The 288,358-nt window shown below is 44.9% G+C and overlaps 3 protein-coding genes across 3 annotated transcripts; all 3 read left to right on the forward strand.

Moving 5' to 3' along the window:
• Positions 1-11,651: 11,651 nt before the first annotated feature.
• LOC309400798 (uncharacterized protein) lies at positions 11,652-21,236 on the forward strand. The gene is made up of 3 exons (XM_081969485.1): positions 11,652-11,789; positions 12,835-12,991; positions 19,446-21,236. The coding sequence occupies exons 1-3, from the start codon at positions 11,664-11,666 to the stop codon at positions 20,648-20,650; spliced, it is 1,488 nt and encodes a 495-aa protein (XP_081825611.1). The 5' UTR covers positions 11,652-11,663; the 3' UTR covers positions 20,651-21,236.
• Positions 21,237-42,079: 20,843 nt separating this feature from the next.
• LOC309400791 (serine/threonine-protein kinase TAO2-like) lies at positions 42,080-182,832 on the forward strand. The gene is made up of 20 exons (XM_081969458.1): positions 42,080-43,002; positions 54,926-55,098; positions 55,590-55,661; positions 55,836-55,937; positions 56,421-56,466; positions 56,560-56,656; positions 59,407-59,520; positions 60,398-60,489; positions 60,607-60,700; positions 60,794-60,875; positions 61,324-61,491; positions 61,701-61,913; positions 63,630-63,758; positions 84,911-85,147; positions 93,068-93,196; positions 94,190-94,393; positions 95,338-95,577; positions 137,300-137,512; positions 138,456-138,638; positions 181,332-182,832. The coding sequence occupies exons 2-20, from the start codon at positions 54,967-54,969 to the stop codon at positions 181,836-181,838; spliced, it is 3,054 nt and encodes a 1,017-aa protein (XP_081825584.1). The 5' UTR covers positions 42,080-43,002; positions 54,926-54,966; the 3' UTR covers positions 181,839-182,832.
• On the forward strand, positions 95,942-109,133 carry LOC309400293 (uncharacterized protein; the record flags this gene model as incomplete). Its single annotated transcript, XM_081968701.1, is given in 4 exon segments — positions 95,942-96,859; positions 96,861-97,108; positions 97,110-97,260; positions 108,500-109,133. Coding segments are annotated over 4 exon segments (1,509 nt in total). The 3' UTR covers positions 108,692-109,133.
• Positions 182,833-288,358: the final 105,526 nt, after the last annotated feature.

Here is a 288,358-nt window from a genome sequence, read left to right on the forward strand (position 1 = left end):
TTATAGGTGGATGGGGAGGGCAAAAACAGTCTCCCCCACCCCCCACCCCCGGAAGCCCTCCGGAGGCTTCAGGGACCTTCAGGAGGCTTCCCTGAAGCCTCCGGAGCAGTCAAAATGACCCTCTGAGAAAACAGGAAGTCCATTCCCGAACTTCCGGTTTGCCTGTAGGGCCAGGTTTTTGCGCTCCAGAGGCTTCAGGGAAGCTCATGAAGCCTACGGAGGGCCTCCGGGGGGGTGGGGGAGGCTCTTTTCGCCCTCCTCAGGCTCCTATAAGCCTCTGGAGCCTGGGGAGGGTGAAAAATGGCTTTAAAAAAGGATGAACAAATGTGTGCCATAGGTTCGCCCTCATTGCCCTAGAATCAATGGGGTCTAGTAATAAAGGCACCAGGCTTGAAAGCAAGAGACACTGAGTTCAAATCCTGCCATAGGCATGAAAGCCAGCTGGGTGCCTTTTTTTAGGCCATTCACTCTTTCTCTCCCCAATCCACCTCGCAGGGTTGTTGTGGGGAAAATGGGAGGAGGAACTTTGTGTTGGATATATCTGCCACCTTGAGCTATTTGTAATAATGATAATAAGGAGATACAAATTAAATAATAAACCTTTTGGCAACTACCGTAGTGATGAGAATGAGTATCACCTTAGTGTAACAATTAAAAACTCAGCAGCGTGCCGGTAGAAAAAAAGACAAGTTGGAAGATGTTGACTGAGCATAGCCACCTGGGTGGAAATTGTGATCCCTGGATGACAACATTGGTTCCAGAATCGTATAGTCCTATCTGTCACTGTGTTAATTGGTTTGCTTAGTTGTGTTGAAATTTATTGCGCATGCTCCAGTTCTTATCTGACAAATGATTTAGTATGCATGCTCATTCACATTCCAACCTTACTTTTCTTTGCCTGCCAAGAGGGTGGGCAACATAACTCTGCAGAGATGTAGTTAATTGAGTTAGCAAAGTTTTGTATTTTTATTTTATTTTATATTAAAGTGATTTTATTAGAATATGCTTCGAGTTTTATTTTGCTTGTCTTCAGAAGTATGCTACTAGAAGAGCCAAGATCCAACACCTCATTAATTCAAGGGTGGAACTCCCCCCTTGACAAAATGGTAACAGAGCATGGTTGTATAATTTATGGCTTTTTCCTTGTTAGCTACTTCCAACAGATAAGCATAATAGGCTAATTAGAGAGGATGATTTATCTACTGAGGAACGATTAATTCACTCCTAACATGCCAAAGAAAAAGAAAAAGAAACAGGGAGATTTCTCTTTAAGACATTCCAAAGGCTTCCTCCCCTCTGATGGAGAAGCAAAAAGCTTTTTACGCTGGCTTCCAAGCTTTCAAATGCCGATAGCTTCAGCAACCAGGCTGGATGAAAAATCAGCTATGGGAAAAAGATCTCAACAAGATGGGACTACTCCAGGAGATGAAAATCTACAACTGAGGTTAGTAGAACATCTCCCTTCTAATTATGCATGTTCCCAAATATCTTCAAGAGATTTTGAAACCCTCGGCACCAGGCCAAAGCTCTCACGGCTGCAGGGATTTCACCCCCATGCACAAAGAGAAACTTATGAATCTCCCCAGACTTCTGAGCAAGATATGGAAAGCTATCATAATCACATAGAGTTGTTTGAACGCCAGCTTTTACAGGCCAAAATAGATTACGCAGCGTTACAGGCAAGTAAGAATGGTTTTCCTATCTTTCAAATTTCTGAAAACGCCATCTTGCCTTCTTCTCCAAAGCCTAAGACACACCCCCTGGAGGATACTGTGTCAGGCAAATCAGAACAGAGAGATGTGCACACGTCACAATAGCCATGTGATCTCGTTTGTTCTCCAATATATGCCACGCAGGCAGAAATATTGCAGCCAAGAAGTGAAGCTGCACCGCCATCTCCTGGCAGAAATAATTTACTAAAAGGAACTGACATGCATTTTAAAATTAACAAGCAATTTCAGGCAATGCAACAGACTCTTTCACAAATGTCTTTAGATTATTCAAGTATTCGGGCTGATAGGCCACAAATGCCTTCCCAGGCCCAATTTTCAGCACCTCCTGATGGTGCACGTGCCTTCCCAGAGGGAGCAAGGCAATACTTAATGCAGCAAAGGCAGATGTCTGCCCCCCCAAGCAAGCCAAGTTAATTTTGCTGCTCAAGCATCAACTGCACCTGTAATACAGAGACCATAGGTCCGATTACAGCGCCCCCTGGTTCAACAACCAGCATTTTTACCTACACAGCAAGTTGTTCAAATGCATATTCCTCAACAGGCATTTGCTGTCACTCCTTTGACTGGTGAGTCCAAATTAAAAATGTTGGGACAGAATTATAAAGCCTGGGTCTGTGAGGTTGCACTCTTGCTTCGCAGAGAAGGTACCCGTTGTATGGTGTTTAATCCTCCTGCCCAACCATGGACTCCTGCAATAAGAGACCTAGAGACTCAGGCTTACACAACATTATTGATGTCCATGGATACTGAACTGCAGGTTACTTTTCCACCTGATGCAACAGCCCAACAAATTTGGGCTACTTTGGAAGATTGCTACAGGCCCATTTCAATTGAATCTTCATGTTTGCTCATGTCTGAGTTCCACGGTTCAAAGTTGAAACCTGGTGAACAAATTGGTGGACATTTGACCAAACTGAAAGGAATGAGAAGTGAATTGAGAGAAAGAGGCCATGTTATTGATGATATCCAAATACAATAATACAATAATACAATAGTACAATAGTAGAGTTGGAAGGGACCTTGGAGGTCTTCTAGTCCAACCCCCTGCCTAGGCAGGAAACCCTATACCGTTCCAGACAAATGGCTATCCAACATCTTCTTAAAGACTTCCAGTGTTGGGGCATTCACAACTTCTGGAGGCAAGCTGTTCCACTGATTAATTGTTCTAACTGTCAGGAAGTTTCTCCTCAGTTCTAAGTTGCTTCTCTCCTTGATTAGTTTCCACCCATTGCTTCTTGTTCTGTCCACAGGTGCCTTGGAGAATAGCTTGACTCCCTCTTCTTTGTGGCAACCCCTGAGATATTGGAACACTGCTATCATGTCTCCCCTAGTCCTTCTTTCTCTTAAGCTAGACATACCTAGTTCCTGCAACCGTTCTTCATATGTTTTAGTCTCCAGTCCCCTAATCATCTTTGTTGCTCTTCTCTGCACTCTTTCTAGAGTCTCCACATCTTTTTTACATCGTGGCGACCAGAACTGAATGCAGTATTCCAAGTGTGGCCTTACCAAGGCATTATAAAGTGGTATTAACACTTCACGTGATCTTGATTCTATCCCTCTGTTGATCAGCATTATCATTACCTCATTGAATTATGAATGGAAAAATGCCATTGCAAAGATTAACCACGTGCCTATTGCTCAACGCACTGTTAATAATGTATGCAGACTTTTAATTGAGGAGGAAGCTATCAAATTAGCCACACCACATTTACAACGGCCGCCAGCATCAAGAGCTCCAGCTAGACGTCCCTACCGAGGAAGAGTCTACGCTCCAAGGATGCCAAGATGCTACATCTGTAACCGTATGGGACATGATACCCGGGATTGTCCCCAACGAGTTCCAGCTCCCGTCACATACCAGCCCAGAGGAACAGACTCCAGAGGCAGAGGTAGAGGCGGAAGACAAGTTCGTCGTGGTCTAAGGCGTGATCCACAAGCTCCACTCGCCACATTGGCCTTAACCAACGATCCACAACCTGATCCCGAGTACGACAGACGTCTTTTGTGGACTTTGGACAGTGGCGCAGCTCTACACGTTACTTACAGAAAGGAACTTTTCACAGAGATGCACGAGCCAGAATCTGAATTCCGAGAATTGTACTCCTTCTCTAACCACCCTTGTAAGGTCATGGGAAAAGGAACTGTTTACGTTGAAGAGCTCGATACACTCATCCCTGATGTTTATTACATACCTTCAACAACTAGTAATTTGCTTAGTCAAAGTCACTTGTCTAGAGAGTTAAAGTTCCAGGTTCACCACCTCGAGAAAGCAAGTTACATAGTTAAAAATGGAGATATTGTTGCTGAAACCATGCTGATTGGTGGTGTTTATTACTTAAAGCCAAGAGCAAAGGCAAGTATGCAAACTCCAAAAAGGGACAGCACGGGCCCAGAGAGAGTTGCTTCAGAGAGAGAACCCGTTGCTACTCCAAAGGCTCCTAAAGCCAACAAACAGAGAAAAAAGAAGCAGGTTGCTCAGAGCAAGCCTGAGGTTCCTCATGAAACTGTTAATGTTGAAAATTCACTAACTGGTAAACCTTTGCATTCCAGGTGTATCCACAAGTGGCATAGAAGATTGGAGCATGCCAGTTTCCGTGTTCTTAGAAAAATGCCGGAGTTCGCAAAACACAAATATAAAAAGGCAACATTAAAAATTAAAATGTGGTTTTCACAATCTGCTAATTTTGAGGAAGATATTGACTGGTCCAGGATTCATTCCAATGATCCTAGAGTTTATTTTCCTAGAGATGATGTTGTAGATGCTACGCAGACTGATGACCAAGATTCACAGGCAGATATTCCTTCTACCAGTTCTTCACAACCTGATGTTCCATCTTCGCGAGCCGCAGATGCTGATGCTAGCAACGAATGTGAGGACGAGGACGAAGAAGAAGAAGAAGAATGGACTGTTGTTCCGAGACGTTCCAAGAGGGTCACAAAAGGAATCCCTCCACAGTGATATTCGTGGCAACTGACAAAAACACCCTTGCCTTTGATTTGCAATGTTATACTTCCTCCTGATACATTTACACAAATCAAGCAGCTTCCTGATTCGGAGCAAGACAAATGGTATGGTGCAATGCAGGATGAAATGGACAGTTTAATGTATTTACACCTGCAAAACCTCCAGCAAACAAAAAAGTCATTGGCACTCGATGGGTCTACAGAATCAAGAACAAACCGAATGGTGAGTCATTGTACAAAGCCAGACTTGTAGCCCAGGGTTTCACTCAACGTTATCCTGAGGACTAGACAAACACTTACTCACCAACAGTCAGAACTGAGAGTGTAAAAATTGCTTTAACCACTGCAACTATTCTTAGTTTAGAAGTTTTCCAGTTTGATGTGGACACGGCTTATCTACATGCTGGCCTAGAAGAAGAGATCTACGTGAGAGGCCCTCCAGGATTCCGACAGCAAGAAGGGGATACCTGGTTCCTGAACAAAAGTCTTTATGGTCTGAAACAGTCAGGTTTAATGTGGTACTTATGCCTTACTGACAAACTAAATTCAATGGGTTTTATTAAGTCCGAAACTGATGAATGCGTGTTCACAAAAAGACCTAACAATGCATATGAGATAATTCTTGTTTATGTTGATGATATTGTTTATATTGGTCCAAATAAGAAAATGAGTGAGATTTTTGCTAAAAGTTTGCAGAGATACTTCACATTGAAATCTTTAGGTCACATTAGCACTTACTTAGGTGTTCAGATTGAGAAAACACAGAAGGGGTTTAGTCTTTCACAAGAGGAGAAAATTGACCACATTTTGCATCATTGCAACATGAAAGATGCTAACACAACAAAGACACCCATGCAAACAGATTTTCACAACTTAACACATGGACCAAGTCCTGAGTTCGAAGATCAAACACTATATCGTTCAGTCATTGGGTCACTGTTATACATTAGTAGTTGGACCAGACCCGACATTGCACTTAGTGTTAATCTCTTATCACGACACATAGGTAAGGCAACACAATTTCATTGGACATGCGTTAAGAAGTTATTGAAATACCTGAAACACACTAAACACATGAAGTTATTGCTAGAACCAACACATATTGATTATGCAGAATTATGTTGTTATACCTTAATTTGATCATATCGCTCCTGACGGGTTTTTAATTTTGTAATTTTATTTAGGGGATTTTAAATTGCGATTTTAATTGTTTCCATTCATCTGTCTACCTCCTCCACGTACACGTATATGTCTATATTCTTGTGTATGGATTGTCCATATTTGTATTTTATGTGTTTTTTATTGTACGCCGCCCCGAGTCCTTCGGGAGAGGGTGCGGCTAACAAATAAAATTTTATTATTATTATTATTTTATGCAGATTCTGATTGGGCAAGTGATAAGAAATCACGCAAAAGCACTTCTGGTTACATGATGTTCCTGAATGGATGTCCTGTTTACTGGCAAGTGAGAAAACAGAGTTTTGTTTCATGTTCATCTACTGAAGCTGAATATGCTTGTGTTTCCGATGCATGTAATTCTCTAACATGGTTTGATGCTTTGATCACAGATATCTGGACACGTCCGATTCGACCAATCACTGTGATGGAAGACAATGAATTGGTGGTTTATATTTCTGAGTCACATTTTACAGGTTCTAGGTCCAGACACATTGACATTCGTTATCAAAACACAAAGCAATTAGTTAAACAAGGTTTTGTTAAATTGCAATATGTATCTACACATGATCAAATTGCTGACATGCTCAACAAACCGCTTCCAGCAGCTCAACACGAGTATCTGGGAAAGAAGATGTGCCTTATTTGATGATTTGATGACATCAACCCAACTAGCAAAAGAAGGGCTGTCACTGCGTTAATTGGTTTGCTTAGTTGTGTTGAAATTTATTGCGCATGCTCCAGTTCTTATCTGACAAATGATTTAGTACGCATGCTCATTCACATTCCAACCTTACTTTTCTTTTCTGATCTTCCGTTCGCCTGCCAAGAGGGTGGGCAACATAACTCTGCAGAGATGTAGTTAATTTAGTTAGCAAAGTTTTGCATTTTTATTTTATTTTATTTTATATTAAAGTGTTTTTATTAGAATATGCTTCGAGTTTTATTTTGCTTGTCTTCAGAAGTATGCTACTAGGAGAGCCAAGATCCAACACCTCATTAATTCAAGGGTGGAACTCCCCCCTTGACACTATCAGCATGTGTTTCCTGGATAATTTACAAAGGGAGAATTGAAGAATTACATATCTGGAAAAGAATCTTGAATAGGAGAGCAGAATTAGGAGATTATGTTTTAAAAAATCCTGGACTTAGATGACAAATTTGGGTGTGGCCCATATTGTGGCCTATAGTATGTATTTGGATGGATATGCCTATAGATAGAAATTTGGGTGAGCCCCAGCTTGTGGCCTACAGATATTCTGAACTCCATCTCCCCCATCCAATATTATGGGCAGCTGGAAAAAGCAATTTCTGGAGGATCACAGATTCCCCATCCTTGCTCTTCTTAATACATACCATATAAAGGCATATTGTGTGGTTGCTTACCAGATGCTGTCTGACGTTATGGTCTGTTGCAGTATCCTCACTCATGACATCATTTGTCATGGACTTACGGACTTACCTTGTGTTAAGAGTGGCCAAGCGTCAGTATTGTACCACTCTTATTGCGTCCGCAGATAACCGCCCTGCCGCCCTGTTTGGGGTAACCCGCTCCCTCCTTCAACAGAGGCCACGGGAAGCCCCTTTGCAGGGTAGAGCAGAGGAATTTGGGGAGTATCTGCAGGACAAAATCGCTCAGATTCGAAGCGAGTTGGCCCCTACTAGTGATCTAGAGGGGACGTCGGAGGTGGGTCTTGAGGTTCCACTCTGGGAGGAGTTTGACTCTGTTACTTCCGACGATATGGACAGGTTGCGTAGGCGACTGCGAGCCACCACATGTTTACTGGACCCGTGTCCCTCCTGGCTTGTACTGGCATCCTGGGAGGTCACACGAGGCTGGCTCCAGGAGCTAGTCAACGCTTCTTTGAGCGAGGGGTTCTTGCTGGCCGTCCTGAAAGAGGCGGTGGTGAGGCCCCTCCTCAAGAAACCTTCCCTGGACCCAGCTTTGTTAGCCAACTACCGTCCCGTCTCCAACCTTTGCTTTCTGGCGAAGGTTGTAGAGAGTGTGGTGGCACAACAGTTTCCACGCCACTTGGAGGAAACTGATTATCTGGACCTGCGCCAGTCCGGTTTCCGGCCCGGCCACAGCACGGAGACGGCATTGGTCGCGTTGGTGGATGATCTCTGGAGGGCCAGAGATGGGGGTTGCTCCTCCATCCTGGTCCTATTAGACCTCTCGGCGGCTTTTGATACCATCGACCATGGTATCCTATTGCACCGACTGGAGGGGTTGGGGGTGAGGGGCACCGTTCTGCGGTGGTTCTCCTCCTACCTCTCCGGCCGAGTGCAATTTGTATTGGCAGGGGGGCAGAGGTCGACCTCGAAGCCGCTCACTTGTGGGGTGCCACAAGGGTCGGTCCTCTCGCCTCTCCTGTTCAATGCATATATGAAGCCGCTGGGCGAGATCATTCGTGGGTTCGGGGTAGATTACCATCTGTATGGGCTTCCTGTGCAGGGCTTTTTGATTCCAACAGTCGTAGGGAGGGGCAGATACGAGGACAGATTGAAAATTCGCAGTCGGTTGGGAGACCGTGGGTGCTGGTTACACCCGGTCGCTTGTACCAACCCCCGCATGCTAGGTGGTCAGGAGCTCCAGACCCAGGGCCTGAGGCTGGTGCTATGCAATGCGAGGTCCGTTGTTAGCAAGGCCCCCCTCATTCACGACCTAATCTCGGAGGGGGAGCCGGACCTCGTGGGAATAACGGAGACCTGGTTGGGCCACGAGGGAGGTTTACCCCTCGTGGAAATGTGCCCGCCAGGTTATCGAGCATTTCACCAGCCCCGGGCCCAGGGAAGGGGCGGTGGGGTAGCAGTGATTATCCGGGAGGACTTAGAGCCGAGGGAGTCCACTGTGCCACAGACAACCGGATGTGAATCCCTTGTTGTGAAATGGGGCCCTGGGAGACAGTTGGGCCTGCTGGTAGTATACCTGGCTCCTCGCTATACATCAGCAGCCCTGCCCGAACTCCTCGAGCTGATCGCATCGGTGGCGGTTGAGACCCCCAAACTTTTAGTGATGGGGGACTTTAACCTGCCATCGGTGGGAGAAGCATCCGAGGGGGTTCGGGAGTTCATGGCCTCCATGACAGCCATGGACCTGACTCAATTGATTCAGGGCCCGACACACGAGGGAGGTCACACCTTGGACCTTGTTTTTGTCTCTGGCCAGTGGTTGAGTGATCTGGGAGGAGGGGACTTAACCATCACTCCCCTGTCATGGTCAGACCACTCACTCCTCCGACTTGACTTCCCTGGTGCTACCCCCCGCTGCGGGGAGGCGGAACTGGAAAATACTAGATGGTTCCGCCCCAGGCGCCTGATGGAACCAGAGAGGTTCCAGATGGAGCTTGGGCCACCTTCTGCGGCCCTGACCCGCCCTCGGGTAGAGGACCTGGTGGTCGCGTGGAACAATGCGACTACCGGGGCCTTGAACCGGGTGGCGCCTTTGCGGCCTCTCCGGCGGCAACGCTCCACCCTGGCCCCTTGGTTTACCGAGGAGCTAAGGGTGATGAAGCGCCGCAAGAGATGCCTAGAGAGTCGTTGGAGATCCTCTCGTTCCGAATTTGACCAGACACAGGTACGAGCCCATTTAAGGACGTACCTTGTGGCATTGAGAGTGGCCAAACGTCAATATTGTGCCACTCTCATTGCATCCGCAGAGAACCGCCCTGCCGCCCTGTTTCGGGTGTCCCGCTCCCTCTTATTTCAGAGGCCGCGGGAGGCCCCTTTACAGGGTAGAGCAGAGGAATTTGGGAAATATCTGCAGGATAAAATCGCTCAAATCCGGAAGGATTGGGTCCCTTCCAGTGGTCCTGTAGAGGCGTCCGTGGCGAGTCTTGAGAGACCTATCTGGGAGGAGTTTGACTTGGTTGCCATCGAGGATTTGGACAGAGTGCGTGGACGACTGCGACCCACCACATGTTTACTGGACCCGTGTCCCTCCTGGCTTGTACTGGCATCCTGGGAGGTTACACGCGACTGGCTCCTGGGCCTAGTGAACGCTTCGTTGGGTGAGGGGTCCCTTCCAGCCGCCTTGAAAGAGGCGGTGGTGAGACCCTTGCTCAAGAAGCCTTCCCTGGACCCTACGGAGCTGGCCAATTATCGTCCTGTCTCCAACCTTCCCTTTCTGGCGAAGGTTGTAGAGAGTGTGGTGGCTTATCAGTTTCCACGACATCTGGAGGAAAATGATTATCTAGACCCGCGCCAGTCCGGCTTCCGCCCTGGGCACAGCACGGAGACGGCCTTGGTCGCGTTGGTGGATGATCTCTGGAGGGCCAGAGATAGGGGTTGTTCCTCTATCCTGGTCCTATTAGACCTCTCGGCGGCTTTTGATACCATCGACCATGGTATCTTGTTGCGCCGACTGGAGGGGTTGGGGGTCGGGGGCACCGTTTTACGGTGGTTCGGCTCCTACCTTTCCGGCCGGACGCAACGTGTGTTGACAGGGGAGCAGAGGTCGACTCTGTGCCCCCTTACCTGTGGGGTGCCACAGGGGTCGGTCCTCTCGCCGCTCCTGTTCAACACATATATGAAGCCGCTGGGTGAGATCATCCGTGGTTTCGGGGTGGGATACCATCTGTACGCTGATGATACTCCGCTGTACATTTCCACCCCGAACCACCCCGAACCACCCCAACGAGGCCGTCGAAATGATGTCCCGGTGTGTGGAAGCCGTACGGGTCTGGATGGATGACAACCGACTCAAGCTCAACCCCTCCAAGACGGAGTGGCTGTGGGTTCCGGCCCCCCGGTTCAACCAGTTAATTCCATCTCTGGCCATCGGGGGCGTTCAACTTGCCCCGGTGGAGCGGGCGCGCAATTTGGGCGTCCTCCTTGATGCTCGGCTGTCCATGGATGACCATGTGACAGCCGTGGCAAGGGGGGGCGTTCCACCAGGTTCGCCTGGTGCGCCAATTGCGCCCCCTATTGGACCGGGATGCCTTGCGCACAGTCACTCATGCGTTGGTGACGTCTCGCCTGGACTACTGTAACGCTCTCTACATGGGGCTTCCCTTGAAATGCACTCGTAGACTACAGTTGGTCCAGAACGCGGCCGCGCGGGTAATTATGGGGAGTACAAGGTACTCCCATGTGACACCTTTCCTGCGCGAGCTGCACTGGCTCCCTGTGGTCTACCGGGTGCGTTTTAAGGTCTTGATAACGATCTTTAAAGCGCTCCATGGCTCAGGACCTAGCTACTTGCGGGATCGTATCCTGCCCCATACATCCCTGCGACCAATTCGCTCGCACAGAGAGGGACTCCTCCAGGTGCCGTCCACCAGACAATGTCGGGGGGCGGCGTCTAGGAGTAGAGCCTTCTCTGTTGCGGGCCCAGCCCTGTGGAATGACCTTCCCCCGGATATTAGGACTACCTCTGACCTCCGCGCCTTCCGGATAAAGCTCAAGACGCACCTATTTCAAGTAGCTGGCCTGGCTCAACCATAGTTCGTTCACACTGCTCCTGACGGGTTTTTTAATTTTTGTGACTTTTAGACTTTTATTAGGGGATTTTAAACTATGTTTTAACTGTCTTTTCTTATCTTCATACCTCCTCCATGTACGCGTGTTCGTTTATTCTGTGTGTGTATTGTCCATATTGTTTTTTATGTGTTTTATTGTACGCCGCCCCGAGTCCTTCGGGAGAGGGTGCGGCTAAGAAATAAATTTATTATTATTTATTATTAGTAGTAGTAGTATGCGGATGATACCCAGCTGTACATCTCTACCCCAAACCACCCCAACGATGCCGTCAAAGTGATGTCCCGGTGTCTGGAAGCCGTACGGATCTGGATGGGAAGTAACAGACTCAGGCTCTACCCGTCCAAGACGGAGTGGCTGTGGCTACCGGCACCCCGGTTCAACCAGCTGATTCCATCACTGGCCATTGGGGGCGAACATTTGGCCCCCGTGGATCGGGTATGCAATTTGGGCGTCCTCCTAGATGCCCGGCTGTCAATGGATGACCATGTGACAGCCGTGGCAAGGGGGGCATTTCACCAGGTTCGCCTGGTGCGCCAACTGCGTCCCCTATTGGACCGGAACGCCCTTCGCACAGTCACCCATGCGCTTGTGACGTCCCGGCTAGACTACTGTAATGCTCTCTACATGGGGCTCCCCTTGAGATGCACCCGAAGACTGCAGTTGGTTCAGAATGCGGCCGCGCGGGCAGTTTCGGGAGTCGCTAGATACTCCCACGTAACACCTCTCCTGCGCGGGCTGCACTGGCTACCTGTAGCTTTTCGGGTGCGTTTCAAGGTGCTGGTTATCATCTTCAAAGCGCTCCATGGCACAGGACCTAGTTATTTGCGGGATCGTATCCTGCCCCACACATCCCTTCGGCCGATCCGCTCACACAGAGAGGGACTCCTCCGGGTGCCGTCCACTAGGCTGTGCCAGCGGGCGACGCCCAGGGGAAGGGCCTTCTCTGTGATGGGCCTGACCCTCTGGAATGACCTTCCCCCTGATATTAGAACAACTACGGACCTCCGCTCCTTCCACCAGAAGCTTAAAACCCACCTGTTTAATCTAGCCGGCCTGGCCTAATTCCAGCTGTCCCACCCCAGTCTGTATTTTTAAATTTCACGGGTTGGTCTTAAGGCTAAGTTTTTAATTTTTATAAATTTGTACAGGGGTCTAAAGTTTAATCCAATTTTAATTATATTTATTATTGTTTGTATGGTTTTTAATTTGATACCTGTACACCGCCCCGAGTCCCTCTGGGGAGAGGGGGCGGTCTAGAAATCAAATCAAATAAATAAATAAATAAATAAATAAATTTGGAAGAAGTATCTTGACCATGTTGGGCTGGAGAATCTATCCAAACAGGAGAAGGAGCAGCTCAAACAACTGGTCCAGATAAAGGTGCTGGCTTTAGGAGGGGAGAAAACATACATGTTATGTCTTGGTAAAGAATGAAATGGATCCATATGTTTATAACTTTTTTTAATGTTATGCATGACAGGTTGCTCAACCCCCAAGCAATGTAGAGTTAAGGACTGAAGCCCAGCATTCCTTCAAATCTGGAGACCGCAAGAGACCCCTTCATATCTCCCATAGTTCGGAGGATGAGATTAAAAATGAACAGGAGCAGAAAAGGCAAAAGATTGAAAAGAAGTTAGGTAATTGTATTTTTATGTGATTGTGCTTAGCACTTACTATCCAATATATCACTGTTTTTTTAACTTGTAGAAGTGAAATATAAACTGTTAAGGTAATGATTTAATAGTTCAACAGCTGCTATAAGGCTGTAATAATGAAATGATGATGCAATGAGAATGAGTCAGCAGGGTTACCGTATTTTTCAGAGTATAAGACGCACCTTTTTCTGTAGGTTTTCAGAAATCCGTAAAGCAGTGGTGTCAAAAATGTCTGTCTGCCTTCGCAGAGTTTATTTGGCTTTTATACAGTTTTAACAAGCAAAGCACAGAGCAACAATATATTGTTTTGGTTTACACCCCCATTTTTTCCCTAGTGAATCCAGAATGCTATTCAGGCCAGAATGCTATTCAGGAATCTCAAATAACTCCCTGATACGGCCCGTCTCTACTTGGTAAATAGGTTAATGCCAATTGCGCAACAAACGATTCACAATGATCAGTCTGGTTTTATACAGGGGAGACAAATGAAAAGTAATGTAAGACAAATCATTAATATAATGGAATATTTGGGAAAGTATAACCAAGTCCCGGCAGTGCTCTTATTCTTAGATGCGGAGAAAGCATTCGACCAAGTCAATTGGCAATTTTTAATAAAAATACTACAAAAGAAGCAGTTCGGAGAGCATTTCATGCAATCTATCAAAGCAATATACCAGAAACAGACAGCACAAATTAAAGTTAATGGAGGCTTAACAGAATCTTTTAAAATTGAAAAAGGAACAAGACAGGGGTGTCCCTTGTCTCCATTATTGTTTATTTTAACCCTGGAATTGTTATTGAACAAAATACGTGGGTCTGACAAACTACAAGGAATTAAGATTGGGCATTACGAATACAGAGTAAGAGCATTTGCGGATGACTTGGTTGTAACTTTAACCCAGCCGGGGGAATCAGTTATAGGTCTAATGAATATAATTAATCCATATGGTCAAGTATCTGGGTTCAAAGTAAATCTAGGGAAGACAAAGATGATAGCTAAAAATATGACTACGAACCCCCAAAAAAAAAAGAATTAGAAAGAGTAACAGGATGTGAGATAGTAAAAAAGGTTAAATATTTAGGAATTTCTATTACAACCTCAAATGGGAAATTATATAAGTACAATTATGAACCATTATAGCATAAAATACAGATAGAAATGAATAAATGGAAAAAATTACAATTGTCTTTGCTGGGAAGGATAGCAGCAGTTAAAATGAATGTTTTGCCCAAGTTTCTGTTCCTCTTTCAAATGATACCAATACTTTAAAAAGACGCAAATTTGGAAGAATGGCAGAAAGGTATTAACAACTTTGTTTGGGCAGGAAAGAAACCGAGAATAAAACTTAAAATAATGCAAGACATATGTGAAAGAGGAGGCTTAAAAATGCCCAACTTAAAATTATGCTATGATGCAGCAGTTTTAACAACAATTAGCGATTGGATTAACCTAACAGAGGATACAATATTGAATATTGAGGGTTATGATTTGGTATATGGCTGGCATGCTTATTTAATATATGACAAGAAGGCCGACAAGATCTTTAAAAGTCATATTTTAAGGAATGCCTTACTGCGTGTTTGGAAAAAATATCAATATAGGCTAAACGACAAGATACCTATGTGGGGGGTGCCCAGACACGCTATAGAGAACATAAGTATAGAACAAAAACAAGATGTAACTACATATGGGGAACTTCTTAGTATGGATAGAGGTGTACTACAGTTAAAATATTTGAATGCATTAAGAGATGAAAGGGTAATTCAAACCTGGTTTCAGTATGGTCAGTTACAGGCTAGATGGAAAAAAGACCAGAAAACTGGTATCATCCAAAATGAGGATAATTTGATAAAACAAATTAGGCACCAGGGTCAAATGCACATAAAAAGGTTGTATAATGTATTGATAGAAATAGACTCAGAAACAGAATTAGTTCAAGATTGTATGATAAAATGGGCACAAAATTTTGAAGAACCAATAGTGATGGAAACATGGGAAGAGATCTGGGTAAGAAATGTAAAATTTACACAAGCTCAGAACTTGAGAGAGAATTTTTACAAGATGTTGTATAGATGGCATTTAGATCCAAAAAGGCTAGCCTGTATGTATCCGAATGTACAATCTGAATGTTGGAGATGTGACTGTGTTGGTGCCACGTACTACCATATTTGGTGGACTTGTAAAAAAGTTAAAGCATTTTGGATAAAAATATGGTGGGTTATTCAAAATATTTTGAAAAAGAGGATAAAGTTCACACCCCAGTTGTTTTTGTTAGGCATAGTTTCAGATTGCACTGTTATAGAGACTAATTTGATTTTGAACCTAACAACGGCAGCAAGATTGTTGGTGGCGCAATATTGGAAGAAGGAAGAGTTGCCCACTATCTAAGAATGGACGTTAAAAGTAGTAAACTTAGCAGAGATGGCCAAAATTTCAGCGTATCTGAAGGACCACTCAGATGAGAAGTACAAGCTGGACTGGAGAAGATGGATTGACTATATTCAAAACAAATACCGGACTAAAAAATTTCAGTTAGCTTATGAATGAAGGCATAAAGAATGTTACAATTTATTCAAAGCTAGTTTAATAAAGGGGGAGTTAAAGCACAAGAATAGTAACATGTTAAAATTAGTTAGCTTATGTTAGCGTATGGTTGTTAAATGTTTATACCCTGTATTTTGCTTTGGGAGGTCGGGGGGAGGTCGGGTGGGAAGAGGGAAGGGTAAGGGGGGTGATAATTGTAAAACTTATTTTAAAAATTTAATTAAAAAAAAGGACTAAGTAAATGTATAAATCAACCAACGAAATAACTTTGGACATTTTGCTTTTAGCTTCGACCCTTGATGGAAAGGGCTGTGGGAGGTTGCAGACATAACCCTCCCTGGATTTTGAAATTCCAAATTAGTTCGACAAGATGTTCCTATATCTTGACACGCTTTAATCATATCTACCAAATCAGGATCGTTCCCAAGACCAATAATTGCCCTTTGGCATTTGGAAGTAGCATTCTCCTTTGCTAATTTCATCAACATCTTCATCTGAGCCTCAGAATTACCTATTTGTTGTTTTAAAGCATCCTGCAATCTGTTAACAAAACCAGGATACGGTTCAGTAGCCTTTTGCCTGATATTATAGAGGGGCTGCTGAGGCTTGCCATAAACCAGCACAGACTCTTCCTGAAGAGGGGAAGGTGGGGGGAGGGAAGCGGCAGGCACAGAGAAAACGGACTTTTCCTGACCAGCAGTACAGTCAAACTTTTCCTGCAAAGCGGGGCAAAGAAGGATAGAAGAAAAGCAATCCTTTAAGCCAATTACTTCATGATCTTGTGGAATCAATTTAGGTGGACAGACAGAAAACATATCTTCTTTCTTCCCGTCCTCTTTTTCTAATTGTTCCTCTGACTGTGGAGAAGCAGAAGAATTAACCTCTCCATGAGGAGCTGAAAGACCAATTGAAGATGATTTTGGGGGAAGAATTTTTACTTGCTCACAATCAGGTGGAGGCTCTGTGGTCAATTGTTGTTCTGCCAAAACTTTAGAGCCAAATTTTTCCACTCCATGACGGCACTGAAACCATAGTTGTAAGATCTCTACTGGGGCTCTGGGTTCAAGATGTAAAGTTCGCCCTATTTTTTCCCAGTCACATAAATTAAGTGTTCTGCATTCGGGATACCAAAAACAATGTTTCCCTATCTCACCAACTAGCTTCCTTATTTCTGCCTCAGGTGTGGTAACACCTGACTTCTGTAACAAGAATTTAAGTTCTTGAACATGTTTTTGCTGCTGGTGAGACAGATTGCAACCCATATTTACCTCTGAGAGATCTCGTAAGACGAAGCGTGCTTTGGGGTCTGTTCCAGACGGGAGGTAAGTATGTTGGCTGTTGCTCCCCCGAAGGGTGTCTTTGGTTCTGAAGGGTGTCTTTGTCCCGGGTTTCGGCACCAGATGTAGGTTTCAGAAATCCGTCAAGCTGTGGTGTCAAAAATGTCTGTCTGCCTTCTCAGAGTTTATTTTTTGCTCGTTTTTGGCCCCACCCCACCCCCCAGGAGCACTCTGCAAGCCACCCCAAGGCTATTCATGCCTTTTATTTGAAAAAAAATGGACCCGTTTTCGTGAAAAACGGGTCGTTTTGGGGAGGTTTGCAGAGTGCAAAAACTTTTTTTTTCCTTTCTGAAAGCTCTTTAGTTAGAGTGATTGATGAGAATTACATTGATCAAGTGCTCTGCCAGCAGAAACAAGTCTTAGGTGCTGCAGGTTGTCAGTGATTTCCTTCTCCAGCACATGGATAAATACACCTGGAAACATCCTTCCTACCTACCTACCTGTTCTGACCCCCCTTCCTCCTTCGCCCACACAGAACACGCTCCGGAACAATACAAATGAACAGGGTTTATTTTACAGACAGACAGAAAGTTCCGTGGCAGTAAACCACCAAGACAAAGCTCACAAATACAAGACACGAAAGCAGCTATCCAGCCTGCTACGTTTCAAGACCAAAACTTCTTGCAGGAGTTCTTTGTTGACTGCTGCAAAGGGCGTATGCACAGTCAACTGTTTTATAGCCTGAAGAGGAGTCTCCTGATCAGCAGCTGAGAGCCCTTACTGCCGGTAATTGCGCCCTCGCTCCTTGCGTCTATGGGCGCGGCGATAACGAGCGTCCAGGAACTCCCTGTTAATCTCTGACTCACTGTCTCGTGACTCCTCCCCACTGCTCCAAGGCATGGCATCAGGAGCCCCCCTCCTCTGGCTCTCACCGCTGCTCCATGCCTCAGGCGCCTCCTGGTGGCCGACCAGACTCTCCGATCCCTGCTCAGAGTCGGAACCCTGTCCAGGGTCCTCCACATCCTCCTGAGCTGACTCATAGGGACCCTCACTCTCGGAGTCTGGTGGCAGCTGCAACGGCTCCTGCTGGGCCACAACACCTACCTACCTACTCTCTCTCTCCCTACCTAACCTACTGTATTTCTCTCTCTCTTTCCCTCTATCTACCTACATACTCTCTCTCTCTCCTTACCTACCTACTGTATTTCTCTCTCTCTCTCTCTCTTATCCCTCTACCTACCTACCTACCTTCTCTCTCCCTACCTACCTACTGTATTTCTCTCTCTCTCTCCCTCTACCTACCTACCTACCTACCTGCCTACCTACGCTCTCTCTCGCTCCCTACCTACCTACTGTATTTATCTCTCTCTCTCTATCTCTCTATCTACCTACCTTCTCTCTCTCTCTCCCTATCTACCTACTGTATTTCTCTCTCTCTCTTATCCCTCTATCTACCTACCTACCTTCTCTCTCCCTCTCCCTACCTACCTACTGTATTTCTCTCTCTCTCTATCCCTCTACCTACCTACCTACCTACTCTCTCTTGCTCCCTACTTACCTACTGTATTTCTCTCTCTCTCTATCCCTCTACCTACCTACCTACCTACCTACTCTCTCCCTACCTACCTACCTACTGTATTTCTCTCTCTCTCTATCCCTCTACCTACCTACCTACCTACCTACCTACCTACTCTCTCTCGCTCCCTACCTACCTACTGTATTTATCTCTCTCTCTCTATCTCTCTATCTACCTACCTTCTCTCTCTCTCTCCCTATCTACCTACTGTATTTCTCTCTCTCTCTTATCCCTCTATCTACCTACCTACCTTCTCTCTCCCTCTCCCTACTTACCTACTGTATTTCTCTCTCTCTCTATCCCTCTACCTACCTACCTACCTACCTACCTACTCTCTCCCTACCTACCTACCTACTGTATTTCTCTCTCTCTCTATCCCTCTACCTACCTACCTACCTACCTACTCTCTCTCGCTCCCTACCTACCTACTGTATTTCTCTCTCTCTCTCTTATCCCTCTATCTGCCTACCTACCTTCTCTCTCTCTCTCCCTACCTACCTACTGTATTTCTCTCTCTCTCTCTCTATCCCTCTACCTACCTATCTACCTACTCTCTCTCGCTCCCTACCTACCTACTGCATTTCTCTATCTCCCCCTCTATCTACCTACCTACTTTTTTTTTAATTTGCCTCTTCAAAACCTTGGTGCGTCTTATACTCCAGTGCGTTTTATACTCTGAAAAATATGGTATTTAACTTAGCACTTTAAGAGGCTGTATACATATATACAGGCTCACCAGGCTCAAGGTTGACTCAGCCTTCCATCCTTCTGAGGTGGGTAAAATGAGGACCCAAATTGTTGGGGGCAATATGCTGACTCTGTAAACTGCTTAGACAGTAAGGAAAAAGGATTTCCCCCCATATTCTCAATATCCTTTTCTGTCACATTAAAATGGCAACTTTGGGGACTCTCCAAACGCTGCATCCAAGGCTTTAGGAGATTCAGGACCTCTGGTTGGGTTTTCCTACTTTAGAGTACTGTAACAGTTGTCCTTCCCCAATACGATTCTATTTGTCACTTTTTTGTTTTGTCTCTCAGAAGTCAGTTCTGATGAAAAGGATTCTGGGATTGATTCCAAGAAGAGGCCATGCTACGGGAGTCCAAAACTTCTCAGGATGTTCTTGGATTCCTCTGACCAAGGAGACTCCAGAGCTGGAATTCACAGTGCTGGGTCTGAAAGCAATGAGGAAACTAAAAAGATCAAAAGAAAACCATCCCTTCAGGAGGCAAGAAGGGAGAGAGGACAAGGCAGGAAATCACCCAAGAACCAAAGGATCAGGGGCTCACAGAAAAGGGGGGTGAGTGAATCTGAGGAGACCAACACGAGACAGAGTGACCTTGAAGAAGAGGTCAAAGAACACAGGAAGGTCACAAAAGGTAACAGCTTGAAGCAAAGAGACTTCAAGAAAAAGGTGGACAAAGAGTCTAAAGCTAATGATTCCAAAGGCAAAGCAAAAAACAGAACGATGAATAAGCAAAGAGAGGAAAGGAACCTATCAGAGATAGGAACTGATCTGTCCGAGGTAGAAGAAATCTCTGAAAAGAAAAGAGGATGGAGTGAAAGAGAGAGTGAAGAGAAGAAGTCATTCAGTACTAATAGATCACAGGAGAGGATGGAGCCAGGAACCCAGAAGGGTTCAAAGGGAAACGAAAGTGAGGATGCCTCAGGAAGTGGTCCTGATAAAAAAATGTATTTGCAGAAGAAGATGGCAGACAGCCAATGCAGAAGGAAGAGTAGAGTTATAGAGGATTCAGGGAGCATTTCTGAGGATTCTGCAGGTGAAAGTCCAATGAAGAAAGAGGGAGCAAAGAGGGCTAGGGGAGAAAGAGGGAGCCAGCAGACTGGAAGTCACTCCAAACCCAAGAGGCAACCTAAAGAGAGAGGGGGTAGGAAGAAGCTGCAGAGGGAAGACCTGCTCAGGAAGAAACCGGAGGAAGTGAAGATGACACAAAGGATTCAGGAGTCCACTAGTAAAGAAGCTGAAAGTGAGTCAGAGGAGCATAAGAGCTCAGAAGAGGAGAAGAAGTGGGTACAGGATCCCACTAGCAGTGAAGGGGAATCTCAAAGCGAGACAAATCAAGGCCAGCCGAGGAAGGCGGCTCTAATTAGTCACCCGTCAGAAAGTGAGTCAGATGAAAGCGAGGATGGAGATCCAAGGAGGACACTGAAAAAGGAGAGCAAGCATGTCTCTGGATGTGACTCAAGTCAAGGGGAGGACAAGTTGAAGAAGAGAGTATCTTAGAAGTCACAGAGAAAGAGCATCGGTAAAGAAACCTCCATGTTTGGTTCTGAGGATTTGCGAAGTGAGTTTTGGGGAAAGAAATAAATCCAAAGCCAGCAGCAGAGAATGAAAAAGCTCCAAAGGAGGAGTGCTACCAAGGAGAAACAGGGAAGAATCCAGCCAGGAAGAGGGCTCCAGTTCAGAAGAGGACGAGCCCACTACTTCTCAGCAGCACCATCTTGGAAAGGTAAGGGACATCCACATGGGGACTTCCAAAAAAATGATTTTTTTTTCAATTCAAAGTTTTTATTTTTTATTACACATATTTTATAAACAAAGTGTCCGGGTTTTTTTCCTTTTAACATCCTCTCATATATATAATCCATTTCTCATCATAGTTCTATTTCCAAATTCAGCTATATTCTCTTTCTATATTTTTTATCTTATTTTCTTCTTAGTACATAAACAATATCATTAATTGCCCCTTCAAAGTTAAACCAAATTATCATTTCATATTCCATCTATTGGTCTATTTTACTATAAGTACCATGTGTTAGGGATGTAACCCTAGTCTTGGCTTGGCAATGTATATAAGCCAGTTACGTGCGGTGAGGTTTATGGCTGGTGAGGCTGGTGACGTCATCAGGAAGGTGGGGAATGGGACCACGTGTGCTGGAGGCTGAGGCTGCCTCAGCCTCAAGCACACGTGTTCCCATTCCCCGCCTTCCTGAGCGCGCTCCGCGACTGCAATATACGTCCAGAAGCGGCTTTTGTGGCTAATGGGGTTTGGGCTTCCAGCCCAACAGCCCCTGCCACTTCTGGACGTCTATTGCAGTCGCGAGGAGCGCGCAAAGTACAGTGGAGGCAGGAAGGTTATTGGCGCTTCCGAGAACCCTCCTGCCTCCACTGGTTGCCCAGCTGGCACCGCCCCACGCGCGCACCTCCTCCTCCTCCTCCTCCCTCCTCTTCCTCTTCACTCCCCAAAGGCTCTTCTCCTTACCGGAGCTTAGCGGGAGCAGTGTAAAAGGGATGGGAGGAACTATATATTATTATTATATATTATTATTTCATGATGAGAGGTGAGGCTCTGCCTCCCCTGCCTGCACGTCCCTGATATAAGCTATGATTGTAACAAATGTATCTGTTACTTTAAATGCTAGAGAGATGTAATTGGTTTGTTACCTCAAGCAGCCATAAGATGGAGTCAGAATGACTGTTAGCTCTCTGTTTGTTAGACGCTGATCTGTGTATTGTGAGGTACTGTGGTTTGCTACTGTTAGCTGTTTTGTGTGCTAGACTGACTATTTGATAACTGAATGACTGAACCGTGTATGACTTGGACTGTTAACTGGACTCTGAATACCTCTATATTTCCACATAGTAAACTACTATATTTTATACTATTCAGTGTCCCTGTATGCTGGTTTGTGCGTGTTTGTCCATACCACTCTCATTACGCTTCTCTGCACACTCGCTCCCCTAACGGGGAGCTTACTTAACACCATGCATCCTCAAATTCAATATTACATAGAAAACATTTAATTTAATTAATTATCCCCAATTAATGTTATAATTCCCTTATATCTTAATACCATTAACAATATTAATACATTTCCCTTTAATCTACTAATATATCCCTTTTTTCCTTTCCTCCTTCTCTAACCATTTTCTCTTGGTCTCTCAAAAATTCCACTTCTTTTTATCCACAATTAATCATGTTATTATAATTCCCTTATATCTTAATTAACTACATACCATTAACAATATTAATGCATTTCCCTTTAATCTACTAATATATGCCTTTTTTCCCTTCCTTCTCTAACCATTTTCTCTTGGTCTCTCAAAAATTCCACTGCTTTTTATCCACAATTAATCATGTTATTATAATTCCCTTATATCTTAATTAACTACATACCATTAACAATATTAATGCATTTCCCTTTAATCTACTAATATATGCCTTTTTTCCCTTCCTTCTCTAACCATTTTCTCTTGGTCTCTCAAAAATTCCACTCCTTTTTAATTCTCTTCTTTCCTCCCATTCTCCTAGCTTTTTCTTTTTCTTATTTTTATAATTACTGTATCTTTTCTACAAAATCATTTCCCCCCCTTTTAGTTTCATTGTTCTAGTAGTTTTCCCCAGGTTTTTTTCCAGTCTTTTCCCACTATTCTCTTCCTTGCTATTTGATTGTTTCTTATTTGGGGGACATTCCCCCTGTCTGCAATTTTTGTTTTCTTATTTTTATAATTACTGTATTTTTCCTTCAAAATCCTTTTTCTCCCTTTTAGTACCATTGTTCTAGTAGTTTTCCCAGCCTTTTCCCACTATTCCCTTCCTTGCTATTTAATTGTTTCTTTTTGGGGGAACATCCCACCTCCCCCGGTCTACTTTTTTTTTGCCACTGTGAATCCCAGTGAAATCATCTGGGGTTTTTTTTTCAGTTTCTTCTTCCATATTATCTTCTTGTTCTTCATTTGAGGCCTCTTTTACCACCACCTCTCCTATTTCCTGATCTGCATGCTCCATCTGAATTTCTGGCTTTTTCTTACCATTTAAAGTTTCCCGTACATTTTTTAGCATCTCAAATAGTTCATCATACATCCAGAGTTCCATAATGTCAATTTAACTAATTTAACATTTTTAAAAAAAATTTATGCTATATCACATTTAATTAAAACTTAAAGTTCATGCAGTCCTTTTTTCCCTTTTATTTCCAAATTCTTGGGTCCAATTCTAGTTTTAGTCCAGTCCAATCCAAATTAAGAATTTATTTTCTTCCACAGCTATGGAAAGTCAAATCCAAGCAATGTTGCAAAAACAAACACTCCTTAAAAGTTCTCACAGTTTCAAAGTATCTTTTCCTGTAGCCAAGGTCAAATTCTGCAGCTGCACTTTCCGTTTCGTCTTCCTCTAGGTCTTGTAGTATTCTCTTCTCACCAGCAGATGGCTCTCTCTCTGTAATACACTCCGACCTGCTGTCAAAAACCACTTTTAATCCACAATAAAAAAAGAAAGAAAAAAGGAACTTTCCCCCCAGGTTCTTTCTTTTGTTGTTTTTGGTATCTTCAAATCCAATTTATAAATACAAGAATCTTCTTAGGCTTTAGTGATTAAACCTCCACTTTATCCTTCTTCCTCCATGGAATTTCCGAAGTGCCAATTAGCCGCTGATTCAGCTCCAAGACTCTTTTAAAATACAAATTCAAAGTTTCTTTTTACCTGTGAGTTGGCCAATCACTCACCCGGTACCAACACTCCGTTCCGACACCGCTCCTGCTCAAAAGGCTTAGTCTGGTTGCCCCAGCTTTAAAGCGGTCATCTGAATATGGCCGCCGCCCCTGCTGTCAGTTTGGAGAGCTTTTCTCCAACTTACTGAGGAACCTGCCGGTTCCTCTTGGTCGTCCGAGACGCCTCTCCTTCCCTTCAAGACGGTTATAGTAGCACTGAAAAAAGTGATATAACCGGTCCTCACTGTTACAACCATCACAGCATCCCCATAGTCCTGTGAACAAAATTGGGGCACTTGGTAACCAGCATGGTTACAATGGTTGCAGTTTCCTGGGGTCATCTGATTGTCGTTTGCAACTTTCCGAGGAGATTTTCAACAAGCAAGGTAAATGGGGGAAACCAGATTCACTTAAAAACAGTGTAATTCACATAACAACTGAAGTAATTCACATAACAGTGGCAGAAAAGGTAGTAAAATTGGGCACAATTCACTTAACAATTGCCGTACATAGCAATGGAAATTCTTGTCCCAGTTGTGGTTTTAAGTCAAGGATTATCTGTACAGATAGTCCTTGACTTACAACAGTTCATTTAATGACCGTTCAAAGATAATGACTTATAACCATTTTTCACACTTATGACCGTTGCAGCATTCCTGCGCTCACATGATAAAAATTCAGGAGTTTGGTAATTCTCATATTTATGACCGTTGCAGTGTCCCAGGGTCATGTGATCCCCTTTTGTAACCTTCTGAGAAAGTCAGTGGGGGAAGACAGATTCACTTAATAAGCGTGTTACTAACTTAACTGCAGCGATTCACTTAACTGTGGCAAGAAAGATTGTAAAATGGGACAAAACTCACTTAACAAATGTCTCACTTCGCAACAGAAGTTTTCAGCTCAGTTGTGTTCATAAGTGGAGGACTACCTTTACTGCAAGGTTTGTGGCAACATAACTTTGTATTGTGTAGCAATTCCACACATTTCAGACAATACAGTCCACACCGCTGAGTCAAATTGGCCTGGTTGCTGAGAACTTGAGGGCCTGTTGTTACTTGATGAGGTTTCTCATCAGTATGCCATTCTCTGCTCCAGTTTGCTTTGCAACACAACTCAGAGTACAAGAAGTCTGGGCAATCTGTTTGCATTAAAGGCCATGTTAGCCAGGCCATTTCTCTCCAAACTATTCACATGCATTCTGATATCCTCTTAAACTAATTATGCAAACTGATCCTTACTCCTGGGAGAAAAAAAAATTCCCATACCAAACTTGGCACAGCCCCCCTCAACCTGGACCCTGTCAGATGTATCAGATGTCCAGTTCCAGAATTCTAAGGAAGTTTCCTGAATAGCTGCTTTCTGGTAGGGAATTCTGGGAATTGCAGTCACAGCCCATCTACAGGCTTCCTCACTGACTTTGCTTGTCAGAAGATTGTAAAAGGTGATCACATGACCCCAGGACATTGTAACTGTTATAAATACATGCCAGTTGCCAAGCACCCGAATTTTGATCATGTGACCATGGGGATGTGCAATGGTCATAAGGGTGAAAAATGGTCATAAGTCACTTTTTTCAGTACCTCTACCTTCAGTCACAATATGAATTGTTGTAAATCAAAGACTTCCTGTACATCAGTGTTTTGCAACCTTGGCAATTTTAAGATGGGTGGACCTAGAATTCCCCAGCTAGCATGGCTAGCTGTGTAATTCTGGGAGCTGAAGTTCATCCATCTTAAAACTGCCAAGGTTGTGAAATACTGCAGAAATGTTTTAAAAAATAAAGGTTGCTTTTCTCTGATCTGTTCAAGTTTGTTCATGGAAAGCTTATTGTGAGCTAGATTGTTAGTAGAACAAAGTCAAGCTAGAGTCTTGGACTTTAAGAGAGCTAATTTCAATAAACATAGAGAGAGCTTGGGAAGGATTCCATTCTTGAGAATCCTCAAGGGGAAAACAACTCAAGAAGCTTGGGAAATTTTGAAAAGTGAGAGTATAAAGGCCCAGTCTCACACAATACCAATGAAGAAGAAAAATAACAGCTCCCAGAAGAAACCAGCATGGCTGCATAAAGAACTCTCTGACAAAATGAAAGACAAAAAGGATAAGTATAAAAAGTGGAAAGAGGGGGACATAACTAAGGCAGAATATCAGCAAATAGCCCAAGTCTGTAAAGATGAAGTGAGGAAAGCTGAGGCTCACAATGAAGAAAGGCTTGCGACAAAAGTAAAAAATAACAAAAAAGCTTCTTCCAACATGTTAAAAACAAGAAAAAAGTCAAGGAAACAATTGGTCCATTGCTGGGAGAAAGCGGCAAGAAGGTGACAAGCAACAGGGAGAAAGCAGAACTATTTAATTCATGTTTTGCATCTGTCTTTACACAAAGGGGAAAAAACAGTCCAACCTATCAAAAACAGCACCACAAAAATCAGATTAGGAACACAAGTTGAAATAGGGAAGAAAATGGTAAGTGAGCACCTGTCTAACCTAGACGAATTCAAATCACCAGGACCGGATGGATTACACCCCAGGGTTCTGAAGGAACTGGCAGACGAGATCTCAGAACCACTGAACTATATCTTTCAGAGATCCTGGAGCACCGGGGAACTACCAGAGTGTTAGGGTGTGAATTCCGCCCTGAATTAAGGAGGTGTGAATCTTGGCATCCCTTGTAGCATACTTTTGAAATAAGCAAAAATAAACCTGAAGCAAGATCTAATAAAAACATTTTTAATATAAAAGAAAATAAAAATACAAAACTTGCTAACTTAATTAATTTCATCTTGGCAAAGCTATGTGCCTGCCTCCTGGCAGGCAAACAGAAGATCAGAAGAGAAAGTTAAGAAGGAATGTGAAGGAGCAGGTGCACTAAATCACTTGCAGATAAGACCTGTGACATGCGCAGTAAATCTTCAGCGCAGCTAGCAAACCAATTAACGCAGTGACACCCCTTCTTTTGCTAGTTGAGCTGATGTCAGGTAAATCATCAAATAAGGGACATCTTCTTCCGCAGATACTCGTGTTGAGCTGCTGGAAGCGGTTTGTTGAGCATGTCAGCAATTTGATCATGTGTAGATACATATTGCAATTTAAATAAACCTTGTTTAACTAATTGCTTTGTGTTTTGATAACGAATGTCAATGTGTCTGGACCTAGAGCCTGTGAAATTTGACTTAGAAATATAAACCACCGATTCATTATCTTCCATCACGGTGATTGGTCGAATCGGACGTGTCCAGATATCTGCGATCAAAGCATCAAACCCTGTTAGAGAATTACATGCATCCGAAACACAAGCATATTCAGCCTCAGTAGATGAACACGAAACAAAACTCTGTTTTCTCACTTGCCAGTAAACAGGACATCCATTCAGGAACATCATGTAACCTGAAGTACTTTTGCGTGATTTCTTATCACTTGCCCAATCAGAATCTGCATAACAACATAATTCTGCATAATCAGTATGTGTTGGTTCTAGCAATAACTTCATGTGTTTAGTGTGTTTCAGGTATTTCAATAACTTCTTAACGCATGTCCAATGAAATTGTGTTGCCTTACCTACGTGTCGTGATAAGAGATTAACACTAAGTGCAATGTCGGGTCTGGTCCAACTACTAATGTATAACAGTGACCCAATGACTGAACGATATAGTGTTTGATCCTCAAACTCAGGACTTGGTTCATGTGTTAAGTTGTGAAAATCTGTTTGCATGGGTGTCTTTGTTGTGTTAGCATCTTTCATGTTGCAATGATGCAAAATGTGGTCAATTTTCTCCTCTTGTGAAAGACTAAACCCCTTCTGTGTTTTCTCAATCTGAACACCTAAGTAAGTGCTAATGTGACTTAAAGATTTCAATGTGAAGTATCTCTGCAAACTTTTAGCAAAAATCTCACTCATTTTCTTATTTGGACCAATATAAACATCATCATCAACATAAACAAGAATGATCTCATATGCATTGTTAGATCTTTTTGTGAACACGCATTCATCAGTTTCGGACTTAATGAAGCCTATTGAATTTAGTTTGTCAGTAAGACATAAGTACCACATTAAACCTGACTGTTTCAGACCATAAAGACTTTTGTTCAGGAACCAGGTATCCCCTTCTTGCTGTTGGAATCCTGGAGGGCCTCTCACCTAGATCTCTTCATCTAGGTCAGCATGTAGATAAGCCGTGTCTACATCAGACTGGAAAACTTCTAAACCAAGAATAGTTGCAGTGGTTAAAGCAATTTTTACACTCTCAGTTCTGACTGTTGGTGAGTAAGTGTTTGTCTAGTCCTCAGGATAACGTTGAGCGAAACCCTGGGCTACAAGTCTGGCTTTGTACAATGACTCACCATTCGATTTGTTCTTGATTCTGTAGACCCATCGAGTGCCAATGACTTTGTTGTTTGCTGGAGGTTTTGCAGGTGTAAATACATTAAACTGTCCATTTCATCCTGCATTGCACCATACCATTTGTCTTGCTCCGAATCAGGAAGCTGCTTGATTTGTGTAAATGTATCAGGAGGAAGTATAACATTGCAAATCAAAGGCAAGGGTGTTTTTGTCAGTTGCCACGAATATCGCTGTGGAGGGATTCCTTTTGTGACCCTCTTGGAACGTCTCGGAACAACAGTCCATTCTTCTTCTTCTTCTTCATCTTCGTCCTCACATTCATTGCTAGCATCAGCATCTGCGGCTCGCGAAGACGGAACATCAGGTTGTGAAGAACTGGTAGAAGGAATATCTGCCTGTGAATCTTGGTCATCAGGCTGCGTAGCATCTGCAACATCATCTCTAGGAAAATAAACTCTAGGATCATTGGAATGAATCCTCGACCAGTCAATATCTTCCTCAAAATTAGCAGATTGTGAAATGACAATTGCATGTTTAGGATCAATAAATTTGCTCCATTTTGAATTATCATCAATACCCATAAATCTCAGTCTCTTTGCTACTGGACCTCCTTTTCTTCTTTGAGCTAAGGGAATGTTCACCATAGCGTATGAACCAAAAATGTGGAGGTTCTTGAGATCAGGCTTGTAGCCATGCATCATGTAGAAAGGAGTTTGATTTATTACACTGCTCCAAGTACGGTTGACAATGTAATTTGCATATTTTTTGTTATTCAAATTTTTATTGGTTTTAAAAAAAAATTCAAGGAAAAAGGGTTATAGGGTTGTAAAACATTTTGACAGCTACATCGTGCGGGGGGGAGAAGCTCCCCCAGGTCTTGCAGCTTTTACAAACAATGATAGAAAAATATCAACATTTACCTAAGTATTAGCAGTTTTAAATTTAACACAAAATCGTCAGTGTGTTTCAATCATTTGTTTTGTATCACTTCCATGAAAGTACATTGTAGCAACAATTGCAATAGTGTTCCAAGTCACTTTTGTGATCTGAGTCTTCTAGCTGTTGCATCCTCTCTCCCATCCACCAGCTGAGCCCCAGCCCCTCCCTCCTTTGTTTTTTGTGTAACATCCCCCATTTCACCTAAAAGAGCACTGTGTTTTTTAACGAAAGCCTCTGCTTCCACTGGTGTGTGGATTCTAATTCTGCTGCCCTCCCCAAAAATCAGCATGCCTTCTGGAAATAGCCATCTAAACCAGACCCCATTATTATATAATTTTTTTGCTAAGAAGGAATATTTCCTTCTATTATCTCTTACTTTCTTTGGGATCTGTTTAAGAATGGTTATTTCTTTATCTTTATATTTTAGTGGTCCTCCCCTTTGAGCTCCTAGAACCTCATCTCTTGTAGTTTTTCTAAGAAATTTGATATGATCTTCCCTTGGAACGTTGTGTGTTCTTGCATAGGCTGAGTTAACCCTATAAATCAAATCAATGTCCCACCAGAGCTGTTGTTTATCTCTATTAATATATTCTGCTAGTATTGTGGTCATAGTCTCCTTGAGATCTTCATTCTCAACTTCTGGCAAATTTTGGAACCTAAGAAAAAAAGACATCCTTTCAAATTCCATTTTTAACATCTGATTCCCAAATTCTACATTCCCCCTCTGGATTGTCTTCATCTCGTCTCTAATCCCAACCGCCCCCTCCTCCAGCACACCAATCCTCTGTTCATTCTGTGTGGTTTGCTGGTTCGTCTCTCTGAGCTGTTCATTTAAGTCCTGCAATTGTTTTTTAATTTTGTCCTGTCCCTTTAAGATGTTTTGAAGCATCTGCTGAGTAGACAGGTCTTTTGCACTCTCTTCAGAGGCTTTAGGTTGTAGAAAAGATCCCATTTGTGACTGATGTGCAGGGCTGGATGTGGAAGATGTTGGGGCCGACGAGGCCTTACCAGGTGGCAATTTCTTTGGACCCATCATGAGGCTCAGAGATAGTTGTTATTCTGTACAAAGAGATGGTGTCTGTGGGAGAGCACAGCCAGCAGGGATCACCAAACAAGCAGGTCCAAAAGAGAAAATAGTCCTCTAGCAGAAAAGTTAAAGCAGATAGGTGGGTCAAAATATTCCAAATCCAGGGGAATAACGTGTTTGAAGAGGCTCCTGGAAGTCTCTGGGGTGGAAGTTAGTTGAAAGCCATAAAGTTTTCCAAGGGAGGAGTCTCATTTATAAAGACAAAGAAGAAAGAGGAAGTTGGCCATCTTGGCTCAGCCAGTATAGGTGATCAGGAAACAACAAAGTCTAAGTTTCCATAAGTAGTTTAAAAAAGTATCAGTTCAACCATCCTTTCTCTCGCAATTGTAGCCAAAAAAAAAGATTCCCCCCCCCCATTATTTGAGGGAAGTGAAAGTGGTTTTCAAACTTTCTCTCCCCCCCATGAAGGGGAGAGATTTTTCAAGCGCCGCTTTTCCGAGGGGGGTGGAATTTCCCCCCCCCTCCAATCTAAACTCCTCCAGAAGTTGAAACAAGCAAGGCAGGAAAACTGCAAAGCCGTCAGGAATATAAAAATAGTAAAAGACCTGGGGAGACCCCTCGGCTCACCGCTCTTCAGCTGCTTCGTTCCAATTGATTATTTCCTTCAGGCTGCGTCCGGAGAAGTGCGCGGTGGCATTCCGCGCGCTCCTTACGCTCCCCGGCTCCTGGGGCAAAGCTGGAGACCCCCCCGCGGCCGCCGCCATTCCAGGGGGTCCCAGCAAGCCGCCCCTATGGCAGGGCGCCCTTCCCAGGCACCCTGTGCTCCCCCTAGACTTCGGGGGAGCCCACCGGAGCAGCGAGAAGGCAGACGCGGACGTCCGTCTCCTTCGGCTGCCGGACGTCGTCTCCTCAATGTAATTTGCATATTTGATAGCTTCAGCCCAGTATATGTTACTGAGATTGGCATCTTCTAGGAGACAACGCATCATGGTTTGTTCTGCGACTCCGTTATGAGCGGGTGTGTATGGAGCAGATGTCTGATGAAGAATTCCATTCTTACGCATCCAGTCCTGGAAACGCTGAGAAATGAATTCTGCACCACGGTCACTCTGGATTCTGGCGATGCGGACTTGGTATTGGGTAGAAACAAATGCTGCAAAGTCTTTACAGATCTGAAAGGTCTCAGACTTCTCTTTCATAGGATATACAAATCCATATCTAGAATGATTATCAACAATTGTTAGAAAATACTTTCTACCACCAATTGTTGGTGGAAAAGGACCTACTATGTCAGTGTGTACCAAATCAAAAATGCATGTTGACAGGCGTGTAGCGTGTTTGGGAATGGCTGCTGCTTTGGATTTAGCTTTCCTGCAAACTGCACAATCCAAAAACACCTTACACCCCTTTAGATCCAAACCTTTTGCGAACTCCGGCATTTTCCTAAGAACACGGAAACTGGTGTGCCCCAATCTTCTATGCCACTTGTGGATACACCCGGAATACAAAGGTTTACCAGTTAGTGAATTTTCAACGTAAACAGTTCTTTTTCTCATGACCTTACAAGGATGATTGGAGAAGGAGTACAGTTCCTGAAGATCAGATTCAGGTTCGTGCATCTCTGTGAAAAGTTTCTGTAGGTAACGTGTAAAGCTGCGCCACTGTCCAAAGTCCACAAAAGCCGTCTGTCATACTCTGGATCAGGTTGTGGATCGTTGGTTAAGGCCAATGTGGTGAGTGGAGCTTGCGGATCACGCATTGGACCACGACGACCTTGTCTTCCGCCTCTACCTCTGCCTCTGGAGTCTGTTCTTCTGGGCTGGTATGTGACAGGAGCTGGAACTCGTTGGGGACAATCCCGGGTGTCATGTCCCATACGGTTACAGATGTAGCATCTTGGCATCCTTGGCGCGTAGGTTCTTCCTCGAAAGGGACATCTAGCTGAAGCCTTTGATGCTGGTGGCCCTTGTAAATGCGGTGTGGCTAACATAATACAATACAATAGTAGAGTTGGAAGGGACCTTGGAGGTCTTCTAGTCCAACCCCCTGCCTAGGCAGGAAACCCTATACCGTTTCAGACAGATGGCTATCCAACATCTTCTTAAAGACTTCCAGTGTTGGGGCATTCACAACTTGTGGAGGCAAGCTGTTCCACTGATTAATTGTTCTAACTGTCAGGAAGTTTCTCCTCAGTTCTAAGTTGTTTCTCTCCTTGATTAGTTTCCACCCATTGCTTCTTGTTCTACCCTCAGGTGCCTTGGAGAATAGTTTGACTCCCTTTTCTTTGTGGCAACCCCTGAGATATTGGAACACTGCTATCATGTCTCCCCTAGTCCTTCTTTCTCTTAAGCTAGACATACCCAGTTCCTGCACCCGTTCTTCATATGTTTTAGTCTCCAGTCCCCTAATCATCTTTGTTGCTCTTCTCTGCACTCTTTCTAGAGTCTCCACATCTTTTTTACATCGTGGCGACCAGAACTGAATGCAGTATTCCAAGTGTGGCCTTACCAAGGCATTATAAAGTGGTATTAACACTTCACGTGATCTTGATTCTATCCCTCTGTTGATGCAGCCTAGAACTGTGTTGGCTTTTTTGGCAGCTGCTGCACACTGCTGTCTCATATTTAAATGGTTGTCCACTAGAACTCCAAGATCCCTCTCACAGTTACTACTATTGAGCAGGGTACCACCTATACTGTACCTGTGCATTCCGTTTTTGTTGCCTCAATGTAGAACCTTACTCTTTTCACCATTGAATTTCATTTTATTAGATAGTGCCCAATGTTCAAGTTTGTCAAGATCCTTCTGTATCTTAAGCCTATCTTCTGGAGTGTTGGCTATTCCTGCCAACTTGGTGTCATCTGCAAATTTGATGAGTTCCCCATTTATTCCCTCATCCAAATCATTGATGAAGATGTTGAAGAGTACTGGGCCCAAAACAGAGCCTTGGGGTACTCCACTGCATATCTCCCTCCATGTAGATGCGGTTCCATTGAGGACTACACGTTGAGTGTGGTTGGTCAGCCAGTTACGAATCCATCTGGTGGTGATGGTGTCCAACCCACATTCTTCTACTTTATCTAGTAGTAGGCTATGGTCTACCTTATCAAATGCCTTACTGAAGTCTAAGTAAACTATATCAATAGCATTCCTCTGGTCCACTAATTTTGTCACTTTGTCAAAGAATGCAATAAGATTAGTCTGGCATGATCTGTTTTTGACAAACCCATGTTGGCTTTTGGCTATTACTTTGCTTGCTTCTAGGTGTTCGCTAATTCGTTGCTTCATTATCTTTTCCAGAATCTTTCCTGGTATTGAGGTCAGGCTGATAGGTTTATAGTTTCCTGGATCTGGTTTTTTTCCCCTTTTTTGAAGATGGGAACCACATCAGCTCTTTTCCAGTCCTCTGGCAGTTCCCTGGTGCTTCAGGATCTCTGGAATATATAGTTCAGTGGTTCTGAGATCTCGTCTGCTAGTTCCTTGAGAACCCTGGATGTAATCCATCCAGTCCTGGTGATTTGAACTCATCTAGGGTAGACAGGTGCTTGCTTACCATTTACTTCCCTATTTCAATTTGTGTTCCTAATCTCTTTTTTGTGGTGCTGTTTTTGATAGGTTGGACTGTTTTTTCCCCTTTGTGTAAAGACAGATGCAAAAAATGAGTTAAATAGTTCTGCTTGCTCCCTGTTGCTTGTCACCTTCTTGCCACTTTCTCCCAGCAATGGACCATTTGTTTCCTTAACTTTTTTCTTGTTTTTAACATGTTGGAAGAAGCTTTTTTTTGTTATTTTTTACTTTTGTGGCAAGCCTTTCTTCATGGTGAGCCTTAGCTTTCCTCACTTCATCTTTACATGCTCGGGCTATTTGCTATATTCTGCCTTAGTTATGTCCCCCCCTTTCCACTTTTTGTACTTATCTTTTTTGTCTTTCAATTTGTCAGAGAGTTCTTTATGCAGCCATGCTGGTTTCTTTTGGGAGCTGTTATTTTTCTTCTTCATTGGCATTGTGCTAGACAGGGCTTTTGTAATCTCATTTTTCAAAATTTCCCAAGCTTCTTGAGTTGTTTTCCCCTTGAGGATTCTCATCCATGGAATTCTTCCCAAGCTCTCTCTAAGTTTATTGAAATTAGCTCTCTTAAAGTCCAAGACTCTAGTTTCACTTTGTTCTACTACTTGTGTTTGCATAATGTTGAATTCCAATATTGCATGGTCACTTGCCCCCAGGGTTCCTGTGGCTTCAACACCTTCTATCATTTCCTCTCTGTTAGTGAGAATTAAGTCCAATATGGCTGATCCCCTTGTTCCCTTCTCTACTTTTTGGGAAACAAAGTTGTCTGCTAGGTTTGTTAGGAACCTGTTGGATCTTCCACTTGGTGCAGAGTTTGTTTCCCAGTTGCTGTCAGGGTAGTTAAAATCCCCCACTACTATTGTGGTGTGCTTCCTACATACCTTAGCTGACTAGCAAAAAGTTCATCTAATTCCTCTGCTTGGTTGGGTGGCCTGTAGTATAGACCTAGGGCAATGTCATTTCCCCACCAACCGTTAATATTGACCCAAATGCATTCAAGATACTTCTCATCATTGTTGTGCTCTATTTCTGTAGAGAGGTAATTATTTCTTATATATAGTGCAACTCCACCTCCTCTTTTATTTTGTCTATTTCTTTTAAATAATTTAAATTCTTCTAGCTGTATGTTCCATTTGTCGGTTTCATCCCATCAAGTTTCTGTAATGGCAACAATATCGTATCTGCCCACTTTCACTTGAATTTCTAATTCGCCCTGTTTATTCCTCATACTCTGTGCATTGGTGTATAGACATTTGAGTCCATTTTGATTGACCCTGTGTTTACTGACTACATAACCTGTGTTATGCCTGACTGCCCCTATTTTCTTGCCACTTGTATGATTCATGCACATGGTATGGCACTCACTATTAAATGCTTGGTTTTGCTTGACAGCAGGAGTGATAATCTTACCCATACAAACATCTATGTTACATGCACTGATAACCCTATGAATTTTAGATTGCTGGGGACAGAAATGTTCTGTATCAATTAATTCTCTGTCCCCACTGTTCATTTTAAATGTTTTGGGGACAGATCATTTGTGCCAAGATGTATAATAGCATCAACATCACAGTCCTTACTTGCATTCTTGACTATCTTATGAATACGCCTCTTGTCTCTGCTGGCAGTAGCACCTGGCAGACACCTGACCGCTTTTAAAACCTCCATATCCTTTCCCAAATTTACATCCCTTATGATTGAATCACCAACCAGGTGACTTCTCTTTTTGCATACCTTGCTCTTCTTGTGCGACTGATGTGTGATACCTGGTTCCCCATTTCGCCTTTCCGAAATAAGTTCTTTATTTTGGACCACGATCCCCTGCTCATTTGAGTCATCATTATCATAATTACCTTGACCTGTCTCTTTAGTGTCCCCATTAGGGTCAGCAAGGGCGCTATATCTGGTATGCTGGGTCACAGCAAAAGCTTCATGTTTATGGTTCACAGCTCTCACCCTGCCAGATCCCACGGCTGTCCAGACTGCTCTTCTCCTGCAGGAACTTTGCAGTAGGTGGGGCTGATAGCATGGCATCTCCGTAGAGTGGAATGGCCGAATTGGACACCTAATTTCTGCTTGGAGAGCACAGATTAGAGATTCTAGACAGGTAATCTGTCTATGTAGACTAGTAATTTGTTTACAAAGGGGACAATGTCCAAATTTGAAAAGAGTGAATCCCAACACTGGTACATCACAACACTGAAAAAGTGACTTATGACAAATTTCACACATTGGATCTCCAAGGTCATGTGATTTACATTTGGAAGCTTTGCAACTGGTTCATATTTATGACAGTTGCAGTGTCTAGGGTCATGTGATCCCCTTTTACAACCTTCTGACAAGCAAAGTCAATGGGGAAGCCAGATTTACTTAACAACCTGATTACTAACAACTGCAGTGATTCACTTAACAAATGTGCTGGTAAGAAAAATTGTAAAATGGGGCAAAATCTCGCTTAATAAATTTCTCAGCAACATAAATGTTGGGCTCAATTGTGGTTGTAAGTTGAAGTCTACCTGTACTCCTTTTAAATTAATATGCTAAATCTAGCTACAACTCCACATGCTTACTGCTACCCAATGAGCATTGCTGGAGTAACAGCAAAAATTGCAAAGGGTAAAAAATACACCTAACCTATCTAACCTACAGTATTAACATTGTACCTTAATTGTTCATGCTGCTCAGGGGTGGGTTCCTGCCGGTTCTAACCGGTTCGGTAGAAGAGGTTCCAGAAAACTACCATACCGGTTAGAACCGGTTCTTCACGGAGTGCCTGCCCCGCCCCCTCGCTCGCTTCCCTTGCCCATTCCGTCGCTGCTCGCGGGCGGTAGCATGTGCGGCGCGGCTGGCCTCCTAGGACCTCCCCGAACTTGCCTAGGAGGCGTGGCCGCCAGCAAAGCACAGGGCGGGGAACAGAGACCCAGGCGGTTTCCTTCGCTCTCCTTGCAAGGGAGTAGTAGGCGTCGCTTTTGCATTCCTGCCTCCGCTGGACTTCATGCTCTTCTCCGCGCAAGAGCGCGAAGTCCAGCGGAGGCAGGAAGGTTCTCAGTGCTCCGGGAAGCTGCGAGGCTTGGTTTCGAGCCACGTCCCTCTCCCAGGTGCCTTTGCAGCTTCCTGGAGCGCCAAGAACCTTCCTGCCTCCGCTGGACTTCGTGCTCTTCTCCACGCAAGAGCGCGAAGTCCAGCAGAGGCAGGAAGGTTCTCAGCGCTCCGGGAAACTGGGAGAGGTGCGTGACTTGGTTTGGAGCTCCGGGAAGGAGAAGAGTGTTTCCTTCGCTCCCCTTGCAAGGGAGTAGTAGGCATAGTTTTTGCATTCCTGCCTCCACCGGACTTCGACCAGCTGTCTTAAAGAGAAATGGACGCTCAGACCTGCGTGGCCCCAAGCGACATGGCTCTCTCCAGGTAAGCACCCGCTCTCCTTCCTGCTGTTTTTTTTTTGTCACCGAGGGGCAAAAGGCGAGTGGGGTGCCCCGTTTAGCAAAGTTCAACGGGGGGGAGGTAAGTGGCTCTCCTGTTCCTCTACCTTGTAGTGCCCCCTTCCTTTAAAAAAAAAACTTACCTGGCTAAGAGGTCAATGCTTCACTTAGGGGAGCTCTGGGGATGATGGGTCTTATGGAGGTGGTGACCAACTGCCCTCAGGAGGGCGAGAAGAACAGTCTGTCTGCCTTTGCGGTGGTTTGACTGGGAATGACAAGCCTGGCTGAACTTTTAGGGTAGAAGAGTCTCTGAATAGTTACGCTGGAAAAACATGCATAGAGTTGTGTGGTTGCACCTTACTTGAAAAGTACAAGATACAAAGACCCGAAACCAGCTGGGTTTATTCCTAAGTAAGGTTCGGTTTTCTGTGAGTTGTGGAAACTGGGAAGATTTATTCTGAATGCCCCCAAATCTTGAGGCTTGAGTGAGGAAGTAATTATTATTTCTTTAAAGGTTGGGGGAAGAGGAAAATGTTCACTTGATTGAAAGCAAAGATAAGTTAGCAACCCTTGGCGGAGAGGAATGTGAGTATGGTATGCTATGTTGGTGGAATAATAATTCACCTTACAAAGCATTCCTGTTTGCTTGGGTAAAACAATACACCTTAGCTCTGGAAAGGGCAAGTCAGCTCAACTTGATTTAAGAAAAAAAGCTTATTGTTGGACTTCTAAGTGTTGAAAGATAGTGCCTGCTCCTTCCTTGTGCATACTGAAAACAAACTTGAGTAGTTATGTGGATTTAATGTGATATTTTGCAAGGACTGGGAAATCTCTCATGCAGTCTCTGAACAAGAAAAATGTATTTGCATGTTAATGGAAACAGGTGGGCTAATTATAATCTTAAACTATTTTTGGCTTACTATACAGATAATTTAGTGCAAAGCCGTGCACTACAGTATTAGATTTCTGTGGTTTTACCTTCCTTGGTTGGTTTTAGGGAGAGCTATGGAAAGCTAAAACAAATGCTGTGTAACAAGGAAGTGTGAAACATTCCTTTTGATTTATTGGAGAATTAAAACCAAACATTATTTCAAAGGAGAGAAGTTTCATATCATGCAACTTTCATCAAAACTATTTCACATGCCCTTAAATCTTGGTGGGGTGGGGGAGACAATAGTGAACATCTAGGAAGTAGGATAGTAGTAGCAAATATCTTAGAATAATATTGTGATGCAACTATTATAAATTGTTCAGCAATAATTTAACTAAAAGAATTGTGCACCCTATATATAAATTGTTACTTCTTAGCAGGAAGTCCAATATTTTTTTCTTTGCATTTTCACATTTGGCTGAGTTTTTCAGTACTCCGACATACTATTCTTTTTTATTAGGGATATATTTATTGGGTTTCAGTCTCCCATCAGTTAAGAAGACAAGAACTGCAAAGCAGGTGGTTGTGCAAATATCATAAGTATTTTTGGAATGTATGTGCGATGTGAATTGTGAATTTCTTGTTAAGAACACTTATCAAGTTTTAATATTATGACTGTCTAACTTATTTAGAGGGCGAGTGCTTGCTTGTTGCAGTAAAGTACAAATGCCATAAGCAAAATACCTGTTTACTCACAGGTATATCCTGCTTAAATTGCTTGATAGCAGTGTGCAGAAACTTTAAATTGTATAGCTCACAGCAGTACAGAAACCTTATATAGCAGTGACTACTCTTGAGGGTCCACATTGGCTGTATCTGCTTCCAAGTGATGCTTTTGAAATCTACTGGAGCATATTAGGGATTTCTGCACTGAGAAGCAGAAGGATGGACTCTTGCCTTTATGATGGGCTTTTGAGACACTGGAAAGCAGTGGGAACTTTTGCTACTTCTAAGTACTTCCAAATCCAATAAGAAATTGATTATCTTTCCTTGAGCCTCTTTATGCAGGGACAGGTGCTGAAAAATCCTTCAAAGAAATGGAAACAGTGAGTGTGTGTGTGCGTGTGTGTGTGTTGGGGGGGTTGTTTCTGTTGTGTAGGATTGGAATATAACTTATTGGCCCTGGATTTTGAGGGTGGAGGGAAATTGCAGAAGCTGAAATGCGGTTGGGACAGACTGGGGAGTCCTATGTTTTATCTCTTTTACATTTTCAGAGATTATATACAGTATAAAGAGTTAACAGTTGCACCGATTGTACTTTATGTTTGTGTACACAAAACAAAGAACAGGTAGTTCAGCACATGACAGCCTGTCAATCTGAAAATACTCTGAAACAAATAGGTATTGTTTCTGGTGCACATAATTCCAAGCCCGAGATCTTAAAAGGGTGGCCAATCCAAGTAGTTTCCCCTCTACATACACAGTATATTGTATATTATACTCTACAAAGTGGTTTAAACAACAAAGGCTAGTGTGAGAGAGCACACTGTTCTGCAAATAATCTTACTAGCCTTTTGTATGGTGCTTATGTGTAGTGGTGTTAGTAGTAGCACAAAAGAAATTATACTTACAGACTGCATTTTCCTGTAGTTTGTGGTATGAATTTATTTTTTAAGCAACAGGCCAGAACCTGTTCATATTAGTAAGTAGGAGATCTGTTGGACATCAAACTTATTTTAAAAGTCTCATTATGTAGAACTCTTTTTAGTAGTCTGGATTATGGAAGAATTGCAGGAAAATATTAGTAATGCATATAAAACAGAAACAAGCTAAAATAGGGGTGGTGGTGGTGAATCAACTTGTTTATTGCCCATGTTTTGTTACAAACTACTCTAACTGCTGCCTGTTTTTTAGCAATAATGATTACATTGAATATGATATATAAAGCATGTGATATAGTTCCAGGATCAAAGCTAGTCTATATTTGAATGGCCTGAAGGTGCGTTAACATTCAAGGAAGCTAAAGCTGCAATCTAGGAAAGGCAGTTCTTGGCCCTCTAAGTACTTGGAAAATAGACCACCTGTGAACCCTATATAAAACCACCCTGATCACCATATAGAATAAAGTATGAAATAGGCCTGTATAAATCATTTGGTGGGATTTCAAAGCATTGGAAAGTTGTGGGAGTACTTTGGAACATCTGCTTCATTGACCAGATCTGGAGGAGTGCTCAGAGCCCTGTAAAATAATTTGCCAAGCCACTCCCACAAAGCAGGCCACACCTACAGAACAGGTTCTAAAAAATTTTGAAACCCACCACTGATGCTGCTGCAGTTTATTTCCCATCTATGGTGGTACCCAGCATTACCTTCCCCAGCTTTATGTTTCCCAGGCCCCGTTTTAACCAAATACAGAGTTGGAAGGGACCTTGTAGCTGTAGGTCATCTAGTCCAACCCCCCACACAAGCAGGAGACCCTACACCATTTCTGACAGATGGCAGTCCAGTCTCTTTTTGAAAGCTCATTTGTCTCTTGCTGCCTTTCTCAATTATTCTACCTACCTAGTACTTGAAGCTGTAGCAAGCATACTTCCCTAATCGTTTTAAGCAATCTGCTGTAATTATTTTAACTAAAGCTGTATAATTTGCTCTCCTCACTGCTTTTTTCACCCAGATCATGTCAGAAATTGCAGCCACTTTTGACCAACATTCTGGACTCCCTTGTTCCTTCACCTCTTTCCCTCCAAAGGCCACGTAGGTCTCAGGCACTCCTTCGACGTGCCCCAAGTTCAACCTAACCAAAGAACTCGCTTTTCCTCACGGAAGGCGGGCTGGACGCGAAACCCTCGCCGTAGCCCAGGCAATCCGGGTCAACGTCATCGGGACAAACAATCCCAAATCGGCCGTTGCAGTCCGGCCTCGGCGGAATTAGCTAGGCCAATACATGTGATTCGGCGAGGCGGGAGTGGGGGGAAAGGAAGGGTGACGCGCTTCTTTCAAAACTGGTGGCTTCCCGTCATCTAACCCAATGTGCGATTGTTAACGTTCTCTACCGCCTTTCCGCCAGCCGCTTGGAATTTGATATTTAAGCGTCAAGAAGAGCGAGTGGCCTAACTTCACCTCGTGTTGACAAGAAAGGAAGAGACCCGTCCAGGACAGGCCTGAATGACGCCGGCGTTAGAACTGCACATGAGGTGAGGGGAATAAGGGCGCTGAGAAGACTAGAAGAAATTGCGACTCCCATGACGGGGAGGCGCGAGCTCCAGGGCGCGCATACACCCAAGCCCCCTGCAGTAACGGTTTAACTGTCGCCCAGTGCGGCCTTTATTTCCCCTTTGAACAGCTGTCATTGCTCCACCCCCCCCCTCCCGTCGTTCGTCCCCGCCACTTTTCTGCCGGCGCGCGCCAACCAACGTCTTTCTAAATCTTGCCCTAGTAACAGTTGAGCGATGGAAGCTCCGCCCTTAACCTCGGCCTACCAATCAAATCCCACGCCCTCCCATATTGCCCCAATCAAAGCACACCTGAGGGCACGCGGGCGTCCCAATCTGACTTCTTTCATTGAAGGGCTGTTATCTCCCCCCCCCCCCAGCCAACCAAGATGTCGATCTTATTTGCACTTGCCCTTCCTGGTGTTCCTCGTCCAATTCCATTCTTAGGGCAAATTTCAAGATCCTTCCCCTCGCTTTACATATTGTCAGTGTAAACGTGTCCCCGCCCATTAACGCTAAAGAAAATCCAACGAAGTCCGGCCTTACGCCTTCCCTCTTTTACTGCGCGTACGTTGCGTTCTATTTAGTAGTGCCGTGCTTGCTCACGGCACGCTCCTCACCCCTCAGTTCGCGCTACTCACCTTTTTCTCAAGAATAACCCGAGCGGGACGCATGCGCACAGTGCCCCAACCAAACGTTTTACGCACCAGGCTGGTTTAAGTTCGGCACGATGTTCGTCGCTTATTCCCGACTGTGGCGCATGCGAGTTTTCATGGGCTCACGCCCCTGACGCATCGCGCATGTGTGCTCTTCCTCGGCGCCCCCTTCCCTGTACACATACGCCTGACGTTTTCTCTGCCTTGGTTCCGGTCTTGCTCCTGCCTTGGGCGCCATCTTAGATTTGGGGACAACTGGAGTGCGTGAGAGGGAGGGAGCAGACGGAGGAACCCGGAGAGGCAAGAGAGGGGAGGGGGGCCCGGATAGAGTCAGGCCCCCCACCCCCACAGCACCCTCCCCTGTAGAGACTCCCTCCCTTTTCCCATTCTTCCATCCCCGCCCTCCAATTCCCTGGATCTGAAAGGATCTCTTTGCCTTTTACAGGGACCATTCCATCCCCACCCACCTGACCTCTCATTCCTTTTTGTTCCCGCGCCCCGGCCTCCGGTTTCCCTTCAAGACCTCTGTCAATCTCCTTTGCAGGGTCTTGCAATTCTCCTCGCCAGTTATTTGTAGGTCCCTTATACCTCATCTGTAGGCAGCTGCCAACAGCTGGAAGGGACTGCAGCCTCCTATGAAGCCCATGCCGCCTTTCCCTCGCAGCCCATCCCTTGGTCTCTTGCAAACCGAGCTACTGGGCTGATAGCGATTGTATTCTCCCCCCCTCCGACCTCCCCCCCTTCTAATTTGGGATTTTTCTCTCCCTACCCCTGAATTACAGCCATTGCAGAAGGGCCCTAGACTCTTGTTGCATCCTTTTACAGGGCTGCCTCAATCGCGTTCCCGGTTACCCAGCCACTTGCATATCTTCACTTCTGCAGGACAATTTTTTCCTACCCATGCAAGAGGGAGGGAAGGAGAGGCTTGGAGGGGGGCTGTTGTAGATACCGTATGTTTCCCACCCAGAGGCCTTCCTTTTCCAGGGGAACCACTGACAGCTCCCTCTAAACCCTCTTTCTTGATTGGAGGGAGTAGGGAAAGAGGAGGTAGTTGGGGGTACTCTCCCCACCCCCAATATCTTGGAGCTGGAGCCGCAAGGGGAAGCTGCAGAGACTTACAGGTGAGACCCAAGCACGCAGATAAGGGGAGAGTGGGTGGGGGGAGAAGGGTATTTTTGTGGGATGAGAAGGCCGGGCAATGGGGAGAGAAGGAAATGTTTACAGAACAAAAGAGGTTGTATTGCACCAGTTAAGGCAAACGATCTCGTTTTTGTTTGACAAATTCTAATAAATAAATAAATATATAAAATCTGATTTTCTTTCTGCTCTTCTTTCTCCTATAATTGTCCTTCCAAATAAGTCAGAAATCGTATTGTCTCGGTTGGGAAACATATTCTGTTTCCTCTTTATGTTTTTTCCCCCTCTTTGAAGGTTTTGCTAGGCAACAGATGAAGAGTTCTGTTTTCCAGAGCTTGAGGTCTGGGCCTAACATCTTCCTGCAGGGGGGAAAAGGATGAGTTTTTCATCTCAGGTCCTCCATGTATAGTCAGCCCTCCCTTAAAATTCCACTAGGGTTCCTCACCCTCTCAGATTTTCTTTCCTTTGGAACCTCAGGATCAGGGAACCTAGGAAATCATCTGTCTAGTCTCTTAGACTTCTTTCCTCTTTGGATTAGTCAGAGGCCTTAACTCCTGTACTGTTTTTAATGTATCAGAGCTATTATATGCCCTTAGATATTCCTATAATGACAGATTTTGGGAAGTTAGCATCAGTGAGGTATGTAAGAATGGGGAGGACCCTCTTGGGTTCCTTAAAAACCATTAAATTTTGTTGTTTCAGAATGATGATGGTCATATTCATACTGCTATTTAAAGAAGCTAGCTTAATTATGAAGAAAAGTTGGGCTTAATGTGTAAATTTCCCAGTCCCAAATTATTTAGCAGATAACAGTATAATATTTATAAAAGAAAGCCAGGTCCATGGGCAAAGAAATCCAACTTTCATTCATTCATATAGTCATTATTTAGATACTTAGCTTTTGTTGGTTTCAATTTTAATGTTTAAAAACTGTTTAATATTTAATTCTCACTTCCATATATGAAGCATTAGAGCAATAAAATGCTGTTTAGAGATAGTATTTGTGTGTAACAGGATATGAAAAAGTGGTTACTTTTTCCAAAATAGAAATGGATGGTCTCTTCTCCACTGTCCTAGTAAGATGAGTGCTGGTATCTTATACTAACTGAAATAGGACTTCTTCAGTTATCTAGGCTTTGTATATAATTGTGCCCATATTCTAAGATGACTAGCCATTATTTTATCAAGAACCATTGTTGAAAAGCATTAGGTTTTAAGGCTTCTTTCTTTATGGATTATATTCCTTGACCTTGGAGAGATCTAGAGTTTTTTTTTTTACTCGAGAGAGTTGCATGGTGTTGAGACATGGTGCTCACATTAAAGATTGGAAAGAAAGCCGCGTATAACAGTTTTGTCTCCTGAGACAACAGGAGTTTACACCCAGTAAAAATTCATTTTAAATATCTTTATTTTAGGGATGATTATGTGTATCATGTTTTTGTCAAAATGAGTAACTTTTTGCAAGCTATGTAAGGCTTGTGCCAGTGTTGCTTACATCTATTTTAATGACAGCATTGTTTTATTGTCTAGAAAGAAACATACAATTTACAAGTCTGCTGGCTGCTGGAGTCTTTTCAGATTTCTTGTGCACTTGTGATGGCTAACCTTTGCCCCATCGTGTGCTAAAAGCGGGGGGAGTGCAGGGGGGTTGTGTGTGGGTGTGCCCACACCCATTCTATGTGTGACCCCCCACCCTCCCCCCGCTTTTGGTGCGTGATGGACCTGTTTTTCACCCTCCTCAGGCACCAGACGCTTTCTAGGAGCTTGGGGACGGTGAAAACGCCCCCCCCTCCCCAAGAGGCCTTCAGGAGGCTTCCCTGAAGCCTCCGGAGGGCGAAGAAAGAACCCAACGTGCAAACCGGAAGTTCGGGAACGGACTTCCGGTTTGTCCGTAGGGCCATTTTTCGCCCTCCAGAGCCTTCAGGACGCTTCCCTGAAGCCTCCGGAGGGTGAAAAACGGCTGAAAATGAAGGCGAATGTCAGTTGGCCAGCGCGCGTTTGCACGCTGGAGCTGACAGGGCAATGCCTCGCGTGCCCTAACAAATGGCTCTGTGTGCCACTTGTGGCACACGTGCCATAGGATCGCCATCATGGCTCTAACCTATGGTTAGCTATTTTGTTGTTATTGTGAGTTTTGTGCACCTTTGAAAATAAATTCCTCAAAGTTACTGATTTACCTTTGTTTTTTTAATGTACTAATTTTTGTTTTATCAGCAGCCCACAACCATTCTTTCCCTGGAGATATTTCTTATCACATATTCCCTTAGACAGAATTTTGGCATATTGGGATCAAAAACGCATGTTGGTACAATTATGCCCAAGTGCAAATGATTAGTTCACCATGCTAATATTGTTATGTCCACGCAGGCATGAGCAGAGGCTTTTCCTACTGTCGTGCAAGTGTGGGATATATTTTAAAATTATTGGTTAATGGCTGACAGCTTCCCTTAAAAGGAGCTGGAAGCTGGATGTTGGTTTATAGTCTGCTCTTATCTTGAATAAACAGTATTGCTGGAATCTGGCTCCTCATCTGTTCCCCATGCACAACATTGCATTAGCGACGAAGGTGGGATTCCTGGGCTCGGAGCCAATGCTGAAAACTGCTAATTAAGAGGTTGCAGAGATTAAGAGGCACGCGTGAGTGGCGACTGTGTTGTTTTGGAAAGATAATGGCTAACCCACCACAGTTTGCACCATTTGATTCTGAAACACAGACGTGGGATTTGTACTTAATCCTTTTTGACTGTATATTGGAAGCTAATGACTATACAAATATCACAGATAATCGCAAATGAGCGCTTTTCTTGAGCACTTGTGGAAAAGAAGTGTTTGAGACAGCAAGGGCCCTCATTGCGCCCCAACCCCTTCAGACAGTTCCTTGGGACATATTATTGGGTAAATTGCGGGAACATTACGCCCCCTGACCATCTTGCATTGCTAGAAGACAGGCTTTTTACCATAGGAACCAGGCAGAGGGTGAGTCTATCAGCTGTTATATGACGGCCCTCTGGAAGGCAGCTATGTACTGCAAATTTAGCAATGTAGACAAAGCCCTTTGAGACTGATTGGTCTGTGGAGTTTGGGATGTTCAGTTACAGAGACGATTACTGGCAAAACTGACAACGCTACACACAGCAGTAGATGACGCTCAAGCCGCTGAATCGTCAAATAGATCAAAGGAAGAGATACAGAAGTCAGGCAGCCCCCAGGCGGCTAGAAGGGGGGCAGCTGTCCGTCGGGGAGAGGCAGAATTGTGGGGGGACACTGAAGATGAGGATGATAATCACGATGATGTCCATTGGTTGAGGGCGACCAACAAGGATCGCAGATTGACCAAGGATTTTCCTCGTGCATAGGTTGCGGCGGAAACCACCTGAGAGCTACGTGTCACCATAAAAATACCATTTGCAGACGGTGTGGGAAGAAGGGTCATCTAGCAAGTTTGCCATGCCACGTTGCTTGCTACCTCAACAGGACAGACTCCAAGTCATAATGTTGGAGGGAAGCGGGGCCCACCGAGATTGAGAATCCCCAAGGATGAGTGTTTTACTATTAATATGGACACCTGTCATTTAGAGAGGTCAAACTGGGATTCCGGGAAGTAGTAAAATTTACATTACTGTCCATATTGTGGGATCGCCCTGACAGATGGAAGTGGATACGGGGTGGGCAACAACAATTGTATCCTGGCAGACCCTACAGAGATTGGTGCCACACACAGCCAAGTGGAAGCTTACGTGAAGCTGTATCTGTTTGAGAGATTATCAGGGAAATAACATCCCCATCAAAGGAAGTGGAATGTTCCACGTAGAATATAAAGATTTCTCCGGACCACTTAAATTGGTTGTCGTAGAAAGCTCACTGCCTAACCTCCTGGGACTGGATTGGTTTGCGGTCTTGGGGTTAGGCATTACTGGAGTTCACAAAATCCTGGGGGAGACTGTCAGAGAGTTGAGTAAAGAGTTTGCCTACATGTTCAACGGGAAGTTGGGAGAATATAGGGGTACCCTGATATCCTTCAGTTTGGACCCTAAAGTGGCACCAATAAGAATGAAACCAAGGAGGGTGCCATTTGCATTAAAGCCCAAGGTTGACGAACAACTGGATAAATTGATTAACAAGGCATACTGGAACCGGTGGACCACACCAAGTGGGAAACACGTATTGTGATGCCAGTGAAACCAGACAGGGCGGTCCGGATTGTGCGGATTATAAATGTACTCTGAATAGGGCTCTTCAACAGAATGCATATCTGTTACAGCACTTGTTACATTTGCTGGAGGAGGGTAAGATCTTCACAAAGTTAAATCTGGCCCAAGCTTACAAACAGCTCCCTGTGGACGATGCCACTGCTGAAGCCCAAACTATTATAACACATCGGGGGGCAGTCCATTGTTGTCGCCTACAGTTTGGGGTAAGCGTGGCCCCGGGTTTGTTCCAAAGCCTGATGGAATGGTTGTTACACGGCATCCCTGGGGTTGTCCCCTACTTTGATGATGTGCTCATATCTGCTGCTAGTAAACCTGAACTATTTGAACGACTGTGACTAGTGTTACAAAGATTCCAAGAGGCAGGGCTAAAGGTAAATGAAGAAAAGTGTAAAGTAGCAGTAAATCAAGTCGAGTTTCTGGGTTACTTAGTTGATGCGTCTGGATTGCACCCTACCAAAGAGAAAGTACAAACAATACATGCTGCACTAACACCAAAGAATAAGATGGAACTCCAGGCCTTCTTGGGACTCCTCAATTTCTATAGTGTGCTTTTGTGACAGAAGGCATCTGTAGCCAAACCACTACACCGGCTGTTAGGAAAAAAGGTGCCATGGGTTTGGGGGCGCAGAGAAGCAGCCGCATTTGTGGGGGTGAAGAAATTAATTTCCTCGGACAGTGTTCTAATCCAATATAGTGAACACCTGCCGTTAGTCCTGACGTGTGATGCATCCCCATTTGGAGTTGGGGGAGTTTTAAGTCATCACCTTCCAGACAATCACAAAGCTCCAATGGCGTTCTTTTCTAGGACGCTATCATCAGCTGAGAGGAACTACAGCCAACTTGATAAAGAGCCATTGGCTGCGGTTGCTGGTATTTAGAGATTCCACAAATGTTTATGGAAGGAAATTCGATTTAGTCACAGATCATGAGCCATTGCTGAGACTAATTGCGGGGGACCGGCAAACACCGTAGGTCCTGTCCCCAAGGATGACGCGCTGGATGGAGTTTTTAGCAGCATATAACTATCAACTTATACATCAACGGAGCTGGGCCATGCTGATGGCCTAAGCCGTTGTCCGCTACCAAATCTAGTGAAGGATCCAGCTCCAGCAGCATCGGTATTGCTGATAGAGACTATGCCGTCCAAACCTGTTATAGCTGCGAAAGTAGCAAACCAGTCGAGAAAAGATCAAAAGATCATGCAAGTATGAAACTGTGTGTGGAGGGGATGGCCTAAAGAGACAGGAAGTGTAGAGTTTAAGCCATTCCGTGCAAGGCAGTATGAACTTTCTGTGCAAGAGTTGCCTGTTGTGGGGGAACCACGTAATGATACCCTCAAGGCTAAGGAAATCACTGCTAGAGACTACATGAAGGCCACCCCGGGATCGTAAGGAAGAAGGCGTTGGCTCGTAGTTATGTGTGGTGGCCAAATCTAGATAGAGATATCGCGGAGTGGGTAGCATTGCGGCAAGCATGCCAGGAATTGAGACCAGCACCTCCTTCAGCGCCACCACGGGACTGGGTAACACCAAAAGGCCCCTGGTCTAGAATTCACATCGATTTTGCGGGGCCAATAAATGGAATGTCATTTCTAATTGTCATCGATGCGTATTCTAAATGACTGAAGGTGGCCATGATGAGGTCAACTACGACAGACGCCATTACCAGGGTTCCAAACAAAATGTTTGCAACACATGGGTTGGTGGACATGTTGGTATCGGACAATAGGCCTCAATTTACGGCAACTGCATTCAAGGTATTCCTAGCAAATCAAGGCCACTCCATTTCACCCTGTGAGTAATGGGCAGGCGGAACGAATGGTGCGAATGACAAAAGAGGTGTTGACTCGAATGGGCCCCAGGGACCATCAGGAGAATCTTAGTAAGTATTTGTTCAACCAACACGTCACTCATTTCGTAGCCACTGGTAGGAGCCCAGCCGAATTACTTATGGGCCGCCGCTTGAGAAAGAATTTAGACAGAATACATCCAGATTATTCGATAGAAACCCTTTCAGACTGGGAAAATACAGTGAGAACATTTGAGCAAGGTGACCGAGTGTATGCCCGAAATTATACTGGTCAACCTCTATGGGTGCCAGCACATATCACAGAAGTCACAGGTCCCCGTTCATATCGGGTGGAGCTCGAGGATGGACGACAGTGGCACCGACATATTGACCAGCTTCGGAGCCGTGCATTGGGGACAGCTGCTAGGGAGCTGGAAAAAGCGAACCGGGGTGGGAATCCAGAAGAGCGAGAGGGACGACAATTCAGTGAAATGGTATCGGAAGGGCTGAGTCCAGTGCAGAATGAAACGCCTATTATTGAGGGTTTACTGTCGTGTAGTCCGTCTCTCTCTTCTTCGTCTCCATCTGAGGAATATGCCCAGGTGGAGGCCCCAGAGAGCATTAGTATCCATCTGATGTAGTTGAAGAAGCATCGAGAATGCGGTCGACGGGTGGGGCCCCGATAGAAATGCAGGAGAGCCGCAAGTCGACATGAAGCTGCCAAAGACAAATGTATCTGGACGATTATGTTTGTGTAGTATGAAATTAAAGGAACATCCCGCGGGTGGGAATTGGTGTTATGTCCATGCGGGCACGAGCAGAGGCTTTTCCTACATGCCGTGCAAGTGTGAGACATATTTTAAAATTATTGGTTAATGGCTAACAGCTTCCCTTAAAAGGAGCTGTCAGCCAGAAGCTGGATGTTGGTTTATAGTCTGCTCTTATCTTGAATAAACAGCATTGCTGGAATCTGGCTCCTCGTCTGTTCCCTATGCAAATTATTGCAAATATGAATTGCTAAATAACAGGAAATGGCCGTTTTAATTAGTGTTTTGTCTCAATCAGAATTTCTAGATTATTGATCTCTTAACAAGCTAAAATTGTAAGTTAAGATTTATTGTTTTGTCTTAAGATTCTTGCTTTTTGAAAGAATTTCAAACCAGGGATTTTGGATCCAAGGAAAGAGTAGACTAACTACTAATACGGTTTCCTGGTTTGTTTATCTCCACCCTTGGTAGGCGGATCAAAATAAAGAGCTAGACAACTTATACTATCAGAGTTCTGGTAAAATAGCGCATAATTCTAATTTCTCTATGAATGGGATACTATTTTATAAAAATATTTAGGTTGTAAAGTCTTATATTTTTTTGTAAAGGTGATACTGTGTGGCAGAGAATTTCCTCTGGATTTTCACATTAAGAAAAACAAATGTAGAAAATTCTTATTTTTGAGCCAAATGATAGTCTTGTGCCTGAGCTCATGTACCCTTCTGGGTAGCAGAAGTTGAAATTGAAATTTCAAAGAGAAGAATTGTGAGTGGGTTCACCTCAGTTTTGCATAGTTTCCATAGTGCGCTGTAAGCTGACAAATACAAAACATATTTAATAAGCTGGATTTCTTTATTTAGACATTGCAAATTTTAGAATCATTTGACACCAGGATAAATAAATTGCATGCTTTGTAATGTCTGAAAAAAGAGTTATGGAAACTTCGCCCATTGACAGAACTTTTACATCTTTCCTCCTTTATTATAAGTTCCTTTTCAGATATAAGTGAAAAGTGGAAGTGCTTTCCAGAATATCCAATGCTTCTCTTTATTTTTTACACTTTAATTCCTGTTTTGGTGAGGTTATATATCTCTGATGGCGAACCTTTTTCTTATGGTGTGCCAAAATTGTGCACACGCGTGTGTGTGCCAACACCAATTAAATCCTCCCCACCCACCTGCGCATGTACGCATGACCCCTCCCCAGGCTCCGGAGACCTTTCTGAAGCCTGGGGAGGGTCAAAATGGCCTCACCCGCCCCCCCGGAAGCCGGAAATGGATTGTTTGGGAATGAACTTCTGGTTGGCCTGTTGGGCCGTTTTTCGCCCTCCCTAGCCTCCGGAGGCTTCCCTAAAGCCTGGGGAGGGTGAAAACAGCCTCCCCCGGCCCTCCGGAAGGGCGAAAAATCAGCTGGCCGGCACGCCGGAGCTGACAGCTGGGGTGCCAGCAAATATGCCATAGGTTCGATGAGTATTTTTTCTTCAGCGGACAAACTGTACACATAATTGCAACCCAATTTCGTTAGAATAAAATGAACCAAGTTGACAACAATTTTTCTCCAACAACGCATTTGGGCGAAGTAGGATTGCCAGTTGACTCGTCAACATCCATTTCACATATTATGGAAATTTGCAATAATATAAAGTGTATTACTGCAAAATCTGAAACACAGAAGTTATATAAGGTTCTAATGTTATGACAGAAATATGACAACTACATCTGTAAAGTTCAGAATCCTACAGCCGCAACATGTTAATGTGTGGCGTCACTAAAGTACTTACTGCACATTTAACCGCTGTCATTAGTCTAGAACGAGTCCCTTTTTGGGAGAGGGGCGGTCTAAAAATCTAAGAAATAAATAAATAAATAAATAAATAAATAGAAGCACCGCTAGAAGACTAACAGATTCATATAGCATGCAAGAAATGAATTACACACTTGAAACTGCAGCATAAATGAAATAACAACGGCACAATATAAAAGAATGCATGTTGAGGTACATGACGTTGCCATAGCAACATCCTCACCTATGTCCCTATTTTTAGGGCTTTATACATCAGCAATGAAACACCAACCCTACTTTTTTAGGGGGGTTGAAACATGCTCTTTCTAATGAGAATGATTTAACAGAGTTTCCGGAAGGTCTTTTTTGTAAAAGTGGGCTGAAAATACTCTGTTTTTGGTGTTTTTACAAAAACTGTCAGCTTTACACTCAATTTGTAAACTATTGGAAAGCAGTAGGAGAATGAAATTTTATATTCAAAAACTTTGTGTTGCTAAGTTATTGCGCACAAAGTTTCACGTTTCTCATACCTTTCCTTCCAGAGATGTAAAAAGCCAAACTTTAACCTTTTTTCAAGCCACAATATTTTCAGCCAACTTTGCTCCACATTATCTAGATGGAGATTGCTCATGAGAATGTTTTTATTATTTTGTTTAGTAGAGCACAACATGTTGTACAAGATGGCCAAGCTTTGTTTTTCTCAACAAAATATTGCCAGAGATACTATGTTTCAAAGTTGCTGAACCCTCAGAGTCATACTGTAGAAGGCTGCAGTATGGTGTCAAACAAATGACTATATCTCCACAAGTATTGCATCGGCAAATGTAACACTTTACCAATGTTCATTGGGGACGTGTGTGCATGTTCACACCAAATTTCATCGGAATCTGTGATGGTCGAGCAGGGACCCCCCCAGACCACTTGACATGGAATGACCCACTTTGTTACCTGTAAAGTTTATTGGGTATTCCTGTTCTGAAGCTGCACTGTACGATGAAGGGTGCAACAAGCTGGTTTCTCTAACTTGTGCTGCAGATTAACTTCTATGGATTTTTCTGAGGAGCAAATATGGAAAATGCTGGATTTCTGAAGTGTAATTAACTAGAGAGGAGCTGATATTTTCCAGAATGTATTCATGGATTAAGATATTGGATTCTGAATTGTGATTGGACCTTCCTTAATGGGGGGAAAATGCAGTCAAAGATACTCATGAAGATATTTTGAATGAGCCGGACATGAAAGATACCAATTCTGTGACATCTAAGGCTGTAACTGCAATCCTTGCTATTAATGTCAGCTGCTGGCAAGGAAGTTTTCTTGCTCAGGAATCTCTGCCAGGCTTCTTCTGTTGGACATTTTGGGAATCTTTAAGTTCTTCACCATTGGACAGAGAACAAAAGAATAGCCTGTTTGGTAGGACACACATTTTCCTCTTGGGTTTTGGAGTGAGGCTCATTTTCTACCCACATAGTTACTTTGTAATTGGACTGAATATTATTTTATATTTAACATTTATTTCATCTTGTTTCAGAGGCTTGAAGTGTCAGTTTTTAAATGTACAGTATATCTTTAACCTTTAAAGAGCTCACTTTAGAAATGTTGTGTAAATAGCTTTTAGCCAGAATGTGCCTACCAAAAGGATTAATCTATACATTTCTAGATTTCCCAAGTTATTGGCGATGTTGGATGGAAAATTTAGTCCAGTGCACCTGGAGGGAACCATGTTGGAGAAATTTGCTGTAGATATAGCAGGCTGAAAGATGGGGAAAGAGTACATAAAAATTACCCTTTTCAAAAGAACATTTACAGAGAATGAGCAATTATCTTTGTATGGGGGGATGTCATCTGATACAGCTGTTCCCACATGTTCCAGAAACAGTTACACACTTGCAGGATCCAGTCTGGGTCGGTCATCGGGACCAGAAGTTTAATCTTCTGAGCTTTCAGACTCGTGCTGGAGTCCATCCTCAGGGAACATTCTGTTGGAATGTTAGACATTCCATTAGAGAGAAGTTCCCTGCGGATGGTCTCCAGCATGAGTCCGAAAGTTCAGAAGACTAAACCTCTGGTCCCGGTGACCCACCCAGAATGGATCCTGCAACATTATCCTGGGACACGTATATTTACCTTCATTCATGATACACACTTTTTTCTCTGACTCATTACATTCTTGGTATCTGCTTAATAGTAAGTAATATTTCATGTGCATACATGTTATAGTCATAAAAGTTAAGACTTGGGTGACATTGTGCAATAATGAAGAGATTGATGTACCTGTATGAGGGTTATACATAAATAACCAACGTCCATACTCACTGCATTCTTTGTAAAGGACTAAATTGTCTGCTTCCCAGCTAACAAATACCAAGCCCAGTAAAATTTTGATCAGGGATCTAGAAATCCCTTGGTCTGTGTTCCTCTAATTTCTTTTAATCCCTTATAACCAACTTCATTTTACACAAGGAGGAGTTGCCTAAGAGCAACAGAGTAGTTATAGTGGACAAAAAGACATGGTAGTATTGAGCTGGACTCAGTTAACATTCAATTAAAAATAAAACTGAAAATATTTAGCAAGCCCTCCAAGGGCTTGTACTTTTTTAAAAATAGAGAATCATATCATTTCCATCTCTCCTTTCAATAAAAATAGTGCAGAAATTAATGCAAATAACAAATCAGGTAAACTGAGTAGGTGAGAATATTATTACTTGAATGGAAATCTGTATCCATTGCAATATGAAGGTGGGAATGAAGGCTGAAACATGCGACACTTTACAAGAGAGAGAAAATGTACTGCTGTCATTAAAGTAACAATCAATGGAGATTATTTTAGTGGTCAAAAATTAGGGGCAAATCTGATTTTTGCCTCTATGGAAAGTAGGTATAGCTTTATCAAAAACTCCTGGATTTTCATAGAAAGAATAAAGCACAAAATATTTTGAGCTAGAGCTAGAAAACTGGAGAATGTAGAGATGTAAAGCTGTTATTGGTACTTCAGTATCCTAACAATTACTAGTTGAATGCTGTCACATAAATAACAGAAGCCCAATTTGAACAAGAGAAGTCTATTCCACCTTCTGTATCATGGCAAGGTCCGTCTCCATTTTGCATTGATGGCCTTCCTGCTATAAACATTTCTCATTGATAATCTTGTTTCTGTGAATAGGAGTAGGTGCCTACAGATTCCTTTTGAAAAGGCTGAGCTTTTGTCAGGATTGCATGCGGCCTTGATCTCAGGATTTGCTTTGCTTCAGCAAGATGGCGGCATCAGATATCATTGAATTACATTCTTATAAATAAAAATAAATTACCTTATTGATACCCAGCTGGTTCAGTTTGCTAATATTTGTTTCCCACTTTAGGAGAAAGGCAACAGTGAAGTCCAGCCTCATCCACGGCCGCCATGCCGTCTAATGCCCGGGCTGGCAGTTTGAAGGACCCTGAAGTGGCTGAGCTGTTCTTCAAGGATGACCCTGAGAAGCTCTTTGTTGACCTGCGGGAGATTGGTCATGGCAGTTTTGGAGCTGTCTACTTTGTGAGTGCCAAAGGAGTGTTAATGCTCATGCTCAAGCCTTGCCAAGATCATTTAACACAATTCTTACCCATCGTCCTTACTTATAGTAGAATCAGTTTTGCTTCTGAGTCCCATCCCATCAGGAGGCCCCTGCTACTGAATATGAGATGTTGAAGAGAAATAGTGGGAGAAACTTTCTCCACATCTTGCTGATAGCTTTCTCAGGGAGAATCTGATTGGCCATGGTTAGAAATGGGAAGATGAACTGGTCTGATTTAGTAGAGATGTTGTAACTTTAAATGGATTATCGGGTACTCGCCAGTCCCACATATTCTGGCTTCATGGGCGTCTCTGCTCTAAGAATACGTGATTCACCATGCAATGTGAAATTTACTCCTTTTGAACTGTATTTTTACCAGGCATAGGAACCAAGTTCCTCTCTGAACTTGACTGTGGGTGCTGATAGTTATTTTCATCATCCTTCTTTGGTTTACTCTCGTTATCTTCCCCAGGCCCGAGACATACGCAACAATGAAGTGGTGGCTATTAAGAAGATGTCCTACAGTGGGAAGCAGTCTAATGAGGTTGGTCCTCTTTAAACTATTAACACAGTTGTGTTGACCATTAAGTTATAGCCTCTCCCTGGCCTAGGTAATCCAGTTCTGCTTTTCAAATTTTCTAGACGACTTGTAATATTCTCTCCTTTACTCAAAATGTAGAAGTATATTGGAGCTCAGGCTCTCTTTTGTATTTTCCAGAAATGGCAGGACATTATCAAGGAGGTAAAATTTTTGCAAAAGCTACGACACCCAAATACAATTGAATACAAGGGCTGCTACTTAAGGGAACATACAGCATGGGTAAGATGAGAGTGAAACAGATCATTCTTAAGCCATTGGGGTGATATATTACAGAAAGCCTTTTAAAAAATTTAAGATATGCAGTGAAAATGCAGATGAACTGGGCTTTGGATGAGGGGAAGTCTTGAAAAGTGCCTGAACGATGACTGGGTTTCTTGCTTCTCTGCCTGAAACCTTAATGTAATTTAAGGGAGGGAATTGCAATGCAATAGAGAGGTGGCTCCTTTCTTGAAAATTATGAAGAAAAAATTTTTTTGGTTGGTATTCTATCTATATTTAGGGTTTTTTGGAGGTGGATGGCATTGGTGCAAGAATGGTGGACTTTTGGTCTGATTTAGTGTTTTTATATATTTAAGTGAATTGGAAATGCCAAATACAAAATGGAATTGGCATACTGGGCTCCTGGAGCCCTGATTGGGACAGGATGTTTGAAGTTCAAAGGATTTATTTGCCCTACGCTAACATTTCATCTTAATTCACTAGCTGGTGATGGAATACTGCCTAGGCTCAGCCTCAGATTTGCTGGAAGGTGAGTCCAAGACCAATTGAAGAGACCAGTCTTCTCACAGACCTTTTCTCAGACCTTTAAATAATGTTCTTTCCTCCATCCCTTCTTTCCTAGTGCACAAGAAACCACTGCAGGAAGTAGAGATTGCAGCCATAACGCATGGTGCTCTGCAGGGACTTGCCTACCTGCATTCACACAATATGATCCACAGGTGAGCTCTATATTGTGTTACTGCACTCTCTTAGAGATGTTGCTGCTTATAACACCCATTTAGTGGAGAACAGTATGATTTGGTTGTTGCTGCATTGTGAAATGTGTACCAGAATCTGGTACTCTGTTTTTCAATCAGTTCCATGTGTCTCTCAGACACAACCCTGTTTCTACATTTTCCTTTTTCTTCTCTCTATATGATTTACAGGTAGAATGGCAAAATTACTTTAGTTAAATTCGTGCGCCAGTCAAATGTTGCACTTTATGCAGTCTAGCTCAATTATGAGAACTGCACAGTCTTCAAATTTCTTAAAGCTTCTTTGTATATAATAAATCCTTAATATCCCAAACAACTTAAGGAAAAGACATATAGTTAAAACATGTTGCTTTTTATCAGATTTTGCAGATAATATAGGTAGTCCACATTTAATGGCTGCCTGTTTTAGCAACTTTCTGAAGTTACAACAGGGTCATTCCATGTCAAGTGGTCTGATTTCAGAAAAGTGCCCTGCTCAACCATCACGGATTTCGATGAAATTTGGTGTGAACATGCACACACGTCCCCAATGAACATTGTTAAAGTGTTATGTTTGCCAATGCAATACTTGCAGAGATATAGTCCTTTCTTTGACCCCATACCGCAGCCTTCTACAGTATGACTCTGAGGGTTCAGCAACTTTGAAACATAGTATCTCTGGCAATATTTTGTTGAGAAAAACAAAGCTTGGCCATCTTGTACAACATGTTGTGCTCTACTAAACAAAATAATAAAAACATTCTCATGAGCGACCTCCATCTAGATAATTTGGAACAAAGTTGGTCGAAAATATTGCGGCTCGAAAAAAGGTTAAAGTTTGGCTTTTTATATCTCTGGAAGGAAAAGTATGAGAAACATGAAACTGTGTGTGTAATAACTTAGCAAAACAAGGTTTTCAAATATAAAATTTCATTCTCCTACTGCTTTCCAATAGTTCACAAATGAGTGTAAAGTTGATGGTTTTTGTAGAAACACCCAAAATAGGGTATTTTTAGCCCGCTTTTACAAAAAAAGACGACCTGGAAACTGTTAAATCATTCTCATTAGAAAGAGCATGTTTCAAACCCCCTAAAAAGTAGGGTTGGTGTTTCATCGCTGACATGTAAAGCCCTAAAAAAAAGGGACAAAGGTGAGGATGGTGCTATGGCAGCGTCACATGCATTCTATTATTTTTTTGTCTTGTTTGTTTTATATAGACATCATTAGTACTATTATATTGTGTAGGTCCATGGTGACATTGTCATTACCAGTTCAGACACTTGAACCAGCAACCCCATCGCCATAGGGGGCATGCCCGATAGTTGTGCAATACCAGCCACAGGTGGGTTTCTTGGTTCAGGATCCCAAGCCTGTAGTTTGGTTTCTTCCTCAAGGTTCCAAAGCCTTGTGTGGGTATCTGTCCGGTTCCCAAGCCGACAATTGGGCAGTTTATCCTAGGTTCCCAAGCCCAAAGTGGGTATCTTATATGGTTCCCAAGCCGAAGTCCGTACTGTTCGTATGAACTGCCAAATTCCAACGATCGCTGATTTATTATTGAATGTACGTGCCACGTTCTTTAGCATCACTTCTGGGAATTGATACTGTCGATCTGACAGTATAACTGAAGATGCTGGAAGCATGCAAATAAGATGTGGTTCTAGAAAGTTTCACGTTTCTCATACCTTTCCTTCCTTCCAGAGATATAAAAAGCCAAACTTTAACCTTTTTTCAAGTCACAATATTTTTGGCCAACTTTGCTCCAAATTATCTAGATGGAGATCGCTCATGAGAATGTTTTTATTATTTTGTTTAGTAGAGCACAACATGTTGTACAAGATGGCCAAGTTTTGTTTCTCTCAACAGAATATTGCCAGAGATATTATGTCTCAAATTTGCTGACACCTCAGAGTCATACTGCAGTATGGGGTCTGCGGTATGAAGGCTGCGGTATGGGGTCAAACAAATGACTATATCTCTGCAAGTATTGCATTGGCAAACATAACACTTTACCAATGTTCACTGGGGACGTGTGTGCATGTTCACACCAAATTTCATCGAAATCCGTGATGGTTGAGCAGGGCACTTTTCTGAAATCAGACCACTTGACATGGAATGACCCAACATTGATGAAAAAAGAACTTTACTACCAATCCTCACATTTACAACTTTCACAAGTTGGTAAAGCAAACAAAAGCTGAAGCCTGATATTAAGTCACAGTTTCACTTAGTAACCACTTTGCTTAATGACCGCTAAAAAAGGACCAGCTATATGTTTTCAACTCAAGAACTATGCTATACACCAGGGGTGTCAAACTCGCAGCCCGTGGGCCAGATGCGTCACATGCTGGCCACGCCCACCCCTGATTTAACAAAGTGGGGGGAAAGTTGCGATACATCACGTGATGAGGTGTTGTCGTGAGTTTGACACCCCTGATATAAGCACTCTTCTACTAAAAGAAAAATCCTCATTTTAGCAGCCTAATTTTAAGTAGCGTAGAAATCTTTCACTTGTTGCTATCGAACTATTGAAAGTCAGAGGCCATTACCATTTGTTAATGCAGCCCTCTCTCTTTCTCCTGGTCTACCTTCTCCTGGTCCATATAAATGTTGCTCTAATCTTTGTCTTCCTGTTTTCTCCTGCCATTCACATTCCTTTTCATCAGGGCTGTCCATATTCGTCCACTGTGTTCTCTGTTTCCCTGTTCAGTTTTTAATTACTGTTCCTGTCTTTTCAGGGATGTTAAAGCTGGGAATATCCTTCTGACTGAACCAGGACAAGTGAAGCTGGGGGACTTTGGCTCAGCTTCTATCATTGCTCCTGCTAACTCCTTTGTTGGCACCCCATATTGGTAAACTGGCAGAATGAGATTTTTGTGTAATCTGAAACAGAGCAGGAATGCCTTTATTGACCATATCCCCATACCCTAGCCACTTAGAAAGAGTGAAGGTGTGGCTGGAGAGACAGTGAGAGGGAGTAGATATGCATTTGAGTCTCCCTGGTTCTTTGAACAAGAAGAAATTTGATCATTAGAAATGTGGTTTCCCTGGGTTTTGCAAAGAGTCCCAGTGTAGTTTTAACAACAGTTGATTCTAAAATTTTTTTTGAAGTCTTCTTCTTTTATAGGTCAAAGATTGGAGGGTATAAGTCAGGAGTATTCCAGTTTGGGGTGATGGTGCACCATATGTGAACTTTGAGGGGCATGCTTTGGAGCGTCATTTCAAGAAGTAATGGGTCTAAGAAAATGAAATATATCAGGGGTGTCAAATCAAGGCCCGCAGGCCGGATTCAGCCCGTGGGGTGCTTAAATCTGGCCTGCGGAGCTGCCCTGGAAACAGTGGAGGGCCGCACACAGCTTCCCGGGTTCCGTTTTCACTGGCAGAGAGCTGCAGGAGGCTGTTGCTCCCAAAAATGGAGCCTCGAATGACATCGAGCTGGCCACGCCGCCACCACCCGCATCCCCCTGAGGTCAAACACAACCGTGAAGCGGCCCTCAATGAAATCGAGTTTGACAACCCTGAAATATATTAAATATAAATAATACACATTCGTGTGTTTAATAATTTTTCCCCTTCCATTAATAGCAACATTGACAATTTGGCAGTATTTTGTGGTCTATGTCCATGGTCAGGCATCTTTCATGCAACAATCTTCCAGGCTTTATGTAACAGTGTGAGCCATTGCTAAGTCACAATGCATGATTGCTTTATCTTGCGCTCTCTTTCTAGGATGGCTCCCGAGGTGATTCTAGCCATGGATGAGGGGCAGTATGATGGCAAGGTGGATGTCTGGTCACTTGGCATCACTTGCATTGAACTTGGTATGGAATGAGCTACTTGCCTTATAAGGTTGGAGTTAATTGGGGGAATGATGTGGAAGAAGGCTTTCTGCAAAACCACAAATACCACTGCTAACATTACTGTCCTTGTATCTTTAGCGGAGCGCAAACCACCCCTTTTTAATATGAATGCTATGAGTGCCTTATACCACATCGCCCAGAATGATTCACCACTGCTGCAATCTAGTCACTGGTAAGGAAAACTCCAGAAATGGCTTTAAGCTTGCAAAAAAGAGAGGTTTATAGATTCAAATGAATCCCTGACTTTCTTCCCTGCTTTCTTCAGGTCTGAATATTTCCGAAATTTTGTGGATTCATGCCTGCAGAAGATCCCCCAGGACCGTCCAACCTCTGATGTGCTGCTTAAGGTATGTCCTCTCCTACCCGTTCTCACTCCTGAAAGATTCCTTCCCCCCCCCTCCCATCCCCAGCGCACTATGCCTGTAGCTGTGGAAATTGTATTCAATTTATCCCATTTTTTTCCTTATTAAGCTGTTAATAAGCAATGAGTTATTCTGTCTTCCAAAGTATTTGGGTTTCTCTCACTTTCTGTTCCTAAATGGACTTGAGTAACCATTACATGTTACATCTAGGTTTACTCAAGTTAAATTGACAGTAATTATGCATTGCTGTTAAAGGAATATAGTCATTAGGTCCTACAAAATCTCAGTGGTTGTTATCCAACTCTGTGAGTGTACTTAATAGTGAAAAAGGATTGCTCAGATCACAAATGCTAAGAGATCGGTGGATAACTTTGGAGACCTTTTGCAGACTTACTTCCTTGGTTTCATGCTAGTTCTTCCTGTGACTCCACAGCATCACTTTCTCTTGAGGGAGCGACCCCAGACGGTTATCATGGACCTGATTCAGAGGACCAAGGATGCAGTGAGAGAGCTTGACAATCTGCAGTACCGCAAGATGAAGAAAATCCTCTTCCAGGAGGCTCAGAATGGTCCAAATGCAGAGGCACCAGAAGAGGAAGAGGTTTGTTGTTGTTTTCCTACTTTCTCTGATGCAGTTCTCCCTGGCTTTCTTGGACTTCAGCTCACATAATTCTCTCACCATTATGAGAGTAACAGTGCAGGAGGTTTCCTTACTCCAAGACCACTTCCTATACACACACACGTAGTCTCTCCCTCCCTCCCTCTCTCCCCCCCCCCCCTTTCTCATTTAATCCATCTTTGCTGTTTCAGGAAGTAGAGCAGTTTCTTCACCGGACAGGAACCATCAATAGCATGGAGAGCAGCCACTCAGTACCCAGTATGTCCATTAGTGCCAGCAGTCAGAGCAGCAGCGTGAACAGCCTGGCTGATGCTTCAGATGATGATGACGGGGCTGAGATTGCCATGATGCAGGAAGGCGAGCACACCGTCACCTCCAATAGCTCCGTCATCCACCGTCTGCCGGTATAGAACTCAGTGTGCTTCTGCAAGAGCAGTCAAATGTCAATTTCAGAATAAAGCGAAGGTTGGGAAACTTTGTGGAATATTTTCTAGCATGTGATGTAAGCCTTCCTGCAAATCAGCAATCAGGATATGGGAATCCATTTTCTTGGTAGGGAAGTCGGGGTGGGGGTGTAGGAAAGGAGAGAGAAGCATGCTGATGATCACAGAATTGGATTCCAGTGGATCAGTACATCCTACTTGCTTCCTTATGTTGTGTAACTTAGGTGTGGGTGGGTACATTCCAATCCCCCTTTGCTGTTGGGGAAAAAAACAGTTCTTTTCTAGACTAGTCTTCCCTAGCTGTCTACATTTCTTGGGATTGCAGCTAAGGTTCTACATCAGTGATGGCGAACCTATGGCACGCGTGCCACAGGTGGCACACGGAGCCATTTGTCAGGGCACGCGAGGCGCTTTTTCACCCTTTTTTAAACCCATTTTTCGCCCTCCAGAGGCTCCAGAGGCTTTATAGGAGCCTGGGGAGGGCGAAAAATGCCTCCCCCGCCCCCCGGAGGCCCCCTGGAGGCTTCATGAGCTTCCGTGAAGCCTCCAGAGCATAAAAAACCAGCCCTACGGGCAAACCGGAAGTTCGGGGACGGACTTCTGGTTTGCTCGAAGGGTCGTTTTGAGCGCTCCAAAGGCTTCAGGGACCGTCCGGAGGCTTCCCTGAAGCCTTCGGAACGCTTAAAACAACCCTCCGAGCAAACCGGAAGTGACTTCCGGTTTGCTCGGAGGCTCTTTTTGAGTGTTCCGAAGGCGTCTCGGAGGCCTCCGGACGGTCCCTGAAGCCTTTGGAGCGCTCAAAACGACCCTCCGAGCAAAGCGGAAGTGACTTCCGGTTTGCTCGGAGGGTCGTTTTGAGCGCTCCGAAGGTGTCTGGGAGGCCTCTGGACGGTCCCTGAAGCCTCCGGAGGGCGTCCGGGGGGGCAGGGGAGGCTGTTTTCATCCTCCCCAGGCTCCTATAAAGCCTCTGGAGCCTGGGGAGGGCGAGAAAAGTGTGTAAAAATGGGGGGGAGCACTTGTAGTGCTTATGGCACGCGAGCCAAAAAAGGTTCACTATCGCTGTTCTACATACTTTGGAAACAGCAGTTGGAGGAAACCCAACTAAATTACAAATGCCTAGTCTTGTCCCAAAGGTACTTTTTCAGGAGGCAACTGGACTTTCCTGAAAAAAACACCTTTGGGACAAACATGACCTGGATGACTGAGATGACTACAGACAAATGCCTAACGTGTTCATGTTTAATCTGGTCTGTCCATGTGATCTTGCTTTGTGCTTAAGACTGGAAACATGACTGAAGTTGAAGCCTCAACCTAGGTTTCCTCAACATGGCACAGATGTTCATCTGATACACCCTCCAGTTGCTTAGAATTCTAGGAATTTGTGCCACAACACATCTGGATGGCGTCAAGTTTGGAAGATTGCCTTAGGGACTATATTACTTTAAATTTCCAAAATCTTGGAACTCCTTCTATAGTACATTCTATAACAGCTTGTGGTCCTGCTCTACTGTATTTTCACAGTTCTTCTTCCTAAAACTGGCTAGTCCTAAATTACTCATAGAAGTGCTGTTTGATCTGCCAACTCTACATTCTGTTTGTGCCTTTTAAAGGAAAACTTGCAGAGGCAATGTTAGAAGCTAAGGCATAGCTTCTTATGTGCATTTTAATGCTTTTCAGGGCCATGACAATCTGTATGATGATCCCTACCAGCTGGAAATGGAGCCCCAGAGCTCATCGTCAGCTGCCCGACGTCGTGCCTACTGCCGTAACCGAGATCACTTTGCCACCATTCGTACGGCTTCTCTGGTGAGGGGAGAAACTTGCTTATATTTATTTTTTTATTTGACATTTTCCAAACATTAAAATCACAATTACACTTTTACATCTTTCTGTTATCAGTATTTCTTTTTTCTGATTTCGGGTTTTTTATTTTCCATTCTACTATTTTATACATATTCTTCTTTGTTTCATACTTTCTCATTTTTACAATATATACATCTATATGCAATATTTCCATCTCTATTGCTTTCTAAATATATGCCATCTCTTTTCATTGTGTTTGCTATGTGTTCTTTATGCATTGATTTTACATCTCTTTTCAAGCCAGTTATACCGCCTTTTCCATATCTTGTAGTTCTCTGTTTCCTCTCTATCTCTTAGTTCCATCGTCAGTTTGTCCATTTCTGAGCATTCTAACACCTTTTTTATGGTTTCTGCATTTGATGGAATGATTTTTAGTTTCCAACTTTGGGCATATGAAATTCTGGCAGCAGTGATTATATGATGCATTAAATGTTGGCTGTCCTTACTAATTTTTTTTTATTATTCTTAGAAAAAACAGCTCAGGGTTCATGTCAATTTTTTGTTCTATTATTTCTTCTAACCATTTTTGAATTTTGGTCCAGAATTCTTTGGCTTTCGGACACGTCCACCACATATGATAGAAGGTCCCCTGTTGGTGGTAACATTCCCAAAAGTTTGGAGATCTATTTGGGAACATTTTGGCCAATCTCGCTTGGGGGGGGGGGGGGGGGTTAATGCCACCTATAAAATATGTTGTAAATGTTTTCCTTATAGGATTCCGACATTGTCAATTTATAATTTTTTCCCCATACTTTTTCCCAATGCTCCAATTCAATATTATACCTGAAGTTCTTAGCCCAAATTATCATTGTTTCCTTCATGGTTTCCTCCTCCATTTTCAATTTTAAGAGACAAATGTTTGTTTTTGTAATCATTGTTTCTTCTGTTCCTGTTACTATTTTGTCCAATTCTTGTTGTTCGTTTTGAAATCCGTACTGTTTTAAGTCCTTTTTGTATCTTGTTTGAATTTGTAGGTATGGTCACCAGCCTAATTCAATTCCCTGTAATTTTATCTCCTGATTTGTTTTAAGTTTTCCTTGCCCATCCAATAACTCCTTATATGTCAATATCCTATTCAAATCTATTAGATTGGGATAGATAATTGCTTCCATTATTGATATCCATCTGGGAATTTTTGTGTAGAAGTTCTTTTGATTTTCATCCATATTTCTAGTAAGGCTCCTCTTACCTGATGTCTGTGGAAGTATTTATGGGCTCTTTCCCTCCCAGATAAAAGCATGCAAGCCCAGCTGTAAATCATGACCCTCTATTGTCAATATTCTTTTATTTGAAGTACTATCCATTCTTTGAGCCATGTTACTGCTGCTGCCTGATAGTAAAGCTCCCAATCTGGGAGGCCAAATCCTCCTTTGATTCTAGAGTCCTGTAGTAATTTTAATTTTACCCTAGCTTTTTTCCCCAGCCAAATAAAATTTAAAATTATTTTATTTAGTTCCACAAAAAACATTTTCCCTAATTTTACTGGTACAGTTTGGAATAGAAATAAAAATTTTGGTAGGATATTCATTTTTATGGTTGCGATTCTTCCAATCAGTGATAATTGTAATTTAGCATAATTTTCCAAGTCCTTTCCTATTTGTTGTAATAATTTTGAATAATTGTCTTCTTTTATGGTAGAACATTTAGCCGTTAGCCAGATTCCAAGATATTTTACCTTTTTAACTATTTGCATTTCCAATACTCTCTAATACCTCATTTTGCCTTTGTGCAAGATTTTTAGTAATTATCTTTGTTTTATTTTTATTTATTTTTAAGCCTGCAACTTTACCAAATTCCTCTACTTCTTGAATTAATACTTTCCCTGTTTCAAGGGGGTCTTCTATTATAAAAACCATATCGTCGGCGAATACCTGTGTTTTGTATTCTTTTTAAAATTTTAACCCTTTTATTTCCTCTTTTTCCCTAATCCGTGTTAGTAAAACCTCCAATGAGAGGATAAATAGAAGAGGCGATAGTGGGCATCCTTGTCTGACCCCTTTATTTATATTGACTTTGTCTGTTAGATCTCCATTTACCATTATTTTAGCTGTCTGGTCTGAATATATTGCCTTAAACATTCTAATAAATTTTTCTCCAAATTTCATAATAGCTAATTGTATAATAAGAAACTGCCAATTTAAATTATCAAAAGCTTTTTGCGAGTCTACCAATACTACTGCTAATTGTTTTTCTGGATGAGCTTCATAGTATTCTAATACATTCATTATAATTCTTGTATTATTTCTTAATTGTCTCTTAGGTAGGAATCCGTTTTGATTCAAATGAATAATTTTGTTTAATATTCTTTTTATTATTCAAATTTTTATTGGTTTTTAAAAAAAATTTCAAGGAAAAAGGGTTATAGGGTTATAAAACATTTTGACAGCTACATCGTGCGGGGGGGGGAAAGCCCCCCCAGGTCTTGCAACTTTTACAAACAATGTAAAGAAGAGCAAGGTATGTAAAAAGAGAAGTCACCTTCTGGTTGGTGATTCAATCGTAAGAGATGTTAATTTAGGAGAGGATAAGGAGGTTTTAAAAGAGGTCAGGTGTCTGCCAGGTGCTACTGCCAGCAGAGACAAGAGGCGTATTCTTAAGATAGTCAAGAATGCAAGTAAGGACTGTGACGTTGATGCTATTATACATCTTGGCACTAATGATCTATCCCAGAAAGATGTACTTTCTGTGCAGAATGATTTCCAGAACTTGGGGTATGAACTTAATAGTATAGGTTGTAGGCTTATCTTTTCAGAGGTTTTACCTGTATATAAGGAACAAAAAGGGAAGGGCCAGCGTGTAGCAGAGTTTAATGTTTGGCTAAAGGAGTGGTGTAAAAGGGAAGGCTTTGGTTTTATTAGTCATGAAGCCTGTAGCTGGTCCAATGAAAAACTGTACAAAAGAGATGGGTTGCACCCATCCAAGAAAGGAACTGAGTTACTTGGCATTAAATTCACAGATTTTCTTGATAAACATTTAAACTGAAGAGCGGGGACAGAGAATTAATAGATACAGAACATCTCTGTCCCCAGCAAACTAAAATTCATAGGGTTATAAATGCATGTAACATAGATGTGTGTGTGGGTAAGATTATCACTCCTGCTGTCAAGCAAAACCAAGCATGTAATAGTGATTGTCATACCATGTGCATGAATCACACAAGTGGCAAGAAAATAGGGGCAGTCAGGCATAATACAGGTTATGTAGACAGTAAACACAAGGTCAATCAAAATGGACTCAAATGTCTATATACCAATGCACAGAGTATGAGGAATAAACAGGGAGAATTAGAAATTCAAGTAAAAGAGGGCAGATATGATATTATTGCCATTACAGAAACTTGGTGGGATGAAACTGACAAATGGAACATACAGCTAGAAGGATTTAAATTATTTAAAAGAAATAGACCAAATAAAAGAGGAGGTGGAGTTGCACTATATATAAGAAATAACTACGTCTCTACAGAAATAGAGCACAACAATAATGAGAACTATCTTGAATGCATTTGGGTCAATATTAAAGGTTGTGGGGGAAATGACATTGCCATAGGTCTATACTACAGGCCACCCAACCAAGCAGAGGAAAAAGATGAACTTTTTGCTAGTCAGCTAACTAAGGTATGTAGGAAGCACACCACAATAGTAATGGGAGATTTTAACTACCCTGACATCAACTGGGAAACAAACTCTGCACCAAGTGGAAGATCCAACAGGTTCCTAACAAACCTAGCAGACAACTTTGTTTTCCAAAAAGTAGAGAAGGAAACAAGGGGATCAGCCATACTGGACTTAATTCTCACTAACAGAGAGGAAATGATAGAAGGTGTTGAAGCCATAGGAACCCTGGGGGCAAGTGACCATGCAATATTGGAATTCAACATTATCCAAACACAAGTAGTAGAACAAAGTAAAACTAGAGTCTTGGACTTTAAGAAAGCTAATTTCAATAAACTTAGAGAGAGCTTGGGAAAAATTCCATGGATGAGAATCCTCGAGGGGAAAACAACTCAAGAAGCTTGGGAAATTTTGAAAAATGAGATTAGAAAAGCCCAGTCTAACACAATACCAATGAAGAAGAAAAACAACAGCTCCCAAAAGAAACCAGCATGGCTGCATAAACAACTATCTGACAAACTGAAAGACAAAAAAGGTAAGTATAAAAAGTGGAAGGAGGGGGACATAACTAAGGCAGAATATCAGCAAATAGCCCGAGCCTGTAAAGATGAAGTGAGGAAAGCTAAGGCTCACAATGAAGAAAGGCTTGCCACAAAAGTAAAAATTAACAAAAAAAGCTTCTTCCAACATGTTAAAAACAAGAAAAAAGTTAAGGAAACAATTGGTCCATTGCTAGGAGAAAGTGGCAAGAAGGTGACAAGCAACAGGGAGAAAGCAGAACTATTTAACTCATGTTTTGCATCTGTCTTTACACAAAGGGATAAAACAGTCCAACCTATCAAAAGCAGCACCACAAAATTAGGAACACAAATTGAAATAGGGAAGAAAATGGTAAGTGAGCACCTGTCTACCCTAGATGAGTTCAAATCACCAGGACCGGATGGATTACACCCCAGAGTTCTGAAGGAACTAGCAGATGAGATCTCAGAACCACTGAATTATATCTTTCAGAGATCCTGGAACACCGGGGAACTACCAGAGGACTGGAAAAGAGCTGATGTGGTTCCCATCTTCAAAAAAGGGAAAAAATTAGATCCAGGAAACTACAGACCTATCAGCCTAACCTCAATACCAGGAAAGATTCTGGAAAAAATAATCAAGCAACGAATTTGCGAACACCTAGAAGCAAACAAAGTAATAGCCAAAAGCCAACATGGATTTGTCAAAAACAGATCATGCCAGACTAATCTTATTGCATTCTTTGATAATGTGACAAAATTAGTGGACCAGAGGAATGCCGTTGATATAGTTTACTTGGACTTCAGTAAGGCTTTTGATAAGGTAGACCATAACCTACTACTAGATAAAGTAGAAGAATGTGGGTTAGACAGCATCACCACCAGATGGATTGGTAACTGGCTGACCAACCGCACTCAACGTGTAGTTCTCAATGGAACTGCATCTACATGGAGGGAAGTATGCAGTGGAGTACCCCAAGGCTCTGTTTTAGGCCCAGTACTCTTCAACATCTTCATCAATGATTTGGATGAGGGAATAAATGGGGAACTCATCAAATTTGCAGATGATACCAAGCTGGCAGGAATAGCCAACACTCCAGAAGATAGGCTTAAGATACAGAAGGATCTTGACAAACTTGAACATTGGGCACTATCTAATAAAATGAAATTCAATGGTGAAAAGAGTAAGGTTCTACATTTAGGCAACAAAAACGGAATGCACAGGTACAATATAGGTGATACCTTACTCAGTAGTAGTAACTGTGAAAGGGATCTTGGAGTCCTAGTGGACAACCATTTAAATATGAGTCAGCAGTGTGCAGCAGCTGCCAAAAAAGCCAACACAGTTCTAGGCTGCATCAACAGAGGGATAGAATCAAGATCACGTGAAGTGTTAATACCACTTTATAATGCCTTGGTAAGGCCACACTTGGAATACTGCATTCAGTTCTGGTCGCCACGATGTAAAAAAGATGTGGAGACTCTAGAAAGAGTGCAGAGAAGAGCAACAAAGATGATTAGAGGACTGGAGACTAAAACATATGAAGAACGGTTGCAGGAACTGGGTATGTTTAGCTTAAGAGAAAGAAGGACTAGGGGAGACATGATAGCATTATTCCAATATCTCAGAGGTTGCCACAAAGAAGAGGGAGTCAAACTATTCTCCAAAGCACCTGAGGGTAGAACAAGAAGCAATGGGTGGAAACTAATCAAGGAGAGAAGCAACTTAGAACTGAGGAGAAATTTCCTGACAGTGAGAACAATTAATCAGTGGAACAGCTTGCCTCCAGAAGTTGTGAATGCCCCAACACTGGAAGTCTTTAAGAAGATGTTGGATAGCTATTTGTCTGAAACGGTATAGGGTTTCCTGCCTAGGCAGGGGGTTGGACTAGAAGACCTCCAAGGTCCCTTCCAACTCTACTATTGTATTGTATTAATGATAGAAAAATATCAGCATTTACTTAAGTATTAGCAGTTTTAAATTTGACACAAAATCATCGGTATGTTTCAATCATTTGTTTTGTATCATTTCCATAAAAATACATTGTAGCAACAATTGCAATAGTGTTCCAAGTCACTTTTGTGATCTGAGTCTTCTAGCTGTTGCGTCCTCTCTCCCATCCACCGGCTGAGCCTCAGCCCCTCCCCCCCTTGTTTCTTGTGTAACATCCCCCATTTCACCTAAAAGAGCACTGTGTTTTTTAGCGAAAGCCTCTGCTTCCATAGGTGTGTGGATTCTAATTCTGCTGCCCTCCCAAAAAATCAGCATGCCTTCTGGAAATAGCCATCTAAACCAGACCCCATTATTATATAATTTTTTTACTAAGAAGGAATATTTCCTTCTATTATCTCTTACTTTTTTGGGGATCTGTTTAAGAATGGTTATTTCTTTGTCTTTATATTTTAGTGGTCCTCCCCTTTGAGCTCCTAGAACCTCATCTCTTGTAGTTTTTCTAAGAAATTTAATATGAACTTCCCTTGGAACGTTGTGTGTTCTTGCATAGGCCGAATTAACCCTATAAATCAGGTCAATGTCCCACCAAAGCTGTTGTTTATCTCTATTGATATACTCTGCTAGTATTGTGGTCATAGTCTCCTTGAGATCTTCATTCTCAGCTTCTGGCAAATTTTGGAACCTAAGAAAGAAAGACATCCTTTCAAATTCCATTTTTAACATCTGATTCCCAAATTCTGTATTCCCCCTCTGGATTGTCTTCATCTCATCTCTAATCCCGACCGCCCCCTCCTCCAGCACACCAATCCTCTGTTCATTCCGTGTAGTTTGCTGGTTCGTCTCTCTGAGCTCTTCCTTTAAGTCCTGCAATTGTTTTTTAATTTCGTCCTGTCCCTTTAAGATGTTTTGAAGCATCTGCTGAGTAGACAGGTCTTTTGCACTCTCTTCAGAGGCTTTAGGTTGTAGGAAAGATCCCATTTGTGACTGGTGTGCAGGGCTGGACGTTGAAGATGTTGGGGCCGACGAGGCCTTACCAGGTGGCAATTTCTTAGGACCCATCATAAGGCTCAGAGTTAATTGTTATTCTGCACAAAGAAATGGCATCTGTGGGAGAGCACAGCCGGCAGGGATCACCAAACAAGCAGGTCCAAAGGGGAACAAGTCCTCTAGCAGAAAAGTTAAAGCAGATAGGTGGGTCAAAATATTCCAAGTCCAGGGCAATAACGTGTTTGGAGAGGCTCCTGGAGGTCTCTGGGGTGGAAGTTAGTTGAAAGCCATAAAGTTTTCCAAGGGAGGAGTCTCATTCATAAAGACAAAGAAGAAAGAGGAAGTTGGCCATCTTGGGTCAGCCAGTATAGGTGATCAGGAAAACAACAAAGTCAAAATTTCCATAAGTAGTTTAAAAAAGAGTCAGTTCAGCCATCCTTTCTCTCGCAATTGTAGCCAACGAAAAAGATTTTTCCCCATTATTTAAGGGAAGTGAAAGTGGTTTTCAAACTTTCTCTCTCCCCTATGAAGGGGAGGGATTTTTCAAACGCCGCTTTTCCGAGGGGGGTGGAATTTCCCCCCCCTCCAATCTAAACTCCTCCAGAAGTTGAAACAAGCAAGGCAGGAAAACTGCAAAGCCGTCAGGAATATAAAAATAGTAAAAGACCTGGGGAGACCCCTCGGCTCACCGCTCTTCAGCTGCTTCGTTCTAATTGATTGTTTCCTTCAGGCTGCGTTCGGAGAAGCGCGTGGTGGCATTCTGCACGCTCCCCACGCTCCCCGGCTCCTGGGGCAAAGCTGGAGACCCCCCCGCGGCCGCCGCCGTTCCAGGGGGCCCCAGCAAGCCGCCCCTTCGGCAGGGCGCCCCTCCAAGGCACCCTGTGCTCCCCCCAGATTCCAGGGGAGCCCACCGGAGCAGCGAGAAGGCAGACGCGGACGTCCGTCTCCTTTGGCTGCCGGAAGTCGTCTCCGTTTAATATTTTTTTAAGTCTTTCCGCAGTGATTGTCATAAATATTTTATAGTCAGCATTTAGCAGCGAGATTGGCCTATAGTTTTGGATCAATTGATTGTTTCTTCTTTTGGAATTAATGTTATAAATGCCTCAGTCCATGAACTTGGCATTTTTGCTTGTTCTAGTACTTCATTGTACAGTTCTAACATTATTTCCTCAAAAGTTTCTTGAAATTTTTTATATATCTCTGCGGGGATCCCATCTGGTCCTGGTGATTTGTTGTTGTTGTTTTTTTCTTTCTTAATTGCCTCCTTTATCTCTGTTAGAGTTATTTTCTCTTTTAGCATTTCTCTTGCTTCCTCTGAAATACTTGGTAGGTTTCTCTCTTGTAAATAATTTTGGATTTCTTTTTCTGAGACGTTTTCATGACTATAGAGTTTGAAAAAAGTTTTGGATTATACATTTTTTTTCTTCTGATTTATGGAACAAATTCCTGTGTTCATCCTGTAATTGCTGTATTTTTTCGTTTTTTGTTTCTTCAATTTGTGGTCCAGCCATCTACCTGGTTTATTTGCTGTTTCAAAATAGTTTTGTTTCGCCATTTTTATATTACGTATCATTTCTTCTTGAAGTGCTAGATTGATTTTGTGTTTCACCAAATCTCTCTTCTTTGATTTTAATATTTTTTAGTTCTTTCTACAACACCGTCTCCAACTCTTTAAGCTTCTCCTGTAATAATCTTTGCTTTTTCCTTATTTCTCCTTGCCGTATATGCTATTGTTATACCCCGCATGTAGGCTTTTGTGGTATCCCATAGGTTTTGTAGTGTTGTTTGATCTTTCTTGTTTTCCTTAAAGAAAATATCTAATTCCTTATCCATCATTTGTATATATGATTTTTCTTTTACAATTCGCTGATTTAGCGTCCATCTGAATATTTTCCTCTGACCTTTCTATTTTACCATTAGTGGATTATGGTCTGCCCATGTATTTGGTGAAATCTCCATATCTTCTATGTTATTGATCAATTCTGGGTTCATTCAAGCCGTTGGATGTTGGATAGCCATCTGTCTGAAACGGTATAGGGTTTCCTGCCTAGGCAGGGGGTTGGACTAGAAGACCTCCAAGGTGTTGCAACGAGATTTGCAACACACTCGAGTCCGGATTCGCCTGTCTGGGCCTTCAGGGTTCTCCCTTGGGTGGGAGAACGAGCCCCGGTCCTCACCGGGAATTTGGAGGGTCCACACGTGGACGAAGGCCGCAAATTAAGACACTACACAAAGAGTTAGTTTGAAATAGGCAGGCAAAGGATGCCTGGAGGGTGTAAGTTACAGACCTCCTGACATGCTTTGTACAACCCCTTTTATTGTATAGATTTTCAAGGGCGGGGGAGTGGACACATATATGAAAGTTTCAGTAATTTTCCACAAGAAGCAAATAACAACTGCGTCACAGCAAAAGGTGGGCTAACATCTACCATATAACAGTCAAATAGTCAAATATCTGCGGTTAACCAACATCCTATGCAAGCAATATTTTAAGCTATATGAACGGTTATTCAGATACTGTGGTCGGCCAATATCCTGTGCAAGCACTCTGTTAAAAGGTCACATTCCTATTCTATGCAAGCACTATATATGTTAAAGGTCACATTCTTAAGGCCTACTTGCATTACAGCCTCAGCAAAAGCCTGAACCAAACTACTGTCATGCATTCACATCTCCTCTGTTTTTATTATTAAAAGGAGGTCAATATCCCTCTAAGGCTATGCATTCCTCTAACGACCCACCCTCCGATAGGCAGCGAGAAGAACCATTCACCCTATCCGGGAATTGAATCTCACTTTCTGTGTCGGAATCGGAATCCGAAAATGTCAGCAATGGTTGTTTGCAAGAGTCATACGAGGAGGGCAATAAGTTTTGCAGTAGGTTTAGATCTTTTCTAGTTGCATTAACTTCTTTATCTATATCACCTAAACGGCTACGTAAAAATCGAAGCAATTTTCCCATAACACAAGGACCAATAATGCAAGCAAGCAAAACCAAAATCAAAGGGCCTATGAGTGCTGAAAGCAAGGTTGTTAGCCATGGTGATAAATTGAACATTCCTTAATACCATATGTGAGACTTGGAGCGTTCTGTCTCTCTGTCTTTTAATCGGGTGTTTAGTTCTGCCATGGAGTCAAGCACAATGCCTGAACTGTCTGTATAAAAACAGCATTCTTCTTTCAAAGCTACACACAACCCGCCCTGTTTTAAAAACAGCAAATCCAAACCCCTTCTATTCTGTAAAACAACCTCAAATAGTGAAGTGAGAGAATTCTGAAGAGCAACCATAAATTGTTCAATGCGTTTGAGATCGGCATCAATTTAAGACATTCGAGATTTAGGCAAGTAAAGGGTGCATTGATGATACAATTCTGTAGAGGCATTAATACAATATTGAGAGAAGTTATAGGGTACATATCCAATACAACAACCTTGACCTTCAATTGAAGTCACTGTTATAGAAGAATTAGACCACCGGCAGGTGGTATCTGAGGTACTATTGGTAAAAGGTAGGGCAGAACCTATGGCCTCATAAAATGGTGGTTGGAAAAAAAGACACATCCAACACTCCGGATCAGCATTAGGAAAGGCATGACTGTTATTAAGAGCAAAATAGGAGGAAGAAATAAGAGACAATAAGGCTTATTAAAATTATACAGTTAACTACTTTAACACATATTACATTTTTAGGAACTGCTACTATCAATATATACAAAGCAATTGCATCAGAGGGAGGATCATAAGCAATTAATCCTCAATGAAAGATAGTCTTATAATTCGAACCAATGAAGTGTTGAATTACTGCAGGCAAAATTCAAACAGGATCCAAGCATATAAAAAGCAAATGTTTCATGTACAGTTCAAGTCAGTGTGTGTAATGTTAGTTGCACCCATAGATTTTTATTGCAGTCACTGTTCAAATGAGTTTTTTGGTGAGATGACAAAACAAGTAAACATAAACAAATGATGACTAATGATAACTAAAAACTTGGCAAAAATGGCAGCACATAAGTTGTCGTGTCGTTGTTTCAGCACTGCTTTGGTAGTTTTTGGTTTTTCATATCACTAGACAGCTGTTTTGGCAAGATCGTATTGGCCACTGTGCTGTCTGTAAAGTCATCTTGGTCATCTCTGGAACTGGATTTGGGAACTGGTACGACAATATTCTTGTCTAGACAAACATCACGTACTAGAATCCATAAAAATCTGTAAAAACAAGCACAACATATCCTCGTCCCCCTTGCGGGGGAGGCAAACAAACTTTTTAAATCTATTGTGTTACCTATGCCAAATTAGCCAAATTGGGGTACACCAAATTACTAGGTACCCAAAATCCCTCCTTTTTTATATGTTTGAAAAAACAGTCCCTGAAGGACCAATTAACACGTTCCACAATGGCTTAACCTGTGGAATTATAAGGAAAAACCCAAAAAATTAAAACTGGTGCAATTAGTACAAAATTACAAAAAGGCCAATAAAAAATAGGCCAGGCCATTGTCAGTTTTTTTAAAAAAAAATTTGCCCAAGGCAATAAAGGCTGAAAAAGAAAATAAAAAAATGTGGCCAAAAATTAAAAATAGATAATACAATAATAATACAATAGTAGAGTTGGAAAAAACCTTGGAGGTCTTCTAGTCCAACCCCCTAACTAAATAAATGAATTTATTTCTAAGGAGCCAAAAAAAAGAAAACATAGGTGACATCCATTTGCCATAGTGATTAGAGGCCAAATCATAAAAATTAACTTCTTTGTCCCCAGAGGGGGATGCCCCAAAACACTAGGAACAAAATAAAACAATTTGCTTGGCCTGGTTGAGTGGCATATAGCAAAATTGTGCCAGTCCCCAGGCATTTTGATGAAAAAAAAATTATCAAAAATAAATCTAAAAAACAAAACAAAACATAGTTTCTAAAAAAATAAAAATAAATTGACACACATAATAAAAGTCAGAAATATAGTTAAAAAGCTTATTAAAAAAAGATGTGAAAAAATAAAATAACAAAAAACAATTTTTAGAGTTACAAAAACAACAATATTGCAAGGTAGGAAACTTTCATAAGAGTCCTTATAAACAATTTCATCTTCCATCCAAAAAAAAAAAAACAGTCTTATGAAAGCAAAGAATTGAAAACAATAGGCAAGCAGAAAAGTCATACAGACCACATAGTCAATTAAAAGACACTGAAAAAAAATTATTTTGAAAATAAAATAAAAAAATCAAATTTTGGAATAGAAAAATTAATGTTAATAAAATCAGTCCAATTTCTACAAAAAACCCAAGGTTATTAATTTTACTGCCTAAAAAAATGGCAAAACATTTTAAAACGGAGTCTGTTGTCTTTAAAAAAAACATCAAAAGAATTAGCTGACAAGTTACGCAAACCACAAATGGAATGCTCAAAATCTCATTAATCTTTTGAACTGTGACAAGGGCACAAAAAAAGGAAAAAATAAATCAAATAAAAAACTTTAAATAGCGGCAGACAAAAACGGACAAATCCAAACAAAAATTCCCCAATAGCTGCCATAAATTAATTAGCAAAATAACTCCTTTCAAACAAAAAAGGTTGGAACAAAAAAGACTATAACATTTTATGCAGTCATGCTTTATTAAAACAATCTACAATTCATACAATACAATACAATACAATACAATAACAGAGTTGGAAGGGACCCTAGAGGTCCTTCAATCCAACCCCCTGCCTAGGCAGGAAACCTATACCATCTCAAACAAATAACCATTCATGCCAACTTTTACCATCAACCTACTCACATTTGCACTACAATCATTAATTTTACATATAAAAATCCCATTTCATTCTTTCTTCATGCAAGGCAGTTATTACAATTACTTCAGGGAGCTGTACATAAGCCAATGAGCTCCATTTTCTATTATTAAAGGATCTCAACTTCCCTCCAGGTCTGGAGATAATCACACACACACACATACATGCACAAATACCATGGCTCGTTCTCCAAGCATGTAAAAACTCAGAGAGCAGTGTATAGATGCACACCTAAGAATTTCTTAACAGATATTACATCAAATTAATCAAGTCCAATTACCTAGGTCTTCCATTCAGACAGGCTTTACCTTTTTGTTACCTGCTAAATTTCTTACTTTTGCTTGAAGTGACCCGGCTGTTCTATCTCCTTAAGCACTAGATAGTTAATGCCTGTCTCTGCCCTGGGGTGTTCGTTTCTAATGTGGATCTGCCAACGGACGCTGGCTAATTTTTAAAGATCCAAATTCTATCTTGATATCCCAGCACGCGCTGGCATTTTTAAATATCAAGATGTATAAAAACAATGTACAGAGATGTTTGTCCACACATTGTTTGCATTCAGCCAGGGTTCTAGGTTGGCTCATGCTGGCATATTTTTAAAGATCCAAGATGTATGGAGACTTTCATGAACACATCATTTGCATCTGGGTGGGGCCCTTGATTCATCTGATGGTGGCCAAAAAATCAGCAAATTTGTTGACAAAATCTAAATCAAAACTGCCTTCTGGAGGCCAGGTTTTTACTTTAGGACTAATAGAGTAGGTTGGTCAGAAAAATGTGCAGAGGGTTTTTACTCAGGTTGAAGGCAAACCTTTAGTAGGAACTTCCTTCATTTCATACATACATACAAGACAACAAAGGCAGAAAAGGAGCCAGCCCGTGAATCTACGTCAGGAAAGTCAGTAGGAGTTTCAGTAGGAAAAGAAGCAGAAGTCTCCGCCGGGGGAGCGGAGGAAGCGACTGAGACTTTGGGGGCCTCATAAGGAGGTGGTGAAACCTTCGGGGTTTCGTCCTAAGGAGAAGGATTAGAAACAAAAGAAACGGAAGAATCGTCTGAAGGAGAATTAGGATAAAGAGTAAGCGATAGATTTTTTAGAAAGCGGGTAGACAGTAGTGCCATTAATCTTTTGGAGACAATTTGAACGCTTCACGAGAGCGAAAAGCTCCTCTCGGTGATGAGCAGAAGCTTTTGAGCCCGCGGAGCCCATGACTTACGTGTGCACAGTGGCGCTTCCGGCCGGGTAAGGTCACAGGAGTGAAGGAGAGCACACCGCTAGACAACGATCGTGCCCACGAAGACGCCAAGACAGGACAATCAGCCGGACGAGCCCCCAGATGTTGCAACGAGATCTGCAACACACTCGAGTCCGGATTCGCCTGTCTGGGCCTTCAGGGTTCTCCCTTGGGTGGGAGAACGAGCCCCGGTCCTCACCGGGAATTTGGAGGGTCCACACGTGGACGAAGGCCGCAAATTAAGACACTACACAAAGAGTTAGTTTGAAATAGGCAGGCAAAGGATGCCTGGAGGGTGTAAGTTACAGACCTCCTGACATGCTTTGTACAACCCCTTTTATTGTATAGATTTTCAAGGGCGGGGGAGTGGACACATATATGAAAGTTTCAGTAATTTTCCACAAGAAGCAAATAACAACTGCGTCACAGCAAAAGGTGGGCTAACATCTACCATATAACAGTCAAATAGTCAAATATCTGCGGTTAACCAACATCCTATGCAAGCAATATTTTAAGCTATATGAACGGTTATTCAGATACTGTGGTCGGCCAATATCCTGTGCAAGCACTCTGTTAAAAGGTCACATTCCTATTCTATGCAAGCACTATATATGTTAAAGGTCACATTCTTAAGGCCTACTTGCATTACAGCCTCAGCAAAAGCCTGAACCAAACTACTGTCATGCATTCACACCAAGGTCCCTTCCAACTCTACTATTGTATTGTATTGTAAGCCATATCAATTCGCGACCACGAATTGTGCGGATGGGGGAAAAAAGTGTACTGTCTTTTTTGGGGGATTTATCTGTCTCCATGCATCCTTTAAATTTAATTCTTGCACCACTTCGAAGAAGGTACTCGGTAGTTGTCGTCTTTTCTTTTTCTTCTTCTTTGTATTCCTATAATCTATTTTGTTGTCTGCCACTGCATTGAAATTGCCTATTATACAGACATCTTCCCAATCTGATTCAATTATTTTCTTGTGTAATTTATTATAGAATTCTTTTTGGTTTATATTTGGAGCATAAATTGTCACCAACAGAATTCTTTTTTGATTTGTTGTTATTTCTGTCATTAAAAATCTGCCTTCTCTATCACTAAATATTTTCCTCAAATTTAACCAATATTTTATGTATACCGCAATTCCTCTTTTCTTATTTTGTGCTAACGCCAGATGCAGCTTTCCTAATTTGGGGCATTCTAGAATATTACCATATTTTTCTTTGATATGGACCTCCTGTCTTTTGAGTCTTGTTAATGTTTCTTTTCGCTTGGCCGATGAATTGATACCATTGATGTTCAAGAATATCATCTTTATTTCATCTTCCATCTTATTTGTATGTTGGTTTAGGTCCTTTCCTTGTTCTTGTCTCGGTTTGTGTTCTTGTCCTGGCTCCTTCTCTCTCCTGTCATTCTGTTTCCCTTCGATCCCTTATATCCTGCTCCGTAAGTTTTTCCTCTGATGTCTGTTCTTCCTGACTCTTATTTTCTGCTTCCTCTCTACTATCTTGTTCGTCTTCTCCTATTATATAGTGATCATAAAATTCCTGTGCCTTTTCCAGCGAGTCAATACGGAATTTTTTTTCCTGCCAGGTTATTAGCATTCCCTCATGGATAAGCCTTCTAAACATCACTCTGTATTTGAGCAATTGGGTCGATAGGAAATGGTAGTTTCTTCTTCGTTCCCTTATCCGTTTTGGTATCGGTTTTAATGTTATGATTTCTTTTCCCTTATAAACCAAAGACTCTTCTCTTGTTTTGCTGTAGACTTCATCTCTTGTCTTTTTTCTTGTAAATTTTACATGTATCTCTCTTGGAAGTTTATGTCTGCGTGCATAGTTTGTGTGGACCCTCTACACTTCGTCCAAGTCATTTTCCACTTCCGGCTTGCTTTTTTGCAGAAGTTTGGCCATTAACTTTGAAAGATCTTCCTCCTTAGTTTCCACTATATTTTGGAATCTAAGATAAAACATTGATCTCTCCATCTCTAACTGGCCTCTTCCATTTCTTTGTTTACCGCCATCATTTTACTTTCTGTTTTATGTAGTTTTTTTTCTGTTTGTTCCATTCTAGTTTCCACTATTTTGATTTTTTGCTCATTTTATATTATCTTTTCCTGTATTGTACCAATTTTATCATCTAGTTTGCATAGCTCTCCTTTCACCTCCCCATATCACTGTTACATTCTTCAAGACTTTTTGTCATTACCTCCTGCATCTTCATCATTGTCTCCTGAATTGATGTTAGGGTTGATTGTGTGAAGGTTCCAAGAGTTGCCCTAATTAATTTACGAGTCCCGAGACGAAATTCAAAAAAAGCCCCCATTCATTTATTAGGACTAATGCGTTTCCAGATTGCACGTTTTGTAGATTTATAGCGGAGCCTGATTTCTCACCTCCTAGCATGCTTTTCACTGAACGTGGGCCTGATGGGGATGCTATCGTTGTGGTTGTGTCTGTGTCTCCCCCCCCCCCTTTTGGTTACTGGTGGTTTAACCCATTTTAATGTTTTTTAAAAAGTTCTTTCACAGTAACATATGTCCCCGTTGTTCCCTTTTATCTATCTATGTGGTTTTTTTGTCTCTACCTCACTTCCTCACAATTCTTCCACCTACTTCACTAACTATTATTGGTGACCACAATATTGAATACCCTATATTATACAATCAATACCCTATTTATACAATTGAGTGATATAATTAATGATCTAATAATAATCTAATGATGGTCTAACAGTTCTGACTACTAACATAAACAGTTATACTAATCTTAATCTATTTTTATTTAATTGTAAGAAATATAAAAATTATAGATATTGCATTTACTATGAGTAATACTTATAATACTTATATCACAGGTTTAATACCTTAAGTCTACTTATAAGAATATAAATATAAATAAATATATGTAATGTTTTTTTTACTTGATTATTAAATTGATTACGTTATAAAAATATCTAGGATATATAAATATACTATATAAGTTATGTAAGTTTGCTTTCACATACACATATGTCCACTGGGTATTATCTATAAGTATCTATGAGAATATATGAGAATATATATGTCAGAGAGTATAAAATATGAAGATCTTTAAGATATTCTTTGTAAAGTTCCAATTCTAGTTTTAAACGAACAGCTATGCAGTAAATAATATCTATACAGGATTTTATATACTTATATCAGGTTACTTAAATTGTACAGATTTCTGGAAACTTAGAAAGTTCTTTTTCTTTGTTCTTACAGTTGCATCAGCTTCTCCTCCCTTAAAGTCCAGGATGTTGCCTTCTATCTATTTAGCACTGTCACTATCACAGTTCTCTCGCTTCCCCTGCCAGATCAAATTTCCACTGTCTTCTTCCCAGGCAGAAGCTTCTTGTAGCTTGTTCTTTCCTTTTCTGCAATCCACAATGTTTAGTCCCAGTCTAATCACAATCTCAGCTCATGTTCCTTCTGCCTGTAGTAATTCTCCAGCAAGTTCAAGCCGTCAGTACATTTCCTTCATTCCTTCTCTGAATGTTAACTCCGTTTTCTCAAGGTTCCGCTCCCACTGCTAAAGTGCCGCTTTTTTTTCCCACCTTGGAGACTCACTCACCCACTAGGCTATAGGTTTACACTTCCTGAGAGTCACACCAGTACTTCATTCCAACGCCTCGAAATCCACCGATACTTTCAGCTGTTTCCCCTTCTCCATTTAAAGGGCTGTCACGCCTCCGGATCCGGCCATAAAGGCCAGTCTCTCCTGTGTCGGATTTGAGAGGTTTCTCCTACTATAACAGGGGATCGCACCTCTCCCTGTTATCCTCCAAGCTTCCCCTCTCTGTCGCTGGTCCCTCCGAGACCCAGCTCTGCCTTTGCAAGCCGCCTGGCATGGAAAATCGGGTAGAAAGAACAGAGCCCTGTTCTTCTGCTCAGCAGCAGCATGATTCCACCCCGGAAGTCCGAAACTTGCTTATATTTTATTGCATTGATAAACCTACCTTCATATTTTGTACAACTCAAAGCAGTGCATAGAATGGTCTTGCCTTCTATGGATTGACTGATTAAGAGTATGGCCAAAGTCACTAGCTACTTTTCATGCCTAAAGAAGGACTAAAACTCAACAGTTTCCTGGTTTCTGGTCCAGCACCTTCATCCCTACGCCAAACTTGATCTCAGTTGGTTTCGGTCCTTTTTGTTTTGCCAGCATCCTTTGCTGGTGGCTTCATAATTTGCCTACTAAACCTTCTTCTTCCTTTCTCTTAATGTATTAGTCAGTGAAGTTTCAATGTTTGTGGCATCTGGAGCTCTATAGGAATTTGCTGCAGTGCAGTTGTTAACCAAGAAGCAGAGAAAATTAGGACAGAAAGAAATCTGAACTACCTGAAATTCAGTTGTTCTGTCAGTTATTGCTGGGAGAAAGTTGCAGATTAGGAACACAAGTTGAAATAGGGAAGAAAATGGTAAGTGAGCACCTGTCTACCCTAGACGAGTTCAAATCACCAGGACCGGATGGATTACACCCCAGGGTTCTGAAGGAACTGGCAGACGAGATCTCAGAACCACTGAACCATATCTTTCAGAGATCCTGGAGCACCGGGGAAGTACCAGAGGACTGGAAAAGAGCTGATGTGGTTCCCATCTTCAAAAAAGGAAAAAAAATAGATCCAGGAAACTACAGACCTATCAGCCTGACCTCAATACCAGGAAAGATTCTGGAAAAGATAATCAAGCAACGAATTAGCGAACACCTAGAAGCAAACAAAGTAATAGCCAAAAGCCAACATGGGCTTGTCCAAAAGAGATCATGCCAGACTAATCTTATTGCTTTCTTTGACAAAGTGACAAAATTAGTGGACCAGAGGAATGCCGTCGATATAGTTTACTTGGACTTCAGTAAGGCATTTGATAAGGTAGACCATAACCTACTACTAGATAAAGTAGAAGAATGTGGGCTAGACAGCATCACCACCAGATGGATTCGTAACTGGCTGACCAACCGGACTCAACGTGTAGTCCTCAATGGAACTGCATCTACATGGAGGGATGTATGCAGTGGAGTACCCCAAGGCTCTGTTTTGGGCCCAGTACTCTGCAACATCTTCATCAATGATTTGGATTAGGGAATAAATGGGGAACTCATCAAATTTGCAGATGACACCAAGCTGGCAGGAATAGCCAACACTCCAGAAGACAGGCTAAAGATACAGAAGGATCTTGACAAACTTGAACATTGGGCATTATCTAATAAAATGAAATTCAATGGTGAAAAGAGTAAGGTTCTACATTTAGGCAACAAAAACGAAATGCAGTATACAGTATAGGTGGTACCTTGCTCAACAGTAGTAACTGTGAAAGGGATCTTTGAGTCCTAGTGGACAACCATTTAAATATGAGCCAGCAGTGTGCAGCAGCTGCCAAAAAAGCCAACACAGTTCTAGGCTGCATCAACAGAGGGATAGAATCAAGATCACGTGAAGTGTTAATACCACTTTATAATGCCTTGGTAAGGCCACACTTGGAATACTGTCAAACTATTTTCCAAGGCACCTGAGGGTAGAACAAGAAGCAATGGGTGGAAACTAATCAAGGAGAGAAGCAACTTAGAACTGAGGAGAAACTTCCTGACAGTTAGAGCAATTAATCAGTGGAACAGCTTGCCTCCAGAAGTTGTGAATGCCCCAACACTGGAAGTCTTTAAGAAGATGTTGGATAGCCATTTGTCTGAAATGGTGTAGGGTTTTCTGCCTAGGCGGGGTTGGACTAGAAGACCTCCAAGGTCCCTTCCAACTCTGCTATTCTATTATTGTATTGTCTGTTTTTTTAGAAAAAGGTATATTCATGGTGAACAAGATGGCTTTGGAAAGTGTTATTATTTTTAACATTATTTAGGAGCTGATCAAGCAAAATATTTTAAAGTTTCCTTTGGTAAGACCAGAATGGTGGGTAAGTGCCAGAAAGCTGCACCTTTTGTATTGAGAACATTTTTTCAACAATTTTCTAAGAGAGGTTAGCAATATTTATTTAAAATGTGAATGCTTCTGTTTCTTAAGACAGCTGCTTCATTAAATCCCATGCAATTAAAGAAATTCTGAATCATTAATAATTTGATTGTTTCAGTTATTTGCTTTAGAACACAACTGGAGTGGGGTGGCAAACTTTCAGAAGCTAAATATGCTATTTACAGTAATATTTGGATGATGATAGCGGTAAGGATTGCAGAGGGAAGGGCAAGGATGTAAAATGAGTAGAACCATACCAGGTGAACAAAGATGGGACTTAATGAGGGCACATTTGGGAGATTCAATGTTTTTCCTGTTTTTTATCTGTGTTGAATCATTTCAGATCTGAATTCAGTTTTCACATGGTTTCTATGTCAAAAGTGCAAAACCAGCATTCCCAATTTCAATCATCATGCCAAAATAAGAATCATGTTACACATGTTAGAAAAGTGTTAGTCTTCTGAATATATGTCATGTTTTACTCCTTCGTTTGTTGATCTAAGATGAGTCATCTTGAATGAAAACCTGTTAGATTTCTTTACTATCAAGGGAAGTTCTGTGCACTAAAGGCGTGCTATAGTTTGAATGGAAGTGCACAAGGGTACATACATAGAATGTAGTGTGAGCTCTCTTTTTCTACTTTTTGGAGGCTCCTTCAACAAGCTGTGCCTTTTCTTGGGCTGACACAATGCAAGTGGTAGTGGGAAACTGCCCACTGCTGCCCTGTCTCCCATCACCCTAACCTCTCCTTGACTGGAAGGTAATTTTTCCTGAGCCCCTTCAGGCACCATTCAAATCCAGGAAAAGGTAAGATTCTTGAAGGATCAGCCAAGAGGGAGTGAGAAGATGCTCATACCCAATCAGAAGATCCTTGCCTGCTTCAGATTTGAATGTGCACAACACTTCAGTTTACCCCACGGCAGGATTAGTTCCGTAATAAGCCCATGAATGGTGTTGTCTACATATCACAATTTTGGATTAAATTAGATTTTCCTGTTTTTCTCTTCCTGTCTTCCATTCTTTCAGGTGACTCGCCAAATCCAGGAACATGAGCAAGACTCAGCACTGCGGGATCAGATGAGCGGCTACAAACGGATGCGGCGTCAACATCAGAAACAGTTGCTGGCTTTGGAGAACAAACTGCGGGCTGAACTGGATGAGCACCAGCTGCGCCTCGATAAAGAGCTTGAGGCTCACCGCAACAACTTCTCGGCTGAGGCTGAAAAACTGGCCAAGAAGCATCAGGCTATTTTTGAGAAAGAGGTGAGGACAGGAGAGTTGGATAGGAAGATGGAAAATCACTTGGACAAAGGGATAGAAACTACAAATGAAACCATCTCCAAATTGAAGTAATTATTTCCCCTATTTCCTTTTGATTATTCCTTCTCATACACATTTATACAAAACTCTTGTGAGATTAAATAAAGCGTTACAGGGTTGCTTGGGAAGAGCCTCTCTGATTAACTCATACTGTTCTGATTGCTCCCATTCCTTCTGGCCACATCAGCAATGAACTGGTCACTTTGGTAGATCAGTATTAACTTGCCATTGAAAGCAAGGAGATCAATTATCCTAAACAGAAATAGGTGAGATCATAACAGGCCCGTATGTTCCTGGATCTGATCTATTCTTTAAAATTAAAACATCCTCCCCAAAGAATTGAATAATTCAGACAGGTGTTTACAACCAATTCTCCTGGTTGTCAAGAAATGTTATGCCTTGTATAAATTGTACAATTATTATATAATATTTTTATTAACTATTACAATTCCAGACATTAAAAACCAATACAACTAAAAAAAAAGAAAAAAAATAGAAAGTGCAGAAAATGGAAGAAAATAAAAATAGAAAAAATACAAAAATAAGAATATAATCAAGAAAAAAAGAACTATGCAAAGAATTGACTTCTGCTTCATCACAAGTATAAGCAATTTTAGTAACTCATTACTTTCTTTTAAAATACAGCACATGGTCTCTTCTTGCTTCCCATCTCTTGTGATCTCAGTCCTGGTCAGCAAAAGTTCACTATGAGGTTTCTGGAGATAACAGCATATCTATTTTAACCTTGAAAAAATCGACCAACTTGATATTCCTTCCCTTTGCTTTTAACAATCTTGGTCCCATTCAAATAATGTTCTAGAACTTTACTTCTTTTCATATTTTCTTTGTCCCCTCTACAAAATTCTTCAAAGCTTTCTTCTGTAAATTGAGTATAGGAAAATTACTCTTAGTATATTATCCTTTTTAATTATTAAGACATCAGCCAGTTTCTTTTGTATACCCAGAATATCTTTTTCCATATCATTCTTGTACCTGTCATTTTTAAATGAAACTCTCAATCTTGACAAGTAAAACCTGTTCCTCTTCCCTAACATCCTTGAAACAGTCTAATTAGAGGCAGACACTTGTAAAATTGACATTGTTCAAGGCAGTCTTTCAATGTATCCCATATTAAAATATTTTGCTTCATTCTATGTTAGTAACTCAAATTTAAGTGTTCCTGTTTAATTGTTATCTTTAGCTCCTTTTGGTTCCCTCTAATGTTGAACCTTCAAAGTCTTACCCTATCATGATTTTGTTTAGGAGAATTCAAAACAAAATAATTTTCCCATGGGAAGGATTCTTTCAGTTAATTCCCAAATTTTATTTTAAATCTATCTTGGCCCCTCATTGACTTGCAACTTTCCAAAATCAACGTTTTAATCACCTTTTGCTGTTTATTCTAAAATATTTTTTAACAACTTAACTTTGTTGTGAAGTTCCCAGAAGATGACCTAATTAATTTACAAGCCTCAAGACAAAGTTCAAAAGAAATCCATTCATTTATTAGGATCAACATTCTGGCATGTTCTTCTGTGGAGCCGAAACTAACTTCCGCTTAATTGCATTTGAACTTTACCCCTGTGTCCCCTCCCCTCTGTCTGTGTCATAAATCACATTCACCAACAAGGTTGTAGAAATATGAGATCCGACTCTGGCCAAAGGTATGCATGGAATCCTCCCTCCAATACCAACCTGATAATAGTCATGGCAACGCTTTACAAGTTGACATCCAGCTCCCCTCACTTCCCGAAAGCGACCTGTGTGACACAGAAACAATTTGAGTACAGGTATATAATTTAGAGATGCGTTCCTCCCCCAGGCTTGCCTGGATTTTCTGCATGGAATTTTGCTATAAGGCGATCAGCCTGGATATTCCTACTTTTTACCCAAGATGCCTCTGATAAGGGGTAGCCCTTCCACTTGATTAAGTACTGGAGTTGTCTCCTGTGCCACCTCGAATCAAGGACTCGTTAAACTTCATAATGGGTTTGGCCCCCTATGACCACAGGGCCCGGGGGCTCCCGGGGTAGTGGACTCAGAGTGGATCCAAACACAGGTTTTAAGAGGCTACTATGGAATGCTGGGTGTATCTTCCCCAACAATCGAGGCAGTTTCAATTGCACTGTGACTGGGTTGATGATCTTTACTATGGGGAATGGTCCCATAAACTTTGGCCCAGTTTCTTGCTAGGCAGGTTTAATCTCAAATATTTTGTGGAGAGGTAAACCTTCTCTCCCACCCGAAATGGCCGTTGTGGAGCCCTGTGTTTATCTGCCTGTTTCTTATAGGTTTGTGCCGCTTTAGCCAGCGCTTTTTTTGACATTCTCCCAGGTTGCATTCAGCATCGACATCCAATCAGTCAAGCTGACTGAGGAGGGGGGATCCCTTGGATACTCAGGCATTGGGACGAAGTCCATACCGCTCACTATTTTGAACGGTGTGAGTCATGTGCTACTATGAACAGCATTGTACACGACCTCAGCAAAAGATAAAAGGTCTGCCCAATTGGACTGCTGATAGTTCACGTAGCGCCTCAGGTACTGCTCTACCATGGCGTTCAGTCTCTCTGCTGCCCCATTGGTGCTCGGATGAAAAGCTGAACTAAGACCCTGAGATGACCCAATGGACCGCAGGAACTTCCTCCAGAACTTACCCGTGAACTGGACCCCTCTGTCTGAGATAATTCTTCGAGGTAATCCATGCAGTCGGTAGATATGCTTCATGAGCAGTTTAGCCACTTGCGAGCCAAGGGTAGTCCGCTGCAGGGTATGAAGTGTGCCTGGTTGGAGAACAGGTCTATTACAGTCCAAATCAGTGTGTTTCCCCCCACTTTTCGGCAACTCTACTATAAGGTCCATTGCAATCTCCTCCCACAGCCTCGTTGGCTCTGCTACTGTTTGCAGCAATCCGGGGGGGTTTCCTGGTCGTCTCTTCATTGTGGCGCAGATGGTGCAACTTTTCACATAACTATCCACATTTTTCTTTATGCCAGGCCACCAGAATTGCCTTCGGGCTAAGTGTAAAGTCTTTAGGAACCCAAAGTGGCCTGCCGGTTTGGCGTCGTGGCTCCTCTGGAGAATTAGGGTGCGTAGGGATTCTGGGACGTAGAGTTTCGTCCCCTTTCATGCAAGGTCATCTCATTTTGTCAAGATGTGTTGGTTGTTTTGGAACCAGGGGTCTGCTAGCAGTTCGGTTTTTAGCCCCGTGGTTAAGTCGCTTCCGGGTTGGTTTTGCCGGTCACGGCGTTGATGCCTGGTGGTCACGTGGGCAGCAGTTTGGGTAGAGGGAATGATGGCGTCCACTACGTGCTCCCGTTCACATTATGTACTGAGGCATGCGGGAGAGGGCGTCAGCTAGAAAGTTCCTCCCCCCTGGAATGTGCTTTAACACAAAATCAAAACGGTTGAAGTATTGAGCCCATCGGACTTGTTTGGGTGATAGTTTCCGTCGGGTCCTAAGCGCCTCCAGATTTTTGTGGTCAGTCCAGACTTCGAACGGTTTCTGGCCCCCTTCCAACAGGTGTCTCCAGGTCAGCAGTGTCCATCTCACTGCGAAAGCCTCCTTTTCCCACGTGGCCCATCGTCTCTCTGTGTCTGTGAGCTTGCGGAAGGTGTAGGTGCAGGGTTGTAAGTTTTCTTGGTTGTTTCTTTGGAGTAGCACCGCTCCCACTGCCATGTTGCTGGCATCTGCTTGGCTCCACGAAAGGTTGCTCAGGGTCAGGATGCTTCAGCACCGGCTCCTTTACAAACATTTCTTTTACTGTTTCGAATGCCTCTTGGCAGGTTAGGTCCCACTGTAGGTGTTGTCCCGGATGAGGTTTCGTTCCTGGGCTCTCTGTCTTCAGGAGGTCTGTCAGGGGTTTGGCAATTTTTGCAAAGGATGGGATGAATTGCCTGTAGAAGTACGCGAACCCTAGGAAGCTTTGTAGCTGTCTGCGGGTGCGAGGTGGTTGCCAGCCTAAGACAGCTTGTACTTTGGCTGGGTCCATCTCTATTCCCTCATTTGACACTCAGTAACCCAGGTAGTCTAACCGTGCACGGTGGACTTCGCATTTTGATACCTTGACATACAGGTTGGCTGCCAGAAGTTTTTCCAGTACTTGGCGGACCAGGGGTATGTGGTCATCCATGGTCTCAGTGTAGATGAGAATGTTGGCCAGGTAGACGAGGACCCCCTTGTATAGGTGCTCATGCAGCACCTCGTTTATTAACTCTATGAATACCGCTGGGGGCCCCTGTAGTCTGAAAGGCATCACTTTGAATTGAAAGCTCCCTAGGGGGCAGTTGAATGCTGTTTTCCACTCATCTCCCTCTCTGATTTGTACTCGGTAATATGCTTCTCTGAGGTCTAGTTTGGTGAAGTCTTTTCCCTTGGCCAGATGAGATAGCATGTCCTTCATGAGGGGGAAGCGGGTGTAAGTTGTGTACGCACACCCCATTTATCCCCCGAAAGTCCACACACAATCTCATAGTTATATCTTTTTTCTCTTTGAAGAGGGCTGGTACCGCGACCCGTGGCTTGGCTGGCTCGATGAACCCCCTTGTTAGGTTTTTGACTTATGTATTTGCGCATCTCTTGCATTTCCCGGGGTGTCATGGCGTACAGTTTGGGCTTGGGTAGTTTTGCCCCGGGGATGATTTAGATGGCACAGTCTGTCTCATGGTGAGGAGGCAGAACATCGCACTCGGCCTCGCTGAATACTTCTGCGAGGTCCTGTTATTCCATCGGAATCAGTTCGGCCTCTGGGGTTTTGTCGGATGTGGTTGCCAGTTGTTCTTGTGGGCTCTTTTGGGGGGGGGGTCCTGTGCGGGTGGTGTTTCTGCTAGCTGGTGTGGGAGGGGTTGGGGGCCCCTTGATATCCTAAGTCTGCTGGTACCCTCTTTCCACCAGATGGTCGGTCCCCACTTGTCTAGCCAGGAAAGTCCCAGCATGACTGCATCTGTCATTTTGGGGGCTATTATGAATCGAATTACTTCCCAGTGATCCGCTAGCTCTAGCCTCACTGGTTCAGTCAGGTGGGTGCCATAAGCTCCTCCCATTAGGGACCCGTCGACCTGCTCAAACCGGATTAGGTGGGCCAGTCTTTTTGCTCTGATTTCCAGTTTCAGGACTGTGGTTAGGTTGATCAAGCACCTCGTGCAGCCTGAGTCTATTAGGGCTTGAAAATCCCCCTGGTTTCCTGTTTTTGGGGCTGTGAGGCGTATTGGAAAAAGGAAAGGATGAATTGGCTCACTCACCATTGGGTCATTTTCTCCCTCGTCCTCGCTGTCATATGATTTGGGCGACTGGTTGTCATTGCCTGGGGTTCCACCACTTTCGCCTGAGGGGGAAGGGGCCTCTGCAGCCTGGAGGGCTTTCCTGGATGTGTTGGTGGTCCGTTTGGGGCCTCGTTCTGGTCGTGCCCTGGGTGGTAAGTTTGGCCTTGGTTTTGGGGCTGGGGCTGGGCATGCAGCTGCCATTTGGCCCATCCCCCCACATCTGTAGCATTTCAGCGGACTTCGAGGGAGGGCTGGTCTCAGGGCCTGTTGTGGTGCTGTGGTTCCCCGTCGGCTGGGTGGTGTCAGGTCAGGTTGACCTCTCTCTTTTGTGTCCGATTGCTTTCTCATGTCGTCGGCGCATAGCCCGCTGTCGACTTTTGTTGCTACTCGGAACCACTCAGTCGATTTGGGATGTCACGGTATGCGGTTACCTGGGCAATTTGCTTGTCCAGGCTTGTTCTGAAAAAATGCACCAGCAGCCGCTCTCGTAAAGGGGGTAGCCTTCCTATGACCCTCCTGAATTCACGGATGTGCTCTTTGATGGGCGGCCCCTCTGCTTTAGGTTGCTGAGTTCCTCTTCTGCATATGGGTCCTCCTCCACCTTCTGAAATCTGGCCTCTAGCAGTTGCAGGAAGTCATCTATGTCTTGCAGTTGGGGGGCTCTCCTCTTGTGGAGGGCTGCTAACCATTCCCTTGCTTCTCCCTCTAGCCCCTCTGTGATGGTATTCACCATGGCCCTGGGGGATGGGTAGAGGTGCCCATAGCATTCTAGGTGGATATCAGCTGAATCAAGGAATAGAGCTAGCTGGTCTGAGTCCCTGTCAAACTTTCCCCTGAATTGGAGCGGGTCATTCAGCCCCAGTCCTCCAAGCTCCTGTCGGCCTGTGTATGCTTGTGCCTGATATGGCTGGCCGTCTTCCTCACCTCTAGTTTGGAGGGAGGGTGGGGTTTGTCTGCCCTGGGCAGCCTTCCTGCTGCGTGGGAGAGGCACTGGTTGCAGTTTCGGGCTCCTTCTGCTTCTATTGGGTGGAAGAGCGGGGCTGCGCTCCAGTCTGCGTGTCCGCCGCTCAACAGGTTCAGATGTCCCTCCCCTCTCTTTTGGGTGGCATGATGGCCCCTCATCAGCAATGGTGGTCCAGTCAAAGTCCTCCCTCTGTGTCTCTATTGCACTCTCCAGGGATTCCATCTGGGGCTTTGGGAGCCTGGCTTGTTCCCAGTCCCACCTCCAGTCCACCCTTGCCTGATCGCTTGAGACCCTTCCCTGTATCTGGGGACTAGGGTAAGGGAACTCTACTTCAGCTGCCTTAGGGGCTAATTTCCACCAGTACTCATCCTTTCTTGCTTCTGCTGCTGGGAAAGGCATCACAGCTTGGCTGTCTGGAGTTTTGAGGTCTCTCTCTTCAGCCATGGTTGCCTGATTTTCCCTCCAAGCACCCCAAAAATTGGGGGAGTGCTTGGAGAGCCTGGGATTCAGGAAACCCAGAAATCTTGATAGATTTTTAAAGTCAGTTTCGGCTCTCTGTGAAGTTCCCAGAAGATGACCTAATTAATTTACGAGCCTCAAGACAAAGTTCAAAAGAAATCCATTCATTTATTAGGATCAACATTCTGGCATGTTCTCCTGCGGAGCCGAAACTGGCTACCGCTTAATTGTGTTTGAACTTTACCCCTGTGTCCCCTCCCCTCTGTCTGGGTCATAAATCACATTCACCAACAAGGTTGTAGAAATATGAGATCCGACTCTAGCCGAAGGTATGCATGGAATCTTCCCTCCAATGCCAACCTGATAATAGTCATGGCAACGCTTTACAAGTTGACATCTGTATTTAAAACTTTTTTCACTAAGGATTGAAGGAAACTCATCCAGTGCTGTAAAACTTGTCAATCCAAAGGTTCCTAATAGCTGAACGGCAGTCAACAAGCAGTTTCCAAAAGTGATTAGAAAAATAAATATGCAAACCCACTGTCCTTGAAAGCCCCAACTGTGGGTTGAGCAAGATAACACATCTCACAGAGCTCTAAATCTACCAGAGATTGCAGTGTTGAGGTCTCCTCCTGAGGAGCAAACTGTCTGGTGCACTTGTGGGCAATCTCAAGTCCTCTCCTTGTCCAGAGAGGAATTACAAAGAGACAATCTACTCACTGGATCTTCATTCCACTACAGTTTGCCATTTCTTGCCAGAGGTCAAATTGTACACTTTCCTATACTAGGAATCCCATTTCTTTCTAAAGCAGGGGTGGCCAACCTTTTTGGTTCCACAAACCGGTGGCGGGCCCCTTTGGCAGTTTCGGGGGGGGGGGGCATGGTTTCGCATGTGTAATCTTAATCCTGCATGAGCACAGATGAAGCTTTGCAGACTCACCCACCCACCCCACTTCAGTGGCCTGCTTGCCAATGGGCCGGTGTTTGGGGGCCTCTGCTCTAAAGGATGGTTTAAAGTTATTAGTCACATGTGCAGCAATGTCTAGTTTCCCCCCACCCCCACCGCCTTGGATGATGTTCTGACTATGTACAAAATTGCCAGCATGTAGGCATGGCTAAACCATCTTTCTGTTCCACTCCCATCATTGGTGACTCTGACCACTCCTCCCCCTTCTGCAGGCAAAAGCTGCTGTGGCCGAAGAGAAGAAATTTCAGCAGCATATCTTGGGTCAACAGAAGAAGGAGTTGGGCAACTTACTTGAATCACAGAAGCGCCAATATAAGTTACGGAAGGAGCAGCTGAAAGAGGTATCCTGATTTGAAGGGTGGCAAAGTGTAGCAGCAGGAAGCCAAAAGTTCATTATCCCACACTAGTTTGACAGCTGACTTTCCAAAGTTCCTTTTGCTGCCCTACCTCTGCCTGTGACTATGAAGCCTTTCAGAGATTATGGCAATGGTGATGATGACATTGAAGACGATGAGCTAAATTTACATGTCACCCAACTTCTAGCAATTCTTGCCACAATTTGTTCTCTTCTTATTTTGATTTGTTTTATTTCATGTATAATGCTGCAAATTCCTTCTTTAGGGGAAGATAACATATTTAACTGGTTTTTAGGAATAGGTGGAAAATAACATGTCCTAAAAGACCAGAAATAACCAAATGAGATTGATGCTGTCATGCTGACAGTTCCTATAATGATATGCAGCCTGTATCTTTGAAGAGAAAGATAGAAATATCTGTTTCCTTGATAGTGGCACGATTTTTATTCACTGAGCACACACACACTGTGGCAAACATGGAGAGAACTTGTTGAAAGTCAGGGTTTTATAGCCCCCATGTTTGTTGCTCCAGGATAAAAACAAAAAGGTATATTAAAAAGGAAATGAAAATTTGCCCACAGGTATAATTTATTTGCATTATTTTGGAAGTCTGCGCCTCTTAATCTCCAGCCATGAACTGTTTGCCAAGATAGCTTTCCTCAATATATGCCTTGGTATGTCAGCTAGAGATAATGAGACCTGTATTCCAAAACCCCTGGGCTGTCACTATTTGGAGGAATCTACCCACAGTCTTTTCCAGTCTTGTATCCAAATGTTGGAGGGCCGATGACTATACTTCCCCACATCTAAATTTGCATGTCACGTAAACCATAATTCAACGATATACTGAATTGTGTGTTAGTGTGTCAGATGAACTTGGTCATTGCAGTTTGTGAACATGCTGCCCTTCAACAGCCAAAGCGTAGCCCTATGTGTCAACAAAAGAGTGTTCACTTTTTTGTGTTATTCCTTTTGCAGGAGTTGCAAGAGAATCAGAGCACACCCAAGCGGGAAAAGCAGGAATGGTTGCTGAGACAAAAAGAGAACATGCAACATTATCAGGCCGAGGAAGAGGCCAACCTTTTGCGGCGCCAGCGGCAGTACTTTGAGCTGCAATGCCGCCAGTACAAACGCAAGATGCTGCTGGCACGCCATAACTTGGACCAAGACTTACTGCGGGAGGTGGGGACCAGTAATGGGTGCCTGATGGGAGCAGGAAGGGGGTGTCTGTCTGTGATTGAAAAGCAAAACTGCAAAAGATGTACTCTGAGGGGTGGATGTGTTGGGCAGGCTAAATTGTGTGTCCCTTTTTCCACCTGTATCTCTTTGGAAAGAGTTGGCATAATGAATGGTTACTTGAATTCCTGCCTTTGCAAGCTCTTTGTGACTTATTTATTAATTAAATGTCCACTAATTAAATGAAGTTAGGCCACCCAATTCCATAGCAACATTCAACAGGGTATAATATTAAACCATTAAACCAAGGTTAAGGGCTGGGGGTGGGGGAGAGTGAGAGTGTATGGAGTAAAGATGGAATATCTCCAGATCTGGGTAGTCCACATACTCAAACCCACTTGGTCTTCTCAGGGTTGGGTGTTACTACCCATCCAGATCCACACAGCCTCAAGGACTGGAACAAGACCTTGTGATAATCACCTGATCAGCCCAGAGTCAAGACATATAGTTGGAAATCATAATCATGATATCTTACCCCAAATCAAAGCAGTCCCATTTAGATACTATATAGGAGTACATGTGGGGCATATTGCATGAGGCGCATTAAGATACAATCCACCCTGTGTGTCAAAAGTCTCAGGCCTGATCTCCCTGCCAACACCAACTAAACCCAACTACAGAGAAAGGAGGAGAACCACTCCCATTCCCTAGAATGGTCCAGAAGGATATCATAGTTGATAGTATCAACTCTCATATTGTTCACTTACACAAATAGGATACTAAGTCAAAGGGCAATGAAAAAGGGTTGCTGTTGTTAGGCCATTAGAGAAGAGAGTACTCATTGGACAAAAGAAAGAAAAGTGCTGAGTATTTCATATATATTGGAACCATAGATAAACTATGGAACATGACATTCTGACTCTGCTCTCTTCCCCACCCCCGACCTCTAGGAACTGAACAAGAAACAAACACAGAAGGATCTGGAGTGTGCCATGTTGCTGCGCCAGCATGAGTCCACCCAGGAGTTGGAATTTCGTCACCTTCATACTGTCCAGCGTACACGCACAGAGCTTACCCGTCTGCAACACCAAACTGAGCTGTCAAACCAGCTGGAATACAATAAACGCCGTGAACAGGAGCTACGCCAGAAGCATGCCATGGAGGTCCGGCAGCAGCCTAAAAGCCTCAAAGTAGGTGCTACCTACATGCCGCCTTGCTGTCAGTTGTGCCTGGAAGGGTTGTGGGAATTCTAGAGTCAGGGCAGGGGTGACAGAAATGGACAGATATGAGGCTGGAAGTCTAGACTCTGGACAGGATCCTTTGGGTGGGCATGGTCCTTGTGACAGTGTGGCGGGGGATCAGGAGCATCTGGCAGATTTGGAATATGTCTACACTGAGAATCTAGATCCAAAAGGATGCCAGTTCGATGTCCTGGAGTCAGATTGTGTTTGAGATGATCCAGGTGATGGCACACATGTTGGAGAGGTTTTGCAGTCAGCTCAGGTTGAAGCTGAGATAGTAAATTTGGGAATAAAGTACCCAGACCCTTTAGAGATGTATACACATAGAAAGAACATTTTAAATTCTGAGCTAGACAGTCATGAACAGATGTTCCAGGAATGCAATCAAGAGGAGGAAACGCCAAAGCTGGACACAGTGCATATTGAGTCTCATGTCCAAGAATGCTCACAAAAGAGCGTTCTAGGCTTGAGGGATCAGGACATAGAGTCTTTGATGTCGAAAATGAGAGATTGTGGAGAGGTAAAGCCAGATATTCCCTGCATGGCAGATATAATTCCAGATAGGAAGGAAGAAGCAAATTTGGAGGAAAGACAGGAGTGTCAGGGGCTTGACGGGGAGGGTCGCGATGTCTTAGGTTCAAGCAGCAAAGGCTGGATTTTAGACTATTCTATAGCAAGCCTAAAACAGCAAGAACTGTATGGCAAGGTAGTTACCGATGTAGGTCTAAGCCAGAAGTTTCTTGGAGAGCTGGATCGCTGCAGAGATGCTTCTGAGGCTCTGCTGCCAATCTGGGGACGACCAGGCATATTGGAGCCTGATGGCCAAGAAGCTGATGATGAGCTAGAACCATTTCTATGCAAAGAGGATTTGTACACTCAGTCTCTCCCCACTATCCTAGAGGAGGGGTCCTTGAGAGGTTCAGGCGATGGCTGCCTAGCCGGCGACAATCCCTACAGGCAACAGGGGGCTGGCAAATCCCACCCGGGGGGCCCTCTGGTGGCAGCTGTTTTGCCTCAAGTTCTCTGTGTGGCTTTGGCCATGTTAGTCTCTGCGTATTCTTGTAACTCCACTCTCCTGCTTTTGCTCGCTGCTCTCTGGGCCCAGTTGGGGAGTTTTCAAGCTATCCTCCTGGCCCTTGAAGGATTCTTAGTGGGCCTGGCGGTTACATACACCCTGTTTCACTCTGTTTTTCTTCTCTCCGGGTCCTCCTTTCTTCTTCTTATCAACTTGGGGGGGGGGGGGGATAGGGGTGGTGGGGTTGAGTGCCAACAGGGGACACCTGTATGTTCCAGTCATTCTTTTGGCCTCCTACCTCTTAGCTTCTCCCTGGGTTTTCCTAACCCTTTATCTCCTGGGGGCCCTGGCAAGTCACAGCCTAAAGGGATTTTCCTGTCATGCCTGTCGGTTTTTGCTCTTGGCTCTCCTGCATCTCCCACACCCAGATTTCTGCATCCTGCAGCACCTGGGGCTCATTAGCAAACGGGCTCTTCTGTCTCTTCCCCAAAACAAACAAAGGCAGATTCCGGAGTCCTATCCCAGTATTCTGTCAGTGGCAGCCACCCCTCCCCTGGCACCACGGGATCCTTGCTCTCCTTGCCAAACCGATCCGTACCCTCAACACGGTCTCCGAAGTGGGGCGTGGGAGGAGTCACAGCTGGGTATTGTCACGGCCCATCCGCCCGGAGACTGAGGTAAATCTTGAGGCCACACCTCTACCCCTCCTCTGACTCTCCAGATTAACCTCAGTCTTCGGCCCAGAAGGAGCTAAATACCTGGCTCTCCTACTGTAGGTACAAGATTTTTCCTTTCTACTTGAACCTCGATTGATCTACAATTATCTCCTCTCGTGCGCTCTGTGATCGACCTGTGCACAGGAGCGGTTAGCCCTGCTGAGAGGCTCCTGAGCCGTGGCCCGGCAGCGGGGGGGGGAGCCCCAGGCTCCGTGCACAAGTGCGGCTACAGCTTCAGGCTTCTCCGCAAGGATCCCCAGCAGGAAGGAAGAGAGCGACTCAGTCGGAGTCGGCTCACGTGTTCGGACCGCGTAGTCGGCGGTCGCCACCTTAGAGGCTAGAGCGCACGCGCAGAGCACAGTTCCGGTCTCTGGTTGCAGAGACCGCAAGCGCCCGCAACCACTGCCAGCACACAGGAGAGGACTGGGCCTGAACTCCGCCGGTAGTCCGGGGAGGGCCGCAGCGTCTGGCGGTGGGCCGGTCTCAACTCGGGCCGCGGATCGGCGGCGTGGCTGAAGAGCGAAGAGCCGAAGAAGTTACGAGACTTCACAGGCAGCCTGCTGACCAGTTTCAACAGAGAGTGAGAGAGGAGGTGGATCAGCCAACCGTGAGTAAGCTCGCGATGGCGGGCAATTTAAGAACCGCAGGACTGGACAGGCCCGATTCCCCAAGGGTTGCAGACCCGGGCGAAGAGACCTCCCGGGGGCCCAATCCTACGGAGAGGGGCAGATCCGCGGCAAGGAAGTGCACCTCTAAGTCACAGAGGGAGCACTCTAGAGAGGGGGTGAGAGTCACCAGGGCAGCAGGCAGGAGAATTAGGGATACCATCAGCCCTTCCCCAGCTGGATCCCATTCGCCAGTCAGGCCGTCTCCCCTGGGCATCTTCCCGGACGATTAGCCTCACCACGTGGTTCCCTAAGGGGGGGTAGCTCCCTATCCCCCCCCCATCTCCAGTTCATCCCTCCAGAGCGCAAGGAGACCCTTTCGGCCGCCGCTCCAGCAGCCTGCCAAGGCAACACCTGGCTCCACAAGGCCCCAATCCAGGGCCCCACAGATTATCTCCGGCCTACCCAGAGCTCTCCCAGAGTTTCCAGGAGGTCTTAGCCAGAGCTATTGCCCAGGGCATCTCCTCGTGCATGCAACACCAGTTTCAGGGACCCAGAAGCAAGGCCGCTCGTAAGTCACCTAGAGGTCATCTAGACCTACCTGGTATTGCCACCTCCAGAGATCTCAGAGCAGACTTTCCCTCCGCGGCCAGCGAGGATTCGGGGTCAGAGTAGGGGGAGCTTAAGGAGGTCGGGTTCTCTGATGATGAGGAGGCCCAAGCCCCCGAGGCCCCAGCAATCTTGAGCCTCTTTCCCCCCGCTCTCTTTAGCTCACTGCTGCACAAGGCTAGGGCCACAGCAGACCTGGACGTTCCAGTAGCCAGTCAGGACACGGCTACCACTAGCATGAGCGGGGGAGCCAAGAAAGGTCCTTTCCACAGACCCCAGGTGGAGAAGGAGGAGATCCCCTACCCCAGACCTGTTCCTAGAGGTGCTCAGGTCACAATGGGCTCAGCCTGGCACTTTTCCCACCCCGGGGAGCAATGATCGCAGGTTCTACAACCTTAATACTAACTTTGGTCAAGCCTTACAGGTTCCCTCAGTGGTCACCCCGGTGGTTAGCCTGGCATCCTCCTCACCTGTGGTGACAGGAGACATTTCCAATTGCCTGAAGCCGGAAGACAGGAAGGCGGAGCTAGTTATGCGCAGAACGTTCCAGGCGGTAGCGTGGGCAATCAGGGCTGCCGCAGCAGCCTCCTTCTTCAACAGGTCCACCCTGCTATGGCTGGAACAGCTCTGAGACAGAACCCCGGCCTCGGACGTTAGACTCCTGCAAGACATCACGAAGGTCATGGCGGCCACCCAATTCTTGGCGGACGGCACATTGGATGCGGTAAGGTTCTCTTCCAGGGCCTTATCCTCGTCAGTGGCATCCAGACGGTTGCTGTGGCTATGTAACTGTCAGCTGGAGTTCGGGGCAAAATGGCATTTGGCAGGCACAGAGTACTTGGCAGGAAAGCTGTTCGGTCCATCCCTGGACCCCATCCTTGTTGAGGACAAGAACAAGCGAAAGGTCTTCCTGTCCACGTCCAAGTGATCAGATCACCGTTCGGCACCTTATCCCAGAAGATCCAACTTTCGAGCACGCGAACCAGACTTCCACTAACCGAGGTACTCTGTGTCAGGGGAAAAATTTCACCCTGAGCTAATGAGGTCTGGAATCGACGGCTTTTCCAAACAGCATATCTTCAAGAAGCGAAAATTAAAAAAAACCGAGAACATGTTCTAATTAAAAAACAAGCTTTAATATAAAAATAAGAAATAAGAAAATAAACAAATTATCTAATTGTTACATTTTGGCAAGAACAAATGTTGTCCACCTTCTTCGGCAGACGAACAAAGATCAAAAGGGAAGAAGTCTCTGGAATGTGTGATGTATTATAAACATGTAAAGCATGCGCAGTAAATCATTGCTGATAAGGACCTATGACCTGCGCAGTAACTCTTTCAGCTCAGCTAGCAAACAATTTAACGCAGTGACACCCCTTCTTTTGCTAGTTGGGCTGATGTCATCAAATCATCCAATCAGGCACATCTTCTTTCGCAGATACTCGTGTTGAACTGCTGAAAGTGGTTTGTTGAGCATGTCAGCAATCTGATCATGTGTAGAAACATATTGCAATTTAACAAAACCTTGCTTAACTAATTGCTTTGTGTTTTGATAACGAATGTCAATGTGTCTGGACCTAGAACCTGTAAAATGTGACTCAGAAATATAAACCACCGATACATTATCTTCCATCACTGTGATTGGTCGAATCGGACGTGTCCAGATATCTGTGATCAAAGCATCAAACCACGTTAGAGAATTACAAGCATCTGAAACACAAGCATATTCAGCTTCCGTAGATGAACATGACACAAAACTCTGTTTTCTCACTTGCCAGTAAACAGGACATCCATTCAGGAACATCATGTAACCTGAAGTACTTTTGCGTGATTTCTTATCACTTGCCCAATCAGAATCTGCATAACAACATAATTCTGTATAATCAGTGTGTGTTGGTTCTAGCAATAACTTCATGTGTTTAGTGTGTTTCAGGTATTTCAACAACTTCTTAATGCATGTCCAATGAAATTGTGTTGCCTTACCTACGTGTCGTGATAAAAGATTAACACTAAGTGCAATGTCAGGTCTGGTCCAACTACTAATGTATAATAGTGAACCAATGACTGAACGATAAAGTGTTTGGTCCTCGAACTCAGGACTTGGTTCATGTGTTAAGTTGTGAAAATCTGTTTGCATGGGTGTCTTTGTTGTGTTAGCATCTTTCATGTTGCAATGATGCAAAATGTGATCAATTTTCTCCTCTTGTGAAAGACTAAACCCCTTCTGTGTTTTTTCAATCTGAACACCTAAATAAGTCCTAATGTGTCCTAAAGATTTCAGTGTGAAGTATCTCTGCAAACTTTTAGCAAAAATCTCACTCATTTTCTTATTTGGACCAATGTAAACAATATCATCAACATAAACAAGAATTATCTCATGCATTGTTAGATCTTTTTGTGAACACGCATTCATCAGTTTTGGACTTAATAAAGCCCATTGAATTTAGTTTGTCAGTAAGACATAAGTACCACATTAAACCTGACTATTTCAGACCATAAAGACTTTTGTTCAGGAACCAGGTATCCCCTTCTTGCTTTTGGAATCCTGGAGGGCTTCTCACGTAAATCTCTTCATCTAGGTCTGCATGTAAATAAGCTGTGTCCACATCAAATTGGAAAACTTCTAAACCAAGAATAGTTGCAGTGGTTAAAGCAATTTTTACGCTTTCAGTTCTGACTGTTGGTGAGTAAGTGTTTGTGTAGTCCTCAGGATAACGTTGAGCGAAACCCTGAGCTACAAGTCTGGCTTTGTACAAAGACTCACCATTTGGTTTCTTCTTGATTCTGTAGACCCATCGAGTGCCAATGACTTTCTTGTTTGCTGGAGGTTTTGCAGGTGTTCAATACATTAAGTTTCTTTAAACTGTCCATTTCATCCTGCATTGCATCATACCATTTGTCTTGCTCTGAATCAGGAAGCTGTTTGATTTGTGTGAATGTCTCAGGAGGAAGAGTAACGTTGCAAATCAAAGGCAATGGTGTTTTTGTCAGTTGCCACGAATATCGTTGTGGAGGGATTCCTTTTGTGACCCTCTTGGAATGACTTGGAACAACAGTCCAGTCTTCTTCTTCTTCGTCCTCGTCCTCACGTTCGTCGCTAGCATCAGCATCCGCGGCTTGCGAAGACGGAACATCAGGTTGTGAAGAACTGGTAGAAGGAATGTCTGCCTGTGAATTGTCATCAGGCTGCGTGGCATCTGGAACATCATCTCTAGGAAAATAAACTCCAGGATCATTGGAATGAATCCTGGACCAGTCAATATCTTCCTCAAAATTAGCAGATTGTGAAATGACAATCACATGTTTAGGATCAATAAATTTGCTCCATTTTGAGTTATCATCAATACCCATAAATCTCAGTCTCTTTGCTACTGGACCTCCCTTTCTTCTTTGACTTAAGGGAGTGTTCACCATAGCGTATGAACCAAAAATGTGGAGGTTCTTGAGATCAGGCTTGTAGCCATACAGCATGTAGAAAGGAGTTTGATTGATTACACTGCTCCAAGTACGGTTGACAATGTAATTTGCATATTTGATTGCTTCACCCCAGTATATGCTACCGAGATTGGTATCTTCTAGGAGACAACGCATCATGGTTTGTAGAACTCCTTGTCTTCTTTCTACGACTCCGTTATGAGCCGGTGTATATGGAGCGGATGTCTGATGAAGAATTCCATTCTTACGCATCCAGTCCTGGAAACGCTGAGACATGAATTCTGCACCACGGTCACTCTGGATTCTGGCGATGCGAACTTGGTATTGTGTAGAAACAAAAGCTGCAAAGTCTTTAAAGATCTGAAAGGTCTCAGATTTCTCTCTCATAGGATATACAAATCCATATCTAGAATGATTATCTACAATTGTTAGGAAATACTTTCTACCACCAAATGATGGTGGGAAAGGACCCACTATGTCAGTGTGTACCAAATCAAAAATGCGTGTTGACAGGCGTGTAGCGTGTTTGGGAATTGCAGCTGCTTTGGATTTGGCTTTCCTGCAAACTGCACAATCCAAAAACACCTTACACCCCTTTAGATCCAAACCTTTTGCGAATTCCGGCATCTTTCTAAGAACACGGAAACTGGCGTGCCCCAATCTTCTATGCCACTTGTGGATACATTTGGAATGCAAAGGTTTACCAGTTAGTGAATTTTCAACATTAACAGTTTCATGAGGAACCTCAGGTTTGCTCTGAGCAACCTGCTTCTGTTTTCTCTGTTGGCTTTAGGAGCCTTTGGAACAGTAACGGGTTCTCTCTCTGAAGCAACTCTCTCTGGGCCCGTGCTGTCCCTTTTTGGAGTTTGCATACTTGCCTGTGCTCTTGGCTTTAAGTAATAAACACCACCAATCAGCATGGTTTCAGCAACAATATCTCCATCTTTAACTATGTAACTTGCTTTCTCGAGGTGGTGAACCTGGAACTTTAAATCTCCAGACAAATGACTTTGACTAAGCAAATTACTGGTTGCTGAAGGTATGTAATAAACATCAGGGATGAATGTATTGAGCTCTTCAATGTAAACAGTTCCTTTTCCCATGACCTTGCAAGTGTGGTTGGTGAAGGAGTACAGTTCTCGATACTCTGGCTCTGGCTCGCCCATCTCTGTGAAAAGTTCCTTTCTGTGGGTAATGTGTACAGATGCTCCACTATCTAAAGTCCACAAAAGACGTCTGTCGTACTTTGGATCAGGTTGTGGAACGTTGGTTATGGCCAATGTTGCGAGTGGAGCTTGTGGATCACGCCTTGGACCACGACGACCTTGTCTTCCGCCTCTACCTCTGCCTCTGGAGTCTGTTCCTCTGGGCTGGTATGTGACGGGAGCTGGAACTCGTTGGGGACAATCCCGGGTGTCATGTCCCATATGGTTACAGATGTAACATTTTGGCATCCTTGGAGCATAGCCTCTTCCTTGGAAGGGACGTCTAGCTGGAGCTTTTGATGCTGGGGGTCGTTGCAGATGTGGCATAGCTAATTTGATAGCTTCCTCCTCAACTAAAAGTCTGCAGACATCATTAACTGTGCGTTGGGCAATAGGCATGTAGTTAATCTTTGCAATGGCATCTTTCCATTCATAATTCAATGAGTTAATGATGATGCTAATCATTTGGATATCATCCATTACATGGCCACTTTCTCTCAATTCACTTCTCATTCTTTTCAGTTTGGTCAAATGTCCACCAATTCGTTCACCAGGTTTCAACTTCGAACCATGGAACTCAGGCATTGCTTGAGGAGCAACATTAAACTGGCTTGCTTGAGAGGCTGGTATTTGCCTTTGCCGCATTAAGTGTTGCCTTGTTCCATCTAGGGAAAATCCAACACCACCAGGGGGAGTTGAAGATTTAACCTTTGGAGGCATTTGTTGCATTGCATCTTGGACATCTGGACGAGCTACAGGTAGCCAAGGCTGTTGCAATTTATTTAATTGTTGCTCTAATAATTTTTCGCCATGAGATGGCAGTGCATCTTCACTCCTTGGCTGCAACAGACCTGCGTACGTGGCAGAATCTGAAGAACAAAGAAGATCATGTGACCTCGGTGACTTGTACATATCTCTCTGTTCTGATTTGCCTGACACTTTTTCCACCAGGGGGTGTGTCTTAGGTTGTGGGAAAGAAGGCAAGATGGTGTCCTCAGACATTTTGGGAATGGGGAAACCCCTCCTACTTGCCTCTAGCCTTTCATAGTGTTTTCTAGCTTGAAAAACCTGTTGTTCAAAAAAGTTTATCCGGTCATGATAGCTTTTCATATCTTCCCCAGGGCCTGAGAAGGATTCATAAGTTTCACTTTCTGCGTGGGGGTGTTTTTCTTCTGCCGGCAGTTGCTGCGAGGGCTTTGGCCAGACATCAATTGTTTCATAATCTCTAAGAGTTTGGGAGTGAATTTGGTCTGGCAACGTGGAACGTTTTGGTTTAGCCCCGAGCATGTCATAATCTCTTGGAGATGTTTGGGAACGTGCATAATCAGAAGGGAGATTTACTGACCTCGGTCCGTAGATTTCACCTCTTGGAACAGTTTCCTCTTGTTGAAAAGTTTCCCCCACAGCAGGGTCTTCACCCAGTCCGGTTACTGGAGTTTGGGAACTTGGAAGCCAGCGTGAAAAAATTTCCATTTCTGTGTCAGAAGGGAGGGATCCCACTGAGCTCGTTTCATGTCTGTCTTTTTTCTTTTTCTTCCTTGGCATGGTTAATTAGCCTGGTCACTTATCTCTTGAAGATAGCTTGGAAGGAAAAACCATAAATTATAGCCATCCTTTCTGCTGCCATTATTGTCAGGGGAAAAATTTCACCCTGAGCTAATGAGGTCTGGAATCAACGGCTTTTCCAAACAGCATATTTTCAAGAAGCGAAAATTTAAAAAAACCGAGAACATGTTCTAATTAAAAAACAAGCTTTAATATAAAAATAAGAAATAAGAAAATAAACAAATCTATCTGATTGTTACATTTTGGCAAGAACAAATGTTGTCCACCTTCTTCGGCAGACGAACAAAGATCAAAAGGGAAGAAGTCTCTGGAATGTGTGATGTATTATAAACATGTTAAGCATGCGCAGTAAATCATTGCTGATAAGGACCTATGACCTGCGCAGTAACTCTTTCAGCTCGGCTAGCAAACAATTTAACGCAGTGACACTCTGCACCCAGGTTCCCTAGACGGGGATAGACAGTTCCCTAGGGACAGGTACAGGTTCCAACAATCTAGCAAGCGACCCTTTCGAGGGGGGGTGGCCACTCCTTCCACAGAAAGAAGTGATTCGGGATCGAATCACCCTATCGGTGGCCCCCTTACTCTGTTCGCGGATCGCTGGGCGGACATCACTACAGATGCTTGGGTACTACAGACAGTCAGGCTCGGCCTTCACCTGGAGTTTTGCTCTCAACCCCCGAATAGATTCCGGGTCTTTTCCTCCTCCAAGAACCCTTAAATTACTCAATTCTAGACTGGTCTACCGTAAGTTCAAGATGGCCTTGCTGAAGTCTATCCTGGAAGGGATTAGACAAGGAGATTTCCTAGCCTCCATTGACCTCACCGAGGCTTACCTGCACATCATGATTGCTCCGGAGCACCGTAAGTTCCTCAAGCTCTCATATGGGGGCACCCATTATCAGTACAGGGCGCTTCCCTTCAGCTTGGCATCCGGCCCCAGGATGTTCGCCAAGGTACTAGCCGTGGTGGCAGCCCACCTCTGCTCCACCCCGGTCCGGTTGCATTGTTACCTTGATGACATTCTTGTATTAGCGCCTTCGGCGGCTCGAGCCAAAAGGGACTTAAGCCTCACCATCGCCACCCTTAGGTCACTGGGGTTCTCGGTCAACCTTGAGAAGAGTCACCTGACTCCCACCACCAGACTCCAGCATCTGGGAACCATCATTGACTCGGTGGGGGGGAGGTTTTCCTCTCGGAGGAGTGTAGGGACAACATCGTACAATTGATTCTAGAGATTCGCAGGTATCAATCTGTTCCCGTAGCTCTTCTTTCCAGGCTTCTCGACAAGCTCATCTCCTGTATCAGGATAGTGCCTTGGGCACACGCCAGAGAGCTGCAGTGGTTCCTCCTTCCTCACCAAAGAGACGGGACAAGCGACACAGAATTCAAGGTCAGGGTGACTCCCCAGGTACTCCTGTCTCTCCGCTGGTGGATGTCCCCAGCCCTGTCCAAGGGCTCCCTGTTCAGGGAGCCGGACAGGCTTGTCCTGACGACAGACGCAAGCCTGTTCGGCTGGGGGACACACCTGGACTCCCAACTAGCCCAAGGGCGGTGGAGTCCGACCGATCTTCGCAAAAGCATCAACTGGTTGGAGCTCAGAGTGATCCACCTGGCTCCACGATGCTTCAAGACGACGGAGGCCGGGAAGCATGTCCTAGTGCTCACGGACAATGTGGTGGCCAAGTCGCATGTAAACAAGCCGGGAGGCACCCAATCCAGGGCGCTTCGCGATGAGGCGGTGAGATTGGGGAACTGGGCGGAGCGGATCCTCCTATTTATCCGAGCAGAACACATTTCCGGGGTAGAGAATCAGCAGGCGGACTGGCTCAGCAGGGAGACAGTGGATCACGGAGACTGGCAGCTTCACCTCAGCGTCTTCAGCCGAATCTGTTAGAGATTTGGCCGACCATCGGTGGACCTCTTCGCTTCCCCGACGAACGCCTAGCTTCCGAGGTTCATTTCGCGGTTCCAGACACAGGGAGCGATGGACAACGACTCCCTACGATGCAGTTGGCCATCAGGTCTTCTCTACGCTTTTCCTCCCCTCCCTCTCCTTCCCGGGATGCTCAGGAAGCTAGTACTAGAGAGGTCAGAGGTCATCCTGTTGGCTCCCTACTGGCCCCGACGTCCCTGGTTCGCAGATCTGATAGAGATGTCTATCGCCCCCCAGTGGAGGATCCCTTGGTGGGAGGTAACCCTTATCCAGGGGAATCTGGTCCACCCAGACTGGCTCCAACTGACCGTCTAGAGATTGAGCGGACACAATTAAGGGAGGCCCAGATTTCCACCAAGGTCATCGGGACCATCGAGGCTGCCAGGAGGAGATCCACCACTTGCATCTACGATGTGACCTGGGTCCCCTTCGCGTCCTGGTGCCATGCTGTCCAGGTAGTACCGACCTCGGCCACAGCCCCACAGGTACTAGATTTCCTCCAGGAGGGACTGGAGAAAGGCCTGGCCCCTAGCACCCTCAGAAGGCAGGTCTCAGCCCTGCCCACTGTCCTGGGGGGAGTGGGCACACAGTCTCTGTCCCAACTTCCCATCATTAAGCGGTTCCTCAGGGGAGCAACCAACCTCCGGCCCCTGGTGATCCACCGCTTTCCCTCTTGGGACTTGACCACAGTGCTCCAGGCTCTCCTGGAAGCACCCTTTGAGCTGCTGAGGGAGGTGAGTCTCCAGCTGCTTACTCTCAAGGTAGTGTTTCTCGTAGCCATCACCTCTGCCAGGAGGGTGTCAGAGATCAACGCACTGTCGGCCAGGGCGGACCTCTGCGTCTTCCACAGCAACAGGGTCATCCTAAGGCTTGACCCAGCCTTCATGCCAAAGATTAATTCCCCCTTTCATAGGGCTCAGGAGATTGTTCAGCTTTTTTTTCAGTACTTTTGTCCACCTCCCTCCAGTGGAAGGGAGAGGTCCTGGCATCACCTTGATGACAGGAGGGCATTGCGCATCTATCTGAAGCGCACGTTGGCCATTAGGTGGTCGGAGGCTCTCTTCGTCTCCTTCCACCCGGCAACCAGGGGAGCGAAGGTCTCCCCAGCCACCATCAGTAGATGGATCAGGCTGGCCATCTCCAAGGCCTACGAGTCATGGGGGCTTCCGGTGCCTGAGGGCATCACCGCACACTCCACCAGGAGTGCAGCCACTTCGGCAGCCTGGGCCACCCAGGCTCCCATCGAAGACATCTGCAGGGCAGCAGCATGGGCTTCGCCCTCTCCGTTCATTAGACACTATCGACTGGATGCTTTCGCCTCTGCGGAAGCGTCCTTTGGGAGGAGGGTTCTCCAGAGAGTGCTAGACATTCAAGGGGACTCAGACCCCAGGGACACCTAGCTTTGGTATTTCCCAGCTGTGACTCCTCCCACGCCCCACTTCGGAAACTGTCAGTTGGTCTTACCTGAACTGCATGTCTCGAAGGATGGCGTGGGAGCAGTCACTTCCCACCCGTAGTGCGCCCCGGAGTGAAGATAGTTACCGGTCAGTCAGGGACCAGGAGGGGAGTGGGTGGGTGGGGGTTACCCTGTTCCCTTCCTTCTAGATTCGCCTTGCCTGGACCACCGGTTAATCTGGAGAGTCAGAGGAGGGGTAGAGGTGTGGCCTCAAGATTTACCTCAGTATCCGGGCAGATGGGCCGTGACAATACCCAGCTGTGACTGCTCCCACGCCATCCTTTGAGACATGCAGTTCAGGTAAGACCAACTGACAATCCTCACCAAGGTGATCTGTTCTCAGCTGCCCCCTTCTGTACTCCACTGTCTCAAGGGCTTGTATGTTCTGAAGGAGGAAAGGCTCAGCCGTATCCCCTGCTTGGTGGCACGTGGGGCAAGGCCCAGAGGCCATTCCAGCAGGCCAGTGAGACGGTTGAATAGAAGCAGTGGTCGTGTGCATGTCAGGAAGCCCTGGAGATAACAGCCCCTTAGTATCTTGGGTTTCTACACATTGCCTAACATTTTTAAACAAGCCATTCCAGTTGAACTGCTTGTTTCTTACATGGCAATGTTCTGTGCAGTAGGCCAGGTTCTGGAATTCTTGGGAATCAGACAGAAGCACTTTTTCAGTATTTCCTCTCAAAGCCATTTTTTTCTGCCTCCAAGGTTTGTTGATGTTTTGCTGATGTTTTGTCTTCTTACCAGGAGCCTCTGGGCAGGATGTGTTTGGTAAAAGAAGCTTTAATATGGGCAGAGCGGAGAACCAAATGTTTGTGCAAGCTCTGATTGTTTACATATTGGGTGTGGACAGGAGGTTTTGTCCCATGTTCATTGTGTCAACGAGGAAAGAATCACCTGAGGCCCTTTTGTGTCATCTATTTGGGAGGACCAAATATTTCCTATTTCCATCATCTGGGATAAGGCGGTGAGCTCCAGGTTTGACAATAAATAAATAAATAATGTTCCTTTCTTACAAATTCTTTCTGGTAACCCCTATTTAAAAGTCCAGTAATAGCTGATTTTTCCATCTTCAGCATCTTTTGCACAGTGAGGAGATACATATCCGTATTTATTCGAGTATAACGCGCACACGTGTATAACGCGCACCCCCTAATTTTTGATTAAAAATTGGTATAAAATTTTGTTTCACACCAAGCATTGTAATAGTAATGACTATTGCCGCCGGCGGGGCGGGAAGGGGGCGGAGGCGCGCCAGCTTTTGCTCTAGTCAAGACAAAATAAGACCAAACTCGCGGGAGGCATTGTAATGAGTAGGCGATTGCTGTATAGAGAAGAGGAAGAGCAGGCTAAAGGTCCAGCATAGAAGCGAAGCCGAAAGAGATCCTTGCGAGGCTCTGCAGGCTTCCTCAGAGTAAGGAAGGCAACAGCTCCCCTCACCCCCCAGAAAGCAGCGGGGCTCGTTGCGATGAAAAAGGCAGCCCTGATGCCGAGGAGAGCCTTGCAAGGAGGCGGAAAGGAAAAGCCCGAAAAGGCACCAAAAGAAGCGGGGGGAGCTTCGCCCGCCTGGTGGGCAGCCTGTGCGCGCCTGTTGCCAGCGTTCGGCGGCAGCAGCGACGGCAATAGTCGGAGTGCCGCTGCTGCCGCCGAACGCTGGCAACAGGACCGCCGGAGCGCCGCCTCATCTCTCCCAGGCGCCGCCTTTGAAAACGCCTCGATGGCTGCCCACCAGGCGGGCGAAGCTCCCCCCGCTTCTTTTGGTGCCTTTTCGGGCTTTTCCTTTCTGCCTCCTTGCAAGGCTCTCCTCGGCATCAGGGCTGCCTTTTTCATCGCGACGAGCCCCGCTGCTTTCTGGGGGGTGAGGGGAGCTGTTGCCTTCCTTACTCCGAGGAAGCCTGCAGAGCCTCGCAAGGATCTCTTTCGGCTTCGCTTCTATGCTGGACCTTCTGTAGGTAGAACAAGCGACGATTACTTGGTTTAAATGGCGGCAGCAGCGGCGGGGAGACAAAGGATGGGAAAGGCGGCAGGCAGCTGAGTTGCGACTATTGAGCACGGCGCGGCGCCGCCTGAGGCCGGGATCGAGGCTGCAGTCCGGAAATTTACAATTCGCCACTGCCACCCCAGCCCAGCCCTCATTTATAACGCGCACCCAAACTTTGACTTCTTTTTTGGGTATAAAATTTTGCGCGTTATACTCGAATAAATACGGTAAGTGTCTTCATTTCAAGCCATTTTACCTTCTGAAAAGCTTTGAGTTCCAATTCCTGCTAAAATACACTAGTTCTTCATCTGCCACAGAGAAAGTACCACCTTATGAAATCTTGAGAAATTGACCGTTGGCTTACCTGAACGGTCATTCTCTGGACGCTGCGGGAGAGTCCAAGCATGGGTTAAATTCAATCTATCTGCCCTAGGACTGAGTAGATTTTTCTTAGCCACGCCTCCTGTGCCTCATTGAGGTCAGTTTTAAAACGGAGGTATTATCCGGTGCAGGATGTATTCCTGATGCTCTCGATCCTGATAACGAATCCTGGACACCCAGATGAATCCTCGGCGGGTTTGGACTCTCCCGCAGTGCCCAGACAACGACCATTCAGGTAAGCCAACGGTCCTTCTCCTGTGCGCTGCTTGGAGAGTCCAAGCATGGGACATACCCAAGCTATTTTGTCCCAGGGAGGGAAGAGTTATTGTCCAGGTTGTCCGTAGTTGAGGCTACTCTCTGCAATACTCGTCTTCCAAAGAAGGCTTCGGCTGAGGCAAAAGAGTCAATTTTGTAATTTCTGATGAATGGTGTGGGGGATGCCGACGTAGCCGCTCTGCATATGTCAAGGATGGAAGCTTGGGTCGCCCAAGCTGCCGTAGTGGCAGCGCTCCTTGTGGAGTGAACCGTTACGTGAGCTGGTACGGCCCTGCCCTGATGTTCATAGGCCATCTTGATACAGGCCCGTAGCCAACGTCCAATAGTAGAAGAGGAGACCTTATGGCCCATTGACCCTGGTTGAAAGGAAACAAAGAAGGATTCGGATTTTTACGTAAGTTTACAGTTTGCCGAACGTCCAATTTGTGCCAAGATCGTTCCTTGGGATGTTGAGGGTGAGGGCAAAAGTCGGGGAGTATCACCTCTTGTGCCCTATGAAAGTGAGTGTTGACCTTTGGTATAAACGTGGGATCACTGTGAATTATACACAGGTACTCACTTGCTGATAGCGCTGCGAGCTCTGATACCCTCCTAGCGGAGGTAATTGCTACTAGGAAGGCAGTTTTTAGAGTCAGGTGACGAAGACTGGCAGTTCGAATGGGTTCGAAAGGTGCATTCGTCAGGGTTCGCAGAACGTATGGTAAATCCCAGGAAGGGTAACTACAATTTGGGGGCGAAGATTGGATGCACGCTTCAGGAAACTCTTGACCTGAGGATGTTGACACAGGGACTGAGAAGCACACTTTGCCAGGATGGTAGACAAGGCTGCGAACAGATCGACTTGCAGAAGTCCGAATCTCTGAGTTACCTGCTGGAAAAGAGCCGGATCTAGGCGCCACTCAGAGTTGTTGATTGTCTGGCGACTCAACCAGTCTGCTCTCACATTGCTTGTTCCAGATATGTGATCCGCTCTGATGGATGCCAGATGTTCCTCTGCTCACCTTCCCAGAGACTCTGCCTCTGTCATGAGCGCTCTGGAGTGGGTGCCACCTTGCCGGCTTATGTGGGCTTTTGTTGCTATATTGTCCATGAGCAACAGGATATGGCAACCCACTATCTGCTTGTGGAAGTGTCATGTGAAGGTTCCAAGAGTTGCCCTAATTAATTTACGAGCCCCAAGACGAAATTCAAAAAAAACCATTCGTTTATTAGGAGTAACATCTTGGCACGGACTTCTGTGTAGCTGAAACTAAATCACACTTAATGGCGTCTGACCTTTATCCCTGTGCCCCCTCCCCTCTGGCTGAGGTCATCAATCACATTCTCCAACAGGACGTTGTGGCAGGGTTCTGGACATGCGCATTCACATCCCAGTACAGAAATATGACACTTTTACTCTGGCCAAAGGTATGCATGGCATTCCCCCCCCCTCTTCTCAAGTTGATAGTAGTCATGGAAACGTCTTAGGCGTTGACATCCAGCTCCCCTCACTTCCTGAAAACGACCTGTATAAAACAAAGCAATTTGAGTACAGGTGTATAACTTAGGGATGTGTCCCTCCCCCAGGCTTGCTTGGATTTTCTGCATGGAATTTTGCTATAAGGCGATCAGCCTGGATATTTCTACTTTTCACCCAAGATGCCTCTGATAAGGGGTAGCCCTTCCACTTGATTAAGTATTGGAGTTGTCTCCTGTGCCACCTCGAATTAAGGATACGCTGAACTTCATAATGGGTTTGGCCCCCTATGACTATAGGGCCTGGGGGCTCCCAGGGTAGTGGTCTCAGAGTGGATCCAATCACGGGTTTTAAGAGGCTGCTATGGAATGCTGGGTGTATCTTCCCCAACAATCGAGGCAGTTTCAATTGCACTGTGACTGGGTTGATGATCTTTACTATGGGGAATGGTCCCATAAACTTCGGCCCCAGTTTCTTGCTAGGCAGTTTTAATCTCAAATATTTTGTGGAGAGGTAAACCTCTCCCACCCGGAATGGCCGTTGTGGAGCCCAGTGTTTGTCTGCCTGTTTCTTATAGGTTTGTGCCACTTTAGCCAGTGCCTTTTTGACATTTTCCCAGGTCGCTTTCAGCATCAACATCCAGTCAGCCAAGTTGACTGAGGAGGGAGGATCCCTTGGATACTCAGGCATTGGGACGAAGTCCATACCACTCACTATTTTGAATGGCATGAGTCCTGTGCTACTGTGGACAGCATTATTGTACGCGACCTCAGCAAAAGATAAAAGGTCTGCCCAATTGGATTGCTGATAGTTCACGTAACACCTCAGGTACTGCTCTACCATGGCGTTCAGTCTCTCTGCTGCCCCATTGGTGCTCGGATGAAAAGCTGAACTAAGAACCCTGAGGTGATCCAATGGACTGGAGGAACTCCCTCCAGAACTTAGCCGTGAACTGGATTCCTCTGTCTGAGATAATTCTTCGAGGTACTCCATGCAGTCGGTAGATATGCTTCACGAACAGTTTAGCCAGCTTTTGAGCTGAGGGTGGTCCGCTACAGGGTATGAAGTGTGCCTGTTTGGAGAACAGGTCTATTACAGTCCAAATCACTGTGTTTCCCCCACTTTTTGGCAACTCTACTATAAAGTCCATTGCGATCTCCTCCCATGGCCTCGTTGGCTCTGCTACTGTTTGCAGTAGTCCAGGGGTTTTTCCTGGTCGTCTCTTCATTGTGGCGCAAATGGTACAACTTTTCACGTAACTATCTGCATCTTTCTTCATGCCAGTCCACCAGAATTGCCTCTGGGCTAAGTGTAAAGTCTTTAGGAACCCAAAGTGGCCTGCTGGTTTGGCATCATGACTCCTCTGGAGAACTAGGGTACGTAGGGATTCTGGGACGTAGAGTTTTGTCCTCTTCCATGCAAGGTCATCTCTCTTTGTCAAGATGTGTTGGTTGTTTTGGAACCAGGGGTCTGCTAGTAGTTCGGTTTTGAGCCTCGTGGTTAGGTCGCTCGCAAGTTGGTCTTGCCGGTCACGGCGTTGCTGTCTGGTGGTCACTTGGGCAGCGGTTTGGGTAGAGGGAATGATGGCGTCCACTACGTGCTCTTTGTCAGGGTGTGAATTCCGCCCTGGAATTAATGAGGTATGGATCCTGGCATATCCTTGAAGCATACTTTTGAAGAAAGAAAAATAAACCCGAGGCATAATCTAAGAAAAACTTTTTATTGTAAAGAAAGTAAAAATACAAACGTACTAACTAAATAATCACATCTTGGCAGAGAGTTCCTGTCTGCCTTGCATACAGACAAAGGAAAAAAGAAAAAGGTAAAGGAATGTATGACATGCGCAGTAAATCATTGCTGATAAGAGACAGTTCATTCTGCCGTATAACTCAGAATGTGAGCACAGCTGGCAAACCAAATAAACGCAGTGACACTCCTGTTCTGATTTGTACTGAGGCATGCGGGAGAGGGCGTCAGCTGGAAAGTTCCTCCCCCCTGGAATGTGCTTTAACACAAAATCAAAACGGTTGAAGTATTGAGCCCATCGGACTTGTTTGGGTGATAGTTTCCATGGGGTCCTAAGCGCCTCCAGATTTTTGTGGTCGGTCCAGACTTCGAACGGTTTCTGGCTCCCTTGCAACAGGTGTCTCCAGGTTAGCAGTGCCCATCTCACTGCGAAAGCCTCCTTTTCCCATGCGGCCCATCGTCTCTCTGTGTCTGTGAGCTTGCGGGAGGTGTAGGCGCAGGGTTGTAAGCTTCCTTGGTTGTTTCTTTGGAGTAGCACCGCTCCCACTGCCACATCGCTGGTGTCTGCCTGGATCACGAAAGGTTGCTCGGGGTCAGGATGCTTCAGCACTGGCTCCTTTGCAAACATTTCTTTTAGTGTCTCGAACGCCTCTTGGCAGGTTAGGTCCCATGGTAAGGGATGTCCCAGACGAGGTTTCATTCCTGGGCTCCCTGTCTTCAGGAGGTCTGTCAGGGGTTGCAATCTTCGCAAAGGAGGGGATGAATTGCCTGTAGAAGTACGTGAACCCTAGGAAGCTTTGTAGCTGTCTGCGGGTGCAAGGGGGATGCCAGCTTAGGACGGCTTGCACTTTCGCTGTGTCCATCTCTATTCCCTCATTTCACACTCGGTAACCCAGGTAGTCTAACCGTGCACGGTGGACTTCGCATTTTGATACCTTGACGTACAGGTTGGCTGCCAGAGGTTTCTCCAGTACTTGGTGGACCAGGGGTACATGGTCGTCCATGGTCTCCGTGTAGATAAGGATGTCATCTAGGTAGACGAGGACCCCCTTGTAGTGCTCGTGCAACACCTCGTTTATTAACTGCATGAATACCGCTGGGGGGCCCTGCAGTCCAAAAGGCATCACTTTGAATTGAAAGCTCCCTAGGGGGCAGTTGAATGCTGTTTTCCACTCATCTCCCTCTCTGATTTGTACTCGGTAATATGCTTCTCTGAGGTCTAGTTTGGTGAAGACTTTTCCCTTGGCCAGATGAGATAGTATATCCTTCATGAGGGGGAGGGGGTATAGGTTGTGTACGCACACCCCGTTTATCCCTCGAAAGTCTACACACAGCCTCATGGTGCCATCTTTTTTTTCTTTGAAGAGGACTGGTGCCGTGACCCGTGGCTTGACTGGCTCAATGAACCCCCTTGCTAGGTTTTTGTCTATATATTTGCTCATCTCTTGCATTTCCCGGGGTGTCATGGCGTTGTTAGGGTTCTAAATACCATGCAGAAATAAATCATTGTCCAAGGCAAAACATCCTTAATGGTGCAATTTATTCCGCAAGCATGTTAGCACGGCTATGGAAATTTCAACTCTGAATTACATCCTGTAAGTTCACCTAGTTGAAAGTTCATGATCTCTCCCCACACCCACAAATCCATCACATGTTCCAATCATCATCTTCCACGCTGGCATGTACACCCATCTTCTTCCGGCCAGGTGTCGAGGTGCTGAGACAAAAGATGACCTTGGCTTCTACAAAAGAATGTCAACAATCCATTCTACAATCCTACTCCTTTCTATTCCCCCCTCCCAACTACTACACTATTGAAACAGCATAGAAAATTATAAGAAAGTGTGGCAGGCCAAAGATCCTAAAAAGAACATAACTACAGGCCTGACAGGCGTACAGTTTGGGCTTGGGTAGTTTTGCCGCGGGGATGATTTGAATGGCACAGTCTGTCTCCCGGTGGGGAGGCAGAACATTGCACTCGGCCTCGCTGAATACTTCTGCGAGGCCCTGATATTCTATCGGAATCATTTCGGCCTCTGGGGTTTTGTCGGCTGTGGTTACTAGTTGTTCTTGTGGCCTCTTTTGGGGAGTTTGTGGCATGGGCGGTGTTTCTGTTTGCTGGTGTGGGAGAGGTTGGGGGCCCCTTGATATCCTAAGTCTGCGGGTACCCCCTTGCCACCAGAGAATTGTGTGAAGGATGGGGAGTTCTCCCCTAAATTAATGAGGTGCTGGATCTTGGCATTCCTTGTAGCATACATTTGAAATAAGTGAAAATAAACCTGGGGCATGTTCTTATAAACAACTTTAATATAAAATAAAATACAAGTCTTACTATCTAAATCTTACATTTTGGCAAGAGCTAAGTTGCCCACCTCCTTCGGCGGGCGAACGGAAGATCAGAAGGAAAGTAAAGAATGTGTGACGTATTATGAGACATGCGCATTAATCATTGTCAGATAAGAAACATTCCAGTCTGCTGTATAACTCAGAATATAAGCACAAGTTGACAAACCAATTAACACAGTGACAAATTGGTCCCCACTTGTCTAGCCAGGAGAGTCCCAGTATGACTGCATCTGTCATTTTGGGGGCTATTATGAATCGAATTACTTCCCAGTGATCCGCTAACTGTAGCCTCACTGGTTCAGTTAGGTGGGTGGCATAAGCTCCCCCCATTAGGGACCCGTCGACTTGTTTGAACCGGATTGGGTGGGCCAGTCATTTTGCTCTGATCCCCAGTTTCAGGACTGTGGTTAGGTTGATCAAGCACCTTGTGCAGCCTGAGTCTATTAGGGCTTGAAAATCCCCCTGGTTTCCTGTTTTTGGGGCTGTGAGGCGTATTGGAAAAAGGAAAGGGTGAATTGGCTCACTCACCATTGGGTCGTTTTCTCCCTCGTCCTCACTGTCATAGGATTCGGCCAACTGGTCATCGTTGCCTGGGGTTCCACCGCTTTTGCCTGGGGGGAAAGGGGCTTCTGCAGCCTGAAAGGCTTTTCTGGATGTGTTGATGGCTCGTTTGGGGCCCCATTCGGGTCGGGCTCTGGGTGGTGGGTTTGTTTTTGGTTTTGGGGCTGGGGTTGGGCATGCAGCTGCCATGTGGCCCAACCCCCCGCATCTGTAGCTTTTCAGCGGACTTCGAGGGAGGGCTGGTCTCAGGGCCCGCTGTGGTGCTGTGGGTCGGCGGGGTGGTTTCAGGCCAGGTTGATCTCTCTCTCTTGTGTCTGGTTGCTTTCTCATGTCGTTGGCGCGTAGCCCACTGTCGACTTTTGTTGCTACTTGGAACCACTCAGAGAGTCAATTTGGGATGACGCGGTATGCGGTTACTTGGGCAATTTGCTTGTCCCGGCTTGTTCTGAAGAAATGCACTAGCAGCCGCTCTGGTAACGGGGGTAGCCTTCCTATGACCCTTCTGAATTCACAGATGTGCTCTTTGATGGGGCGGCCTCTCTGCTGTAGGTTGCTGAGCTCCTCTTCCGCATATGGGTCATCCTCCCCCTCTTCAAACCTGGCCTCTAGTAGTTGCAGAAAGTCATCTATGTCTCGGAGTTGTGGGGCTCTCCTCTTGTGAAGCACTGCTAGCCATTCCCTTGCTTCTCCCTCTAGCCCCTCTGCGATGGCATTCACCATGGTTCTGGGGGATGGGTAGAGATGCCCATAGCGTTCTAGGTGGGTGTCAGCTAAATCAAGGAATAGGGCTAGCTGATCTGAGTCTCCGTCAAACTTTCCCCTGAATTGGGGTGGGTTGTTCAGCCCTACTCCTCCAACCTCCTGTCGGCCTCTGTATGCCTGTGCCTGATATGGCTGCTCATCTTCTTCACCCTTAGTTTGGAGAGAGGGAGGGGGTTGCCTGTTCTTGGCAGCCTGCCTGCTGCGTGGGCGAGGCACTGGTTGCTCTTTTGGGCTTCTTCTCCTTCTATCTGGTGGGGGAGGGGGGCTGTGCTCCAGTCTGCGTCTCCTCCCTTCAATTGGATCAGATGTCCCTCCCCTCTCTTTTGGGTGGCATGATGGCCCCTCCTCCTGAAGGGTGGTCCGGTCAAACTCCTCCCTCAGTTGCTCTATTGCACTCCCCAAGGGTTCCCTCTGGGGCTTTGGGAGCCTGGCTTGTGCCCAATCCCACATCCAGTCCACCCTTGCCAGTTCGCTTGAGACCCTCCCCTTTATTTGGGAATTAGGGTAAGGAAACTCAAGTTCAGCTGCTTTAGGGGCTAATTTCCACCAGTACTCATCTTTCCTTACTTCTGCCACTGGAAAAGGCACTGCAGGTTGAAAGTCTGGAGCCCTGATGTCGAGGACTGGTTGAACTCCTCCAGCTGAAATCAGGCTTTCTTCCGATAATCCACCTTCTGCCATGGTTGCCTGATTTTCCCTCCAACTACTCCAAATATTTGGGAGTGACTGGAGAGTCCGGGATTCAGGAAGCCCGGAAATCTTGATAGATGTTTAAAAGTGAGTTTCAGCTATCTGTGAAGGTTCCAAGAGTTGCCCTAATTAATTTACGAGCCCCGAGATGAAATTAAAAAAAAACACATTTGTTTTTTAGGACTAACATCTTGGTACGGACTTTTGTGTAGCTGAAACTAAATCACACTAATGGTATCTGAGCTTTACCCCTGTGCCCCCTCCCCTCTGGTTGAGGTCATCAATCACATTCTCTAACAGGACGTTATGGCAGGGTTCTGGACATGCACATTCACATCCCAGTACAGAAATATGAGACTTTTACTCTGGCCAAAAGTATGCATGGCATTTCCCCCCCTTCTCAAGTTGATAGTAGTCATGGAAATGTCTTAGGCATTGACATGTCACAGGGCGAGCCTGGTGGCTCTCAGCTCCAGCCAATTGATGTTGTGGGCTGCCTCCCTCTGCAACCATCTGCCCTGTGTCAGTTGATCTTGACAGTGTGCCCTCCAGCCGTAAAGGCTGGCGTCTGAGGTGATAACGACCCGCTGGGGCTCCTTGAACAGGCAACCCTTCTCGATCGCCCTGGACTGCCACCATTTGAGTGAGCGGAGTACCTTCTGGGGGAGTCGAACTTGTCTCAGAGAGTTGCTGTCTCTCGACCTCTGCAGCGGTAGGAGAAACCATTGTAGTTCCATGGCATGAAGGCGTGCCTAGGGAACTACCTTTAGGCAAGAGATCATAATGCTGAGAAGTTGCGATAGGTTGACAATTGGAATTGACTTGGCACTTCGGCATTGATGGATTTTGCTTCTGAGGTTGTGCAGGCAGTCCTGAGAGAGGAACACCTGACAGGTTACAGAGTCTATGATGGTGTCGAGGTGCTGAATTCGTGTGGTTGGCTCGAGATGACTTTTCTTTCGGTTCACTGAAAAGCCGTGTCGTTGCAGAGTGCGTATGGTGATTTGCACATCTCGCAGGGCCTGGTGGGAGTTCATCTAGGTAGTTCAAAGACTGGATGATGACATCATCTAGGTAGCATTCCAGGTGTATTATGCGGGTGCGGAGGTGAGCCGCCATAGCTGCCAGAAGCTTTGTGAAGGTCCTGGGTGCGGACAAGAGGCCAAAGGGGAGCGCCCTGTACTGGTAGTGCCTCTTGTCGTAATGGAACCACAGGAACCTTCTGTGTGACATATGGATGGGCACATGCAGGTAAGCTTCTTTTAAGTCTATGGAGGTGAGCAGGTCCCCCTGCCGTATGCAGCCGAGGATGGACTGGAGGGACTGCATCTTGAAGCGCTTGTAGGCCAGATGTTGTTTTAGCCACTTCAGGTCCAAGATGGCCCTCCACCCCCCCTGAGCTTTTGGGGACCAGGAAAAGAATGGAATGGAATCCCTTCCTTTCCTGCTCTGTTGGTTATGGGTTCTATGGCCCTTATTTGCAGAAGGTGATGGATCTCTGCCTGCATGAGGGACATTTGAGGGGAGTTTTGGGGAGTGGACAGTGAACAAATGTCCACAGGGGAAAGGACAGAAATTCTAGAACGAGGCCCCTCCTGATCGTGTTGAGGACCCACGCGTCCGAGGTGATCGCCTCCCATTGGTCGGCATAAAGTTGTAGACAGCCGCCTATGGGAGGGACGCGTTGGTGGTCACTTGTTCTGTCTAAATTGGTGGTTGTTGGACCTGCCCCGAAAGGATTTCTGAAAGGAGTGTTGTTGTTGCCTACCCCTGGACCCGAAGGAGGTCCTGTCTTGAGCCCTGTCACCTGACTGGGAATAAGGTCTCTGGTAGGAGGAGGAGGAAGATGTTTGTGCGGTGTCTTGCGCACGAAATGGCTGCCTTCTGAAGGAGTTGGATCTCTTACGCTTGTTCTTTTTGAGTGTGGACAGAAGGACCTTTCGTTTTTCCTTTGTCTCAATTAACAGCTTATTTAGGGAGTCCCCAAAGTGCTGACCCCCTTTGAAGGGAGAGGCCAGCTTCCATTTGGCCTTCATATCCGCCTTCCAGTGGCGAAGCCATAGCAGGCGGTGTGAAGTCACAATGGAAGCCAATGCTCTGCAGGTAAACTTTGCTGCGTTTAGAGACGCGTCTGCAAAATATTCCACCGCAGCAATGATCTTATTCAGATCATGGTGCCACCTGGACCCCTCAGAAGGAGGCTTTGATCTCAAATGGTGTAGCCAGAGTAATGATGCCCTCGTGAAGAAAGACGCCGATGTGGATGCTCTGATGGCCCAGGCGGCCGCCTGGTGCATCTTATGACAGGCTTTCTCTGCCTTTTTGTCCTCCACCTTGAGACTGACCAGAAGGTCTGCGGGCAGGGCCGAATTGGAAGTCAAGGAGACCACCGGGGCATTGACCTCGGGCAACTTCAGGATATCATCCATCTTAGTTTCTAAAGAGTACAAGTTCTTATCACCACCACTGGGGTTGGCCAGAGTGCCAGGCTGAGCCCATTGGCGTTAGACCACATCCATGAATAAGTCAGGAACTGGGATAAGGTCCTGAGCCGGGGCATTCTCTTTAAAGAGACCTGCTCTGGGATCCTGAGAAGTAGTAGTCCATCCTGAGAGGGTGGACCCAATTGGGTGGAGGCCCTAGCCTTGTGTAAGATGGATTTAAACATGGAAGGCTTGAATAGGCCAGCAAAGGCAGGTTTATCTGGAGGAAGATCTTCGTCCTCTGACAATTCATAATTGTCCACGGTCTCTTCTTCCCAGACAGATTCCTCCATCGCTATAGAGGTACCAGGAGAGGCTGGGTGGGAATCCCTGGCCTGAACAGGAGGTGGACGGGACTTGTTTGTTTTGCCGGGGTGGGATTCTCCCTCATTTCAGCTGACAGTGCAGGACCCTGGTCCTCCGCGGGCATAGCCTTAGATGGGGCGAGATGACCCCTGTCCTTGGTAGGCCTTGGTTCCTCCTCGGGAATGAAGCACTGGAAGGGCTCTAATTCCTCCCTTATGGAGGAACTGGGAGAATCCGGGTAGCCCAGGGAAGCGTCAGGAGACCCTTCCTGAGACGCCTCATCTATCAAGGAGGGGGAACGTTCCCCGTGAGGAGGAGACGGGACCTCTCCCCCAGACCGATCAGGCGAAGGACAAGGCAATGAAGCCCTATCATCCGAGGTTGCTCAGGAGTTCATGGCTTCCATGACAGCCTTGGACCTGACCCAAATAATTCAGGGCCCCACACATGAGGGAGGACACATGCTGGACCTTGTTTTTATCTCTGGTCGATGGAAGAGTGATCTAGGAATAGGGGATCAGGTGATCACTCCCCTGTCATGGTCAGATCACTCGCTTCTCCGGCTGGACTTCCCTGACGCCACCCCCCATCGCGAGGAGGCGGAACCAGAGGATCTTAGATGGTTCCGCCCCAGGCGACTGATGGAACCAAATAGGTTCCAGACGGAGCTTGGGCCACCTCCTGTTGCCCTGACCCGCTCCCGGACGGAGGACCTGGTGGCTGCATGGAACAGTGCGGCGACCGTGGCCTTGGACCGGGTAGCGCCCTTGCGGCCTCTCCGGTGGCAGCGAACCACCCTGGCCCCTTGGTTTTCCGAGGAGCTGAGGGTGATGAAGCGCCACAAGAGACGCCTAGAGAGCAGATGGAGATCCTCTCGCGCCGAATCTGACCGAACACAGGTAAGAGCCCATTTACGGACCTACCTTGTGGCACTAAGGGTGGCTAAACGTCGATATTATGCCACCCTTATTGCGTCTGCAGAAAACCGCCCTGCCGCCCTGTTCCGGGTGACCCGCTCCCTCCTTTCACAGAGGTCGCGGGAAGCCCCTTTACAGGGGAGGGCAGAGGAATTTGGGGAATATCTGCAGGACAAAATCGCTCAGATCCGGAGCGAATGGGTCCCCTTCAGTGATCGTGAGGAGACACCGGAGGCGAGTCTTGAGGTACCTATCTGGGAGGAGTTTGACTCTGTTGCCGCCGAGGATATGGACAGGCTACGCAGGCGACTGCGGGCCACCACATGTTTATTGGACCCGTGCCCCTCCTGGCTTGTACTGGCAACCTGGGAGGTTACACGTGACTGGCTCCTGGGTCTGGTGAACACCTCGCTGGAGGAGGGGTTCCTGCCATCCGCCTTGAAAGAGGCGGTGGTGAGGCCCCTACTTAAGAGGCCTTCCCTAGACCCAGTTGAGTTAGCCAATTATCGTCCTGTCTCCAACCTTCCCTTCTTAGCGAAGGTTGTTGAGAGTGTGGTGGCGCAGCAGTTCCCTCGACACCTGGAGGAAATTACTTATCTAGACCCGCGCCAGTCCGGTTTCCGACCGGGCCACAGCACAGAGACGGCTTTGGTCGCGTTGGTGGATGATCTCTGGAGGGCGAAAGATGGGGGCTGTTCCTCCATCTTAGTCCTGTTAGACCTCTCAGCGGCTTTCGATACCATCGACCATGGTATCCTATTGCGTCGTCTGGAGGGGATGGGGGTGAGGGGCACCGTTTTGCGGTGGTTCTCCTCCTTCCTCTCCGGTCGGACACAATGTGTGTTGGCGGGAGAGCAGAGATCGACCCTGAGGCCGCTCACGTGTGGAGTGCCACAGGGGTCGGTCCTCTCCCCTCTCCTGTTCAACACATACATGAAACCGCTGGGCGAGATCATTCGAGGATTCGGGGTTGAGTGCCATCTGTATGCAGATGACACTCAGTTGTACATTTCTACCGTGAACCACCCCAACGAAGCCGTCGAGGTGATGTCCCGGTGTCTGGAAGCCGTGCGGGTCTGGATGGGCGACAACAGACTCAAACTCAACCCTTCCAAGACGGAGTGGCTGTGGCTGCCGGCGCCCCGCTTTAGCCAATGTGTTCCATCTCTGGCCATTGGGGGGGAACAACTGCCCCCAGTGGATAGGGTACGCAATTTGGGCGTCCTCCTAGATTCCCGGCTGTCGCTAGATGATCATGTGACGGCCGTGGCTAGGGGGGCGTTCTACCAGGTTCGCCTGATGCGCCAATTGCGTCCCTTACTGGAGCGGGACGCCCTTTGCACAGTCACCCATGCCCTAGTGACTTCTCGCCTTGATTACTGTAACGCTCTCTACATGGGGCTCCCCTTGAGATGCACCCAAAGGCTCCAGCTGGTCCAGAATGCAGCCGCGCGGGTTATTATGGGGAGTACTAGGTACTCCCATATAACACCATTCCTGCGCGAGCTGCACTGGCTACCTGTGGCCTTTCGTGTGCGTTTCAAGGTGTTGATCGTCATCTTCAAAGCGCTCCATGGCTCGGGACCTAGTTATTTGCGGGATCGCATTCTACCCCATACATCCCTGCGACCAATCCGCTCTCACAGAGAGGGCCTCCTCCGGGTACCATCCGCTAAACAGTGCGGGCAGGCGGTGCCTAGGAGTAGGGCCTTCTCTGTGATGGGCCCAACCCTCTGGAACGACCTCCCCCCCGATATTAGAACCACCTCTGATCTCCGCTCCTTCCGCAAGAAACTCAAGACCCACCTGTTTCGAGTAGCTGGTCTGGCCTAATTATAATTATAATCGTAACTGTATTTAACATCTATTACAAACCTTCCTGGATGGCTTTTTATATTTTATATTGGGGTTTTAAACGGGTTTTAAAATTGTTTTTTAAGTATTTAAATTGGTTTTGGGATTTTATATACAGACAGTGTGTGTGTGTTGTTTCTGCTCTATGTCTTATGTTATTTTCTGTTGTTTTGATTATGAATGGTCTGTACACCGCCCCGAGTCCCTACGGGGAGAGGGGGCGGTCTATAAATTAAATAAACTAAACTAAACTAAACTAAACTATGCTCAGGGGATTTGGCCTGTCCCTGGGCCTTCCCAGAGGCTTTTCCTGATGTATTGTGCCTCCTAGCCTCCTCCCTTTGAGAGCTTTTGCTCCCTGAGGAGCCATGGGAATCCTTCCCTTCGGTGCCTTTCCTTCCCTTCTCCAGCGCACAGGAGAATAAACATGTTTTTAAAAACCAAGTCCTTCAGCTCCTGACCGTTTGCCTAGTTTAAGTGATTCTTTCGCCATTCATATATACTTCCACCATTGGTATGTTTGTGTGCATGTTTACACACACATACATATATTATTTTTCACCATATTTGTAACAATCCCCCTTTTTAAAAGTTTGAACTTGAATGTGCATATTTGTATTTGTTTGTGGGTAGGTTGGTAAGTTTCATATATATTTTTTGTGGAGTGAGGAAAGGGGCACCAATAGAATTTTTAAACAATATGGGAGAAATTCATAAAACAACAGCTTATTGCTGTAGATTTTTTTTCAATTAAAACAATAATGGTCCATCCAGTAGCTTTTTTTCTTCTTTTTTTAATGAAAAACCACATGCTAGCCTTTGAAATGAATGGCTTGGCATTGCGGTGGTTTGCTTTAGTGTAGGCAGTTGCATTTTGATCAAAGAGAAGAAAAATTACCAAATAAGAAATTTTATGTTTCTTCTGCAGCCAGGGCATAGCCAACCTCTAAGTTAAATAAAAACTAAAGTTGTTTTGCCTTTTAATGCTTCCCCTGGTGTGGTTTGAGGCCTTATAGGTAGGAGAGCAGCCTTTTCATGTTTTTTTACAAAACTGGAAACCCTAGACCAGGGCTGTCAAACTCCCAGCCCATGGGCCAGATGCGTCATGCGCTGGCCAAACCCACACCCAGTTTATTGAAGGGGGAAAAAGTCCCGATATGACGACGCCGTGATGACAAAAGTTTGACACCCCTGCCCTAGACCAGTGATGGCGAACCTTTTTTGACTTGCGTGCCATAAGGGGCGGGAGCGCAGGGGGGGCGTGCGTGGACGTGCCGCACCCATAATGCAACGCACAACACCCCTAGTGCTCATGCATGCATGAGAAGTGCTCCCCCCATTTTTTGCATGCTTTTTTCACCCTCCTCAGGCTCCAGGGGCTTTATAGGAGCCTGTGGAGGGCGAAAACAGCCTTCCCCGCCCCGCCCCGCCCCCCCGAGGCCCTCCAGAGGCTTCAGGGACCTTCAGGAGGCTTCCCTGAAGCCTCCGGAGGACTAAAAAGGACCCTACGAGCAAACTGGAAGTCCAGTTTGCTCGTAGGGCCAGTTTAAGCCCTCCGGAGGGTTCAGGGAAGCCTCCTGAAGGTTCCTCAAGCCTCCGGAGGGCTTAAACCGACCCTACGAGCAAACCGGAATTCCATTCCCGAACCTCCGGTTTGCCCAACTTTTTCACGATATTCTAATTTTTCGAGTTTCACCTGTAAAGGGGAAGCTGCTGTATAAAATCCCAGTTCAGTTTGCATTACCATATTTTTCGGAGTATAAGACGCACCAGAGTATAAGACGCACCGTAACTCCCTAATTTGGGGAGCAGAACAGGAAAAAAAGTTTCTGGCTCTGCCTACCAGCATCCATTGGTATTAATCATTTTCTTATTTAGGTTTAGGTTTTTTATATAGGTTTATTTGGATTTATATGCCGCCCTTCTCCAAAGGACTCAGGGCGGCGTACAACATTAAAAACACACATCACAAAAGTTAAAAATAGATTAAACACAATTCCAAAAAGACCAAACCGATTTTTTTTTTAAAAAAAGAAACAGTACATTTAAAATAAATTAAAATTAACATTAACATTAACAGGCCAGGCCGGCTTGCTGGAAAAGCCAACTTTTTAGGGCGCGTCGGAAGGACCGGAGGTCAGGGATTATGCGGAGCTCCGGGGGCAGCTCATTCCAGAGGGAAGGCGCTCCCACAGAGAAGGCTCTCCCCCTGGGGGTCACCAGCCGACACTGCTTGGCCGACAGCACCCTGAGGAGGCCAACTCTGTGGGATTGTACTGGACGGTGGGAGGCTACTGGTGGCAGTAGGTGGTCTCGCAGGTACCCTGGGCCTAAGCCATGGAGCGCTTTAAAGGTCATAATTAATACCTTGAATCGCACCCGGAAAACAACCGGCAACCAGTGCAGGCCGCCTAAAAGGGGTGTGACATGGGAGCACCTAGGTACCCCAATGACAACCCGCGTGGCCGCATTCTGGACCAGCTGAAGCCTCCGGGTGCTCTTCAAGGGCAGCCCCATGTAGAGAGCATTGCAGTAGTCCAGGCGAGAAAGGACAAGTGCATGAGTGACTGTGCACAGAGTATCCTGATCCAGGAAGGGGCGCAACTGGCGTACCAGGCGAACCTGGTAAAAGTTCCCCCTGGTCACGGCCGTCAGGTGTTCTTCTAAACTAAGCCGCATATCCAGGAGGACTCCCAGATTGTGGGCCCTCTCTGAGGGGGCTAAAATTTCTCCCCCTATCATCAAAGATGGGACAAGATGCACAAATCGGGATGACGGAAACCACAGCCACTCAGTCTTGGAAGGATTGAGCTTGAGCCTGTTCCTCCCCATCCAGATCCGCACAGCCTCCAGGCATCGGGACATCACGTTGAGGGCATCGTTTGGGTGGTTTGGGGTAGAGATGAAAAGTTGGGTATCATCAGCATATTGATAATACCGTACCCCAAAACCATGGATGATCTCGCCCAGCGGTTTCATATATATGTTGAACAGGAGGGGTGAGAGAACCAACCCCTGGGGCACCCCACAAGTGACGCCCCTGGGGGTCGATCTCTGCCCTCCAGTCAACACAAACTGCGACCGATCCGACAGGTAGGAGGAGAACCACCGTAAAACGGTGCCCCCCACTCCCAACCCCCCGAGTCGTCGCAGTAGGATACCATGGTTGATGGTATCAAAAGCTGCCGAGAGGTCTAATAGGACCAGGACAGAGGAACAGCCCCTGTCCCGGGCCCGCCAGAGATCATCGACCAACGCGACCAGTGCCGTCTCCGTGCTGTACCCGGGCCTGAAACCCGACTGAAATGGATCCAGGTAGACAGCTTAATCCAGGTACTGGGGAAGCTGACGTGCTACCACACTCTCGACAACCTTCGCTACAAAGCGAAGGTTGGAGACCGGACGATAGTTGGCTAAAAAAGCTGGGTCCAGGGAAGGCTTCTTGACGAGGGGCCTCACCACCGCCTCCTTCAAGGCGGTGGGAAAGAACCCCTCTCTCAATGAAGCGTTGGTAATCGCCTGGAGCCAGCCTCGTGTCACCTCCCGGGAAGCCGAAACTAACCAAGAGGGACACAGGTCCAGCACACAAGTGGCAGCACTGAGTCCCCCCATAATCCTGTCCATGCCTTCGGGGGTCACAGGGTCAAACCCATCCCAGATAGTCTCCTCAAGAATCATCCCCGTCGGCTCGCCCGAATCTACCCAGTCAGAGTCCAAGCCTGTCCGGATCTGAGCGATTTTATCCTGCAGATACTGAACAAATTCTTCAGCCCTACCCTGCAAGGGGTCTTCCCCAGTTCCTTGGTTAAGTAAGGAGCGGGTCACCCTAAACAGGGCGGCTGGGCAGTTATCTGCGGATGCGATAAGAGCGGAAAAATATTGCCGTTTTGCCGCTTCTATCGCCACTAAGTAGGATTTAATATAAATTCTTACTAGTGTTCGATCAGATTCGGACCGGCTGGCCCTCCAGCTACTCTCTAGGCGTCTTTTCCGGCGTTTCATCTCCCGGAGCTCCCCGGTAAACCAGGGAGCCATCCGGGATCGACACCGGGTCAGAGGCCACAAAGGCACAACACGATCCAAAGCCCCAGCGGCAGCTCTATCCCAGGCTCCCACTAGGGCTTCGGTCAAGTTGTGAGCACGGGATTCAGGAAAAGTCCCAAGCTCCATCAGGAACCTTTCGGGGTCCATCAGGTGCCTGGGGCGGAACCATCTAGTCGGTTCCCCCTCCCTGCGGCGAGGGGTAGCGGTATGGAAGTCAAGCCTGATGAGGAAATGATCAGACCATGACAAGGGTTGAATAGAAATATCCCCTAAATCTAGATCATTCATCCACTGCCCAGAGACAAAAATCAGGTCGAGCGTGTGTCCCCAATTATGGGTGGGGTCTTGAATTAACTGAGTTAGGTCCATAGCTGTCATGGAAGCCATGAACTCCCGACCTACATTTGGACCAATGTAAACAATATCATCAACATAAACAAGCATTATCTCATATGCATTGTTAGATCTTTTTGTGAACACGCATTCATCAGTTTCGGACTTAATAAAGCCCATTGAATTTAGTTTGTCAGTAAGACATAAGTACCACATTAAACCTGACTGTTTCAGACCATAAAGACTTTTGTTCAGGAACCAGGTATCCCCTTCTTGCTGTCGGAATCCTGGAGGGCTTCTCACGTAGATCTCTTCAGCTAGGTCTGCATGTAGATAAGCTGTGTCCACATCAAACTGGAAAACTTCTAAACCAAGAATGGTTGCAGTGGTTAAAGCAATTTTTACACTCTCAGTTCTGACTGTTGGTGAGTAAGTGTTTGTGTAGTCCTCAGGATAACGTTGAGCGAAACCCTGAGCTACAAGTCTGGCTTTGTATAAAGACTCACCATTCGGTTTCTTCTTGATTCTGTAGACCCATCGAGTGCCAATGACTTTTTTGTTTGCTGGAGGTTTTGCAGGTGTAAATACATTAAGTTTCTTTAAACTGTCCATTTCATCCTGCATTGCCTCATACCATTTGTCTTGCTCTGAATCAGGAAGCTGTTTGATTTGTGTAAATGTATCAGGAGGAAGAGTAACATTGCAAATCAAAGGCAAGGGTGTTTTTGTCAGTTGCCACGAATATCGTTGTGGAGGGATTCCTTTTGTGACCCTCTTGGAACGTCTCGGAACAACAATCCATTCTTCTTCTTCTTCATCCTCGTCCTCACGTTCATCGCTAGCATCAGCATCCGCGGCTTGCGAAGACGGAACATCAGGTTGTGAAGAACTGGTAGAAGGAATATCTGCCTGTGAATTGTCATCAGGCTGCGTGGCATCTGGAACATCATCTCTAGGAAAATAAACTCCAGGATCATTGGAATGAATCCTGGACCAGTCAATATCTTCCTCAAAATTAGCAGATTGTGAAATGACAATCACATGTTTAGGATCAATAAATTTGCTCCATTTTGAGTTATCATCAATACCCATAAATCTCAGTCTCTTTGCTACTGGACCTCCCTTTCTTCTTTGACTTAAGGGAGTGTTCACCATAGCGTACGAACCAAAAATGTGGAGGTTCTTGAGATCAGGCTTGTAGCCATACAGCATGTAGAAAGGAGTTTGATTGATTACACTGCTCCAAGTACGGTTGACAATGTAATTTGCATATTTGATTGCTTCACCCCAGTATATGCTACCGAGATTGGTATCTTCTAGGAGACAACGCATCATGGTTTGTAGAACTCCTTGTCTTCTTTCTACGACTCCGTTATGAGCCGGTGTATATGGAGCGGATGTCTGATGAAGAATTCCATTCTTACGCATCCAGTCCTGGAAACGCTGAGACATGAATTCTGCACCACGGTCACTCTGGATTCTGGCGATGCGAACTTGGTATTGTGTAGAAAGAAAAGCTGCAAAGTCTTTAAAGATCTGAAAGGTCTCAGATTTCTCTCTCATAGGATATACAAATCCATATCTAGAATGATTATCTACAATTGTTAGGAAATACTTTCTACCACCAAATGATGGTGGGAAAGGACCCACTATGTCAGTGTGTACCAAATCAAAAATGCGTGTTGACAGGCGTGTAGCGTGTTTGGGAATTGCAGCTGCTTTGGATTTAGCTTTCCTGCAAACTGCACAATCCAAAAACACCTTACACCCCTTTAGATCCAAACCTTTTGCGAATTCCGGCATCTTTCTAAGAACACGGAAACTGGCGTGCCCCAATCTTCTATGCCACTTGTGGATACATTTGGAATGCAAAGGTTTACCAGTTAGTGAATTTTCAACATTAACAGTTTCATGAGGAACCTCGGGTTTGCTCTGAGCAACCTGCTTCTGTTTTCTCTGTTTGTTGGCTTTAGGAGCCTTTGGAACAGAAATGGGTTCTCTCTCTGAAGCAACTCTCTCTGGGCCCGTGCTGTCCCTTTTTGGAGTTTGCATACTTGCCTGTGCTTGCCCTTTAGGCTTTGGCTTTAAGTAATAAACACCACCAATCAGCATGGTTTCAGCAACAATATCTCCATCTTTAACTATGTAACTTGCTTTCTCGAGATGGTGAACCTGGAACTTTAAATCTCCAGACAAATGACTTTAACTAAGCAAATTACTGGTTGCTGACGGTATGTAATAAACATCAGGGATGAATGTATTGAGCTCTTCAATGTAAACAGTTCCTTTTCCCATGACCTTGCAAGTGTGGTTGGTGAAGGAGTACAGTTCTCGATACTCGGGCTCTGGCTCGCCCATCTCTGTGAAAAGTTCCTTTCTGTGGGTAACGTTTACAGCTGCTCCACTATCTAAAGTCCACAAAAGACGTCTGTCGTACTTTGGATCAGGTTGTGGAACGTTGGTTATGGCCAATGTTGCGAGTGGAGCTTGTGGATCACGCCTTGGACCACGACGACCTTGTCTTCCGCCTCTACCTCTGCCTCTGGAGTCTGTTCCTCTGGGCTGGTATGTGACGGGAGCTGGAACTCATTGGGGATAATCCCGGGTGTCATGTCCCACACGGTTACAGTTGTAACATTTTGGCATCCTTGGAGCGTAGCCTCTTCCTCGGAAGGGACGTCTAGCTGGAGCCTTTGATGCTGGGGGTCGTTGCAGATGTGGCATAGCTAATTTAATAGCTTCCTCCTCAACTAAAAGTCTGCAAACGTGGTTAACTGTCCGTTGGGCAATAGGCATGTAATTAATCTTTGCAATGGCATCTTTCCATTCATAATTCAATGAGTTAATGATGATGCTAATCATTTGGATATCATCCATTACATGGCCACTTTCTCTCAATTCACTTCTCATTCTTTTCAGTTTGGTCAAATGTCCACCAATTCGTTCACCAGGTTTCAACTTCGAACCATGGAACTCAGACATGAGCAAACATGAAGATTCAATTGAAATGGGCCTGTAGCAATCTTCCAAAATAGCCCAAATTTGTTGGGCTGTTGCATCAGGTGGAAAAGTAACCTGCAGTTCAGTGTCCATCGACATGAGCAAAGTTGTGCACGCCCTAGTCTCTAGGTCTCTCATTGCAGGAGTCCATGGCTGGGCAGGAGGATTAAAAACCATACAGTGTGTGCCTTCTCTGCGAAGCAAGAGTGCAATTTCACCGATCCAGGCTTTATAATTCTCTCCTGACTCCTTTAATTTTGACTCACCAGTCAAAGGAGTGACAGAAAATGCCTGCTGAGGGATATGCATTTGAACAACTTGCTGTGCAGGTTGAAAAGCTGGTTGTTGAACCAGGGGGCGCTGTAATTGCACCATTGGTCTTTGTGTGGCAACATTAAATTGGCTTGCTTGAGGGGGTGGCATTTGCCTTTGGCTTTGCCTTGTTCCATCTAGGGAAAATCCAACACCACCAGGGGGAGTTGAAGACTTAACCTTTGGAGGCATTGCAGCTTGGACATCTGGACGACTTATAGATAGATCTGTCCAGGTTTGTTGCAATCTATTTAATTGTTGCTCTAATAAATTTTCGCCACGAGATGGCAGTGCAGCTTCACTTCTTGGCTGCACCAGACCTTTGTACGTGGCAGAAGAAGTAGAACAAAGGAGATCACGTGACCTCGGTGACGTGTACATATCTCTCTGTTCTGATTCGCCTAAGGCAATGTCCTCTAGGGGGTGTGTCTTAGGTTGTTTAGAAGAAGGCAAGATGGCGTCCTCAGACATTTTGGAAGTGGGGAAACCCCTCCTACTTGCCTCTAATCTTTTATAGTGTTTTTTAGCTTCTAGGACTTGTTTTTCAAAGAATTCTATCCGATCACGATAGCTTTTCATATCTTCCGCAGGGCCTGAGAAGGATTCATAAGTTTTACTTTCTGCGTGGGGGTGTTTTTCCTCTGCCGGCAGTTGCCGCGAGGGCTTTGGCCAGACATCAATCGTTTCAAAATCTCCAAAAGTTTGGGAGTGAAGTTGCTCTGGTAACGTGGAATGTTTTGGCTTTGCCCCGAGCATGTTATAATCTATTGGAGATATTTGGGAACGTGCATAATCAGAAGGGGGAACCACTGACCTCGGTTCATAGATCTCACCTCCTGTAGCTCCTTCCCCCACAGCAGGGTCTTCATCCATTCCGGTTACTGGAGTTTGGGAAGTTGGAAGCCAGCGTGAGAAGTATTGCATTTCTGTGTCAGAAGAAATGGATCCTTCCGAGCGCGTTTCATATCGTGTCTTTTTTCTTTTTCTTCCTTGGCATGGTTAGAAAGTTGATTTTTAAGCGTACCTCAGTAGCTGAATCATTCTTTCTAATTTGCCTGGTCGCTTATCTCTTAAAGATAGCTTGGAAGGAAACAGCCGTAAATTATAACCATCCTTCTGCTGCCATTAATTGTCAGGGGAAGAATTTCACCCTGAACCTAGTGAGGCTTAGACCGCCGGCTTTTCCAAACAGGCATATCTTCAAGAAACGAAAAATAAAATAAAATCCCGGAAACATGTTCTAATTAAAAAACAAAACTTTAATACAAAAATAATAAAAATAGAAAATAAAACAAATCTATGTAATTGTTACATTTTGGCAAGAAAACAGTTTGTCTCCCAGCTTCCTGGCAGACGGACAAAGATCAAAAGGGAAGAAGTCTCTGGAATGTGTGATGTATATAAACATGTTAAGCATGCACAATAAATCATTGTCAGATAAGGCTTATGACCTGCGCAGTAACTCTTTCAGTAACTATTCCGTTTCAGTTCGACTAGCAAACATTTAACGCAGTGACATTGATTTCTGTATTTTTTAGCATTCCTCTTAACCTTTTTTTTTTGGCCAAGCTTGTTTTCATTAATCTAGATTCTATCTTGTCCATTTTAATAATGTATTTTGTATTCCCATTTTTTGTATGTTTAAACTATGTTTTCCCCCTCTATCTTCACATTTTTAAAAAAGTATGTTAAATATTTTAATGTATTTCTCCCATTTCATTGGGGGGGCATTCTTCTGTGGTTTATTTATTTCTCCCTTCCCTGTTGTGGATGCATGTGAAATTTTGAAGGAAAAAGAAATAAAAATTCTGCACCACAATTTACCACCTCTGTATTGTGAGTTTTGAGTTTGATGTGATTTGATTTTTAAGAAAATAGGGCACTTAAGCTTAAAATGGGGCTATATGTCTATTTTCATGCACTCTGTGCCACAAAACATCCTCAAGTGGTATCCTTTTTGATTTCCAAAAGTAAAATTATTTGGAGGGTGTAAGTGGAGGTCTGTTCTTCCACATTCCACTGTTACCTTAATTTCTAGTACCTCATTTCTCTCTCTATGACCTCTCAAGTCTATGAGGTGTTCATGAAATGAATTAAAATAACATACACGGGTGAAAAATGTGTGATCTAGACAGATTTTTTCCACACCGTTTGTGGTTTGGGGTAATTTTTGATGTTGTCTAAAAAGTGATGAAAGATTGTAGCCATGAAAAGATTGTTCTTGAAACGTAGCATAAATTACAGATAATTGAGTGGGTTTTGATGGGAGGGATGGCAGCTCAAAAGTTCACTTCTGCATATCCAAAATTCATACCATAATTGAAAACATAGCTTGTAAATGAAAAACAAAACATGTAATTTGGACTAACCCAGGGTGGATTTGATTTCAATCAACTCTATTTAAATCACAATTTAAATCATGATTTAAATAGTAAAAAGGCTTAATTTAAATCAACTCCATTTAAATCATAATTTTTAAACAGCGACTGTCATCTCTGTCCTGCAATAGCTGCTCCTCTGACCTGCTGTTGACTGGCAGTCCCAATATTGCAGAATATACAGCCTCATGCAACATAAGTAAGCTCCATTTCATGCTGAATAAACTAAATTTATTAATGTATCATAAATAGAAAACTATCTTTAGATAGATTTTTACTCCAAAAGCATTTTATTAAAATAAATTTGATAAAAATAAAAAAAATCCAATTTAAAAATCGGAATTTTTTTTATTTTTAAAAAAATCATCGATTTTTATCCACCCTGGATTAACCCCACCCCTTGCATCACGTTTTGTGATAGGTGGATTCCTGCCTGATACATCAATTTTTGCTCAAAGCCTTTGTTTTTTTCCATATGGCCAATTTAGCATGGATCATGGGGACTGTAGTTCACATAACTAGAGTACACCAAATTGGGAAAGCTGGTGTTGGCATTCTTCACAAATTATTTTAAACTAGTAGGCGGTTCGAATTCTGTACTGAATTGTTTGGTGTGACTGTTTTTAGCCTGGCTGACAGAACAATAAATCACTAAAAGGCCTAGCCAAAGAACTGAACTTTTCCAAGATTTAAAAATCATGTATGATGCTTGTCCTTGGTAACTGCAGGTCCAATTTTGTCAAATGTATGAAGTTTGAGTCCGTCATAACATTTTGTACAATGAGAGACAATAGATATTCGGCACTCTTGCAGACTCTTGTCTCTCAAAATCAGCTGAGTTTGTTCTATCGATGACTGAAAAATAATCTTTTGGATTTTGCTAGGCAAAATGGGATGTTAATTTCCATTTGACATCTTAATGCTGAAACCTGCTCTCACATCCTTCCTTCCACTTCTCCAACATGTATTTTGAAAGGAACCCAAATAGTGTTTAAATAAGAAGACACGGCCTAAAAGAACATTTTTAAAATGAGTGCAGGTGGATTGGGAGTTACCCCCCAACAGAGCTAAGTCTGTTCCGACCCTGAACATAAGAATAAAGAATATTTTCTGTTGCAGAGCAGGATAAAGATGAAGAGCCATCATCAGCTCATTGGGGAATGGGTGTTGAGAGTATCACCTACAATCTATATTTAGGCCATGATGCATTTTTATGCAGATTATGGTAATTTGCACTGAATTGTTTTCCACTTTAGCATTTTTAGAAAAACCAACATGCAGTTGTCTCAAAGGTACTTTTTCCAAAGGCAACCAGACTGTTTTTTCCTTGAGGAAGAAGAACAAAATGTTTCGTTTCTCACCCAAAAAACTTCATCTGTTGTGATGGGTATGTGTGGAAGGACAGGCACTGACAGTTGAGGCTGAATGTTGGGGGGTGGGGGTGGAAGGATAGGCAGTCATCTGGTTGTTAGTATTCTCTCTGAGAGCTGTTGAGCCCACTTGGGTGTTTATCTTTGCCCTTAGGGTCACCTGAATCAGGGTGCAATTTTGGAATCTTCTTGGAAGTGCTTCAAGAGCTGCATTGTAAACTGGAGGTAGGTGATGTACAACCAATTGCACTCTGATTCAGGTGATCCTGAGGACAAAGATAAACACCCCCCCCCCAACAGCTCTTAGGGAGAGTATTAATGACCAGATGACTGCAAAGAAATGCAATCCTTCCACCCCCGCCATCTAGTCAGAACCTATCCTTCCATAACCACCCATCCCCCATCAGAATTGATGAAGTTTCTTGGCTGAGAATCGAAACATTTTTTACTTCTTCCTCAAGGGAAAAAACAGACCAGTTGCCTTTTGAAAAAGCACCTTTGAGACAACTGTGATCCGGATGACTGAGAATCTCCACATACATCCAACGTGCAGTTGTTTAGCACACTCCAAGGTGTGCGTGTAAAGTTTCTGATATAGTTCAGAATCTGGCATATCATTCATTTGTGCCTTTTTTATTCAGGAATGATCACTGATAACTCAGGAAGAAACAAACAAGCAAATATTTACTGAATGTTTGTCCAAGATTTAAGCCTATTGAGCAAGCAGACCCCTCGTAAATTTCTCTCCTGAAGCATCTTTGACTGTCACCTGGTCATCAGCCAACTAGGAAATAGAATCAATGGGGAGAACTAGCTAGAACCCTTCAGCTGCTTCTCAGTTCATAATACAGGAATTTTCACTGCTAAAGCAGTTGTTAAGTAAGCCATACCCGATTTTACAACCTTTTTTTGCCGTGGTTGTAAAACAGATCACTGTAGTTATGTGGATCGTATGATCATTAAGTGAATCCGGCTTCCCCTATGGACTTTGCTTGTCGGAAGCCTGCCAAGATGGCTTATGGTTGTAAGTCGAGGACTACTTGTAGGGAATTCCTAGTGGGTCTCACTTCCCGATCCCATTGTTGTAGTTATTCCACAGGCAGCCATCCTCCCATAATGGAATATATGAAGCTTCTTCATCGACTCGTTCCATTGGTTTTTTTCATGCAGCCAAATCCCATTCTTGGGTAGTTCTAATTTTATTGGGTATGTCTAGTCTAGTGAAAAGAAGGACTAGGGGTGACATGATAGCAATGTTGCAGTATTTGAGGGGTTGCCCCAAAGAAGGGAGCGTCAACCTATTCTCCAAAGCACCTGAAGGCAGGACAAGAAACAATGGATGGAAACTAATCAAGGAGAGAAGCAACCTAGAACTAAGGAGAAATTTCCTGACAGTTAGAACAATTAATCAGTGGAATATCTTGCCTTCAGAAGTTGTGAATGCTCCAACACTGGAGGTTTTTAAGAAGAGATGGGACAACCATTTGTCTGAAATGGTATAGGGTTTCCTGCTTGAGCAGGGCTGGGGTATTGGACTAGAAGACCTCCAAGGTCTCTTCCAACTCTGTTATTCTGTTATGTTGTTATTTTTCATCAAGCTACGATCCAGGAGACATCTTTTCACTCCATTAAAGCTATTTGGTTGGGCTGAAGCTATTTCATACTGATGTTACTTTGATTTAAGTTGGAACATCAGAATGGTAAAATTACTGAGTAAAACCAGATTTAGTTTATTCCCCCCCCCCCGTGGGAATTTTTTGTCTAATACATGCTTCTCTCTCTCTCTCTCTCTCTCTCTCTCTCTCTCCTTCCCTTCCTTTCGCATTTGTTCTTTATTTGCCATTCTCCTTCTCCCTCCTCTGGTCACTGGCATTGTTCTGTTTTTGTTTTCTTATTTCCCCCCTTTTTCTCCTCTTCCTCCTCTTGCTTCCCTAGTCCAAAGAACTGCAAATTAAAAAGCAGTTTCAGGACACCTGTAAGATCCAGACGCGGCAATACAAGGCCCTTCGCAACCATCTCTTGGAGACCACCCCAAAGAGCGAGCACAAGGGGATTCTCAAGCGTCTGAAGGATGAACAGACCCGCAAGCTGGCCATCTTAGCCGAGCAGTATGACCACAGCATCAATGAAATGCTCTCCACCCAGGCCGTAGGTACCCTGTTCTACCCTCCCCTTGGGTAGGAGAGAGGGAAGAATCGGTCCTTCCAGAGAAGAGCGTTTTCCAGCTATGCTTTGAATCCCAGGCCCCAACCGATTCTTTTTTTAGTTTTTCTTTCCATCCTTATCCCTCTTCCCCCAGCTTTGGCCAACAAAAGTTTGACATAAAATGACCAATCCCATTGGATATGGGCTGACTACTTGAGGTAGAATTTATCTACCTTGAATAAAGCCTGAGAGATTGATTTATCCTTAAAACATGGCTTTTATCTTATACCAGTTTAATTGTCTTGCTTTTTCCCAAAAGAACAATGGAAGAGAAGATGCTGAGAGTAACACATTTTAGAGAGCCATAATTGCTTGCTCTCAAAACTGTAGTCCCCAAGGGTTCCTTGGAGAAAGGCTGGCTGCCAAACAACAATGTCCGTTGTGCAATGGAGCCCTTGTTCACAGGGCTCCGAAGCATGCTTTTCTCTGTAGCATCTTCTTCACTCCCAAAGAAACCTCTTCTGAGGTGGGTGACTAATTTTAAAGTTCTGGGGCTGATAGAGTTCCCTTTGCCATAACTTATTAACGAATATCAGCTTTGATCTCGTGACTCCATAAGCAGCTTGAACATGACAGCAGTTGCTTGGTCTTAAAACAGACTCTTCCACCAGCCCCTGCCCTTTATTGGGGCAGGTATGAGGTGCTTTCTAAACAGAATAGACAGAAATCCAAGAGGTACCCGTTGTCCTTAGTTGAGATGGGAGTAATCTTACAGATTTCTGTCTTTAGTTTGAGGTCAATGCCCATTCCAGAAGCATAGGGAAACTTAGATTATGAAGACCTTGACGCAAAGCTAGTCTGTCCCTTTAAGAGCCATGCTATCCTAAGGAGTGGGTTTTGTGATGTAGGACTTAATGTCTTCTTTCTCCTCCTCCTCTCTTCCTAGCTGCGTTTGGATGAAACTCAAGAGGCAGAATACCAAGTCCTAAGGATGCAGCTGCAGCAGGAGCTCGAGCTGCTGAACGCTTATCAGAGCAAAATCAAGATCCACACTGAGGCCCAGCATGAACGTGAGATCAAGGAGCTAGAGCAGCGGGTGTCTATCCGCAGGGCCCTCCTAGAGCAAAGAGTAAGTATTTCCCGCTCTCCCTGGACTTGAGCTTGGGGGTCCAAATATATTACAGCACCCACCCAGATCCATGGCCCCATCTTCAGTCCCACTCAGAGGCCCCAAATGTGAATTGTTCTCCATGCAAATCTGAACTATTTATTCTCTTAGTACTAAACTAAAGATGAACGAGCTTTTTCCAGTGAGTCAGTCCCTAGAAGAATCTGATGACAGGCTGAACCACAAAGGACTTTCTGATACCCCTTTTTGACCTCACACTGACATTCCTGGTTTCTTTTTTCGGCCTTTTGATGTTGCTGTCCCCACCTGGCAGCCAAAAACAGAACCTTCTTCCTTGAGCTCTGACATCAGACTGTGTCTCCAGCAAGAAGTTATCCATTGCTAATCCATAATCATGTCAAAGGCCCTGTGTGAATCAGCACTCTTAATTACTTGTAGTGTAAATAATTTCACTTTCCAGGCTGTAGTTTGAGGTGAATGGTGTTCTCATTTTTTCCCCCAAGGTTTTTATTTTTTATTGCAAATTTTTACATATTTTATAAACAAAGTTTTCTTTTACATCCTCTCATATACATAATCCAATTTACATCATATCTCTGTTTCAAATTTCAGCCATAATTATTCTCTTTCCATATTTTTTATCTTAAACTTATTTTCTTCTTAGTACATAAACAATATCACTAATCACCCTTAATTTCTAATCTCTTACAATAACATCAACTCCATCCTCTTAATTTAAATAATCTTCAAAATTAAACCAAATTGCCATTTTACATTTCATCTGTTGGTCTGTTTTGCTGTAAGCAACACACATCATCAAAATCAATTTTTTACATAAAGAACATGTAACTTAATTATCCACAATTAATGTTGATACAATTCTCTTACATTTTAATTAACTATCCACCATTAATAATATTAGTACAATTCCCTTTAATCTACTAATATGTACCTTATTTCCCTTCCTCCTCCTCTTTAACAATTTTCTCTCAAAAATTCCACTTCTTATTAATTTTCTTCTTCTATCCCATTCTCTTAGCTTCTTCTTTTTCTTTTTATAATTATTGCATCTTTTCTTCTGAATCCTTTTTCTCATTTTTAATTTTATTGTAGTTTCCCCCAGAGTTTTTCCTAGCCTCTTCCCGCTATTTCCCTCTTTGCTGTTTGATTGATGGGGGGAGGGGGAGGGGCATTCCCCCGTCTACCCTTTTTGTGCATCTCAAATCATTCATCATACATCCAAGGCTTCATATTGCCAATTTAACAAATTTTTAAGACTTTTGGGTTATATCACATTTAATTAGAACTTAAAGTCCATATAGTCCTTTTTTATTTCCAGATTCTAATGTCCAATTCTAATATTAGTCTGATCCAATCCAAGTCAAAAAATTATTATCTTCCACGGCCATAGAAAATCAAAACCAAGCAATGTAGAAAAACAAACACTCCTTAGTAGTTCTCACAGTTCCAAATTATCTTTTCTCCTGTGCACTGCTTGGAGAGTCCAAGCATGGGTTAAATTCTGTCACACTGCCTGAGGACTGGATTGAAACTTCTGATCACACCTCCTGGCTTCCCTTATGCTCAGTTTTTCAATTCAGTCCAGCCCATCAGGACGCATTTCTCAGTGTTTCAGCTCTTTCAGAGAAGGTTTATCCTTTTTACCATTTTTATTCCTTCCAAAGGTTTTTTTTCCTTTCGACTATTGTTTTTTTCACCTGTTGTTTTCTTTCGCGCCTTTTTCTTTGCTCCGGAGCAGGTTGCTGGCTCCTAGCCGCCCACACGGCTGCTCGTTGCAGTCTGATGCTGGTTCCTTCCAGCTGCAACCATTTTCTTCACTGTCAGGATTGCCCGTAGTTTCGGCGACTCATTCAGCTCCCCAGTGGTCCGGCGAGTTGCAGTTTGCCCACACAGCGTGTTCTTGGCTGGGAGCAGCCATTTTGGGTGTCCAGGCCGTGCGGCGTGTCTCAACTGGGCGTGGCCATTTTGGAAGCTTCCTGCCGGTGTTTTTTTGCCGCTTGATTTCCTCTGGAGCATGATCTGCTGGCTGGTTCTGTCCAAATCGTCGGCGGAGCCCCAGTAGTGCTTACTACGGCGTTCGGAGACCTTGGCAGCAGCCACCCTCCACGAGCCGATCATCTGCCTGGAACCCTGCCTGCCTTGATCCAGCTCGTGGTTCCTCCTTTCAGTGGCAGCGCTGTGACTGCGTGGCATGCGTTTGCCCAGATCTCCACATGGGTGTAGTGAGTGGGGTGAGCATCTACCCCCCCCCCTCAAACTTGTGCCAACACCACCTGTTTTTTCAAGCTAGGCCGTCAGAAGATCGGGCAGCAATGGAGGAAGAGGCCATTGTGGAAGCTCCTGAGCTCGAGGGCCCTCTAGTCTGCAGGACAGGCCCTGCAACAGAAAGGTGGCTAGGGAAGCTATTAAGGGGATTAGGAAGCACCCTTATACCTGGTAGGCGGCTGCAGGCCAGGACAGGGAGGCCATCAGATGCCAGAAGGCAATTCGATGTGGCCCAAAGGCAGAAAGTGGCGCAAGTCCATCGTGAAGATGACATTCCACCCGAAAGCCCCTTGTCCACCAGCAGGGGGGATCGCCAGGAATTTTCTCCGGATAGGTCCTATGGGGGATCTAGGTCTCCCTCACCTTCCCTTGGGGAGGGTGCACGCCTCTTTGATTGCGAGGTTGCTGAGGATAGGGAGTCTCTTCCCCCTCCATACTCAGTGTCCCACAGGCCTCCTTCTTCCTCTGCTGCCACCAGGGTGGGAACCCGCCTGGTGGAGGACCAAGGTCCTTCTTTATCGGCGGAGATGCGGGAGGTGATTGCCACAGCGATCTCTCAGGGCATAGCCCAAGGGCTTCAGCAATGAGACAATAGGCCCTCCCAGGAGCATAAGGACAAGTCTAGACCATGTAGGCGTTCCTCGCCCCCTCCATCGGTTGTAAGTGCTGGTTCGGTGTCGTCGTCGGACCTTCGGGAGCCAGACCTGTCTGAGGATGAAGGTGTCACCTTGTAAAGCGTTGCTATGACTATTATCAGGTAGGCATTCGAGGGAGGATTCCATGTATACTGTTAAGTAATTAAGCTCCCCATTGGGAGAGCGAGTATGCAGAGAAGCGTAACGAGAGTGATATGGAATAACACGCACAAACCAGCATACAGAGACACTGAATAGTATAAAAATATAGTAGTTTACTATGTAGAAATATAGAGGTATTCAGAGTCCGGTTAACAGTCCAAGTCATACACGGTTCAGTAATTCAGTTATCAAGATAGTCAGTCTAACACACAAAGTATAGCTAAACAGTAGCAAACCACAATACCTCAAAATACACCAACCAGCTTCTAACAAAACAGAGAGAGACATCTAACAACCATTCTGGCTGCCTCTTATGGCTGCTTGAGGTAACAAGCCAATTACATCCCTCTAACATTTAAAGTAACAGTAAAGTAATCATAGCTTATATACATTGCCAAGCCAAGCCTAGGGTTACATCCCTAACACATACGTTTGGCCAGAGTTGGATCTCATATTTCTACAACCTAGTTCGTGAATATGATCTATGACACATGACAGAAGGGAGGAGATAGAGGGGTAAAGTTCAAACGCAATTAAGCAGAAGCCAGTTTTGGCTCCGCAGGAGTACACACCAGAATGTTGATCTTAATAAATGAATGGATTCCTTTTGAACTTTGTCTCAAGGCTCATAAATTAATTAGGTCATCTTCTGGGAACTTCACAAGTCCCTGACAAGCCTGCCTTCGCGAGGTTGTTCAAACCCTCGTCAATTTTACATAAGGCAAAGGTGATTACCCACCTGGAGGTGTCTCCCCCGACTGACCAGGGGACCACTGATCCATCTGATCTCAGTGGGGATTTGTTTGATGATAATGTTCAAACTCAAGAATTGGTGCCCTCTCCTAAGCTGTTCAAGGAGGTAGTGCAGCACCAATGGGTTCAGCCCAGTACCTGGGCAACTCTGGGGGGAACTGACAAACTGCTCTATGCTGTTGAACCTAGCATGGAAGACCTGCTTAAGCTTCCTGCTATAGACGCTCCTGTAGCAGCCCTCACCTCTACCTCCATCCTTTCTCCCAAGCTGTTGGAAGGCCTTAAAGCAGAAGATAAGAGGGCGGAGAGGGCCTGCCACAAGACCCACCAGGCTGCTGCGTGGGCCATAAAAGTATCCACTTCGGCCTCCTTTTTTAGCAGGGCCTCCATTGCCTCCATTGTTACTCACCCGTTTACCTCCCAGGGCTTCCAGGTTGTGGCAGGATGTTAATAAGATCATGGCCACAGCCAAATATACATCCCTTAATGCAGCAAAGTTTGCCTCTAGGGCATTGGCATCCAATGTCACCTCTCGCCGTCTCTTATGGCTTCGCCATTGGAATGCGAACATGCAGTCCAAGTGGAAGCTGGCCTTCCCCCCCCCTTTAAGGGTCGGAAGCTGTTTGGGGAATCCTTGGATTCCGTTCTGATCGAGAATAAGGATAAGCGGAAGGTAGACCAGACCGTAGGTCCCTATCCTATCGCAAACAGCCTTTTCGGGCACCAGATCCTCAAACCGGTACCTCTTCCTTCCAGCGCTCCTACCCTCAGTGTCCGGGCCATGCGCAGGACAGACAGCCATTTCGTGACAGGGGTTGCCAACAGTCCTTCTCTAGGCATCAGTTTCGAGGGGGATCTGCTAACAGGCCCTACCGCCGAAACAAATGACCAACTGGCTGCACCTCCCATAGGGGGCCAGCTGCAACTCTTTGCCGACCATTGGGAGGAGACCACGTCGGATGCGTGGGTATTGCAAACAGTGAGGCTGGGCCTCACCCTAGAGTTCATTTCCCCTCCCACTCGCCACTTCATTCATTGTCCCACCCCCTGTTGCGCCACCAATAGAGGTCTCATGGAGCCCAAAATTCATCATCTCAGAGAGATAAGGGCCATAGAACAGGTTCCCTCTGGTACTCCATACTCTTTCTAGTGCCAAAGAGCTCAGGCGGGTGGAGGGCCATTTTGGACTTGAAGAAGCTCAACAAACATCTGGCCTACAAGAAGTTCAAAATGCAATCCCTCCAGTTGATCCTGGGTTGCATTCGACCAGGGGATTTCCTGACCTCCATTGACTTGAAGGAAGCATACCTTCACATCCTGATAAGACCATCCCACAGGGGCTTCCTGCGGTTTTACTATGCGGGACACCATTATCAGTACTGGGCCCTACCATTCAGCCTGTCATCAGCCCCCAGGACCTTTACAAAGATCCTGGCCGCAGTGGCGGCTCACCTCCGATTGTGCCTCATTCGTCTTCAATGTTACCTGGACAACATTTTGATCCAGTCGTCGTCCCCGGCACAAGCCACCCGCAACCTTCGGATTACGTTGCGCACCCTTCAACATCACTGGTTTTCCATCCACCTCGTAAAAAGCCACTTGTCACCTTCCACAAGGATATTACATCTGGGGGCAGTGATCGACACGTTGTCTTGCCAGGTATGTCTGTCTCAGGAACGAGTATGCGGCCTTCAGTCTCTCATCCAGCAAATTCAACAGTCTCCCTCCATCCCAGTGCTCCTGTTGTCACAATTACTGGGAAAGATGATTTTGTGCCTTTTGATTGTTCCCTGGGTGAGGTTACATGCGAGGGAGCTACAATGGTACCTCCTTCCATCTCAGAGGGCCAACGCCAGCAGCTCCATGATCAATGTACGTCTGCCGCCAAAGGTCCTTCGCTCCCTCCGGTGGTGGCTATCTCTGGCCGTGACGAATGGTTCTCTGTTCAAGGAGCCTGGCCGCGTGATCATCATGTCGGACACCAGTCTCCGGATGGGGAGCTCACCTCTGCAACCAGGGCGTGCAGGGCAGGTGGTCCGCCCATGAGTTGTCTCACAACATCAACTGGTTGGAGCTGAGGGCGGTCCGCCTTGCTCTGCGCAGATTCCAGGCAGAGGTCCAGGGTCGCCATGTGCTCGTTCTGACGGACAACGTGGCGGCGAAGGCACATATCAATTGCCAAGGGGGCACCAGATCCAGCTTGCTCATGTCAGAAGCGGAGGCACTCAGAAGGTGGGCAGAACAACATTTGGCATCAATACGGGCAGAGCACATCTCTGGCGTGAACAACATTTGAGCAGATTGGCTGCCAAGGACTACCCTGGATCAGTCAGAGTGGCACCTCCATCCGCACCTGTTTCATCAGCTGTCGCTCAGTTTCGGCCATCCCATAGTCGACCTCTTTTGCCACTCCGGAGAATGCACAACTTCCTCATTTCTTCACCAGGTATCACTCTCCTCAGGCAGAAGGTGTGAACACTCTCAACTGTGCCTGGCCTCCGGGTCTCTTTTACGCCTTCCCTCCACTGCCGCTCACTTTCTGAGTGATCAGAAAGATTCTAGTGGAGCAAGCGGAGGTGCTTTTGGTGGCACCTCATTGACCGAGACGAACCTGGTTCGCCAACCTGACTAGGTTCTCCATTGCCCACCCCTGGAGAATCCTGCAGGAGTCAGTCTCTCTCAGCCAGGGGGTCTTCTTGCATCCGGAGCCTCAGTAGTTCCAGTTGACCATCTGGCACTTGAGAGGGACCTCCTGAAAAGGGGCGACTTCTCCAGCCAGGTCATCCGCACCATTCAGGCGGCCAGACGGCCTTCCACCACCAGGATATATGCCGCCACGTGGTCTGCCTTTGCCTGTTGGTGCACCAAACGTCAGCTGGACCCTCTTGTGGCATCAATTCCACGGATTTTGGACTTCCTCCAAGAGGGGTTTGATAAGGGACTTGCTCCAAATACCTTGCGTCGCCAGGTCGTGGCTCTGTCCAGCATTGTGTTGGCAGATCCCCAGCAGCCGCTCAGCCGCCAGTTAAGGGTACATAGCTTCCTGAGAGGGGCCTCAAACCTGCACCCCAAATGGTTCATCGTTAGCCCACCTGGGAGCTCTCCGTTGTGTTCAGAGCTCTCTCCAAGTCCCTGTTTGAACCTCTCCGTACCTTGTCCCTCCGGCACTTGTCTCTTAAAACTGCATTCCTTATTGTCATTACATCGGCTTGGAGGATATCGGAGTTGGCGGCCCTGTTGGTCAGGGAGGATTTGTACTGAGTCCACCGCGACAGGAGTTGTCCTTCATCGTTTATCCCTAAAGTCAACTCGTACTTTCATCGGGCCCAGGAAGTGGTCCTTCCAGATTTTTGCCCTAGGCCCAGTCACCCTAGGGAACGTCGTTGGTACACCCTCGATGTGCGAATGGCTGTAAGGAGATATGTCAAGCGGACGGCCTCCTTCCGTCGTTCAGAGGCACTCTTTGTGTCTTTTCAGCCTGCATCCATGGGCTGCAAAGTTTCCTCATCCACCGTAGGACGCTGGCTCAAGGCATGCATTTCTTTAGTTTATGAGCAGCAGGCCAGGCCGGCTCCTCCTCGGCTTACGGCGCATTCGACCAGAAGCGCAGCCACCACAGCAGCCTGGGGTACCCAAGCCTCAGTTGAAGACATCTGCAAGGCCGCAACCTGGGTGACGCCATCTCTCTTTTTCAGACATTATAAATTGGACAAGTACGCTTCTGCGGATGCTTCCTTTGGTAGACGTGTCTTCCAGAGCATCCATTCTAGCACAGATTGATATCAGGGTTGAGGGTTTGTTCCTTACCCACCCTAGTGACATTTAGCTTGGGTATGTCCCATGCTTGGACATTCCCGCAGTGCACAGAGAACGACCCTTCAGGTAAGCCAATGGTCATTCCGGTAGTCAAGGTCAGGTTTCACAGCTGCCCGCCGCTGTCAAGTCTGAAGAGCTTTCTCTGACCTATTGAGGAAGTTGCCGGTTCCTCTTGGTTGTCCGAAACACCTCTCCTTCTTCCCCGTCTCTACAGGACGGTTCCGGTCCAAAGACATACACACACACACACACACACACCACCCCCAACAGCAGTTTGTCCGGCTGGATTTACACAGAGCTCATCGGAGCCCTTTATTTTTCCAACCAGTCTCAACACGATGCTTCTGGTTTCTCTTGAATGATGTTCTCCTTGAACTACATTCCAGAACAGAAAAATCACAGTGGTTGAATGGTGTTCACATTGATTGTAGTGTACAGGAAATTCCTTTTGAAAAATTGGGAGGTGTGGTCTGGATCAGTTTTCTCTAAAGTATGTGCAAAAATAAATCAAGAATGAAAAGCACTTTTTTTCTGGAAGTCCACAATCTCTCTTTATTGTTCTTTACTTTTAAGGGGTTGGCTATTCATGGTCATTTGGAGTTGGGCAGCTTCTAAATTTAATAAACGAAGTAGAAAACATTCTGTTTATTCAGGAGAAACACTGCATAGGATGGTAGCTCCAGCCCTTCTGCATAGGATGGTAGCTCTAGGTTTCTGCCAGTGGCCAACTATCAGGGTGTTGAAGACTAATATAGGGTGGGGGGGGGGGAAGGGTTTTATGAAGTTTGCTCCTGTGGGTGTGAGGATGGTTTCTTCAGTGGGAATTCACAAAGAAGGTTTAACAACATTCTGATGGCATCATATCAGTAATGCTTTGTTAATTGGCTTCCTGGAGGGATCTGATTGGTTACTTGAGAAAGGCTACTGGATTCTCCTGGATTTTTAATCTGACTCAGCAGATCTGTTATGCTTTGAGCCATAAAGTGCCTCTTCTTGCCTGTGAAGTCACTTGATAACATTAGTCCTTCCTCCTCTTTGTTTTTTCCATGGAAAATAGAGAGGGAATAACAATAGTATACAGGTAGTCTTCAACTTACGACCACAATTGAGCCCAATCAAGACCAAAATTTCCATTGCTAAGCAAGGCAGTTATTAAATATGTCACGTGTGATTTTTATAACTTTTTTTTGCCAGGGTTCTAAAACAAATCATTGCACTTGTTAAGTATATCACACAGTTGTTAAGAGAATCAAACTTCCCCCGCATTGACTTTGCTTGTTAGAAGCCAGCTGGGAAGGTTGCAAATGGTGATCATGTGATTTTGGGATGCTGCAAACATCGTAAATACATTCTGGTTGTTAAGGAGCCAATTTTTAAAAAAAATATATGTTTATTTATAAACATTTTTAATACAGTGTATGAATACAGGGTATGTCAGTTACACAGCCAAAGACCAGAATTTTTTAAAATTATGGTAAATATTAATACATGAACTCATAACAGTAACTATAATATAATAACACATGTATTAAATATAATTGTAATAGTATAACCAAATAGTTTAAACTGGATTTTCTTATATCTTGGCCTATTTACATTTTCTAGATTATCATACTTATAGTTGAAAACCATCTCTATTTTAATTTTATTTATTTATTTATTTATTTATTTATTGGACTTCTAGACCGCCCCCTCTCCCCGAAGGGACTCGGGGCGGTGTACAGGTACAAATTAAAGTCATACAGTCAAAATACATATAACTAAGAATCGAATTAAATACACCCATGTACAAATTTATAAAAATTAAAACTTAACCCTAAAACCAAATCACAAAATTTAAAAATACAAACTGAGGTGGGAAAGCTGGAATTAGGCCAGGCCGGCTAGATGAAACAAGTGGGTTTTGAGTTTCTGGCGGAAGGAGCGGAGGTCCGTGGTCGTTCTAATGTCAGGGGGAAAGTCATTCCAGAGGCTCGGGCCCGCCACAGAGAAGGCCCTTCCCCTGGGCGCCGCCCGCTGGCACAGTCTAGTGGATGGCACCTGAAGAAGTCCCTCTCTGTGTGAGCGAGTTGGCCGAAGGGATGTGAGGGGCAGGATACGATCCCGCAAATAACTAGGTCCTGTGCCATGGAGCGCTTTGAAGATGATAATCAACACCTTGAAACGCACCCAAAAAGCCACAGGCAGCCAGTGCAGCCCGCGCAGGAGAGGTGTTACGTGGGAGTATCTAGAGACTCCCAGAACTGCCCACGTGGCCGCATTCTGAACCAACTGCAGCCTTTGGGCGCATCACAAGGGGAGCCCCATGTAGAGAGCGTTGCAGTAGTCTAGCCGGGACGTCACAAACGCATGAGTGACTGTGCGAAGGGCGTCCCGGTCCAATAGGGGACACAATTGGCGCACCAGGCGAACCTGGTGAAACGCCCCCCTTGCCACGGCTGTCACATGGTCATCCATTGACAGCCGGGCATCTAGAAGGATGCCCAAATTGCGTACCCGATCCACGGGGGCCAGATGTTCGCCCCCAATGGCCAGTGATGGAATCAGCTGGTTGAACCGGGGCGCCGGTAGCCACAGCCACTCAGTCTTGGACGGGTTGAGCTTGAGTCTGTTATTTCCCATTGTCAGGGGAAGATTTCGCCCTGAACTAAATGAGGTCTAAAACCGCGGCGTTTTCAAACAGGCATATTCTTCAAGGTGCGAAGAAAAGAAATAAAACATTCTGGAGAAACATATTCTAATTAATAAACAAACTTTAATACAAAAATAATAAATGGAAATAAAACAAAAACTAACTAATTGTTACATTTTGGAAAAAGAGTTCTGTCTCCCAGATTTTCTGGAAGACGGACAAAGATCAAAATAAGGAAAGCTGTGGAATGTGTGAAGAGCAGGCGCAGTACATCATTGTCAGATAAGACCTTATGACCTGCGCAGTAACTCTTTCAGTTTAACTATTTAGTTTCAATTTGTCAGTTCAGGCTAGCAAATAATAATAATAATAATAATAATAATAATAATAATAATAATAATAATAAATTTTATTTCTAGACCGCACCCTTTCCTTGGCAGGACTCGGGGCGGTGTACACTCATGTTAAAACCATAGACAAAAACGTAGACATAGACATAGACGTAGACGGAGGAGGTAAAAAAAATACTGTACAATTCTTAATTAAAATACAAATACAATTAAAATTCCCTTAAAAAATTCCCCAATAAAATGTTTAAAATGTTTGCCAGGAGGTGGAAGATGGAACTATCACTCGGCTAAGCCAGCTAGTTGGAACAGGTGAGTCTTGAGCTTCTGTCGGAAGGAGCGGAGGTCATTGGTAGTTCTAATATCGGGAGGGAGGTCATTCCAGAGGGTTGGGCCCATCACAGAGAAGGCTCTACTCCTAGGCGCCACCCGCTGGCACTGCTTGGCGTATGGTACCTGGAGGAGACCCTCTCTGTGAGAGCGGATAGGTCGTAGAGATGTATGAGGTGAGATGCGGTCTCGCAGGTAACTAGGTCCCATGCCATGGAGCGCTTTGAAGATAGTAACCAACACCTTGAAACGCACCCGAAAAACCACAGGCAGCCAGTGCAGCTCGCGCAGGAATGGTGTTATATGGAAGTATCTTGATCCTCCCATGATAACCCGCGCGGCCGCATTCTGAACTAGCTGTAGTCTTCGGGTGCATCTCAAGGGGAGCCCCATGTAGAGAGCATTACAGTAGTCCAGGCGAGACGTCACCAGCGCATGAGTGACTGTGCGTAGGGCGTCCCGATCCAATAGGGGGCGCAATTGACGCACCAGGCGAACCTGGTCGAACGCCCCCCTCGCCACGGCTGTCAGATGGTCATCCATTGACAGCCTGGCATCAAGGAGGACGCCCAGATTACGCGCCCGTTCCACGGGGGGCAATAATTCGCCCCCTATGGCCAGTTATGGCGTCAACTGGTTAAATCGGGGCGCTGGTAGCCACAGCCACTCAGTCTTGGAAGGGTTAAGCTTAAGTCTGTTGTCCCCCATCCAGACCCGCACGGCGTCCAAACACCGGGACAACATTTCGATGGCTTCGTTGGGGTGGTTTGGGGTGGAAATGTACAGCTGTGTATCATCAGCGTACAGATGGTATCCCACTCAAAACCACGGATGATCTCACCCAGCGGCTTCATGTATGTGTTGAACAGGAGGGGCGAGAGGACCGAACCCTGAGGCACCCCACAAGTGAGTGGCCTCAGGGTCGACCTCTGCTCCCCTGCCAACACACACTGCGTCTGGTCGGAGAGATAGGAGCGGAACCACCGCAGAACGGTGCCCCCCACGCCCATCTCTTCCAGCCGGCGCAATAAGATACCATGGTCGATGGTATCGAAAGCCGCTGATAGATCTAATAGGACCAGGATAGAGGAACAACCCCTATCTCTGGCCCTCCATAGATCATCTACCAACGCGACCAGTGCCGTCTCCGTGCTGTACCCGGGCCTGAAACCCGACTGAAATGGATCCAGGTAGACAGCTTAATCCAGGTACTGGGGAAGCTGACGTGCTACCACACTCTCTACAACCTTCGCTAAAAAGGGAAGGTTGGAGACAGGACGGTAATTAGCTAGTTCCTCCGGATCCAGGGAAGGCCTCTTGAGCAGGGGCCTCACCACCGCCTCTTTCAAGGCGGTCGGCAAGGACCCCTCCTCCAGTGAAGCGTTCACCAGACCCAGGAGCCAGCCTCGTGTAACCTCCCAGGATGCCAGTACAAGCCAGGAGGGACACGGGTCCAGTAAACATGAGGTGGCTCGCAGTCGCCCACGTAACCTGTCCAAGTCCTCGGGGGCAACAGAGTCAAACTCCTCCCAGCATGGTGTCTCAAGACTTGCTTCCGACGTCTCCCCTGGTCCACTGAAGGGGGCCCATCCACTCCGGATCTGATCGATTTTGTCCTGCAGATAGTCCCCAAACTCCTCTGCTCTACCCTGCAAAGGGGCTTCCCGCGACCTCTGAAATTAGAGAGAGCGGGTCACCCAAAACAGGGCGGCAGGGCGGTTATCCGCGGACGCAATAAGAGCGGCACAGTGTCTGCGTTTGGCCGCTCTTAGAGCCACAAGGTAGGTCCGTAAATAGGCTCTTACCTGTGTTCGGTCAGATTCGGAGCGTGAGGACCTCCACCTGCTTTCTAGACGTCTCTTGTGGCGTTTCATCACCCTCAGCTCCTCGGTAAACCAAGGAGCCAGGGTGGTTCGTTGCCGCAAGAGAGGCCGCAAAGGCGCTACCCGGTCCAAGGCCCCCGCAGCCGCCTGATTTCAAGCGGCCACTAAGTCCTCCGTCCGCGAGCGGGTCAAGGCTACAGGAAGTGGCCCAAGCTCCGTCTGGAACCTATCCGGTTCCATCAGTCGCTTGGGGCGGAACCATCTGGGACAATCAGGTTCCGCCTCCCCGCGGTGGGGGGTAGCGCCGGGGAAGTCGAGCCGGAGAGAAGAGTGGTCTGACCATGACAGTGGTGTGATAACTAGATCCCCTATTCCCAGATCACTCGTCCACTGTCCAGATACAAAAACAAGGTCCAGTGTGTGTCCACCCTTGTGTGTGGGGCCCTGAATTAATTGGGACAGGTCCATGGCTGTCATGGAAGCCATCAACTCCCGAGCCACCTCGGATGCTTCACCCGTCGACGGCAGATTGAAATCCCCCATAACCACAAGTTTGGGGGTATCAACTGCCGTCTCCGCGATCAGCTCGAGGAGCTCGGGCAGGGCCGCTGATGCATAGCGAGGAGCCAAGTATACAATCAGCAAGCCCAACTGCCTCCCTGGGCCCCATTTCACACCAAGGGACTCACACCCGGAGATCTGTGGCACAGTGAACTCCCTCGGTTCCAGACTCACCCGTATAATTACCGCCACCCCACCACCCTTACCCTGGGCCCGCGGCTGATGAAATGCACGGTAACCTGGCGGGCACATCTCCACGAGGGGCAAACCACCCTCGTGGCCCAGCCAGGTCTCCGTTATCCCTGCAAGGTCCGGCTCCCCCTCTGCGATCAACTCATTAATGAGGGGGGCCTTGTTAACAACGGACCTTGCATTGCAAAGCATCAGCCTCAGGCCCTGGCTCTGTAGGTCCTGACCACCTAGGCTGCGAGGGTTGGTACAAGCGACCGGGCGTGTCCAACAGCCACAGTCTCCCAACCGACTACGGGATTTTGTTCGGTCATCGTATCCACCCCTCCCCACGACCGTTGGAATAAAACAGCCCTCTGTAGGAATGTCATTTTCCCTCCCCCTCCACACTCCGCTCACTTCCTCCTTGACCTCACCTGTTCGCCTGGCTACAATCCTCCTCCTGGCCTGATCCCTCCCACCCACCCTGGAACCCCCTAAAAAGGATAAAAAGCATTTAGTTAAAAACCCCCTGAGTCTTCGCTTCCTCCACCTCTCGGGGTTAACAAACCCATCATTAAGGTGGGCCCTAGAGAGGGCAAAGGGCCATATCTGCGAGAGAGGGGACTCCCGCAGCTGGAGCAAACAATTTAACGCAGTGACACCCATCCAGATCCGTACGGCTTCCAGACACCGGGACAGCACTTCGACGGCATCGTTGGGGTGGTTTGGGGTAGAGATGTACAACTGGGTGTCATCCGTGTACAGATGGTAATCTACCCCATATCCACGTATGATCTCGCCCAGCGGCTTCATATATGCATTGAACAGGAGAGGCGAGAGGACCGACCCTTGTGGCACCCCACAAGTGAGCGGCCTCGAGGTCGACCTCTGCCCCCCTGCCAATACAAATTGCGCTCGACCAGAGAGGTAGGAGGAGAACCATCGCAAAACGGTGCCCCTCACCCCCAACCCCTCCAGTCGACGCAATAGGATACCATGGTCGATGGTATCAAAAGCCGCCGAGAGGTCTAATAGGACCAGGATGGAGGAACAACCCCCATCTCTGGCCCTCCAGAGATCGTCCACCAACGCGACCAATGCCGTCTCCGTGCTGTGGCCGGGCCAGAAACCGGACTGGCGCGGGTCCAGATAATCAGTTTCCTCCAAGTGGCATGGAAACTGTTGTGCCACCACACTCTCTACAACCTTCGCAAGAAAGCAAAGGTTGGAGACGGGACGGTAGTTGACTAACAGAGCTGGGTCCAGGGAAGGCTTCTTGAGGAGGGGCCTCACCACCGCCTCTTTCAAGGCGGCCGGCAGGAACCCCTCACTTAAAGAAGCATTGAATAGCTCCTGGAGCCAGCCTCGTGTGACCTCCCAGGATGCCAGTACAAGCCAGGAGGGACACGGGTCCAGTAAACATGTGGTAGCACGGAGTTGCCTACGCAACCTGTCCATATCGTCGGAAGCAACAGAGTCATACTCCTCCCAGAATGGAACCTCAAGACCCGCCTCCGACGTCCCCTCCAGACCACTAGTGGGGACCAACTCGCTTCGAATCTGAGCAATTTTGTCCTGCAGATAATCCCCAAATTCCTCTGCTCTACCCTGCAGAGGGGCTTCCCACGGCCTCTGTTGAAGGAGGGAGCGGGTTACCCCAAACAGGGCGGCAGGGCGGTTATCTGCGGACGCAATAAGAGTGGCACAATACTGACGCTTGGCCACTCTTAATGCCACAAGGTAAGTCCGTAAATGGGCTCTCACCTGTGTTCGGTCAGATTCAGAATGAGACGATCTCCACCTGCTCTCTAGGCGTCTCTTGTGGCGCTTCATCACCCTCAGCTCCTCGGTAAACCAAGGAGCCTGGCTGGTTCGCTGCCGCGAGAGAGGCCGCAAAGGCGCAACCTGGTCCAAGGCCCCAGCGGCCGCACTATTCCATGCAGCCACTAGGTCCTCCATCCGGGTGCGGGTCAGGGCTACAGGAAATGGCCCAAGCTCCGTCTGGAACCTATCAGGTTCCATCAGGCGCTTGGGGCGGAACCATCTTGGACATTCCGGTTCCGCCTCCCCCGCGGTGGGGAGTAGCGGCTGGAAAGTCGAGCCGGAGAAGTGAGTGATCTGACCATGAATACAGACATGCATAGACTTTTTTCCTCTAATTCGTACCCATTGTCTCTAGCCACTCATAAAAACTGTTCCATATCAGGTCATATTCTGAGTCGTCTTTATCCTTAATTTTAAAAGTTAGCCTATCCATTTCAGCACATTCTAAAATTTTCTGAATTACTTCCTCGTCTGACAGTGTTTTCATTTTTCCAGTATTTGACAAATATAATCGTCAACTTTCAGTGTTGACAGGGAAGAAACACCCGGTATTCCATAGTAGCCTCTTAAAACCCGTGGTCGGATCCACTACCCCGGGAGCCTCCAGGCCCTGTGGTCATAGGAGGCCAAACCCATTATGAGGTGCAACGAATCCTTGATTCAAGGTGGCACAGGAGACAACTCCAGTACTTAATCAAGTGGAAGGGCAGCCCCTTGTCAGAGGCATCTTGGGTAAAGAGTAGAACTATCCAGGCTGATCGCCTTATAGAAAGATTCCATGAAAAAAATCCAAGCAAGCCTGGGGGGAGGACCTAGTCTCGAATCCTATACTTGTACTAAATTGTTTTTGCTTTGCACAGGTTGCTTTTGGAAAGTGAGGGGAGCCGAATGTCAACTCTCGGTGTTGTCATGGGGACAGAATGAGGGGGAGTGCATTCCACGCATACTGTCAGCTGGAGTCGGATCTCAGATTACTGCAGCTGGTTTGGGAGGGGTGCATCTATAGGGTAATTTGATTTATGACACAGACTGAGGGGAGGGAAGGAACGGGTAAAGTTCAGAAGTAAATCAAACAAAGCACAGGCTTGACTGCGAACAGATATTGCCTAATGGCACTCCTAATAAATCACTGGTTTTGTATTAAAAACTTGACTCGATACTTATGAATCAATTAGGGCATCTTTAGGAAATCTGACAGACAGTCAAGCCTGCTTTTAAATATCGGTGGTTCCTGGAGAGAACTCAGAAGACCATGGCAAAAGGCCAGCTATCTGAAGAGAGCCTGATTGCAGCCGGGGTGCAGCCTGACTTCAGACATCAAAGCCGAGATGGGCGAAGCAAGAGGAGATGAGTATTCAATCCCTAAAACAGCTAAAGCTGACCCCCACCCCTATGTCCAGGAAAAGGGAAAGGCCCTGAGCGAGCTGGGAAGAGTGGAGGGGATGCTGGACTGGAATCAAACCAGACCCCCAAAGCCTCCGATGGAGCCCCTGGGAAGTTCCATAGAGCAACGGAGGGAGGAATTTGATTGGGCCACCCACCGTGAAGAAAGGCCATTAGGCAGGCTAAAAGAGAGGGGAGGAGCAGTGGATCCTGTTGAAGTGACGAGAAGCAGACGGGAACGCAGCCCCACCCCTCCACCCATTAGAAGGAGAATGAAACCAGTGCCTCTCCCACATAGCAGGCAGGCTGCCCAGGGCAAACAATCTACCCCCTCCCTCCGAACTAGAACTGAGGAGTATCTCCAGACATATCAAACGCAAGCCTACAGAGGAGGGAAGGGCAGTGCTGATTGAACCGCCCCGGTTCAGAGGAAAGTTTGATGGGGACTCAGACCAGTTAGCCCTGTTCCTTGACTCAGCTGAGATCCACCTGGAATGCTATGGACACCTCTACTCATCCCCCAGAGTCATAGTGAATGCTATCGCAGAGGGACTAGAGGGAGAAGCAATGGAATGGCTAGCAGCCCTCCACAAGAGGAGAGCCCCTCAACTGCAAAGCGTAGATGACTTCCTAGGACTGCTAGAAGCCAGATTTGAGGAGGTGGAGGAGGACCTGTATGAGGAAGATGAGCTCAGCGATCTAAAGCAGAAGGGCCGCCCGATCAAAGAACACATCCGCGAATTTAGGAGAGTCATTGGAAGGCTACCCCCTTTACCAGAGTGTCTGTTAGTGCATTTTTTCAGAACAAGCGTGGACCAGCAGATTGCCCAAGTAACATCCCAAACCGACTCTGAGTGGTTGCGAGTAGCAATAAAAGTCGATGGCAGACTGCACGCTAATGACATGAGAAAGCCACCGGACATGAAAGAGAGAGGTCAACTCAACCTGAAATCGCCCAGCCGACGGGGACCCACAACAATATAGCAGGCCCCAAAACCACCCTCCCCTCGAAGTCCACTGAAATGCTACAGATGCAAGTGGGGGGCACCTGGCATCTGCATGCATGACCCCAACCCCGTTGCCAAGGCCAGAGCCACTACCAAGGTCACGACTGGAATGGGGCCACAAATGGGCCACCCACGCATCCTGGAAGGCCCTCCAGGCTGCAGAGGTCCCTCCCCACCCAGACGAAGGGGGGGGGGACCCAAGGCAACAACGACCAGTCACCAGAATCCTATGACAGTGATGACGAGGGCAAAAATGACCCAATGGTGAGAGGACCAATTTGCCCTTTCCTTTTTCCAATACGCCTCACAGCCCCAAAAACAGGGAGTCGGGGGGGATTTTCAAGTCCTAATAGATTCAGGCTGCACTAGATGCTTGGTCAACCTGACCACAGTCCTGAAACGGGGGATCAGAGCAAAAAGACTAGACCACCCGATCTGGTTCGAACAGGTCGACGGGTCCCTAATGGGGGGCAGCCTATGCGTTTGACCCTGTGACCCCCGAGGGCATGGACAGGATTATGGGGAGACTCAGTGCTGCCACTTGTGTGCTGGACCCGTGTTCCTCTTGGTTAGTTTCGGCTTCCTGGGAGGTGACACGAGGCTGGCTCCAGGCAATTACCAACGCTTCATTGAGAGAGGGGTTCTTTCCCACCGCCTTGAAGGAGGTGGTGGTGAGGCCCCTCCTTAAGAAGCCTTCCCTGGACCCAGCTTCTTTAGCCAACTATCATCCGGTCTCCAACCTTCGCTTTGTAGCAAAGGTTGTCGAGAGTGTGGTAGCACGTCAGCTTCCCCAGTACCTGGATGAAGCTGTCTACCTGGATCCGTTTCAGTCGGGTTTCAGGCCCGGGTAGAGCACGGAGACGGCATTGGTTGCGTTGGTCGATGATCTCTGGCGGGACAGGGGCTGCTCCCCTGTCCTGGTCCTATTAGACCTCTCGGCGGCTTTCGATACCATAGACCATGGTATCCTACTGCAACAACACTGGGGGTTGGGAGTGGGGGGCACCGTTTTACGGTGGTTCTCCTACCTGTCAGATCGGTCGCAGTTCGTGTTGACTGGAGGGCAGAGATCGACCCCCAGGCGCGTCACTTGTGGGGTGCCCCAGGGGTCGGTTCTCTCACCCCTCTTGTTCAACATATATATGAAACCGCTGGGCGAGATCATCCGTGGTTTGTGGGTACGGTATCATCAATATGCTGATTATACCCAACTTTTCATCTCTACCCCAAACCACCCAAACGATGCCCTCGACGTGATGTCCCGATGCCTGGAGGCTGTGCGGATCTGGATGGGGAGGAACAGGCTCAAGCTCCTAATAAATCACTGGTTTTGTATTAAAAACTTGACTCGATACTTATGAATCAATTAGGGCATCTTTAGAAAATCTGACAATAATCCTTGCTGCTGTCAGTATATGTAAGACTAAATATGTGGTCCCTTTATCGTAACCCTCTGGCATTATTCTCAGCAGATATAATTCTGGCTTCGAATCTATGTTCTGTTTAGTTATCTCTTCTAGGCTATTATGTAATTTCTCCCAATATTTTCTTGCTTTGCTGCATGTCCACCGCATGTGGTAGTATGTGCCTGGGGACTGATTGCATTTCCAGCATTTTGTAGACAGGTTGCTAAACATTTTTGCCAGTCTTGCTGAGGGTCAGTGCCACCTGTAGAACATTTTGTATAGATTTTCTTTATAAACCGAGGCCATAGTCAATGTATAATTCCTATCTCATAATTTTTGCCATTTCTTTAATTCAGTGTTATAACCAAAATTTCTTGCCTATATAATCATTGGTTCTTTAACCTGTTGCTCTTCCATTTTAAATGTCAATAAGGAGTTGCAATAAGTAGGGACTGAGTTACTTGGCATTAAATTCACGGATTTTCTGGATAAACATTTAAACTGAACAGCGGGGACAGATAATTAATTCATACAGAACATTTCTGTCCCCAGTACTCTAAAATTAATAGGGTTATCAGTGCATGTAACATAGATGATTGTGCAGGTAAGATTATCAACCTTGCTGTGAAGCAAAACCAAGCATTTAATAGTGAATGCTATACCATGTGCACTAATCAAACAGGTGGCAAGAAAGTAGGGGCAGTCAGGCACAACACAGGTTATGTAGAGAGTAAACACAGGGTCAATCAAAATGGACTCAAATGTATATACACCAATGCACAGAGTATGAGGAATAAACAGGGTGAATTAGAAATTCAAGTAAATGAGGGCAGATACGATATTTTCACCATTACAGAAACTTGGTGGGATGAAACCCACAAATGGAACATACAACTAGAAGGATTAAAATTATTTAAAAGAAAGAGACCAAATCAAAGAAAAGGTGGAGTTGCACTATATATAAGAAATAACTACATCTCCACAGAAATAGAGCACAACAATGATGAAAATTATCTTGAATGCATTTGGGTCAATATTAAAGGGGGAGGAGGGGGAATGACATTGCCATAGGTCTATACCCGCGATGGCTAACCTATGGCATGTGTGCCACAGGTGGTATGCAGAGCCATATTTGCCAGAAAGGCAGCCCTTAGCTCTGGCGCGCCAGCTGGTTTTCTGCCTTCTGGAGGGCCAGGGGAGGCCATTTTTGCCCTCCCCAGGCTTCAGGATAGCCTCCAGAGCCTGGGGAGAATGAAAAACAGGTCCAACGGGCAAACCGGAAGTTTTGTTTCCGAATTCTGAAGAATTCCATGGATGAGAATCATCAAGGGGAAAACAACTCAAGAAGCTTGGGAAATTTTGAAAAGTGAGATTATAAAAGCCCAGTCTGGCACAATACCAATGAAGAAGAAAAATAACAGCTCCCAAAAGAAACCAGCATGGTTGCATAAAGAACTCTCTGACAAATTGAAAGACAAAAAGAATAAGTATATAAAGTGGAAAGAGGCAGACATAACTAAGGCAGAATATCAGCAAATAGCCCGAGTCTGTAAAGATGAAGTGAGGAAAGCTAAGGCTCACAATGAAGAAAGGCTTGTGACAAAAGTAAAAAATAACCAAAACAAAAAGCTGCTTCCAACATGTTAAAAACAAGAAAAAAAGTCAAGGAAACATTTGGTCCATTGCTGGGAGAAAGTGGCAAGAAGGTGACAAGCAACAGGGAGAAAGCAGAACTATTTAACTCATTTTTTTGCATCTGTCTTTACACAAAGGGAAAAAACAGTCCAACCTATCAAAAACAGCACCACAAAAAACAGATTAGGAACACAAGTTAAAATAGGGAAGAAAATGGTAAGTGAGCACCTGTCTACCCTAGACGAGTTCAAATCACCAGGACCGGATGGATTACACACCAGGGTTCTGAAGGAAATGGCAGACAAGATCTCAGAACCTCTGAACCATATTTTTCAAAGATCCTGGAGCACTGGGGAACTCCCAGAGGACTGGAAAAGAGCTGATGTGGTTCCCATCTTCAAAAAGGGAAAAAATAGATTCAGGAAACAACAGACCTATCAGCCTGATCTCATTACCAGGGAAGATTCTGCAAAAGATTATCAAGCAACGAATCAGCAAACACCTAGAAGCAAACAAAGTAATAACTAAAAGCCAACATGAGTTTGTCAAAAACAGATCATGTCAGACTAATCTTATTGCATTCTTTGACAAAGAGACAAAATTAGTGGACCAGAGGAATGCTGTCGATAGAATTTACTTGGACTTCAGTAAGGCATTTGATAAAGTAAGACCATAACCTACTACTAGATAAAGTAGAAAAATGTGGGCTAGACAGCATCACCACCAGATGGATTCGTAACTGGCTTACCAACCGCACTCAACGTGTAGTCCTCAATGGAACTGCATCTACATGGAAGGAAGTATGCAGTGGAGTACCCCAAGGCTCTGTTTTAGGCCCAGTATTTTTCAACATCTTCATCAATGATTTGGATGAGGGGATAAATGGGGAACTCATCAAATTTGCAGATGACACCAAGCTGGCAGGAATAGCCAACATTCCAGAAGACAGGCTTAAGATACCGAAGGATCTTGACAAAATTGAACGTTGGGCACTATCTAACAAAATGAAATTCAATGGTGAAAAGAGTAAGGTTCTACATTAAGGCAACAAAAACGAAATGCACAGGTACAGTATAGGTGGTACCCTGCTCAACAGTAGTAACTGTGAAAGGGATCTTGGAGTCCTAATGGACAACCATTTAAATATGAGCCAGCAGTGTGCAGCTGCTGCCAAAAAAGCCAAGACAGTTCTAGGCTGCATCAACAGAGGGATGGAATCAAGATCACGTGAAGTGTTAATACTACTTTATAATGCCTTGGTAAGGCCACACTTGGAATACTGCATTCAGTTTTGGTTGCCGTGATGTAAAAAAGATGTTGAGACTCTAGAAAGAGTGCAGAGAAGAGCAACAAAGATGATTGGGGGACTAGAGGATAAAACCTAAAGAACGGTTGCTGGAAGTGGATATGTCTAGTCTTATGAAAAGAATGGCTAGGGGTGACATGATAGCAGTGTTCCGATATCTCAGGGGCTGCGGGCTGCCACAAAGAAGAGGGAGTCAAACTATTCTCCAAAGCACCTGAGGGTAGGAGAAGAAGCAATGGGTGGAAATTAATCAAAGAGAGAAGCAACTTAGAACTAAGGATAAATTTCCTGACAGTTAGAACAATTAATCAGTGGAACAGCTTGCCTCCAGAAGTGGTGAATGCACCAACACTGGACGTTTTTAAGATGATGTTGGTTATTCATTTCTCTGAAGTGGTGTAGGGTTTACTGCCTAAGCAGGGGGTTGGACTAGAAGACCTTCAAGGTCCCTTCCAGCTCTGTTATTCTAAAGTTATACATTTTCTTTATCAATTCTTCATCCGTCCCCATCACAATCTTGTGAAGTGCTATTGGTTCTTTGTTTATGCCGCATGTTTTAACGTCTTTCTCATATCTTGATCGTATCTGGAGTTATGGCCACTAATCTAACTTCACCCCTTGATTCTGTCATTGTTGTCTAGTTTCAATTCGCCATTTTCATTCAAAATATTTTTGTAGAATACAATGTTTTCAAAATTAATGAGGTTTGGGTATATTAATGCTTCCATTGTGGAAAGCCAGACTGGTGTTGTCATGTAGTGTTGTGTTTTAGTTTTTTCCCAAATATAGAGCAGTGCATTCCTCACATGGTGCCTTTGGAAGTATCCATGCATCGTGCTCCTGTCATACCATAAGGCGGCATGCCATCTAATTGAAGATCATGTCCTTCTAATAGTAATAACCTTCTGTTTGTCAAATTTATCCAATCTTTTATCCATGTAATAGCTGATGCCTGATAATATAATTCCAAGCCTGGGAATCCAACACCCCCATTAATTTTGGATTCCTGCAACATTTTTAGCTTTATCCTCACTTTTTTACCTTGCCATATATATTTCAAAATTGTTCTGTTTAATTCATCAAAAAAAGTCTTCTCTAATTTTATCAGTATTGTCTGGAATAAGAAGAGTACTTTTGGTAGTATGTTCATTTTCACAGAAGCTATTCTCCCTATCATAGCTAATTGTAAATTCTTCCACCTTTCCAAATCCAACTTGATTTGCTACATCAGTTTCATATAGTTATCATCTATAATTTTGACACACCTTGCTGTTAGGTGTATGCCTAGATATTTAACCTTCTTCACTATCTGCAAACCCATTTTTCCGTTAGTTCCTTTTTTTGTTTATCATTGAAGCACCCAAATTTTGATCACATGACCATGGGGATGCTGCAGTATAGGTTGTCCTCAACTTATGACCACAATTGAGCCCAAAATTTATGTTGCTAAGTGAGAAATTTGTTAATCGGGTTTTGCCCCATTTTATGACTTTTCTCGCCACATTTGTTAAGTGAATCACTGCCATTGTTAAATGAGTAACATGGTTGTTAATTGAATCCAGTTTCCTCATTGACTTTGCTTGTCAGAAGGTGGCAAAAAGGGGATCACATGAACCCGGGACACTACAACAGTCATAAATGTGAGTCAGTTGTCAAACATCCAAACGTAGATCACATGACGTACTGTGACGGATGCTGCAACGGTCATAATTGTGAAAAATGGTCATAAGCAGTGGTGGGATTCAGCCGGTTCGCATTGGTTCAGCCAAACTGGTGGCTAACTTGTGCAGTTCGGCAAAGGGGCTGAATAGCGTGCCTTGCCACGCCCGGCCCCTTGCCCCTCCCCTCCCAGCCACTTCTCGCCTGGCCTGAGAACGTAAGGCTGATGGCAGTGGAGGGAGATCTGCTCTGGGCCTGCCACTCTCTGCCAAGGGGCTGCTTCGTGGGGAACACATCGAGGCTCAGCCGCCTTTCCGGCCCAGCTCTCGGCTTCCAGGGGGCCTTTGGGCAGGAGGCCCGAGAGAAAGCACCTGGTCCAGACACACAGCCCACCACGATGGAGCCCTTCCCAGGGAGCAGAGCCTTGGATGACCTGATCCAGCCCCAGCGCTCTGCCCTTCAGATTCCAACGGGGTCAGCACCCAGTGGCAGTGCTGCTGGCTGGTGGGTGGATGTCCTGGGTGTCAGGGTTCCAAGTAACACCTAACAAAAGAAGATGCCGAGGCTTGAGGTTCCTCAAAGTTCCATTTTATTAGAGATGACATATTGGCACATCTGGGAAAACCCAAATCTGAAGGCTTCCAGGTTTTCCCCACCCAAACTAAAGTTCAACTCCCTGCCCAGCACCCACATGTCCACCACATAGTCCAATCAGGCACCATCCCAACTGGAGATGCCTCCCAGTCACACCACTCCAGGTGCAGGGCAAAACGTCCTTGACTCTCTGAGAAAGGAATGTTATTTTGACTATATCTATCCCACTCCATACAATCCCCCCTCCCAATTTCCCACAGCATTAAATGTGGCAGGTCTGATGGCCCAATGCAAAAGATGGCTTCCAGGTCTGACACCAGGGCTGCACACGCACACCTCACCCTAGTGGAGCAGAGGCCTCCACCCCAGCGCAGCCCTCTCCCCCAAGGGTTGCTCACCCACCCGCCAGGCGGGCTGCCCCGGAAGCGGCACATCTCCCCCCCCATCATGGGCTGGATGCGGGACCCAAGGCAGAGGGGAGGGCAAGCGGGCAGCAGTCACCCGGAGGCCCGCAGATGCCAAGAGCCAGGCCCGAAAGGCAGCAGAGCCTTGCTGTTTTCCCCCTTGATGCGGCCACCCCTGTTGTCAGCCTTACCTTTGCGGGCAGCCGTGGTGAGCAGGGCAGTGGAAGCCCCACAGGCTGGACGACTACGGGGGAGGGAGACTCGCTAGGAGCACCACTGCCAGGTGCTGGCCCCGTTGGGATCTGAAAGGCAAGGCACTTGGGCCGTTGGAGGTGCGTGGAAACTCTGGAGCCCCTCAAGGCCTTTGGGATGAGGTCGTCCAAGGCTTTGCTCTCCGGGAAGGGTTCCATCATGGAGGTGTGACGGATTTGAGGTATGGCTGGCAAAAAGACACAGAGGACTAGAGATTGCCTTTTTGATTATGCTGTCAGCGTTCCAAATATCATCCAAAATTAAATCAGAGTTCAAGGCAGATCTTTCCTCAAAGTTTCAATTTATTAAGAGAGACATGTTGGTACATCTGTGGAAAACCCGAATCTGAAAGCTTCCTGGGTTTTCCACCCAGTTGAAAGTTCATGATCTTGCCCCCCACACCCCCGAGTCCATCACATGATCCAAACTTCCACTGACACGCTGGCAGTTCCACCCATCCACTTCCAGTCAGGTGCAGAGGTGCAGAGACAAAGAATGACCTTGGGCTTCTAGAAAGGAATGTTTTATTTTGACAACAACACATTCTACTCGTTACTATTCCCTCTCCCAATTACCCCACTAATGAAACAGCATAGTAAATAATAGAGTGTGTGGCAGGCCAAAATCCTAAAAGGAATATGACTGCAGTCCTGACAGGCAGCCTCTCCTCAGAAGAAAAATGTTTCCTGAAAAGAGAATAACATAAAAGTTAACAAAATTAACCACCTCCCCCCCCCCCCCCCGGGGACCCTTTGGCTTATCGGAAAACTTATCATGGAATTGTTTTACTAACTTATCCGCTTTTGGGTCCCAGCTTTTCACCCAACTAGCTTCAGATAAAGGGTACACCTCCCAATGCACTATATTGTCAGCGTTCCAAATATCATGCAGAATTAAATCATTGTCCAAGGCAAAGTAGTCCTTAAAACTCCAATTTAATAAGACAGGCATGTTGGCATTAAGCTGGTGAAATTTCAACTCTAAGGTACATCCGGTGAATTCCCCAAGTTAAAAGTTCATCATCTATCCCCACACCCCATAATTCATCACATGGTCCAATCTTCATCTTCCACTCTGGCATGTACACCCCTCTTCTTCCGGCCAGGTGTCGAGGTGCGGAGACAAAAGACGACCTTGAGCTTCTAAGAAATCCATAACAATACATTCCACAATCCTACTCCTTTCTATTCCCCCCTCCCAACTACTATACCAATGAAACAGCATAATATGTATGTTTTAATTATGTGGCAGGCCAAAGATCCTAAAAGGAACAGAATTACAGGCCTGACATATATACTGTAAGCAACCCCTATACAGCCTGGAGTCTAAGATTTTTTTCACCTCTACCACTACAGGAGGAGGGGGAGCTTGGGTGGACGGTCTTATGCTGGACCCAATTACTGGTTTCAACAAGCTACAATGAAATACTGGGTAAATCTTCCCTAGAATTCTGGGTAGACTGAGTTGAACTGTAACTGGGTTAATTATCTTCACTATTGGGAATGGACCTAGAAATTTTGGGCCCAATTTCTTACTAGGCATTCTTAAACTCATGTATTTGGTAGATACAAAAACTTTGTCCCCCACACAAAAGGGGGGTTGGAGCGATCGGTATTTATCAGCTTGCTTCTTGTAGGCTTCTGCCGCATCTGCTAGAGCCTTCTTCGTATTTTCCCATCCTTTCTTTAGTGTGTCCATCCATTCATTCAGAGACATGGAGGAGGGAGGTTCTCTAGGCAGCTCAGGCATAGGAACAAATTCCATGCCACTGGTAATCTGGAAAGGAGTTAGTCCAGTGCTGCTGTGGATTGCATTGTTGTACGCCACTTCGGCGAAGGGTGGCAAGTCTGACCAGTTGTCTTGCTGATAGTCCACGTAACACCGGATGTATTGTTCCACCATCGCATTGGCTCTCTCCGCTACGCCCTTCGTGCTGGGATGAAACGCTGAGCTGAGTCCTTGTGTGGACCCAATGGATCTCAGGACCTCTCTCTAGAACGTGGCGGTGAATTAAACTCCGCGGTCTGAAATGATCCTTTTGGGCACCCCGTGCAGGCGATAAATGTGTTTCACAAACATTTGCGCTAATTTCTTTGCGGACGGCAACCCTGAGCAAGCGATGAAATGCGCCTGCTTGGAAAACAAATCAATAACTGTCCAGATTACTCTATTCCCGCTGCTTTCTGGGAGCTCGACAATGAAGTCCATTGCGATCTCTTCCCATGGTCGGCTAGGGCTGGCCACTCGTAGTAGTCCAGGGGGCTTCCCTGGCCGTGTTTTCATCGTTGCGCAAGTAGCACAGCTTTTTACATAATCTTCCACCTCCGATTTCATATATGGCCGCCAAAATTGACACCTGGCGAGGTGGAGCATTTTTAGGAATCCAAAGTGGCCTCCTAGCATCATGGCTTCGCTGTAGGACTTCCAGCCTCAACCCCGCAGGGACGTACAGTTTGGACCCCTTCCAGGCTAAGCCACCGCTCATCGTTAGGATGTCCTTGTTATTGTTGAACCACGGGTGTGCCAGGAGTGCTGCTTTGAGTTCTGTCGTCAGCTTATCCTGGCTTCGGGTGGTGACCTTAGCCATCTTTTGGTGGGAGGAAGAAATGATGGGGTGAGCAACTTCCTTCTTACTGTCGTACTGCGGTTTTCTCGACAAAGCATCCGCAAACAAGTTCTTCCCTGCAGGGATGTGTTTAATTTCGAATTTGAACCTTTGGAAGTATTGTGCCCAGCGAACTTGTTTGGGGGATAACCTTTGATGGGCCTGGAGAGCTTCGAGGTTTTTATGATCAGTCCAGACCTCGAATGGCACATCCCCGTCTTCCAGTAGATTTCTCCACATGAGCATGCTCCACCTGATCGCAAACGCTTCTTTCTCCCAAATGGCCTACCTCCTTTCAGTTGTGGTGAGTTTCTTGGAGATGTAAGCACACGGCAAGAGGGGCCCTCTGTATTCTTTTGCAGTAGCACTGCAGCTATTGCTACATCACTGGCATCCGTCTGGATTATAAATGGTCATGCTGGGTCAGGGTGTTGCACTACGGGCTGCAAAGAGCCGTTTTAATTTCTCAAAGACTTTTGACAGTCCATTTCCACTTCAGGGGTTGGTTTGCTTTTGGCTTCGTTGGGGAAGGCCCCGTTTTTAATAGCTCAGTCAATGGGAGGGCAATTTCCGCAAAAGTCGAAATGAACTGCCTGAAGAAATTGGCAAATCCAAGGAAGCTTTGTAGTTGTCTGCAAGTGCTTGGAGGTTTCCAGTCTAACACAGCTTTTATTTTTCCTGGATCCATTTCTATCCCCTTGTTGGAGATGTGATAACCCAGGTAATCTAGTGAGGTCTTGTGGAATTCACACTTCGACAACTTTGCGTATAGCTTGGCAGCCAGAAGTTTTTTCAGGACTTGCCGTACCAGCTTTACGTGGTGTTCTAGGGTTTCAGAGAAGATCAAGATGTCATCTAGATAAACGAGCACTCCACGGTACAGGTGCTCATGTAGCACCTCATTTATGTACTGCATGAAGACTACGTGTGCTCCTTGTAGCCCAAATGGCATGACTTTGTATTGAAAACTGCCAAGTGGAGTGTTGAAAGCGGTCTTCCACTCAGTTCCCTCTCTGATCCGTATGCGGTAATACGCCTCTCTCAAATCCATCTTGGTGAAGATTTTTCCTTTAGCCAAGTGGTTCCAACATATCTTTCATGAGAGGAAGGGGATAGGTGTTTTCGCATACCGCATTCTAGGCTCGCAGATCAACACAGAGACGAACCCCGCCATCTTTCTTTTCTCTGAAGAGCACTGGGGCCGCTACTTTCGGCTTCGCTGGTTCAATAAAGCCCCGTTTCAAATTGATGTTGATGTAGTTCCTAAATTCAACCATCTCTTTGGGAGTCATGGAGTACATTTTTGGTTTTGGTAATGTAGCCCCAGGTTTGAAGTTTATTGCGCAATCTGTGGGCTGGTGAGGGGGAAGATAGTTGCAATCTTCCTCACTGAACACCCCCGCCAAGTCCTAGTAGTCTTTTGGTACTTGTTGGATCCCTGGGGGTTTGGTGTCTGCTGCAGGTTCCGGATGGTCTGGGCTGTTGGGTTGAATCGTTCCTGGGTGGCCTTTTGGCTCCACCGGTGGTAACAGCCCAAAGCCGATAATAAATTTCCTAATGCCATCCTCCCGCTTATTGTAGGTGCCCACTTGTCCAGCCATGCAAGCCCCAAGATAATTGAATCCTGCATTCTTGGAGCTACAATGAATCTGAGGAATTCATAGTGGTGGCCTATCATCAACTTTACCAACTCGGTAATTTTTGTGGCTGGGGCCCCTCCAATTAGTGTTCCATCCACTTGGTCAAACTGAATAGGATGGCTTAGAGGTCTTGTGCGTATGCCTAGCTGCTCCACAATCGACATGCTGATTAAGCATTGGGTGCAGCCGGTGTCCACAATTGCCCGAACTTCTCCCTCCACTCCTGTTTCTGGCACTTGGACGTTGCATTTTATAGTAAAAGGGCGGATGGGTGCACTCACCATTGGGTCGTCTTCGGCATTACCCTCCTCCGATGTCTCCCCAATGGTTGGACTTTTCGTCACCTTAGGTTGGGAATCCACCTCCTCAGGTTGTTGGCCCAGATGACTCTTGTGGTGGCTTCTGGGGCCTTCTCTTTACCGCGCTGATGGTTGGTGCGCACATTTGTGATATTGGGGCTGGAGCCAAGCACTCTGATGCTCTGTGGCCAAATTGACAGCAACAGCGGCATTCTGTTGCCCCCCCCCCAAGGGACGAGAGGGGGGTGGAGGCTTCTCAGCTCACTGCATCTGCGTTGGGCAGGCCAAGGGGTTCCTAGTAGGGGTTCCGGCAGCAGGCTTCCGATGAGGGTTAACTTCGTGATCTAGTATGATTGCAGTGGTGTACCAATCTTGGATACATTCTGGGACCCCCCTTATGCTGCAAGCTTCTCTCAGTTTGGGATCTAAGGTGTTTTTGAACGTGTAGACTAATAGTCTTTCTGGCCAGTATCATAGTCTTCCAGCTATCCTCCGGAACTCCCAAACTAACTCCTTCACTGGATGACCAGACTGTTGCAATCCCTAGATCTGCTCTTCTGCTTCCACATTTTGAGCCACATCGCTAAATTGGGCGCGCATCAGTTGGATGAACCCAGCTGCATCTTCTAGCTCAGGAGCCTCCTCCTCATGGAGCTCCACTATCCAATGTGCAGCCTCTCCTTTGTTCATCCCCTCGGCTATTTCTTGAATCAACTCTCTATCAGAAGGGTATTATGCCCCAACTTGATCAATGTACGCCCAGACTCGATTCAGGAAGTAAGTCAGCTTCTCTGGGGTCCCATCAAATGTTGCCCGGAACCGTGGGGGCGTGGCAGCCGGCGGAGGTTGGGCAAAAGCCTGTTGAGCCTGGGGGGCTGGACCCGGTGGCACCCCCAGTCCCTGGCTCTGGCCAGGGGCAGTTATCTGAAATGGCATCATCTGCTGAGGCGGGGCAGGAGTCCACTGGCATCTCTCCCATCCATGACCTGGGAAGAAAGCCCAATTTGGTGGTGCTTGATTCACAGGCTGCAGCCCAATTATCAGTGGCTGACTAGTGAGAGATGCTGGCGAAATCCCTTCCTGCTGGCTCAGCTCAGCTCATTTATCGCTGTATGGAAGGAGTAATTATCTCCACTACAGTATATTGCTGTGTTTTTGTTGGGGAAGGAGGGGGAACTTTCACTCACATTTGGCTGCACAAGTTGGTCTGGGAGGCTCCAATCATCTTGTCCCCTCCAGCCGTGTGTAGAATTAGCCTTTCCAGTCCCCTCCGTTCCAATCCCCTCCGGCTGTGCCTGCATCTTTCCAGATGCTATAAATTTTGAAAATTCCTCCTCCACAAATTCCTTTGTACTTTGGAAGATTTTCAGAGAAGCAACTCATCATTAGCTTCTTTTCTCAAAAGGCTCTATCTTAATTCTTTGCTGATATTTTACGCTGACCGGGTCAGTTGAAAGTTCATGATCTTGTCCCCCACACCCCCAAGTCCATCACATGGTCCAAACCTCCACTGCCACGCTTGCAATTCCACCCATCCACTTCCGGTCAGGTGCAGAAACAAAGAATGACCTTGGGCTTCTAGAAAGGAATGTTTTATTTTGACAACAACACATTCTACTCCTTACTATTCCCCCTCCCAACTACCCCACTAATGAAACAGCATAGTAAAATAATAGTGTGGCAGGCCAAAAATCCTAAAAGGAATATGACTGCAGGCCTGACATAGGCATTTATTCAGCTGAACAAAGACGGGTCCCTATAAAAGAGTGGAAGAGGGGTCGTGCATGCATGCGTGGGGGGCAGGGCGCACATCGGGGGGTTGTGTGTACGGGGGTGGGGCATGCGGGTGGTCATGTGGGCGGGGAGGTGGTCGCGCGGACATCCCACATGGTGGTGCGGTTAACTTTCCATGTCACTGTGCAAGGCGTATAGATCCCTAGCTTATACCTGGAGGAATAATTAAAATGGTTGAGATAGCCTACGGCAGGGTGTTGAATATGTGCTTCCAGTTTAGCTATTCGTAATTTCCCTGCCCCAAAGACAGGAGTCATCCATCCCCTTGTAGCATTTATTATTCAGAACATAGAGGCTCCTAAAGGTGTGGCTTCCATTACCAACCCATGGGTACCGGTTGATGAAATATGGGTACAAATCCAACAAACTGTAACATTTAACAGTTTAACGCAGGCCTGTACAATTTTTATGTTCGTGTTTGTACCACATGCCCCCAGTGATGGGCTAGGGAATTGGGGACTTCCTTGCTCCTCAAGCTCTGTCATACTGGAAATAGTGGGGACAGGCACCTGTTCCAGTACTGCCTCTTCAGGTTTAAACTTAAGCACCTCAGATTGCGAGGGATCCAGTTGCCTCCCCACTTGTGATTTGTCAAATGAGAATGTAATCATCCCCTTTTGTTTACCTTCATCTGGTGTCAACACATCAGATACCTTTTTGCCAGAGATGCCCATCTCATTGATCTTTTCATTGGTTTTCATAATTGTTCCAGCTTGACTGGGCACCCCTAATCCTATAAGTATCTGTCCTATTGGTTTGGGGGCAGAATTTGGTATTTCAGGGCTCCCAGATTGCCTTGGTACCCTTAGAGAAGTCTGCGGGCTATTTATGAGAGGTTTTGGTAAGGGAGGCACCATGGAGGGGTCTGGTGGATAGTTAACAGTGGACCTCACATGGGGTGAAACAAAGGGTTGTTCCCCTGCAACAGGCTCCATCTTTTGTAGTATGGTCACTGAGGAAATAGCCACCCAGCCAGAAGCACGATGACCACAGGTGTGATGTGTAAAGCGGAGTGGCATACTGTTCAATGGAGTCTCCTGAACAAGAGCTTCAGCCCAAGGTCATCCTCAGCACCAGGGGCCACTGTCCAAGAGTCCTCGGGGTCTTTTGCATCTGGCGGCGGGGAGGATGACCGCAGGCAGGTGTGATGGATACCCTCAACCTTGACAGCAGTATGGGTTGTAAGCAGGACAACAAAAGGGCCTTTCCACCATTCAGCCAAGGGTCCAGAATCCGTCCAGGGTTTGACAAGCACCCGGTCACCAGGAAGGAAGGAATGCAGTGGATGGTCCAATCCTGGGTGGGAGCCCTCAGGAGTATACAACAACTAAGCAAAGGCAACAAAAGAAAAATACCTGGTCATTAAAATTTTATAACTGTGAAGGGTCAAGTAGGGGGGGGGCACCTCTAGGAAATCCCAGAGTGCGCCTGTTGCGTCCCCCTTCCTGAGCCTTCCCAGAGCCTAGCATCTCATCCCGACGGAGTCACCAAAAATGTTTTGCCGGATTTGAGGTATGCCTGGCAAAAAGACATGGAGGACCAGAGATTGCCTTTTAGATTATGTGTTTATTCAGCTGAACAAAGACGGGCCCCTCTAAAAGAGAAGAAGCCCCGAACACACAAAGATTCTCATATTTATACTTTTCTTACACTCCACCCAGCTGAGCTGGCATACAAGAGATACAGGAATCACCCAGAAAGGCTCGCAAACCATTAGATAAGGTATCAAGAGGTTATTTAGAGACATTGGGTGGTCCTTGGTGGGTCAGGACATTGGGTGTTTCCCTGGGGACTTTCCAGAGCCTTGCAGGTACCTAGAGATAAGGGTACCATCTGTACATACCCACCCTCCAGGTCTTCCCCAGAATCAGGGTCAACAGAGGGCTGTGTGCCCAGACCAGGCACTTTCTCCAGAGCCTCCCGCCTCACAGGATGGCAGGAGGAGGAGGTATGTGGCGGGGAAGGCTGCCTGCAGTTCTTGCAGCCAGAGCCGGGATGTCTACAAACCTGCAAGTATGTATGATGTTTTCAGCCTTGAGTAGAAGGTTGAACTAGAAGACCTCCAAGGTACCTTCTAGCCTTGCTCCAAGACAAGTGAATTTGCTGAGAGAGAGAGAGAGATGTGACTTCTTGGGGGTGCATTTTGGAGAAGTGTCAAGAGAAATGCTAAAAGGGCAATCAGTTTGGGACTAAATTCCAAATGAAATTGGGTCTTCAGGGTAAGGAGACATGAAGAACTTTCAACTGCAGGTTTCTAAAAATATATTAAAATGAATGTCTAGAGGCAGCTCAACTCATTAGTCCAGAGGGAGCAAAAGAGATAGGGTCCCAATGAGAGTCTTAGCATATTTAGCTCAGGAATAACAGAATAACAGAGTTGAAAGGGACTTTGGAGGTCTTCTAGTCCAACCCCCTGCGCAGGCAGGAAAACTGAGAATGCCAAAATCTGAGTGGAGGGTCTGGGAAAGATGTCAGAATAACAGAATAACACTTAGAAGGGACCGGGGGGGGGGGGGGGGAACTATACCATTTCAGAGAATGGCTGTCCAGGTTGCTTCTCCCTCTGTTCAGTTTCCATCCATTGCTTCTTGTTTTGCCTTCTGCTGCTTTGGAAAATATATTTCCCCCACTTCTTTGTGGCAGCCCCTCAAAAGCTTGTTTTGTGACCTGCCTATTACATTCTTGGGCAAAGCATGTGAGCCATTTCCTCCTTTCAGTGGTCCATGAAAATATGTGTATAGCAGTGGTGGGTTGCAGGCGGTACGCCCCGGTACAGGCGTACTGGTGCCTGCCGGGAGCCCCGGGTACCTTTCCGGTACGGTGTTCCGGAGGGCACATCTGCCCACCCGCCCTCCTTACCTGTATTTGACCTCTTCGGTGCTTCCATGCATGCGCACGGAGTGTACAGTGCCTGCGCAACACTCCACCGAGCAGCTGGAGCATCGCGGAGAATCGCAGGAGGTAAGGATGCATGCGTGCGTGTGCTGTGTGCGTTCATGTGGTGGACACCAGGCCCCGTTGCACCATACCGGTTGCACCGGGATCCGGAACCCACCACTGATGTATAGTATGTAGATGCTGATAATAAAGTCAAAAAAAGTTGAACAACATTTTTACAGAACTATAGATAAGTTGAGGCCTTTGAGGTGAGCAGCTGGGAGGCAAGGTCAGGCATGAGGAGTGGCTGGGAGGGGAGGGGAGAGGCGGGGCCGGGCAGAATGAGAAGAGGCGCCCTTCGACATGAGTGACATCAAGTTGGTCACACCCACCCAGTCACATCACCGCGCAGCCATTCCTACCCAGCTGGTCATTAGGATAGAGAACCAGTTGTTCAATTATTTGAATCCCACCACTGGTCATAAGTCACTTTTTAGTGCCATTGTAACTTTGAACGGTCACTAAATGAACTGTTGTAACTTGAGGGCTACCTGTAGTTGTGTGCAAGGACTGGTCAGAAGTGACTTTTTTCAATACCATGTAACTTCCAAATTGTGAGAAAAATATCCCAGATATAATTTCTTCATACCAAAAAATGGTCAAGGAGGCTATGGTCAACAGAAAGCAGCTATTTAATTACACCTGCTCAGGTGGATTCCCAAGCAAATGATAATCCCTACAAGGTGCATAGGTGCACCTTAAATACAGAAAATGATGTATCATATGCATCATAACTTGGATACACAAAAATACAATTGCGTGCAAAAAATACAAGTGCAAAGTACATGGAAATTCCCCAAATGGTCCGAAAGCCTATGTGTTCAGAAGCCCCAAAGGACCTTGCTTTCCCAGAACTAAATAAGATCAATACCGGCTTCCTGCAAAACATGTCCTGTTACAAAGGGAGGGATCAGGCTATTTTTGATCAGATCACTATAACTTTCTGTTTATGCTCCAACCTGTGATTTTCCAGAAAAGCTTACTTGCTGGTCAGATATTCAAGATGGAGTCTATCAGGTTCCTCAAATAACCTCATCTAATTTACCCAAATAATTCAGGGTCCTAGCCTTATTCTCTCAATTCACCCTCTCCAATAAGGACAGTTATTTGGGTAACTTCCGGTGAATTAATTCTCAATCTCTTGCATCATAATTCTGGCCTCCCTTCTACTTAATTCCTTCTTCTTTGAGCACTTAGATCCTCTGAAGCAAATCAAGCAGCACTGGCTACATTTGATACACTTTAAGCATAAAGGAAAACATCTTATGCAGACACAAGTAACTAGGCATAACACAATGATTACTATGATTCCCACAAATGCTTCCTTCAGCCAAGAGAAGTCTGGCAACCAGGAAGTCAAACGATTCCAAACACTCCTAAAAGCAGAGCTTTCAGTGACATGTGTTTAATGTGTAGTTATATTGTGCAAAGCATCCGGCTTAGCTGAATTTAGCTGTTTCAAGGAATTGAAACAACCTCCAACTTTTACACATCAAAGTCCTAATCAATTGTCACTCCTGTCTGGTCACACACCCATCTCATCAGCTAAAGCAGCTATTGCTGATGAAGGTTCATTGGTGCACTCTCATCCAAGGCACAAGCGTGATGGACAAGCATAAGCATGCATCTCTTCCCCCTTCCACACTTTTGGTAATATTCACTGGTGTTATAGACTATCTTACAGGATGTGCACCTGGCTTTATAACAACATGTGGCTCTTGCCCCCTTACAGGTGGTTCCACACGTACATGTTCCCTTCCACCATTATGTGCATGAACTAGATGTGTAGGTGGAGGCATTACCTTCTTAGGTGATTCTCTATTCTTATGATAAAGACTTTGATTCATCTTCTCATAATATAAAAGAGTTTATCATTGCAACGAGTTACTACCATATGAGTAGTCAAGCGTCCAATAGTGTATGAACCTCCTATGGCATGGGAAGATAAGCATGCATAAGCATGCAAGCCACAGAATAAAAAGCATCCCTAGGTAGCTATAACCCTGGCCCTGCAGCCTCTAGTCCTTCCTCTTCATTGCAAGCAAAAACATGTACAGTGGGCACTTGCATATAGATGATTTTTCCCGCCTTTCTTTCAGGAGGCATGTAATGTACACAATCATAAGCAGGCAATACTGTTTTTAGCTCTATCACCAGTTTTTTCTGATGAGTCCACTTATTGGGCTTGTGTGGACTCCCAAAAATAGTGATTAAGTGAGAGAGAATAATTAGGTTCTATGATGATTTCTAGGCACTGGTACTTCCACAAAACATGTTGTCATTCTATCAGAGACTGTAGTCTCTCCTTTTTACACAAAAAGATGAGCTATTCAAAGTTCTTTGCATTAAATCCAAAAAGACATTTCCCTCTCTTGTTCGGTTCAAGCACTATTGGTGTAAGACATCCAGTCTTTAGAGTTCCAGCCACATTTCTCTTTTGCCTCATTTGTAGCAGTCTTCATATGGGGAGGAATTTTAACATATCCAATTGCACATCTCCCCTTCCACACATAAGGCAAACCTGTTAGGCCTAGACCTCCACACAGAAACATAAGCTTCAAGGGAGCTATGATTTAATCATAAGGGAAAAATAAGGCTTCCTTAATGATTCTAACTTTTCTATATGAAAGGGTATAATTTCCATACCGCTCCATGCACTGCTCATATATGGGTTCCATCTTATAGTATAGCTCAGCATGTCTTGTAACAATGTCATAGGTTTGGTTGCACCTTGGCACACCTTCCTCAAAGGTCAATCTGATGCAAATGGCATCATCAGTGGTTTCAATGGGTGATAACTGTGTCTGCACTTGTGAACCTACATTATCAGGCTCAGAATGGAAGCATACTGCAGCCATGTCATAATACTCATACAGGCTCCATCCCTACCGGATAAAACATCCAACAAGGCAATCACTGAATTTCATTGTCCTAATGAACTAGGCCTCTCCCTTGTTTAAGGTATATATGTGTAAAACAAAAAGGCTTACCCTTAAACTTCCAGGGTCTGTACTGGCTGTACATTCAATGGACACAACATAGATATCAACCACTCTGCCAATTCTTTTCTGAGAAAAAGCACGATAAAGAAATTTATTACCCCCAGCCAATAAGCAATTCCCACACCCAACGTTCCATAAGCTAAGCTAACGCTGGTCTTCGAAAAGCTTGCTTCAACAGTTCAGATGCATTTGGTGACACAGTCCATCTACAGTGGGGCAAAAAAGTATTTAGTCAGCCACCAATTGTGCAAGTTCTCCCACTTAAAAAGATGAGAGAGGCCTGTAATTGGCATTATAGGTAGACCTCAACTATGAGAGACAAAATGTAAAAAAAAACAAAAAACCAAACAATCACATTGGCTGATTTGGAAAGAATTTATTTGCAAATTATGGTGGAAAATAAGTATTTGGTCAATATCAAAAGTTCAACTCAATACTTTGTTATATATCCTTTGTTGGCAATGACAGAGGTCAAACATTTCCTGTAAGTCTTCACAAGGTTGGCACACACTGTTGCTGGTATGTTGGCCCATTCCTCCATGCAGATCTCCTCTAGAGCAGTGATGTTTTGGGGCTGTCGCTGGGCAACACGGACTTTCAACTCCCTCCAAAGGTTTTCTATGGGGTTGAGATCTGGAGACTGGCTAGGCCACTCCAGGACCTTGAAATGCTTCTTACGAAGCCACTCCTTCATTGCCCGGGCGGTATGTTTGGGATCGTTGTCATGTTGAAGGACCCAGTCACGTTTCATCTTCAATGCCCTTGCTGATGGAAGGAGGTTTGCACTCAAAATCTCACGATACATAGCCCCATTCATTCTGTCCTGTACACGGATCAGTCGTCCTGGTCCCTTTGCAGAGAAACATCCCCAAAGCATGATGTTGCCACCCCCATGCTTCACAGTAGGTATGGTGTTGTTTGGATGCAACTCAGCATTCTCTCTCCTCCAAACACGACGAGTTGTGTTTCTACCAAACAGTTCTATTTTGGTTTCATCTAACCATATGACATTCTCCCAATCCTCTTCTGGATCATCCAAATGCTCTCTAGCAAACTTCAGAAGGGCCCGGACATGTACTGGCTTAAGCAGGGGGACACGTCTGGCACTGCAGGATCTGAGTCCCTGGCGGCGTAGTGTGTTACTGATGGTAGCCTTTGTTACGTTGGTCCCAGCTCTCTGCAGGTCATTCACTAGGTCCCCCCGTGTGGTCCTGGGATTTTTGCTCACTTTTCTTGTGATCATTTTGACCCCACGGGGTGAGATCTTGCGTGGAGCCCCAGATCGAGGGAGATTATCAGTGGTCTTGTATGTCTTCCATTTTCTAATTACTGCTCCCACAGTTGATTTGTTCACACCAAGCTGCTTGCCTATTGCAGATTCAGTCTTCCCAGCCTGGTGCAGGTCTACAATTTTGTTTCTGGTGTCCTTCGACAGCTCTTTGGTCTTCACCATAGTGGAGTTTGGAGTGTGACTGTTTGAGGTTGTGGACAGGTGTCTTATACTGATAACAATTTCAAACAGTTGCCGTTGATACAGGTAATGAGTGCAGGACAGAGGAGCCTCTTAAAGAAGAAGGTACAGGTCTGTGAGAGCCAGAAATCTTGCTTGTTTGTAGGTGAGTAAATACTTATTTTCCACCATAATTTGCAAGTAAATTATTTCCAAATCAGCCAATGTGATTGTTTGGTGTGTTTTTTTACATTTTGTCTCTCATAGTTGAGGTCTACCTATGATGCCAATTACAGGCCTCTCTCATCTTTTTAAGTGGGAGAACTTGCACAATTGGTGGCTGACTAAATACTTTTTTGCCCCACTGGATAAGTATTCACAGGCCCCTTCACTCTGGAGTAATGGACCCTCTCGTTCATATGGCCGACTCAGTGGTCAACAGTACTTGAAACATGCCTTCCCACACTGGCTGCAACTTAATCTCCGCCAGAGATGTAATCAGAACCCAGTCACCACTTCCATAACTGCCACTGGGCTTTCATGAAGCCAGTATAATCTGAGGGTAGCAGAGATACTTGATCCTGAAGCGATGCCACATCAATGCTTCATATAGATATATGTGATGGGGGCAGAGGTTACTACCACATGCCCCCCTGTTGAGCAGAACTTCAAATTTCTGCTTTGTTGCAATCAAATAATTGAAGATGAGGAAAAGTTAACGTCTTGCTTCATCGTACATCTGGACAGTGAGCTGTTTGTCCCCACTGCTGTGTCAGAGGCCATCAAGATTTAGCAGGACCAGTCCCAAACCAGACTGCATTCTTCCTATACATTAGCTTGCACTCAGGATTCAATCACTAGATTCAGTTTGTAGACAGCAAATTCAAGAGGTAATCTCAAGAAACAGCAAACCTCCTCTCCTGAGATAGGATTTAAACATAGGACAACCAAGTGTACAGTTCTTTTACAAAAACATCTTATGTGCCACATATAGTCTCCCAGTGTTATAACCCAACCTCATCTTAAAATAAAACAATTTTATTTAAAAAGATGTAAAAGAGACAAAGGCAACGTGTTGTGGCCCAGCAGCGGCCGGCTGAGCTGTTGGTGGACTCTGACAGCTCAGACCATTATGGGGCTGCTCTGGAGGATGAGGAAGACTCTGGAGGGTGTTTGGAGTCAGAGCAGGAACTAGAGAAGCCTGTTGGCCACCAGGTGGCATCTGAGTCAGGGAGCAGTGAGGAGGAACAGAGGGAGGTTGTCCCTGATGTGCATATGCGTAGAATTGATAAGAGAAAGGAAAAGCTGTGGAGAAGACTTCATAGAAGGAAGTAAGGACAGCTGGTTAAGGGTGTGGCCCCTCCCAAAGAGTTTATAAGTGGAACGACGGGAGGGGAATCTTTGCAGGAAACAACAGTCCATTTTACTAGCCGTTGAGAAAGCATTCCGTAAGTTTAATCTTGGTTTCTTGAAGATAGCTTTCTAGACTCCTAGCCAAGGGGTGGCTTTATGTAATTAGTTGTTGCAGACAGCCAAGCCTGTGTCTGCATATTCATTGGAATCACGGGACAGAACACAACCTTTCAGCCATTCAAGGAAGTGACCCAAAGTTTTGATTCCACTGAACAAAACTTGTTTCTACTTGGTTTATTGCCAATCAATTCCCAATTGTTCCATTATCTGCCATAAAACATGTACCTTTATCACTATTAATGGCTTCAATCAACCTATATCGGGGTATTACCCACTCCAATATGATCTTAACAGTCATTTGAACATTCGCTCTTGCACATCAGCCAAACATTCAGTCAAATGACCCACTGAATAAATGACTCATTAAAAATATTTCAAACTTTCCTGCTGCTGGCAATTCAGTGTAATCCATTTGGATTCCACTTGGACAGGCCATACAGCCAAGTCCCATCCCAGCAACCTGCTATTTCACATTGCAATGTATTTCCATTTCACAAGGTCAACCAAAGCTTGCATTCCCCACTGATGTCCCTCGTGTATTTCCTCATGATTGGTTTGTTCACTATCCACAATCCATTCCTTATCATCCATCCCCATAAGCATATCTAAAATCTGTATAAATTAATTAATTCCTGCTTCATTATACAACAATATTAATGCTTGTATTAAAGAAACACTTCACACATTTGCATCAACCAACCCACTTCCAATTGGCTCACATCAACCTATTAGATCAACCAGCTTCCCAGCTTCTAAAACCTTCTCAAATGTGTCCCTATTAACTACCTCATATATCCATCCATTCCTTTGCCACCTTCAACTCAAGAAGATCTACCCATCCTGGTATCCTCCCAATATTCAGAGCTATCCTCAGGATACCAATCCACACAAAAGCCAAAGGCCAACCTTGCACTACCAGATCCATTTTGACAAAAAAAATGCCACAGGGTTCCTTTATCCTTTATTTAGCATGAGCTAAATACTCCTTCAACAATACAGTCTTCCACTGCTTCAAACTCGTGAAAGCTTTTCCTACATCAGGCAAGCTCAAAACAGGAGCTTGTATCATCACATCTCTATATCTCACTGATTCTCCACAATCTGCAATGACCAACTAAGCCCAACAGCTTTCTCACTCCCTTCTTATTCTTAAGCAAGCGTTGTGTGACTATTCCTTCTATCCCTTCTGGATTCATTCTCCTTGCACCCCGACTGATTAAGTGACCTAAATACTTAACCTCAGTCTAGCATCTCCCCCAAATACTCTCTGACCACCTAAAAAAAAGTTCAACAAATCATTTTGTACTTTCCTCAACCTCAGCTTTATTTTCTCCAGACAACAGCAAATCATCTACATATTGCAACAACTGCAACCCTCTGGACTGGGTAAACTTCTCCAACACCTGTTCCACATTCACAATCAGCAAATGCAGACTTCTTGAAAAGCCCTGTGGTTGAACCCACCACCTCTAAAGCTTTTTGTATTCAAATAAAACCACTCAAAAGTAAAAATGAAAAACAAACCCTTCAAACTTATCACACTAAAACCTTAGAATTCCCACCATGCCTCTGCTTGTTTACAAATCAGCATTCAGCATTGCATTCCACTTGAAAGTTTCAGCTTTCAAAAATGCTCAGCCATAAAAACATAAATGAGGGTGTTAAACAACCTGCCCCCAAAAGGGAACAAAAAAACCTTAAATGAGATATCTCGGGTCTCCACTCTGAAATTTATTTAGCTTTAACTTTAATGACAACTTCTCTGTGCTATAAGTGCATCTAAACACCTTAAAAAGTTCCAGCAATTATGAAATCAAGATCACAATTCAGAGTACTTCCTGCATAGCTGTCATTCTGCAGAAGCAAGCCACCCTTGGCCCCTCCTCTCTCAAACAAAGAGAGGAAAAAAATGTGTAAAAGGGAAATCAAGCTGCATTCTCCTCCCCCACTCCCCCTCAGTCACCCCCCTCCTCCTGCTGCAATGCATCAGAAGAAGAAAACAATAGAGGGAAGGGGGGGAAAATACTTTAACAAAGACATTTTCAAAAAACTTTTGAACTCACTGACATCTCCCACTGTCATGGGATCGTTCTCAGTTCCTTTGTCTTTCCAACACTAACTATTGTCGCTACAACAACAACCCTTCCAATCTACTATTGCCTAATATACATTAGTCATAAACAGACTAACCACAGACATTTACACGTCTCGAAATCACTTCACCTCACTTCTCTTATGTTTCCTGTAAACTAACAAACAAGCTACTCCAAATCAAGCCAGCGACACCGGCACCATCCTATGGCTTATTCTACAAACAATGGAAAACTTTCAGGCATGGTTTTCAATCAAAAATAATGATATTGTTTTCCCACAATTCCAAGCTTAAGCCAAGAAATGTACCTAGTCTGTCATCTGCCAGCAGATCACATATATCATAACTTCAAGCAAAACTATGTATCCTGAACACAATTAACAACAATCACATTTTTTTTCCTTTCCTTCTCCAGATCGAAGAGGAGATGTTGGCCTTGCAGAATGAACGCTCCGATCGCATCCGCAGCCTCTTAGAACGCCAGGCCCGGGAGATCGAAGCCTTCGACTCTGAAAGTATGCGTCTGGGATTCAGCAATATGGCGCTCACAGGCATTCCAGCTGAAGCCTTCAACCAAGGCTACACGGCCCCTCCTCAGCCCTGGCCCTCCCGCCCGGTTCCCCGCAGCGGCTCCCATTGGAGCCATGGGGTTCAGAATACAGCTGGTGCTCCGCATGCATGGAGGCAGCCACCCATGCTTGCCCCGCCCCCTTCAGCCTGGCTTCATCCCCCTTCCTCATCTCCTTCCTCCTCTTCCTCCTCCTCCTCGGCTCCTGGTAGCCGCTCCAATGTGATCATGCTGAGAAACAGCCCCCAACCACTGCGGCGCACAGCTTCTGGTGGCCAGTCGGACCAGGGCATCAGCCGTTCAGCCAGTGTCACTTCTCACATCCTCAACGGGTCACATTTTTCCTACTCATGAAGCGATTGGTAGAAAACAGGGAGACTTGGCTGGAGGCAAATGGGGGATTGGCTGGTGAAAAAGGGAGGGAGGCGGGGCATGTTGTCCGGGGGTCGATAAGTTAAACAAACAAAAATGGGAGAGACTGTGAAACTGGACCACAGTGGAAGGCTCTCTGTCATCATCAGTAGCCTTTGAGTTGTCAATCACCAGGAGAAGGTTGGACTGTGAGATGGAAGGTTGAATCCTCATCCTCTGGAGCATAGCTGGTGCCTCCTCAGATTGTGGTTTCCTATCCCCCGCCAAATGGATAGAGACATCGAAGCTGCAAACATGATGTTGGCAGTCTATTCTTGTGTCCCTGACGGCTGCTGGTTGCTCCCACAACGTCGCCACAATCTGTAGATGAAGACAGACCAAGAATAGTATCCCAGCAGTGTGATCTCTTCAGGGTGTGGCTGAATAATCTCTTCTCTTTAGAAAAGGGGGGGGAAAAGAGAAGAAAAACACACCCACAATACAACAAATCCAGAATTTTTAATTGTGCACTGTGGCTTGGTGGGTGTAATTGGAGCTGCTGCAGCCAGAAACCCTGCTTCTTCCTCTCCAAGGCCAGGGGTTCCTTGAAGTCAGCTTGGCTAGTGAGAGGAACGAACAGGCCTTTGAACTGGAGAGAATCCTGGATTTGCATTGATGGTGGGGATAATCTGCATGCTTAGAAATTTTCAGAGTTACAGTGAAGAACTTTGCATCCTGGGCGTAGACACTGCCTTTTGTTCCTGCCCAAATTCACAGACTGGAGGAGATGACAGAAGTTAATCTGCTTTCTGTGTACCTTCCTTAATTTACTCTAGGTCAAGGAAGGGAGAGGGAAATGTATAGGACAGGCTACACTGGGCTCTAAAATCTGCATTGTCTGCTCTTTCTCAATCAGGGGCCTACTCCAGCTCTAGAGACTGTCTTGGCATCATGCTGGTCCCACATGATGGGGAGAATAAATTAGTTTTCAACTCTTTTTATCCCGATCATGATCCGAATGTACTGTAGATATTAATCAGTGCCCTCCATCCACAACCCCAATGTCTGTTTTGAGATGTGGCCCTAAGCCCACCCTAGTCTGGGGATCATCTGTTAACGGTCATCCCTTAAGCTTATAAACTTTTTCTTTCTTCCCTCATTCTCCTCTCTCTTATGGAAGAAGCATCCAATGATTCTTGTAACAAGGGGCTTCGGGCTGGAGCTCTCCCCAAACACGCACATATAGCACATTTAGTTTCCTGATCACAATCTAGATCTCTGGAAGAGATTTAGCTTAGTGTTTATGCAACTAACCTTTATATGAAATTACCTCCTCTGAGTTGCTTTAGATGCAGTTTGCCCACCTTATAATTTTCAAGCCTTTTTGTCTTTTCCATATTTGTCACCTATCACAGCCTTGGCACCTTCCGTTGCTCGTGTTAGCCTCTTCCAATCTGCAGCTCTGCAAACCTGGGTTCATATTTGCACGTAAGAGATTTGGTTGCAGAGTTCAGGGAGCCAGCTGAGTCAAGTACTTTACTTGGTTGGCTCAGATTATACACAGTGCCATTGTCATCTCATTTTTCCTGTGTTCCTACACATTCTTCTCAAGCCATACATCCATTCTGTAAATTACAGAATAACCCAGTATGATCAAACCTCAAGGCTGTCTATCCATGGTTTGAGATCAGAGACCACTTGAACTAATAAATGATGTTGAAGGCCAGCTATCTCTACTCCGGGCTTAAAAAACAGGACGTCCCTTTCTGCTGAAAGGCAGGCAGATTAATTAATTTAAGAACAATCAGGTTGAGACTGAAGTGGTCCCATCAGCCAATCAAAAGGTTTTCAAAATCGTGTATCTTTCTTATTTTGTGGATTTGCCTGAACTTCCTTGGTGCTCCATCCAAAAGAAAGTCTGCAATCAATATCGTGAAAGGGTGTGCATTTGACAGGAATTAGAGAACTAAAACCCAGTTTCTTTCACGAGAGCAAGTTAATCTGGCAATGAGGGTCACTTGGGATTCATTCTCTCTTCCTGTTCCCTTCCACACTAAAATCTAGAAACTGTAACAGTCTTCACCAATCTGATGTTCCCCAGATAAGTTGGACTGCAACTTCCATCACCCCCAGCCATGACGGCTAAAGAGAATTCTAGCTCAACCTTTCTAGAGGGCATCAGGATTGGCAAGACTGTTGTAGGAAGAAGATTTTTGCAGTTCTTGCAAAATGAAGCATGGAGGTCATGTTCATTCACAACACTGAAGTGTTTGAATTTTAAACAATAGTGTACGGTTGGCGATACTGGTGTCTGCCCCAGGAGAAAGTACTTCTAGCAATTAATCCATCAGAGAAGAATGTCAGGGCCCTATCCGGTGACAGCAGATGTGATGGGAAAGCTTGTGGCGAACTCTCTCTTTTTTTAAATTGCAAGTGGGAGAATTCTGAGGAAATTAAAATGCCCATTGGAAAACTAGATGTCAAGTGGCCTCTGCAATAGAGCTTCTGAGACACTAGTTTTGTATGCTTTACAATTATTTTCCCTCTTGGGGCATCTAAACTAGGTTGACTCTAACTTGTTATTAAAGTGAGCAGAAGTGAGGATTTCACCAGCTCCCATCTGCTATTTATGTAAATAAGGCTCATATTAGCTAGCTACAGAAGGAGAAAAACTGCCCACTTCACAGAAAACCACTTTTTTTCCAGACAAATTTCTCAACCTTTTGAAATGGGAGTGGAAGAGAAATAATGCTGGCACCCTAGAAAGGGGACACTTGTCCTAATAAACAGGGAGGATGTTTGTCTCATTCAAACGTGGGCTTCTAAAAACCATTCAGAGCAGTTGGAGGGTATTGCAAGGTATCACATGTGCAAAACGAGAACAGCCGAAATCTGTGACAGCAGAATAGAAGATTCTTGGAAGAACTAAACAGTCCGTCTCTTCCTCCTCTTAAAAACATTCACACTCAAGAGGTTTTGCTGTTCTTTCAGAAGAACCTGAAATTTTCCCCATCCCCCAGTGCAAGGCAGCTGAAGCACATCTCCCCTCTCCCCCTGTAACCAAACGGAACAATTCTCAAATCTCCCCCCCCCCCCCCCAAATCTCCACAGTGCTCATTCCCCCAACACAATTCTTGGGCCCAAAGTTTGCCTCCATTGTCAACTTGTGTGGTGGATTTTTTCCCAGAACCCTCTCCCAGATTTGGCAAGTCCATTTTCTACTTGAATCAGCCCCCCTTTGTTTAAGAGGGGAGGGTGAGAAGGAAAAGGAGGAACAGGAGGGGATCTTTGATGACTTAAAGATGTTCATTTAGTGATTTCTTTCTCCTGCCTGCCTGGGACTGAGAAATGGGGTTACAGGGAGGGATATGGCTGGAACGGCTTGATGTATTATTATAATCCTTATGTTTCTAAAAAAAAATCTTTGTTCTGTTTTTGGTGCCATAACTTTCCCCATGTACAGTTTTCCTCTTCCTGTTTTTGTTTGTTTGTGCTGCCCCAACCATCCCCTTTTCTTTTCCTGTCTCCCTCTGTGTGGGTGATTAAAAACTAATGTGAGTGTGTGTATGTATGTCTTTTTTTATATATGAAGAAAAATGTTGCGGGGAAACTTAGACATATGTGTCCTATGGAATGTATTAGAAAATAAAACACTTTTTTTTAAAGAACGGGGAGGCGTGGGGAAGCTTGAATCTTACATGGGAGAGCAAATGTGGAAGGAGAACACAAAGGTGGAGTTGGTTGCTCTCTAGAAGGCTACCAATGGGAGAGACTTTGGGCAGGGTGAGAAATCTTTTAATAAAAATGTTGAATATTTAAAAAAAGAAGAGTGTCTTGTCTTTTTTCTTGGAGAGGGGTGAAGAACTCCAGGGTTAAAGCAAGTTTCTTCATGACAAGCTGCTAAAACTCATATCTGTGGGTTGCTTGGTGCTCTCTGAGCTTGGCTGTTTTCTTGCAGACCAAACAATCACCCAACTAGATAACATAGAAGGGAGTGGGGTTTGCTCTCAAACCCTTCTAGAACTGATGTTACCTAGCTGGGTGATGAAACATCTGCAAGAAAAGACCCAAACTCAGCTCCAAGGAACCCACAGTTTGTCCTAGCTTGAAAGCATGAGCTTGTTCCTTTCCTTTCTAAAGTATATTTTCGGACTCACAGCCAGCATCCTGGAACTGCTGCATCTCTGCAGTTCTGTCCTGTGTGGCAGTTTGCAAAAGTTCGGTCCTCTTGCTTTATAAGGAATTCCGTCACCTAGCAACTGGATTCTGGAAGCATTCCCATGGTAACAGTATCCCGGCAGTTTGGCGAGCAACAGGAGACACAGCTTGGTTTCATTCTACCTCCCACACTGAGGCACCTGAGGAGGAAAGGGGTGATGGTTTGTGTTTGGCAAGAGGGCTACATCCAAGATAGGTGACTTCGCACATTTGCAAAGGCAGATTCTCACTCCTCCCTTTACAATCAAGCATCTGGGCATGGCCAAAGTCCTGACTTTCTGTTCCATTGGGCCCTTGAGAAAAATACAAGATGTTTGAAACTGCTGTATGTTACATCATAATATTGCAGAACAACAGGTTCGATTGGTGCCTGTAGTCTTGGGAATCTGAATCTCAAGGCGTGCTGACCTTGAGTGCATGGTTGTGTTCTGCTTGTCACTTCAGGATAAAGGAGGATTTGGCAGCTACCTTCCCCTCCTGGACAGCAGAAAATCACAGCTCTCTAGTTAATCCTCGAATCTGGGTCCAAGGTGCAAGATTTCTAAAAGGTAACCAAAGCATGGAGTAAAGCCAGCTTTTGCTCTTCTGTGGCAGTGGTTCTGTTAGATTGGGTAATGAAAGGCACAAAAGGTTAAGATAACAACAGCTCTTTATTTGGTCAAGTACAGGCATCCACTGAGTGAGAGGTCTGGCAGCTCCCTTTTTAAAGGGGAGCTGGCCAGTGCTTCAGCCAATCAGGTCTCTCTCTGTTCCCGCCTGAAAAGAGAGGACCTGACTGGAAACTACTATTGTCCTTGCAACAACTAGAGGGGGGAGTATCTAACACCCCTCCCCTCTAGGATGGAACATCCTAACGAGTGACTTAGTCACACAGGTAGGCGGGCCTCTGGATCGACCTGCTGGACCTGCGCAGTTCAGACTGTGGGGTTTCTCCGCGCTGGGCGTTCGGACCTGTTGCTTCTCCGGACTCATCGGGTGGAAACTCCTGGAAGCTTTCGGAGGCCTCAGCTGGCACCGTCGGCGGAGGACTCGCCCGTGCCCCGTCGGAGTCAGATAAGTCCCTGGGTTCCTCCGTAGTGGTCTGTGGGTGGTGTGGCTCGGCCTGTGATGGTGTTGGTGGCGTTTGCCGGAGTGGGGAGTTCTCCACTCGTCCCCGGAGTTGGTCGATGTGCCTCCTCCAATGTCATCTGTCCTCGAGCCTGACGGAGTAGGATCGCGGGCCCGAAACTGTTTGCGGGTAACCACAGGGTCCCCCCTGTGTAATTGTGGGCGTAGACCGGGTCACTTATGGTAAATGTCCAGATCTTTCCCGTGGAGTCGGGAGGCATGTCGGAAGAGTAGTTGGAGTGCAGCCGGTCTAAGTGGGACCTGAGTCGGCGTCCCATGAGTAGCTCCGCTGGGCTCCTGCCAGTGGTGGCGCTCGGCGTGATGTGTTGGACCAGGAGGTAGTGGTCTATTCGCGTTTTCCAGTCGCCCGGGCCCATTCTGCTTAAGGCCTCCTTGGTAGAGCTTACCATTCATTCCGCCTGGCCATTGGATGCCGGGTGGAATGGGGTGCCGCTAGGAACTCTTCAAATGATTTGGCCATGAACTGTGGGCCATTATCAGACAAGAGCACGTCGGGGAACCCGTGGGTCGCGAACAGCCCCCGTAGTGCCCTGATGACAGTTTCTGTGGTGGTGGATGTCATCAGGACTACCTCCAACCACTTAGAGAACGCGTCCACAACTATGAAGAAGGTTTGCCCGTGCACTGGCCCTGCAAATTCTATGTGGACTCTGGACCACGGTGCTTGGGGTCGCACCCATTCTTTTGCGGGTGCCTCTGGGGGAGCCGGCCTGGACTCTTGGCATGGTGTGCATGTGGCCACCCACTCCTGAATGTCTCTGTCCATATTGGGCCACCACACATAGCTCCGTGCCAATGCCTTCATTCTTACTATCCCAGGGTGACCCTTGTGGAGAGCCTCCAGCACGGCTACTTGCAGCTTTTTCGGAATGAGCACCCTGTCCCCCCACAATAGACAACCCCGGATGGCAGACAATTGGTCACGTTTCGTGACGAAAGGGTTGAGTTCTGTTTCCACCGGTCCCTTGGGCCACCACCTCCACACCCAGTTCAAAATCTGCTTGATGATGGGGTCTTTTTCGGAATGGTGTGCGACGTCTCTGGAGGAGATGGGTCCCGAGTCTAGGCAGTCGATCAGGAGTACCACGGCCTCGGGTGTCGGGTCGACGAGCAGCTCTGGTAGGGGGCATCGACTCAGTGCGTCTGCGTGCCCCAACGTGGTGCCCAGATGGTGGATGAGCTGGTATGAGTATGCTGCCAGGAAGATCGTCCAACGGGTCATGCGGGGGGAGAGTGACACCGGGGTCAGGCGGTCTCCAGCCAGTAGTCCCAGTAGCAGCTTGTGGTCCGTCACCAGGTCGAAGTCCCTGCCGTACAGGTATTCGTGGAACCGCTTTGACCCCTGCCACTGCGGCCAGCGCTTCCCGGTCCAGCTGGCTGTAGTTCCGTTCGGCGGCGGACAGCGTCCTTGAATAGAATGCGATGGGGGCTTCCGTGCCGTTCGGCATCTGGTGGCTTAGGACAGCGCCAGCTCCAAAGGGGGATGCGTCGCAGGTCAGCACCAGTGGCAGGGTTTGACTGTATTGGACCAGGAAGGAGTCTGCTGATAAAAGTCCCTTCCCAGCGGCAAACGCCTTGGCTTCGGCTTTCCCCCACGTCCACTCCATGTTCTTCGCTAGCAGGTGGTGTAGTGGTTCAGCAACCGTCGCTTTGTGCTTGAGGAACACGCTATAAAAGTTAAGGAGTCCGAGGAACACCTGGAGCTCGGTCTGATTTTTTGGAGTGGGGGCTTCCCTAATGGCCCTGATTTTCTGGTTGGTCGGGTGAATCCCGGAGCCATCGATCATGTAGCCTAAGAACTCCACCCTGGGTAAGTTTATTTTGCACTTTTCCTTTTTTAAACGGAGGCCCTTCGATCAGATTCTGTCCAATAGAGCGCGAACTCTTTTTAAAAGTTGTGCTTCGTTTGCGGCGGATACCAATATGTCGTCAAAATAGGGGACAACTCCTGGTATCCCCTGCAACAGTCATTCCATGATACTTTGGAACAGCCCCGGGGTGATACTAACTCTGAATTGTAGGCGGCTGCACTTGAACGCCCCCCTGTGTGTTACAATGGTCTGGGCCTCCGCGGTAGCGCCATCTACTGGCAGCTGCTGGTACGCCTGCGCCAAGTCCAGTTTTGCAAATATTTTCCCCGGGCCGAAGGAATGCAACAGATGTTGGACTACGGGTACTGAGTACGCACTTTGCTGCAACCCCTTGTTGATTGTGCATTTGTAATCGGCACACAATCTGATAGACCCGTCAGGCTTGACCAGAGTCACTATTGGCATTTCCCAGCGGGCATGATCAACTGGTTCGAGGATCCCCTGGCTCACCAGTTTGTCTATTTCTTTGTCAATTTTCGGTCGGAGGGCGAAAGGCACTCTCCTGGGTTTGAGCCGAATTGGGGCCACATTGGGGTCTAGGCTAAACGATATGGGGTCCCCCTTGTACTCACCCAGGCCGGAGGCAAAAACGTCCTCGAACTCCCTAAAAATGGTTTCTGTGGCATTCCCGGGGGCGACAGCGGTTGGTGCTTGGCCTGCTTCGTCTAGGGCGTTGACTTTGGCCACGACCATCCCTAGAGCCTGAAACCAGTCTAGTCCGAAAAGGCTCTGGAGGTTGTCCCGCACCACGATCGCCTGCAGCTTCTTGGTGATCCGCTTGTAGCGGACGGTGAACATGCCTTGCCCCACGAGGGGAACCAGGTTTCCCTGATAGTCGCGGAGGCAGACATCGGGGCTCTTGAGGTCCTCCTTCCGCATTGTGGGGATCGTCCGTTTCAACACTGCCCATGAGATGATCGTGAAAGATGACCCGGTGTCTATCTCCAACTCGCAGGGGGCACCCTCGAGGAAGACTGTGACTTTCAGCTTCCTGGGATGGCTGATTCGGATGTGCCTTACCGGGACCGTGATGTTCGGTTTCGGGTGGTGGCTCTGGTGTTCCTGGGCGGATGCGGTGAGGTTGGCCACTTGGTCGTTGGCCTCTGACCGTCGAGGGTGTCTCTGGCTGGGACGTTGTCTTCGGTTTGCCCCCTTCTCCGCTCTCTCGGGGTGACCGATTGTCACCGGGAACTCGCTATGGCACACTCTGGCGATGTGTCTCCTCCGCTCGCATCGCTGGCACGTCGCGTCCTGGAACCGGCAGGTTGCTCTTGCGTGGTTGCCTCCGCAGCTGGCACAGGGCAGGCCGGGCGACTTGAAGTTTTGCGCCGGCGCTGCGTGGGTACTGCGCATGCGGTGGCTGCTCTCTTCGTCACTTTCAGAGCTCTCCTGCTCGATGGTCTCACGGTGGACGCGGACGCTCTTGGTTGCCTCAGCGGGTGCGTGGAGGCGCTGGAGGGTTTCGACGGACTTGTGCGCTGACTTGGCTGCTCTTGCCTCATCAAGAGCGACCTGGAGGGAGAGGTTGCTTCTCGCCAGCAGTCTTGCCTGTAGGCTCTGGTGTCGAACCCCCATGATGATCTGGTCCAAGATGACGTCGTCCAGCTCGCGGAACTTGCAATGGGCTGCGGCTTTCCGGAGCGCGGCAGTGTACTCGTTTATTGTCTCGCCTTTCATCTGGTTCCTCATGTTGAAGTGATAGCGCCGAACGTACTTGGATGGCTTCGGAGTGTAGTGCGTCTTCAACGTTTGCTGGAGGGTGGTCCAGGAGACGGCGTGTAGCGGCATCGGCACGGAGAGGTTCTTGGTGGTCTCTAGAACTTCGGGGCCACAGTAACCCAGGACTCGCTGCCTTGTGACCGAGCTCTTTGTTAGTGAGTTTCGCTCTTTTGTCTGCCTAATTGCCTTCCAATCCCACCTTCGTCGCCAGTGTTAGATTGGGTAATGAAAGGCACAAAAGGCTAAGATAACAACAGCTCTTTATTTGGTCAAGTACAGGCATCCACTGAGTGAGAGATCTGGCAGCTCCCTTTTTAAAGGGGAGCTGGCCAGTGCTTCAGCCAATCAGGTCTTTCTCTGTTCCCGCCTGAAAAGAGAGGACCTGACTGGAAACTACTATTGTCCTTGCAACAACTAGAGGGGGGAGTATCTAACAGGTTCAAAGATCTTGGCGTAGCATGTGGAAAACCGGGGCTCAATCTTCCCGGTTGGGCCAGAGGCCTTCTCCGGGGGCCGATTTCATGAGATGGAGAGTGAAGACACCACACAGGATTCCTCGGGATGAAGCCGCGCCCAGAGTTGCCTCTGGGGACCTCTTTTATTGGTAAACAAGGAAGGGCGGAGTAAAGGGTTCATACTACAATTACACATAGGTTTGACACTACCATATTTGGTCATGCTTCCTGTTATAGGTTTAACACTACCATATTTGGTCATGCTTCCTGTAATAGGTTTAACACTACCATATTTGGTCATGCTTCCTGTAATAGGTTTAACACTACCATATTTGGTCATGCTTCCTGTACAAGCATTCTATTGGTTCCTGGTGTCATGTTTACATTGGCTGCTCATCCTGGCATTGTGGTGATGAGATCCTTTTTGTCTCCTTTGTTTTTCCTCCTAACGTGGTTCAGCCTCCTTTCAGAGGCCTACACGTAGTGGAAAATTACCAGAGATAGTTCTTCTGAGCACATGTTCTTTTGTTTAGCCCTTAATGGTGGATCAGATACTACTGCAACATCTCCTCTGTTTTTTGTTTTAAAAGGCAGAATATTTAGACTTGTTGCTAAAAAGTGGGAGATGTTGAAATGGTCTCCTCATCACTACTGAAGGTGATGGGAGGTTTTTTATCATAGTTAATGGTGATGATATCATTGTCTATTTCTTCCTCGCTGCCTTTAAAGGCATCCGGGAGCTCGCTTTGGATAGATTCATCTTGAGGTATCAAGGAATATCCCTTGTTGTGCCATAATGCATTCACCTGAGCGACAGCACGCTTTTCAGCAATCATTGATAGACTATTGGAAATAGTTTTTACAAAAATTGGTAAGACACAAGGCAATACAATACATCCTAAAGCAATCATACCAATGAGCGCAACAATGGCCTGAAGGCCAGGCAATTTGGGGAACCATGAACCAAACATATCTCTGAAATCTAACCCAGACCATGTCTGGACGGGAACATGGGCAATTTTTACCATATCCGATGTTATTTGTTCAATTACTTTTCCACTGTTGTCTATCTGGATACAACAATTGGATAGATTAAACTTTCCACATACTCCCCCTTCTTTGGCTAATAAATAGTCTAAGGCAAGACGATTTTGCATAATGTATGTGCGGGAAAGAGCACTTTCTTTGGCGAGTTGTTTTAAGGCAAGAGCTGTTTTGTTGGTAATGATTTCTACCACTGCTTGGAGCCTTATGATTTGATTAAGCATATAAATGGGTGTACGATAGCCCCAAGTGCCATCTTGGGCCCATGTAGCAGGGTCATAATAATTGATAATGCGCTCGGGGGGCCAATCATTATCTTTCCAGTGACATCAATACCAAGACCAAATCCATAATAATGGGTTGAAGGAGAGTGCGTAGTAGGGGCTGATAAACAAACAGTGTTACGGTGGCCGGTGGAACACGTGGTGGCAGCCGGGCCTAAAGTAAAGTTAAAACCCTCAGGGCCAGATTGGATGGTTCCAATCGGGCCTGTGTACCAATAGTTATAAGCCTCTTGAAAACTAACGTGCCCAGTGGATTGCACCTTGCGAAGAGTAAAAAGATATTTTTGTACAGTTAAGTATGATTGCTCCCATGAAAAGGAGCCACAGGTGACCCCCATAGCCCCATCACCCTGCCCCTTAGTTATGGCCATGCAAGTGTCAAAACAAACAGAAACTGAGCCCTTTTGGTTATTTGAGGGGCGATTCCGGGAGGTATTGTGAGCAATATACCCTGATCGTTGTTGGGCAAGCGAAAAGAGAGTTGAGGGTATTTGAAATTTTGCATTTGGATGCCAACTACCCCCTTTATACCCGTATATGTGAATAGAAGCATAAACAGGGCCCAGGGCGTGCGGGTGATAACACTGAGTTCCTGATGAAGTGGCGCAGCGGGCATACACAGTGTTGTTTCGGGTGCAAGAGTCTAGGTCTTTCGTACAGTCTGGCTTCAGTGTGTGGTAGATTAATGTCTGACGAGTGCGAGTGCCTGATTTTGTGGTCTGGATGCATTCCGCACAATCCTGAGAAAGGGTGGTTGCTCGCTTTCGTCTTGGCAGGTGAGAAACTTTAAGAAAAGCGTCAAGTGAAGAAATGACTTGGCGAGTGGGAAGGCAGGTACGAAGGAGCTGGCACCGATAAACACCAGAGTCTGAGAGTTGGGCGTGATGAAAGGTCAGCGTAAATGAGGTAGGGTTGACACGAGAAGTAATTGTGATGGTAGAAGAGCTGGACAGCTGATGCTCCTCCTTGCCTTTCCGGGCCCACGTTAAAATCATTGGTCCAGGGTCACCCATGGTAAGGATACAGGTGAAAGATGTGGTCCCATTAACTGGAGCGGTGGCAGTCCACGGCATCAACATCAGTGGAGGTGGTGGTTGGTTGATCGTGGCGGCCGACACATTTCGATTGTGTTTTGCAGTCCAGATTGCCATCAGGGCAAGGATCATAAGCAATTAATCCCCAATAAAAGATAGTCTTATAGTTCGAACCAATGAAGTGTTGAATTACTGCAGGCAAGATTCAAACAGGATCCAAACATGTAGAAAGCAAATGTTCCATGTACAGTTCAGATAAGTGTGTGTAATGTTAGCTGCACCCATAGATTTTCACTTCAGTCACTGTTCAAGTGAGTTTTTGGGTGAGATGACAGAACAAGTAAACATAAACAAATGATGCCTAGGGAATTGGCAAAAATGGCAGCGCATAAGTTCTTGTGTCGTTGTTTCAGCACTGCTTTGGTGGTTTTTGGTTTTTCACATCACTGGACAGCTGTTTTGGCAAGATCGTATTGGCCACTGTGCTGTCTGTAAAGTCATCTTGGTCATCTCTGGAACTGGATTTGGGAACTAGTACGACAATATTTTTGGCTGGACAAGCATCACATGCTAGAATCCACAAAGATCTGTAGAAGCAAGCACAGCATGTCCTCGTCCCCCTTGCGGGGGAGGCAAACAAACTTTTTACATCTATTATGTTACCTATGCCAAATTAGCCAAATTGGGGTACACCAAATTGTTAGGTACCCAAAATCCCTCCTGTTTTATTTGTTTGAGAAAACAGTCCTTAAAGGACCAATTAACACGTTCCACAATGGCTTAACCTGTGGAATTGTAAGGGAACCCCCCCCCCCCAAAATTAAAACAATGTTCCAATTAGTACAAGATTACAAAAAGGCCAATGAAAAATAGGCCACGCCATTATCAGTCTTTAAAAAGAAAAGTTTGCCCAAGGCAGTAAAGGCTGAAAAAAGGTGAGAAAAAAACATGATTAGCTGTTTCTTCTCATTAAAATGTGGCCAAAAAAATAGATAAACGAATTTACTTCTAAGGAGCCAAAAAAAGGAAACATAGGTGACATCCATTTGCCATAGTGATTAGAGGCCAAATCATGGGGATTAACTTCCGTGTCCCCAGAGGGGGATGCCCCAAAACACTGGGGGCAAGATGAAACAATTTGCTTGACCTGGTTGAGTGGCATATGGCAAAATTGTGCCAGTCCCCAGGCATTTTGATGAAAAAATTATCAAAAAATAAATAAATCTGAAGAAAAAACGTAGTTAAAAAATACCTAGAAAATTAAAAATAAATTGACACACATAATGAAAGTCAGAAATGTAGTTAAAAAGCTTGTTGAAAAAAGATGTGAAAAATTAAAGTAGCAACAGACAATTTTTAGTGTTGCAAGAACAACAGTATTGCAAGGTAGGAAAAGAAAAGTCATTAAACATGCAAGCCAAAGATCTTTAGGCAAATGATAAGAAATACAGACCACATAGTCAGTTAAAGCACACTGAAGAAAGAAGTTATTCTGAAAACAAAATTAAAAATCAGATTTTGGAATAGGAAAAAATAATATTAATTAAATCAGTCCAATTTCTACAACAAACCCAAGGTTATTAATTCAACAACTGCCTAAAAAAATAATAATGGCAAGACATTTTAAAACGGAGACTTTTTATCTTAAAAAACATCAAAAGAATTAGCTGACAAGTTACGCAAACCACAAATGGAATGCTCAAAATCTCATTAATCTTTTCAACTGTGGCAAGGGCACGAAAAAGAAAAAATAATAATAAATCAAATAAAAACTTTAAGTAGCGGCAGACACAGACGGACGAATCCAAACAAAGGTTCCCCAATAGCTGCCATAAATTAATTAGCAAAATAACTCCATGTTCATTTAAACAAAGAAATTTGGAGCAAAAAAGATTGTAACATTTCATGCAGTTATGCTTTTTTTCTGGAACAATCTGCAATACAATACAATACAATACAATAGTAGAGTTGGAAGGGACCCTGGGGGTCCTCTAGTCCAACCCCCTGCCTAGGCAGGAAACCCTATACCGTTTCAGACAAATAACCATTCAATATCCTCTCAAAGACCTCCAGTGTTGGGGCATTCACAACCCCTGGAGGCAAGCCGTTCCATTGACCAACTGCTCTTAACTGCCAGGAAATCTCTCCCCAGCTCCAAGCCGTTTCTCTCCTTAATCAGCCTCCACCCATTGCCTCTTGTTCCACCCTCAGGTGCCTTGGAGAACAGCCTGACTCCCTCCTCTCTGTGGCAACCCCCGAGACATTGGAACAATGCCATCATGTCTCCCCTACTCCTTCTTTCTCTTAAGCTAAACATACCCAACTCCTGCAACCGTTCCTCACATGCTCTAGTCTCCAGCAATCACCTTCGTTGGCGTCTTCTGCACTCCTTCCAGTAAAAAATCATTTTTTATTTTTGAAAGCCAATTAGGTTATATCTTGGGGCTCCAATTAAAATATCATCCATATAATGATTTACCAAAACCAATGAATAGCACTTATACAAAAAATTCAATTCTGCAACATAAATCTAAATCAAAAAAGAACTAAGTAAATGTATAATCATATCTACCATATCAAGATCATTTTCCTTTTGCTAATTTCACCAACAATTCCATTTGAGCCTCAAAATTATCTCTCTGTTGTTTTTCTACAATTTGTTAAACCGACATAGGCTCTTCCAAAAAAGGGAGGAGGTGGGGGGAGGGAACATAAGCCAACACAAACTCTTTCAAAAGAAAAAGAAGTGTGTGTGTGTGGGGGGGGGGGGGGGGGGAAACAACAGACATCCCGGAGAGGGGGAGGTGGGGGAAGAGATAAGAAGCAGACACACAGAAAATGGACTTTTCTTGCAAAGCAGGGTAAGGAAGGATAGAAAAAAAAGCAATCCTTTAAACTAATTACTTCATGATCTTGTGGAATCAATTCAGGTGGAGAGACAGAAAACATATGTTTATTCCCCTCCTCTTTTGCTAATTGTTCCTCTAACCGTGGAGGAGAAGAAAAATTAACCTCTCCATGAGACCAATTGAAGATAATTTTGCAGAAAGAATTTTTAATTCCTTCTTTTTTAATTGGGGAAGAGTTTTACCCCCTTGAGAAGCTATTTTTATAGAAGATTCGGTTAATTCCCTCAGTTCTTGCAAATGTTCAACTTGCGGCTGAGAGAATTTTCTACCCATACTTACGGAGTAACCACGTCGTGTTTCAGACAGGTCGAATGCGCAGGCCTCTTCCAGGCGGGTAAGCGTGGGCAGTCCGAGACGTATTCCGTGAAATCACGTCGGGGTCACCAGTTGTGGAAAACCGGGGCTCAATCTTCCCGGTTTGGCCAGAGGCCTTCTCCGGGGGCCGATTTCATGAGATGGAGAGTGAAGACACCACACAGGATTCCTCGGGATGAAGCCGCGCCCAGAGTTGCCTCTGGGGACCTCTTTTATTGGTAAACAAGGAAGGGCGGAGTAAAGGGTTCATACTACAATTACACATAGGTTTGACACTACCATATTTGGTCATACTTCCTGTAATAGGTTTAACACTACCATATTTGGTCATGCTTCCTGTAATAGGTTTAACACTACCATATTTGGTCATGCTTCCTGTAATAGGTTTAACACTACCATATTTGGTCATGCTTCCTGTAATAGGTTTAACACTACCATATTTGGTCATGCTTCCTGTACAAGCATTCTATTGGTTCCTGGTGTCATGTTTACATTGGCTGCTCATCCTGGCATTGTGGTGATGAGATCCTTTTGTCTCCTTTGTTTTTCCTCCTAACGTGGTTCAGCCTCCTTCCAGAGGCCTACACATAGTGGAAAATTACCAGAGATAGTTCTTTTGAGCACATGTTTTTTGTTTAGCCCTTAATGGTGGATCAGATACTACTGCAACAGTAGCAGCCGGGGTGTCTATGGGGTGTGGTCAACGTGTGCAAGGCACATTAAAAAAATAGATGGGAATTTCAGACACACCACCATGCTGCCATGTTAACTTTTTTTTTTTTGCTATGTAAGGTCCCAGAAGTTTCCCTGAGCCACTGAGATGCCAAAGAGAGTGAAACTGAAGACGAGGCTTGCAAAAAAAGCAGATTTTATTTTTAGCCAAAACAAGACTGGGTGAAACTACAGTATATCCAGAACATACAGACATGATGCATGTAAGGAATAGCCACACCTTGGGGAATGTATGGGGTCCTTTTATACCTTCAGTCATCAGCTTAGTACCCAATTCTGGCCCCCTGGCCCATGCCTTCCTTGTAGCCCTGCATTGGCTGTGTAGCAAGGAACAGGGGGGCTGAGTGCTTAGCAACAGAGGGGCTGGATGCTTAGCAATACAGGTGTTTGCCCAATGTAACCCTGCCAAGCCATGACATAACCCGCTCCAGGCACGGCGTTGTACACAAAAACAAGATAGCAGGATTTAGAGCAAATGGCAGAGACAATTCCAATTCTTAGCAAAGCATTTCTTACAGAAGCAATTCTACCTATTCTTCTATTATTATGTACCTACAATCCTCCCTTTTCTTTTGGGACAGGATGCGTCCTGTCAATGGTGGACTAGGGGTGTATATTTAATGGGGACAGTCTGGAGGACCATGATATTTGCCGGTTTATCAGGAAGGGTAGAAGACACTATGCGTTGGGTTAAAGGGATGAAACAGGAGGAGGAGTTTTCCACTGTATAGCTTTTCCCTGGCCATCAATTTTGCAAACAAAATTTGTGAGACTAAATTTTCCACACACACCTACTTTTGCTAACGAAGAGTGTAAAGCAAGTCTATTCTGCGATATTGCTGTTTTAAACAGAGTATGCTGTTTAGCTATGAAATACTGTAGCAGTTGCATTAGTTATTATTGCAAGCATTGGCTGTAACCTTATAATTCTATTCAGCATATAAATGGGAATTCTATAACTATACATTCCATCTTCAGCCCAGGTGGTTGGTTCGTATACCTGAATTTTTCTTTCTGGAGGCCCATTATATTTCTGTGGCCTACTTCCTCATAAACAGGTACACCCAGTCTTTCACCTTGTTGTATGGGCAGTAGAAAAAAGGAAGAAAAATAGGTTTCACGGTTCCTAATACACATGCTTCATACCATAGGCTAGGCAATTGCAAATAGGCAAACTTTCCACATATCCAATATAAGCCATCTGGAGCATGCCAATGAAGAGTTACCACATCCGTCTATACCCCACTCAGTCTAGTTATAGTTTCAAACTAGTTGGTTGGATACCCGTGCTTCGCTATGGAACTGGAACAGTAGTAGGTAGCATTCTTCGCCATCACACTCCATTATCCTGTAGTTGTAAAAGGCAGCAGCAGACACTGTCTTCTTGAGAGGAACCTTGGTGTTTGGGTCGCACTGAGGTATATTGATGTAATAGCCATCTTCTCTACAGCAGAACATCAGAGGGTACTGGAGAACATCATAGGCTTGGCTCTCACTGATTCGTAACAACCTGTTGTCTCTGCTGTGGAGAATGATATCTCTCTTCTCAAAATCCTGGCCTACAATGAGAACAGCCACTTCTATAGTCGTGGGGGCATTGAAAAGACCTCCTTCCTATCTTTGGCGTTAATCACCACTTGGAAGTCCTTGTGGCCCTTAGGAACAGAATCAACAGCAGCCTTAAGTTCCAGAATATACTTGTTGTGTCCACGCAGCAACTTCTGCAGTTGGCTAACCAGTTGTGGATTAACGCCTGGGTAGATTCCACAATGGATGTCCCTCTCATTGCCATCATCACCAACAAAGTATATCTGGAGAAATGAAGGCTGCTGCTGAGGCCCCGCCATGATACTCCCTATCCTGTGGTAGACCTGCCCCTGCAGTTTGAATGTTGGCATAAAATTTTCCTTCACACCTCTCTGGCTCCAAAAGATGTCATTTGGAAGCATCCATTGTACTTCTGGACAGCAGAAAGAAAATGCTTTGCCATTGGATGCTGGTGGGTGAGAAGGCTGTGTAAGGGTTCAGGGTAGGGCTAAAGGGGAGGGAGCAGGGGTGGGTTTTTCCCGGTACGCACCGGTATGCACATACCCGTTCGTCAAATTTAGCGTACCTTTCAGAACCCGTTCGTCTGGTGGCACAGTACTGGAACTCTCCCTTCTGTCTGGCCCCCTCGCTCACTCCCCCCACCCGCCCGTCCGGTCACCACTCACCCTGCATGTCTGGTCACTGCTCGCTCGCTCACCCTGCACGTCCGGTTGCTGCTCGCTCGCTCACCCCACCTGTCCACACCATGCTTTCCCCGCCCACAGCTCACTGATTGGCTGGCTCACCAATTGCCCCACCTCTGAGAGCCCGATTGAAACCGTGGTACGGACGGCCCACTTACCTCTTTTCCTGTTTGGCTCTCGCGTTGTAGCTGATCAGAATCGGATCCTCGCTTCACTTGCCTTCCCTGCTGCTATTGCTGCCTCCCTCAGGTAAGCTGCAACTAAGTGCGGGGGGGTGGCGGCGGGAGCCTACACTGAGCGGCCTATAATCTACGCAAGCCCGGGGCCTTGTGAAGGCCTTCGCAAGGTCACCAGCCTCACGTACACCTTGTGGCTGCAAGTAGGGGGGGGCATGGTGAGGTCCCTGGGCTTCGCAAGTAAGCACAGGTGTGGGGGTGGGGGGGAGGTAAGCCAGCTGGAGCGGCCTGCCACGGCTCTGCGCTCTGGGCGAGTCTGGGGATCCCTTGCAGCCTTCGTTCTAGCGGCTCCCCGAGCTTGCTTAGACCGCAGGCCCGCGTGGCGCTAGGCTGAGGCCTTTCTTGCCACCACCACCCCTCCCAGTCCCCAGCCCAGTCCCCAGCAGTTCCCTAGGCGGGCCTAGCTAACTGGGTTGTCCCTGTGTCGCCTGCCTGCTCCCTGCATCCATCGCATCAGAGAGCTGCTGATTCTTCCTGCTGGTAAGTGACTCGGGTTTTTTTTCTTTATGCTTTTAATGGTTTTTTTAAAAGTATATTTTATTTATTGTTTATAGAATTTTTTTAATGGCTTTTAGGGAAGGATTTTTTTTAATGTATTACTTATAGATGTTTTTTAATGCTATTAGGAATTTTTTAAAATTTATTGTTTATCGAATGTTTTTTAATGCTATTAGGGATTTTTTTAAAATTTACAATACAATCGCAGAGTTGGAAGGGACCTTGGAGGTCTAGTCCAATCCCCTGCCTAGGCAGGAAACCCTATACCGTTTCAGACAGATGGCTATCCAACATCTTCTTAAAGACTTCCAGTGTTGGGGCATTCACAACTTCTGGAGGCAAGCTGTTCCACTGATTAATTGTTCTAACTGTCAGGAAATTTCTCATCAGTTCTAAGTTGCTTCTCTTCTTGATTAGTTTCCACCCATTGCTTCTTGTTCTACCCACAGGTGCCTTGGATAATAGTTTGACTCCCTCTTCTTTGTGGCAACCCCTGAGATATTGGAACACTGCTATCATGTCTCCCCTAGTCCTTCTTTCTCTTAAGCTAAACATACCCAGTTCCTGCAACCGTTCTTCATATGTTTTAGTCTCCAGTCCCCTAATCATCTTTGTTGCTCTTCTCTGCACTCTTTCTAGAGTCTCCACATCTTTTTTACATCATGGTGACCAGAACTGAATGCAGTATTCCAAGTGTGGCCTTACCAAGGCATTATAAAGTGGTATTAACACTTCACGTGATCTTGATTCTATCCCTCTATTTATGCAGCCTAGAACTGTGTTGGCTTTTTTGGCAGCTGCTGCACACTGCTGGCTCATTTATTACAAGAAATGTTATTGCTTTTTGCAAATGTTTTGTTTGTGATGCATGTATTTGTGAATTCACTACAGAAATACACAAAAGTGCCCAAACCATGCACCAACATGCACACTTAAAAGCAGCCACTCTGAGGCACATAAAATTTATGTGGCTGCTTTTCTATGGGCAGGCCAGGTTGGTGCAAGGCAGCTTTGCGAGATTTTGTGTGTTTCTGTGTGATACCTCATTGTTGAGGTAATTGTGAGGTGGTTGCTTCTTGCAGCAATAGCCAAGTGACTCCATGGCTGTTTTCATATGTTGAGTTGTGTGCTGCTTTGTGAGTTCCTGCAGCTTGATGGGTTTTGATGGTTTCTGATTGCCCTACTTTTGTTTTCCTGTTTTCCTGGGTTAATCTTGGTCCCAGGTCTTTTGTCTTTCCTATCCTGGGGGTTAGTTCTGCCAGGAAGCAGGAAAAGGGGAGCCAAGTGAGCTATTTGTCTTAATGGATGTATTTAAAATTTACCTTTCAGCTGGTGTTTTGTCTGGTGGTTTCTGGTTCTGTGAGCTTCCTGGCACTGTCCTTTATAACTTCCCACAATGCCCTGATGGTTTTTATTCCAGTGGCTTTGACTTTCCTGTCCTTAGGGTTAGGGGAAAAACTGGTTTCAACTGCAGTCTTTTGGGGGAAACTGTTATTCTTTTGGTGTTTTCCTGGTGCTGTCATAGTTTGGGTGTGTGTGTGTAATGTCCCACAGTTATCTACACATTAATAATGATCAAGTACTAATAATATTTCCTTATACATTTTAGTGACCTTTCCTTACATAATTGGTGTTTTCTTTCATACTTTTAGATTTCTAATTTCTGCTTCTGTTAGTTAGCCATTTATAAAACAAACCCCACGTGAAAAAGTATTCAAAGCCTTCTTGATTTTAATTGTGAATTTATTCATTCCTGCACATTCTAATATTTATTCATTTTCATATCTTTGTTTCTCCACTGTTGTGCAAACACAATTCCAGCAGCTGCTAACATGTGCAAAATTAAATATGTATTGTATTCCCTTTGAAATACCCAACAAAATATTTCTGGTTTTAAATCCATATCTTGCTTTACTGTTGCTTCTAACCAGTAACTCTTGAATAGCTACTTGGACTGACCTAAGTACTGAACCTAATTCATATATTCCTGTTTTTTGAACTGAGAAATAAATTTCAGAAAAAGAAATCTGTATTGCTCTGTGAAGCTACCTATGACATTCATGCTTGATCTAACTTCTTAGATGAAAGACTATATCCTTCCTGTTTGTTGGGGGACATCCTTCCTGAAAAGGCTGCAAATTGTTGAGTGAAAACAGAGGTCCCTTCTGTTACCTGTAGTCCTCCGCTTACAACCACAATCGAGTCCAATATTGTTTTATTTCTTTTGCAGTTAGTATTATTTAACAGGATGAAGAAGAGGCAACAGAGTATGACCGCTTTGTTCTCCAAAAAACCAAGAGATGGGGAATCAGCTGAGCCACAACAGTCACCAGCACCAACACCAACACCAGTACCACCAACACCAACACCAGCACCACCAGCACCAGCACCACCACCATCAACATCACCACCAGCACCACCAGCACCACCACTTCCACCACTTGAGGTCGGAGAAAGCAGCAAGTCCATCTCCTCCACTGAAGTTCCACAACTTCCTGACTGCTGAAGTTTGCAGCAATACAGAAACTTCCAGGAGAAGTATGATGGACAGGCAGTATCCAACAAAAAGTTAGGTTGTGAGTACTGTGTGAAACCCATGTTCTCATTAGAGAAAGGTATTCATGTTTCTAGAGAGTGGAAACATTTCCAGGTTGTGCCAGCAGGGACAACTAAGGAGAATCAACAAGCATTGCTTAGAAAAAAATTGAAGGAACATTTTCAATCAAGAGAGAACAGCAAACAACGGGAGCAGGATGTTTTAACCAAATCCATAGATAAGTCAACTGACAAACATTTATCCAGTACTTGCAAAATATTTTTTACTGTTTACGATCTGGCACAAAGATGCAATCCATTCTCAGATATCGAAGCGCATGTAAATTTACTAACTACGGTTGGAGTAGATGTTGGAATAGGCTTGCATTCACGGAGATCCGCAGTGAAAATAGTTGATTTCATTGCAAACGAAATTAAAACCACCATGTTTTCCAGGATTATTGCAAAGAATCTAAAGGTGTGCCTAATAATCGATTAAGCCTCAACGTTTTCAATGAAAGCAGTTCTGATAGTTTTTGTTAGAGTTGAGGATCCAGAATGCCCAGCAACCATTTTCGTTGAGCTGTTGGAATTAGAGAAACAAGATGCGGAGACCATATGTTCTGCAGCGATGGAAAGCTTGCGTAAAGTTGGGTTTACCACCGAATATCTGCAGAAGAATTTAATAGCTTTCTGCTCCGATGGCGCCAACTTTATGCTTGGGTGAAAATCTGGAGTCAGCACCAGAATAGCTCAAGACTTCCCAAACATCGTAATCTGGCACTGCTTGAACCACCGCCTCCAACTTTTGCTGGATGATGCAATAAAAGAAATAAAACAACTCAACCACTTCAAGATCTTCCTTGATAAAATACACACCACTTTCCAGAAATCCTGCAAGAGCCAGAATGACCTTTTCCAAATCTCTGAACAATTGGGCATTGAAATTGTGACGATTGGCAGAGTTTTGGGACCAAGATGGGCTGCCTGTAGTTTAAGGGCAACCATAGCTGTGTGGCATGCTTATCCAGCGCTACATCAGTTTTTTCTGGGCAATGAAAGATTCCCAGGCATGGCTTCCCGTTTTGAAAATCTAAATTTTTTGAAGGATTTGGCCCTCATGATTGATATTCTAAATGAGATTGCTCTTCTGTCAAATGCCCTGCAGGGGAGAAACACAGATATCATCAAGGCCAAAAAATTAGTATTGCGAACAATTAAAGCATTTGAAGTGCTTAGACAGGGAAAGGTCACCTATGAAAAAAAACATTGATGCAATGCTAGCTACACAAGCCTTCAAAAACATAAAATTAGCTCCAAATCAACGATTTGTTGCCCTTCCTTGTGAAAACCTTTTGTCAAGCATTATCACCAATTTGAATAAAAGGCTGATGGATTGCGACCATCTAAAAACAGGTAGCTAATTGCCAGCTGCAAACAACTTACACTTTATCACATATTTGGAGCCGGATCACTGGAACATTGAAGATGTAGTCGTTCCATGGGCAGAAGCAGAGGCAGCATTGATTGAATTTGGTGAAATTTTTAATTATGAAATTAATTTGAACGACTACAGAGATTTTTTGGAAAATGTGCTCAAAAATCCAAACAAGTACAAAATTCCTGACGGTATCAGAAAAGCTAGAGATATTGCCAGCACAATTGCTGTTAGTTCAGCAGAGGCAGAAAGGGGGTTCTCAATAATGAACCTCATATGTTCAGAGCAAAGAACCCGCCTAATTATTCCAAATGTAAGTAATCTGATGATAAGTGTTGTTGGCATACCTGTTGAGAGATGGGACCCAATTCCTGCAGTGAAAAAGTGGCTCAGAGCACACCATCACACAGCTGATGATCCACAAGTAAAGACCAAGAAAAGTGCAACTGAGAAGTCTGGAAGTCTAAGAACAATCTGGAAATATCTTCAACCAGAAAACCAATAACACAAGTAAGTGTTATTCTTATGTAAGGTGTAAGTCAGTGGTGGGTTTCAAAAAATTTTGAACCTCTTCTGTAGGGGTGGCCTGTTTTGTGGGAGTGGCTTGCCGGCCATGTGACCGAGTGGGAGTGTCTTGGCAGTCATGTGACCGGGTGGGAGTGTCTTGGCAGTCATGTGACCAGGTGGGAGTGGCCCAGGGGATGTCACTGAATTCTTTGCCCCAATGAATAATCTACAAAAAGAAGATATAAAAAAGGAAATTTATTATTTTGTGCACTTACTACTTAAATAAGATTAAAATAAGTACACAAAACAATAAAAGAGGTACTTACAGAAGGAAGATGACTGTCCTTGCCGGTCTTCTACATCACTGACCACACTTGCTCCAATGAATGGCCTGCACAAAGAGACACAGAAACAAAGATTTTAATTGTATGCACTACTGCATTAAGGATGTAACCAGCACACAAAGCAATAAAACAGCTACTTACATAGGAAAGATGACTGTCCTTGCCAGTCTTCTACATCACTGACCACACTTGCTCCAGTGAATGGCCTGCACAAAGAAGAGACACAGAAATGAACTCTTCAATTGCATGCACTGCATTAGGATGAAACAAGCACACAAAACAATAGAATAGGAAGATGACTGTCCTTTTCTGTCTCTTCAACATCACCGACTGACCACCTTGCTCCAATGAATGGCCTGCACAAAGGGACACAGAAAGGAAGATTTTAATTGCATGCACTACTATATTAAGGATGAAACCAGCACACAAAGCAATAAAACAGCTACTTACATAGGAAAGATGATTGCCTTGCTGGTCTTCTACATCACTGACCACACTTGCTCCAGTGAATGGCCTGCACAAAGAAGAGACACAGAAGGAAGACTTTAATTGCATGCACTTACACCTTACATAAGAATAACACAATGAAAGAGATACACTCAAGTACTTACTTGTGTTATTGGTTTTCTGGTTGAAGATATTTCCAGATTGTTCTTAGGCTTCCAGACTCCTCAGTTGCACTTTTCTTGGTCTTTACTCATGGATCATCAACCATGTGATGGTGCGCTCTGAGCCACTTTTTCACTGAAGGAATTGGGTCCCATCTCTCAACAGGCATGCCAACAACACTTATCGTCATCAGATTACTTACGTTTGGAACAATTAGGCGGGTTCTTTGCTCACAGAAACACACAAAATCTCGCAAAGCTGCCTTGCACCAACCTGGCCTGCCCATAGAAAAGCAGCCACTTTGAGGCATATAAATTTTATGTGTCTTAAAGTGGCTGCTTTTCTATGGGCAGGCCAGGTTGGTGCAAGGCAGCTTTGCGAGATTTTGTGTTTATTTCTGTAGTGAATTCACTACAGAAACACACAAATCCCCCAAACCATATACCAACCTCCGCAGTTAAAAGTAACATATTGCGGACTTCCGGTTCCGGCGGCTGACGGCGACAGGCAGGGACTTCTTGCCCCGCGCATCCCCGGTGGGCTCCCCACTCCTTGGGGGGCACAGGACGCCCCGCAGAGGTGTTCTGCCGGAGGAGCGGCGCGGCGGGGGGACCCCTGGATCGGCGGCGGTTGGCGGGGGGCCCCCGCTTCGCTCCAGGCACCGAGGAGCACGAAGGGGAGACGCTCCGGCGTCTTCGCTGAGAGGCTGTGGGAGAAAAAAAAACTGAAGCATGCGGCGGCGGAGCGGTGAGGCGTAGACTTCCTCCATCCCCATTACTAACTTAAAAACTTGTCAGTTGTGCAAACTTTTTTTTCGGTTTGACTTGGAGAGGCGCGGCTGGAGGGGAGGGGGATTTCCCCCCCCCTCGGACAAGCGGCTGGAAACAAGTGTGCTCTCAGCCCCAAGGGAAGGAGGAGGGGGAGAGCCAAACCAAAGATGTCACACCCTAACTAAGTGGATTTTCGGACTTAAACTTATAATATAATGAGATCTGGAAGCTTTGGGAATTTTGAACTTTGAAAACTTTATTTGTTGCCTCGAAACCCGAAGCTGGCAGGGCAAGATGGCACACTTCCGTTGTCTTTATGAAATGTGAAACTTGACTCCACCTTCCAAACTTCAGGCTTCCGGTCTTTGTCTCCGTGCTACTCGGATAACTCTCTTGTTGACTGTTTGCCTTTGAACTCCTTGGAGTGAAAAACTTTTGCTCATCTGCCAGGGTGATTAGAAAATTCCCCTCTGCCTGGACCCTTTGTCTCCTGGACTCTCTTGGCTGTTCTACACTTCTGACTGATCCTTCTCTATACTGACTGGACTCTTTACTTCATAAACAATGGCATCTAAAAGACCACCTCCTGGAAAGTCAGGCTTTGCTGCCTCTGCCCCGACATCTGCAACCTCCAGTCCTAGCACACAATCAACGTTAACAGCCTTAAAGCAACCTAAATCTATGGACCTGGAGTTCCATCAAATGTTTCAACAAATTCTACAGGGACAAGAGGAAATAAAGAGACAACTGAAGGAGATGAAAGAAGAAATTAAAGAGAACCAGGACAAAATTAATAAGAACTCACAGAGACTGGATCTTTTGGAGGATGGGGCGGCTGAGATGAGGGGGGGGATAGAGGGTGTGCAGAAGGGAAACAAAGAACTTGACACCCAACAAATGAAAATAGAGTTTGAGAGAATGTCTTTTTATCTTAGATTCCAAAACGTGGTGGAGACAGATGATGAAAATATAAGGGACATCATGACAAACATTTTGGCTGAGTATATTCAGAAGGAGAAACAACAGATGGGGTGGGAAATAGACCTGGCTTATAGAGTGAACTCAGCTTATGCTAGAACACACAATGTTCCCAGGGAGGTACACATTAAATTTCTTAGGAAAAGTACAAGAGATGAAATTCTGAATGCACAAAGGGGGCAAGCCTTGACATACAAAGATAAGGAGATAACCATCCTGAAACAGATCCCCAAGAAAGTGAGGGAAAAAAGAAAACATTATTCGCAATTGGTGAATAAATTATACCAGAAGGGCGTGTGGTTTAGATGGTTGATGCCTGAAGGTATGTTAATATTCTGGGAGGAGACAAGAGTTAGGATTAATACACCCATAGAGGCGCAGGCCTTTATGGAGAAAAATAAACTACTCCTAGAAAAACCAGATGACTCCTCAACAGACATACAAGACACGGGAGGGGCCGGAGCTCTGCCAGCGGGGGGAGATGGGGCGACAACAGGAAAGCTCAGATCACACAAATGAGTAAGAAAAGTCACCTGATATAAACTGATCGAAATTACCAATTGAATTTACCACACTGACTATATGTTATTACCTAATATTGAATTTTATGCAAAAGTATACTATGAGTTTGGAGGGGGGGTGCACCTACCGTATTTCGCAGCTGCCAAAATTTGTAACTTTTCCCTTACCTTTTCCCTTTGTAAAATATAAATAAACCAATAAAATTTTGTTTAAAAAAAAAAAAAGTAACATATTGCATCACAAATAAAATATTTCCAAAAAGCAATTACATTTCTTGTAATAAACATTTTCTGAAATCACTAAAAAACCCATTCTCTAAAAACAATTAAAAAATATTCTATCAACAATAAATTTAAAAAACCATTTAAAAATATTCTATACACAATACATTTAAAAAGACCATTTAAAAATATTTTTTCAACAATATAGTAAAAAACCATTTTAAAAATATTCTATCAACAATAAATTTAAAAAAATTAAAAATATTTTAAATGTATTGTTCATAGAATATTTTTTTTAAGTTTTAATGTATTGTTGATAGAATATTTTCAATTTTTTAAAATTTTGTTATTGTTGATAGAATATTTTTAAATGGTTTTTTAATTTATTGTATATTTTTTTAAATGGTCTTTTTAAATTTTAAAGATTATCAGACAAGAACTCTGTTCCCCTGTCTTTTTGCAACTGGCGTACTTTACAACCATACCTTCGCTCTGCAAGTCTTATCCATTGCTTGAATTGTTGCAATACCTCTCTCTTGCTTTTTAGCAGATAACAAAACCCATATCTCGTGTAGTCATCCACTATGAGTAGGGTATAACTAGCTCCTCCTAAAGAGGGTGCCATAGGGCCAATCAAGTCAGTGTGCACTAACTGCAAGACTCTGTTTGCCTTGAACTTTTCTTACTCACAGGATACACCCTGGACTTTGACTCTTTACAAACAGCGCAATCTAAGTACATCTTGCATTGCTTTAGTTTAAGTCCCTCAGCTAGGTCTGGCATCTTCTGTAGTACTCTAAAACCTGCATGACCCAATCTCCTGTGCAATAAATGTACACAATTGTCATGTGTGGGAGTGTTTTTAAGTGTTCATGCACAACTACGGTAGATAGAAAGCAGTAGAATATAATAGGGTTTGATCAAGAGTCCAAGATAAAATTCTCACAGTAATAACAAAGCATGTCTGTATATCCGGTTTTGCTAAATTCCTGGCTCCATTGTCCACGCATCTCAAAGATCTCTGGTGCCATGAGGACTAGGAACTTGTTTTAGAAGTAGACCCAGAAGATTCAGCAAACTAATTTTACTTCATTTCTTGCCGAGGACAATCTATTTTTCTTCTCACTTCAAAAATAGCTGGCAATATTTTAATATATTGGGGGTGGGGCAGAGGGACAAAAAGCAAACAACAAATAAAATTATCAATCAGCAAGAATTGGAAACATTTGCCAAAGATTAGATAGCTACATTTTAAAAGCTATGCAATACCTAGTTTAAAAAAAATCAGAAATCATTTTTACTTGCTCCCTTGAAATTGACAAAAACAGAATTGGGTTTAGCACCAATATACAGCTCTTAGCAGAATTCAACTTTTTAAAAAATGTTTTTATTAAACAGGTTTTTTTCCATTTTATAAACACAAATATCATCTTTGCAACATTTCCACATCGGTAAGCCTCAATTATACTCTTTTTATCCGTACATGTATACCTTTATATATCTCTATCTCTATCTCTATCTCTATCTCTATCTCTATCTCTATCTCTATCTCTATCTCTATCTCTATCTCTATCTCTATCTCTATCTCTATCTCTATCTCTATCTATCTATCTATCTATCTATCTATCTATCTATCTATCTATCTATCTATCCATCTATCATCTATCTATATCTATCTATCTATCTATCTATCTATCTATCTATCTATCTATCTATCTATCTATCTATGTTCCTCTGTCTGTCTGTCTGTATAGCTATCTATATCTATATTTATACATTTTTCATCTACTAATATGGTAATTTATACTTATATTTCTTCTATATATATTACTGTTTCAATGTACTTATTTCTATACAATACATCTTATATCTATCTATGTACATATATTCCTCTTATAATTATTATTCTGTACTAGGGCTTACTTGGTTATGTAACATCTCTGGATGAGAAGGTGGAAGACATTAATCAATCTAATATCAAGTTGGAAAATAAAGTTTAGGAGGCACAAAGTAAAATCGATAGATCAGAGGCAGAGGTTACAATGATACAATACAGAACAATGGAATTTGCTCTAAGAATAAGAGGTCTGAAAGAACATAACCAATAAGATCTGAGAGATATTTTTGCTGAAGCTTTCGCTCAATTAACTGGTGAACCAAAGGCAGAGTGTGCCTGGCAGATTAACAAAATTTACCGTGTCAATTCATGGATTGCTAGACAGAGACAACTGCCAAGAGATATTGTAATTTATTTTGTCACCAGGGAAACTAGGAATGGAATATTGCAAGCAACTTACAAAAATAAGTTACAAGTGGCAGGACAAGACGTGATAGTATTGAAGGAAATTCCTCCAAAAATGTTGAGATCCAGAAAGGATTACGCATTTTTAGTGGACGAACTTAGAAATCGCCAGATACAGTATAGATGGGAGGCCCCAGCCGGATTGGTGGTGAATTACCTAGGAGAAAGATATTGTCTTAATTCAGTTTGGAAAGCAAGAGATTTTTATAGCAATGTATTAAAGGCTGGATACCCTCCATCCCCAGGATCTAGAGGAAGAAAAGAAGCAGACGAGACCAGACAGCAAGATATTCAGGCACAAGTGGGAGCTGCTCAAGCTCTGGACTTACCTGAGGAGATAGAAGAAATTATGGAACAAAGACAAACTCGAGCGGCCACTAAACGCAAAGAGCAAGAATTAAAGATACAGCAAGCCCAGACAATAATCCAAAAAATTACAAATGCGAACACAGAAGCTGTGGGGGGAGCAAGACTGAAGGTGAAATCCCAGCAAGATTTCCAGGTAGCTCTTAGAAAGCTTCAGGGAGCTGAAGATGACAATTAAATTTCTAACCTGGAACGTTAATGGTTTAAATTCACCACAAAAAAGAAAAAAAATATTTCACTATCTGAAACAATTTAAAAATGATGTAATTTGTCTGCAAGAAACACAAATTAGAACACAGGATCAGAAATGCTTGATGAATGCAAGATTGGGACCATACTTTGCGGCATCTGCTCCAGAGAAGAAAAATGGTATAGTTATATACTTAAGAAAAGATTTAAAGGCTGAATTAATTGAAGCAGATCCTCAAGGAAGATATATTGCAATTGAACTACTAATAGAAGGAAAGAAAACACTCTTAACAGGAGTATATGCTCCCAATCAACAACAAGAAAATTTTTATAAGTTGCTTCATAGTAAATTAACACAATGGGATTATAGATCGTGTATACTATTGGGTGACTGGAACGGAGTAATGGACACCATCAAAGACAAGAAGAGACTCCTGCAAAATAGTCAAACACGAACAAGATTGCCTAAATCCTTTTTCAAGCTGATGGATGATATGGAATTGAGAGATATTTGGAGAGAATGGAATGTTAAAGAACGGGACTTCACATTCTTCTCCGATAGGCATCAATCCTTTCCCAGAATTGATTTTATACTAATTACAAATGATTTACTTTCTAGGTTGAAGAAGACGAAGATATGCCCGAGAACTCTAACAGATCATAATCTGGTTTGGATGGAATTGGAATATAGAGAGGGATCTAGGAGGTCTTGGAGGTTAAATGAAAATCTATTTAGATATGAGAGAAATGTTATAGAATGTAAAAACTATTGAAAGAATATTTTGCTTTTAACATGCATAAGGGGACATCGATGGAAATGGTTTGGGATGCAAGCAATTCTTACACGAGAGGTGTCTTAATAAATTTGAACAATCTATATAGGCGTAGACCGGGGGGAAAACGAAGGGAATTAGAAGAAGAGATAAAAAAGAATGAGCAGGCATTAATATCTAACCCAGATGATAAGAAGACAAGAGAAGCAATTACTTTACTGCGAGGGCAGTTCAATATGTTGATGTCAGATCAAGTAGCCACTAATCTGATATATGCTAAACATAATACTTTTTGTAATGCAAATAAACCAGGTAGATGGTTAGCATACATATTAAGGAAAAAACAAAAGTCTCATATTATAGAGAAAGTAGACTACAAAGGGAAAGAAGTTTATCAACAGGATATGATTAAAAAGGCTTTCTCAGAATATTATACTAGATTGTACGCTGGTGATAAAATACAAGGTTTAGATATAGATAGATATTTGGAGAAAGAGAAAATACCTATAGTTACAGATGAACAAAGGGAAAGACTGAATCAACTTGTAACCACGAAGGAAATTCTCCTGGCAATTAAGCAATTAAAAATTGGGAAGGCCCCAGGTACAGATGGATTGACAGTGGTTTATTATAAAAAGTTACAATTAGAAATGGTAGAACCTTTTAAGGAATTATTTCATAAAATTCAAACGGAAGGAAGGGTACCGCCATCTTGGAGAACAGCCTTTATTTCCCTGATTCCGAAAGAGGATCAGGATCACACTCAGCCAAAAAACTATAGGCCTATTTCATTACTTAATACAGATTATAAATTTTTTGCTAAAATATTAGCAAATAGGTTGATGTCAATTATACAACAAACGATTCATAATGATCAATCCGGTTTTATACAGGGGAGACAAATGAAAAGTAATGTTAGACAAATTGTTAATATATTGGAATATTTAGGGAAGAACAACCAAGTCCCCGCAGTGCTTTTATTCTTAGACGCGGAGAAAACATTTGATCGAGTGAATTGGCAATTTCTAATAAAAATAATACAAAAGATGCAGTTTGGAGAGTATTTCACACAATCTATTAAGGCAATATACCAGAAACAGACAGCACAAATTATAGTTAATGGTAGTTCAACAGAATCCTTTAAAATTGAAAAAGGAACAAGACAGGGGTGTCCCCTGTCTCCATTATTGTTTATCTTAACCTTGGAGTTATTGTTGAATAGAATACGTGGGTAAGATGACCTACAGGGAATTAAGATTAGGCATTATGAATATAGAGTGAGAGCATTTGCGGATGACTTGGTTGTAACTTTAACCCAACCGGGGAAATCAGTTATAGGTTTAATGAACATAATTAATCAATATGGTCAAGTATCCGGGTTTAAAATAAATCTAGGGAAAACAAAGATGATAGTTAAAAATATGACTACAAATCAAAAAGAAGAATTAGAAAGAGTAACAGGATGCGAGATAGTAGAAAAGGTTAAATATTTAGGAGTTTACATTGCAACCTCAAATGAGAAATTATATAAGTATAATTATGAACCATTATGGCATAAAATACAGTTAGAGATGAATAAATGGAAAAAATTACAATTGTCATTGTTGGGAAGGATAGCAGCAGTAAAAATGAATGTTTTGCCTAAGTTTCTATTTCTCTTTCAAATGATACCAATACTTTAAAAAGATGCAAATTTGGAAGAATGGCAGAAAGGTATTAATAACTTTGTCTGGGCGGGGAAGAAACCAAGAGTAAAACTTAAAATAATGCAAGATATACGGGAAAGAGGAGGTTTGAAAATGCCCAATTTAAAATTATACTATGAAGCAGTAGTTTTATCAATAATTAGTGATTGGATTAATCTAACAGAGGATAGAATACTGAATATTGAGGGATATGATTTGGTATATGGTTGGCACGCTTATTTAATATATGATAAGAAGGTGGATAAGATTTTTAAAAGCCATATATTAAGGAATGCCCTATTGCGTGTCTGGAAAAAAATACCAATATAGGTTAAATGATAAGCTACCTATGTGGGTAGTACCCAGACACGCGATAGAGAATATAAGTATAGAACAAAAACAGGATGTAATTACATATAGCGAGCTTCTTAACATAGAAAGAGGTGTACTACAATTAAAGCCTTTGAATGTATTAAGAGAGGAAAGGGTAATTCAAACCTGGTTTCAGTATGGACAGTTACAAGCTAGATGGAAAAAAGATCAGACAATTGGTATCATGCAAAATGAGGATAGTTTGGTAAAACAAATTAGGGACCAGAGTCAAATGCATATTAAAAGGTTGTATAATACAGTGATAGAAATAGACTCAGAAAAAGAGTTAGTTAAAGATTGTATGATAAAATGGGCACAAAATTTTGAAGAACCAATAATGATGGAAACATGGGAAAAGATTTGGGTAAGAAATGTAAAATTTACGCAAGCTCAGAACTTGAGAGAGAATTTTTATATGTTGTTGTATAGATGGCATTTAGATCCTAAAAAGTTAGCTTGTATGTATCCGAATTTACAACCTAAATGTTGGAGATGTGATTGTGCTGATGCTACGTATTACCATATATGGTGGACTTGCAAAAAAGTTAAAGCATTTTGGATAAAAATATCGTGGGTTATTCAAAATATACTTAAAAAGAGGATAAAGTTCACTCCCCAGTTGTTTTTGTTAGGTATAATTACAGACTGTACAGTTATAGAGACTAATTTGATTTTGAACTTAACGACGGCAGCAAGATTGTTGGGGGCGCAGTACTGGAAGAGGGAAGAATTGCCTACTATTCAAGAATGGACTCTAAAAGTAGTAAATCTAGCAGAGATGGCCAAAATCACAGCATATTTGAAGGACCATTCAGATGAGAAATATAAGTTGGAATGGAGACGATGGATTGACTATATTCAAAATAAATATTGGACTAAAATATTTCAATTAGCTTATGATTGAAGGCACAAGGAATGTTACAATTTATCTAAAGTTAGTTTAACAAAAGGGGAATTAAAGCACAAGAGGAGGTAGGATGTTAAAGTCAGTTAGCTTATGTTAGCGTATGATTGTTAAATGTTTATACCCTGTATTTTGCTCTGGGAGGTTATGCAGTTTTATGGTTGTTTTCTAATTTCTTAATCTTTTCTCCTTTAATGCCTTCTTATTCTTTGCATCTTTCCTCTATCTATTTGTACCATAGATTCCATACTAAGTAATACTCAGATTCTCCTTCGTCTTTTATTTCTTTTGTAAGCCTGTCCATTTCAGCGCATTCGAATACTTTTTAAATCACATTTTCTTTTGTTGTTATATTTTTGTTTTTCCAATTTTGTGCTTAATTGATTCTTGCTGCAGTTATTACATGTAGTATTGAGTATTGCATTTTTTTCTCATAATTCCCTGTAATTATCCATAATAGAAATAGTTCTGGTTTTAGTTCTATTGATTGTGTAGTTATCCCTTCCAGCCAGTTTTTTATTCTTATCCAATATTTTTTTGCTGCTGTACACGTCCACCACATATGATAGAATGTTGCGTGTGCCTGGCTACATTTCCAACAATCCGGTGAACAGTTCAGAAACATTTTCGCTATTCTCACTGGTGGTAAATGCCATTTGTAGAACATTTTGTAGAAGTTTTCTCTGTATGCTGTTGCCATTGTTAGTTTGTAATTTATTTCCCAGAGGTTTTCCCATTTCTCTAATTCTATGTTGTGTCCAAAATTTGTTGCCCATGTTATCATGATCTCTTTCACTACTACTTCTTCCATTATAAATTGCAATAGAAAATGGTATATTTTTTAAATCAGTTTTTCTTCCTTCCCCTGTAAAATTTTGTCTAATTCTTGTGGTTCTTTGTAAAATCCATCTGTTTCTAAGTCCTCCTTGTATCTAGTCTGTATCTGCATGTATGGCCACCTGACAGGGGTGGGTTTCAAATTTTTTACTACCGGTTCTATGGGCATGGCTGGGTAGGGGTGGTGTTGTGGGCCAGCAGGAGCTGTTGGAGCTGCAACCAGACTCCGACAGTGAGGAGCCTTGTGAGTCAGCTCTGGAAGATGTGGAGGACCCTGGACAGGGTTCCAACTCCGAGCAGGGATCAGAGAGGCTGGTTGGCCACCAGGAGGCGCCTGAGGCATGGAGCAGTGGTGAAAGTCAAAGGGAGTGTGCTCCTGACGTCATGCCTTGGAGCAGTGGGGAGGAGACGGAGTGGTTTCTGGATGCCTGGCAACGGAGAGCTGATAGACGTAGAGAACAGCTACGCAGTTACAAGAGATGATTGGACTCAGATGATCGTAATCAGGCTCCTCTCAAGGCTATTTAAGGAAGGACTTTCCGAAAGCTGTTTTGCAGGAATCAACTTATCATTAGAGTTGGAGACGCTCTCAAGTCTGTCCTACCTCGGCAGGCTGGATTGCTGCCAAGGTGTTGTCTGTACTGGATTGCTGCCAAGGTATTGACTGTACTGGATTGCTGCCAAGGTTTAAACTGTGTGTAAATAAAACATCTTGCAGAGACCTTGTTTCGGAGTGCTTTGGTATACGAGAAGGGGGGGCAGAACAGGGTGGTATGTGACTGAGTGGGCGTGGTGAACTTGATGTCACGCATGCACACTCAGTCACATGACCCACCACCACTAAGCCACGCCCACCAAAATGGTGGCAATTTTTTTAAGACGCCAACAGAAGGAAGAGGGGGGGAAAAGTCCTAAAAATAGACCGCCAGAGGATTTCGGGTGTGTTAAAGCCATACGTTTCCTAGAGGGAATCGATTTGAAGCATTCAACTTTGCAGCATGGAGGCCACGCCTGTGTTTATAAATCTGGCGGCTGAGGTGGGGGGCAAGAGAACAACGGGAAGGAAAGGGTGGGAGATAGGAAAAAATGCAAGCGCTGGACTGTGCAAGCAGGGCGGGAGGAAGAAAGTTCACCCGATCCTGGCTCGGGACAAGGTGGAGGGGAGGAGGAACCGACTGCAACCCCCCAAACCCCCAAGGCGCGGCGGGGGCCATGGGAAATCACAGAGCCTGTATTTCACATGTGCCCTTGTGCCCTTGTGCACAGCAATACTGTGGCCCAAAGAACCATAGAAAGACAATTCTGGATTGTATCAACAGATCCTGCACCAATCCTAACAATCCTGAAGTACTAAATGTTGTTTGTTTGTTAGATTTATTTTATGTCTTTTCTCCAGATGTTCAAGGTGGCCTCTACTATGCCCCAGCCAATTCAACCACTCCCTCTCCTTTTCAGGCAGGTACCTCTTCCTCTTGCAAGTTCGCCTCGGCCGGGCTGAGCTCTTGCTTGCTTTTGCCACTGTTCATTGTGTCTCCTCCACTGGCCTGAAATGCCCTCTTTGCCCCGCCTTGCCACAGCATGTCTAGGCTGAGGGGTCATAAACAGGCAGGCAAGGGAGGGGGAAAGCAGCGGGGCTCACGCCCTGGCTACCACCAGCTGCCCTCAGCAGCATACAGAGGATTCTGGCGCCCCCACCCCACCCTGGGTTCCTCCTATTGTGTTCTGTTTTTGTGCCTTCGGGTGGAGCAGAGGAGACGATCGGCTTCATCAAATTTCTGCAATGGGTAAGTTGAGCGGTGGCGACGGGAGGTGCCCAGCCAAGCAGGGCCCGGGCGGGCTGCAGAGCGCAGAGCCAGAATGCTGCGCAGGGCCCACTTCCCTCCACCCAAAGGAACAAAAACGGAACGCAGTAGGAGGAACCCAGGGTGGGGTGGGAGCGCCAGAACCCTCTGCATGCTGCTGAGGGCAGCTGGTGGTAGCCAGGGCATGAGAAATTCCCTTAGCTTGGAGAGGGGAGAAACCACTAGCCATGCCTGAGGCAGTCCTCAGTTCTACATTAAAAGCATTACCCCAAGTCTGGCTCTTGCAAGAAGTAAATCATTTCCAATGGGGGGCGGGGGAAAGGAAGCGAGAACTGCCAGAAAAAAGCTTTTTGTTTTCCAAGCCGAAGTTCCTAAATCCCCGTTGGGGTGAGAGGGAGCCCAGAATGTGGTGTCCATTGCTAAATATGCCCGATTGCCTTTATCATTTTCTATAACGCTTTCAAGGTGGTGACTTAAGGAAGAAATGGGTTCTTTTTACCTTTGAAAGCGTGGGGAGTTGAACAAGCGAGACATAGTCGATTTTTTTTTTCATTCCATGTCAATGTACCAGAACTTCTGGATAACGTATAATTTATGTATTTATTTATTTACAAAATTGCTAGTGAAAACTAAGGCAGGAGGACATGGCGCGTACAAGCCTTCGCTTTTATGTAATGCTGGAAGGGGGGGAAGGGGGGAAAACTCAGACAGCCACTTCTCGGAACTCCCGCCTGCCCACCAATGCCCCTAACTGTCACTGCTGGTCGCCACGGTTTCACGACTGCTCTCCTGGATAACAGCCAAGAAGAGGAGAACAAAGGCAGCACGCTGGGTGAAGTTTCTCCTCCTGGGTCCCAAGTCTGGAAGGCGCCTTCACTACCCCCTCCCTGGAACATGCGCTTTGTGCAAAGGACCATGCGGGAGCCGCTGGCTGCTCCAGCCAAGCTGCGGCTGAGGGGCGGATACATCTCCTGGCCAAGGCTGGTGTCAGGAATCGGGGCAGGGGGTCCGAGGAAAAGGGGATTCCACCTGCCCCTAAGCCACCCCCAAATTATGCCCGAGCATTTTACTCGAGTTTGGCAGCTCCACTGCTTCTCTCTCTCGGTCGGTCTGTGCAGGGAAACTTCTTGCACAGAAAAGAAAAACTTCTCACAAGTGCAAGCAATTAGCAACTTCTTCCACTCACAATAAGTTTTTCTTTACTGTGCAAGGTTTTCCCTGCAAAGACCAGTCGAGAGATGCAACGGAGCTGCCAGACTCTGGTAAGATGCGCATCTCGCGGTGGGGTACAATTGGGGGGGGGGGAGGTGGGGCAGGGGGTGGTGTGCCTGGCATCCTGGCCAGTGGTGAAGAAGCACCCTGGGTGCCACCGGACTCTCCGCCCCTTGGTTGCAGCTTGGCTGGAGCAGGCAGCAGCTCCCGTGCGGTCCTTCGCACAAAGAGCATCTTCCAAGGTGGTGGTGGTGAAGGCGCCTTCCAGACTTGGTAGCCAGCAGGAGAAACTTCACCTGGTGCGCTGCCTCTGCTCTCCTCTGCTTGGCTGTTATCCGGGAGACTGGTCGCGAAACCGTGGCCACCAGCAGCAACACTTAGGGGTGTGGGCAGCCAAGCAGGGGTGTGGGGGCTCCAAGAAGTGGCTGCCTGGGACCCTCCCAGCCCCACATTGATGGCTAAGTTCCACTGTGCCCCTTCCCCAGCAGGCAAGACCCGCACCCAGGCTGTGTGGTTCTAAGCTCACTTTGGGCCAGCAGCACCTGGATGTCATGTGAGTGAGTCCTCTCGGGTGACTGCAGCCTTTCAGGGAGGAGAGTCAGGCGGGGGGCTTGCTAGCCAGAGCAGGGCCCATGCTGTCATTGCTGCTTTCTCCAGGGACCAGAGTGGATGAAGGCCCCGAAAGATGCGTGTGGCGAGGCCTTTGGGAGAAGCCCCTGGTCTCTGGGCCATCTCTCTGTGCCTTGGGTCATCCCAGAAAACCAAGCTAGAATACTTTGGCTGCCCCCGCTTGATCTCTGCCCACGGGCTACTTTAAGGTGGTGGAAAGGAGGAGAAGGGTGCGCGGCTCTTTCCTCCTCTGCAGACTTGCATTGTCTTTTCTCCTGGCCAGATCTGTTTCAGGCAGCAGCAGGGGTGGGTTCTGGCTGGCACTACTACCGCTGCACGCACAACTGAGAAACAAGATGGTGGCGCTGATGGTGCCAACTGGAGAACCGGTTCAGGGGCGTGGCAGGCCTGGGTTGCTGCCGGTTCCAGTGACCTATGCTGCCAAACAACTACTGGTTCGGTTGAACCGGTCCGAACTGGTAGGAACCCACCACTGGGCCACCAGTCTATGTCCATTCCCTGATTTTTTAATTCTTGTCTTGTTTATAATTCCTCCTGATTGTCCAATAAATCTTCATATCTTATTATTTTATTTATATCTAGTACGTTTGGATAGATTAGTGCTTCCATAATCGATAACCAAATTGGGATTTTATTATAATGATTTCTTTTAATTTTTTGTCATGTTTGTAATAGAGTGTTTCTAATTTTTTTAAAAGTTTTTTTTATTTTTCCCTTTCAAATTCATTCATAAATATACATTCTTATAATTGCTATTTAACATTTGACTATTCATCATTAGTCTCTATACTCATTTTTACACACACACATATACAGTATAATACAGTTTGGGTCACTTTCTTGCCACCCCGTGCCTCCATCTTATTTTGCAACAACCTTACTCCTTCTATCTTCTCAACCTCCCTTCTCTGCCTTCTTCTTTCCTCCTCTCCTTCCTCCTTTCTTCTTCCCCTCACTTTCCCCTCTCCTCCTCCCTTCTCCTCTTTCTTACCCTCTCTCCTACTCTTAACTCCCCACCCTTACTTTCTCTGCTTTACCCTCCTCATCCCCCCTCCTTTCCGTTGTTGCTCTTATTTATTTTCTCTGATGGGTTCTCCCCAACTTTATATTTTATTTCTAATATTAGTTCCACTTGTCAGGCCTGTAGTTATGTTTCTTTTTAGGATCTTTGGCCTGCCACACTTTTTATTAATTTCCTATGCTGTTTCATTAGTGTAGTAGTTGGGAGGGGGGAATAGAAAGGAGTAGGATTGTGGAATGTATTGTTATCATTCTTTTATAGAAGCCAAGGTCATCTTTTGTCTCCGCACCTCGACACCTGACCGGAAGCAGAGGGGTGTAGATGCCAGCGTGGAAGATGAAGATTGGAACATGTGATGGATTGTGGGTGTGGGGATAAGATCATGAACTTTCAACTAGGTGGAATCCCAGGAAGCAAATGAGATTTGGGATTTCATAGCACAATGCCAACATGTCTGTCTTATTAAATTGGAACTTTAAGGAAAGTTTTGTCTTTGATTCTGATTTAATTCTGCATGATATTTGGAACGCTGACATTATCCCAAATCTCACCTTTAAAATAATTCACTAGCACCCTCCCCCTCGCAAGGGGGGAGGGGCTGGTGATGGGGGGGGTGCTGAATTCCCAACGCTGACCGGGACAGCGTAAAATATCAGCGAAAAAATAATGAGAAAGCTTTTGGTGATAAGAAGCTGAGTGCCGAAGCTTCAAAGACAAATGGAACGCTGCTTCCAGTTTTATAGCATCTGGCAAGAGGACGGACGGGGCTGGAAAAGGCTTTTTCTACACCCGGTTAGAAGATGAAAGGAATGGAGATTCAAGCCATCCCCACGCAGTCATCTCTGACGGGCTTACCATTACGGACAACTAACCGTGAGTGCATGCTCCCCCTCCTTTCCCCCAGCTTGGAAGCAAGGCTTGGAAAAAAACCTGGAACGGAGGTTTTGATTCCTTCCAGACCCTGCAACTGAGTGGGAGACAGATTCCCTATCAAAATGGGAATTTCAACCCAGACAGCAAGAAGGGATTTGGCCAGCATCTTTCACTTGCCAGCCACCACAAATGGGGCTGCAACCAGTAAATGAAGCAAAACCAGAATGGGTTTTCTTCCCAGAGTATGGATGGATGAGATGCCACTGGCCACCTCCTTTGCCATCAGCATGGGAAAATCCTCCAAGCCAGCAGAGGGCACCTACTTGGCCCATAACTCCTCCAAGCCAGCAGGAGGGTCCTTGGCACATGACCCCCCCTAGCCAGACATCATTGGTTGAGCTGCAACCTGTGAAGCAGGCAACCCCGGGATGGGTCTTAACCCCAGGTCATGGATGGGAGGAATGCCAGTGGGCACCTGCCCTCCCTCAGCAGATGGCACCATGGCAGAAAACTGGGCAGTGGCCAACCGAGGGATTGACCTCCCCACCGGTTCCAGTCTCCCCTGCAAGGCCCCAAAAGGTTCTTACCCCACCTCCCTACAGAGAAGCAATCTCAAAAGGGGAAGAAGGGATTACCAAAGAGAGGCCTGCAAGATGTATGGCAGGAAAATGTGCATCTGCAATGCCCCAAAAGGTTCTTACCCCACCTTCCTACAGAGAAGCAATCTCCACCATGGAAGAAGGGTTTACCAAGGGGGAAGCTGCAAGTTGGAGAGCAAGCCAATGTGATGAAACGGTTCCTAAGTTTAGAGATGTAACTAGGTTCCATTCCTCGTGGGGGCCAATAAAATGCCACCATTGCTGTCAACTTGGCCACAGAGCGTCAGAGTGCTTGGCTCCAGCCCCAATGCCACAACCGTGCGCACCAACCACCACGGCGGTAAAGAGAGGGCCCCAGATGCCACCACAGAAAAGACATCTGGGCCAACAACCTCTGGAAGAGGATCCCCAACTCAAGGTGATGAAGTGTCCTACCAAGGGGGAGGCCTCGGAGGAGGAAAAGGGCGAACAATCTCCAAAGGAGGATCCCCAACTAAAGGTGACGAAGAGTCCTACCAAGGGGGAGGCCTCGGAGGGGGAAATGCCCAAACGACATCTGGATGAGGATCCTCAACTTAAGGTGACGAAAAGTCCTACCAAGGGGGAGGCCTCGGAGGAGGGAATTGGCGAAGAACAAGCGTGTGTACCAATCGCCACGGTGGTAAAGAGAGGGCCCCAGATGCCACCACAGAAGAGTCATCTGGGCCAACAACCTCTGGAAGGGGATCCCCAACTTAAGGTGACGAAGTGTCTTACCAAGGGGGAGGCCTCGGAAGAGGAAAAGGGCAAACAATCTCCAGAGGAGGATCCCCAACTAAAGGTGACGAAGAGTCCTACCAAGGGGGTGGCCTCGGAGGAGGAAAAGGGCCAGCCTTGGATGATTGTATCCAAGAGCCCAGAACCTACAGCACCTGCAGCAGAGAGCCCTAACCGACCATGGGAAGAGGTCGCAATGGACTTCATCGTGGAACTCCCAGACAGCAGTGGGAATAGAGTAATCTGGACTGTTATTGATTTCGTTTCTAAGCAGGCACACTTCATTGCTTGCTCAGGATTGCCATCCGCAACCGAATTAGCGAAAATGTTTGTGAAACACATTTATCGCCTGCACGGAGTACCCAAGAGGATCATTTCAGACCGCGGAGTCCAGTTCACAGCGAAGTTCTGGAGAGAGGTCCTGAGATCCATTGGGTCCACACAAGAACTAAGCTCAGAGATTCATCCCAGCATGAACTGCGCAGCAGAGAGAGACAATGCGGGAGTGGAACAATTCATCCGGCGTTTTGTGGACTATCAGCAAGACAACTGGTCGGACTTGCTACCCTTCGCCGAAGTGGCGTACAACGAGTATAAGACGCACCAGAGTATAAGACGCACCAAGGTTTTGAAGAGGCAAATTTTTTAAAAAGTAGGTAGGTAGATAGGCAAATTTAAAAAAAAGTAGGTAGGTAGATAGAGTGATAGAGAGGGAGAGAAAGAGAGAGAAATACAGTAGGGAGGGAGGGAGAGGGAGTGTAGTTAGGTAGGTAGATAGGTAGATAAAGAGATAGAGAGACAAATAGAGAGGTAGAGAAATACAGTAGGTAGGGAGAGAGAGTGTGTAGGTAGGTTGGTAGGTAGAGGGATAGAGAGAGAGAAATAGGGGGAGAGAGAGAGTAGGTAGGTACGTAGGTAGATAGGGAGGGGGAGAGAGAGAGAGAGAGAGAAAGAGAGAGAGAGAGAGAGAAATACAGTAGATAGGTAGGGAGAGAGAGAGAGTAGGTAGGTAAGTAGGTAGATAGAGGGAGAGAGAGAGAGAGAAATACAGTAGGTGTCAGGCCTGTAGTTAGATTTTTTTTTAGGATCTTTGGCCTGCCACACTTTCTTATAATTTTCTATGTGTTTCATTAGTGTAGTAGTTGGGAGGGGGGGATAGAAAGGAGTAGGATTTGTGGAATGTATTGTTGTCATTCTTTTCTAGAAGCTCAAGGTCATCTTTTGTCTTCGCACCTCAACACCTGACCGGAAGCAGAGGGGTGTAGATGCCAGCGTGGAAGATGATGATTGGAACGTGTGATGGATTTGTGGGTGTGGGGATAGATCATGAACTTTCGACTGGGTGGAATTCCAGGAAGAACATTAGAGTTGGAATTCCATAGATGTGCTAACTTGCCTGTATGATTAAAAGGGAACTTTAAGGATGATTCTGCCCTGGTTTCTGATTGATTTCATACATGGTATTTAGAGCGCCTGACATTATTCCAACTCTCCTTTAAAATAATTCACTAGCACCCCCCCTCGCAGGGGGGGGGCTGGTGATGGGGGGTGCTGAATTCCCAACGCTGACCAGGACAGCGTAAAATATCAGCGAAGAAATAATGAGAAAGCTTTTGGTGATAAGAAGCTGAGAGCCAACATTTCTTGATAACTTCAAAGGCAATGGAATGTTGCTTCAAAATTTATTGCATCTGGCAAGAGGACGGAGGGGGCTGGAAAAGACTTTTTCTACACCCGGTTAGAGGATGATCAGAAGATGAAAGGAATAGAGATTCCAACCATCCCCATGCAGTCATCTCTGATGGGCTTCCCGGACCATTTCGGACGCCCTTCGCACAGTCACTCATGCACTTGTGACGTCCCGGCTAGACTACTGCAACGCTCTCTACATGGGGCTCCCCTTGAGATGCGCCCGAAGGCTGCAGTTGGTTCAGAATGCGGCCGCGCGGGCAGTTCTGGGAGTCTCTAGATACTCCCACGTAACACCTCTCCTGCGCGGGCTGCAATGGCTGCCTGTGGCTTTTCGGATGCGTTTCAAGGTGTTGATTATCATCTTCAAAGCGCTCCATGGCACAGGACCTAGTTATTTGCGGGATCGTATCCTGCCCCTCACATCCCTTCGGCCGACTCGCTCACACAGAGAGGGACTTCTCCGGGTGCCATCCACTAGACTGTGCCAGCGGGCGGCGCCCAGGGGAAGGGCCTTCTCTGTGGCGGGCCCGAGCCTCTGGAATGACCTTCCCCCTGACATTAGAACGACCACGGACCTCCGCTCCTTCCGCCAGAAACTCAAAACCCACTTGTTTCATCTAGCCGGCCTGGCCTAATTCCAGCTTTCCCACCTCAGTTTGTATTTTTAAATTTTGTGATTTGGTCTTAGGGTTAAGTTTTAATTTTTATAAATTTGTACAGGGGTGTATTTAATTCGATTCTTAGTTGTTCTGACCCCCTCCTCTTGTATAACAAGTCACTCCAGCACAAAGACTCTTCCAGAGATGTTTATTGACATACAGGTTCAACCTTGGCAGCAATCCAGCCTGCCAAGGTCAAGATAGCACTCTGGGCAGCAATCCAGCTACCAAGCTCCAGATAATCACCTTAGCAGCACTCCTGCCTGCCAAGGTCCAGGGAACAGATTGGCAGCAATCCAGGTAAACCCTTTGGCAGCAATCCAGCCTGCCAAAGTACGACACAGATCTGAGCTTCTCCAACTCCAATGATCAGTTGATTCCTGCAAAGGGTGTGTCCACAAGCAGTCCCTTTATAGTCTGGAGAGGAGTCTAATTATCAGCAGCTGAGAGCAATTACCTCCTGTAATTGCTCAATTGCTCCTTACGCCGGGAAGCACGTCGGTAACGAGCATCTAATAGCTTACTGCTGATGTCAATGTCAGCGTTCCAAATATCATGCAGAATTAAATCATTGTCCAAGGCAAAGTAGTCCTTAAAACTCCAATTTAATAAGACAGGCATGTTGGCATTAAGCTGGTGAAATTTCAACTCTGGAAGTACATCCTCTGGGTTCACCCAGTTGAAAGTTCATGATCTCTCCCCACACCCACAAATCCATCACATGTTCCAATCATCATCTTCCACGCTGGCATGTACACCCATTTTCTTCCGGCCAGGTGTCGAGATGCGAAGACAAAAGATGACCTTGGCTTCTACAAAAGAATGTCAACAATCCATTCTACAATCCTACTCCTTTCTATTCCCCCCTCCCAACTACTACACTATTGAAACAGCATAGAAAATTATAAGAAAGTGTGGCAGGCCAAAGATCCTAAAAAGAACATAACTACAGGCCTGACAGTCTGACTCACTGTCTTGTGACTCCTCCCCACTGCTCCAAGGCATGACATCAGGAGCCCCCTTCCTTTGGCTTTCACCACTGCTCCATGCCTCAGGCGCCTCCTGGTGGCCAACCAGCCTCTCTGCGCCCTGCTCAGAGTCGGAACCCTGTCCAGGGTCCTCCACATCCTCCTGAGCCAACTCAGAGGGACCCTCGCTGTCGGAGTTTGGTGGCAACTCCAACGGCTCCTGCTGGGCCACAACACTTAGTTAAATGTATTTTGACTGTATGACTTTAATTTGTATCTGTACACCGCCCCGAGTCCCTTCGAGGAGAGGGGGCGATCTAGAAGTCCAATAAATAATAATAATAATAACTAAACGTGAGTGCATGTTCCCAGAGTATGTTCTCAGTAAATGAAGCACCACCAGAGCATGTTCTCAGTAAATGAAGCACCACCAGATTGGGTTTTCTTCCCAGAGTATGGATGGATGAGATACCACTGGGCACCTCCTTTGCCATCAACATGGGAAAATGCTCCAAGCCAGCAGAGGGCACCTACTTGGCCCATAACTCCTCCAAGCCAACAGGAGGGTCCTTGGCACATAACCCCCCACTAGCCAGCCATCATTGGAAGAGCTGCAAACTGGGAAGCAGGCAACCCCGGGATGGGTCTTAACCCCAGGTCATGGATGGGAGGAATGCCTGTGGGCACCTGCCCTCCCTCAGCAGATGGCACCATGGCAGAAAACTGGGCAGTGGCCAACCGAAGGATTGACCTCCCCACCGGTTCCAGTCTCCCCTGGAAATTTGACCCAGAATTTCATTGTAGCTTGTTGAAACCAGTAATTGGGTCTAACATAAGAGCATCCACCCAAGCTCAATCTCCTCCTGTAGTGATAGAAGGGGAAACACAATCTGAGGTGGAAAAAAATGTAGACTCCAGGCTGAATAGGGGTCGCTTACAGTACTTAGTGCATTGGAAGGGTTACCCTTTGTATGAAGCTACTTGGCCAAAAAGTTGGAATCGAAAAGTGGAGAAGTTAGTAAAGCAATTCCATGAGAAGTTTCCCAATAGGCCTGGGGGAGGAAGAGTTTACCAAGGGGGAAGCTGCAAAGTGGAGAGCAGTCCAATGTGATGAGGAGGTTCTGAAGTTTAGAGATGTAACCAGGTTCCGTTCCTCAGGGGGGCCAATAAAATGCCACCGTTGTTGTCAACTTGGCCACAGAGCGTCAGAGTGCTTGGCTCCAGCCCCAATGCCACAAACGTGCGCATCAACCACCACGGCGGTAAGGAGAGGGCCCCAGATGCCACCACAGAAGAGTCATCTGGGCCAACAACCTCTGGAAGAGGATCCACAAATTAAGGTGACGAAGTGTTCTACCAAGGGGGAGGCCTCGGAAGAGGAAAAGGGCAAACAATCTCCGGAGGAGGAGCCCCAACTTAAGGTGACGAAGAGTCCTACCAAGGGGGAGGCCTCGGAGGAGGAAGTTGCTGAAGAACAAACGTGTATACCAATCGCCACGGTGGTAAAGAGAGGGCCCCAGATGCCACCACAAAAGAGTCGTCTGGGCCACCAACCTCTGGAAGAGGGTCCCCAACTACAGGTGACAAAGAGTCCTACCAAGGGGGAGGCCTCGGAGGAGGTGTTTTGTGGACTGTCAGAATGACAACTGGTCGGACTTGCTACCCTTCGCCGAAGTGGCGTACAACGATGCGGTCCACAGCAGCACAGGATTAGTGGGTTTCCAGATTACCAGTGGCATGGAAATTGTTGCCATGCCTGAGTTGCCTAGAGAACCTCCTTCCTTCATGTCTTTGAATGAATGGATGGACATGCTAAAGAAAGGATGGGAGAATACGAAGAAGGCTCTAGCAGTTGCGGCAGAAGCCTACAAGAAGCAAGCTGATCAATATCGCTCGCTCCAAAACCCCTACCGTGTGGGGGATGAAGTTTTTGTGTCTACCAAATACATAAGATTAGGAATGCCTAGCAAGGAATTGGGTCCAAAATTTCTAGGTCCATTCCCAATAGTGAAGATAGTTAACCCAGTTACAGTTCAACTCAGTCTACCCAGAAGTCTAGGGAAAATTGACCCAGAATTTCATTGTAGCTTGTTGAAACAAGTAATTGGGTCTAACAGAAGAGCATCCACCCAAGCTCAATCTCCTCCTGTAGTGATAGAAGGGGAAACACAATCTGAGGTGGAAAAAATTGTAGACTCCATGCTGAATAGGGGTCGCTTACAGTACTTAGTGCACTGGAAGGGTTACCCTTGGTCTGTAGCTACTTGGGTGAAAAGTGGGAACCAAAAAGTGGAGAAGTTAGTAAAGCAATTCCATGAGAAGTTTCCCAATATGCCTGGGGGGAGGAGAGGTGGTTAATTTTGTTATGTTAACTTTTATGTTATTCTCTTTTCAGGAAACGTTTTTCTTCTGAGGAGAGGCTGCCTGTCAGGCCTGTAGTTATGTTTCTTTTTAGGATCTTTGGCCTGCCACACTTTTTATTAATTTCCTATGCTGTTTCATTAGTGTAGTAGTTGGGAGGGGGGAATAGAAAGGAGTAGGATTGTGGAATGTATTGTTGACATTCTTTTATAGAAGCCAAGGTCATCTTTTGTCTCCGCACCTCGACACCTGACCGGAAGCAGAGGGGTGTAGATGCCAGCGTGGAAGATGATGTTTGGAACATGTGATGGATTGTGGGTGTGGGGATAAGATCATGAACTTTCAACTAGGTGGAATCCCAGGAAGCAAATGAGATTTGGGATTTCATAGCACAATGCCAACATGTCTGTCTTATTAAATTGGAACTTTAAGGAAGGTTTGTCTTTGATTCTGATTTAATTCTGCATGATATTTGGAACGCTGACACCACTTATGTCATTTTTCAGCTTGTATATTTACATTTTAATATTTTCTTATTTCCCCTCCCCCTAATTTAATAATGTGTCATCTGAGTTATTTATTTCATGTTTTGTTCCTTTCTCTTTCTAGTTATATCTTTTTTCAAGCCAATCGTAAAATCACCCCCATGTCCTGTAGTACACTGATTCCTCTTTGTCCTTTATTCTCAATGTCAACCTGTTCATTTCTGCACAATCTAGTATCTTCTTTATTACCTCCCATTCTGATGGGATTTTAACTGCTTTCCAATTTTGTGCAAATACAATTCTAGCTGCTGTTATTATCTGTTCAATCATCTATGAATCTTCCTTACTATATTTCTCTGGTAGAATACCCAATAAGAATACCTCTGGCTTAAACTCTACGGGTTGATGTATCATTTTCTCTAATCATGTTTGTATTTTAACCCAATAGCTTTTTGCATCATTGCACGTCCACCACATATGTTAATATGGTCCTGGCAATTGATGACATTTCCAACATTTAGCTGATTTATCCTTAAACATTTTTTGCTAATCTTTCAGGTGGCATGTGCCATCTATGAAACATTTTATACACATTCTCTTTGTATGCTGTCGCCATTGTCAATTTATAGTTCCTTTCCCATAGTTGTTGCCATTTTTCTAGTTTTATTGTATATCCAAAGTTTTTTGCCCATCTTATCGTTGTTTCTTTAACCTCTTCTTCTAAATTTATTCTGAGTAGATAACTGTACAATTTTTTAATCATTTTGTCATCCATTCCCATGAGTATCCTATCTAATTCTGAATTTTCCATATTAAAACCATACTCTTTAACCTCCTTCTCATCTCTTGTTTGTATTTGCATTTGTTTAAACCATCCTATATCAATCCCTTGTTCTTCTAATTCTTTCTTCTGTTTTAGTTCTCCCTTTGCTGTTAGTATATCTTTGTATCTAATAACCTTTCTCATACTACTAATATTTGGGTGTGTCAAAGCTTCCACCATTGAAAACCACATTGGTATTTCCATATAATGCTTTTCTTTCACTTTTTCCCATACTGTGTATAAGCCATTTCTTACATAATGTCTCTGAAAGTAACCATGTATTCTATTTTTCCCATACCACAAGAATGCATGCCAACCCAGTTGCATATTGTGTCCCTCCTTGCATTTCTTAATAATATCCATTCTTTTATCCATGTTAAAGCTGCTGCTTGGTAGTATAATTCCCAATTCGGTACACCAAATCCACCTCTAATCCTTGAATCTTGTAACATTCTTATATTAATTTTCACTTTCTTTCCTTGCCAAATATATTTTCCTATTACCGTATTTTTCAGAGTATAAGACACACCGGCGTATAAGACGCACCAAGGTTTTGAGGAGGCAAGTTTTTTTTTTAAAAGTAGGTAGGTAGATAGAGGGATAGAGAGAGAGAGAAAGAGAGAGAAATACAGTAGGTAGGTAGGGAGATTGAGTAGTTAGGTAGTCAGGTAGATAAAGGGAGAGAGAGAGAGAGAGAGAGAGAGAGAGAGAGAGAGAGGGAGAAATACAATAGGTAGGTAGGGGGAGAGAGAGAGAGTAGGTAGGTAGGTATGTAGAGGGATAGAGAGAGAGAAATAGAGAGAGATAAAGAGAGAGAAATACAGTAGCTAGGTAGGGAGAGAGAGAGTAGGTAGGTATGTATGTAGGAAGATAGAGGCAGAGAGAGAGAGAAATACAGTAGGTAGGGAGAGAGAGAAAGTAGGTAGGTAGGTAGAGGGATATATAGAGAGAAATAGAGAGAGATATATAGAGAGAAATACAGGAGAGAGAGAAATACAGTAGGTAGATAGGGAGAGAGAGAGAGACTAGGTAGGTAGGTAGATGTTTCCAGGTGTATTCATCCATGTGCTGGAGAAGGAAATCGCTGACAATGTGCAGCACCTAAGACTTTGTTTCTGCTGGCACAGCACTTGATCAATTTAATTCTCATCAACCACTCTAACTAAAGAGCCTTCCGAAAGGGAAAAAAAAGTTTTTGCACTCTGCAAACCTCCCAAAAACCTCCCTTTCTTTTTTTTTAAGGCATGAATAGCCTTTATGAACCAGTTGCCAAGCATCCAAATTTTGATCATGTGATCATGGGGATGCTACAATGGTTGTAAGTGTAAAAAATAAGTCACTTTTTTTGTGCTCCTGTAACTTCAGTCATGAAACAAATGTTGTAAGTCAAGGTAGTCCTCAACTTACGACCACAAGTGAGCCCAAAATTTTTGTTGTTAAGTAAGAAATTTGTTAAGTGAGTTGTGTCCCACTTTACAACTTTCCTTGCCATGTTTGTTAAGTGAATCACTGCAGCTGTTAAACTAGTAACACGGTTGTTAAGTGAATCTGGTTTCCCTTTTGATTTTGCCTATCAGAAGGTCGCAAAAGGAGATCACGTGACCGCCAGGTCACTGCAACCATCATAAATGTGAATCCATTGTCAAGCATCCAAATGTAAATCACGTTACCATGGGGGTGCTACAACTGGCATAAGTGTGAAAAATGGTCATAAGTCATTTTTTTCAGGCTGTTTTAACCTTGTAACTAAACGAATTATTGTCAATCAAGTATACCTGTATGCAGGAATAATCTTCCATAGGAAACCATAGGGCTCCAAGCTGATCTGTCTCCCCACTTTTTTTCAGCTAGCTTGTTTCCATGCAGATCATGCACTGACCCAAGCCTGTCTGAGCTACATGGCAGCAAAGGGCCTGGCTGAGTGACTTTTGGGATTATTTTTTTTATATACCATATTTTTGTCATTCTTTTATAGAAGCTCAAGGTCATCTTTTGTCTCCGCACCTCGACACATGACCTGAAGCAGAGGGGTGTAGATGCCAGTGTGGAAGATGATGATTGGAACATGTGATGGATTTGTGGGTGTGGGGATAAGATCATGAACTTTCAACTGGGTGGAATTCCAGGAAGAAGAACAGAGTTGGAATTCCATAGATGTGCTAACTTGCCTGTATGAGTAAATTGGAACTTTAAGGATGATTCTGCCTTGGTCTCTGATTGATTTCATACATGGTATTTAGAACGTTGACATCTTAAAGATTATGAAACAATTCATGTGTGGCCAAAGCCCTCGCCGGCAGAAGAAGTAAACCCTCAAGTAGAAAAAGAAACTTATGAATCTTCCCAGGCTTCTGAGAGAGAAATGGAAAGATATCGTAATGTAATAAATTTCTTTGGAAGGGAACTTTCTCAAGCCAGAAAAGACTATGAGAGATTAGAGGCAAGTAGGAGGGGTTTCCCCATTTCCAAAATGCCTGAGGACGCCATCTTGCCCTCTTCTTCACAGTCTAAGACAAACACCCTGGTGGATACCGTGTCAGGCAAATCAGAACAGAGAGATATGTACACGTCACAGAGGCCACGTGATCTCCTTTGTTCTCCAGATCATGCCATGCAGGCAAATTTGATATAGCTGAAAAGTGATGCTGCACTGCCATCTCCTGGCGGAAGTAATTTATTACAACAGCAGTTAAAGGCATTGCAATAGTCTTGGTCAAATTTATCTGTAGCTCGTCCAGATGTCCAAGCAACAATGCAAATGCCTCCAAAGGTTCAATCTTCAACGCCCCCTGGTGGTGTTGGATTTTTCCTAGATTGCAGCAAAGGCAAACGCCAGCCCCTCAAGCAAGCCAAGTTAATTTTGCTGCTCAAGCTCCAGTTCCAGCTGTAATACAACAGAGACCACCGGTCACGTTACAGCGCCCCCTGGTTCAACAACCAGCATATCTACCTGCACAGCAAGCTGCTCAGATGCATATTCCTCAACAGGCACCTTTTGTCACTCCTTTGACTGGTGAGGCCAGATTAAAGATGTCAGGACAGAATTATAAAGCCTGGGTCAGTGAGATTGCACTCTTGCTTCGCAGAGAAGGTACCCATTGTATGGTGTTTAATCCTCCTGCCAAACCATTGACTCCTGCAATAAGAGACCTAGAGACTAAGGGTTGCACAACATTATTGATGTCCATGGATACTGAATTGCAGGTTACTTTCCCACCTGATGCAACAGCCCAACAAATTTGGGCTACTTTGGAAGATTGCTACAGGCCCATTTCAATTGAATCTTCATGTTTGCTCATGTCTGAGTTCCACGGTTCAAAGTTGAAACCTGGTGAACAAATTGGTGGACATTTGACCAAACTGAAAGGAATGAGAAGTGAATTGAGAGAAAGTGGCTATGTTATTGATGACATCCAAATGATCAGCATCATCATTAACCCATTGAATTATGAATGGGAAGATGCCATTGCAAAGATTAACTACGTGCCTATTGCCCAATGCACAGTTAATCATATCTGCAGACTTTTAATTGAGGAGGAAGCTATCAAATTAGCTACACCTCATCTGCAACGACCCCCAGCGTCAAGAGCTCCATCTAGACGTCCCTTCCGAGGAAGAGGCTACGCTCCAACGATGCCAAGATACATCTGCAACCGTATGAGACATGACACCCGGGATTGTCCCCAACGAGTTCCAGCTCCCGTCACATACCAGCCAAGAGGAACAGACTCCAGAGGCAGAGGTAGAGGTGGAAGACAAGGTTGTTGCGGTCCAAGGCGTGATCCACAAGCTCCACTCGCAACATTGGCCATAACCAACAATCCACAACCTGATCCAGAGTATGACAGACGTCTTTTATGGACTTTGGACAGTGGCGCACGTTACCTACAGAAAGGAACTTTTCACAGAGATGCACGATCCGGAACCGAATATCGAGAAATGTACTCCTTCTCCAACCACCCTTGTAAGGTCATGGGAAAAGGAACTGTTTACGTTGAAGAGCTGGATACATTCATCCCTGATGTTTATTACATACCTTCAGCAACCAGTAATTTGCTTAGTCAAAGTCACTTGTCTAGAGAGTTAAAGTTCCAGGTTCACCACCTCGAGAAAGCAAGTTACATAGTTAAAAATGGAGATATTTTTGCTGAAACCATGCTGCTTGGTGGTGTTTATTACTTAAAGCCAAAGCCTAAAGGGCAAGCACAGGCAAGTATGCAAACCCCAAAAAGGGACAGCACGGGCCCAGAGAGAGTTGGTTCAGAGAGAGAACCCGTTGCTACTCCAAAGGCTCCTAAAGCCAACAAACAGAGAAAAAAGAAGCAGGTTGCTCAGAGCAAGCCTGAGGTTCCTCATGAAACTGTTAATGTTGAAAATTCACTAACTGGTAAACCTTTGCATTCCAGGTGTATCCACAAGTGGCATAGAAGATTGGGGCATGCCAGTTTCCGTGTTCTTAGAAAGATGCCGGAGTTCGCAAAAGGTTTGGATCTAAAGGGGTGTAAGGTGTTTTTGGATTGTGCAGTTTGCAGGAAAGCTAAATCCAAGGCAGCTGCAATTCCCAAACACGCTACACGCCTGTCAACACGCATTTTTGATTTGGTACACACTGACATAGTGGGTCCTTTCCCACCAACAATTGGTGGCAGAAAGTATTTTCTAACAATTGTAGATAATCATTCTAGATATGGATTTGTATATCCTATGAGAGAGAAATCTGAGATCTTTCAGATCTTTAAAGACTTTGCAGCATTTGTTTCTACCCAATACCAAGTTCGCATCGCCAGAATCCAGCGTGACCATGGTGCAGAATTCATGTCTCAGCGTTTCCAGGACTGGATGCGTAAGAATGGAATTCTTCATCAGACATCCGCTCCATATACACCGGCTCATAACGGAGTTGTAGAAAGAAGACAAGGGGTTCTACAAACCATGATGTGTTGTCTCCTAGAAGATGCCAATCTCAGTAACATATACTGGGGTGAAGCAATCAAATATGCAAATTACATTGTCAACCGTACTTGGAGCAGTGTAATAAATCAAACTCCTTTCTACATGATGTATGGCTACAAGCCTGATCTCCAGAACAGCCACATTTTTGGTTCATACGCTATGGTGAACATTCCCTTAGCTCAAAGAAGAAAAGGAGGTCCAGTAGCAAAGAGACTGAGATTTATGGGTATTGATGATAATTCAAAATGGAGCAAATTTATTGATCCTAAACATGCAATTGTCATTTCACAATCTGCTAATTTTGAGGCAGATATTGACTGGTCCAGGATTCATTCCAATGATCCTGGAGTTTATTTTCCTAGAGATGATGTTGAAGATGCCACGCAGCCTGATGACCAACATTCACAGGCAGATATTCCTTCTACCAGTTCTTCACAACCTGATGTTCCGTCTTCGCACGCCGCGGATGCTGATGCTAGCGACTAACGTGAGGACGAGGACGAAGGAGAAGAAGAAGAATGGATTGTTGTTCTGAGACGTTCCAAGAGGGTCACAAAAGGAATCCCTCCACAACGATATTCGTGGCAACTGACAAAAACACCCTTGCCTTTGATTTGCAATGTTACTCTTCCTCCTGATACATTTACACAAATCAAACAGCTTCCTGATTCAGAGCAAGACAAATGGTATGAGGCAATGCAGGATGAAATGGACAGTTTAAAGAAACTTAATGTATTTACACCTGCAAAACCTCCAGCAAACAAAAAAGTCATTGGCACTCGATGGGTCTACAGAATCAAGAAGAAACCGAATGGTGAGTCTTTATACAAAGCCAGACGTGTAGCTCAGGGTTTCGCTCAACGTTATCCTGAGGACTACACAAACACTTACTCACCAACAGTCAGAACTGAGAGTGTAAAAATTGCTTTAACCACTGCAACCATTCTTGGTTTAGAAGTTTTCCAGTTTGATGTGGACACAGCTTATCTACATGCAGACCTAGCTGAAGAGATCTACGTGAGAAGCCCTCCATGATTCCGACAGCAAGAAGGGGATACCTGGTTCCTGAACAAAAGTCTTTATGGTCTGAAACAGTCAGGTTTAATGTGGTACTTATGTCTTACTGACAAACTAAATTCAATGGGCTTTATTAAGTCCGAAACTGATGAATGCGTGTTCACAAAAAGATCTAACAATGCATATGAGATAATTCTTGTTTATGTTGATGATATTGTTTACATTGGTCCAAATAAGAAAATGAGTGAGATTTTTGCAAAAGGTTTGCAGAGATACTTCACATTGAAATCTTTAGGTCATATTAGCACTTATTTAGGTGTTCAGATTGAGAAAACACAGAAGGGGTTTAGTCTTTCACAAGAGGAGAAAATTGACCACATTCTGCATCATTGCAATATGAAAGATGCTAACACAACAAAGACACCCATGCAAACAGATTTTCATAATTTAACACATGAACCAAGTCCTGAGTTCGAGGACCAAACACTTTATCGTTCAGTCATTGGGTCACTGTTGTACATTAGTAGTTGGACCAGGCCCGACATTGCACTTAGTGTTAATCTTTTATCACGACACGTAGGTAAGGCAACACAATTTCATTGGACATGCGTTAAGAAGTTATTGAAATACCTGAAACACACTAAACACATGAAGTTATTGCTAGAACCAACACACACTGATTATACAGAATTATGTTGTTATGCAGATTCTGATTGGGCAAGTGATAAGAAATCACGCAAAAGTACTTCAGGTTACATGATGTTCCTGAATGGATGTCCTGTTTACTGGCAAGTGAGAAAACAGAGTTTTGTGTCATGTTCATCTACGGAAGCTGAATATGCTTGTGTTTCAGATGCTTGTAATTCTCTAACGTGGTTTGATGCTTTGATCACAGATATCTGGACACGTCCGATTCGACCAATCACCGTGATGGAAGATAATGAATCGGTGGTTTACATTTCTAAGTCACATTTCACAGGTTCAAGGTCCAGACACATTGACATTCGTTATCAAAACACAAAGCAATTAGTTAAGCAAGGTTTTGTTAAATTGCAATATGTTTCTACACATGATCAAATTGCTGACATGCTCAACAAACCACTTCCAGCAGCTCAACACGAGTATCTGCGAAGATGTGCCTTATTTGATGATTTGATGACATCAGCCCAACTAGCAAAAGAAGGGGTGTCACTGCGTTAATTGGTTTGCTAGCTGTGCTGAAGATTTACTGCGCATGTCACAGGTCTTATCAGCAAGTGATTTACTGCGCCTGCTCACACACATTCCAGAGACATCTGATCTTCTGTTTGCCTGCCACGAGGCAGGCACATAGCTCTGCAGAGATGTAATTAATTTAGATAGTAAGGTTTTGTTTTAGTTTATTTTCATATTAAAGTTTGTTTTCATTAGAACATGTTATCGGGTTTTATTTCTTATCAAGAGATATGCTACTGGGAAGGGCTGGCGATCAGCACCTCAATCGAAGGTGGAAGGGAAACTTTCCATTCCTTCTCAAGGCCCACCTTAAAGTGGTACACCAGCAGCCACTCTGGCCAACCCCGCAACTTACCAGCAAGCCAGTGTAAGTTGTGCAGGTAGTCTGCTACCGGTCGGCCCCATTGCCGCAACTCCACAATGTCCCCTTCTGCCCGCTGAGCACTGGTTGCATCCTCAAACTGATCATGCAGCACCTTCAGGAAGAGGCTTGTGTTTCCCAGTTATCAGGTATGCTGGCTGTGGAGATCCGCCACCCAGTAGACTGCCTCACCCTCCAGCACAGCTGTCACCGCCATGACCATGGCCCACTGGGACTGGTAGAGGTGAGCATACCGGTTTATGTGGCTTATAACCTGGCCAAAGAAGAGGGCCAACCTATTGCAATTTCCATTGAACATGGCCTTCAGGACTGGTGGCTCCCACAGTGGGAGAGGGGCCTGCCAGAATCCCACAGGCCACCCCTGGTCAGCTCCCCTAGTCCCTGCTTGTTGTTGGGCCAGTGGTACTTATCTGGAGCCCTCATGCTTCTGGGAGCGTACATCAGTGGTGGGTTCTGGATCCTGGTGCAACCGGTACGGTGCAACAGGGTCGGGCGTCCACCACATGCATGTGTGCAGCACGTGCATAGTGCACACATGCATACTTACCACCTGTGACGCTCCGTGATGGCTCCGCGATGGCTCCGCGATGGCTCCGCGATGCTCCAGCTGCTCGGCGGAGCATCGCACAGGCACTGTACGCTCTGTGTGCATGCGCGTAAGCCTCAATCGGCTCCAATACAGGTAAGGAGGGCGGGTGGGCCCTCCGGAGCACCGTACCGAAACGGTACCTGGTGCTCCAAGCAGGCACCGGTACGCCCATACCAGGGCATACCGGTCGTATCCCACCACTGGCATACATCCAGCTGATCAGCCTCACCTTGCTCTGGAATGACCTCCAAGGGGGATGGTTCCTCCACCACTCTGGCAGCTGCTTCAGTCGCCGTTCCCTCAGCCATTCCTATGACGCTCCCCTGCCTTCCTATACTTGCAGGTGACCAGTCGCGCTGGCGAGGGAGAACAGGAAAATGTAAGAACGCTGACTTACTGTCACATTCTGTTTATCCAGCACCAAGAAACTGCAAGCAACACAGTTTTTGTTTGAAGCATTTTATCCTGGAAAGCTTGGAAAAATGGCACTGAATGAGATACAAACAAAGTCAGCGTCACCCACGGCCTTTCCGCCACATCTTAAATCCCCTTGTGTGTGCCTACCCCACCCTCTCAGCTTTCAGACACCGTGAACAGCCTGGTATACTGTAATAAACTTTAATTAAAAAAATAAGTCTGGGAGCATGAAGGCATATACATTTAATGATATTTGTTAGTTTGAAAAGTGCTCCGAAATTCTATGTGGGTTTTGAATAGCATAGAATGACTAATTCGGTTCTTTTTCTACAGTGTCAACTGTTCAGTAGGTAACTGTAACAGAGACCTGAAACTGCAGCATTCACTACCAGCAGTAGGCTGGATGGCTAGATTGAATGAATCGGTTCAGCCCTAAGGTGGTTTATTTGGCCTTGGTTCAATATGTGGTGTGAAATCAGCCAATTGTGGTTTATTCAAATAACCATAATTAAACAAACTGCTTAGTATAATGAACAAATCCAGCCAATCTCTTTCCTTCCCAGCTGTTTTCTTACTATACTGTAGGTTGGTTGGTTAGTTAGTTAGTTAGTTAGTTAGTTAGTTAGTTAGTTAGTTATCAGATTTTTAACTGACGGTCAGTAAGAAAGTAAGAAAGAATAAGGAAGTGAAACTATGGAATGCGCAGGTCAGTAAAAAAGAAGGTATAAGAAATGTGGCTTGAGATGAGAATGGTGTCCTTTGCCTAATAGCAATCCTTGAAGGAACTGCTATACTTCTGGACCCTATTGCAATGGCTTGTCAATGTAAGTGCACTATTACTATTATATTTATTCTATCTTTTGCTTCTGTCTTTGTTCCAAATTATTAGAAACAATAAACCTGTGATCTTAAGGTAAAATTTATTGCTTGTGGTTTGTCTTCATTTTTTATTAGAATTTTCCTATGACAGATTGGTGAGCAGTTAGCACCTCACAGATGCCATGCCTCTGGGCCATAAGTACCACTTGAGCTACTGATCTCCTCTGGGCACAAGCATAGCAATTGATTTTGTTTAAACTTCTGTACTGTATATTTCACCCATTCTACCCAGGCATTTGTATCTCCATATCCAGTTTCTATTTGAAAAGTCTGTCTTAAATTCTCTTTCCACTATGGTCACTGTTTTGTATCATTAAGTGGAACAAAAGGTTTACCCCATAGCTTCTGTTGTCCACTATACATCCCCTCAAAGAGAGCAATCTGAGTTCACACACATGTATTTCTCATTGTTAGTGTATTGTCTCTGGTTGCTCAAATCTCCACAGTTTATCAAATGACACACATAAATTTGACACTACCAAATTTGTGGAAGTTTTGAGCAAACTGAAGTTTCTTATCATAATTAGTGACTCCCAACCCTTATCACAGTCTGTCTAAGCCTTGTTTTATATTCCACCCACCCAACTTTCTTCTCCCCCAGGATAATACCAAATGCGATATTTAAACCAAGGATACAAATAGCCTGATTCAATTATGCTTGGTCCATATGGCCATTGTAATGGGTCAGTAAACCCTTGCCCAACTACTGTCCACGTGTGGTTTAGAGTTCAGACAAAGTTATCTTCTTGCCATGTGTCCTGTACCCTAAAAGCAAACATATACTTTATTGTTTTGTTATCTTCAGCCAAAGGGGGTTGTTTGAAGGTTCCACTTTCCATTGTTCTGGTCGTGGAGCGTCTACTGGTCCCTTCAATCTGGTGTAGTGAGTCCAGTCTTTTTCAGCAATTGTTACAGTGATTTCAGTGGTCAGCAGCACTTGGAAAGGACCTTCCCACCCAGTAGTGACGTGCGGTGAGGTTTATGGCTGGTGAGGCTGGTGATGTCATCAGCGCGAGCGCGGTCCCCTTCATGTTGACTCAGTAACGTGGGGAATGGGACCATGTGTGCAGGAGGCTGAGGCAGCTTCAGCCTCCTGCACAAGTGGACCCATCCCCCACCTTCCTGACTCCTGAGTCAACATGAAGGGGACCACGGAGCACGCTTCATGGGACCGCGGCTCATGCTCCGTGGTCCCCTTCATGTTGACTCAGGAAGGCGGGGAATGGGACCACGTGTGCAGGAGGGAGGCTGAGGCTAGAGGAGCCTCCTGCACATGTGGTCCCATTCCCGGACCACGTGTGCAGAAGGCTCCTCAGCGCCTTTTCCCTTTTTTTTCATTTTCATGATGAGAGAGGTGAGGCTCTGCCTCCCCTGCCTCCCCTGACCGCACGTCCCTGGCACCCAGGTTGTACTTTGGATTCTTTTCAGGATTTAATCAGGACCCACTCTCCAGGCTGGATATTGTGGACTGCAAACTCTAATGGTGGATGCTGAGCAAGAAGTCCTTTATTTCTGAGAAGAGACAAAGAAGAAGACAGCCCCAGTATAGAATCCAATGTAACTTGGTTTCTAATATTAACTGATTTTTCAAAGGTTGGCTCCTTCATTTTGCTTTCCAGAACTTTAAAGGGTGCCAGGGTGTGTAATGTTCCCACTGTCAGCGTTCCAAATATCATGCAGAATTAAATCAGAGTTCAAGGCAGAGCTATCCTTAAAGTTCCAATTTAATAAGACAGACATGTTGGCATCGGACTGTGTAAAATCCCAAATCTGAAAAGCTTCCTGGGATTCCACCCAGTTGAAAGTTCATGATCTATCCCCACACCCATAAATCCATCACATGGTCCAATCTTCTTCTTCCACGCTGGCATCTCCACCCAGCTGCTTCCGGTCAGGTGTCAAGGTGTGGAGACAAAAGATGACCTTGGCTTCTAGAAAAGAATGACAACAACACATTCCACAATTCTACTCCTTTCTATTCCCCCCTCCCAACTACTACACTAATGAAACAGCATAGGAAATTAATAAAAAGTGTGGCAGGCCAAAGATCCTAAAAAGGAATATAGCTGTAGGCCTGACAGACGGCCTCTCCTCAGAAGAAAAATGTTTCCTGAAAAGAGAATAACATAAAAGTTAACATAACAAAATTAACCACCTCTTCCTCCCCCAGGCCTATCGGGAAACTTCTCATGGAATTGTTTTACTAACTTCTCCACTTTTAGCTTCCAACTTTTCGCCCAAGTAGCTTCAGAGAAAGGGTAACCCTTCCAATGCACTAAGTACTGTAAACGACCACTATTCAGCCTGGAGTTTACAATTTTTTCCACCTCAGATTGTGTTTCCCCTTCTATCACTACAGGAGGAGAGAAAGCTTGGGTGGATGCTCTTATGCTAGACCCAATTTCTGGTTTCAACAAGCTACAATGAAATTCTGGGTCAATTTTCCCTAGACTTCTGGGTAGACTGAGTCGAACTGTAACTGGGTTAACTATCTTCACTATTGGGAACCTAGAAATTTTGGACCCAATCTCTTACTAGGCATTCTTAATCTCATGTATTTGGTAGATACAAAAACTTTGTCCCCCACACAGAAGGGGGTTTCGAGCGAGCGATCTTTATTAGCTTGCTTCTTGTAGGCTTCTGCCGCAACTGCTAGAGCATTCTTTGTACTTTCCCATCCTTTCTTTAGTGTGTCCATCCATTCTTTCAAAGACATGGAGGAAGGAGGTTCTCTAGGCAACTCAGGCATGGCAACAAATTCCATGCCACTGTGGACCGCATCGTTGTACGCAATTTCGGCGAAGGGTAGCAAGTCCGACCAGTTGTCTTGTTGATAGCTCACATAACACCGGATGTATTGTTCCACCACCACATTGGCTCTCTCTGCTGCGCACTTCATGCTGGGATGAACCTCTGAGCTCAGTTCTTGTGTGGACCCAATGGATCTCAGGACCTCTCTCCAGAACTTGGCTGTGAACTGGACTCCGCGGTCTGAAATGATCCTCTTGGGTACTCCGTGCAGGCGATAAATGTGTTTCACAAACATTTTCGCTAATTTGTTTGCTGATGACAACCCTGAGCAAGCGATGAGGTGCGCCTGCTTGGAAACCAAATCAATAACTGTCCAGATTACTCTGTTCCCACTGCTGTCTGGGAGTACCATGATGAAGTCCATTGCGACCTCTTCCCATGGTCGGTTAGGGCTGGCCACTTGTTGTAGTAGTCCAGGGGACTTCTCCGGCAGTTGTTTGGGCTTTTCCTCCTCCAAGGCCTCCCCCTTGGTAGGACTCTTCGTCACCTTTAGTTGGGGATCCTCTTCCAGAGGTTGTTGGCCCAGATGACTCTTCTGTGGTGGCATCTGGGGCCTTCTCTTTACCGCCGTGGCTGTTGGTGTGCACGTTTGTGGCATTGGGGCTGGAGCCAAGCACTCTGATGCTCTGTGGCCCAGTTGACAGCAACGGTGGCATTTTATTGGCCCCCACGAGGAAAGGATCCTAAACATAGGAACCGCCTCATCACATTGGACTGCTATCCATCTTGCAGCTTCCCCCTTGGTAAACCCTTCTTCCATTGTTGAGAACCTTTCTCTGTAGGAAGGTAGGGTAAGAGCCTGTTGGGGTATTGCAGGTGCACATGGTCTTGCCATCCATCCTGCAGCCCTCCCTTTGGTAATCCCTTCTTCCATTGTAGAGATTGCTTCTCTGTAGGAAGGTGGGGTAATAACCTGTTGGGGCATTGCAGGTGCACATTGTCCTGCCATCCATCCTGCAGGCCTCCCTTTGGTAATCCCTTCTTCCATTGTGGAGATTGCTTCTCTGTAGGAAGGTGGGGCAAGAACCTGTTGGGGCATTGCAGGTGCACATGGTCCTGCCTCCCATCCTGCAGCCCTCCCTTTGGTAATCCCTTCTTCCATTGTAGAGATTGCTTCTCTGTAGGAAGGTGGGGTAAGAACATGTTGGGGCATTGCAGGGGAGACTGGAACTGGTGGGGAGGTCAATCCCTCGGTTGGCCACTGCCCAGTTATCTGCCATGGTGCCATCTGCTGAGGGAGGGCAGGTGCCCACTGGCATCCCTTCCATCCATGACCTGGGGTTAGGACCCATCCCAGGGTTGCCTGCTTTACAGGTTGCAGTTCAACCAATGATGGCTGGCTAGGGGGGTTTATGTGCCAAGGACCCCTCTGCTGGCTTGGAGGAGCTATGGGCCAAGTAGGTGCCCTCTGCTGGCTTGGAGGATTTTCCCATGCTGATGACCACGGATTTGCCCACTGGAATCTTTTCCATCCATGCCGTGGGAAGAAAGCCCAATTTGGTGGTGCTTCATTCACAAGCTGCAGCCCAATTTCCGGTGGCTGGCAAGTGAAAGATGCTGGCCAAATCCCTTCTTGCTGTCTGGGTTGAATTTCCCATTTTGATAGGGAATCTGTCTTCAACTCAGTTGCAGGGAAATAAGTCATTTATTTCCCCCACCTGGCAGACTAAGATCTATTGTCCTTTTGCAAACTACCTGCCATGGCTTGTGCCCAGGTGCCCCTGATGACTATAATCTGCCCGTTTAACATCTGGTATCCTGCTGACTTCCTGCTATTTATGACTTATGGCATTTCACCTGCCGGGCTACTCCTACTACCTCTCCCCCTCTCACCCTCGCCATCTGCTATTTTATAACAACTAGCTACTACAAACTATCTGCCCTCTTCCGCCCACAATGGACCGCACCCAGGCCTCCATCTATTTATTTACCATCCATCTTCCAACCGATCACCTGGCCAACATAAGATCTTCCCACCTAGTTGTGATCGTGGACATTTCTTTCCTCCGATTAGATCCTGGCTTATTGATTTTAACATCAACAGCACCCTGACTTTGTCATAGCTTTTTACCATTACGTATTCGACGTCGGACTTGCTCCAGCTGCGGGAGTCCCCCCTCTCGCAGGCATGGCCCTTTGCCCCCTCCGGGGCCCACATTGATGACGGGTTTGTGAACCCAGAGAGGTGGAGGAAGCGCAAACTTAGGGGGTTTTTAATGAAATGTTTTTTATCCTTTTTAGGGGGCTCCAGGGTGGGGGGGCGGGGGTGGGGGGGTCAGATCAGGAGCGATGTGAGAGCCGGGCCTCCAGGTGTGGTCGCGAGCAGAAGGAGCGGAAGGGAGGAGGAGGGGGAGGATATCATTCCTATACAGGGCTCTTTAATTCCAATGGTCGCAGGGAGGGGCAGATACGAGGACAGATTAAGAACTTACAGTCGGTTGGGAGACCGTGGTTGCTGGTTACACCCGGTCGCTTGTACCAACCCCCGCGGTCTAGGTGGTCAAGAGTTACAGACCCAGGGCCTGAGGCTGTTGTTATGCAATGCGAGGTCCGTTGTTAACAAGGCCCCCCTCATTCACGATCTAATTTTAGAGGGGGAGCCGGACCTCGCGGGAATAACGGAGACCTGGTTGGGCCACGAGGGAGGTCTTCCCCTCGTGGAAATGTGCCCACCAGGTTATCGAGCATTTCACCAGCCCCGGGCCCAGGGAAGGGGCGGTGGGGTGGCAGCAATTATTCGGGAGGACTTAGAGCCGAGGGAGTCTACTGTGCCACAGACGTCCGGATGTGAATCCCTTGTTGTGAAATGGGGCCCTGGGAGACAGTTGGGCCTGCTGATAGTATACCTGGCTCCTCGCTATACATCAGCGGCCCTGCCTGAACTCCTCGAGCTGATCGCATCGGTGGCGGTCGAGACCCCCAAACTTTTAGTGATGGGGGATTTTAACCTGCCATCGATGGGAGAAGCATCAGAGGGGGTTCAGGAGTTCATGGCTTCCATGACAGCCATGGACCTGACTCAAATGATTCAGGGCCCGACACACGAGGGAGGACACACTCTGGACCTCGTTTTTGTCTCTGGCCAGTGGTTGAGTGATCTGGGAGGAGGGGACTTAACCATCACTCCCCTGTCATGGTCAGATCACTCACTCCTTCGTCTTGACTTCCCTGGTGCTACCTCCCGCTGCGGGGAGGCGGAACAGGAAAGCACTAGATGGTTCCGCCCCAGGCGCCTGATGGAACCAGATAGGTTCCAGACGGAGCTTGGGCCACCTCCTGTAACCTTGACCCGCCCCCGGGTAGAGGACCAGGTGGTCGCGTGGAATAATGCGACTACCGGGGCCTTGAACAGGGTGGCGCCTTTGCGGCCTCTCCGGCGGCAACGATCCACCCTGGCTCCTTGGTTTACCGAGGAGCTGAGGGTGATGAAATGCCGCAAGAGACGTCTAGAGAGTCGTTGGAGATCCTCGCGTTCCAAACTTGATCGAACACAGGCACGAGCCCATTTAAGGACGTACCTTGTGGCATTGAGAGTGGCCAAACGCCAATATTGTGCCACTCTCAATGCATCCGCAGAGAACCGCCCTGCCGCCCTGTTTCGGGTGTCCCGCTCCCTCTTGTTTCAGAGGCCGCGGGAGGCCCCTCTACAGGGCAGAGCAGAGGAATTTGGGAAATATCTGCAGGATAAAATCGCTCAAATCCGGAAGGATTGGGTCCCTGTTAGTGGTCCAATGGAGACGTCCGTGGCGAGTCTTGAGGAATCGACCTGGGAGGAGTTTGACTTGGTTGCCATCGAGGATTTGGACAGAATGCGTGGACGACTGCGACCCACCACATGTTTATTGGACCCGTGCCCCTCCTGGCTTGTACTGGCATCCTGGGAGGTTACACGAGACTGGCTCCTGGACCTAGTGAACGCTTCGCTGAGCGAGGGGTCTCTCCCGGCCGCCTTGAAAGAGGCGGTGGTGAGACCCTTGCTCAAGAAGCCTTCCCTGGATCCTTTGGAGCTGGCCAATTATCGTCCTGTCTCCAACCTTCCCTTTTTGGCGAAGGTTGTAGAGAGTGTGGTGGCCTACCAGTTTCCACGGCATCTGGAGGAAAATGATTATCTAGACCCACGCCAGTCCGGCTTCCGCCCCGGTCACAGCACGGAGACAGCCTTGGTTGCGTTGGTGGATGATCTCTGGAGGGCCAGAGATAGAGGTTGTTCCTCTATCCTGGTCCTATTAGACCTCTCGGCGGCTTTTGATACCATCAACCATGGTATCCTGCTGCGCCGGCTGGAGGGGTTGGGGGTCCGGGGCACCGTTTTGCGGTGGTTCGGCTCCTACCTTTCTGGCCGGACGCAGCGTGTGTTGGCAGGGGAGGAGAGGTCGACCCTACGCCCCCTTACTTGTGGGGTACCACAGGGGTCGGTCCTCTCGCCACTCCTGTTCAACACATATATGAAGCCGCTGGGTGAGATCATCCGTGGTTTCGGGGTGGGATACCATCTGTACGCTGATGATACTCAGCTGTACTTTTCCACCCCGAACCACCCCAACGAGGCCATCGAAGTGATGTCCCGGTGTGTGGAAGCCGTACGGATCTGGATGGATGACAACCGACTCAAACTCAACCCCTCCAAGATGGAGTGGCTGTGGGTACCGGCTCCCCGGTTCAGCCAATTAATTCCATCATTGGCCATCGGGGACATTCAACTTGCCCCCGTAGAGCGGGCACGCAATTTGGGCGTCCTCCTGGATGCCCGGCTGTCCATGGATGACCATGTGACAGCCGTGGCAAGGGGGGCGTTCCACCAGGTTTGCCTGGTGCGCCAATTGTGCCCCCTACTGGACCGGGACGCCTTACGCACAGTCACTCATGCGCTGGTGACGTCTCGCTTGGACTACTGTAACGCTCTCTACATGGGGCTTCCCTTGAAATGCACCCGGAGGCTACAGTTGGTCCAGAACGCAGCCGTGCGGGTAATTATGGGGAGTACTAGGTACTCCCATGTGACACCGTTCCTGCGCGAGCTGCACTGGCTTCCTGTGGTCTATCGGGTGCGTTTCAAGGTTTTGATAACAATCTTTAAAGCGCTCCATGGCTCAGGACCTAGTTACTTGCGGGATCGTATTCTGCCCCATACATCCCTGCGACCAATCCACTCGCACAGAGAGGGCCTCCTCCAGGTGCCGTCCACCAGACAGTGTCGAGGGGCGGCGCCTAGGAGTAGAGCCTTCTCTGTGGCGGGCCCAGCCCTGTGGAATGACCTCCCTCCGGATATTAGGAATACCTCTGACCTCCGCTCCTTTCGTATAAAGCTCAAGACCCACCAATTCCAAGTAGCTGGCCTGGCTCAACTTTGATCTAACTATATCGCTCCTGACGGATTTTTATTTGGGTATTTTAATTGCATTCAATTACTTAGGGGTTTCTAAACATTGTATTTTATTGTTTTTATTCATTAGCCGACCTCCTCCTTGTACATGTCTTGGTATATGTTTTTGTAATATGTATGTCTTGTCTATATATTTATTTCATATGTTCTATTGTACGCCGCCCCGAGTCCTTCGGGAGAGGGTGCGGCTAAGAAATAAATATTTTTTATTATTATTATTATTATTATTATTATTATTATTATTATTATTATTATTATTATTATTATTATTATTATTATTATTATTATTATTATTATTATTTCATTTATCGCTGTTTGGAAGGAGTAATTATCTCCACTCCAGTCCTCCAGTCCATTGCAGCATTTATTAGTGAAGGGGGGTGTCAGGGCAGCCTCCATCAGTAACCAAGAAAGAAACCTCTCAAGTCCATTTTTCAGAATTAAGAGTACTTTTACTGGTTATGAGTAGATAGCAGCTATCAAAGCAAGATCTGAGGCAAAAGCACGCGCAATCATAGATATCAATATGTGACCCAGCTCCCTCCCTCTAGTGATCCCAACCCCCAGTCCAATCCCCACACCCCACAGGTGTCATGTGGCCTGCAGTTTCAAAACCCATCATCAGGATGGTATGCCGGACGATTGGCCTTGGCGGCAATTCCATTATCTGCAGCATGCGCAGTAGATGGTGAGAAAATGACTCCCTTCTTCATTCACTCCTGTGCTCAAGCTTCCCCTCCCAAATACCATATATCTCCCCTCCCTCCCCATTTCAATGGCAGCCGAAAGCGAGCAGCAAAGCAGAGGCTGACATCCGGCCCTCCGTCAGGAAAGGACATCACCCCTGGAAAACGTAGAAAGAAAACAGGAACAAGATAGATTAGACATAAGTATGGCAATATGAGTTAGGGCTTATCGGGATAGGCAGAGTAGAATTTTCGCAAAAGCCTAGGAGCTCTAACATGGGACTTATCAACCCATTCAGCTTGGGATGGGGGAAAATGTTTCCAGGAGACTAGACACTGAATCTGATTTCTACGTCTCCTGGAATCCAAAATCTCTTTGATCTCAAAATGTTGCTCTCCTTCGATGAGAAGAGGGGTAGGAGGCGGCGGTACAGGTGTCCAAAAAGAAGAGGTGTGCACTGGTTTCAAAAGGTTAACATGAAACACGGGGTAAATGCGGTTGAGATACTTTGGCAATTCCAACCGTACAGAAACAGGATTAATGATCTTCACAATAGGAAACGGACCAACATACTTAGGCCCTAATTTCTTCGACTTTTGGGTAGTTTGGAGAAATTTGGTAGACAGAAAAACTTGATCTCCAACCTTGTACTCCCTTTCTTTCACCCTCTTCTGGTCAGCCTGTTTCTTGTGTGCTCGATGAGCAGCCTCCAACGTTTTTCGGGCTATGGGCCAAACCTTTTGGAGCTGGTCATTCCACTCCGAAAGGGACAAGACTTGTGGTTTTTCACGGGGCAACTCCGGGATTGGCACAAAGTCCTGTCCAAATACAAGTCTAAACGGGGTGAAACCAGTGCTGCTCTGCACAGAGTTGTTGTACGCTACTTCAGCATGTGGTAACAGTTCAGTCCAATTATCTTGCTGATAATTGATAAAACACTGGACGTATTGCTCCAAAACAGAATTAGTCCTTTTACAAGCACCATTAGTCTGAGGATGGTGGGTGGAGCTTAACCCCTGGGCGGAGCCAATCAACTTCAAAAATTCCTTCCAGAAGAGGGAGGTGAACTGTACCTCTCCATCTGATATTATGTGCTCTGGCACTCCATGCAAATGGTAAACATGTGTAATAAACAATTTAGCTAAGGACTTAGCTGAAGGGATCTTGGAACAAGGCACAAAATGAACCTGTTTAGAGAACAAATCCGTGACTACCCAGATCACGGTATTTCCTTGACTCTCAGGTAATTCAACAATGAAATCCATTGATATTTCCTTCCATGGCGATTCAGGACAGGCTACACCTTGAAGCAGGCCTTGGGGCTTTCCTGGAGGTTGCTTAGCAGCAGCACATACAGGACAACTGGCCACATATGATTCAATGTCTTTTTTCAAAGAGGGCCACCAAAATTGTCTTTTGATGAGATGCAGAGTTTTCACAAACCCAAAATGCCCTGCCATGCGGGAATCATGAGCTCGTTGTAGCACCAAAGACTTCATGCTTGCAGGAACATATAATTTAGTGCCTATCCAGGCTAGTCCGTCTTTCATGGTGCATTCATTTGAATGTTCCTTAAACCAGTAGTCGGACTCAAGGCTTTCCTTGATTTTGCAGAGGAGGTCAGTTGTGACCTCCAACTTAGGGGCGCTTTGGCTTCTGGTAACCATTGGAGCAGCAAGACTTTTCGCTGGGATGACGGGAAGCACCTTTAATGCTTCCAAATTTTTGTGATCAGTCCACACCTCAAAAGGGTGTTTAGCTCCCTCAAGGAAATGTCGCCAGGTCACCAAAGCCCACCTGACCGCAGAAGCTTCCTTTTCCCATATGGCCCATCGCCTCTCCGTCTCCGTCAGTTTTCGGGAGGTGTAAGCGCAAGGTTGCAGGTGCCCGTCAGCGTTTGCTTGAAGTACCACAGCCCCCACCGCCACATCACTAGCGTCAGCTTGAACGATAAAAGGTGCATCCATGTCTGGGTGTTTTAAAACAGGTTCGGCTGCAAAGAGTCGCTTTAGTTTTTCGAATGCAGCCTGACATTCCATAGTACATTTTAGTGGCTTCCCCGGTTTGGGTTTGGCCTCTCCTTTTGACTTAAGGAGATTTGTAATGGGTAGTGCAATGCTGGCAAAAGAAGGAATAAATTGACGATAAAAATTTGCAAACCCCAAGAAACTCTGTAATTGTTTGCAGGTGCGGGGGGGTGCCCAATCGGTAACGGCTTGGACTTTAGCTGGGTCCATCTCGATGCCATTGTGGGAGATGCAATAACCAAGGTAGTCAATTTTTTCCTGATGAAATTCACATTTAGACAATTTGGCGTAAAGCTCTGCCGCGGGGAGTTTTTTGAGAACTGAACGCACCAATGTCACATGTTCTTCACGTGTTCTTCACGTGTTTCCGTGTAAATAAGGATGTCATCAAGATAGACTATCACGCCTTTGTATAGGTGGTCATGCAAAACTTCATTTATTAGTTGCCTTCCGGTTCCGGCTGCGGTTCGCGACGGGCAAGTTTTGCTCGCCCCGCGCACTCCTGGTGGGCTCCCCTTTGATCGGGGGGCACAGGACGCCCTGGAGGGGCTCCTGTCGAGGGGGCGGCGTAGCGGGGAATCTCCTGTGTCGTCGGCGGCGCGGGGGCCCCCCCGCATTGCCCTAGGCACCGGGAGGCAAGAGGGGAGGCGCCGTGGCATCTTCGCGTTGAGGCAGCCGGATGAAACTCGAGATTCGAAGGACGCAGTTGCTGTGCGGTGAGATGGAGATTCCCCCGTTCCCTTTGATGATTGAATGAAAATAAACAGACTGTCAGCTATTTGGAAAGATCTTCAATTCATGGCTGGGAAGTGTGATTGGAGGGAGGGGGATTTCACCCCCCCTTGGACAAGCGGCTTGAAACTGTTTTGCTCCCTGCCCCCAGAAGAGGAGGAGGGGGGGGAGCCTTGGAATGGAATCACCCTCGTAGCAAAAAGCAGATTTCCTTTACTGCAATTGTGAAATGAGGTGATGATCTGTTGTATTTTGAAAACTTTGAAAACTTTTGCCTTGGGATCCCGGAGCTGGCAGGGCAAGATGGCACACTTCCATTGTCTTTATGTACTTTGAAATTTGACTCCACCTACAGAAGTTGCTGGCATTTTGTCTTTGTCTCCGTAGCACTCAGAGAAGTCTCGTGTTACATCTTAACCTGGACTTGGAACAAAGGACTTTATTGCTTTATTACCTAGGTCCCTATTTGTCTGGGCTCCTCTGCCTCGCGATCTCTCTCGGCTACCCACCTCCCCAGTTGCTCTTTTTCTGTATTGACATTTTCATCTCTGAGCTCTGATTACCACAATGCCACCCAAAAGACCACCACCGGGGAAGCCGGGATTTGCGGGCTCCGCCCCAACATCCTCAACGTCCAGCCCCAGCGGACAACAGACACTAACTTCCTTGTTCCAGCCCAAGCCCTCTGAGGTGGACTTTCAACAGATGTTTGAACAACTCTCAAAGGGGCAGGAGGAATTAAAAAATCAACTGAAAGAAATGAACGAGCAGATCAGAGAGAATAAAGACCATGTGACCCAAAATTCACAGAGACTGGAACTTTTGGAGGAGGGAACGGCTGAGATGAGAAGAGAGGTGAAGGGAGTGCAGAAAGGAAATCAAGAACTGGAGAACCACCAGATAAAAACGGAATTTGAACGAATGTCCTTCTTTCTTAGGTTCCAAAATGTAATTGAGGTTGATGATGAAAACTTGAGGGATATTATGGCAAATTTATTGGCTGAATTTATTGGAAAAGACAGACAACAGATGGGGTGGGACATGGACCTGGTTTATAGAGTAAACTCAACATATGCTAGAACACACAATGTTCCAAGGGAGGTACACATCAAATTTCTTAGAAAGACCACAAGAGACGAGATTCTGAGTGCACAAAGGGGGCAAACATTAAAATATAAGGATAGAGAAATAGCCATTCTGAAACAGATCCCAAAGAAAGTTAGAGATAAAAGAAAAAAATATTCGTTCTTAGCGAATAAATTATACCAGAAAGGGGTGTGGTTTCGATGGCTGTTGCCAGAAGGTATGCTAATATTCTGGGAGGACATGAGAGTTAGAATCAACACGACCACTGAGGCTGAGGCCTTTATGGAAAAAAATTAAGTCCTCCTAGATAAACCTAATGACACTACACCGGACATACAGGACACGGGAGGTGCCGGAGCCCTGCCAGGGGGGGGGGGGGAGAGAAGTGGCAACATTGAGAAAACTCAGATCACAAAAATGAACTTGAAAATCTGTGTGATATAAAATGATTGAAATTATCTTAAGATAAAAGTTTATTGCTGACACCACTTCCGGTTCCGGCGGCCGACGGCGACGAGCAAGCCTTGCTCGCCCCCCGCATCCCCGGTGGGCTTCCCACTCCTTGGGGGGCACAGGACGCCCCGTAGAGGCGTCCTGCCGAAGGGGCGGCACCGTGGGGGATCCCTGGATCGGCGGCGGCCGGTGGGAGGTCCCCCGCCTTGCTCCATGCACCGGGGAGCACGATGGGGAGACGCTCCGGCGTCTTCGCTGCGATGCCGTGCGGAGAAAAAGAAAGCTGAAGGAAGCGGCGGCGGTGCGGTGAGGCGTAGACTTCCTCCATTCCCATAGCTAACTTTTAAAACAAGCCAGTTGTGTAAACTTTATTTTTCGGCTTGATTTGGAGAGGCGCGGCTGGAGGGAGGGAGATTTCCCCCCCCCTCGGACAAGCGGCTGGAAACAAGCGTGCTCTAAGCCCCAAGGGAACGAGGAGGGGGAGAGCCAAACCAATGATGTCACACCCTTACTAAGTGGATTTTTGGACTTAAACTTATAATATAATGAAGATCTGGAAGCTTTGGAAATTTTGAACTTTTGAACTTTGAAAACTTTATTTGTTGCCTCTAAACCCGAAGCTGGCAGGGCAAGATGGCACACTTCCGTTGTCTTTATGAAATGTGAAATCTGACTCCACCTTTAAAACTTCAGGCTTCCGGTCTTTGTCTCCATGCTACTCAGACAAATCTATTGTGGATTGCTGTTTTTTGAACTCCCTGGAGTGGAAATTTGGCTCTATTGCCAGGGTCAGTGGAAATAAAAGCTCTCTTCTGCCTGAACCTTCTGTCTCTTGGACTCTCCTGGCTGTTCTACCCTCCTGATTGATCCTTCTCCATACTGACTGGACTCTTTATAAACAATGGCATCTAAAAGACCACCCCCTGGAAAGCCAGGCTTTGCTGCCTCTGCCCCGACATCTGCAACCTCCAGTCCTAGTACACAATCAACGATAACAGCCTTAAAGCAACATAAATCTACGGAGCTGGAGTTTCATCAAATGAAGAGACAACTGAAGGAGATGAAAGAAGAAATTAAAGAGAACCAGGATAAAATTAATAAGAACTCACAGAGACTGGATCTTCTGGAGGGCGGGGCGGCTGAGATGAGGGAGGAGATAGAGGGGGTGCAGAAGGGAAACAAAGAACTTGACACCCAACAAATGAAAATAGAGTTTGAGAGAATGTCTTTTTATCTTAGATTTCAAAATGTGATGGAGACAGATGATGAAAATATAAGGGACATCATGACAAACATTTTGGCTGAGTATATTCAGGAGGAGAAACAACAGATGGGGTGGGAAATAGACCTGGCCTATAGAGTGAACTCAGCTTATGCTAGAACACACAATGTTCCCAGGGAGGTACACATTAAATTTCTTAGGAAAAGCACAAGAGATGAAATTCTGAATGCACAAAGGGGGCAAGCCTTGACATACAAAAATAAGGAGATAACCATTCTGAAACAGATCCCCAAGAAAGTAAGGGAAAAAAGAAAACACTATTCGCAATTGGCGAATAAATTATACCAGAAGGGGGTGTGGTTTAGATGGTTGATGCCTGAAGGTATGTTAATATTCTGGGAGGAGACAAGAGTTAGAATAAATACACCCATAGAGGCACAGGCCTTTATGGAGAAAAACAAACTACTCCTAGAAAAACCAGATGACTCCACAACAGACATACAAGACACGGGAGGGGCCGGAGCTCTGCCAGCGGGGGGAGATGGGGCGACATCAAGAAAGCTCAGATCACACAAATGAGTAGAAAATTCACCTGATATAAACTGGTCAAAATTACCAATTGAATTTACCACACTGACTATATGTTACTACTTAATATTGAATCTTATGCAAATGTATACTATGAGTTTGGAGGGGGGTGCACCTACCGCATTTCGCTGCTGCCAAAATTTGTAACCTTTCCCTTACCTTTTCCCTATGTAAAACATCAAAAAACCAATAAAAAACTTTGTTTTAAAAAAAAAAGTTTATTGCTGACAAAATAGTACTTAGTAATAACAAACTAATGTATTAGTAAATGAAAGTTATGAGAATGGGGGGAGGGCCATTTCCTGCATAATGTAACTGTCAAAATTTGTACTTCATCCATTACCCCTTTCCTTGAATATTTTGTTTTAAAAACCAATAAAATTTTGTTTATATAAAAAAAAAATATTAGTTGCATGAAAACCGCTGGTGCCCCCTGTAGGCCAAAAGGGAGTACTCGGAATTGAAAACAACCAAGTGCGCAGTTGAAAGCAGTTTTCCATTCATCTCCCTTCTTAATCCTGATTCTGTAATAAGCCTCCCTTAAGTCCAATTTTGTGAAGATCCTCCCTTTACCCAAATGGGTCAACATGTCCTTCATCAGAGGGAGGGGGTAAACATTGTGTACAGACACCGCATTTAAATTCTTGTAATTCACACAGAGGCGAAGAGAGCCATCTTTTTTTTCTCTAAATAGCACTGGAGCAACCACTCGGGGCCTGGCCGGTTCAATAAACCCCCTTCGTAAATTTTTATCAATAAATTTCTGTAATACATCCATTTCACGGGGGGTCATTGAGTAGATTTGGGGTTTGGGGAGTTTTCCCCCTGGGAGAATATCAATACTGCAATCTGTTGCGTGGTGAGAGGGTAACTTATCAGAGGATTTCTCACTGAAAACATCCTTTAGGTCCCAATATTCATTTGTGATTTTCTCCTCCCCCTCAATTTTCTCTTGTCCTGTGGCCGCTAGGTTAGGTTTAGTATTAATGGGCTTTGGAGACCCCCCTCACCCTCGGGAGGTGTTGCGGAATGGATGCGCAGCCACCCTTTTTGCCAATTGATGTGTGGGTTCCACTTCCGTAACCAAGGTAATCCTAGTATGAGGGGCCGATCCATTCCTGGCGTGACAATAAAACTTATAGTCTCTTGGTGAGTTCCCATCCATATGTCTATTGGCTCAGTTACAAAATGGGCAGGGCTCCCCCAGCTATTGAGCCGTCCAGCTGGCAAAAAGCAATAGGGACTTTTAAAGTTCTCAATTTCAGCCCCAGTTTTTCCACCACCTCAGGACTAACGATGCAACGTGTGCATCCTGAATCTAAGAGGGCCAGCATTTTCTCTTGCGCTCCAGTAGAGGGCACTTTTAGTTCTACTGGGATAGTCATGGGGCCCGATCGGGAACTTACCAGACGTTCGTTGTCAGTTTCGGTTTCACTTTCTTCCGATGAGGAGGATGGTTCCCCCTCCCTTAGGGTGGGATGGAACTGCATAGTCAGCTCCACCCCTTTCATGGCAGTTTCCTTTCTTCTCCCAGGTTGTTTGTCTGGTTTCCTCTCTCCCCCAGTAGTAGGTTTTGGTCCCATCTTGCTGAAGGCATTTTGCTGCGATGTGCCCCTCCTTCCCACAACGGAAACAAGTGATGACTCAGGGCTTGCTAGTAGACCAACTTTTCCCCCTTTGGAACTCTTTGGGGGGCCTTGGGGGGGGGAAGTAGCCGTCTCTTTTCCACTGTCATCACGGTACTTGTCTCGGGCCAAATCAATTTCTACATCTGCTGCCAATTCATACCAGTCCTGCAATGTGCGGGCCCCCCCCCTGTTTACACAGTTCTGGTATATATCTTTGTTCAGACCGTCCATGAAGCCATCCAAGAGGGCTTGTTTGGACCAACCCCTCATATAAACATACAGTTCACAAAATTCTTTTGTATATTCAGCAACTGGTCTGTTTCCTTGGGTAAGGGCTTTAAATTTTGTTCTGGCTTTTCGCTCTGTGAGTGGATCATCAAAGCGTTTCCTCAGGGCAGCCATGAACTGATTGTAATCTCTCAGTAGGGGGGAATTTGCGTTATGCAGAGCAACCATCCAAGCAGCCGCTCTATCTTCTAATGCCAGGGTAACAATTCTTACCTTGGATTCTTCTGTAGGCAATTCTTCACCAAACTGACGCATGCAATTCCATACGTGAAACAGGAAAAGTCCTAAATCTTTTGCCTCCCCACCGAATTTCGTTCCAAGTGGAGGAACTTTGGCCATCTGCCGTCTGCGGGGACCCCCCTCCCCCTCTTGGGATGGCTCTGGCGGCTGCTGCTACTGGGGTTGGGGCTCGTTCATCTTGCTCATCACCCCCATCCATGGCCCCAGTCTCTTTCGGGCAGAACAGACCCTCTGCAGTTCTCCTCTCTGTTTCTGGGGGAAGGTCTTCTCTCCCAGGATCACTCTCACGTAAATGTCGTCTCTCCCATGCCTCTTCGAAGAGTTTCATGGCCTGAGACATCATAAGGTTCTCCTCCTCGACCCCTTTAAAGATTTGCAGAGAAGCGTCTCATCTCAGCTTCTTATCTCAAAAAGCTTTCTCATAATTGTTCGCTGATATTTTATGCTGACCCGGTCAGCGTTGGGAATTCACCCCCCCTCACCAGCCCCCCCGTGCGAGGGTGTGTGTGTGCTGCTGACCTATTTTAAAATCAGAGTTGGAATAATGTCAGCGTGCCAAATATCATGCAGAATTAAATCAGAGTTCAAGGCAGAGCTATCCTTAAAGTTCCAAATTAATAAGACAGACATGTTGGCATCGGACTGTGTAAAATCCCAAATCTGAAAAGCTTCCTGGGATTCCACCCAGTTGAAAGTTCATGATCTATCCCCACACCCATAAATCCATCACATGGTCCAATCTTCTTCTTCCACGCTGGCATCTCCACCCAGCTGCTTCCGGTCAGGTGTCAAGGTGCGGAGACAAAAGATGACCTTGGCTTCTAGAAAAGAATGACAACAACACATTCCACAATTCTACTCCTTTCTATTCCCCCTCTCAATTACTACACTATGAAACAGCATAGGAAATAATAGAAAGTGTGGCAGGCCAAAGATCCGAAAAAGGAATATAGCTGTAGGCCTGACACCCACCTAATCCCCAAAGAGTCCATTATTATTTGTAATACACTTCCAGTGAAATGGGTTCCCCTATCACTGTCAAATGCTTCCACAACATCATACCCATAAATTCCAAAGGTAGCATAGGATTTCAAATATGTTTCTACCAAAGTTTTAGTTCCTCAATAACTCCCCATATGTAATCCGCCCCCCGCCCCCCACTATTCTTGCAGTATTTTGTGATAACTACGAAGTTTGCTTAAGGCCCTTTTTGTTGTTTGATAATTGTATATTTACTATAACTTCAATCCTTTTGCTGCCAAAAAATTACTTTCCAATTTCTTGATAATTTCCAGAATAAGATCTTACAAAGCTAGGAAGCTACATGAGAATGTATTTGCTTCCACAGCTAAAGATGGAGGAAAGAAAAAAAAAGAGAGAAAATCATTTGTCCTGTGTCAGATAGACTATACTTGTCCATGGATGCTCTATAGTAAACTTGTAAATAACACATTCAGAATTTTAAAAGGTAAAGCTCCCAAACTTTACTGATTAACACTCCTATAATGCCTTTGTGTCAAGCAGATAATATTCAAATCACTCTTGGGGGAGCACATCAAAGAAGCCACAGGATAGCTGGGAAGACAAATAATCTCCCCCCCCCCCCCCAAGCCTGGCAGAGTAAAAATAGTTTATCCAAAACCTTTGGTTTCAGAGAGCTTAAACAGCCCTCAAAACATGAAACAGGAAGAAAATTGCCACAACACTTACCCAAGTGGCTTACCAAAGCCTCCCTCCTAGGGCTGAGGGGAAAAAATGACCAGCCCAAAATCACTCAGCCGACCATCATGGTCAAAGCAGGATTTGAACTCACAGTCTCCAGCCTTGTAGCCTGTGGTCGTAACCATGAGACCAAATTGGTTCTCCATAAAGGTTGCCCTTTCCCTCCTTGGCTCCAAGGAAAAAGAAAACAAATCAAGCACACACATTAAGTAGCAACTAATCACTTTTGCAGTAGCAAGGTGTTCCAAAGACACACCCTTTAATCAAACGTTAAATAAAACTTCATAGAATTGTTCCTTCAAATAAAATGCCCTCAAATGCATTATTAAGGATAAATCCAGACTAAAATACAAAGGAAAATAATTGAAGCATGTCACTGTAGGAAGGTAGCACCCACCCCTCTCCTAGGAAAATGACATATTCTAGGAAATATTAAAAAGACAGAATAATATATTTCCCTGGATGAGAAATGGAGAAACATGTTTTTTTAGGCAGGAAGCAGACACACTCTTAATAGCACCCACCCTCCTCAATAGCCCACAGCAGACATCCGAGAAAATAATAATATAGGAAATACCCCTCAGGCAATTCCCTCACTTGAAAAGATAGCAGAAAAGAGATCTCCAAAAACCCAAGCCCTGACAGTGACTCACAAATGAAGCTGCCCAATAAAGCAGGATATGTTGCACTGGTGGTCTCATGAATAGAGTCCCAAGGCTCATTGTGTGTAATTTTAAAAATACTAAATAGCCTGGATTGCACAATGGCTTGCCTCCATTTGGCCTCACAAACCCTGGAAACTAAGAGCTAGGGCAGGTTTAGTAACCATCCCTTGAAAATGGGCAGCCCGTAATTTAAAGGAAACCCATGGCTGTGAAGAATTTTGGGACTTGTGCTTCCTTGAAACCTGACTAGAAGCTCACAGAAAGTGATATCTGACCTCTGAAAATAATTGGCATTAAAAATTGGATACTGTGGGACTTCCGATTGCAGCCACGGAGAGAACGGCTGGAAAATAGCGGGCTCTGCTGAGTCTCACGAAATCCAGCCGGTAACCGCTGCTGGGAGAAACTTTGGGGTCATAGCCTCCTTGGAGGGGAGGTAAGGAAGGAGAGGCGCTTCGCTGGACACGAGGAACTCGTAAATTTCTCATTAGGTCCGAAGCAAGCTGTCCTGAACAGCAGCAGGCACGACCGCCATTGCTGGTAGACATGAAGCCAGGACAACCGGGACCCAATATTTGTGCAGGAGTGGTGTATGGACAGAACATTGAAACTGGGTGAGATAATTACCAACTTTTACTCTAATGACTTGCAATAACAAAAAGAATATGAAAACTCCTAAGCTTACAATAGTGGCGAATTAACACATGGAGAAAAAAAACCCAGAAACAAAGTGGTGAAAAAAAACCAAGAGAAGCTATAAAATACAGAAATCAAATGGTTGTCCACTAGGACTCCAAGATCCCTTTCACAGTTACTACTGTTGAGCAAGGTACCTCCTATACTGTACCTGTGCATTTCGTTTTTCTTGCCTAAATGTAGAACCTTACTCTTTTCACCATTGATTTTCATTTTATTAGATAGTGCCCAATGTTCAAGTTTGTCAAGATCCTTCTGTATCTTTCGCCTATCTTCTGGAGTGTTGGCTATTCCTGCCAGCTTGGTGTCATCTGCAAATTTGATGAGATCCCCATTTATTCCCTCATCCAAATCATTGATGAAGATGTTGAAGAGTATTGGGCCCAAAACAGAGCCTTGGGGTACTCCACTGCATACTTCCCTCCATGTAGATGCAGTTCCATTGAGGACTACACGTGCAGTTGGTCAGCCAGTTACGAATCCATCTGGTGGTGATGCTGTCTAACCCACATTCTTCTACTTCATCTAGTAGTAGGTTATGGTCTACCTTATCAAATGCCTTACTGAAGTCCAAGTAAACTATATCAACAGCATTTGTCTGGTCCACTAATTTTGTCACATTATCAAAGAATGCAATAAGATTAGTCTGGCATGATCTGTTTTTGACAAACCCATGTTGGCTTTTGGCTATTACTTTGTTTGCTTCTAGGTGTTGGCTAATTCGTTGCTTGATAATCTTTTCCAGAATCTTTCCTGGTATTGAGGTCAGGCTGATAGGTCTGTAGTTTCCTGGATCTGTTTTTTTCCCATTTTGAAGATAGGAACCACATCAGCTCTTTTCCAGTCCTCTGGTAGTTCCCCGGTGCTCCAGGATCTCTGAAAGATATAGTTCAGTGGTTCTGAGATCTCGTCTGCCAGTTCCTTCAGAACCCTGGGGTGTAATCCATCCAGTCCTGGTGATTTGAATTCGTCTAGGGTAGACAGGTGCTCACTTACCATTTTCTTCCCTATTTCAACTTGTGTTCCTAATCTGATTTTTGTGGTGCTGTTATTGATAGGTTGGACTGTTTTATCCCTTTGTGTAAAGACAGATGCAAAACATGAGTTAAATAGTTCTGCTTTCTCCCTGTTGCTTGTCACCTTCTTGCCACTTTCTCCCAGCAATGGACCAATTGTTTCCTTAACTTTTTTCTTGTTTTTAACATGTTGGAAGAAGCTTTTTTGTTATTTTTTTACTTTTGTGGCAAGCCTTTCTTCATTGTGAGCCTTAGCTTTCCTCACTTCATCTTTACATGCTCGGGCTATTTGCTGATATTCTGCCTTAGTTATGTCCTCCCCTTTCCACTTTTTATACTTATCTTTTTTGTCTTTCAATTTGTCAGAGTTCTTTATGCAGCCATGCTGGTTTCTTTTGGGAGCTGTTATTTTTCTTCTTCATTGGTATTGTGCTAGACTGAGCTTTTGTAATCTCATTTTTCAAAATTTCCCAAGCTTCTTGAGTTGTTTTCCCCTTGAGGATTCTAATCCATGGAATTTTTCCCAAGCTCTCTCTAAGTTTATTGAAATTAGCTCTCTTAAAGTCCAAGACTGACTTTGTTCTACTACTTGTGTTTGCATAATGTTGAATTCCAATATTGCATGGTCACTTGCCCCCAGGGTTCCTGTGGCTTCAACACCTTCTTTCATTTCCTCTGTTAGTGACAATTAAGTCCAATATGGCTGATCCCCTTGTTCCCTTCTCTACCTTTTGGGAAACAAAGTTGTCTGCTAGGTTTGTTAGGAACTTGTTGGATCTTCTACTTGGTGCAGAGTTTGTTTCCCAGTTGATGTCAGGGTAGTTAAAATCCCCCACTACTATTGTGGTGTGTGTCAGCGTTCCAAATATCATGCAGAATTAAATCATTGTCCAAGGCAAAGTTACCCTTAAAGCTCCAATTTAATAAGACAGACATGTTGGCATTATGCTATGAAATTTCAACTCTATTTTACATCCTGTGGGTTCACCCAGTTGAAAGTTCATATCTATCCCCACACCCCATAATTCATCACATGTTCCAATCATCATCTTCCACGCTGGCATCTACACTCCTCTGCTTCTGGTCAGGTGTCGAGGTGCGGAGACAAAAGATGACCTTGGCTTCTAAGAAAGAATGACAACAATACATACCACAATCCTACTCCTTTCTATCCCCCCTCCTAATTACTACACTAATGAAACACATAGGAAATTATAAGAAAGTGTGGCAGGCCAAAGATTCTTAAAGGAACCTCTGCAGGCCTGACAGGGTGCTTCCTACGTACCTTGGTTAGCTGACTAGCAAAAAGTTCATCTCCTTCCTCTGCTTGCTTGGATGGCCTGTAGTATAGACCTATGGGAATGTCATTTCCCCCAAACCTTTAATATTGACCCAAATGCATTCAAGATAGTTCTCATCATTGTTGTGCTCTATTTCTGTAGAGAGGTAATTATTTCTTTTTTTTAATATATTTTTATTATTTTTACATTTAAAATAATGCAATACCTCGGAGTCGAATTGACCATACATTCACATTATATACAGCTAGTTTCAACCATTAACAATTAATCTACTTAATACATTGTCTATCCTTCTGTCCAATCACAATATATACATTTGTTCCAGTCTTGTCATCTTGTCTTATACCAATCATAAAATCTATTCCATACTTCAAAATATTCTGATTCCCCTTTATTTTTAAGTTCAAGAGTGAGCCTATCTGCTTCTGCACAGGCCAACACTTTTCTGATTATATCTAGCTCTGATGGTGTATTTTCTTTTTTCCAATACTGTGCATAGGTTATGCGTGCTGCAGTTAGTATATGTATGATTAGATAGAGTGTATCTTTCTTAAACCCCTCCGGTATTATGCCTAGGAGAAAAGTTTCTGGTTTAAACATAATTTGTTCTCCCACCATTTGTTCTAACCATGATTGAATCATTTTCCAATATTTTTTTGCCTCATTGCACGTCCACCACATATGATAGAAAGTGCCTGGTGTTTTTTTACACTTCCAACAGTTTGGGGCCAGATTTTTGAACATTTTGGAAAGCCGTGCTGTGGGGAGATGCCATCTGTAGAACATCTTATAAAGATTTTCTTTATACGCCGTAGCCAATGTTAGTTTCTGATTAAGTATCCAAAGTTTTTCCCACTTAGCCAATTCCACATTGTAACCGAAATTTTTCGCCCAGGCGACCATGGTTTCTTTGACATGTTCCTCCTCTAGCTTATATTTCAACAAGAATCTATACAGCACTTTGATCAGTCTGTTTTCTGTCTGTATCAAAAGTTTATCTAATATTGTGTAGTCTTTGGCAATACCTTCGTTCTTCTTATCCTGTGCATACCTTGATTGTATCTGTAAATAAGACCACCATTCTACTTGTACTCCTAGTGATGTCAATTCTGATCTAGTTTTGATCTCCCCCTGTCTGTTCAATAACTCTTTATATGTGACTATATTTTCCATATTGATTAAATTTGGGTGTATGTATACTTCCATCATAGATAGCCAAATAGGTATTTTGGTATCGTGGTCATGTTTAATTTTGTTCCATATTAGTAACAGAGATTGTCTGATGTAATGTCTACTAAAATATTTGTGTTCAGATCCTTTTTCATACCAGAGGAAGGCATGCTAGCCTGCTTGGAGGTCATGGCCTTCCAATTTGAGTAGTCTTTTATTTCTCAGCATTATCCATTCCCTTAGCCATGTTAGAGTGGCCGCAGTATAATAAAGCTCCCAATCTGGTACGCCAAATCCTCCTTTTTCCTTAGTGTCTTGCATAGCCTTAAGTTTTATTCTTGGTTTTCTTCCCTGCCAAATAAATTTCGAAACCAATTGATTCAAATCCTTGAAGACACCTTTTTCTAATTTAATGGGAATATTCTGAAATAGGAAAAGAAATTTTGGTAATATATTCATTTTTATAACTGCGATCCTGCCCATCAGGGACAGTTGTAGGTTTTTCTACCTTTCTAGATCTTTCTTAGTTTTATTAATCAAATTAGTATAATTATCTTCTTTGATGGTCACACACCTCACAGATAAATGTATACCAAGATATTTAACTTTTTTGACAATTTGGATACCCAATTTCTTCGTTAACTCCTCTTTCGCTTTTGATGTCATATTTTTAGTCAGCATTTTGGTCTTTTGTCATATTTATCTTTAAACCCGCTATTTTCCCATACTCTGTCAATTCCTCAATGAATTTCGTACCAGACTTTATAGGATCTTCTAATACAAACACTAGATCGTCCGCAAAGGCCTGTAACTTAAATTGCTCCTTTTTGATTTCTAGTCCCTTTATCTGTACCTCTTTACGTACATTCCTGGCTAATACTTCTAGGGTTAATATAAACAGCAGGGGGGATAGGGGACAACCTTGTCTTGTACCTTTCTGGATTACAATACTTTGTGTTAATTCACCATTGATTATTACTTTGGCTTTTTGATTTGTATAAATTGCTCTGATCGTGTTTATAAATTTATCCCCACAATCCATGTATTCTAATTGTTGATGCAAAAATTCCCAGTTGACATTATCAAATGCCTTTTGGGCATCGAGAAAGATTAGTGCAACCTGTTTTTCATTGTGCACTTCATAATATTCAAGAATGTTCAGCATAGTTCTCATATTGTTTTTAATTTGTCTTCTGGGGAGGAATCCGTTTTGATCTGTATGGATGAATGATGTAAGAAATTTTTTCAACTGTTCTGCTATTATTGAAGCAAAAATTTTGTAATCTGCATTTAGCAGTGAGATTGGTTTGTAATTTTGTACAAACATCTGGTCTGTGTCCGCCTTAGGTAATAATACAATATTAGCCTCCGTCCATGATAACGGTGTCTTCGCCTCTTTCAACACAGCGTTATAAACTTCCAACAACGTTGGAACAAGCATATCCTGGAATTCTTTATATATTTCCGCTGGCAACCCATCCGGCCCTGCAGCTTTATTATTCTTTCTCTTTGTATGGCCTCAATTATCTCTGATGTTTTAATGTCCTCATTGAGCATGTCCTTAATCTCCTCTGGTACCTTTGGCAGATCTGACTTTTCCAGGTATTGTAGTATTCCTTCCTTTGTATAGTCTCGGTTTTCTCTATATAATTGTTTATAGAACTCTTGGGTAATCCTTTTCTTTTCCTCTAGTTGGTAGCAGATCTCGCCTTTTTCATCTTGTAGTTTATTGATCCAATTCTCTTGCTTCTGCTTCCTCAGCCTATAGGATAGCCACCGCCCTGGTTTATTTGCATTCTCAAAGAAATTTTGTTTTGCTTTTTTTATAGATTGTGCCAATTTTGCTTTTTCAAATATAGCCAATTCATGTTTAATCAATTCCACATTTCCTTTTATACTTCTGTTCTGCGGTTTCTTTTGAAGTTCACTCTCTAAATTTCTATACCTTTCTTTCAGCTCTCTTATTTTTAGATTCTCAATTTTTTTCTTCCTAGCTGTGGCTGATATTGTGACCCCTCTTATAAATGCCTTAGTTGTATCCCATAAGTTTTGTATGGATGTATTTCCTGGCCCGTTTTCTTTGAAGAAAAATATTAATTCCTGATTAACTCTTTTAATATATTCCTGATCTTTTAGGATTGATCTGTTGAGTAACCAACGATAACTGCCCTTTTGTTTTTTCCATATAATCCTCATGGGATTGTGGTCAGCCCATAGATTGGGTTCTATATCTATCTCCTTCACTTCCGAAATTAACTCCATCGACAGCCAGACCATGTCTATCCTTGACCAGGATTCGTGTCTATTCGAGTAGAAGGTATATTGCTTTCCCTCTGGACATCTTTCTCGCCATACATCATACATATTAAGTTCTTCAGCCATTTGGAAGAATGACCTTGGCAAAGTTCTCCTAGCTCCTTTTCTCTTCTTTCCACTTTTATAGTCCCGTTTCGGGTCAACTATAGCATTGAAATCACCCAATAAACAAACATTTTCATTTCCCATCTCTCGAATAATGCTATGTAAACTATGATAAAAATTTTCCTGGCCTTCATTAGGTGCATATATTACAACCAGTGACACCTTTTTTTGGTTTAACATTATTTCTACGATTAATATTCTCCCTTCCTCATCATGATAAATTAGTTTAGTCTGGATCGTGTCTTTAACATATAATGCTATTCCTCTTTTCTTTTAATCAGCTAATGCCGTGTAAAGTTTACCCACTCTAGGATATTCTAAGATCTGGATCTGTCTTTTAGTTATATGGACCTCTTGCATTGCAATTATATCGTAATTCAAATGTTTTAATTTATTAAATATTGTTTTCCTTCTCTGGGGTAAGTTTAGACCATTGATATTCAATGATAGAATCTTGATTTCTCCCGACATAATTCTATGTGTATTTAGGTTGTGTACTTCTTGTTGCCCTTGTTTCTCTCACTTCCTTTGGTTCTTCCCCTTTTTCGTCTAGAACGACTTCTTTCTCCTTTCTTGTCTCCACTGGTTCCTTTTCTCTTCTTATCTGTGCCCTGAGTCCTTGCCTCCTTGCTCCCAACTGTTCTCCTTCGTCTTTCTCATCCTCCTGCCCAACAAGATTGTTGTAGAAATCTTCCACTTGTTCCACTGTGTCTATTCTGAATCTTCTATCTCTCCAAGTTACCAGTACGCCCTCCGGCATCAGCCATCTGAAGTTAATTTCAAATTTGTTCAGGACAGATGTTAAAAATTGATAGGGCCTTCTTAGTTCTCTAATTCTCCTCGGTACCTGTTTTAGGACTGTTAGTTGTCGTTGATTGCAAATTATCGGGTCGTCTCTTGTTCTAGTCAGCACCTCGTCACGTATTGATTTTTTAACAAACTTTACATGGACTTCTCTTGGTAGATTGTTCTTTTTTGCGTAGTTTGTCTGTATTCTATATGTCTCGTCAATCTCACTTGCCATCTCATCCTTTTCTATTCCCAAAGCCTTTGCCATAAGGTCTGCCATCGTGTCTGGTAAATCCTTGCCTTTTTCTTCCTTTACGTTCTGGAACCGTAGGAATTGGGCAGCTTTCTCCGATTCTAACGTGAGGACCGTTAACTCAAGTTCTTTGTTTGCCTGGATCAGACTAGAACTCAGCTGCTCCATTTTTTCATCCTCCTTTTCCAACCTTCCTTCTATTACATTTATTCTTTGTTCGTGTTTATTGATCTGTTCCTGGAACTTCTTAAATTTATCATCCATCTTCTGCATTCTCTCCTTTAATTCTACAGTATCATTCCTTATTTCTCTAATATCCTTTTTTAGTTCTTCGTGATTTTTAGCCATTACTTCCTGCATGGTCTGTAATATCATCTGCAATTCCTTAGTTGAATTGGATCTTTCTCTCTGGAGCATATCCTCTGAAGATCTTTGGTTCGAAGGACTGGCAGCCGCTAGGGATGGCTGGGATGCTGGCTTCCTCCCCGTGCCAACTTCCTTCCTTCCTTCCTTCCTTCCTTCCTTCCTTCCTTCCTTCCTTCCTTCCTCCTGCCTTCCTTCCTTCCTGCCTACCTGCCTTTCCCTCTCCTCTTCCCTCTTCCTCTACTCAATTATCGATTTTAAGTGGTAATAGGGGGTAGTAAACTCTATATATCAATAAGTTCGTATATTATATGAAAACAACTATCATAGGGTAGGGAGAGAGTGAGAGAGACTTATCAATTTATCACTGTATGTATATGTATGTATATATATATGTGTATATATATATATATATATATATGTGTGTGTGTGTGTGTGTGTGTGTGTGTGTCACACTTACAATATTCCTAAATTTCTATTAATCTATTAATCTATTTTATTAACTTAGTAAAATCTAAGAGTAAATTGCTTATATTTATTACTTATATTGTGATCAAACAGTCTCCTAAATTAATCAATACTAATGCCAATAATATCGAAAAGTGTTGGAATTAATAATCTTACAGCAATAACAATAACAATAGCAGTATATTCCTTTGATGGTAGCATTATAACATTAATCCCTATTCTTTAAGTTCAACCTTACATGCGACCCTCCTGGGTTGGATAATTATATGAGAATGTTCTGGGTTCCCTTGATCCAATAAATCTTCTTTCTCGCTCTTCGGTTGTTTCTATTTAGTAATGTCCAAAGATTAGCCTCAATATTCTCTAGTAGTCAGCTCTCTTTTTATCCAGAGAATATAGTCACCAAAATTCCTGTTTTCTCTTAAGGTATTAAGAGGGGGGGAAATTCCAAATTTCGCCAGTAGATGTCACTCTTCCACTCTTCCACAAGCTAACCAAATACAAACTAACAACAAACATATGTAGCAAAGTTATATTGCTTCCTTTCCTTCTTCTTCCTTCAAGCCTTTTTTTTTAATAAACAAAGTTTTATTGGTTTTTTTTAACATTTTACAAGGGAAAAAGGAAAAGGAAAGGTTACAAATTTTGGCAGTTGCGATGTGCGGTAGGTGCCCCCTCCCTCCATACTCATAGTATACATTTACACAAAATTCATTACTAAGTAATAACATATAGTCAGCATATAAATTCAGTTAGTAATTTCAATCAGTTTATATCAGGTGGATTTTCTTGCTCATTTTTGTGATCTGAGCTTTCTCGGTATTGCCCCATCTCTCCCCGCCGACAGAGCTCCGGCCCCTCCCGTGTCCTGTATGTCTGTTGAAGGATCATCTGGTTTTTCTAGGACTGCTTTATTTTTTTCCATAAAGGCCTGCGCCTCTATGGGTGTATTAATTCTAACTCTTGTGTCCTCCCAGAATATTAGCATACCTTCAGGCATCAGCCATCTGAACCACACCCCCTTCTGGTATAATTTATTCGCTAATTGCGAATAGCTTTTTCTTTTTTCCCTCACTTTCTTGGGGATCTGTTTCAGAATGGTTATCTCCCTATCTTGGTATGTCAAGGCTTGCCCCCTTTGTGCACTCAGAATTTCATCTCTTGTACTTTTTCTGAGAAATTTAATGTGTACCTCCCTGGGTACATTATGTGTTCTAGCGTAGGCTGAGTTCACTCTATAAACCAGATCTATTTCCCACCCCATCTGTTGTTTCTCTTTCTGGATGTATTCAGCCAAAATACTTGTCATGATGTCCCTTATATTTTCATCATCTGCCTCCATCACGTTTTGAAATCTAAGGTAAAAGGACATTCTCTCAAACTCTATTTTCATCTGTTGGGTGTCAAGTTCTTTGTTTCCCTTCTGCACCCCTTCCATCCCCTCCCTCATCTCAGCCATCCCACCCTCCAAAAGATCCAGTCTCTGTGAGTTCTTATTAATTTGGGCCTGGTTCTCTTTAATTTCTTCTTTCATCTCCTTTAGTTGTTTCTTTATTTCCTCTTGTCCCTGTAGGAGTTGCTGGAACATTTGTTGAAACTCCGTCTCTGTAGTTTTAGGTTGCATCAAAGCTGTTATCGTTGATTGTGTACTAGGACTGGAGGTTGCAGATGTCGGGGCAGAGGCAGCAAAGCCAGGCTTTCCAGGAGGTGGTTTTTTAGGTGACATTGTTTATGGAATAAAGAGTTCAATCAATATAGAGAATGATCAGTCAGAGAGGCAGAACAGCCAGGAGAGTCCAGGAGACAGAAGGTCCAGGCAGAAGAGGATTTTTTTCTAATCACCCTGGCAATAGAGCAAAGTTTTTCACTCCAGGGAGTTCAAAAGAAAGCAATCAACAAAAGATTTGTCTGAGTAGCACGGAGACAAAGATCGGAAGCCTGAAGTTTTAAAGGTGGAGTCAGGTTTCACAGTTCATAAAGACAACGGAAGTGTGCCATCTTGCCCTGCCAACTTCGGGTTTAGAGGCAAAAACAAGGTTTTCAAAGTTCAAAGTTCCCAAAGTTTCCAGATCATCATTGTATTATGGGATTAAATCCGAAAATTCACTTAGTAAGGGCGTGACATCATTGGTTGGCTCTCCCCCTCCTCCTTCCCCTGGGGCTGAGAGCAGAATTGTTTCAAGCCGCCTGTCCGAGGGGGGGGGAATCCCCCTCCCTCCAGCCGCGCCTCTCCAAATCAAGCCGAAAGGAAAAAACTTAAACTGCTGACAGTTTCTTCAACTTGGTAAGGGGAATGGAGGGGAGTTTACGCCTCACCGCACCGCAGCCGCGTCCTTCTACTCTCTTTTTCTCCGCACAGCCTCACAGCGAAGACGCCAGAGCGTCTCCCCATCGTGCTCCCCAGTGCCTGGAGCGAGGCGGGGGGCCCCCCGCCGGCCGCCGCCGATCCAGGGATCCCCTGTGGTGCCGCCCCTCCGGCAGGAGCCTCTACGGGGCGTCCTGTGCCCCCCAAGGAGTGGGGGAGCCCACCGGGGATGCGCGGGGCGAGCAAGACTTGCCCGTCGCCGTCAGCCGCCGGAACCGGAAGTCGTCCTTCCTTCAAGCCTTGGATAATTAACTCAATCCCCCTGAAGATATCTATGTAATCAGAGTTATTTACAACCGGCCTTTGTTGTGTTAACAAATTGAATTTAGATTCAGCTCATCAGACAGTTCAGAGAATAAGAGAAGATAGCCTCTAGCCTTCACTCAGCATATTCCTCTCGCCGCTGTAATGGAGGGGGATAAACAGCTCCCCCCCCACTTCCTCTTGGAGCCCTTAATCTCTTGAGCTGTTATGGAATAAAAATACCTTCCGCCAAGATCAGGAATCTGTTAAGTCACTTGCAACTCCGGCAGCTTCTCTGTAATAAATCCTCGCTTGCTTTGAACTGCTGTCAGCACTCTGGGATGGCCATTAAAGATCACCCTCTTCCACGCCCGGGGTTATGAAGGAGATTTCAAGCACAGACCATGAATTGCCATCCTATGGTCGTGCCAAACCAACCTTCTCTCTTCAGTCTTCCCTCCAGGAAGGCTTGGTTTATCAAAATCTTTAAAGCAAACCCCTCCGGACGTTAGATCTAGCTGCTGTTAACGGAGCTCTCCGTCCAAGCAGCCATTCGTGCTGGCAGCAAGCCCCACCCCCTCGTAACCTGAGAGGTAATTATTTCCTATATATAGTGCGACTCTACCTCCTCTTTTATTTGGTCTATTTCTTTTAAATAATTTAAATCCTTCTAGCTGTATGTTCCTTTTGTCGGTTTCATCCGACCAAATTTCTGTAATGGCAACAATATCGTATCTGCCCTCTTTTACTTGAATTTCTAATTCGCCCTGTTTATTCCTCATACTCTGTGCATTGGTGTATAGACATTTGAGTCCATTTTGATTGACCCTGTGTTTACTGTCTACATAACCTGTGTTATGCCTGACTGCCCCTATTTTCTTGCCACTTGTATGATTCATACACATGGTATGGCACTCACTATTAAATGCTTGGTTTTGCTTGACAGCGGGAGTGATAATCTTACCCGCACAAACATTTGTGTTACATGCACTGATAACCCTATGAATTTTAGATTGCTGGGGACAGAAATGTTCTGTATCAATTAATTCTCTGTCCCCGCTGTTCAGTTTAAATGTTTATCCAGAAAATCTGTGAATTTAATCCCAAGTAACTCAGTCCCTTTCTTGGATGGGTGCAAACCATCTCTTTTGTACAGTTTTTCATTGGACCAGCTGCAGACATCATGACTAATAAAACCAAAGCCTTCCCTTTTACACCACTCCTTTAGCCACACATTAAACTCTGCTAACCACTGGCCCTTCCCTTTTTGTTCCTTATATACTGGTAAAACCTCTGAAAAGATAAGCCTACAACCTATACTCCTAAGTTCATACCCCAAGCTCTGGAAATCATTCTTTACAGAAAGTACATCTTTTGGGGACAGATCATTTGTGCCAAGATGTATAATAGCATCAACATCACAGTCCTTACTTGCATTCTTGACTATCTTAAGAATACGCCTCTTGTCTCTGCTGGCAGTAGCACCTGGCAGACACCTGACCTCTTTTAAAACCTCCATATTCTTTCCTAAATTTACATCCCTTATGATTGAATCACCAACCAGAAGGTGACTTCTCTTTTTGCATACCTTGCTCTTCTTGTGTGACTGATGTGTGATACCTGGTTCCCCATTTCGCCTTTCCGAAGTAAGTTCTTCATTTTGGACCATGATCCCGTGCTTATTTGAGTCATCATTATCACAATTACCTTGACCTGTCTCTTTAGTGTCCCCATTAGGGTTAGCAAGGGCGCTATATCTGTTATGCTGGGTCACAGCAAAAGCTTTGTGTTTATGATTCACAGCTCTCACCCTGCCAGATCCCACGGTTGTCCAGACTGCTCTTCTCCTGCAGGATCTTTGCGGTAGGGTGGGCTGATAGCGTGGCATCTCCATAGAGTGGAATGGCCAAATTGGACACCTAATTTCTGCTTGGAGAGCACAGATTAGAGATTCTAGATAGGTAACCTGTTTTATGTAGACTAGTAATTTGTTTACAAAGAGGACAGTATCCAAATTTGAAAAGAGTACTGCGAAAGACAGGTGCAAGACAGCTATTACATTGAACTAAACCAGTCATTTTGAAATAAATAAAATCACAATTTCAAGCGCACTAATCAGAATGTATTATTACTATTTTGGTTTATGAACATATGATTCGCACACCGTTAGGCGCGCGGGCCACTACCTACTCCTCTTTGTCTCTTTGCTTCCCCCCTTCCAGCCAGCAGCTCCAATCACCAGCCACAGGAAAGTTCAAATGAAATGGAGGTAAAGGGCTGTTAGGGATGTAACCCTAGGCTTGGCTTAGCAATGTATATTAAGCTATGATTATGTTACTGTTACTTTAAATGTTAGAGAAATGTGATTGGTTTGTTACCTCAAGCAGCCATAAGAGGGAGCCAGAATGGTTGTTAGATCTCTCTCTCTGTTTGTTAGAAGCTGGTCGGTGTAAAGTGAGTTATTGTGGTTTGCAACTGTTATCTACTTTGTGTGTTAAACTGAGACTATTTGATAACTGAATTACTGAACTGTGTATGACTTGGACTGTTAACCGGACTCTGAATACTTCAATATTTCTACATAGTAAACTACTATATTTTTATACTATTCAGTGTCTCTGTATGCTGGTTTGTGCGTGTTATTCCATATCACTCTCATTACGCTTCTCTGCATACTCGCTCTTCTAACGGGGAGCTTAATTACTTAATAATAATAATAAGTTTGAATTTATTAGCCGCTCCCTTTCCAAGTAGGACTCGGGGCGGCGTACAATGGGGCATATAAAACACAGAAAATATATAAAAACACATAGGCGTACATACAGAACATACATACAGATACACAAACACGGACTCGAACTCGGAGGAGGTAAACAATTTACATCATATAGACAGTTAAAAAACCCGCATTAAGATACCCCAATTATAAAAACCCCGTATAGAATTAAAATTTAACGTTTAAAATACAATTTAAAACCAGTTAGGAGGAATAAGAATAATTACGATTGAGCCAGGCCAGATAATTGAAAGAGGTGGGTCTTCAGCTGTACACGGAAGGAGCGGAGATCGGAAGTAATCCTGATGTCACGGGGGAGGTCATTCCACAGGGCTGGGCCCACCACAGAGAAGGCTCTGCTCCTGGGTGTCGCCCCCCGGCACTGTTTGGCGGACGGCACCCGGAGAAGTCCCTCTCTGTGTGAGCGAATTGGTCGTAGGGATGTGTGAGGCAGGATGCGATCCTGCATATAACTAGGCCCTGTGCCATGGAGCGCTTTAAAGATCATAATCAAAACTGGGTTATGGGCCCAGTGTACCCTGTGTACCCATAGTGTACCAGACATAGCTGAAGAGAGAGTTGGTGTTGATATGCAATACCGTATACAGATAGCTGTTTAGTTTATAGGTGTTTACTATTATGGAGAGGATGGCACACGCACCATCAGCAAATTTATCACTGATAACCTGGTTGGATGGAACAAACTATGTTTCCTGGTCAATGAAGTGCAGCCTACTTCTGCGTACTGAAGGATTATGGGATGCTGTACAGAATCCACAGGACATGACTTCTTGGAATCCAGATAACGAGGATGATGCCAAGAAGATAGCAGAGTTTCAAAGATGCAACAAACGAGCATTGTGTATAATTGGTCTAACGTTGACTGACCAACAGTTAGTTCATATTCGTGGGGAGAATTCTGCAGCAAGATGTTGGGAGAATTTGAAGAAGATATATGTATGTGACACTGTAGGTGCACATATACATCTTACCTGCAAACTGTTTAGGGCACGTCTTCTTAAGGGAGGAGATATGTTAGCTCATTTAAACTTTATAAAAGGAGTTTTCCAAGAGCTACATGAAAAGGAACTTATTTTTTCAGAGTTACATCAAATTTACATCATTCTGTCATCACTGGATGAAAGTTATGATGATTTTGTATCGTCCCTTGAGGTCCTAACCCGAAATGAACTAACATTGACTGACATAACTGCACGCCTGTTGGAAGAGTCCAGAAGAAGGTTGGAAAGAGAGCAACTGATAGAGAAACCACCACAACATGAAGAGTCACCTTCAATTGCCTATACTGTTAGAAAATGTTTTTCTTGTGGGGCTAAGGGGCATATAGCTAGATTCTGTAAACATGCAAAACAACAGAATACTAGAAAGGCTAAGAAAAATGATAAAGTCAATTTAGGTATGTCTACTTTGACTATCTCTAGAAATGCACCAATAAGCCATGATCTGTGGGTTGTTGATAGTGGAGCATCACAGTGCATTACTAGAAATAAGAATTGTTTTATAAAAATGTCCGCCAGCAAGCAACATGTATCTTTGGCAAATGGATGGAGGGTGAAAGCATCTGGTGAAGGTATGGCAAGGTGTTCATTTGTAAATGAGCATTTATCCATGTTGTATATACGTAAACTGAAATTTAATTTGTTATCAGTAAGAGCTCTAGTTAAGATTGGCTATGTAGTAACCTTTAGGGGAGATAAATGTCTCATAGAGAAAGCCGGTAAAATAGTTACTGCTAATTTAAAGAATGGTTTGTATGTAATGTCTGATGAAAGTGTAGTTAATTCTGTGTATACAAATGCTAAACAACATGATGAATGCATACATCTGCTACATAGGCGTATGGGGCACATTAATTTCAAAATGCTGCAACTGTAAAGTTGTCAGAGGGAGTGAAATTAAAACCTTGCTGTAAGTATTTGGATTGTAATTTATGTAATAAGGAAAAGAGCAGGGTTACACCAGCAAACAGATATAATGGGTTTAAAACGAAAAAACCTCTAGAAGTAGTATTTGCTGATCTAATTGGACCTATAAAACCCAGTTTGGGAGGTGCCTGTTATGTTTTGAGTATCATGGATCATTACTCAAGATATGGTTTCTGCTACTTAATGAAAGACAAGACAGAAACATTTCAACAATTTTTTAATTGGCTGAGATTTGCGGAAAGGAAGACAAAAGCCAAGGTTATTACTGTAGTTAGTGATAATGGGAGGGAGTTTACAAATTGTAAGTTCCAAACTATGTTAAAAACAGCTGGTATTGAGCATAAACGTTCTGCTCCTTATAGACCTCAACACAATGCATTTGTGGAAAGAAGAGGGCAAACGTTACAAGCTATGACTAGATTAGAACCATGTTAGCCGATTCAGGATTACCTGAAACATTATGGGGTGAAGCCATGATGTGTGCTAATCATTTACTGAACAATGTTGTAAATGCTTCTACTGGAGAGGTACCATTTACTCGTTGGCATGGTGGGAAACCTGATTTGAGCTATTTGCACACGTTTGGAGTTCCTGCATGGGTGCATATTCCTGCACAGATTAGGTTAAAGGGACAAACTCGTGCAAGGCAGTTAATATTTGTTGGTTATGAATCAAATCATAGATCTTATAGGTTCTGGGAACGTGGGACAATTAAGATCTATCACAGTGCAAATGCGAAGTTTTTGGAGCATGTTGGTTGGGATAAACTGGAAATAAGCAATGATGAGGTTGTAATTGAAACCCGAGTAGACCAAAAGAATGAATCAGGAATACCAGAAACTAGTAATGAAGGGAAGGAGTCTACTCAGGAGGAGGAAGTGAAAAGTCAGGAGGAGGAAGTGAAATGTCAGGAGGTAGTGATAAAGCAGGAGGACGTTCAGGATAGTCCACCTATAAGCCCTGAGTTACCCAGAAGGTCAACCCGTGTAACGTGGCCACCTGATAGGTATCAGGCATCTGTTGCATGTAAGGTGGATAAGGTACCTGCTGCATACAAGGAACTGACTAAGTATCCAACTGAGGATAAAAAGGTAGGGCAAGCTGAAATGAACAGTGAGTTTAAGTCATTGCAGGATTTGGGAGTGCTTGACAAGACTCATTTACCTTCAAGTAAATATGCAAGGGGACGCAAACAGAAATATAAAAGTAAAACTGGAGTGGATAGGAAGTATGTAGACCTTTATGAAATTTAAACCCTGATGAGTTAGATGATGTTGATATAATAGGTTCTATAATAATAATAATAATAATATTTAATACTTCTAGACCGCCCCCTCTCCCGCAAGGGACTCGGGGCGGTGTACAGTTCATACAAAATATAACAGGATACAATAAAATTAAATTAAATATGTACAGTTGACAATTGACATGGAGGAGGTTAAAATGTAGTTAAAAGAACTGTACAAAGCAGATATAAAATAAATTCAAACCCCTAAAAACAAATACAGTAAATTAAAAAACCCTAAAATAACCAGATATAATACATTTGCCAGGAGGGACAGTTGAATTATGCCAGGCCTGCTAGTCGGAACAGGTGGGTCTTCAGTTTTTGCCGGAAGGAGCGGAGGTCAGAAGTGGTTCTAATGTCGGGGGGGAGGTCATTCCAGAGGGTTGGGCCCATCACAGAGAAGGCCCTACTCCTCGGTGTCGCCCGCTGGCATTGCCTAGTGGACGGCACCAGGAGAAGTCCCTCCCTGTGTGAGCGTATTGGCCGCAGGGATGTATGTGGGAGGATGCGATCCTGCAAGTAACTAGGTCCCGTGCCATGGAGCGCTTTAAAGATGGTAATCAGCACCTTGAAACGCACCCGGAAAACCACAGGCAGCCAGTGCAGCTCGCGCAGGAGAGGTGTTACGTGGGAGTACCTCGTACTCCCCATCACAGCCCGCGCGGCTGCGTTCTGAACTAACTGCAGTCTCCGGGCGCGTCCCAAGGGCAGCCCCATGTAGAGAGCATTGCAGTAATCCAGACGGGACATCACCAGCGCATGAGTGACCGTGTGTAGGGCATCCCGGTCCAGTAGGGGGCGCAATTGGCCTATGTTTGATAATGGATGCATTATGAATTGTATCTTGAATCTACATTATATGCTGTATTGTGTGTTAAAGAAAAAACATAAATCATTACTGTGATGTTTATGGATTAAGAATGTGAAGTTGTGTGTAAATACATTGACAACCCAAGAGGGGAGAGTGTTAGGGATGTAACCCTAGGCTTGGCTTGGCAATGTATATTAAGCTATGATTATGTTACTGTTACTTTAAATGTTAGAGAAATGTGATTGGTTTGTTACCTCAAGCAGCCATAAGAGGGAGCCAGAATGGTTGTTAGATCTCTCTCTCTGTTTGTTAGAAGCTGGTCGGTGTAAAGTGAGTTATTGTGGTTTGCAACTGTTATCTACTTTGTGTGTTAAACTGAGACTATTTGATAACTGAATTACTGAAATGTGTATGACTTGGACTGTTAACCGGACTCTGAATACTTCAATATTTCTACATAGTAAACTACTATATTTTTATACTATTCAGTGTCTCTGTATGCTGGTTTGTGCGTGTTATTCCATATCACTCTCATTACGCTTCTCTGCATACTCGCTCTTCTAACGGGGAGCTTAATTACTTAACAAGGGCCACTACCTACTCCTCTTTGTTTCTCTGCTTCCCCCCTTCCAGCCAGCAGCTCCAGCCACAGGAAAGTTCAAATGAAATGGAGTTAAAGGGCCACTACCTACTCCTCTTTGTCTCTCTGCTTCCTCCCTTCCAGCCAGCAGCTCCAATCACCAGCCACAGGAAAGTTCAAAAATAATACACACAAAGCCTAATACACAGAATAGAAGCAACAACATCTGGAAAATGGCCTGACCTTGACTCTGTTGTTAGAAGATGACTGGGAAAATTTGCGAACATTCAATTTTTTTTTTCCTTTTGAAGAGTTATAAAAGGAACTAATTTGTAAACAACTAAACTTTATTAAAACTGACTATTGGATTATGGATTGGAAAGATTGGAAGAATTTAGTGGATTTAAGAATTTGGACTTGGACTATAATTGTTATTTGATAGAATATTCTACGAGGCAAAAGAAGAAAAGGGTCAGAAGAAAAGAGAGAAGAAGAAAAATTAAATAAGACTTTAAAATTTGGACAATTGGGATATATATAATTGGGGAACTATAAGGCTGTAAATTATTAGGAAATAAAATGAGGGGATTTGGAGGTATAACTATGGGATTGATGTAATTTTATTAGGCAGGAGTTTTTAAATATTGAGATATTGGAACAATAGAAATATACTTTTTATAACCTGTATTAAATCACTATAAAATGGACTTGCAAGAGACATTAGAGATGTATGAAGAAATATTGTTTATGTTAAAAAGTGTGTGTCAGGCCTGCAGTTATATTCCTTTTAGGATCTTTGGTCTGCCACACTCTGATGCCAAGGCCAGAGCCACCACCCAGGTCACGACTGGAACAGGGCCCCCAAACAGGCCAACAATGCGTCCCGGAAGGCCCTTCATGCTGCAGAGGTCCCTCCTCACCCAGACGAAGGGGGGGGGGGAGAAACCCAAGGCAATAATGACTAAAGTCCACATACAAACCTATAAGAAACAGGCAGATAAACACCGAACTCCGCAACAGCCATTCCAGGTGGGAGAGAAGGTTTACCTCTCCACAAAATATTTGAGGTTAAAACTCCCTAGCAAAAAACTGGGGCCAAAGTTTATGGGACCATCCTCCATAGTAAAGATCATCAGCCTAGGCACAGTGCAATTGAAACTGCCCCGACTGCTAGGGAAGATACACCTGGTATTCCATAGTAGTCTCTTAAAACCAGTGGTCAGATCCACTCTGAGACCACTACCCTGGGAACCCCGGGGCCCTGTGGTCATAGGGGGCCAAACCCATTATGAGGTGCAACGAATCCTTGATTCGAGGTGGCACAGAAGACAACTCCAATACTTAATCAAGTAGAAGGGCTACCCCTTGTCAGAGGCATCTTGGGTAAAGAGTAGAATGGGCGTTGGTCCTTACCTGATACGCTCATTCTCTTGTGACGTGGAGACAGCAGCCAGACTGGGTTGCTCTGTCCAGTAACCAATTGGACTGAGTCTACACTTGTGATGTCATCGAGCCCTGGTGACTCCTCCCAGTTTAGACGAAGTAGACTGTAGACTCAAGTGAGAATTGTGAAACAAAATAATAACTGCGCAAAGCATACACTCTCTCCTCCGCACAAAAAAATCAGTTCAGAGTGACCTACTCTAGGGTGGGGCTGGCTGCTAGCTATTATTACATCCTTTAAACATAAGGCATATTAAATTTGAAGTAAATTTATATTATGACATTTTATTACATCATCCTGAAATCATCCAATGATATTACATCTTTGTATTCTATTCTATATAGAATTGTTTATCTTTTATAAAAAGGCTTTTCAACATCATCTCCATAATCCTCACTTACAGTTTGTATAAGATTTCATATTATCAATCTAGTATATATAAATGCTTTGTTATCATTATTGATCATTTATTTGAGTATAGCTATTATTACGTTGTACACAGCACTTAAAATTTAACTACATTTAACTAAAATTTATTGTGACATTTCATTTCATCATCCTGTATCCTTCCAGAGATAGTGTAGTCCAATATCTCTTGCCATTTGTAAAGTCTGTATTCTAAGTGCTTTCTTGATAAGTCTTATGTGGACTTCTCTTAAGAACTTGTTGTTCATTGCATGTCTTATAAGAATTCAAAACCCACTATCTGCTCTTTTTATCAGCTTAACTTTTGTTATCATTAGTGCTACTGCCAAGATTACTTTCATTATTTCTGCCAAATTTTCTCTCCTTTCTTCATCTATTTTCTGACATCTGAAATAAAGTTCCAGTTCATCGATTTCTCCTTTCTGTATTTCACACTTGTCATTTCCCTCCACTCTCAGTTTGCTGTCAGTGTCAACAATTTTCTTATCACTTTCATATGTCTCTGTTATTTTTTCAGCTCTGTCCTCAAACTTCATCACTGTCCCCGTACTTTCTGTATTTTGATCTATAATTTCAAGTCTCTTTTCAATTCTCTCCGTAATTATTAAAACTTTTTTAATTTCTAAAAAAATTCTTTGCAAAGTTAGTGCCTTTTCTTCTTCACGTTGTGCCATTTTCCAGGTTATAAACACTGCCAAAACTTCTGAGACTTTTTAGGTTTCAAACAAATTCAGTGGAGTTTTTCATATCAAAGCTTTCTCTTTCCTTCAAAGGAACACCTGTATAAACAAAACGTTTTCCACTGACCCTTTCAGTAAACAAAGCTTATAGCTTTATCAGATATTGCCAAGCCTCTAGCCACTAGATGGCAGAGTTACCTCTTTTCCATTTGTTTTTGCCTCTCTGTAAACACCAAGCTCTGAGAGAGGTAAAAAAAATGTTTAAAAATTACACTCCATCCAAGCCTTACGAGAGAAGAAGCTTTTAATCCACGAATACAAAAAATGGAAAAAGTATAGAGAAAGGAGGAAAAAAAGAGACAGTCCAGTTTAAAAGTAAGAGGCATTTGTAAAAAGTCCATCCATAAAAAACAAACAAAGTTAAGGTAGAAAAGATAACATGATAGTCTTAAACCAGGGTTAATTCGCCGCTTATTTTCTTCTGTCTTCAATTTTATTTTAAATTCCAAGTCTTTTGGGTTTTCCCTTCTCTAATAATAAAAAATTTTCTCACCATTTCGACACACTCCTGTACTGCTTCTGTTTCAGAGGCTTGTCCCAACCTTCTGCAGCCATTTTGGCTGCTTCTCTTGTAGCTGGCAAAAAGAGCTTTCTCCTGGATCAATCAGGGGGTTTGCAATGCCCCTGAGATCAGCAGGACATGCTCTTCTCTATCACTGTTCCTTCAAAACAGTTTAGGTCCAAAAGGACCATCCAGGAACAGAGATATCGACAGCAATCCTGGAGCCCCAAGATTGCATGTTGTGTCGTTGCGACATCAATCCCCGCCCATCTCAAGGTGACTTTTCTTGAGATTCACTCTGAACCCGTGATCTCGCAAGGTCTGGATGGTTTGGGCTAGATCCCTCTGCCTGAGGGATACTGCTCCATCAGTAGCCTCTTTTGAGGGTAGTGTGATATCAGGCATGGTACAAAGTGTTCCTGGGGGGTGGAGAGTAACTCCAGAAGAAGGCTGAATTTGACTGTTTTGATTACCCAATTGTCTGTTGTGGTCTCCTCCCAGCAGTGGGCGAAAAACGCTAGGCGACCCCCGATTGGGAGAGAGTCCAGATAGTAACATTCACTTTGAGAAATGGCGGTTACCTCCTCCCCGGTAAGTCTTCTTGGGAGGGAAACGCTGGGCATTTCAATTAGACCTGTCCTGATTGGATCCCTGTCTGGGTGTGAAAGACTGACGTTGTGGACAGGAGAAGGAGGATCCCCCGTCCGTTGGCCGAAAGGGCAACCTTCTGTAGAAAGGAGAGGGACGGCTGTCCTGCTTTTTATATGTAGAAGAAAGGACCTTGCGTTTATCTTTAGATTCAGTAAGGTAAGGGTCCAAGGGAGTTCCGAATAGGTGAGTGCCACTAAAAGGAGAGGCCGCAAGGCACCACTTTCTCCGGACATCCGCCTGCCATGGTTTGAGCCATAGTAGGCGTCTGGCCGTGACCGAAGAGGCCATGGCTTTAGAGGCAAACCTGGCAGCGTTTAAGGAGGCATCAGCTGAATATTAGATGGCTGCCCTAATCTTGTTCAGATCCCTGTGTGACCTGGTATCAGTGGTTGCAATGCTTTCCTGGAGCTGCTCAATCCAGACTAGAGCAGCCCTGGAGAAAAATGAAGTGGCTGTGGAGGCCCGTACCGGCCAGGCACCTGCCTGATAACCCTTGACTAATGTTTGATCTGACCTTTTCTCCTCAGGCTTGAGAACTTCCTCTGGGGCCCCAGAGACCACTGTGGGCGAAGACAGGGCTGCAACCAGCGCATCCACTGGAGGAGTCTCAAGAAACTTGGTAAGTTCAGGAGAGACATTGTAGAGGCGTTTGTCCAAGTTGGTTGGTTGGGGACCTGTGCCAGGAGAGTCCCACTACCGTTGAACAACATTCAGAAATATCTTTGGAGATGGGATAACTTCCTTTTCCACTATAGGTTTAGAGAAAAGAGTGTTAGGACATTCAGACGAGGTAGGAGCTGCAGTCTGAGTCGAAGGAGTGGCAAAAGCAGAAGGTAGGTTAGCTGCTTTTATTGCTTTGAACAGGAGGGATTTAAAGCGATCAGTTTTGAACAATATGGCAAAGGCAGGGGCATCAGGAGTGATATCCTCGTCATCTGATAGATCCGAATCCCTGAGGGTATCCTGATCCCCAAATATGGAAGTCTGAGTGACAGAAACAGAAGGGGGATTTTGTTGGGGGTCCCTAGACCTATGCCTGTGGCCATGAGGTAACCCGGAAGAAGGACACTGCTGAAGCCCTGCCGCAATGCGCTGTTTTATGGCTTCAGAAATTATGGCAGCCATTTCTGTAGGAGAGGAGGCACCACTGAGCAGGAAGGTGACCTGCTTGTTCAAAGGTGCGATCCCTGTTTAGAGGGAAATCAAAAAAATTTCCCCTGTTATCTGGCTCTATGGAAGATGACGATGAGGAGGATGACAATTCCCTGTCAGATTCATCCAAAGGCTGACAAACCCCCATGAGTGGTAGATCTGAGGGGGTAGAAGAGGCAGACGGATCCCCTATGGTAGGAGGAAGAGGGCCCTGGATGTCCTGGCTAGCCTGCTTTTGAGCCCGCAGGGATTCCTTCTCCAGGGCCTTTTGTTTGCGTTCCTCTGCCCTGATGGAGGATTTAGAAGCCTTAGAGGTTTTGCCTGTATCAGGAGCCTCCTTAGCATTCCGTTTGCATCTGCACTTCACCCCTGATGGTCCTGCCTCCGCTAATTCCCGATTTGGAACAGACCCTTGCTTAGCCATGCCTGCCAGAGCTCCAGCCCCCTGAACTGAAGTAGGTTGGAACAATCTCACCGGTCTCGCAGTCAGGGATGGAACTGCAGGTATTCGAGGCGTCAGACTGCTTCGCGATCACCTCAGGGTCGCTGGTCAGTTAAAATGGCGGCCTCCATCTTCACACAGGTTGCTTTTGGAAAGTGAGGAGAGCCTGTCAGTTGGAGTCGGATCTCAGATTACCGCGGCAGACTTGGGAGGGGTGCATCTCATTGGGGAATGTGATATATGATGCAGACTGACAGGAGGGAAGGAACAGGGGTAACGTTCAGCTATAATTCAAATAAGGCTAAGATCTGACTGCGAAAAGATCTTGCCAACATCAATGCTCCTAATAAATGACAAATTTTCTTTTGAAGTTTGGGCCGAGACTCATGAATAAATAAATTGTCGACCCAAACCCGGGTGATGCAAAGACTCAGGGAAGACGGAGAACAGAAGAATACTGGGCAAAGATGATGAGGCTTACCGGATCGGGCGGAGAACCCCTAGGGGTGCCTGGTGATGGGCCGGATCGGCAGAGGGGAGAGCTTGGCTGAGACACATGCAGCCGGTGCCCTGCGATCCAGGCCCAGCCAAGAAAGCCCCAGTGGAAGGACTGCCGGAGGGACTGAGGACTGCAACCACCCAAAGAAGGGACCAATGCCTACCCACCCCGGATAGGTCAGGACTGCACAACCCCCTGGGGCCGGTCCAAGTACAGAACATGGGGATCCCCGTTTGATCCAAACGGGATGAGCAATGGTCGCACGCAACCCCGAACGGTGTGCCAAGGGCAGTCTGGTGAGGCTCACAACGCAGGCCACAGTTGGCTTGATTCGCTGTGGACCAGCACTACCCCGCCGCTGCAGCTACCGGGATTGATGCCGCGCGCGGGGGGAATGGCTACACGGTATGCGGCTGGGTGAGCCCTCCATGGGTCTTCACTCCCCAGCCACTGCAACCGCCGCAGGGGCTGACACCATTTGCTGCGTAGACCACAGCTGGGTGAATCCACCGTGGGTCTTGTCCCCCCCACCATCACCACCAAAGCCGGGGCCACCAGGTGGGAGTGGCGAAGCGGCTTGCAGCGGATTCAACCCAGCGCGGGTTCTCATCCTGCCACAACCGTAACCACCTTCGCTGGAACTGATGCAGCCCGAAGTGAGAGGTGGAGTGGTATTCGCCATGCAGCAGCTGCCAACCCTGGGCCCGACCCAACCTTTCCGCCAACTGGCTGCTCCCTATCTACCCCGGCACTGGCTTGAACGGTGGTTTCTCCAGAGACCATGGGAAATCCCAGCTACGCCTGTTGGAGAACAAGGTGAAGCCAGCCGAGGCCCTAATTGGCAGAGCATGTGCGAGGGAGACCCAGAGGAGCCGGGAGCAGCAACTAAGCCCCCTCCTCCCTCTTCGTTGGCTGCACCACCACGAGACCAGCGTCAGCTGCAGCAGCACTGGCTCTGCAGATCCCCGCAGGGTGGAGCAGAGGGAGAGCTTGAGAAGTTCATCATGGGGGGAGCTTCCCCTTCAAAAAATGATCCCCTACAGAGAGCAAGGCAGGGAAAAATGCTGAATGGAAAGCCCCTGTATACAACCCAGCCACCTGAGAGACCTGCAGAACTGCCAGAAGCTCCTGCATGGGGTCCCAGGCGAAAGGTATCTGGACCCAGGCGGAGACCCTGTCCCAGCAGAGGCTGGTCCCAGAAGGGAGGGGCGACCACCTCAACCAGGCCCTTGCCTCCTGTGCCGGCCCTCTCTCTAGCAACAAAGGAAAAACTTCCCAACTCAACAGGGCAAGGCCAAGAGCTGCATGAGACGGGAAAAGGGGAGGTTCGCCAAGGAGGCTGCAGAGGCTCCCCTCCATCCCACAGAAGTCAATGGAGACCCAGTCAAGAAAGCAGTGGGGAGGACAACTCAATGATTAGGGGAACTCTCTGTCCCTTCACTCTAAAAATCCGAATGGTAGTACCGGGAACCAGGGCCCAAGGGGAAGTAGAAGCCGTCATCGATACTGGCTGCACCAGATGCCTGATCAGCACCCACATAGTCAAGCAACTAGGCATATTCACAAAGCCCCTTGCAAACCCCATCAGCTTTGAACAAGTTGATGGGACACTGATTGGTGGGGGCCCTGCCACCCTGGTCACCAAGCTTGTCAAGTTGGAGATGGGCTGTCACCAAGAACTCCTCTGCTTCGTGGTCGCCCCAAAAATGACCAGCTGAGTCATATTGAGACTAGCATAGCTAGATAAGTGGGGCCCTACGATCTCCTGGAAGAATGGCTACAGGAAGATGGTCATTGGTGTCGGACCACTGCCACCGGTAAATCAGAAACACCTCCTAAAGGCCACGACCCCAGAGGAGGCTAACGTGCTGGAGAACACAGCCCCAGCCAGATATGCCCCACCTGACAGCAAGCAGGTGCCAAAAGAGTACCAAGTTCTGTGGGGAGTGTTCAGTGAAGAGGACTGTAATTACCTCCCTCCTCATCGTCCAAACGATTGTGTGATAGGGTTCGTGCCTGGGGCGAAACTGCCAAACCCTAAGATGTACTCCATGACTCCCAAAGAAATGCAGGAACTAAGGAAATACATTGATCCCAATCTAGAGCTGGGCTTCATTCAACCCGCAAAATCCAAAGTAGCAACCCCCATCCTCCTCAAGGAAAAGAAAGATGGGGGAAAGAGGCTTTGTGTGGATTTCTGTGGAATTAACAGTGTGGTGGTGAACACCTACCCTCTCCCCCTCATGAAGGACATGCTGAACCACCTGTCCAAGGGCAAGGTGTTCACCAAATTGGACTTAAGGGAGGCATACTACCACATATGAATCCGAGAGGAAGACGAGTGCAAAATGGCTTTCAACTGCCCCCTTGGGAGCTTCCAATTAAAAGTCATGCCGTTTGACTTACAAGAGGCCCATGCAGTCTTCATGCAGTTAATTAATGAAGTGCTGCACGAGCACCTCTATAAGGGGGTCCTCATTTACTTGGATGACATTTTCATATTTAGCAAGACCCGGGAGGAACATGTAAAGCTTGCTGCCAAGCTTTACGTGAAGCTGTCAAAATGCTAATTCCACTGAACCTCCCTAGCTTACCTAGGATAACAGATATCCAGTGAGGGGATAGAGATGGACCCGAGGAAAGAAAAAGCAGTGCTCGACTGGCAACCCCCACGCACCTGCAGGAAGCTAAAAAGCTTTCTGGGGTTTGTGAACTTTTACCGGAAATTCATCCTGGGTTTTGCAAAAGTCACCCTGCCCCTAACAGAGTTGTTAAAAATGGGATCTCCGCCAACAAAGCCAAAACTGACCCAACCCATTGCTTGCACAATGGACTGCGAAAAAGCTTTTGAGAAGTTGAAAAGGCTCTTCGCCCAAAAGCTGATCCTGCAGCATACAGATCCAGAACAACAGTTTATAGTCCAAGCAGATGACAGCGATGTAGCCGTAGCAGCGGTACTTTTGCAGAGAAATCCAGAAGGCCAACTCCTGCCTTGTGCCTATGTCTCTAAAAAGCTCACAGACACCAAGAGGTGATGGGCCATTTGGGAGGAGGCATACACTGTCCGCTGGGCCCTAATCTCATGGAGATACTTCCTTAAAGGGGAAAAGTGCCCTTTGAGGTCTGGACTGATCACAAAAACCTCAAAGCTCTGAAAACCCCCAGAAGATTGTCTCCCAAGCAAGTCCATTGGGCACAGTACTCAAAAGAGCTAAGTTCAAACTGAAGTACATCCCCGCAGGGAAGAACATACTGGCAGATGCACTGTCAAGGAAACTGCGGTTTGATAGCCGCCAGGAGGAAGTGGTCCATGCCATCATTCCCTCTGCGCAACTCGCAGTGCAAGTCACCACCAGAGGCCAAGCCAGGCGGCCTCCCGACCCTGGATAAGATAAGCTAACCACCACATTGAAAGCAGCACTGCCTAACGATCCCTGGCTCACTGACAACAAAGGCACCTTAACCATGAGAGATGGACTAGCCTGGAAGGGATCCAAACTGTACGTCGGATTTCTGAAGACTCTACACCTTGCTAGACGACAATTCTGGTGGCCGAAGATGAAAGCAGAAGTGGAAGACTACCTAAAAAGCTGTACCACCTGTGCAGCCATGAAAATGAGACCAGGAAGGACTTCTGGGGTGACGTCACATTGGAGCAGTTACAGTATCCGTTCTCCCTGTCTGATTTTTCATGTCTGGAAGCTGTCAGCAGCAAAGCTGGGCCTTGGAGAGGACAGTGATAGAGAGGGGAGAAACCAGTGGTGACAGGGAGAAGAGCGATCCCCCTGTTGTGAAGGTTGGAACCCCTGAAATCCGACACAGAAGAGACCAGCTGTTATGGCTTGGTCATGGCCTGGTCCTGAGATGTGACAGCCTGATTAATGGTGGAGGAAGCAAAAAGTGAGAAGCGGCAGAAGTATCGGCGGACAGTGTTAAAAACAATCTGAAACTCCGAGACACTTCTCCAAGTTGGTGGAATTTACAATAGAGCAATTAAGTGAGTCTCCAAAGAGGGAACAAGCGGCACCTGAGCGGTGGGGAGCAGAAAGACGAAGAAGACGAATTACAGAATCTGTAGAGAGTGAAAGTGATTGTGGTTACTGAGTGGAGAATGTCTACTGATTTCTGAGACTGGATCTGCAGTGATATAAATTGAGAGTTTTGTGTGGGTAGTGAACGGATTGAGAAAGAAGGAAAGAACAGATTCCTTTTGCAATAGAAGAAGACAGAGGCGGAAGAAAACAAAGAGAAAGAACAGTGACTGTGCAATATGAGGGCAGCAGTCATTTTGAGCACAGAGAACAGGGAACAGAGAAGTTGCAAGGAAGTAGAGAGATCGAGGAATAAGAACTGTGGTATTCCCAACGTAGGACTTTGGATTGGACTCATTTACAACCAGCTTTGTACACTTCAGATATCTTTACATTATTTATGGTATTTAAATATTGTTATATCTACTACAGTAATCTTTAGATCAAAGAATTTAATATTTTATAAGCTATCCATTTTATATATTTTATATATCTATACTCTACATATATTTAATATAGATTCAAGCATATTTAAAACAGGATAGAATTTATAGCCACTTCCTTTATTACTGCATATTAGAAAATCTATCTAGCTTTAAAACAGGAACTGTTGATTAATAGTAACCTTTAATAAATTAATTGATTGCACATACCGATTTATGTATTTATGAATTTTTAGTAGATTTATTATATAGTAAAAAAGTGTAATAGACTATTTAACAACTTATAGACATTATGAATATTTATTTATCGCTCTCCTTCGCTCCCTCTCTCCCTTTAATACAGTTAAGTTAAGTTAGGACAATTTATAATAATTAACTACAAATATAATTTATAATTGTGATTTACATATATAACTGTCTATATAATTGTCTACAGAATATTGATATTAAGGATTGGATTTAATCAGACTTATATTACATTACTATTGTTAACTATCAGATAAAAAAAAAAAGACAGTGACTAGGGAAAGACCTAGAGTGAAAGATTGAAAACTTATGGTATTGTGGAATATTTTTTTTCCAAAAGCTAAAGATGGCAAACACATCCACAGCTACCAAAACTGTAAAGAAAACACTGCAAATGAAGGCCTCTCCAGCAGGACAGAAGTTAACAACAGACATGCCGAACAGTGAAAAACCAGGATCTGCACCAACCCTACAAAGCCTACAAGCCTCATTAAACATGGTTCAAGAATTTATGATTAAAAACACAAGAATCAATAACCAAAAAATCACGAGAAAATGAAAGGTGATCTA

The sequence above is a fragment of the Natrix helvetica genome (genome assembly GCF_964273705.1).
Source record: "Natrix helvetica genome assembly, chromosome: W".
NCBI classification, from domain to species: domain Eukaryota; kingdom Metazoa; phylum Chordata; class Lepidosauria; order Squamata; family Natricidae; genus Natrix; species Natrix helvetica.

What these genes read in the sequence shown, in the direction of transcription:
- LOC309400791 (XM_081969458.1), top strand. Translation starts at nt 54,967, where the DNA reads ATGCCGTCTAATGCCCGGGCTGGCAGTTTGAAGGACCCTGAAGTGGCT. An exon ending in GTTTTGGAGCTGTCTACTTT is followed by an intron (nt 55,099 to 55,589) that starts GTGAGTGCCAAA and finishes TATCTTCCCCAG; the next exon opens with GCCCGAGACATACGCAACAA. An exon ending in TCACACAATATGATCCACAG is followed by an intron (nt 56,657 to 59,406) that starts GTGAGCTCTATA and finishes CTGTCTTTTCAG; the next exon opens with GGATGTTAAAGCTGGGAATA.
- LOC309400798 (XM_081969485.1), top strand. Translation starts at nt 11,664, where the DNA reads ATGGGAAGTAACAGACTCAGGCTCTACCCGTCCAAGACGGAGTGGCTG. An exon ending in ATTTGGCCCCCGTGGATCGG is followed by an intron (nt 11,790 to 12,834) that starts GTATGCAATTTG and finishes TATGCATGACAG; the next exon opens with GTTGCTCAACCCCCAAGCAA. An exon ending in AAAGATTGAAAAGAAGTTAG is followed by an intron (nt 12,992 to 19,445) that starts GTAATTGTATTT and finishes TTTGTCTCTCAG; the next exon opens with AAGTCAGTTCTGATGAAAAG.